This window comes from Ptychodera flava, chromosome 4, assembly GCF_041260155.1.
Source record: "Ptychodera flava strain L36383 chromosome 4, AS_Pfla_20210202, whole genome shotgun sequence".
NCBI lineage: Eukaryota > Metazoa > Hemichordata > Enteropneusta > Ptychoderidae > Ptychodera > Ptychodera flava.
In genome coordinates, this window is record NC_091931.1 from 47,419,893 (window position 1) to 47,708,250 (window position 288,358).

The following is a 288,358-nucleotide window of genomic DNA, read 5'->3' on the forward strand; positions in this document are numbered from 1 at the left end:
GGCGAGAGTGTCCGGCTTTGGCTACGCCGCCTCCCAACTACACAGAGCTCCAAGAAATATTAGGGACAGGTCAGTTTCTTCAGCCGGGGGGCGGTGGATTTTTTTTTTCGACGTCAAAAAGTGGCTACCCCCCCCACCTATTCCAACTTTAGAAAACAGGGTGACTAACTGCGCGACAAAGGTCAAACAAAAGATGGGGTATATTTAAATATTCAGTCATTCTGTGTTTCAATGAAATTGTTGTCATGTCGATTGTAAGATAGAAACTTAAAAGTGTCAATTCTGAACTTTGAATACAGTATTTTGAATGTTCCACACTTTTTATGCATAACCAGATGTCCAGAATTGTTCTAGGAAAAATGTGATCGTGAAATATTAGTGCATGTTGCTTTCTAATACTGAATTGTTACGGAGAAAACAGAAAAGTATCAGGAACTTGTCATGCTTTTCATATGAACTGCAGATTTCATAATGATTAGTACACTTTGCAAAACAGACTTTCAATTTACAGACATCAAGATATTTCTGACATATAGCTCTGATATATTAAAGTACTGCGCCTGAAGGGCGCGCCGAAAAATATTAAACATCCAGATATCTCTGTTATATATATCTGATATATGAAAGTCATGCAGTCGAAGGGCATGCTGAAAAATATGTTTGATATTTAAGTAATTACATGTAATTCATTGAATTCGAAGCAACACCTTTTAAAGGGATCACTGCTGTTATCATCATACAAACTTGTATGTTCCATGCAGGCATTGTGTTTTGTTTTTGGGAATTGAAATCAGCTGCGCTGGTTTTCAAAAACCTAAGGAGCCACAAGAATATTCATTTTTTGCCTACAGACGATAATCAGTAAGTTACAATGGCACCAGTGTTTTCCTTTGCTTATTGCGTAGATTGGACAATTAAGTTGTATAAGGACCAGTGTTATGCGTGGTAACGTTATCTCATTTACAACCCTTGGTAGAGCTGGTTTTGCCTTTGTACAAACATTCTTTCTGATTCCATCAATTGGTCTTAATCAACATGCAGTGGCCACGTACCAGCTCTTCAACCAAGCCATAAATCGCCGAGTTGCCAGCCAAAATTGATGAATAAACAATATCACCGAACAGTAAAGATCAAACCACTTGAAAATACTGACCAATTTACATATTAACTAATTTATTAGAAGCCACTCACATCCACCAATGGCGTAGATCTGGAAGCTGGAAGCGCATACATGAGTGGTGGAGGGAACTTTGTTCTTATCACAGGGGCTTTGATCGTCTCTTCGCCAAGCTCCTATGATACGACAAGTAATGAGAAGGTGAGCAAGTGCTGCAGCCATGAACTCTCACCAACAAATTTCAACAGACAGTTTTGCGCGAAAAAAAATCCACACTAAAGCCAAATAAACAGGGTAGATTTACGGTCAAATAAACATGCTTCATCAATAATCACACTAAATGCACTAATGCCCCAAATTTCACCGTTAAGACTACGAAAAAACGAACTTTTCGAAGGGTTTCCAGTCTCCTCACCGCACTCACTAGACAATGACCTGTTTCAAAGGGTCATGACCCCTCAAACCCAAGTTTCTGACCGGACGGCAACTCAAGGTAACGTAAATTCAAAGAGTCGGATTAGGCGAGCGGCACGCTCACCTATTTTTCACACTTAATGTACCTACCTTACATACAGCACACCATACATCATTTGAAAGCTTATTATCTCTACTTCAAGAAAATTGACGATGTGGAGCTGCCAAGTAGGGCCATAACCCCCTAATTTGCATAATTCACATGGGTACACAATTTGCATAAATGTGATATAAAATTAGGAAATTCATTGTTAACTACTCCAAACATACTTTTAAACTATCGAGTGATATATCAAATGAAAGGTATTGGCATGTAAAATACAAAATTGATATCCAAAAAGATATTTAAAATGGTTTTACTGAAATATTTTCATATTTATATTGAAAAAAATATTTTCCCTTTTTCAATAACAATATTTTAAAATTTTGAACACATACAGCCACATCATACAGCCACATTATACATCATTTGAAAGCTTACTGTCTCTACTTGAAGAAAACAGACAACATTTAGCAGTCAAGTACGGCCGTAGCCCCTAATTTGCATAAATCCAACGGGTACCCAATTTGCATAAATGCGACATAATATTAGATAGTTATCATTCACTACTCGAAACATACTTTTAAACTATCGAGTGATATATCAAATGAAAGGTATTTGCATGTAGAATACTAAACAGACATCCAAAAAGATATTTAAATTCATTTCACTGAAATATTGTCATAATTATATTGAAAAAATATTTTTCCCTTTTCAATAACAATATATAAAAAAATTAATACAAAAAGCCAAATCGTACAGCATCATCATACGTCATTTGAAAGCTTACTATCTCTACTTCAAGAAAATTGACAATGTGGAGCTGTCAAGTACGGACGTGGCCCTTAATTTGCATAATTTACATGGGTACCCAATTTGCATAAATGCGATATAAAATTAGAAATTTACTAACTACTATAAACATACTTTAAACTATCGAGTGATATATCAAATGAAAGGTATTTGCATGGAGAATACAAAATGGATATCCAAAAAAGATATTAAAATTATTTTACCAAAATGTTTTCGTACTAATGTAGAACAATATACTTTCCCCTTTTGAATAACGATATTTTAATAATTTTAACACATAGAACCGCATCACACAACCACATCAAACGTTATTTGAAAGCCTATTATCTCTTCCTCATGTAAAATGACGATATGCAGCTGACAAATAGGGCTGTAATTATTTAATTTGCATAATGCACACGGGTACCTAATTTGCATGAATACGATATAAAATTACAAAAATCCATTGTTAAGTACTCTAAACTTACTTTTCAACTATCAAGTGATATATCAAATGATAGGTATTTGCATGTAGAATAGAATCATGAACTCCAAACGTGTATTCAAAATATTCTTATTGAATATTTTCAATTAAATCGTAAACATCTTGACTCGTTTTTAATATTCAAAATATTGTGTAGTAAATACGAATAATGCTCACGTTATGGGGATAAATATCTGAATTTGTGTTGCAATTGATTTTTTCTTTATTAAGGATACGCAGACTGGAACCTTTTCCTGTCTAATTCCCATATAGCTGAACAACAATTATACATAAAACCAATTTGAACTAATTCGGGATAATTGTGTCTTCATATTTTGCAAATTTTCTAAAACGTGTTTTGCGCTCTATAGTTGAGTGTTGAAATATTACAAGTTACTCTTAAAAACAAGTAAATAGAAAAGCAGATGAGCTTAAATTTGCAAATTAAACCGACATTACTTCACCATCCAATTATCTCAAATTCGTTCCAATCTTGTTATAAATAGCTGTGTGTTGAATGGCCCTTTTGTTTTATTGATGTCATTTTGTTTCAATTTCTCTAGAAATCTTGTTTTGATGGAGACATCATTGGTTACTACATCTGTGTTACATCTGTATTTTCATTTCAGTTATGTGGAATATGTAGACGCAAGGCACCATATTTCATTTACCGTATTTATTGTTATACTCAACACACCGTTCATATCTTCGTTGTTTGCATTTTGTGTATGATATTGTGTATATTGTCAGTGTATTTATGTTTGGCTGTTTTATATAAAGTGTTAATTAGCAATGGAGATAACAGTAAAATACTAGCACCACTTACAAGTTGGTACCTTATGCTAAAAATACAAATGAACAAAATGACGCCCACCAGGAAAGTTCGTTGGCCGCCCAATTATGAGTGGATGATGCAGTCCAACCTTTCACAGATCAGAATTCATTGACTATTTTCTCAAACAAATCGTGAAGAAATGAACAACATGCATCAAAGATACGACAGATTTTACACGGAAAATTGAGACAATAAAAGTTCCGGCCAATGCGACATTGGGAACAGTAGTACAGTGTGTCAATGTAGACTAATACACCGCAAAATGAAGCAATTGAATCAGTCGGTAGAGCATTTAATCAGGAATTTAAGCTCATTAAACGATTACAAATCAAACAACCATTAACAAAATACATGATAGCTATGCTGGAAATGATCTTGAAAAACAACGCTTTCAAGTCAACAGTGAATTTTAACGTCAGGTATTTGGGTGTGGTACGGGATCTCCAGTTTTACCAGAAATTCCCGACATTACATTTCACAAGACAAAATGAGAATAATTCAGCAACACACTGAACAAATATCGCTCTGACTGAGATTCAGAGACGATGTATGATTCTTATTGGAACTCAACACGAGCTTAATTAATTCATATCAAACATAAACAAATGCATCATACTTTCAAATTTTCGAAAGCTCTTCTCAAGAAATCATATCGTTAGATCTCATTTTCTATAAAGTCAGTGGTGCAACAAAGAGAACTTTCTCGGCTGCAAAACACACAAAACAAACAGATATATTGCGGTTCATGAAGCCAAATGGTAACATTCAAACGCCTTGTTAAACGCGAAACATCACGATACATTAGAATAATCGTGCAACAACAAGACAATACAAAATACAAGATAATTTCGAGATAACAGTAATGAAATGCGACAAAATGATTCTAAATCTTGTTTAATTATTACTAACTTTGGACGATCGGATGACATTTAAATGTTATTAAATTTTCATTAAATTACTTTCAAAACCTCGGAATCGTAAAAAGTAAAAGGGAACCAAAACATTTTCAGGTCCCCTATATGCAGATCAAAAACTCGAAGTACCCAATACTACAATCTACAAGTACTACAATCTCCCAAAATTTTCAAATCCAACCCGAATTCCTCCGCCCCAACCAAAATTCCTCCGCCCCCACCGTCATTTGTGGCGTAGCCTAATCACATACATAAGAAACGGAAATATAAACGTTACGATGATGCCAAACTTCACAAGACCTACAACAGTCCGATCTCCGATTCAAATGAGCACACACAAATACAGCCTGAACGAACAGTAGACATTCTAGCTTCCATACTTGAACAAACTGAATTTCAGTGGAACAACTCGATCATTCAATCAGTGCACATGTTTCACCAAAAGAAAATGAAGGACTGATGAAGACAACTCTATTCTCGAAAGGTAGCATCAAAGGATCGCAGTGTCACATTAGTCTTGCTACCCCATAGGGCAGGACACGTAGATTAGGGCTACGTCTCGCCATGGCAAATCAACACTATACATAAAACGGCCAAACATAACATAATATACACTTACAATATACACAATATCATACACAAAATTCAAACAACTAAGATATGAACGATGTGTGGAGCTGCTTTCTTTCATTACATGTCACCAATTGTGTCTGCTGTCAAATTAATCTTCCCCGCACAGACCTCTGTTCCTGCAAGGCAGCGATAACTGCGGCAACCGTTTTACTCATGACAATGCTGGTGAAGAAGAGGATGATGAATTCCTACAATTACTAGATTTACTGGAAATTACATGAATGATTTGGATCATGAATCATGCCATTACTTTGACTGCACATCTGACATTGTTTCAGCTACAGAGCTACTTTTCAACAACTACAATAGTGTCGTTCATGTGGATCTTTTTATGTTTGCACTTAATAGTGTTTGGTGATATTTTCCCAGCACATCTTTACGAAATAATGTTGGCGTTCAAATCATTTACAATATATGTTAAAATTAAAATGTTATATATATCCTGTTTTCATGGTTACAACATTACAAGAAAATGTTGGTATTCTTGAGTAACATTAAAAAGTTTCCTTATGCTATGAATGGCTATATTTTACTCCAAACAAAAGGCATATTAGAAGAATCAGCCTCTGACCTATAAAAGCTAGACATCGGTATTGGATAATATTGTAAACAAGAAGAGGTGTTCATATGTTTTAAAACAAACATTCAACAAAAAAGTAATAATTTTCAGAACTAATTTCAGCTGTTTGTTCTCCATGTTCTACGCACTTTTTTCACAATTTAATACTTGTGGTTGCATTGATACTTTAGTTATTTTTTTTAATACCATTATTCAAAAGAGGAAATATTTATTTCAACAGAAATATGAAAATATTTCAGTAAAATCACTTTAAATATCACTTTTGATATCAATTTTGTGTTTACATGCAAATACCATAATACCATATACCACTCGATAGTGTAAAAGTATGTTTAGAATAGTTAACAATGAATTTTCTAATTTTATATCTCATTTCTGCAAAGTGCTTACCAGTGTAAATTATGCACATAAAAGGGGTACGGCCTTCCTTGATAGCTCAACATTGTCAATTTTATTCAAAGAGATATAATAAGCTTTCAAATGACGTATGATGTGGCTGTATGATAGGGCTGTATGTGTTAAAACTTTTAAAATATTGTTATTCTAAAGGGAAAAATATTGTTTCCATATAAATATGAAAATATTTCAGTGAAATCAATTTCAATATCTCTTTGAATATCCATTTTGTATTCTACAGGGAAAGACCTTTCATTTGATATATCACTCGATAGTTTAAACGTATGTTTAGGGAAGTTAACTATAAATTTGTAATACTATATCGCATTTATGCAAATTGGGTATGCGTGTTGATTATGCAAATTAGGGGGTTATTTCCCGCTTTGGTAGCTCCAAATTTTCAATTTTCTTTAAGTTAAGATAATAAGCTTTCAAATGATGTATGATGTGGCTGTGTGTTGTAGCTGTATGTGTTAAAATTTTTAAAATATAGTTATTCAAAAGGGGAAAATATTGTTTTCCATATAAACATGAAAATATTTCAGTGAAATCAATTTCAATATATCTTTGAATATCCATTTTGTATTCTACATGGAAAGACCTTTCATTTGATATATCACTTGATAGTTTAAACGTATCGTTAGAGAAGTTAACAATAAATTTCAAATATTATATCGCATTTATGCAAATTGGGTACCCTTGTTAATTATGCAAATTAGGAGATTATGGCCTACTTGGCAGCTCCACATCGTCAATTTTCTTAAAGTAGAGATAATAAGCTTTCAAATGACGTATGATGTGGCCGTATGTAAGGTGGGTACATTAAACTCCTAAAATAAGGCCCTTTTTGTGGATTCGCCGCTCGCCTAGATAGCCATCTTCATATCCCCACACTGCGCCAGGGCAGGGTATACGTACCAGTAAGTACAGTTTGGGCGTTCATCACGAGGTTTTTTAATTCTCTTCATTTTTTAATGATATCTATATCTTTGTTCAAATGCCGGACTTGTCAATGTGCTTAGCCTAGGGGGTTTCTACCTGTAGAATGCATAGGCCTTCACAATAGAGGGAGTATCAGCAATATATCTACTGTTATTTTGTGGTATAAAGTGTGCAAGCTCTCATGCGCTATCAATGAGTTACTTGACTGACTGTATGATATTCTTTAGTAAGTTTGCAAGATTGACAGGAACAGTAATCGTTTATACCGGTAATTTAAAAGAAGCAGTCAAACCATATACCCTCGAGAAGATGGCTGCCCACCTTAATTATTTAATGAAAAGTTAATTTCGAGCCCCGGAATACAAAACGATTTCTTCGACAACTTTTTATTTATTTTTCACTTATTGCAATGGTTTCTTGCTATGTATACATACTAGTATTCATGGTAGTTTTATCGTGTAAAAAGAGCGAATGAATGTAATACAGTTGATTGAACAACAAATACTACTACGTCGACGACAACATTATACTCACAAAATGCTGTTTCTGAAACATACAAGAATTATAGTTAAGAAACGAAAACGTGTATCATGATATTATCTTGCAGTTGAACTATATCTTGTGACAGAATCTGCAAAAGCGTGATGGTTTACAGTTCAGTTATTCTCCGTCTTAATTGGCTGCACGGAAAAGTTAAGCTAGAGGCTAAACATATGTAATCAGAGGGACTGTGATCTAATCCATAGCAAGCGTGAATGAACACCCTATTAGCTGTCTCGGATTCCTTTTTTCGAATTTTTTTGTTAGGATTGATTGAAATCAAATGTAAATTATGTACACATGCTGGCCGAAGTGTTACCGTCGAAAGTTTTTCAACCAATGTCAACGAACGCACAACGGTTTTTAATATCTAAATCTTCATATTGCAACCCAAATATGGCCGCCACAAACATGAGCGTAAGCGCCTGAATTTTATCAACCAACTCCATCACCAAGGATTGAAATAGTGACACTTTCAAATATAATATTATATACGGAAATCCTAAACAGCTCTCTTAATTTGTGATGCTATTTATTGGCAATCCAAACCATAGAAAAAAAGTCAATATAGGGCTGCATGTAGTAAAGTCAAATTTTAAATCTCTATGAAGCCCGAGTGAAACCACTTTACTTCATTTCAGTTTGCACCAATGTTTGTTGTCGCAAATGCGTACGTTATAATTCAACAGTCATTGAAAAAATAAAAATTTGCAAATATATGTCTATTGTGTTCTTGGTCTACGTGGCTTGAATGTAAATATAAAATGCATGAAGTTCCATAAAATTTGTGTAAATAGACATGTTGGTCAGGGTACGCTTACAGGCAATGAAAAGTAGCTGCAATTCGATCCGAACTGGTGGAGACAGGTCAAAAATGTAACTGTACTACATCGTACTACAATGTGCCACTCTGACCAGACGAAAGCTCATTCCATCGATATTTAAAATACTGTTTTAGCAGTGCTAAAACGGGCCCCTAAACCAGCATAGATGCGGGTACCAATAAAGGGAAGGGGCACTTGCCTTGCAGGAAAATTTTGGGGTAATAAATTAATAATTATTATTTTGCAACCACAGGTGTAGAATTAGCACTTTTTGCTATACTTGCACTGTCTTTGTCGTCTGCTTTTATGAGGAACAATGGAAATCCAGTGTCCGAGATCGAGAATTTTTGTAATTTGAGATGACATCGCAAATTACAAAACTTCTCGATCTCGGACACTGGATTTCCCTTGTTCGGTCTCTCAGACGTCCTTTTTCTACATTTTGGGCTTAAAGTGACGAGTATGCCCTAGTAAGACGACAGATACACACTTGTTGATTTAATATAATGGCAATAACCCCGCCGCAGTCGAGATTACACTCGAATTTGGTACTATTCCGTATTATTCACCTCTATAGTATATGTCGTGAATTGTACCAAAATCTCGTGTATACCGCCTTGGGTGGCAATTATTGCTAAATATCATCTTTGACGCACATTTCATTTAGTCTTTTTTGTATAAGGCCGAACAAAAAAAAATGTGCTGTTCCGATAACCCGACCTACCCTATTTTTTACCTACCGACCCAAAACTTTTTAGAGCTACGTAAACACGGAAGTAAAAAAAAAAATAAATAAAGAAAGGAAAGCCCGTAAAATATCGCGTTCGTTACTGGGCATTTGATTTTTGCTTGAACGAGGATGTCTTTTATGTTTTTACCTTTATATGTATAATACATTTTTCTGGAAATGTTGTGGCCAGTGTTTGACCGCTCTGAACCCCTGCCGACCTACATACCCTATTTTTGAAAACCATGTTATCGGAACAGCACAATTTATTGTTTTTGGCCTAAAATGCCATAACAATTAATTCTTCCAGTCGGAAAAACTACCTCGCCTCATCACTTGATCACCCGCAATAGACGTTAATATCAAGCAGTAGTGAAAATAAGCCTAAACACCCGGAGATAATTAACATGATTAGGGTAAACAACACTATCGTATGTTCAAAATGGGCGGCAAGGTAAATTACATGGAATTGTCGCCATTATAATTCATTATAGCCAGCTGCAACTGTTGAGACCGTGATCCGACAATGAAGACACCACAGCCCATGCCTAAATACTATCTCCTAGCACATATTTAAAAGTAATACATTTCCATTATCCACCGATGTTAATGATAAAATTGTCAAAAGTGTTCATAAACTCGGAAAAAAATCACAGCATTCTCGATTTCTGTCAGTTACTGGGATTGTTTCAGACCTTACCCGATTGAAGTTTTTGAAAGGCATAAGGCTTACAGTGGGACACCCCCTGAAATACATGACGTATGCTTTACAAGTGGCGACCAATCAGAAGTATTTCCTGCCATTTCACGACAGGTCGCTATCGGGTGAGCTGTGAGCAGTCCGAGACCGAGATATCTAGGAAAACTTCGTTGTTCGTATAACGGTGAGATTAGGGGCATCTATGTGATTAATGATGAAGTATGCTTATTTGGCCGTTGATTGACCCAGTTTATTTGACTGTAGCGTGGCTTTTTGAGCGCGAAACTGTCTGTTGAATTTGTTGGCGAGCCTTCGGCTTCCTCACTTGTTCACCATTCATTCATTATTTCAAGTTCGCGAAGCGCCCTTGGTTCTTATATCTGTACGGTCACGCTGCAATAATACACTCGATCCGACTACGTACACAGGGAGATTTTACGCACAGAATCCACGTACGGCCTAGAGTTTTTCGCTCGAAAATTTTGTTTGTGAAATTTTGGTCACGCACGTATATGATGTTATACATATTCATATTTAGGGACGCTGTTGTGTTAATATCAGCTGACTGTACAAATATGCGAATTCTCGAGTAGTATTTTTATGATGTACAGTTTAAACTGGTCACAACCTTTGGCAGATCACCTTTAGTCTGGTTCCTTTGGGTCGGCCTACCCCGGCTCTTTCTTGCACTCGCTAACGAAAAGGGTCAGGTAGGTACGCGCTATTCTATCCACGACTGTCATTGGACGACACAGTGGAACATGTTGATTGGCTGAGAAAGTTTACAGGAAGCAATCTGCTCCATATTCAGTGTCTGCTGGGTTGCAGCAGTGTTTCTTTATCGTTCGGGACAAAAACGTTGATTTGGTCATTCCGACCACAGAGGACCAAGTAATCTGATTGTTGTTGTTTGTGTTGTTGTTTATGTTTATCTAGTTTCGTTGTTGTTGATCAATGAAATTTAATGAACATAGTAACAGTGTTGCTATTGTTTCTCTCTTCCTACAATGTAATTTATTGGGAGAGAGTTGCAATGGGTGAAAATAATGATTGTGTCCTTGTAGTGTTTCTTATGACATTTACATTACGTGTGAAACAACAACAACGCTATGGTCATGTCCATTGAATTTGATTGGTCAACAACAACAACAACACAATCAATATAAATATAAACAACAATACAAACAACAACCATATTACAAGATCCCCTGTGATTCTGACAAAGTACAAACTTTTATGAGTCAATCGCTGGTGCATTTCACCTCATACTTTTTACAATCAAAACAGATTGATTGTTTGAAGGCTTGTTTTGATGGTGACTGCCCCTGACTTGTCGCCGAGTTACTGTGAAGGGTACAGTCATTTCAAATTTTCCAGCCTGACACACACTAGCCGTTATGCCTATAATCTGGGCTAAATGGTTGCTGCATACCTACTACCTGACCCTTTTCATTAGCACAGCACAACCATCATTGGGAACGAGGGGTTTGGGGGACAGGGAACCAAGCTACCTTAAGCCCTGTTTTGTGAATAATTATATAGGATCAAATATGTATTTTGTGAATGATGTTTTAAATAGGTCTGCATAGAAAAGTCACTGAAAGATGGTCTGGGCAGAAAAGTCACCTAAAGTTAAATATCTGTTCTATAGGTAGTGACACTTAGACAGTACTACTAGTACTTAATTACGACTACAAGCAGAAACGATGTCAAAAAGAGCAGTAAAGGCAGTACTTTTTGATGTGGGTGGAGTCATTAGAAGTCCACCGCCGTCAGGGGTTGCAGGATATGCTGAATCCATAGGTCTACCGAGGTAAGTGAACTTGAAGTTCATAGGCGAAGATGGTGCTATTCGCCCAGGGGCAAAATGGACGTGTTTTAATGACATCCTGTTGTCTCAGAAACAGGCGATGTCGTTGTCAATATCACTATTCCAGATTTCAGCTATGTTTTACTGTTTGTCTTAATTCATGTAATTGTACAAAGAAAATACTGGATTGTTAAAGAGGCACTCCCACTTGGTAACATTTTTAAAACACATTTTTTTAATGCCAACTGTCGATATTTGACGTGGCGACTGCGCGCGGATCGCGAGATATCGATAAAAGGTTTACGATCGTTTCTGATTTTGACCCGAAATCCCCCGACGGTTTGTTGTTGTGCTGATTGATGATATTCCAGGGAGTCTAAAATAAGTTCGAACGACGCGATTAATTTATTTCCCACTGCAAAGACTTTGTATACAGCATTATGCCTTTACCTCAGGTAAGTTTTTAAAACTTCTCCTTAGTTTTTGTCGTCTTCATTATTCTAAATCAGTTGTATTATATTTTTAACAAATACTACATAAACATCAGTTTTTACATGTCAAATATTAACCGCCTCCAATGACTACATTTTGTCGTCTGCCACACACGCGCGTGGTATGCGTCTATGCATACCACGCGGCAGCCGCTATGTATCAACCACACATAACTGTGCTAGTCACCTATGCGAATTCCGGTGGAATCAGCAAAAATTGTTTTTCGTTTATACGCCAAGTCAGAAAGACTCAGCTTTCTCCCACGGGACATGACCGATCACCGACACATACTGTTGCGTACAGCAGCGTCAGCATAGACTCATACTCCATAGCTTAGTTGACAATGGCCCCAGTGCCGAACGTTCGATGTTCGGAAGCTGAATTTAGGTGGGCCACCGGAATTCAAACTTTTACTTTTTAGCTCATATTTGGTTTTATATATAAATACCAAAAAGAGCTTATATGATGAGTCTGAGTGGCGTCTGTATGTCTGTATATTTGTGGGTATGTGCGGATGTATGTCCGTCACACGCAAAGGCTCCCATACCGCCAAAGCTACCGTCTCAGTATTTGGTGTACAGGTAGATGTAGGGGTTTAGATGTGAATTTGTTCAAATGAACACATCAGTGTCAAAAATGTGCAAATGAGGTAAGAAAAAGGGAAATACTGCAAGTGTGCAGGAGTGGTGGCAGTGAGCTGAATCAGCCCACACATCTGAATAAGGGGATTTTGACCTTTAACCTATTTGTATTCAGGGTACCTATTATGTTTGGGAGTGGTAGCAGTAACTGAAACAGCTAATTGTTCATTTCCTGTCATTGTTTAAGAACTGTGACATATTAACAGATCTGCTTAAACCATATGGATGTCTATTTTGGTACATCCATGGTAGAAAGATTCTCTGCTATGCATGTTGCTAAAGTTGACCTTCAGTACCTAAAGTTTCAGACCTTATTTACTTTTGTCATTCGTAATTTTCTGGTTTAAATATTTCTTGTTGTTTTTCTGGTTGTACTGTGCAGAAATTGTCATAACATCAATGTATAATTTTCCTGCACTAAACAGATAGAAATAACACTTATTGTTGATCTTTGGTATGTACCAATTCTGATCAAATTTGAGCGACACTGTATAATTGCGGTATTTTTAGAAGACATGTTTTTATCGATATCTCGCGATCTGCGCACAGTTGCCATGTCAAATATCGACCGTTGGCATTAAAAAAATGTGCTTTGAAAATGTTAGCAAGTGGGAGTGTCACTTTAAGTACTTGGTGAACTACAGAGTCCACAGGCTGATAAAAAAAATAAAATAAAAAATAAGGAAAAAATAAAGCAGGTCATGTGAATTTAAATGACAAAGCAAGTGATCTCTCAATAATGTGCCTATTTAGTAGGTGTGGTTTGCATAAGTAAGCATATATTTGCATACTGTCGTGGTCTGAACCAATCGTATTTGAGTTATATACAGTGCTAATTATTTCCTTTTTTTCCAATCACAATGTTCCACTCTCACCAGCCAGCATTGTGTATATTTCTCAGTTCATTTGCCAGTGACATTACAAGAGTATTATAGGGCACAGATATCCTAACAAAGATATGTTCTTATTTATTGGCAGCATATGTGTATATTTGCCAACCATATTAACATTGCACCCCTGGACTTCAGTTCATGTCAGTATTGGAAGGAGAGGGTATGTGATCCTCTATACAGGGAAATGAGAGGCAAAGGATTCAATGTTATTCTGTTTCTGTAGAAATTTTCTGACGGATGTAATACAGAGAGGTGCACCGGACAATGCTTTCTTTAAGATGGAAAGAGGAGAACTCACAACTACTGAGGTAAGAAGCAGTGTTTCTGAATGTCTAACTAGCCGTTCATTTTTGGAACTAACAGAAAAGTATTTCAAGAACAAATAAAGAGTGGCTTGACTGTGTCGGTCCATTCTTCCAAACTTCCTTTTTGAAATGGTGTTGACACCAAGGCTATTTAAGAAAGGCCTTTACTCAAGCACCACTGGCTTGATTAACAGTATGTTCGAAACAGTTAAACCATTAACGTTTGTCATTGTTTTGTCAACATGTATTCTATAAAACTACTTTCATTTCAAAAGAGAATGGATCAATTCAATGAAGGGGCACTATGATTTACTGTAACTCACTGATCTTGTCATATGCCTTGTTATGAGAAAAAAACAGAAATAAACTTTGTCACCATGATACCAAGGGATATCACCATAATACAAACCATTATTGGATATCATCATACAAACATTGTAAAGAAACGTGAATTTTGTTGTGCCTGGTTGAACAATAATAAGTCATAGTGACAGGGGTTTCATGAAGTTTTGAAGTAGGGGGCTAGAATGGAAAAGTAGACGGCTTGCAGCTGCCATGACCACAAAGCGGTCGTTGTCGGGGAGGGAAACCCTGAAAAATGAGCTAAAATTTACTTTTTACAGCTTACAATCACTGTGTTCATATCATAAAAGCCATTTTCCTAGGAGATTAGGCCTAAATATGATAATTCATAATTAAAATTGATAAAATGTGGTAATGTTGACGATAATTTGAACAAAGAAAAGTCTTTAGAGCCTCTATGCTTTTAGGAGGTAAACTATAATAATTCACTATTATTAATGATATAAATTTGATATGTAGATGATATTATGCGGTGTTACATCTAGACAGGGGGATAGGGGTTCCCTCTCTGTTGAAATGTTGGCACCCCCAATTAATTTGTCAAGGGGACCACTCCCCCCTTCCATGAAATGGTGCCAGTCACACCTTAGCGGTACAAGTAGAACACATGAACTGATGAAACGCCCCCAAAATTTTCTGGGAATGGGGAAAATCCCCCTTGTTGATGCCATCCTGGATGAAACACTTATAATGTTATGCTTAAAATTAAGAACCCTGATGTTTGGTATGGAAATCTGTAGATGAAGAACTTTGATACCACTGGAGAGGTAAAAAGGATAATTTATATAACGAATAATGATAAAAAATGACAATCATTACCATATTTCGCAATTAGAATCAAAGACCCTCAAGGTTATTTGACTATATGGGTATGCAAAGTAAGAACCTTGATATAGGATATGAAAATTTGTACGTTCAGAAGCGCACATTTGGATTTAACCTGACGATCGCTTTTGAAGTGAATTTAGAAGTCTGATCGTATTGTAACAACTCTGGGCGACGTTCTTATTGGCGTCGATAGACCGAAGAGCAGTACATATCATACGTCCAGCTGGTTAAACTCCTTCACAATTACACCTACCGCAGTGCAACGCACATCGGCTTACTAAAATTCCAACTGTAATCGGAAAGTTTTTGGTGAGAAAAAAATCAGGTCATTGCCTCCGAAAACAGTCCTCTTGTTTCTTGGTCCACTTCAAAACCGAGGATCGTACAGCGAAGCTTGACCTTGCGATCGCTTCCGTCTTCATTTGTTCATCGACCATTTTGAGTTGAGCTAACGACGGCTGACAGGTGTAGTATGCACGTTTTCGTTAGCGTATATAAAGGTCACCAAATAGGAATCAGCAATTCAGGTAGCCAATAGAATCGTCAATTGCAATTCCGATTTTTATTGAGGCAGTATATACGCAAGACCGTGCTGCATTGTAGTACAAGGCGATCGTAGTAGTCGCTCGTCTTCTAAATTTTGTTTCACATAAAAGCCGTTGAAAAGTTTGATTACACAGCTTGTGAAACTTGTCCGTGTCATTTAAGATGGTAAAAAATATTGTAGCTATGAAAGAGTTCAAATTTCCCAAAAAGTAGCCGGCGAAATCGTGAGAGTAACCGGTCAATTTTGCCGGCTGCCGGCTCTTAATGAAACCGCTGAGTGATTCTTTACAGTGATGAAAGATTTATAAATTACACAAATAAATAAATATATAGAGAAAACAAAAAATACTAAAATCCTTGTGCATTGTCTGTTACACTAAAAGAAAAATTTATTCTTGTTTGTTGATTCACTTTTATTTGTATACATGTTCATTTAGCTGTGTAGTAATCACTATACTTCCTTTAATACTGGCTGCAATGATCCTGAATGCAGCTTCTATAATTCTATTATACCTTGACCATTGGCATTCTATGGAAAATCCACAAATCTCAATAAAATAGTGATCTTAGACTTTGAAGCCCAGGATTCCCTCACTCTGCATTTTTCAGTTCGCTGTAGAGTTCCGAAAAGAAGTTGACAAGGCACTGAAAGAAGCAAACTTGACAATGCCTGAGGAATTTGATGCATTTAAGATGGTGATGACAATAACAGACAACAAAGCTGTACCAAGTGTACTTCAGGCAATGACAACTCTCAGAAAAAATGGTAAGAACAATTTATTTAAGGTGGTTGGAAAGGCTAGAGCGTCAGTTATAAATTTCAACAAAACTATTAAAATATAAAAGTAGTCAACATTCTCTGTGGAATAAAAAAAACTAGACATTTGGGCACAAAGGCATTGCAGAGTTATAGCCTGTTAAAAGTTCTGAAAAACTGACCAAATAAGAAGAAGTTGGGGAGTCCTTAGTGTATTAACTATGGTAGAGGTCCCCTAGCTTTTAATAAAATGTTTGAAAAGGGAAAGTCATTATTTGCTGTTTTTCAGGAAAGTTTGACAAGGCGGTGCTGGCATTCAGAGTGAGTGACTGCTATTGTAAATGCATTTTTAGATTCATTGAGTGTCAAAGAGGTGTCAAAAGTGAGATTAACCAAAAAAACCTGCTCTATGACTTCAAAAGAGGGGTGCAAATATGGCTTGTTTTCAACATTTTTGACAGAATAACAGTTTTCCTACATAATTGTACACCAATTTAATCCAACTTTAAAATGAGATATGGACATGGAATTTTTACAGCCTATTAACAAGGTTACAGACAAGATTTGTACGGCAAAATTTTCCTGTATTTGAAGTACTTTTTGAAAAATCACATTTTGAAATTTGAAAGAATTTTTAATAATTTTTTGATATATAAACCCATGTAAAATCATAAAAACAAATTTTATTTACAAATCCTGCCGTCCAAATCTTACAATAAATAGTGTCAACATATTCATAACTAATTTGGTAATATTAATACTATCCAATTATTATTAAATTCAAATATGTAAAAAAAATATGAAAAATTAAATTTTAATATTTACTGGTGTCATATTTCAAAATCATGGCTGCAAATATACAATTTTTATATTCTTTGGAGAAAATATTAACTAAGAGAGTTATCCTGAAAATTTGAACCAAATATCTTGATTCTAACACTTGAAACTTGACATTAACTCTGAGAAAAGAATTGGTGCAAAAATAGCCTTTCCAACCACCTTAAAGTCGTTGACGCACTGATGCTCGTAAAGAAATTAAGAAGCATGAAATTTTAACAGCAATATTTGTGATTCTGTCCATGAAACCAAGGCAAATACATGTATATAGTATGCATGGTTTTTCTTTTACTGTTTCATAGGTTTGAAGGTTGGAGTTTTGACAAACAACTACATCAGTGACATTCCCAACAGGAAGCCAAACTCCAATTTTATTATGGCACTCCGACACTTTGCAGATCACATTGTGGAGTCTTGTAGAGCTGGTGTACGGAAACCAGCTCCTGAAATTTACAAAATGGCTTGTGATGCTCTGGGTGTAGCGCCCTCTGAGGTGAGTTGGGGAGAAGAATCTCACAGATAGTTAAACAATACATTTTTCTAACAATAATATTTGTCTTTCTACTAAAATAATTCAGCCATCAATGAATTTCTTAGATCTGTCTCATTACTTCATCTCCTTTCCAATTTGATATCATTATGCAATGCAAGACTCAATACTATTTTTGAAACAGTGTGATTTTGGCAAAAGCATATATATATATATATATATATATATATATATATATATATATATATATATATATATATATATATATATATATATATATATATATATATATATATATATATATATTTGGCAAAAGCATATATATATATATATATATATATATATATATATATATATATATATATATATATATATATTTATATATGGGTCGCACGCAAGTAGAAATCAGATATAATCGATAACTATTGTTATGCAAATAAACGTGCACGAACAGAGTACGCGCGAAATTAGAATATTTTATCGGTGACTGACCCGAGGACTGCCATTTACGTAGCTCAATAAACAAAGTCATTTCCGCTGAAACAAGTAGAATCATAGAAGAATATTCCAGGTAAGTAACTAAATTTTGACTTCGGCTTTATTTTAATAGTTTTATGATCGAATTTTTAGAAAAATTTCAACGAAAAATCCACATAGTAATTTTGCCTACTGTGCGGTAAAAACAGGCTACGCGCTACGATTTCCCGCCGTATGCATTTTACCGCGGTCATTATGCAGAACTTCAGAAAGACCGCGATTTTTTACTCAAACGTTAATTTAACTTTTAATACATTCTTTAACAAACGAATTGTATCACCTTTGGAAGGTTTTCTGCCGTCTTCCGATTGAAAAGTAAATGGTTTCGTTATTGACATGGTGGATTTACGGCGAGAGGGACCATAATGTTCGGCGGATTGTCAACCCTGACCTTCCAAGAAGATTATGTCAATATAAAACAATTGTCGGGAGCAAAAAAGCAAACCTATCTGATAATTAGGCACTTTACACCGAAATTACCCGAGGTTTTGCCCGGAAGTTTTGACGGCACAGCGATTCCTGAATGATTTGACCTGTTGTTTGTTTACGGGTCAGTACAATGACCTCAACTCATGACCTCAATATGGCGTCGATCACAATGGATCTTGTTCACGTTCGTTGCCTACAGCAATGGAAAATCTGGACCCTTCAACTAGTCTGGCGTCGTCACAGACATCCAGTCAAGATCCAGAGTATGTTCCTGAGGGGTGTGACTCCCCTGATCGCGTTGGTACCTATTTCCAAGGAGTTTCTCGTTCGAGTTACACCCTTCGTCCTGACCTTACCCGTCAGTTGACCCGACGTGACTGCGAGTTCGATGGTGAGTAATGACTTAATTGGTCAAGGTATCACACGGCATGGGCCATTATTTCACCATTGAGTCACATATATTGCGAACAAAATTGCAATTATTTATTATTAGAGTTTTATGCATCATTCAATTTTGCTTAAATTTTACTTTTGGTGGTAGGTTTTGCATGATTGTGTTTATCAAGTGCGGACCAGCATTACTTCCGCGTTACACTGTTTTGAACAATCACCTTTGTATGTGGGTGTTTTACGTTCAATTCTTCCCCCCTCTCCCCTTTCCTCTTTCTCACGTGTAGTACTCTATAAAATATATTAACACTTGTATAATACAAATCATGAATTTCCTGAACCGGTGGCATTGTTCAGTATTAACGTGAAGCCCCCAGTCAATTGTCAGGTTTATCTAACAAAAATATTTATTCGATAAGAATTGCAATGGAAAGCGATAGAATGACAAACTGTTAATGGGCAGTTCACACGTCCATTGATGTAAGCGGACCAGGGATTGAGAAGGGCACTTTTAACTCAATAAATGACCCCACATTGATAACGTTTCTGGTACAGAATAATACCTAATTTTTTCCTTGTGTTCTCTTTTACAGGTAATTGTCAGAGTAAAGCATCAACCTCTGATGTGTGTTCCATATGTGAACCTGTTTTAACACAGGCAGCTGTCAGTTTTTTTACCATCCAACACTGGGGTAATGTGTTAAAGAAACGACAGAGTGCTCATCAGGAACCTGTAAAGGTTTCAAATAGGCAGTGGAGGAACATTGTCGAAGAAAATAGATGGATCCGGGGAAACCTGTTTGATCCTGCGGGTAATTATTTATTTTGCCAGCAGTGTATTATTGCTGTTTTGGATGTGTCTCGTCAGCGGCTAGCCAGTCAGAGAGACATCAAACGACAAGAATTCCTCAATCCTGTTGTACTGTTAACCAAAAGACATGTGACAAACGAGAAACTGGAAAAATATGTCCTCATTCCAGACAATTCCCTGCAGTGGGATGAATGGTGGGCTAGTCTTTCCAGTGATGATGAAGTGGAAGTGAGGCAATTTGCAGCTCGTCATGGTCTGGAAGGAAAAGTCTCCAACAACAGCAAAAACGATGTAAAGGAACAGTTCCTTGAATTTGTTGATGCAAATACCTACCCAACAGGACGTTCAGAATACAGTGCCAGTGGTGGACCGTTATATTATTTTCTTCCTGTTTTTACACGTGTGTCTATCCCCAAAGTGTCAGAAAATAATTACAACACAAAATTGATGCAGTCTGTTGTGAGTGTATTTAACCAAACTCAACAACAGTTAGGAAGAGAGACAGTGAGCAGCAGAGCAGCAGAGGGCTGGTTATCACAACACAGACCACGCCATTCAATTCAACCACATAAGTCTGACTATTGTAACACCTGCAAAGAGGTCAGTAAAGAAATCTTAACAAAATCCACAACAGTTCAAAGAATGAGAGAATCTGGAGATGCGGAAGACAGTGAACTGGAAAGAGTGAAACTAGTTGTGGAAAGTCTAAAGAAACATTTGGCAGAACACAAAAAAGAAGCAGCAGCAGCACAGCACTTCTACAAGAAATCATGTCAGCATGCCTTTGATCACCAAAAGAAAATCGAAGAACGTGAAGAGACAATGGGAACACATGAAGAAGAAATTCAGCTGTTAGAGATGAAGACAGACTATATTGCTTGCTATAGCTTTGATTACAAAATGGTGATCACACTTCCACAGTGGCATTTAACACCCCAACCAGCCATGTCATACTATAAAATGAAATTGTGTGTAGATGAAGCTGCTGTTATCCAACATAACACTGGCAAGGCTTACACATACATCTTTGATGAAAGATTTGGACCAAAGAACAGCAGTCATACTCTGTCAATTTTAAGTCACCACATCAACAACCTAGACACTTCCTGGATTACCAAAGTCATGGTATTCATGGACAATGCTCCAAGTACCAACAAGAACACATGGCTTGTGTGTTGGATTAAAGAAATGATGCTCAAGTAAGTTACATGTACACATATTGAATTCACTCTTGATTGGTAAAACTCATTTTACAGGAGAGATTGACAAAAAAGTTAGATGAGATTTGTGCGAAAACACCCACATTTAATAATCTAGATAATGCAGATGACTTTGATCATACTCACACAGTAAAGGATAATAAAATACAGAATGTTTTGCTGAATGATAAAAAAATACGCCAATATTTTTTTGAAACTTTGAAGTTTTGTTCATTAGACTGAATATGCAAATTGCAATTGCGAAATTGCACCAAACTTTTCTTGTACATGAAATCTACCTTGGATGCAAATTATTAGGAAATGTCTTGCTGGTAAAGTTTACAGTGATGTTAAAGCTTTACTTCAAGATAGTTAAGCTTAATCGTCAGTATAATAAATTAACCCATGGAATTTTTGGTTTCAGACATGAAACACTTGAGTATCTTCGGATTGGTTTCCTGCAAGCCGGACATTCTAAATCAATGCCAGATTGGGTGTTTGCCAGCATATCATCAACAATGAAAAAACAAGACATGTTCACTGTCAGAGATGTGCAAGATATATCTTCACCATATAGTGAAGCTAAGGTAACTTTGTCTGTATTATACTATACATGCATATCTACCATAAGAAGCCTGGTCACTAATGATTTGAATCTTACTTGACAAATATACAAATTACAACTTAATCTTAATTCATGGCAGAGTAACTACATTGACCATTTTGGTCTACTTTTCCCTTCTGTTCACATACCTCCAAGTTAAACAGCATCAAAGTCAAATACTGATTGAATTCCAAAATAATGGTCTTCATAGCTGTTCTAGTGTGCTGTACTATAAATTTGTAAGATGCATCTAAATGAGCTTGCGATAACTAACATATTATGAAGCCATCGTCTGACACACACAACTGATGCATGATGATTTATTGTATGCAGAAAAGATGCGCACTTCCTCAAATCAGTCCCCAGCTGGCAATATTACTTTTAATGTCAATATTTCCACTATATTATTTGGCACAATCTCAGCCAATAACAAGTTCAGAATAATACGCGAGTTGTAATAAAATGATATCACTCACCTTGTATCAGGTCATCAAGTTCTTTCATTTTAATGACAATAGATTGTTTGTTTATTTTATTTCAATAATAGATTCTGTGTGATACTGATTTCAATGATTGGAGAAAGTTCCTGCGTGACAAGTATGGAAATGTGGTTGTACATGGTATTGGTGCATACCATGACATCAGAGGAGAGAGACAGCATGGCCAAGTAGTTGTCATGGCAAAGGAGGAGTTAGACAGTGGCACATGGCAGGATATTACACCAGAGGTATCAAAGTTTGTGCATCTTAATTATCATACAACGTCACAGTAACTCTGCCTTTCATTATACACTGTCTGTAACTTTTGGCAAGTTGAACAAGAAAATTTTATGAATGTGCAGAACAAAACTAGTGAGCAAATAGACAAAAGTTACAGGTAGTGCAGTTTTAAAGGAACAAAGTCACTCACTTATTACAATATTTGAGTCATTTTAGATGTTTTGTAGGTTATGTATGGTGTGCTCATTGAAATACTCTAAATCACTAGTTTTTACTGAACATATATTGCCTGGTCATGAGGGCTATAGCACCCATTGTTGTTAGTTACCAGAATCACATGCTCTTTGCAGAGGCGGTAGGCCAAGGGAAATAGAATGTGATTCTGGTAACTCGAGAGCATGAAGGAGTAATGAATTGGTGCTTTAGCAAAAATATTGGCCAGGTAGTATGTGTATTATGATAAACCTCATGCTTATGCTGTTGCAGTGTTGAAGAAGTTTCATATTCAGTTCGTGCAAAGTTGACATCCATTGCATTGGCGACGGCATCATTGAGGCTAGCAATGACTGTGGCCTGGTATCTGTTCATTTGTTGATGAACTTCCTTTAATAAACTGGAAAGTGTATGGCTTATTTCTCTCGCCTTGTCTAACCAACTCTACTATAACTTCTCTTGAGTTTGAGAAATGACAATGACAGAAGCTGCCATTTTGTCAGACGACACTGAACAACATGACCTGCTGTGAACTCACGTTGGTCACATGACCGGGTAATAGATGATGTGACTATTTCCCTAGGGAAATAGTCATTCTATTTTCCTATCATGTGACTGATTCTAGTAAATTATAACAGAGCATGAGCATGAGGTATATTATAAATTCAACTCTCGCTCTACAAATGGCCATAGCATGTGAACGCTACCATTATATGGTCTTTTGGTACATATCAAAATTTAAATGATTGATGTAAACATGCATGCTTTATAGCTTGTACAGAGATTGATCCCTTTTCAGTGAGTATGAATATTTCATAAGAAACTAAAATAACCAAAATAATATCAAATAATCTAATTTTCCTGGTTTGTTATTGCCTTTGCTGCTTGGGTTAGACAGCAAAACCTCCAACAAAGAGGTGTATGATTCATAAGTTGTACATTGTGTTATGTCGTATCAGTGTTACTGCTCTGTCTTTTAATTATCATGATAGCAGGTCAAAACTTGCTAACATGACAACTACGGTATGACTAGTGTAGGCTGGAAAGTGATCAGAAGTAATAATTGTTCATGTTACAGTGTTCTCCCAGAGCATTAGCATAGTGGCGCCATCGCTCTGTAATTTTTGGTAAACAATAGAAGCAATTATGTCTATTGTTATGCAAATTATCCACTGCTCTGCCAAAAAAAATCCTGGGGAGTACACTGTAATATATTTCAATAGTTTAATACACAAAGTGTCATCAAACCAGTTGCCATTATCTGCTGGACACTGATGCATATAACGTTTTGTCTAAATTTGTATTTTTAAAAGAAATATTGTGTTTTTACCAATGTGTAGGTAGTGTTTGAGCAAGCAGCTATTCAGAACATCACACCAAGACTGATCAGTGCAGATAAGCTGAAGCAACTCACAGAAATGTATGATCGGTTTGTACCAAATGAACACCGCATTGACTTTCTTCCAGCCTTACCAGAGAATACAGAGTGTGACATTTCACCAGCTATTACTGATCAGCATGGATCATCATCTGCTGCCATTGGGAAGCAACACATGAAGTCATTGAAAAAGTCTCGGAGACATTAATCTGGACTCTTGTTTGACAAACAGAAAAATATATGTATATCTGTAAAATATGTACTAGCTTTAAATTTGAAAAATTATACTGTTTTTTTACCAGACAAATATTTTCGCTTTGTATTTTGGCCTTTACAAGTGCGTGTCCAAAAGCAAAAAGTCAAGTTGGTGTTTTCATATTTGAGCTAGTGTAATATGTACCTTCTTTGGTTCATAGTGCTTGTATGGACAAATATCACACGGCAAATAAGATTGCAGATGAATGTTTTGTGGCTTTTCATTTTTCAAAATCTTTAGGAATTGTGCAGGTATTGTTTTCCATCCTGGTGACATTTTCAGCAACTAAACAAATTTCCCTAACTGTTAATTATTATTTATTAGCTAACAAATCCAAATATAGGTAATACTTTCTGTAATGTATCTTTCCACAAATAACCCCAGTGAACCACCAATTTTCATAAGACTTTTAAAGGGCAAAGGTCATTGAAAAAGTGTCAGAATTTGTACAATTTTGTACAGCTAATCAAAATTTACATAATGATATGGAGATGTAATTAGTATGGTGTTTATCTCTCTCATATATTTTACATTCATCTTCATTTGTCCTATTGGTCTTACAAACATTTGAACAATACTTGAATGGTGGTCTTCAAAATGACTCATCATCAGATTTTAAAATTTCAAAAATACTCATTTATGTCATTTGAATAAATAAATACTAATCTCCCTCAATCTTGCATTAGATGGGAGACTGATATGAGATTTTTACTCATTATATGTACTCCAAAGTGATATTTATTAAATGAATACTGACAAAGCGACAAAGCTATAACTCACTTTCTTCTGTGTTTCAAAGTTGTCTTTCAAGACAAATCTCTCGATGTTACAGGAGCAGTTAATTGAATTTGTGCATTTTGATAGTCTTTTTATTTTTAAATATTGTGTCAAGAGTATTTTAAATATATTTGAATAAAATAGAATCAATGTGCATCCAATTTAGTGTTCATTTTGTCAATGCTAAGTGATGGTAATTCTCAATAGAATTGCCTGTATTTTCAGGGCAGCCTGATAGGCAATACATGCGTATGTATGTTTGTAAACACTTTTCTCCAATTTTCAGCTGGAATTCAGTTGTGAAACTTCACAAGGATAAAATTCACATGACCCCCTTCAAAAAAATTCATAAAACTGAAAATGTAATTTTTCAACCTAATATCTGATTTCTACTTGCTGGTGACCCATATATATGTTAAGAGGAGGTGAAATACTTTGCCAGGTTTATTTCTATTATGCATATCTGCTAAGATCATGTATTTTTATCAAGTAGACAGTGTTTCTAGATGACTCTGAGGAGAATTTGAAGCCGGCGCGTGAGATGGGAATACACACTATCAAAGTATCAGACCCAACTACTGCACTCAAAGAACTACAGGAAGTCACACAGGTCAATGTGAGTATCATGAGAAATTTGAATATGAATCTGTAGTTGACTGCATTCTTGAACATTCTTAATTCAAATATCCGTATAATGCACACTTCAGGAAAAGGAGCTGTAACAAGAAATGTTGAAGGTAAATATTGTATCAGTCTGTTTTGCATCAATCTACAGGTGTTTGAAGAGCAAACTCCCCCAGCAGCCAATCCAGACACAGTGTGTCATTCTTACATAACAACAAAGGTGAGTCAAAATAGAATTATTTGATTAACAATGTAACAATTAAGATTTTCTTAATTCAGTGTTTTTATCTTAAAGAAAAAATTCACAATTAATGCATTAGTGCAAATAAAGCAGTTACTGCACCCATATGTCTGTAGTTATGGAAATGCAAGTCAAAGACATGTATATATACTACCAAAGAAATTTCTTTAAATTTATAGTGTTCAGGAATCTTAAAAGTTAAGGAACACTCTGGTAGACAAAGTGACTGTGTTCTTTCTGATTCTTGCCATGTTGAGGTCATTTGAGGTCAAGCTAAATGAGCAGTGCTGATGACATGGTAGATAGAAGGTAATTGACAGGTCTGTCAATATTTTAAATCTTATGATAGCGCATGCATATTCTCTTCTCAGGAAAACCATCGAATTCACTTTGTTGATATGGGTGATGGTCCAGCTGTCATCTGTTGTCATGGTTTCCCAGAGAGTTGGTTTTCTTGGAGATATCAGGTCAGTGAGGAATCACACGTTCAGGTTGCTCAAGGTGTAGCTATTGTTTAGTTCAAAGTACACCTTTATGGAAATGATGTGTATAAGTAGGTTGCAGGCAGTATCTCACTAAATGTGATTCTCACTGGAATTTTGAATATTTTATGATCTGAACTAATAGTTACCTTTTGGTTATTATATGCAGCATTTCATAAATGAACTGAGCAGTACTTCCAACACATGATGGAACAGCAGATGATGATCTTCCAAAACAGCGATAGCAATCAAACTACTTCCATTATCAGTTTGACTCTGAGCAAATTCTTGAATACCAGTGGAACATACATGTATGTCAAAGTGTCTATCCCTCACAATATTGTACTTCTACTATTTGAAAGAGAGTATTGGTAACAGCAAGATAATCACTGTGATGCTTTTAGGATAAAGAATAAAAAGTCAAAGATCAGATTTATTCTGTTTTAATTTGTTTATCTTGTTGATTATGCTTTCTTGTATCTTCAACACTCTTTACGAATATGATTGACTTTTTTCTCTGGTAATTCAGATTCCAGCATTAGCCGTTGCAGGTTACAGAGTGATAGTACCAGATATGAGAGGATATGGAGACTCATCAAGTCCACCAGGTACAAATCAGTCATATAACATTGAACCATAGGTCGTACAGTGATAATATTGTTGACCTTTGACCAGGTGAGCAAGTTACAAATGGAAAAAAATTAATTCCTTATTTGTTTTATAGTTAAAATGAGGACAATGAATATATGTGTTCAGTTTCAATGTCAATGCAATGTTTTGAACTGAGCAACTTAAGATGATTAACTGCCAGCAATAGGCTGCTTCAGTTTTTTTGTCTTCAGTTTCAAATGCTTTTGGTGAAACCTTACAATTTAATTACTGCTTGCCAGACCAGCTCTCATACCAATTTTGATTTCTATTCCCTATCCAGATATTGAAGAATTCACTCTTGAGAAACTTTGCAAGGCAAGTACCACATGCCATGTTCTTTCAAACTTACGATATTTCTGAACTCCTTTAGCCAATTTCAGGATTTCTGGAAATCTCTTTGAGTCAGTACCAGACTTAAAGGGACAAAGTGGGCCATTTTTCATGAATTTTGTTTGATACGAGATACTACTTATTTTGTTTGACATGTTGAAAGATAATGAATGAATGGGTGACCATGCATATACTCCGCCCCAGTTTTAGAGACGATAGACGAAACCATTGCAAAAATGAATTAATGGTCATGACCATAAATCATTTTCACGATGGTTTCGTTTAATTTGTCTAAAACCGGGGTCGAATATATGCATGGTGGCATATTTGAAAAAGTGATAAAACATGGTGTAGGAGACTCTTGCCCAATGGATGAGCTGGACTTGACAGCTGATTACGTGCCTTAGCTTTGTGCACATCATTTCTGCAACCCGCAGGCATCTTGACATGCTGCTGACAAACCTGAGGAGTGTGCATTTTTGTCCACTGTTGTTAAGCACACGCAGTGATCACTTGGCATACAAGTCACTGTCAATGTCACTGTCAGATGTCAATGTCGTAGGGCAACACGATATGTTAATATGAGAGGTTAATATCCTGGCTCAGAGAAATACATCAATATTATACAATATTTGTATTTTTATGGCAATTTTTGTCATTTTTTTGGTCAAAAATCATTAAAAATAATCTTCTTCAAAACCGCTGGTCAGACAGCTTTGATATTTGGCATATAGGTCCCTAGAGATGATCCATTTAAGATTTGTTCAAATTGTGTAGAAATATGGAAATTTGAATTTTTAAGACAATTTTTGTCTTTTTTGGTCAAAGATTTTTTTTCGCAAAAAACACGTCTTACAGCTTTGATATTTGGCAGGTTTACAGGGATGATCAAAATATGATATATAGAAATTAAAATGAAATCTGCAATTTTGTATTTTGGGGCAATTTTTGCCACATTTTGTTAAAAAGTTTGTTTCTCGAAAATAACTTGTCTGATAGCTTTGATATTTGGTATACAGAATCCTACAGATTAACTTAATGTGATGTGTTGAAATTTTGATGAAATCTGCAATTTTTGCCATTTTTGATCAAAAATTTGTTTCTCAAAAATAGCTCTTCTGATAACTTTGATATTTGGTATACAGGTTCCTAGGGTTTATCTTAATGTGGTATATTGAAATAATGATTGAATCTTCAATTTTGTATTTTTGCAGCTATTTTTGCCTTTTTTGGTCAGGCCATCCTGAAATGAATTAGCAAAGATAGCCACCTTCTTCATCAACGTATGTGTCACTAATAGTTGTTATCTACATAACACAGGGGAGCTCTATTGTCTGTTAGGTTGCTTGTTTCTTCAAAACTGCCGGTCAGACTGTGTTGATATTTGGTATACAGATCCTTCACGATGGGAAATACTTATTTGTGTTTGGGGGGGGGGGGGCAATTTTTGCCAGTTTTTATGTGTATATAGGGGTCTGTAAGTATGAACCATACTGAATTCTTCTGCCAAAAGAATTTTGCCAAAGGACCTCTGCACATCCTATATCTGGTATTATGGTATGTACGTCCCCTGTACCATCAACGTCTATAGTAGCTTCAGGGACATTGGCCCTTTGTTTTAGAAATGGGAGGGGTTTTTGAGGTTAAAGTCAAAGACAATGAGTTTCATTAAACCATTTCCATGTATTAATGATCCACTGTCCCTTAATACATGAATGTAATTAAGCAAGTTTTCTTATTTTACAGAACTGTTGATGCATAGTTACGTGTCCCTCTAAAAAGTAATCTGTCATTTAGATTTAATTAACAATCTGCTTTCTTTTATAATTCCTAGGATTTGGTTGACTTGATGGATATTTTGGTAAGTTGACTGAGAATATGTGGTTGAAGTACATGTCTTTAAAAAATAAATGTTTATATTGCACAAATTTGTTTAACATCGAAACATTTATTGCAATTTAAATGTATATTTCTTCACTTACAGTGTATTTCTGACGCAACACTCGTTGGCCATGACTGGGGTGGTGGTGTTGTCTGGCACATGGGACTCTTCTATCCTGACAGGTTAAGGTATATAAATGACCAGATTTTTAGCTACTATAGACTATAGTCTATAGAAGCTATTGGGATGGGTATCCGTCCGGCGTCCGTCATCAGTCTGTATGTATGTATGTATGTATGTATGTATGTATGTATGTATGTATGTATGTCCGTTTGTGAGGCGTCCGTCCACTCAAATATCTTTAGAAGCGCAGTACTTACTGATTTGATATTTGTTGAGTAGATGAAAAATATGATTTTGAGAAACCATTTTTTTTAATTTTTTGATATTGTTGAAAATAGGCAAATTAATGCCAAAAAAGGTGTTTTTGGTAAAAAATCTTCTTCTTCATAACCGCTGGTCAGACAGCTTTGTTATTTGGTATAAAGGTCCCTCGGGATAACCCAACTTAGATTTGTTCAAATTGTGATGAAATATGCAAATGTGTATTTTTAAGGAATTTTTTTGTCATTTTTGGTCAAAGTTTGACTTACATTGTATGTAATTCTTGTACTGTATAAACCCTATCAATTCACCCAGAAAAAAATAATTAATATAATTTTAAATAATGAATTAATTAGGAAATCATCAAAGCCAAAATAATTTTAGTGTGGAATTATCAGAAAGTTCAACTTTTTTTGACAGTTCATCGTGAATTGAGGATTAAAACATGTAAAGGCAACTTTCCTGAATCCCAACTTTGATATATTCTGAACCACCATTTATGTTATCTAAAAGAAATTGCTCATAATGTTAGTTTGTCATGATAGGGTGGTCAAATAAATAGAGATAGAGAAAGTTCTAATTTCCATTTATGGTTGAGTTGGTAAGGATAAGATTACTTTTGGAGAAAAAAATAGAGTGGTCAATTAAAAGAGTGGTCAAAGTGATAGGGTTTTTATGGTAAAGCTTGGCTGTAAGATTCCTCGTGCTATTTATGGCAATTATGCAATCTGTGTAAACAGTGCAATGAAAGTGTAACATGATTCCTTATAATGCTTTTGATGACCTTGAAGTTCTTAAGTTTCAAACATTTGTCTCTTCAGTGTGCTTTCTCTGAGTACGTACAGTCTCAACTTATTCAACAGAACTTACAATGTTAATTTGAAAGTTAAAATGTGCTTGGTTAATAGGATGAAAATACTGATATTAAAAGATAACAAGCTCAAGATTCTTTAAAACCTGACAGATATGCTGTTTTTTTATGACGTAAATCTTGATTTAAGCAAGTCTTGTTTACTTTAATTAGAATGTAATCTCGTTTATTTGCTATTATAGACTAATATAGTCTGATGAAGTATGCAAATCTGTATTTTTACGGAATTTTTTTCCATTTTTGGTCAGGCCATCCTGAAATGAGCTATCAAAGATATCCACCTTCTTCATCAATACATGTGTCACAAAAGGTTATTCTCTACATAACACAGCAGAGCGCTGTCAACTGTTGAGTCGCTTGTTTTTTCAAAACCGCTGGTTAGACAGCTTTAATATTTGGTTTACATGTCCCTAGGATGACCTAAGTGAGATAATTTCATACAGTCAGGAAATACTTAATTTTGTATCCATGTCTATAGTAGCTTCAGGGACTTTGGCCCTATGTTTTCTTTGTACTTGTGTCACTTTTCTGATGCTGACATGGACACTTGTTGTTACTGATAGCTAAATGTGCCAACCATGTAATAACAATGTTTTTAAGAAATACAAGTAAAGACATCACTTCCATGAAAATATAAAAGAAGGGTGGACATGCGCGGCCCTCTCCAGAATACCTGTTTCGTAACCTGTTTCTCTCTTGCATTGTATATATCTGAAATCTGCTTCTCCAGTATCCTTTGAGCAATTGGAGTATTACCCCCCCCCCCACTGACTATATGTATCAATATATGTATAACATGATCAACTTCCAGAAAACTGTATCTTGAAAAATGCTTGTAATATCATTTAACCATTTGAGTGCCAAAGTCAATTTTTGTTGCCTTTATAGAATATAATGCTGAAAATATTTTTATCTTGAAATTTTTTTTCAGATTTTTCCCACAAGTTTGATAAAAAACTGTTTATTTATTTATTTAATTACCTTTGAAACGGTTTAAAAAGCAAAAACTGCAGAAAAAGCAGTGTCATTAAGTACAAAACAAAAAGAAGACGCAAAGGAAAAAGAGTCCATCTTTAAACACAAATCAATGTTGAGTCTTTAAGGGCAGTATTCCTCATATTCCAGAGAGTTTTATGTATGTCTTGGTCAAAAATTTTTTTCGAAAAAACATGTCTTAGGGCTTTTATATTTGGTATACAGGTTCTATAACCAATGCATAATTGGTCTAAAAATATCAAAAAATTACAGAAAAATTCATAAAAATTTGTAAATATTGCATTGAAATTTTGGGGGAAAAATTACAGCCCTGATTGGGTTAACTAAGCAGGATGAATTAGAGTACTAAGGAAAGAACCACCTGCCCAGGGCAGAAGTGGATTTCCAGCTGGACAGATAAAATTTTACAGTCACCTGCCCGATGGGTGATTTTAAATAACTGCCCATTAATTTGCTTAGATCATAGATGACATGTAGAGGCTATAAGGTATGTATGATGGAAGTGTCAGGGTAGGACAATGCTATTTAAACTGGATGTAGTCAAAGTTATCCTTGATGTTGTAACTGGGTTTGTCCTGGCCAAGGCAGTGTTTCCATAAATCTATATGTGGGTTATGTACTTCATAGCAGAGATATTTTATCCAGGTAATATACACAGCTTTTCAAATAATCAATGGCAGAGGTTTTTTTACATGTTAACAATCGTTTTTTGTTTTTTTTTTTACCATAGGGGTATAGCTAGTCTCAACACACCATTTTTCCCCATTGATCCCAATACTGATCAGCTTGCGACTTTATTAGGTGATGACCCAGGAATATTTGACTATCAGCTGTACTTCCAGGATGTTGTAAGTATAAACACAAATTATGATTCAAATTTTTATGTTATTTTACTTAAATTGTTAACAGTAAGTCTTTTGTGGTGTCATGACGGAGTGAAAGTGGAAGATATTTATACTGAACATCTTTAATCATGTGTACATTTTCAGGACAGCTCTGTACTCACATTCACTTAAAAATGTATTGATGACGATTACAGAATTGAAAGTTTGACATATGGCCAAGCTCCGTATGTTCTAGTTTGTGTGAGAGTTCATGTATCACGTGTGTTCTTGTCAAACCAGAGTTACATGATTGGCCATTCATTGAAGAGATGAATATATTTGCATACATCATGTTTCTCTATCGATAGGGTGCAGCTGAAGCGGAGTTTGAAAAGGATCTTGACAGAACACTGAAGGTCATTTTACGTGTTTCAGATCCCACTGAGAGGGTAAGCACTGAAATGGTAGATAAATGTTGTGACATCATCGTTGCTCAGTAGAAGTAGTATATGACATTCAAGACTTTTGATAAAATTATATTTCTGAGAAATACTGAACACAAAGTGTGTCTAAGTGTCTCATATGTAGTACGTTCCAAGAGTTTCTTGTGTATACAATCATTGTCTCATAAATGACTCATCGGATAGACACTGGTCGGACATTTGGTTAAAGATACTGGTATTGATAGAGAACTGATAAATGCACATAGTACGCGATCATTTTCCGTCAGACGTTTGATATAAAACTTTGTTTTCAATTAACAGGATGAAAAATATGCGTCAAAGGATCCCCCATCTACATCTAACGTCAGAGCTAGAGGTAAATGTGATGTCTTTATATTGGGTCATGTTTTACTCTAAAGCTAGTTTTTGCAGTGGAAATTTGAAACTGATCACCCAAACTATTACTGGACCATCTCTTAAAGCCATTGAAATAGATCCACAATTTTGAAATAATTGTATTCATATGTTTGTGATGGAAATATGATAAATTGATTATAAGGCTTTTGCCACATTTAAAGGAATTCAAATATGAGCAAGCATTTTTTTGGATGTACAAAGTTTTGAAAAATAGGCTTTTACAAAGCTACAGATGTATGCAATCAAGCTACGTAAGTTTGGCATATTGATGCAGTGCACTCTGGTAGTAAATCAGATGTGAATTTGACACCAAATACCTGACAGCTGTAAAAGTTTAGTGAGATAGTGAGTTTTTAAGACAACATTAGTCATCAAAATATGAGTGAAAAGGTAACTTAATTGTGGCTGTCTCCTCCGAATGTCCCATCTTTCTATGACAAATATTATTATTTGTGAGAGGCTTTAGCTTATGTTAATGATAAACTTGGAATAATGATTTGACATTGCTAAGTTAGAGAGTGCTAGTGCATAGCTTGATCACTTCATTGATAACTCTTTTCAACTGAATAACAGAAATTTACAAAAGCAGAAATATATTACCCATCATGCTCTTTTCTCACCTACATCTCCAGGTGGTTTGCTGGTAGGTTATCCTGAAAAGCCTCCATGCCCTGTCAACATGACGCAGGCTGACATTGATTACTGTGTACAACAGTTCAAGAAAAATGGATTCAGGTAGGGAGTAAAAATCCTAAAATTTTAATGCAAACCATTATTTTGTAAATAATGAATTCATAATTAGGAGGAGCTAGAAGTAATTGCAGTGACTTATCATGCTGTTTTGAAGAAGACATTTTCACCTGAATTTTTTTGATTATCTAAACTATCGTCTAATATGAATCAAGCTTCATTGAGTATAAAATGTACCGGCAAGCTTTGACCCTGACTTTACCCTTATGAAGCTGAACTAACTTTATCTGAGCATGATGATAATTTTTTAGAGGAACATTTTTGATGAACATTTTATTGTATCTCATGACCCAGTCATCAGTACTTTTTTTGGTCATTTGTAAAATGCAAAAGTTGTAACATGCAGTTGTTAATATTCTACTCCAAAGAACATGTTAGAATGTCTTGTTTTCAACTTGTCAATATGGACTGCATACGTGTACTGTCCAGTGCCTGAAGATGTCCTGAATTCATAGTGTTTTTGTCAGATAATAATTTGTATATCATCATTATTTTAGGGAGAAAAAGTGAGGAAAAGCTTACGTTTAACAAGACCAAAATATTGAAAAATATTACCAAAATTGCAGCTATCATGCCTTTACATGCAAGTTCCAATGATCTGAGGGCTGAACAGAAATTGTGTGCTTTACCCTGATAAACTGTCTGGTGAAAATAAATGCATTACCAATGGAAGCAACTTTTCAACAGCATTAATCTTGCTCATTCCTTCAAAACACTGATCTCAACCTAGACAAAAACTAAAAACAAAGGAAAATAAGTTTGTGACTTTAGCAAAGTTTGGTCATCCATGCAGTTCCCAGTGCATTTCAAACTTACTATTTTGTTCCCATGTTTTGGCTCAGGGGCCCTTTGAATTGGTATCGAAATAATGACGCCAACTGGAAATGGAATCGCAAAGTACATGCAAGGAAGGTAGGCTTACCAGAAACAATTTTGAAATGTATTCTGAGTGAATTTAGGGATACCTACAATAGTGCATTGCATAAGCAGTATGTCATCAGCGTAAGAAAATAAACATGTATAAGTACTTCCATTAATGCCCAGTAGGAATGAAAAAAGTTAAATGGCCAGTCTTCAAGTCACAAATCTGACTGAATCACTGTGTGAATAGTACTTTATTTGTGATCATAATTTGTGGAATCAACAGATTACAGTTCCATCCCTGATGGTGACAGCTACCCATGACCCAGTGTTGACTCCAGAGACCAGCAAACCCATGGATGACTGGGTGAGTAGAGTGTTTTTTCATTGTGTTCGGAATATATTGCAATCTGATTATAATAAATATAAATTACATTTGCCTCCCTGTAGTGAGGTGACCAACAGCTAACCAGAGCAGCAAATAACAAGTGAATGTAGACAGTCTCCATCTGTACATCTGATTTTAATCAGATTTGGAATATTGGTAAGGTTATGAGATTTGGGATATTGGTGAGATTATAAGGGTAATTGCAACAGGTCCCAGGCTAATTGACAGTCAAAAACAGCACCCTCACAAGGACTGATTGTAGCAGTTTTTCTTTTTTTTAACTCACAGATTTTGACACCAGTAAACACAATGAATGATTACAGTGTGATTGAAGGTTTTTTCTCTTACAGGTTCCAAATCTAACAAGAGCGAATTTAGATACCGGACACTGGACACAAAGGGAGAAGTACGTTTATTTGTTTGCTTCAAGTAGTTTTCTGAAAAGCAGCTATCTTTGATACAATGTCTGTGGGTTTTAGCCATGGATTGTTCAATATCTCGTGAACAGGGAAACTCATGAGAGTGTAGTATATACATTTTGTGTACATTATCAATTATTGAGCAAAAATGTTAAAATCAGTTTTTTACAAACTTTTGTCATGCAACCCTAGTTTGAAATAGCAAGGTAAGGTTAGATTTAAACAATTACACTATTTTTTTTTTTTTGTTAGATCTTTGTTAACTGTAATGTTTTCCCATTTATTACAGACCCCGTGAAGTGAATCAAATCTTGATTGACTGGCTGGACAAAGTGCATCACAAATCTGTTGACAGACTAATATCAAACATATAACTGAATACAATGAATGATGCGATATCAGTTCATCTACTTATGAACTAATATGATAAATTCAGACTGTTATATTTTAATAATCTGTCTGGTGATTCTGTAGAAGAAATTGAATATCCTAGTAGTGTGAAAATGCGGTGTTATCAAGTTTTGACACCCAAGAAATTTGTTAAAGCGCTCAGGAAATAGTAATGTGTTGATATATGGTGATGGGCTAAAAAGTGGGCAGTTTAACCCTTTGAATCTGGCTTGGAAAAAAATGTCTGTATAATGTCATAGGTCACCAGGTGTCAGGGTTCAAAAGGTTAATGCACCGTAGATAATATATCAAATAGACTTTGCAGATACGAATTAGGACCAAAGTTACTGACTTAAAATTGTCAAATGTAACAGTTTCTAGTGAAGAAGGGAAGATCTTTTGAATCCTGAGTATAAACTTCATCATCATATGTTCCTCACAGACCAATCTCACCATCACAAATATTCTACAAGAAATTGTAGTCTGAGGAATTTCAAAATTGCACAAAATACACAGAATCCAACCCAGTGGTACATAGTTTAAAGCTTCTCTCAAATGCCTGAGACTTTCTTAGTTGTTCCGTAGACCCTTTCTTGAGGGTCTACGGTTGTTCAGTTCTATTTTGCTGAGTGTTTTTAGTATTTTATGTTGTTTAAACAATGATTTTCAGTTTCATTCATTGTGTTTTACCATACTTTGCTGTCGATTTCCTTTTTGTCCATTACAGTTTTGTGTTGTACCATTATTCTAACATTTTATATTTTTTATTTTTTATGCGCACTGTTTATAGTTCTTTGCTTTATTAGTCCCCACGGACACCGTCCGGGGGGACTTATAGGTTTGGTCATGTCCGTGCGTGTGTGCGTCCGTGCGTGCGTGTGTGCGTGCGTCCGTCCGTTCACGCAGATATCTCAGAGATGCAAGAAGCGATTTCATTCAAACTTGGTACAAGGATTACTTCATATGTCATACAGATGCACGTCGATTTGTTTTGTGATACGATCCAATATGGCCGCCAGGCGGCCATTTTATTACGATTTTTCATGTACAGAGCCATAACTCAGACATGTTTCAACCGATTTTATTCAAAGTTGGTACAATGACATTGACCAATGTCATAGATATGCACGTCATTTTGTTTTGTGATACGATCCAATATGGCCGCCAGGCGGCCATTTTATTACGATTTTTTCATGTACAGAGCCAGATCTCAGACATGTTTCAACCGATTTTATTCAAAGTTGGTACAAGGACATTGACCAATGTCATAGATATGCACGTCATTTTGTTTTGTGATACGATCCAATATGGCCGCCAGGCGGCCATTTTATTACGATTTTTTCATGTACAGAGCCAGATCTCAGACATGTTGCAACCGATTTTATTCAAAGTTGGTACAAGGACATTGACCAATGTCATAGATATGCACGTCATTTTGTTTTGTGATACAATCCAATATGGCCGCCAGGCGGCCATTTTATTACGATTTTTTCATGTACAGAGCCATAACTCAGACATGTTTCAACCGATTTTATTCAAAGTTGGTACAAGGACATTGACCAATGTCATAGATATGCATGTTGATTTGTTTTGTGATACGATCCAATATGGCCGCCAGGCGGCCATTTTATTACAATATTTTCATATACAGTGCCATAACTCAGACATGTTTTAACCGATTTTATTCAAAGTTGGTACAAGGACATTGACCAATGTCATAGATATGCATGTCAATTTGTTTTGTGATACAATCCAATATGGCTGCTGTGTGGCCATTTTATTACGATTTTTTCATATGCAGAGGCATAACTCAGGCAAATCTCAACCGATTTTATTCAAAGTTGGTACAAGGACATTGACCTATGTCTTACATATGTACGTCAATTTGTTATGTGATATGATCCAATATGGCCGCTAGGCAGCCATTTTATTACGATATTTTCATGTACAGAGCAATAACTCAGACATGTTTCAAAGGATTTTATTCAAAGTTGGTACAAGGAGATTGACTAATGTCATACATATGCATGTCAATTTGTTATGTGATACGATCCAATATGGCTGCCTTGCGGCCATTTTATTACGATTTTTTCCTGTCGAGGGCCATAATACTCTAAGGCATATCTTAACCGATTTTATTCAAAGTTGGTACAAGGACATTAACCTATGTCATACATATGTATGTCAATTTGTTTCTGATATGATCCAATATGGCTGCATGGCAGCCATTTTGTTACAATTTTTTCGTGTCCTTAGCCAAAACTTGGGCATGTCTCAATTAATGAAGAGGACTCTATCCTCTTAGGACATGTAATCTAAATACCCATTAACAAGTGGGGACTGTGTCATCAACGATGACTTGTTGTTACTTTTAGCATAGACCCTCAAGTTTTTCTCAAGGGTCTATGCTTTTAGTGAGCACTCTGAATTTTTAAAAATGTAAACATTTTAATTTGACCGTTGGTCAAGATTTTGAATATCAATAAACCAGTATTATATAAGGTTATTCACAAAATACCAGGATTGATGTCCCAATACATCATGCGGCGGAGGTATTGTCCGAGACACGTAGCATCGAGGACACTACCGTAGCGTACGGTGTACGAGGACATAAATCCCAGGTATTTTGTGAATAACCGTATTATTATACACCTATTTAGCCCAATTTTACAAGGAAAAAGTCAACATTAAAGCATTTTTTGGGGATGCCTGTTGCACACTGCACTGAGCAATTGCAAGCAGACTGGGAACACATTCAGTGTGTCAGCTAAGGGCACAGAACGAAATTCAACCCGCGCAGTGCAGTGCACGTCGTAGAAATTGTAGGTCAGCAGCATAATTTCACTCAAATTCACAGATTTTGGATTGACCACTGTTAACTACTGAATGTTTAGAAGTATATTTTTTGTTCAAAATTAAAATCATCCCTCCTTTTTCCCCCACATTGACGTAAAGGTGTTTTGAGGTCAAAGGTCAAATAGCGTCCAATAACACCTAAAGTTATAGTACTCTGTGTCAAAGTTATTGGACTCTGCCTTCTCTGATACCGAAACTTACTGTACGACGAAACTCCGTAGGTTACAGACACAGGTGTATAATAATTATTATTATTAATATGCTTAAAAATTAGGTAATGACTTTGGCATGCACCGCATCAGCGGGGTCTGATTATTGTCATAGATGTTATACAAATACACAAAGTTTTCATGTTGCTCTCTTTAATGTCTTTATTTCAATTATTCATAAATATAGGGGATAAAATACAAATTAATTACATATTGGCAGAGTATGGCGGCTTCAGTGGAATGACAAATCGCCATGACAATTATCTGATTGAAAAGTTGAGTGAAAAGTTGTTATTGGCCAAAAGCTCTATCTTTGACACAGTACAATTCATTTGATTGGTTGGTTTATTCATAGATTGTGACACATCACATAAAATGACCAATGTAAATCTTTTACTGTGAATTTCTTTTAAGTATGACACATTTCTGAGGTGTTTTTAAAAACTACCGTAGTACATAATTGTGAATGCTCCCTGTAAATGTAAATCCTTGTGTGGTGGAGAATGTTGATTGTGACTGTCTCAATATACAGTAAACCATTCAAAAAATGGCCAGACTTGTGACAACAGAGCGATATAGTACTAACATTATGAATAACAGTTATAATAAATTTATGGATATGATTACAGATATGATTTTTGGCATTGTTCATTAATGTGTGTGACAAAGCAAAGATCATGTGATGATAGCATTGTGTACAAGTACCAAAGTTTTGAAGTCAATGACGGCAGTAAAACCAGTGCACATACCGTAGCTCTTGTCATATCTAGGAAAGATCAAGGAAAGATCAACTGGTATTATCCTGTAACAAGTACATTGATCAATTAAAACACGCTGCCTGAAAGAAGGACACCGTAAATAACAATTTGAATAGTTATTAGCATTGTCACCTTGATACACTGAGGTGTGAATACTGTTGTTTTGAGCTTCAAAAGTGCAAAAAATTCTGTACACTGACAATGTAAACAACTGATCAACACCTAGAATGGTACTTAACTGTGCCATATTTTCTTTAAATATTTTTTTTTTATGGGAAAACACTTTCTATTGAATTTGCCACAAATTGAGGTACAATTTTTGTCAAGAAGGAAGTCCATATTCCAAGAAATACAGTTGTGAAATCTTCAGAGCATCTTCTAACATGTTTTTCTTGAGGACAATATCTTTCTGTTACTAGTGGAGATGAGGTAGGACAGTAAAGCAAGTTAGTGAAGTGATTGCAAAATCTTGAGACTACTTCAAATCTCCATGAAAATGTTCACTTTCCTTTGTTGTGTCATGTTGGTTTCAATCCAGTTTGATCAGTTCAATTAGTTAAACATGTAGTCAGAGAAACAGGATTTTTATAGTTATGCAGATCAACATCATGAGACTGACCTAGTTATGATTATACATAAATGAGAAATCATGCAGACAATGATTGAAAAACAATGTTTTTGGACACAACATGGACATTAAACTTGACAAATTCTAAAATTTCAAAATGATGTCATGATTTATGGTATATCATAAACAAATGAATGTCATTGATTTTATGTACAAAGTAAATCTATACTCATTGACGTAATAAAGACTAGCACTCATGGAACAGAGCAAGTATCTGCGAAGGTGATTCCTTGTTTCAATTACAGTTGTGTGCTTTCCCATATCGTAGGTGTTTGGCTGCCTTGACTGAATTGTAATCTGTACAGAAAACATGAACACCATGTTTGATGGCCATGATTTGAATGTCAGTGCAATCATTTTGATGGTCAAACATGGCACTATCATAAAATTGACATGATTTATAAATCTGTGATTTACAAATATCGCTTTGTGATGTTCCGTCTGACAACTGTGCTACTGTGGTTTTACCACAAAGTACAAAGAAAAAATACATTAAACGCTGGCAGTGTAAGGGTCAAAGCGCCCTCTGTAGTCTGCAACCTGATGAATGTGCCATGTGGATTAGGTAGATTCAACTCAACAAATTCAGGAAAAAGATACTATCATTTTCTATTTGGTTGTCATTACACATTAAAACAAATTAAATACTTGTTGATAATTATTATAACATTATGTAATTGTTATAATTTTGTCCAGAATGAACTTGCACACTTGACGGGAGATACAACAACATCTATACAACTGTACAAAATTTTGCAACTCCTGAACAAATTAAATACTGTCAAGCTTGACTTGTATAAGTCTGCTGTCCTAGGTTCACAACAGCTGCTACAAATCCCATTCTCAAACCAGATTACTCCACGGGTGAAAACTGTGAAACTTGCAACAGATATAATATGTATCCTTCACAAATGAATTCTGCTTGGAGAATGTAGGAAAGAGTTCTGGCATATTTGCCGTCCTTTCTTCACATTGTCTTTTACGTCAGAGGCAGCTGTTATGATATTTTTTCTTGATTTTCTTGTTAAAGACGTCCAATTTCAATTAATAACTATGTACATAAATGTCTAGATTGGTTGAATATCAAACACTTGAAAATGTAGGGCACTCAATCAGCAATAGCATTTTACAAGCAAGCAAATTATTTTCACAAGAAAGAAAACAACAGAAGACATACTTTATCAACATGAAGTATTCAACCTTAAACAAAATTGATTGTGGAAATATTTTTTTTATCATTGAAAGTCACTCAAATACTGTTTTTCTACATCTTTTACACGTTCAAGAGTTAATTTCCATTTACTGTATAACACATCCTGCAGCTGCAAGCATTATTGTCAATATAGTCACACTGTTTTCAAGACAGCTGGTTCAGGTGCTTAAGTCTCTTGCAGTGTTCCACTCTTCTGAAATGAGCCACAGGAAAAAATTACCAAAGCTAGGGTAATGTAATACTGACCGACAGTTCCCTGTCCATTATCTGCACTTACAATGTCCAGCCTGAAAAATCCACAAACATGCCAAGCAAGCAACTCTGACATCAAAGTCACATTTGGATTCAGAATCACACCTTCAAGTATTCCTTAGCAACAGCAATGGATCCTTGTAGTCATATACAGTTAAAAAAGTCAAAAGACAGCTGACTGTCTTCTTCTGTTCAGGTATTTCAAATTCTTTATAAATTATTATAAAGATTCATTAAATAATTTCAAACTTGACTGATTAGTACACACACTAGGAAGCGGCATTTCAGACCAGTGTCTCTTGTTCATACATATCTCCACTACTGTTCTCAGATGCTACTTTCTGCCATTGCAGCCACTTCTCCTTTTGGCACTCATTGGACGTGGATTCCTTTGTGGTTTTCTGTGGTGATTTCACAGACCCTGTACCACTGTCAAGTTCAGTCCGAACCTCTTTTGTTGTGCTGTTACTTCCTTTATTGGTGACAGTTCTGTTTACATACAGTGTTTCCCAGGGATCAAGAGTTGGAGACTTTGGGTAGTTTGACACAGATGAGGCTGCAGTGGGACTCATGACTGGTGTGGATGACCGAAGTGGACTTGACAACACACCGGCAGTACTGGCACTGTTCACAGGATTACTGTTACTAGCCGTTCTACCCAATACGGGACTGGCCACTTTTTTTCTGATCATGTGTTCTTGGTAACTAGGCAGTGCAGTCGGACTTACAGGTGGCGTATAAAATACCACTGGTGAGGTGTACGCCGGAGGACTTTTTGGTGTCTGCGATAAGTTCAACCGCGGGGGTGGCTGTTTCTTCTTTTTCATTCCCATTGCTGCAGTTTGCATTGCTGGCTGTGGTTGCTGCGGCTGCAGCTGCGGTTCCTGGGATGAGGGCTGTGCCTCTTCCTCCCCGCTAAAACTCACAGACTTTGCCTGATGGTGTGCCAAACTCACTCCTGTCAGTCCCTTGGGAGGCGAGGCAGGGGACCCGTGCCCACTGTGGTTGGAATTGATGTGGTGCGGGATGCCCTCGCTGGTGACCCTTGGTCTGAAAGGGTCACTATCACCCGTAGGGGTGTGCGGTGCCGAAGACAGATCACTGCCATCAAAAACGCTGGATTCACTAGTACTTGGACGGTACCTGTAAATACAGGAATATTCTAAGGTTACTGAAATTATCACAATTTCAGAAGTCCATATGTATTGACAAATGTACTGTTTTGACTGGTGTGTGAAAGAAAAGAGCAGAACTCACAAGACTAGTGGTAAAGACTAGTGGTATAGTGGAGAGGATTATAGATATGGTAGAAATTGCTGATAATTGGCAACTATCTATTGAACTGTCTGAGTGAACTTTTGTTTGAATGCAATTGTTTCCCAGCTATCCAAAACAATAATTTCCTCAAGGTCCAGAAAAAATGTTTTGCGTCATGATACTCAACTCAAACTATGTCTGATATAATGCGCCAATGACACAGCGATACACTTTTGAACGTTGTTTTTATAAACATACCCCATTTGCACTGCTGATATTCTATTGAGAATATAAACATACCCCATTTGCACTGCTGATATTCTATTGAGAATATAAACATACCCCATTTGCACTGCTGATATTCTATTGAGAATATAAACATACCCCATTTGCACTGCTGATATTCTATTGAGAATATAAACATACCCCATTTGCACTGCTGATATTCTATTGAGAATATAAACATACCCCATTTGCACTGCTGATATTCTATTGAGAATATAAACATACCCCATTTGCACTGCTGATATTCTATTGAGAATATAAACATACCCCATTTGCACTGCTGATATTCTATTGAGAATATAATCCAAAGCCTCAGGATCATTCTCCAAGAGACGTTTCATCAGTTCATTGTGGTCCTCCGCAGAAACCTGTCCAAAGTTGCAAGAGAATTAGCAAAACATAGCGTGATGTCCCTAGAAATGGCAGCATCCCTCATAGTGTCATAGTTCCTTTCATCTTTTATTACTTTCTAATGGTTTTTCATTTAAAATAACTGCAACAAAATTGGTGACTTTGGTCTGTAAATTCAAATGGTGTTTGATCAGTGCTGAAATATATCTCACTAGCTTGAGTACACACCATGCGAAGTAAAATCACTGGCTTGCAATGGCTTCGGTGAACAGAGTTCATGTCTGTTTAAGAATTTGTCTTGGACGTAAAACTTTAGATGTTGGCTTCTACAGCAACATAGCTTTGAAGAATGATTTGCACAATTTCTGTCATTCATTCATTAATAGATACTTCTTGCTTGGACCATGCCTAATGCTAATACTGCCTTCAATGTGAAGGAGTGGCTTGCATACATGTGTTGATAAATGGATCAGCATATGTCAGTGGAAATCTCATAAATTGAAATTAGACCTCAATGCAACAATTTACCTGGAATATTTCCTCATGGTGTTCTATCATACTCTGAACAACTTCAATGACCTCTCTACTTTCTTCAACACTCTCCTGTGAGCCATCACAGTGGAAATCCTTGTCCTTCACAGGCTTCAGCTTGTGTAGGAGATTCGGACCAAACAGCGTTGCTAGGTTATGGGTGTCCATCTTGTTGCCTGGCAACTACAAAGAAACCAACATCAATTTACCTGAGGTGGAGAGGCCCTTGTCACTTTTCTTGACAGGTACCATGCATGTACATTGTACATTTCTACTTCTTTCAGATTCAAATTAAAAACCATCAATATTTTGAAATCTCCTTGTCAAAAAACAGCATTTACCTGTGATTCAGTCACTCTTTCACTTACATATCTCAATTTTCAGTTGCAAACAGTGGTGATTTGAAAATTTTTATTGCTTCTAAGTTTGTGATGACTTATTATGAACATTTGGAATGAGATTTTAAATTTCTTCTTTATGATATTCAAATGGACATGACAATTTTAATTAAGCGTGGTTCTTTCATATTTTTCTGTTGTCCTATTCTCTGAATTCCCCCCCCCAAAGTACCAAACAGCAAAGATCATTGTCCATACCTCCTCCCCGTTCTCATCAATGGAATCCTTGGCATAACATGAAACTTTATGGAGGAATTTCATCAAGGCATAGAGTGTGTCCACATGAACTATGGGTAAGAGACATACAAGATAATGCAACACCTTCACTCTTCTCTCTATGTCCTCTATGTCTGTGAAGAGAGAAAAATTCACGGTAAAAACCCTTACTGGTACATCTTTTGCAAAGATTATAACAGTCCACTGGCAAATCTTTTCAAACATCAACAATTGTTGTTTTGAAGTGCTACTTTGGCCAAGTTCTGTATTTTTCAAAAGGCTGGTCACTTGCTACATCAGCAGAACACTGTAACTACTTAAACATACAATCTACAATGACACAGAAAGTTACTTGCTCTTACTTGTTGTTGCAATGAATGCTGGGTAGAGATCTCGACTCATTAGAGGTTCTGGGAGATCTCGGAAATATTCTTTCAATAATGCTGCGACATCGTGGGCATTGTAAGAATCATGGAACTTAACATCATTGCCACTGTCAAACTCCTCACGCAACTGAAAGAGAAAAATTATATGATAATTAATGATGAGCTTAAAAAAGCTTTTCAACACAAATATTGTTTCAAAGCCTAGGGTTTGTATCTGTGATATGGTACAGTGTTTGTCATTGGGCATTGTGAATTGGAAACATGATGGTTTAATTTTTTAAATACAAACAGCCATTGCAAAGTTCCATGAGATGAAAGCATTTAATTTTAGGATTCAGAGAGAGAGAGAGAGAGAGAGAGAGAGAGAGAGAGAGAAATAACTGAAGAAGTGAGGTCAAAACTGCACAATGTGATCTGCACAGCCTAAACAATAAAAATTGATCCAATGTGATTACTTAAAAGCAATTGAAATCTAATTCCTAATTACTGTGCTTATGACACCATTACCTACCGCATACTGTAGAGATGGAATTGACACAATGAGAAAAGATGTCAACAAGTATCACTAATTCTGGACCCTACTGTTACATTGTCCTCATCAAATATTGATTGTTGTGTACCCTGGAAAGGTTACTCCACTGTACATAGTGTGACATTGTGCATGGAAAAAATCAATGAGAAACAACACATGGTTCTCCTCTAATCCAAAAATCAATCTTGGAAATAACTTTGCTGCCAGCACTCTTTGTAAACACCTATCCCAGCAACAGAGCAATGCTGCTCTTGTTTGGAATATGAAATGGTGAGTTCTGAAGTGTGTTCAAGATTAGACTTCATATTGCAAGAAGGTAACAATATACTCATGTATGTAAGAGTAACTGACTACGGCTTGAAATGTGGAGGTTGAAGGCCTGCTGTAGCATAAAAATGTAAGTATTGTTCTGTCTTCCCTTTGTTTGCTTCCCTGAATTTCTTCTATGAATGGTGCTAGGCATTTGTAACAAGCATGATTGCTGGTATCCAGTTCTCTACAGCAACAATGATCATACAGCAGAGAGGATTTGTCAGTTTTCTGCCTTCTTACAAACAGCAAGTCCTGACACTGAACTGTGCATTCAATAAAATCCCTGATCACTGAATTTAGGGTTGTGTCTATTTCTGCAATGGTTGCATCTGCCATGGTATCTCAGATGATTGAGAAATTCGAATACAAATAATTTAGGGATTCTCTTTAATGTGATGTACAAGACAGTCATTCAGCCGTTGATTTCCATTCTAATCCACAAGGGTGTTTAATGGGTACTAAACAGAATTGCAATATGATGAAATTCCATCATATACTGTGTCTGAATCTTACAGGTTGTAACAATATCAGCAACTCTGAAGGTCATAAGATGCTAAAACACTGAGTTTATAGAGTGAAGAATGGTTGCCATGAAGCTACGTCAGAAATATCTGGTGGCTTTCCTGCTACTCTTGAATGTTGTAGCATTCATCTACTTGGTGATACAGAACACACACTTGCATGAGAACAGAGCTGTCAGGCGGTACACTGAGATGATTTTCAGCCTGGCACAGATACCCAAGGGGGCCAGCAAATACCATGATGCCTCGCAGATTGATCAAACAGGAAAGCATGTACCGTTGACATGGAGACTGGTGGAGGATTCAGATGTAGTTAGCCCACTTTACAGAAAGTTATTTCAGATTCGGGATCATCTGCTAGGCTATATCAAAGACTATCTTGACTATGAAAACCTGGAGTATGGTGTTGATGCCAGCATTCTGAAGTACAAAAGTTTTGCAAATGAAGGGAATATTCAGAAACTAGAAGCCCTGCTCAGAGAAGTTCTGTACACTGGACGGAAGATAAACATAGGTGTTGTTGGATCATCCATGTCCATGGCTAAAAGTTGTTCAACTGAAAACATTTTTGGCAAATGTATGTATGCAGAGACAGTGGCAAGATGGCTACATTTGATGACGGAAGCTCAAGTTGAACTGCACAATGTTGCCTTGGATTCTGCTAACAGTGAATACTATGCATGGTGTCTTCAGCCACACTTAGATGTGTCTAATATGGATATCATCCTTGTTGAATTTGCTGGGGTCGATTATGACATCCAGGATGTCTATGTCCGGAACAGCTACGTTGACACCGGAAGACCCCTGGAAGACCTGACCAGACAGATCCTGTCCTCGGCAAATGCACCTTTCCCTATCTACATAAACTTTCCCTCCATCCGGGAAATCCGCAACAAAAACTGCATCAATTCTGAATATTACTCGCAGAAGTTGTTGGCCAAACATTACTTTGTGACATCAGTGAGTTGGAATGTCCCATTCTGTCCTAAATTGTGGCATCCTAAATTTTTAATGTCGGATGTAGTGGACTACGATGGACAAAATCCAACAGCACATGTACACAAGCAAATAGCACTACTGCTGGTCAATACATTTCGTAAACTTATACTTCAGATGACGGAGAAGGAGATACAAAATGCTCAGTCTAGCACAGCTTATGTCAAACAGATGATTAATGATTACTATAGGTACCATGGTATATCCACAGATGATGAAAATCCAACATCACACGACAAAAGTAATGAATTTTCACATGGTAACGTGAATAAAAGAACTAGTTATGATGCTGCAAATAATGTTGATTTGAGTAAGAAACTGCTGGCGCCAAGATTCAAAGACACTTGGCTGAGTGGAGCTCAGTGCTGGCCAGCATCCCAGCCACAGCAGATCAAAAACCACAGCTTGCAAGTGTACGGTACTACCCCATGGAGATACACGGAATATGATTCAAGAGCATGGTGGGAAAGTGACGGAAAGAATGAACAGATCACCTTCTCATTCACCATTCAAAACAAAGACAACCAAACAGCTGTGGTGGCTATCACCAAGATTTCATGTGTGACATGCGGACAGGCCATTGTGTGGTTGGATAATAATTTCAGCAGCTCCACTCTGATCCAGGCCAAATATCCAAGTGCTATTTTTATGGTGGATGAAGTTGCATGGAAAGTTGCACCAGGAAAGCACACCATCAACATAAAGAATATGGAAGATAAACTTTTCCAAGTGACGGCAATCATGGTGGGTTACAAACGGACACCCTTCACAAAGACTGGTGGAAGATAGTTGTGAAGGAAAGAAAGTACTTACACTTTCATATCACAGCAACAATTCAAATCTGTATAATTATATTACCGTACTCGTCGAGTATAAGCCCCCGGTTCGGCAACACTAAACAGCGGTAAAAACTAGGGGAGGGGCTTATACTCGAGCAACCCCAAGTTATCTGGCATGGACGCTTAATTTATGCTAATTTATGCACGCTTTTTTTCAACACCACTCGATCTTTCTATTGCTTTCAAAATCGACTTACACATCCAAAGAAATTGATTGTACAATCTCTGAATACAGAAGTGACATGAAATTTCAGAGTCGAAAAAAACCCAAAACTTGAAACAAAGACGTCATGTATGCTGCTGATCAACAGTAATGTGAACAGGCATGCATTGCCCACACGGAAAGGCAACTCAATATTCCAATATCAAACTGTCTACATCTTGTGAAAACAACATAGCAGTGAAAATTGTGATAGTCACCAGGAAAAGTCTTCACAAATGAAAGGATAATTGCTTCAAACAAAAGAAACTGCATGTTTCAAGCATGAAAAACATCGTGGCCGTGAATGAAAATAAACAATGGCGGACGTGAGTGAGACTATTCTATTTAGGCGACGGGGGTGAGTAGGGTCAAAGAATCAAGATGGTACTGGAGAAACGTGTCATTTTCCTTACGATATTGTCAAGGGAACTCTGGTTTCCCATTGTTTTAACATCTTTTAATAGTTTCTTCATTATCTAAAATTAATTTTACCAAGTTAAATGACCAAATATACTCTCCTAACCTTTCTCTTTTTGAGTTACACTAGGGTAGGGGCTTATACACGGATGTAATGCATTTTCTAAAATCTCTAAAATCAGTAGGGGGGCTTATACACGAGCAGGGGCTTACACTCGGACGAGTACGGTATTGTTTTAGCTTGAAACTTTATGACTGCAATGTATTAAATCACATGATTTTTGAAATGAAATTTTGATTTTGAAATATTCATACTGTTGTCATCATTGAAATGTGATATGAAAACATGGGGGTAAATTGATCATCTAGTTATCTTCATTTCATATTTCATACATTGTATGTCAATGATACCACTGTGTCATATGAAACCAGCATACCTCAGACCATACTTTGAGATACTTTGACAGTACTATATATCAATACAAGGTCATTACTTCTTGTAAGCATTTTTTGTGTTAAACAACACCTGCAGTTTTAACTGTGCTACCTTGCTGAAGGTATATGCATATATTATTCACAATATTTCAGGTCCCTGATAATGTATTTTACAAAATGCACTGACTGTACATGATTGAAGTCAGCACTTCAATCTCATAAGCACTGTAAAAAGCTTTCAACCTCACTGCTAAATTAATACTGTAACTGTAATTTTACTATTGATACAAATCAATACAAAATGAATAAATGAACTTTGCATCTGCTTTTGTCTGGTCAACATTTGACTCAAAATTTGCCAAGTTGCATAGTTAGTTTATTCTAAACATTGTGTTTCCATACGCCACAGAGAACCACTGGAACTCTCAACATGACTCATTATTTGTAAATGTCAAAACTTTTTGCTGCTGTTTTTATTTTGCTTTCATTTAGGCAGGTGTCCTTAGCCTGGAGTAAGAGTTCGTTAAAAATCATCCAAATTTACAAATTACATGTAAGCTTAGAATTCCAAGCTGCATGTGACCAGAGGCCCACAGTGTTGTATCCAGGTACATCACACAATGCAGATTACTGTAGATAGCCAACAAAGCTTCTCTTCACAGTATCATCAACTCATTATACCCATTAAGGATGTACTGTCTTCATAATAGATGTAGAGGGTAGTTTAAAGGAGACACTGCTTCGAACTTGTCTTTTCTCAAACTTTGTCTTTCCTTGTTTTTTACTACCTAAACCATAAAACTCACGTACAACATTGAACATGTGACTTAAGTTCATTTCCTTGACGATCAAAATGGACAGAATTATCGTTCAGCCATGAAAATTGGTTTGAGCAAAAGTTTTAGTTTTTCACTTTCAAGTCGCATACTAAACTTAATCAAATTATTTTCAAAATTTATGACACAACATATTTAATGGGTGCATGTGTTTTCAAAATGTCAACTTACCTGTTTAATACGTTTCTTTGAGCCACCAACTCTGAAAATTCCTAGTACCCGTAAACCATGATTATCAATATACTTAAAGCAGGCAGTGACAACATGGGGAACCTGTGGTTCCCTTGGGGCAAGGGCTTTCCTCTTTTCTTTCCTGTGGCAATCACTGCTGGATGTGGACAATGACAGGGCTTCTAGCAGGCTAGCATTGGGCCCAGATTTTTCACTCTCTGATTGCGATGATTCTGATGGCAGTGTCTGGAAGGAAATGGAATACACTAGATGTACTTTGTCACATCAAGCACAGTGTAGTGACAGTGCATTAAGCTACACTACCGTGAATATACTTCCTTGGTGCGCTGTGTAATGAAATGGACAAAGATCTGTGGAAAGGTCAAATTTTTATAAGTACACAACAAGTTTTCAAGTCCACTTGACAATTTTTCCTCATTTTGATTAGTTTATTTTCCTGTTTGTTCTTTGTGGGCTCTTGGATCTGCTGATTCAACACCATCACTAAAGACTTATCAAATACAAAACTGTAAATAAGAAAAAGACAGCATAGTCTGTGCTAACACACTTTGCACATGCATTATCATGATTGCATTATGCTGGTTTAATTATCAATCCATACTTTGATTAAACCTTCAACACTGACGTAAGGTTCCTGTACAGCATAAATAAAGTTAGTTTTGTTTTGATAACTTCAAACTGAACATGTTCTTTGTGATCATTCATCAGTGAAGTCCAGAATTTTAAACTTCCTTACATGTGAGGGGAAATCTCTAAACAAAAATTTGACTAGGATATTTTGACTTGTTTGATTGTTCGTTTGTTTGTTTTTGCCTACTCACCTGTCTTTTACTGATATCTTTTCCTGATCCATTCACACTTGAACTGCCTCCAGTCTTTCCATTGGCACCTTTGCCAGGTTGTTTGATTCTGTAAGTGGTATTGGCTAGATCAAGACTTTCCCTCCGTTCTTTCCGCTGGGAGCTTCTCCTCCTCTGCAGTGCTATGTCATTGGCTATACACTTAGAAAGAGGGATCCCAAACACAAATGTGGTATTTCCAGGATCTGAAATCAACACAAAACAGTTTTTTGATAAAGTGTGACAGATATTTTCAAAAATGTGACATGAATGTCACATGCATATTTTTGCCAAGGGTCATGAACAAATATATGTGGTCCCTTATTTACATTTACCACAATCAGGTTTTAGAAGCTACTGTATAGTCTGCTTCACTACTTGGTGAAACCTTCTGAAAAGCTACTGAACAGCAGATACTGGTATGCAATAGCTAACTGGTAAAAACAAAGGCAGTATTGACACTGACTCTAGGGGGGATTGAGCTGCTGTATCACCGTGGTTCTGCACTGGTAGCTAAGGCTGTTGGTATTTAATGGTACCAGTTTTATCTGTATACTCAACAATGTTATAAATATTTCACTCTGTTTGATCAACAGTATGCACATGCCGCTTAAACAATCTGAAATACCAAAAAAGACCATTGTTATGAACTATGTTGCCGTTACAGAATGGTTGCCACATGTAGAATGGTGTTCATATGTCTGATGTTTTTGGTGTTTATATGTGTGTGAGTAGAACATTTAGAACATTCTTAGGCATGAACAGGAAACAAATCTTTCCGTCGTAGTAATTCAGATATGTTTCTATTGATGGTGTTGTCACTTTCTTTTCGCAACTTTGAATTAATTAAAATCTTATGTAAATGTGACACTGGACTGTTATCTTTCAATAAAATGTCGCTTCATGAGAAAGACATGTTAATCTATTTTCTGTAAAGTAGAAAACTGAATGACAAGAAGAATTGAATGCTAGAACTGAACAACCTGAGAAAGTTACACTCCATGGTTTTCACCAAAACTATTCTTTTTGGAGTAGTTGTAATATTCAAAAGTCTAATCCAAATCATTATGAAGGCCCAATGAAAGATATATTTGCATGCCATGCGATATGTGATGCTGTTTGAGGGCAGTGTTCTAGGGTGAAGGGCAGTGCTTATCTTACTCAGTTGTATGAAATAACTTGCATAGTTTTGCAAAGGCATCGCTTGCATTTTTGCCAGGTCATGATCTGGAAAGTATGTACACAGGAAAGAAGCTACAGCTTCAATATGATGCATATATCATGGCTCACATTTAAAAGCCACTTGTCAATATTTAATATGATACATGATCAAACACTGAGATAGAAGCTTGTGTGACCTCTGTATTGGCAATGGTATGAAAAGGTTCATTGTTTCAGCCTTGGGAGACACACACAACAGTTTGATATGCAGTAATGTATCTCGCACAACACCGATAAAATTGTGATGCAAACAAAGTATGTTGAATAACACCTGAATTTAACATCTGTGAGTTAAAATATGCTTTCAGAGAAATGTTTACTCTCAACAAATAGAACATTGTTTCTGTTTGACAATGATAGATTTGATATGATAAGTTTTTCAGAAATGGATTTTTCATTACCTCTCTTGTTCAAACCATCCCAAGCAAATTTCTGACCAGACAAGAAAAATCCTACAATTTAAAAAACATTGCCTGCTACCAGTATACGTAGAGATTACAAACATTCCAAATTTTTTACTGTTTGCTCTATGTCTTTCCCACATAAATCACATTGTTTTTCCCGTCAACTTGAACGGACTAGGGGGTAAAAAAGGCAAAATACTTGACAATATATCATCCATGTTTTTCACTTTGGTTGCTGGTGGTCGAGGGATACTTTCAAATGACAAACAACAGCTGATAATATTGCCACTGGTCTAAATGTCTTGCAGGTAATGTATGTGATGGTATGTAAGTTTCAATGATACTGAGATTGCACACCCTCTGGAAAGTGCACGTACCAAAAACATTTCATGACCAGTCTTACAAACTTTTAGGGGTCAATCACTTTCAGAAATATCCTACAAGAGTTCCTATGAAACTAAAACCTGTCCCATTACGAAGGATAATCATTGGATTTCTACAGAACATATACGGAACTATCATAAAAACATCTGAAAGCTTGAAAACATTCACAAAGCAGCCTATTGGAATCCTATGAGATTTCATCTTACAGGTTTCCTACAGGATGTTTTGGTGATGGTTAAAGTACACTGTCACATGGCGCCTAAGCTTATTAATCTTGTAATATTCAGATTCATAATGTTATTCACTTCTGATACTTTTGATACTTTATATTATTACAGATCTACCATAGAAAAAAATAGGATTTAGCATGCCCTAAAAAGTGATGTGGAATGCCTGTTCCATAACATTTACCATTTCCAGGTGCCCCCACCCCTGCGGCTATATCTGCTTGTTCACTATTGAATGGTTTCAAGAGACCAACTGGACGAGTGCCAGACTTCGTATACAAAAGTGAGTCCACAGCACCAGTGTTATAAATCAGAAGAAAACTTGTTGACATTGCACAAAAACGGTCTATATTTGACCATTTGATGCTCTGGTCATGAATGTAAGATGTATAATAAATAAGGTTATCATGATATCAATACCCCAAAGGATGCACTATGACATTGGTGATGCGCATCACCTGATACAAAGTAGAGGGCGATGTAGTGCCAATGTCCAGGTGCATCCTTTGCAGTATTTTCATAATAACCTGATAATATCTTTGGCAACATTTAGAATGATTGTGTTGTGTGTATCATACTGATGAGGTGCACTGAAAAAAATTGTCTGTCTCCGGATATAGCTACAGTGTTTCACTGTACAATGGTTCAATGCTGCCATTTAAAGATTACTCATAAAAGTGGACTATTAAAGTTATTGTAAGAAAAGTTTCACCACAGGGAACTTAGTAATCTTGTTGTTGTTGTTGTTGTTGTTGTTGTTGTTGTTATTGTTGTTGTTGTTGATGGTGGTGATGATGATGATGATGATGATGATGACGATAATAAAAATATTAAAAAACAATGTGTCATTCCTTGCTGTTGTTTGTCGATGTTGTAGATAATTGTAAAAGAAAACCGTAATCGTGACCAAAAAACGACGTAGGTCGCCCAACGTCACTCCTGTCCTATTATACAATAGGACAGGAGTGACGTTGGGCGACCTACGTCGTTTTTTGGTCACGATTACGGTTTTCTTTTACAATTATCTACAACATCGACAAACAACAGCAAGGAATGACACATTGTTTTTTAATATTTTTATTATCGTCATCATCATCATCATCATCACCACCATCAACAACAACAACAATAACAACAACAACAACAACAACAACAACAACAACAACAACAACAAGATTACTAAGTTCCCTGTGGTTTCACTCCTTTTCACTGACATGTCAGAGTTTTTTTGTTGATGACAGTATGCTGGTAAAGATTACCACAGTTTCCTCAGTCTTTTTCCTGTGGAGATTCCGTTTGGTATCATTAATGTGGTTACAAACTGTTATTGGAGCATTGTAGAAATATTACGGTACCATGTGAAGCTATATTCCCGAACCTTTACGAAACAATGCATGTCTATAGTATGTACAGGGACCAAAACTTAGGCTATTAAACTTCTATGGAGCCTGCACATTAATGTCAGCACAGTTATAGAGGTCAATGCTTTTCTAATGCTGCGGAACATTGGTAAATTCCTGTCAATTTTCAAATGTTGATGAAATCTGATTGACAGGAAGTTGTGGTTGAAATATGAAATACAGGGAAATGATTTCGGAAATGAGGGGTTAATTGGTGTGTGTTCGTCAACTGTGTTTCACAGCTGAAGCCACATCCTGTCCCTAGGAACTGGATAAGTGAATTCCATGGGAGGGGGTCACAGCACTGGAAAAGCAGCTGTTGATGGCTATATAGTTCCCCATCAATCGGTCAATGACCAAACGTTCACAAAATCTCACTTTTTTCTGAGGTAAGAGTTCAGTCTCCATTGAGGATAGAATGATTTTCAGAAGTTATAATCCTGCAAATCACAACACATATTCACTGATAAATCTCAGTGTGTTCCATTATAAATGATAATATACGAGCTGTGGTTACCACTGATGCCGGGAATAACAGTCACCGCTTTTTGGACTGAAGCCAAAACATGAAACGGAGAGAGGGCAACAACCTGCCTTATTTCATTTTATACAGAATTGGGGACTCATGCTGGGTCAGTAAAAAATGATATCTCCAGCCAATATCACTTTCAAAACAAAGAAACCACCAGGGAACACACTATTGGAAAACTACTTACTGTCTTTCCTCATAAATTATGCAATCCTTGAAATTATTGTGTGGCCACTGTACCATTGTTAGTTCATCATTATATGTTTTATTTACATGGAACAAATTCAAATATCTTTTCCAGAGATGCAGTATTGACTATTTGAAATATTGACTGCTTCAGAGTTCTGGATTGGTGGAAAACAAATCACAACACAAATTGGTTTTGCTTTACTTTGCCGAGATAAAACTCTACATTACACAGTTTGTATATGCACAAAGACCATTCCTGCTTGAATTCCTACATACCGGTACACACTTATTTTCCACAAAGTGGGTCACAATTCAACCTTAACACCCCATGACTAATGACATTCCTCTCGGTGACCTCGCAAATGAGGTCAATGCCTTGTGTCCAGGCATGGTAGCATTACTTGCACTACTTTGTCCTGCCTGCATTCAGGGTCAGGGTGTTCCGAGTACCAGGTATGAACACATATACCAGGCAATTGATTTCAATAAATTCAGCAAATTCTACTAGGTATTAAAAATGATTTCAAAAATGTAAGCTTTTCATCATCGGCACCAGTGCTAGAAGTATAACTTAAGTTCATGATAACAACTGTCAGCAAAACTGATGGGGTAGCCTCAGACCTGTGTATAATGTATGCTATATGTATGCTCCCATTGAACCTACACTCTCATTGAGAAGAGGTCCTAGACTAATGATTGGTAGAATACCATGAACTTCACAAATTACAGTATAACCGTTGTTAAACTATGTGTGGTTTGAAAAAATAGGCTCAGTGAAATGACACTCTTTTCATCCTCATTCAATGTCAAAATTGAGTATCATGGATGTGAAATTGTTACTTTTTCAGAAATGGCTGTGACATCACCAGGAGTGGTCTAGAATACCATGAAGTTCACAAATTCAGATCTGAGAGGAGTCACACTTCAGCAGAGTTTGACGCTCTCAATTTTTACACCACATATGCACCACTGTCTTGCACACAACATCACTGACTTGATTTAAGATCTTAGAAGGGAAATGCACCCTCGGTCACAGTCACCTAAAACTATTGATTTCACCCTTCAGTGTGGGCAGTCACCTCTAAAGCATACTGATAGGGTGTGACACCACATGTGCCTTGCACAACGAATACCTGCAGGGACACTGACTTGACTGTATCTGATTTCTCTGAAGAGCTTCACCCTGGTCATCAAAGAGCTTGCCTTTTAATTTATTTGCCACTGCCCTGGCTGACCTTTGACCTTCAGAGCTTTACATGACATATCACTCACTACCAAGGAATTTCAAAAGCTGTTCACTTCCTGGATTGTGAATCTGATACACTGTATACAATCACGTTTCAAATAAACAGACATAACCCAGACTATCACATTATTGGACATTAATTAGGAATTAGAAATATAGCAGTGTTTTGTTCATGGGGCATTGAACTTTGTTGTATATCATTAACACCTACTCTGAAAGTTGTTGGGAAAAAGTTGTTTTCTTTTCAAGTTATTTCAGCTATTTTTATATCATATGAGTTGGTCAGCATTCAGACGTACCCCTACTCACAATGTTTGTACGGACATTGTACTTGTCCTCTTTGATACCCCTTATGGTTCAATGACAGTATCTATATCCAAAGTTTCCGATTCACTTGTTAGAAATTTCATCAATTCTGATTTTCTCAATTTTTTTATCAAAACATATTGATTTATCCTGTACTTAATCAGATGAAGCAGCATCGTTGCGAACAGCAACAAGGGTATCTCACACTCAACAAGTGAAGTGACTCCAAATGAAATACAGATAACAGAAAGGTAAGGACAAAGTGATAAAGTTCTATGAGTATTATCTTTGGCAAAAGCAAACATGCAAATTTCTTTCATTTTTTTGTTAAAAAACTTATATATTACCACTTTTGGTTTGGAAGACAAAACTTGAAAAAATTGACAGGCTCTTTTTTGATTGCATACATAAATTCACTGACATTTAAAATCCCAAATGACCATCCTCTTCTTTGATCCTGTTAGGAATTTTGATAGGATTTTTGCTGGAATACGAGCAAAGCAGCATGCCGTACCAAATTTCTTTGCATGACTCAACAAAGTCAACATACAGAAAAATCTAAGTCGGGTTATCCCTAGGGACCTGTATACCAAATAACAAAGCTGTCTGACCAGAGGTTATGAAGAAGCAGATTTTTTTACCAAAAATGCCTTTTTTTTGTGCTCATTTGCATATTTTCGAAAATATAATAATTTGAAAAAAAAGTAGTTTCTCATAATCATATTTTTCATCTACACAACCAATATCAAGTCAGTGAGTACTGCGGTTCTCAAGATATTTGAGTGGACGGACGCCTCACAAACATACATACATACATACATACAGACAGACAGACAGACAGACAGACATACATACATACATACATACATACAGACTGACGATGGACACCGGACGGATACCCATCCCAATAGCTACTATAGACTATAGTCTATAGTAGCTAAAAATATCTTGAGAATCATCACTTACCTTTATTCTCTTTGCCAATGTCCTTGAAGTTATCTTTAAGATTATCCAAGAAACTGCTGTTTTTACTTTTCCCTTTGAAAGAAAAATTACTCTTCTTTGATCTCTTCATAGATCCATCTGAAAATAATCAAATATAAAAAAATCAGTAACAGACACAGATATGTGGTTCTTTAAGGTAAAATGTGCCTCGGTGACAGATATTCAGCCTCTCAAATTTTTACAATTCTTTTCTGGTCTACCACTTGTGGGGGCTCATTTTAAAGCTCTTGGTGTAAGAATAGTTTGCCCCATCTTAATTTTGAGAATATCAAATTTTATTTTTCCTCATACAGTTAACAAAGGGATGGAAGCCATTTTGAATTTCAAATATCAATAAACATGAAATAAATTGTTTCTCTGGTACCAAAATTTACATGATGACCCCTGATTTTTGTCTTGATTTGTCAAGAGAATGGTTGAAAGTTTTGTTGAGGAAACTTTGAGCAAAAGTTGGTCTTTCAGTACTGTGTCAAAGGATGTAGTATCTTAAGTGACAGATACTGAACTCTCTCTACTCTGTGAAAAAGCAATCACATGTACATAGTTTGTACCATAATAGACAGTTTGTTTTCGCACAACATTTTCAAATGTTTCATCATTCAAAGTAAAACTGACAGACTAAGTTTAATAGTACAAATAAACAGACAGCAATATGTCATCTTTTCCAAAATCACTGCTCATCATTATGTGTACAGAAATCAGCAGAAAAGAAACAATTTTGCCATTTGCCTTGTGTCCTTCCATGTCAACATTTTTCACACTGGAACAACATATTTTGTTCATTTGAAAACAAATCAGTAAACATCTGCAAACCATACAGCATCACAACACTATACAAGGTCTCAAGGCTTTGCAGTGGATAGAATCAAGTAAACAATAATATACAATACATTGCACATGCTTTACTAACTTCTGAAGTACTTATTTATTTACACCCATAGACTCACAAACAACAGCATGGACAAGAATGTTTCAATATTTCCTACTCCTATGTATTGTAAGTGGCATAAATAGGAGATAAAACCACAGCAGTGGCAATACATTTTGTAATCATATGGTCTGAAACCATTAGTACAGTATAGTTGATAAAATTTCTCCTCCTTCATGAATTTTACAAATATAATAAAAAAATCAAGTCCAGAACGAAACGTTCTCTTAACTCCAAGAATCCCATTCAATCCTGTGCAAACTGATTTCAGAAGTAAAACTTACATTAGAAATTCATTTTTGGTTTTAGGTTGTTCTCTGTCTCTGTTAGAAACACACACAGAAAACATGTATCATTGCTGACTCAGCAAATCTATCAATACCAGTACTTTAAACTTGCATTTAGGAAATGATGTACATTGTTTGTAAATCGTAATAAACTTCCACTGATCTGCTGGTTGTGGAATGACATACCACACTGTGTTGTTGTCCTTCAAAAGTAATTTGGTATAATTGTTGAGTGTGTTATTTTGACGCAGAATTGCGACCCACACACCTCTCAAACAGGAACCTATGGTAAGCATACCGTCTACCCATTCTGTGTGAGGTATGCAGTTATTATTCTGTGAATTGCTTGTTGGTTTTATTGAAAGGAATTGAAGTAAGGACTACTGTGTGTAGAAAGGGATTATGCTGTTTTGCTGTTGGTGGACTTGTTTTGTCTACTTGGTTTGTATTCGTAGAACTGTCAAAGCTGATTTGTCAAAGCTAGTTACTGTCCTTTCAGTCATAATCTCTTTACATTTTGTCCTTTGATCCAGTGTCTCTATTGGTCAAAACCAAAGGCTAATGAGCTGTTCATAACAAACATTACGCACACACACATAGGGCACAAATTCATCAAAGCCTCCAAACACGCTGTTTACTGTCAATTTACAGGTATGGAATGGAATGTGAACAAACATAACAAAGTTTTGTCATCCAAGATACCACATTCAGTGATTAGCCCTGAACGGCCGGGAGTCATCGAGTTCAGGCCTTCTGCTAAATGATTTCGGCAAAACTTGTCATCATATTGTACACAGAGATGATGTTGTACATGCCTGCAATCCTATCATCAGAGCATCCGTTATATACTTCTAAACCTTGCTTTACTTTAGAACAGTGAAATCTTATCAAGTAAATAAAGTCTTCACCTAAATGACTGTAACCAGAATGAAGTTGCTGATCAAGTCCTTTGACAATCTGAATTATTTCCAAGATAAAGAATAGGTTGTAACGAAAGGTTGTACTTGCATTGATAATATATTTAAAGTTGGTAGATTTACTCACTACAAAATGAGGAAAGGAAACAAACTTTTTTGTCTCTCTTTTTCCCTGATTTCTTGTACAGACCTACATTACCTTAGAAAACAATGGAGTAACAGGGATTAATGTATTAAAGAAGATATTCACACACTTCAGTGTCAATCTGCCGTGACCTGATTATCAGATGACCTGCAAAATACCTGCATTCACATGGTTTAAAATCAGATGCGAACATAAAAAGTCAACATAAAAAACTTCATAAAAGCGACCTAGCGGCCGATATAGCTCCGCTGTGTTTATGTACAGAATAGCTATTTTTGACACATGTTGATGAAGAAGGTGGAAATCTTTGATAACTCAATGTAGTGGCCAGAAAACAGTGGCTAAAATAAGCTGCAAAAATACAAAATTGAAGATTTCATCATACTTTGAATATATCACATCCGATCATCCCTAAGAACATGTCAACCAAAGCTATCTGATGAGTAGTTTTTGAGAATAAAATTTTCTGACCAAAAATGGCAACAATTGCCCCCAAAAATAAAAAATTGCAGATTTCATCATAATTTCAAAATATCACACTTAGTTCATATATAGAAACCTGTATACCAAATTTCAAAGCTGTTAGACCAGTACTTTTTGAGAAACGCATTTTTTGACCAAAAATGGGAAAAATTGCCCCAAAAATTCAAAATTGCAGATGTCATCATTATTTCTATAAATATCATTTAGTTCATCTATGGAAACCTGTATACCAAATTTCAAAGCTATCAGATAAGTAGTTTTGGAAATACACATTTTTTGACCAAAAATGGCAAAAATTGCCCAAAAAATACAAAATTACAGATCTCATCAGAAATTCAATATAATAATATTATTACTAAGCTTATCTGTAGAAACCTGTATACCAAATTTCAAAGCTATCAGACCAGTACTTTTTGAGAAACACATTTTTTGACCAAAAATGGCAAAAATTGCCCCAAAAATTCAAAATTGCAGATTTCATCATAATTTCAATAAATATCATTTAGTTCATCTGTAGAAACCTGTATACCAAATTTCAAAGCTATCAGATGAGTAGTTTTGGAAATACACATTTTTTGACCAAAAATGGCAAAAATTGCCCCAAAAATACAAAATGACAGATTTCATCAGAAATTCAATATATATTACTTAGTTCATCTATAGAAACCTGTATACCAAATTTCAAAACTATCAGACCAGTACTTTTGAGAAATACATTTTTTGACCAAAAATGGCAAAAATTGCCTTAAATGCAAATTTGCATATTTCTGCACAATTTGAACAAATCTGAAATAGATCATCCCTAGGGACATATGTACCAAATATAAAAGCTATCTGACCAGTAGTTTGAAGAAGAAGATTTTTAAAGATTTTTTACCAAAAATGACAAAAATTGCCTTAAAATACAAATATGCAAATTTCACCACCATTTGAACAAATCTGATTTAAGTCACCCTAAGCAAACTGCATATCAAATTTCAAAGCAATCGGACAAGCGGTTTCAGAGAAGAAGATTTTTTTACCAAAAACACCAAAAAATGCCCCAAAAATACAAATATGCAAATTTCACCATGATTTGAATAAACTGAAGTGAGGTCACCCCAAGTGAACTGCATATAAAATTTCAAAGCAATTGGACTTGTGGTTTCAGAGGAGAAGGCAATTGTTGACGGACGACGACGGACGACGGACGACGACGACGGACGACGGACGACGGACGACGACGGATAATCAACCTATTTGATAAGCTCCGCGTCGCTGACAGCGGAGCTAAAAAGTTCATAAAAGTCACCGGGTCAGAACTCAGGCGTCGTCTAGGATGTTTGGTGCGCATAGTTTCCACGTCATTTGAAATTTGCACTCAACATGACGCAATCTACCGGCTGATGTGCAATTTCCTCTCCACTCCCATTTGAGTATTTTCTCAACCCCATTACGTCTTTCAGTGCCTGACAGAAATAATATTCTGCTGAGGGAAAAGTTGACGTGCATCGGTGACCTATAAGCAGACCTTTTACGATATCACACAAAGCATTTCTGTGAGCATCCGTAAGAACTGAAATATAATGGGTGTAAATTTACATCAAGGGGAAAGTACATCTTTTGAAAGATGATATGCCAGTATAGGTATCATGACATCAAATGCAAATGCTGCTGTAGATTTCTGTTAATATCTCTGAGTTTTATTTCAGGTATATCATCCTTTTAAAGTATAGAAATACAGTTGAAAGTTTTTATAACCTTTTATTCCTGTAAGAATTGAATGAGATCGGTTAAATCTACACAAAAGTTATAATGAGGCCTCACTACAGTTTGAGATTTAGGTAATGGCCGATAGAGGGCGCTGTTCACAACTCCTCTACAATGTTTCTCTGCGGTTGAAGCCATGCCATATAACCTTGGCACTGCTCTTATAAAGGCAGCATAATAAACTGAGATGTCTGAAAGTGACAATTCAAAAATAGTTTTTATAATCATGTTTCATTTTCTATGTGATTTTGCAAGTTTAGCAGATCTTTGTGTCTTATAATTATGATCCAAATGTGAAAATGATTTCACTGAAGGCTTAAAATACATACATTCTACTATTCTTCTTTAATCAAAGTGAAGCCCACAAAAGCAGAAATCTTGTCAATGCCATTGAACTATTAAAATTAAATTGAATGAGTCATTTGTACAAGTTTAATGCTGAGACGAAAGATGGATTTGATTTCTTCTGGATATTAATACTTTGATGTTGTGTTCATTAACTATTTAGCACTGCAACTGAAATAAGATTATTGGAGTGCAGGCAACCATACAATTGATGTGGACAGCAGAAGCGAAACTCAAATCAAACGAAATTTTCAAAAGCAAAGGACGACAAAGGCCTGAAGAGAGCTTAAATTGCTTTTTACGTTATAGAAGACGACGATTTCCAAATATCTTCTCCATAAATATTTACTCTCAGAAGAACTAAGTCCATCTGAAAACAAACTTTGATAGAATTGATAGCATGGAAACTAGAACTGTCATTCAATAAAGCCAAATGAAAGCTCTCTTTGAATTGTTCCAAATGTGTGAAGTAAAACTGAGTGCTATTCACTGTGACAAGACACCTTGAAAGGTCAGATGCATTCTTTTAGATTTCCAGGAAGCATCCTTCAAGTGTACAAAAGGCATCATGAATTGTGGAGTAATTGGAACTGAAAATCATTGCAATTCTGACACTCAATTCACCATACACACTGTGGTGAAAATGTTACTTGATGGCTCCCTGCTGTTTCTCTCAACCACTGATATCATGTAAAGGTCATGTGACAATTACAACTGATTCACAATGGGAAAATCCTCCATCAATGAACAAGTGCTTCCTACAAAAACATCAACACCTTCAAAATGGTTCCCTTTCACATTGGTATTTTGATGTTGTGTTTGCTTTGACATAGATATATTTTTTGAAGGCTGGGAATACAAACACAATTATTGATCCCTTTTTTGGACAGAAGCTACATGTATTGATATAGCTGTCAAGGTCGGTGGTACAAGGACTTTGGGAGTCACGCAGTCTTGCCTGAATAGACTGTGTGTCAAATAGAAATGAAATATACAAAGTGCTTATGCACCTATCAATGTTTATCACCGGGGGGTGGGGGGGGGGGGGGGTGTGAGTGTGGGCCTAGTCTGACAGGGCATTTGACATTTTTTTCCAAAGCCATGTCAAATTCCCCACCCACAGGCTACAAATGTCAAATACCCAAAGGTGGGGGGAAAATAGAGGCTACATGTCAACAATTTAGGAGTTGATATCACTCACAATTCTAGACAGTGCACAAAGCCAGTCTTTATCATTCCTCTATATCGGCATCATCATCACATGTGGCATGATGAAAGTCACGGCAAAACAGAACACGCAACCAATGTTTCAGTTTCCTTGCTCTGATACCATTTACGGCATTTTCAAATTCTCCCCTGCCGGATGTATCGTAGCGATTCAATTCCCCTGTCCCAGCATACAAGTGAGTAAGAATTCAGACTCAAACTTTTAGAAAAACAGTCCCTTTCTTAAATTGCTTAATGTTGCTAAAATTGCTTTTGGGCTAACATACATGAAAGATTACATTTTTATTGTTTGCTGTTCATTTGAGCGTACTCGGTTGTATGAAAGAATGCAATCACTGTTACAGTATTAAATCTATGAATACGTAACGATTGCATGTATGAAGGTTAAAACTTGTCAGTGGACAGACTTATCTTAATAGTCATCAAGTTATGTCACAGTACATCTCACATCATTCAGTGAGGTTTATCGATGTTGTTGTGTAAATAGTTTGAAGAGAAAATAAATATTGTACAAGTATTTTTCTATAACTGAAGGTGGAATGAGTACTTTATTTACAATGTCAGTTTCTTCTGACACCTGGTCAAATTTACGTCATATGAAACGACAGCAAATAAAAGGACAGGGGCATTGCAATCTCAGATCATAGTTCTGTACTCTGCAGAAACAGCTGCTGTGCTCAGCGGTGGACCATTTGATATCCTGGAGGGGGGGGGATTGGAAGATTGATGAGGTAGCATATTTTTTAACGTAATCCATTGTACATTATTTTTTCCCCACTCTCCCACTTTTTTGTCAAGCCTTCTCTGACTGATTTTTTTATTGACATTTGCTGGGAATCTTCCTTTTTTCGAAAATCTTCCAGACCCCCCTCCTCATGACATGAAATGGTCCAACCCTAGATGGATTTCTTCTTCCTAATCTAGCCACCTTCATCAAGTTGAAGATTTTTGTATCATGGAGAGCAAATAAAATTTGTGAGAAATGTTGCAGACCTATGACTACTGAATTTTATGTCAGACACACAGAAAACACTGGTTAGAAACAGCCTGTTGTTGACAAAGTCACATACCCTTCAGTACATTTGTGTTAAAAAGACTGATAGTTTGAAGGCAAACTTGTTCCCTGACAGATGTTATTGATATGACAGCAAATATTGATTTTGATAAAAACTGAACGAAAAACTGCAGTTGGCTGTGTAAAGCGTCATTAGGTAATATTGTACCTTGTACATCATACTTACTTCAAGGCAATCAATTCCATTCTGTTTATATTGAGATGCAAATTGACCTTAAAACACATTAGATTTTTCAGTTGGGTGGTATGTAACCATAGCGATAGACAATCCATCCCCCCCCCCTCTCAAAAAAAAACCCCTAAAACAACACAAAAAGAAGATGTCATGACAGAAGAAGAAGTTGGTCTACATGTATGTATAAAATTTGTCTGAATTTGAAGGCAATTTTGTTGTCAACATGCAGGCCCTTGCACACTTCCTGCTTGTGTCATTGTCTATTGTCTAGCATATAGAAAGTCAAATAAATTTTTAAAATGTACATTTAGTATTTTTACAATAATTCTTAGAACCTTACCAACCTCAGTCTACTAGTCTACTCAGTATATGCAGAGGGACTGTGATATTATGTATAGAACACTTTGTTGTATGTTCTGAGAGGAAAATATCTACATATTACGATGTTACATGTATGATCAAATACACCAAGCGCTGTACACCATCTTGACATTGACACTGAGGAGCGATACTCTTTATGAGATATGAAAGAGTAATAAGGACAGCCAGATGTCTAAAACCAGAACCTTACCTGTAAATGTTTCCAAAATTTTTAGCAAATGTTTTTTTTTTATTGACTGCAAATGTATATAATGCAAGTTTCATGTTTTCATTTTGCTTGCCAATGAAAATTACTAAATTTGCCATTTCCTAATTTCCCAATTTTAAGGTAGCAAATTCTTGTCAAAAATATCAACTCTATATATCAGTGCTTGGTTTTACCAGGGTATGCATTTATTAACAATATGCAGTGAACCGGTCTATCATGTGTGACGATATCATGGTGTTAATTACATTTGTTTTTCCACAAGGTATTATTAGTCAGCAATGATGACATATTCTCATCACACTGCGTTCAAATTTTCATCCTCTCTGATATTGCTTTTCTGTATGCAAATTTCAAAAAGTCATACTAAATCACAGATACCGATGTGGCAATCTTCTGATACAGTCACCTTGCCTAGTGTCCAAGGGGCATTCTTTGGGCAAATTTTACAACTTCTCACATGAAATGTGTCAACCAAGATGATACTGCAGATTTATGGCTTTCTTTTCAAAGCTGGCACAATTTATCTAGCAAAGCTATTCTTTGAACAGATAGACAGTGCTGTCATCAGACAGTTGAGCAGATAGAAAACTACGAAAGATTCCCTACTGCATGTACTGACAGGTTTCTTTGATGTCTTGATCAGAATCCGATATGGAGGGGATGTGCTTTGATGATCAACTGAGATGCAAATGTATCAAACACAGTTATGAATGACCATGATAAAAAACTCGCTCCTTTGTAGTCTAACCCCCAAATGTCCCCATTATTTCTAATAGGTCAGATGGACCAATGCACAGGGACACAGGGCTGAAGGGGTAATATCCCACTACAAATACATGATAAACGCCACAACTACATCAGTATAATGTATATACCTGATAGGAAAAACCAGATGGAAAACGTGCACCTATTTTGAAAAGTACTCGCAGAACGACAGATGAATACTCGACTTGAGTAGATATGGACACTGTAAAGGCAGCCTAATTATACACCACAATGGTTCTCCAGTTCCAACGATTCAAAGGACATTTATCTTGAATCTGAAGAACATCTTATAAGCACACAGCTGGGAGACATGCATGTATGTCTTTTGCACTGCATTTGAAGATTGACAAGGAAGCTGGAAATGACCAACAGATTCAATGAGCTGGGATGTTCTTGAGTAGGCTCATCCAGATCCTCACTTATCGCGATCATTTCTAACACTTTTTGACAACTGATGCTCAATGACATCTTTTCTTAAACAGCACATACAATCAAGATGACAGAATCATTTCTCAGATAGTTGAAGACGAAGTTTTACATCTAATTAATGGTCATGACCATTTATTCATTTTCGCGATAGTTTCATTGATCGTGTCGAAAACTGGGGTGGAATATATGCATGGTCACCCATTCATTCAGTATCTTTTGACATATATGTCAAACAATATTAGTATCTCGCATCAAACATAATTCAAGACAAATGGCTGACTTTGTCCCTTTCAACAGTTGCTACATAGATTGGTACAAACTCTGTTTTTTCTGATTGGTATATTAATGTTATACCACCTTTCAAATTGACTTTTTTATTCAACGTTTTACAACTGGTGTTTTGTTCTCTGTTTTTGTATAAATTTTATTAATAACACCAGTGTGCGTTTCTGGACCAAGCCTTTTGACAGCTATTAATACTTTGATGACGCTTACAAGTGTTGTCTTTGAACTGATTTCAATTGTTGTACAGCAGCATTGGAGGGTATTTTAGAGCCGTGACTTTATTAATACATTGTCTACAACATTATATTCTTCCATACTGCCATTAAAAAAAGTTATTGTGATGGCCGTGATAATGTGATTAAAAGAAACACAATGCAATATCCCTGACTCTGAACAAGGTCAGGTTTTCATCTGTAGTGATGATACCATAACTCTGAAACCAAACCGGTATCCGATATGCTTCTCTCCGGCACAAATATTTAATGAATATCAGGTCTGCATGAATCAGCACGTTTAGATACTGTCACACATATGCATTGCATGTTTGCACCAGCTATTACAGTGGGATGTTAATTTAGTTGAAAGCTTTGAAAAGAAACTCAGTAGCTTTTCATTGCTGCTGTAATTGATACAAAAAACTGTGGTAGAGACTATTTCAGTATAATCTTATCTTCTAACAGGAATTCAATCATTGCTAGAGCAAATAATCTGGTTTATTTTCACATTCCTGTGTTTTCACTCTTTTCACAAAAGATACTATCGTGGACATCATTCAGCACTTTGCCGATGATTGTCAAGTCCATTGATCCACAAATTGTCCAAGTAATGTCTACACAACCTTAACTAACCATGTTACCTTACACAACACGGTTAATCCCAGTGTCACTACCAAAGTTACTTTTAACTGGTGTGCTTTCAAGCTTTGTTCCCAATGCCAAAATTTGCAAATGGGTTCATGACCGCACCCATCACACATACAATGTACAACACAATTTCAAGTTGTGATCAATATTTTCAATGATAAAGTTTGTTGAAGGCAAAGTCTTTGTCACTTTGAAGCAGAAAGGAAAATGCACCGTTACAATAATAGAACACAAACAATTCTGAAGAGTTACCATAAATGCTATTTGACTTTTGATAGACTAAAAATCTCCTGATTAATCTTGTCCTGTTCTTTTTTCCATACATGTATGTTACATTAAGGTGACAGTCCCAATGCATGGTTCTCGCATTAGTTCTTGTAGAAATTGACTACATGCTATGAGTCCTCCATTCTCTGTTGAAAATTGTTTCCATTTATTATTCTGAAATAAAACTGACAACAAACCTGCCCCTTTATATAAGTGTTCAGGCACACACAGATTACTGCCTCTACATTTCCAGTAGCAGTTACAGAATTTGGTTGTTTTGTAGCAGAAGTCAATTTTATCGACAAACAAGTTTTATTTTAATGTTAATCTGCTATACACACAAGTCAACATCTTCTGCTGGAAAAGGAATGCTTTTGTTAGAGTGAGGAGCTAGGGAGTCCACAATGCTAGTTTATTTTCCCTTTTGTTCAGTGAAAAGCTTCTTAGACTAAATATAGACTGCGGTGACAAACTTCCGTTGTTTGTGCTAATCAGAACTCTTACAGTGGTAACCAGACTGAAATTAGAAAATTATTCTAGAAACTTATTCCTGCCTAGACATGCTACAAAGCAATCCTAATATGCTATGCAAGGAATACACACTGTATGGTGATTCAGCATCTTAAATTTCATGATAATTTACACAGGCAACCTATTAAAGCATCCAAGTCAGCTTTTGGTGAGATTTCACCCACAGCAACGTCAAATGTAATTTAAGTAAAATTATACGTCAGATTCCATTCAAATTGTTATATAATATCCGTGCTTCAGTGTATTCTTACTAACCTTAAGAAAAAGTAGCCCTAAAACTGCACAAACTCTTCATGTATATTTCCCATACTTAATAAACAAATCTACAACCCAACAGACAAACAGCAAATTTAGATGAATCACAAAAATCTCATTGGGAAATCAGCCTTTATCAATGACAAAGATTTACAAAAATAGCTCCACAAAGACACAAATCACTTTTTTCAGCATCAAAAAGAAAATAAAGTCTAAAATACTAAATTACTAGTTTCTTGATGATTTGGTATGATCACCTATTATCTTTTCTGATGAACTAAAAATTACACATCAAAGAAATCACACATAATGTTCAAGACAAGATAGACCTGAAATGAGAATAGCCCTGCAAATAAAACATTATATTTCCACCAAATATCACAGTAAGATGGAAGACAGTTTCTAAGTCAGTAGAAGACTTAGTGTAACCACTAATTGTGTGACAAAAACACATTCTGTCCTTCAACTATCCTAAAAGTGTATAACGAGCAAATCGTTATTTCAGCTACTCCACAGGAGCTAGCCAAGCATGAATTCCAAACTTTTATCGATGTCTATTCAGGTGAAACCACTAATTACACACATACAGTAATTGAGGACAATGGATTCCTTTATTGTTGAATTTGCTACTTTTGGAATCAAATCTGACATTTTTATGGCCATGAGAGAAAAACACACAAGTCTATTATTAGATTCTCTGTCCTCCGGGGATAGGTTTCAAAACAGAGAGTGAATGTAAAATATCGAAACAAATGATCAATGTTTACTAGTTCCGGTCTATCGACATTTTCTATACCTTGAAAAGAATGAAATATACATAGCTACAATAGTTGACAGTTATTGATTATGTTGTTTGTGTGACTATGTGCAAATCTTTCACATGAGTTACAGGTAAAATGGAGACAGAGTTTAATTCACCAAATCAGACCAAAAGCACGAACTACAACTTTTTCATCAAATTTGACTTACCATTACTCGTCATATCATCAACTCAATAAATCAACACCATTGACCACCATTGTACCAGAAAATGACTTATATCAGGTTTTCTAAAGTGCCATTCTTGCCGTTAAGAGCAGTCACGAATTTTTACACCATTATAGGACAGCATAAAAATATGAAAAAAGTTACAAGCAAACCTCCTGAGAGCTGAAACTACAGCAAAATTAGTTACAAAGGTGTAATATTTGTCAGCCGGTGAACATCGGAAATGCCACTCTAATGAGACACTTGAAGGGTATTGATTCTTTTTAATGAGCAGATTCACCCATACATACCAAATGTGTCTGTGCTCCATTCAGTTAGTCTGTGCTCTATTCAGTGAGTTTGTGCTCCATTCAATCAAGTGTGAAAGAAAGACAAAGCTGAAGAATCTTCCTTTTGTACCTTGCAACAATACTAATTGATTTAGACAAACAAATAATGCAAAGGTCACCAGTTATTCCAATACTCTAATCCTTTGATCTGTATATTATAATATCAAATTATGGGAATTGAAACTGTAACACATTTATGAAAGAAAAATGCCATTATCATCTTGTACCTTTTGAATTGTAGTGCATATATGCCACAATATAGGAATAAAGAAATGTTTTTTATCTGAAATACAAATTGTTTCATTTTTTACATCTGCAGTATTCATTATTTTACACTGGTAGCTCTGGCAAGTGCTTACACAATCTGTCTTTGAAAGGTTAAAAAGGCTTAAAATGGGATTTTCCACAACAAAACCTGAGAATTACAACTGTATTAAAAACGACCTAGTGGCCGATATAGCTCCGCTGTGTTATGTAGAGAATAACTATTTTTGACACATGTTGATGAAGAAGGTGGAAATCTTTGATAGCTCAATGCAGTGGCCAGAAATAGAAGATTTCATTGTACTTTGAATATATCACATTGGATCATCCCTAAGAACATGTCAACCAAAGCTATCTGATGAGTAGTGTTTTGGAGAATAAAATTTTCTGACCAAAAATGGCAACAATTGCCCTAAAAAATAAAATTTGCAGATTTCATCATCATGTCAAAAGATCAAATTTAGTTCATCTATAGAAACCTGTATACCAAATTTCAAAGCTGTTGAACAGTACTTTTTGAGAAACACATTTTTTAACCAAAAATGGAAAAAATTGACCCAAAAATACAAAATTGCAGATTTCATCATAATTTCAATAAATATTATTTAGTTCATCTATAGAAACCTCTATACCAAATTTCAAAGCTATCAGATGAGTAGTTTTGAAAATACACATTTTTTGACCAAAATTGGCAAACATTGCCCCAAAAATACAAAATTACAGATTTCATCAGAAATTCAATATATATTACTTAGCTCATCTGTAGAAACCTGTATACCAAATTTCAAAGCTATCAGACCAGTACTTTTTGTGAAACACATTTTTTGACCAAAAATGGCAAAAATTGCCCCAAAATTACAAAATTGCAGATTTCATCATAATTTCAATAAATATCATTATGGTGATCTGTAGGAACCAGTATACCAAATTGCAAAGCTATCAGATGAGTAGTTTTGGAAATACACATTTTTTGACCAAAAGTGGCAAAAATTGCCCCAAAAATACAAAATTGCAGATTTCATCATAATTTCAATAAATATCATTTAGTTCATCTGTAGGAACCTGTATACCAAGTTTCAAAGCTATCAGATGAGTACTTTTGGAAATACACATTTTGACCAAAAATTGCAAAAATTGCCCCAAAAATACAAAATTACAGATTTCATCAGAAATTCAATATATATTACTTAGTTGATCTATAGAAACCTGTATGCCAAATTTCAAACCTATCAGACCAGTACTTTTGTGAAATACATTTTTTGACCAAAAATGGCAAAAATTGCCTTAAAAATGCAAATTTGCATATTTCTGCACAATTTGAACAAATCTGAAACAGATCATCCCTAGGGACATATGTACCAAATATCAAAGCTATCTGACTGGTAGTTTTGAAGAAGAAGATTTTTAAAGATTTTTTACCAAAAATGACAAAAATTGCCTTAAAAATACAAATATGCAAATTTCACCACGATTTGAACAAATCTGACTGAAGTCACCCTAAGTAAACTGCATATCAAATTTCAAAGCAATCGGACAAGCGGTTTCAGAGAAGAAGATTTTTTTACCAAAAACACCAAAAAATGCCCCAAAAATACAAATATGCAAATTTCACTACGATTTGAACAAACTTAAGTGAGGTCACCCCAAGTGAGCTGCATATAAAATTTCAAAGCAATTGGACTTGTGGTTTCAGAGGAGAAGGCAATTGTTGACGGACGACGACGGACGACGACGACGACGACGGACAACGACGGACGACGACGGAAAATCAACCTATTTGATAAGCTCCGCGTCGCTGACAGCGGAGCTAAAAAAACGGATACCCTGTGGAGTGCTGAATGGTTCAATCAGGATGTCTCATTTTCAAACAGCTGCTTGGAACTATTGTCATGAGAAATTAACAAGGTCTGATGGATGGTTCACACTCCAATCAATGAACAGCATTTAAACGGGATGTTTTGAATTGTTTTCAGTTGAATGTAACCAATACTTTTGAGAGGAAATTGTCGATCACTTTTTGTTTGTTTGATCTGTTTGCTGGGAATTCTTTTAGAATTGTGCTGTCAACTCATTGATGGGTCTCTTCTCCTAGAGGTGTCAGTGACCTGCTCTGAACCTCAACAGAATAAACTTTTTGCAACATTTATGACAAGATATTTATTTACTCCACATTGGAATTCCAAGATTATATTATTATTCTTGTTTTGTAGATGTGCAGGCAAGCAAAACACATTTCTTTCAGTGCCTTGCAAGGTTCAGTGATTGCAGAGTAGTGCACTATGGCCTTGAAGTAGCACTTCCTTACTAAGTTAGTGCAACCACCCTGTGGAAGAAAAGGTGTGATATAGCCATAAATGACAAAGCAAACTTGGCCATGGTATGACTATGAAGATGATTTGAAAATTTTCAAGCTGACATTGTTTTGTTGAATTTTAATATATTCTCCAAGCTATGTCAAAAGGTGCTTCAAAGATTACGGTGTTAATCAGGTATTGAAGATGTTCAATCAATAAACATTGGTATAAATTAGGAATTACTTTACAACTCTTATGGGCTATGTAAATACACTGGTCCAAAGGAACACTGGATCTTGACTTTTCATTTTACTGTCCAACTGCATTTGTGTAAGTGATGTCTCTAAAAACACGCCATGCATATCTCCCTCTGGTTAAAGTAAACGAACAGAAAAACATCAACAGAAAATAAAAATTGAGGTCATTTGTTCCAAAGCAACCAGCTATAAAATGCCTACAGCTCATGGAAGCTGTTATTGTTACCTGTGTCCAGTCACGCACAGATCATGAAATTTGATAGGACGCTTGTCAGCATTCCCTCCCTCCCTACTCCAATCCTTGTTTGTTTGTTTTTGTTTTCACTTAAAAATGTTGGCTTTGGGAGGAATTTTTGCTATGGTTGATTTGAGCCCTGAAATTTTGCAAGGCTCAGTGGCCTTTTGAAGTGAAAAAATAACCCTTATCAAAATGACCAAAATTCTTGCGGGAGTTGAATAGTGCAACCTATATTGCAAGCGCAAGAAGCTACTTTTGGGAGATTAATTTGACAAATAAAGAAAGAATACCCATTATAATTTCTATTCCTTAATCTGGTACAGCTGTATGAAATAATTTTCAAAAAAATGTTTGTCATCAAATACTATTACGCTATCGGGTGCTCCATCATCCATCAAAGCATATATGTTTGAGGATATTGCGATAAGGCAAAAATATTGACAGTGAGCAATGGAAAGTCATTTTCTATCAAAGACTACAGGTGGGATTATAATATATGTTTGTAAGTGGTAAAAGACAATAGCCAATCACAGCAGTCAGTCTATGTGGTTTTCCCTTCTTTCACACTGGCACAAACCACAAATATTCATCCATTTTTCATGAATCTGACAGCGGACATTCTAGGCTATTGGTGTTTACCAAGTGTTCCACAGGGCTCTCTTTTATAAAACATGTCACAGGGCGCGTACTGCAACATGTAAACTGCTGCCCTTTATTTTCTTTCTGACAGCCCCACTTCAATCTTCATTATGCTCAAGGAAAAAACCTAGCCAAGCTTAATATTTCATCCGCAGAGTTTACATACAGGTGTCACATGTCATGCCATGTTTTCAGGGTGATGACCTGTACAACTAGATCCTCCAGCATTACACACATGATACAACCTCTGGTAAATGAAAACATACTTGAAGACAAACTCCATCTGAAAGAAAACCTCTTGCGTATTTTCTTTTGTGTCTATCGAACAGTAAATGTTTATATCATATGACAGAATAATCCTGGCAATTATCTGATTTCTATTTATTCTGAATACCTGGATTCAAGGATCCTCTGTGTTTTAATAGATAAATAAATAAATACATAAACAGAGAAACAACAAAATAAATTAAAGGGGCTGCTTAACCTTGCATTAAAGTTTTGCACACAGAGTTCCAATGTTACAGAAGGGCACAGCTCTTGACTGGACGGCAGCTGACCAAAACTGTTCTGGATGCTTGTACAGCACTCTCATATGTTTCACCGGTGATATGAAGCATAAATGCAGTGTTTTTTACACCAGCCTGCCAAGTTTGCAAATCCACTAGGGATTCAACGCATGATATATTTCTTCGACATTTGCCTTCAATTTTGCCAACAAACAGATGAGGTGACTGCATCACATCCCTATCTCTCATCAGTACTAAAACTTTCATAAAAATCGTGATTAATCGAAATTGTTCCTGCTAATGTAACACTTTGAGTGTCTCTGCAGGGAATTCAGGTTGTAATGTATTATGGATGATATCGTTCCCTAACCCGACAGACAAGAATTTCCTCAGCCCGGCTTCACTTGTTTTTTTACCTCAATCTAGTCACCAATGTCAATAACCCAGGGCACAAGAAATTCTTTCTAATTATTAACTCTTTTATCCTGGGACAATAGATGAAACTTTTGATGATATTGTCACTATTTTTGTTCTAGAAAACAAGTAAATTACCCTTCTTCTCCTTAACGTTGTATTGTGGACTCAATACAGATGGTTGCCCAAATACAATACTAATGGCATTGGAACTCAAAGTATTAGCTTTGTAAAAACAACACAATATTGTCTTCAATACACAGGCAGTGTTATTGTTAACAAATGAATTTTAGGCTGGAATAAAATTCAATTGTCAACAATAACATGGAACATCACACACATAGGGCTCCATTAACAAGTTGAATAATAAGGCATTTTGACATGAATTTGGGAGGAAAGCGAGAAACTGTGTTTTAAAGATATAACAGAAAATTCCATAAAAAAGTAACAGCTAAAGGAGTATTAAAACTTTCCTTATCATCCATAAAAAGAACTCTTCTAAACATCCCATGACTCTGACAAAATGCCTTTAAAAAACCCTACTGCTTTGGTCTGGATATTTCGTAATATCAATCTTCATTAAGTATGAACAGACGTTTTTACAATTGTGAAAAAACAAAAAAATTGCAAAAAAGTTAACCAAAAAGGAAAATTTTTAGATGAAGTACCGTACAGATGCAGAATGATAGCAGAGAAATTTCCATGAATACTGCTTTGAAGTTCACAAATCCATTCAAATTTGGCACGTATTTGAAATTTGAATTCATCAGTTGGCATAATTTTAATCATTGAGCGTCCACTTGTGCATGTGCCTGATTAACATCATCATTGTGACAGATCGGCAGGAGAGAGCCTTTGAAACCATGGCAACAGCACAGCCACACGTTCTGAATATTACTTACACCAAATCTCAGAAGAAAATTTCCATATATCACATAAGAAGGAACTCATCGATCACAGCTATTGACTTCAAGGTTTTTGAAAAGTTGGAATCTTTTCTCATCAATCCCGCTTTCCATTATCGAACGGTACTCAGTCTTCCTTGTGCAGCAATTTTCAGCAATCCAAATATGTGAGCATTAGAGGTGGTTATTGAAATGTCACGAGAGTTAAATGTGAATACAAATTGTTATTGTTATATCTGCATGCAAGGGAAGCTTGTCGTTACATTTTTCAATTACAGCGCACAATGCACATGTCCCTCCATTTGAGTGGAGAGGAAATAATTACACAAAAAGCCTAATTTGCAGAGTCAGTCTTGTTATTTGAGTCTGCAAGACAAACAATTTAAGAAACAAGGCTCTGCAAATTAGGCTACAAGACAAGACCTAATACCTAACTACATGTATCCTGAAGCCATAAAGTTTCTGACTGACAGGGTTCCTAAAAATTTGTGATAACCTCAACATATAACCAAGTACCACTTTTAGTTGTAAACCTTTAATCTCAGCTATCAGCACACACGGCATGCAGAGAGGGTACTGTATGTAATTGTGGACTTCCTAGAAACAATGACACAAAAAATTGATGATATGATGATACCTAAATTATAGCATGAAACATTGGCAAGACCGATGGTTAATCGTGAGATAGTTAAAATTTAACGTTAGCAAATCTACTATGATATTAAACGTACAGTGAATGATAATTGTTAAATGACTATTCATAAAATTGAGTGTATGGTATGATAATTGTTTCACATAAATCCATTTTACCTCTGCCAAGAATGAGTCAAACAAAGCTGTAGTGTGGCAAGATTACAAGTTTGACAAAAACCTGCAACTGCTAGCAACTGCTTGCAAATGCCAACTGGAAGAAGTTAATGATTTTTTTGCAGCCTATCCATTCAACCCTAAGCAATGGAGCAGTGTGCTGTCTATCCACACTTATATTCTGCTCTTTCCAAAGCTGTATTACGCTGTAGCATTTGAAGCATTTTGCATTATATATATTTTTTTCTGTTTGTAAAATACAGATTTGTGTCCTACTTCCAAATCATAATAAAATGTCTTGTGTGTAATATGTCAGTAAGTATGCATGTGTGTTGTCTCATCTTATTGGTGACAGTGAAATTCTAATAAAGACTAGGATTTATTTGTCAACAATAACACTGCATACTATACTGTACACAACGTGTTGTGTTAGAAATGCTTTTACTATGTAATTTCAACAAACTTTCTGGAGACGGATAGAAATTAACATAAGCTTGTTTTACAAAATAAAAATCAATAAAAGTGAGATATTGTCTCTGCAAGCACTCTAAGGACAAATGGACATCACTTCATAATCCAACTTTGAAAAGAGGTAGTATTTCTGAAATGACAGAGGGCAATATAATAAAACTTTATGGAAAGTTTTACAATAAACTTTCAATTCTCCAATGAGTCATCTCCTGGATTTTGCAAATTGCTTGTTCATTGTCCATTATGAGATAAATTGCTTCATAACGTAAAAAATAAATTCAACAATGATAGTTGCAAATGCTGGTATCCACAGACAGCTGAGTCTGAGAGTGTTCAGAGATGTTACCAAATTGAAAACAGATGCATAAAGATGGATAGCTAGCTTTGAAAACATGCTACAAGTTTGGAACCGCTTGCATTACAGTACCGGTATTTCGATGTTTTATTTCCATCGCTTTCTACATAAATAAAACTAGAATTATATCTGATTAATCTTACAATTATTATTTATTCATTTATTAGATAAAACCAGTTTGTTTTGATGCTTGAAAAGATTGTTATTTCCGGTTATTCTCTTGATTTCAAATTTTCACTTTTAGTCATCCTCTAGCTAATCAATTTATCATAGCTGACATAAATACAATCGGAAGATTTCTCACTTTACCCTCTCAGTCTGGATATTTCCATTTTCTATTTAACATCCCTGAGCACTCCGAGACTCAGCTGTCTGTTGATATTCATCCTAAGATTCTCTTTCCTGGCAGATACCAATCACATCCTGAGCCACACACAAACATTTCATGACACTGACATACTGATTCTGCTTTGGGTATAGAAATGTGCAAGTAAGACTAATTAGAATGTTCTAGAATTTCAGACTGCAAGGTGACGCACACACCCAAAACACACAACTGACATGCAAAGGTACTATCACTAAAGTGATACAAATAACTAAACAATTCAAAGAGGAATTGTGGGTAAACTGAACTAAGCCTAATGCTGATAACCTTGGAGGAGCATTTAAATTTCAAAGGGCATTGACCCCTGGATGGTAATGAAAATATGCAATATCATTTCGGGGCTGGTATATGCTGTATACTTCCACGTACTGAAACAGATTCCCAACAGCACCCTGTGATAGTGGTTGTTGTATTACTTGCGGCTAATTTGTGATGGAATGCACCAAACAACTTGAAGTCAAGAACACATATTTGTCAACTTGAAGTCGTTGACCACTACAACAAAAATGCTTGAAACATGATACACCTGTACCGCACACCTGTACAGCGAAATGTCAAACTGAATGATTTACTGCCTGTAGAGAGGATTTTGACTTTTCGACACACTTTACCACAGATATTAGATAGCTTCCTTTTCCCATTGTTAAACTTATTGTTCAGTAACTGCTGTGAACAATGCAGCTGGAACAATTGTGGCAGTCTGATTTTTTACCGCAATGACGTGATCTCAGTTTTATTACCTTTAAAAACTTTATTGTATATTGTGAGGTGTTCCGGTGGTAAACTTTTAAGTCCCATGAGACTTTGCATGGACGTGCAGAAAACAATGTAGTTTAGGAAGTATCATACACCTGTTTGTGTTCATCCTAGGTTTACCGTGACTACGATATCTACCTCACAGTAAACATAAGCTCATGAAGTTTATAAATTTGGAAGTCTTCTCAAAATCTATCCATTGATGATTTTTTGTTTTGCTTTCTACAAGAGAGATGTCTGTCATTTAAATATTTGTGATTTGAGATCATGTACATTAGATTGTCCATTACTGCTGAACATTCTATTTCATCTTTGCTCTTGAAAATACTTCACCTACAGCTATATTATTGTTTTTCATTGATGAGTTGTGCATGAGAAATAACTTTTTCACGTTCTGACTCAGAATCCTAGAAGAATGAATGAGTGGCTCACAACCAAGTAGCTGAGAAAGTTTGTTTGGACCTGAAAACTGGTAGATTATCACTCAGTTGCAAAACACTGACCAGTAAGTGGTGATGGCAACAACTGTGCTGTACCGGCAGACATGTATACATGTACATGTAATTCGGAATGACAGAACAGTCTATGGTCAAAGATGGCACAACCAATTACATTCCCTTTTGCTGTCATATAACATTGTAAATTTTGTTCAATACTCAAATAAGAACTAGAGTAGTTGTACAATGTAAGTTGGGTGTTTGTACGCTATGTTGTTTGTTTTATTGCCTTTTGAATTAATTTGTACATTTCCCCATTGGTTCCCTCATGATGTGATTTGCCATTTAATCTCCATATGGGATAACTGTGAGTTTCAATAAATTTATTATAAGAAGAAAACACCTTATATTAATTCTAGCACAGGTGAACTGACACAAGATACTGCCGCTATTGTTTTCCTTTTATTCACATTATTGCTTGTTCACTTCTTTGCAGTACTGTACTTCCGTTCCTGTTTGCTTACACATACATCAATCAACAACAACCCTCTTTTCAGTTGACATTTTTATATTCCTGTTGTTGTGGCTATTTCATGCCGCTAAACATCCTCTTCCCCCTCTCCGAAAGCCTCTTTCATCATTACCTAATCAATTTCAAGGTCTCAGACTGTAAAATTCCAAAATGCAGCGTACAACTAACACAGTGAAAGGCACACTTTCTGACAATCTGTGATTAATGGTGTCATGTAGGTCGTTTCCCCACACTCATCATGGCCTGAGTTCAATTAGTCTAGAACATTCTCAAGGTCACTGCCCTTGATGACCTCACAACCTTGAATTCAATTAGTCATGTTTGGAATGTTCTGGAAAGTTGATTAGTTGTGTAAGGGAGATAATTTTAGAACAGTAATTAGCATGTCAATAAAAGTTCTAGATTGTTCTTATATGCCTTTATAAAAGGGACGTGCACAGCTTCCAGTCAGACTTTTGGGATCGTGTCTCTTGTGTGTTACTAAACTCCAGCAGTAGTCATTCTCAAGACTTTTCAAGGCCTTCACTGTCAACGCTGGATTTATACTGTGGACTTTGTGCAGCTTCAAGCCTGCAAGCCAAAGGACTGTTCATTCATCCGACTGACTGTTACAACTCTGAGACTGGAGCTTTGCCGTCCCAGCTGAGATAAGTAGTCTGTACACTTTTAAAGCTTGTACTCTGTCCCTGACTTAGCAATTAGTTTTGTTTTCGTAATAAATTTTGTTTAAACGGAAACTGCTGAGTTCACCCTTTTGTTCGTTTTCTCTGCACGTAACAAATTGGGGGCTCGTCCGGGAGACGAATATTTTGAGCCGTTTGACAACATTTTGACAGCCTTTTCAAAACTACTGTATACTTTGAACTCAGCGAAATTTAATCATGGCGGAATTTAAACCAGAGGAAATGGATGACCTTGATCAGGACACATTTGATTCCCTCAGAAAAGACGACCTCATTGCACTGGCCAATTTCCTTAAAGTAGAAGTCAAAAGATCTATGCGCAAGAGGGAAATACAGTACCGTATTGCCAAACATCTAGTTGATTTAGGCCAATTTGAGGAATCCACCCTGAAAGATTATGAGCCCGAGTCTACCTCTGAACTCAGAAAATTAGAATTAGAAATGCAGACAAATTTGGAGATCAAGAAACTAGAATTACAAATGGAAAAAGAGAGACAGGCATTAGAAAAAGAAAAAATACAAATGCAATTAGAAATGGAAGAAAGACAGAGAGAGAAAGATAGGCAGGAAAAGATTAGAAATGAAACGTTTGGAGCTTGGACAGTCAGGAAAATTCTTCCCTTCAGACAAGTTTGACATCACTAAGCATTTCAGGTTAGTTCCCCTTTCCAAGAAAAGGATGTTGATAAATATTTCCTTCATTTTGAGAAAATTGCTCAGAGTCTGAATTGGCCTAAGGAGTCCTGGTCTATGCTTTTGCAGAGTGCTTTGGTGGGTAAAGCCAGAGAAATTTACATTCAATTGTCAGTAGAGCAGGCTTCAGATTATGATTCTGTGAAGGAATTAATTCTCAAGGGCTATGAATTGGTGCCTGAAGCTTACCGTCAGAAATTTAGGGATTGTGAGAAGGTGAAGGATCAAACTTATGTTGAATTTGCTCGAACAAAAGAACAACTGTTTGATCGTTGGTGTTCTTCGGAAAAGGTCAGTCAGAATTATGACAAATTACGACAACTTGTTTTGATTGAGGAATTTAAAAGGTGCATCCGGAGTGACATCAAGACATTTATCAATGAACAAAAGGCAGATACATTAGAGGTTGCTGCACGTTTGGCGATGATTATTCATTGACCCACAAATCTTCCTTTCTCAGCAAACCATCCCAGTCCTTTTCATACAGAAACAATGCAGGTAAATTTAACTCCTCCTTTTCATCCAAGAATTTTTCAAAGGAGAGTAGGAAATCAAATGAAAACAGTTCACAAAATTCAAGTAACACTCCCACATCATCAGATCCCAAGTCTCAATCTCCTTCTGACAAACAGTTCGGTACACTTTCTTGTAATTATTGTAAGAAAGACGGCCATTTAATGTCAGAGTGTTTCAATTGAAAAGAAAACGTGAAGGTCAAAGTGGTCAAAGTGGATCTAAGCCCACCGGCTTTATTTCTTCATCAACTCAATTAGAGTCTAATAATGTGTGCAACACATTTTCTGAGGTTAAACCCCTCTTATCCCCAATTAATGAGGTCAAGGTCAATTCTTCTCAAGATAGCATTATGGGTATTTTCGAGCCATTTATTCATAATGGTTTTATATCACTTTCTAGTGATTTCTCTTCCGCTACTCCTGTCAAAATTTTAAGAGATACTGGGGCTTCCAGTCTCTTTTGTTGGCAGATACCCTGCCGTTTTCTGAAAAGTCATTTTCAGGTTCTAAAGTTCTTATTAAGGGGGTAGATTGTAATGACTTCATTCCTGTTCCTCTCCATAATGTCTATTTGTCTTCGGACTTTGTTTCTGGACCTGTGACTTTAGGTATTAGGCCTTTTTTGCCTTTTGAAGGGATTCACCTTCTTCTTGGAAACGACCTTGCTGGGGACAAGGTCATTACTAATCCACTTGTGACTGATAATCCTAGTTTAGATCAGGATCCAGAGCCAATTGAACAAGAGATACCCGATTTATTTCCTTCATGTGCTATTACTCGAGCCATGTCAAAGAAAACTTCGAGAATCAAAATACTCTCAAAAATAATGTCACTGATGTTGACTTAAATGACACCTTTCTCAGTCAGGTGTTTGACACGGATCATTCCGTATCCCTCGTGGATTTGAAACTTCCAGTAAAACTTCTGCTGACCAAAGTCAGACATTTTCTAGATCAAATCTCATTGCAGAACAACACAAAGACCTAGATATTTTGTCTTTGTTTGACAGGGTAGATGATGAAGATAAAACTTCAGATAGCTCTGTTTCCTATTATACAAAATCTGGTATTCTCATGCGTAAATGGAGACCTTCAGATGTCTTGGTTGATGACGATTGGGCTATAAAACATCAAATTGTGATTCCAAAGCCCTATCGTGCTGAAATATTGCGCCTGGCCCTGAAACGCCCTGGGCTGGTCATTTGGGAGTAAGGAAAACTTATCATAAAATTCTCAGTCACTTTTATTGGCCTAATCTCAGGCAGGATGTAACACATTTCTGTAAAACTTGTCACACATGTCAAATGGTAGGAAAGCCAAATCAGACCATTCCAAAGGCCCCTTTACAACCAATTCCTGCATTTCAAGAACCATTTAGTAGGATACTAATAGACTGTGTTGGGCCCCTACCAAAAACAAGATCAGGAAATGAGTATATGTTGACAATTATGTGTACATCAACCCGGTTCCCAGAAGCCATACCACTGAGAAACATAAAGACAAAGACTATAGTGAGAGCTTTAGTCAAATTTTTCACTTATTTGGCCTCCCTAAATGTGTCCAGTCCGATCAAGGCTCCAACTTTATGTCTGGAATTTTTCAACAAGTAATGGATCAGCTAGGCATTAAACAGTATAGGTCATCCGCCCTATCATCCAGAAAGTCAGGGTGCTCTTGAGCGATTTCATCAAACTTTGAAAAACATGATTAGGACCTACTGCTTTGACACAGAGAAGCAGTGGGATGAAGGAATTCATTTTCTGCTCTTTGCTGTTAGAGAGTCAATTCAAGAGTCTCTTGGTTTAGCCCTTTTGAGCTTGTATTTGGACATACAGTCCGTGGCCCACTTAAGCTCGTTAAAGAGAAATTCCTGTCTGACGACGATGATTGTCTGAATATTTTGCAATATGTGTCAGATTTTCGTACAAAACTCTCTAAAGCATGTGAATTAGCCAGAGAAAATCTTGAGTCATCTCAGCAGTCAATGAAAACCAGATATGATAAAAGCACCTCAAAACGGAAGTTTGAACCAGGTCAAAAAGTTCTTGTTCTACTTCCAATTCCTGGCAAACCACTCCATGCTCGTTACTTTGGGCCATACCTAATTGATAAAAAATTGAGCGATTTAAATTACATCATAATAACACCTGACAGGCGAAAACAAAAACAGCTATGTCACATAAATATGCTGAAGCCATATTTGGATAGGGATAATCCTACTAAACACAGCTGTCAGTGCAGTCAGTTCAAAACATTATGAAGATAGTGATAATGAAACTGACTTGAGTGAAAATACTCTAAACTCAAAGCTGGGCTCGGTCAAGCTTCAGAACTCAGAAATCCTGGAGAAGCTGGAGTCTACAAAGTTGGCACACCTCCAGCCAGAACAACAACAACAGCTGAAAGAACCAATCCATGAACATTTGTTCCCAGACATTCCAACAAGGACAAACATCATCTATCACAACGAAGATGTCTGCGACAGTAATTCAATGGAACAACATCGAGACAGACTGAATCCTGCGAAAGCGGAATATCTCCAGGAGGAAGCCAAGTATTGCCGAACAATGACTTTATAGAACTCAATAAAAATAACCGGACTTTGCCGTGCATACTTTATGCCAAATTCAGTGCCATTTCAAGTTTTCCAACAACAAATTGCAAGAAGATAGTCATGGGACATCCTGTTTGCTATTTTTCACGCAAATTTAACAAATCCCAGAGAAACTACTCTACAATTGAAAAAGAGTGTTTATCTTTGATATTAGCTTTACAGCATTTTGAAGTTTATGTTACTTCTTCAAATCAGCCAATAGTGGTTTATATTGATCACAACCCTCTTGTTTTTCTGCAGAAATTTAAAGGCAAAAATCAGAGATTGCTAAGATGGAGTTTAATGTTACAGGAGTTTAATCTTGACATTAGACATATCAAAGGCAGAGACAATTTAATTGCAGACTGTCTCTCTCGTATTTAGAGTTTATTGTTGTTCACTTTCAAGAAATTTTACTTTAGAGTAAAACAAATTTGAGTACTTAAATCCTTTTCAAGATTACATTTGTAAAAAGAAAAGATTTTTCTTTGAAAAATTTTCTTTTTTTGAAGAGGGGGTGTGTTATGTAGGTCGTTTCCCCCACACTCATCATGGCCTGAGTTCAATTAGTCTAGAACATTCTCAAGGTCACTGCCCTTGATGACCTCACAACCTTGAATTCAATTAGTCATGTTTGGAATGTTCTGGAAAGTTGATTAGTTGTGTAAGGAGATAATTTTAGAACAGTAATTAGCATGTCAATAAAAGTTCTAGATTGTTCTTATATGCCTTTATAAAAGGGACGTGCACAGCTTCCAGTCAGACTTTTGGGATCGTGTCTCTTGTGTGTTACTAAACTCCAGCAGTAGTCATTCTCAAGACTTTTCAAGGCCTTCACTGTCAACGCTGGATTTATACTGTGGACTTTGTGCAGCTTCAAGCCTGCAAGCCAAAGGACTGTTCATTCATCCGACTGACTGTTACAACTCTGAGACTGGAGCTTTGCCGTCCCAGCTGAGATAAGTAGTCTGTACACTTTTAAAGCTTGTACTCTGTCCCTGACTTAGCAATTAGTTTTGTTTTCGTAATAAATTTTGTTTAAACGGAAACTGCTGAGTTCACCCTTTGTTCGTTTTCTCTGCACGTAACAATGGTGTCATGTTATGTCGCTGAGATAGATTTCATTGAAATAACGCATTTATCAGATACAACATCCATATCGGAATCAGGAGAGACCCTGGATGAAATATGCTCCATCTCAGATAAGATGAAGGACATCATAGATTGCTCCACTCTGGCTTTGACAGGGTATGAAAAGTATTGAATAAATCATGTGATCAAGCAATCAATCAATGAACCAATCAATGAATCAATAAGTCATTGAATTAATGCTTTGTTGTCATATATTAGAAGTGAGGGACAAGTATAACGACAAGTCACATAGCTGAGGCACTGGAGTGATTGATTTAAAACAGAAAACTGACTTTGGCATTATGAATACAAAAACCTTGTGGCGTGCATTGACCTATCTAAAAGTTTGAAATATTGGCCATGTTCAGGGATATTTATGTCATATAGCAGTCAAAATATTGCAAAATGGTCATGTGCAAAACACACTGTGTACTATTGCAGGCTTAAAGTTCTTGGAGACTACGGTACAGCATACATGTAGCTATAGCTTCTGTTTTTTCTGTACAAATAGAACAGATAGATGAGGGACAAGAACATACCGGTAATTATTGGGTAACAAATTAAAAACATTAAATAAAACTCATGAAATGTAAATACATAAACAAATTATAAACTGATATATTACCAGTGCTATCACTATATCTCTCCGAATACTTCCACATGTTACGTGTAAAAGGCAGAAAAGAACTGTCCAGAAACTAGCCTCAGAGTGTCAAAATCCACTGTGGCATAATACCACTATGGTAGACTGACGTTTCCTGCTTCAAGAAATGAACGGTACCCACTGTATTTTAATGATCACGGTAGTAAGTGGGTCATTTATGGTTTTTTCATAAACGATATGCCTTGTCTCATCTACAGACCAAACAATAGTTCAGCTGTCCACCGCGATCATAACAATTTCTCAATTCCATGCAGTCTGTAACTAAACAGTAAATCCATGCCAAAGTAAACCACAGTCCCTGGTGAACATTCTTTCCTGCTACCTAATCCCTCCATGGAAACAATTTTCATTAAGGGGAAATTGCTGATCAGGAAAAATCCGCTTTACTTAATGTGAATGTCATTCTACACCATGGTATCAGAGGATTGGTTCAAAACACTGAGACAAATCGGGGAAATAAGTCTTCCTTCAAATATATCAAGAGAAGTTTAATGGAAAGGTCTGAAATTAAAATGGAAAATTGTATTTTTTGCGCTTGCTCTACAATATTGAGACTTAATTTTATAGAAATTTACAATCAAACTACAGGTATATACCGGTACATGGACTGTGCGTGTCACGGTCGTTACCATGTATTTGTGTATTATTTATAGCACAAATGAAAGATTATTCTGAAGTGACCTCTGTAATAAAATGTCCAAAACCGAAACTCTTATTCAAAATTATTTGACAATCACAATGACATCACTGAAAAATACCGGTATGTGCACCTTTCTCTCTTGACGGCAGTCAAAAAAATATCACTGCACTACAAATTCAACCACGGAAAAATCTGCTTTCCATTTATCAGTTTTAAAAAATCCATCACAACACACAAAGGGTAATACATCTCAGATCTACTTGACTCATTTTGATTAAAACCTGGGAAGGGTTTCTGTGCAATGAAATTCTATGACATAAGGTTTTCTCATAAATGTCTGTGTAGGCGTTACTTTGGGTTTACGGTAACTTTCATATGACATAGTATTACATAGTGCCTACATGAATTTTTACAGGGATGTATCACCATGGTGAAATTCAATAACATAGAATGAAATGTATGATGTTGAATATTGAATAGGCCTGCAATTCATAGCAATTGATATCTTGGATGTTATACAGCAGCCTTCCTAAGCACTGAAAGTTACATGATGTCACTGCCTCCTGGTGAAATGAGATTTACAAAGCCTTTGTATCTTTTGCTGTTACCTTTAAACAATAAAGGATGCATAAAGAAACTTATATTTGGAGTTAAAAAGGCCATGTACAAAAACCTCACTCAGGAGATTGAGGCCTTGATTTGAATATCATTTATTTTTATTTGCTTTTTGAATTTGCGTATGCAATATGCCTTGAATCTAGCTAGGTGATGAAATGGGAATGACTATTAGAACAGAATACATAACTGTACATATACCGGTACCAGTACACACCACTTGGTTTGGACCAGCTCAAATACAGTACATATACCGGTACCAGTAGACACCACTTGGTTTGGACCAGCTCAAATACAGTACCGGTATATGAGCTTCAAATGAGCAAGGTATTACAGTTGTTTGCAAATGACCTCAGTGTTCTCTCATTGATATGCAAAAATAAATATTTGTATGCAAATTTAGACAAGGTTTTTGGAAAGAATACGCAAGAAAAACAAAATTACATCTTTGTTGGTGACTACAAATGTTGCAATGAACACTAGAAAACATATATCAATGGTTCAGACTGCATGCTGCAAAAACAGCCATGCATGCAACGCTGACAAAATTTGCTGCATTTCCAGTAGCATTGTCCGACGTTGCACACATGCCACTATATTTAATGGTTAACAAACTTGTAACCACAAACAGCACAATTAACACAGTATGTACAATCTACGTCTATGGTGTATGCACGCTATCAAAGTTCTCCTATACAATTTGAACCTATTCTGAGTTTTCATATTGAAGAGAGAACTTTATGAAAAGACTTGGAGAAAGGAGAGCAAATCTTTTTGGGTACATGACAAACACATCGATTTTTGAGATTTCCTGAATAAGACAAGTCATGTTGTAAAACTGCAAGTGTTTTGTGGATTTACACTACTATAACATCAATGTGAATTACTTCTGGAATAACATAGCTGTTACCATGGTACGGTTGTCTAACTATACTACGTCTTTCTGTTGTGACAAGCTTTATTTAAAAGACACACTGTTACCTTACCGGTAGTTGACAAATGGTAGCCTGATATACCCATGTAAAGGGGAGATGTAAATTTTACATTCACCAGGAGTTGGAGATAAAAAATTTATGCAAACACACGTTGCTCTTTTTGCTGAAATGATAAATAATTTATTACTAAGAGAAATCTTGCATCATTTCCAGGGTTCTGATATCCAACAAGATTATGACAGGATATTACAGTTTTAATACTCAACCTAAACCACAGTACCACAGGCAAAAAGATACAGAGGCAGCAAAGATATTTTCTGTCAATGGTCCTGGAAATGTTCCATATCATAGAGTATCAAGCTATATGAGTGCCATAATGGTCATGCTTGTTGCGCAGATATTTCTGCACAAAAATGCAACTTTAAAAATTTCAAACATATGTTTACCATGTTTACAAGGATAGGAACATGTTCTAACCTTATAATAAACGACTCAAATTCAACAAGTTTTCACACTGAAGGGCCAGTAGTAAGTTGTAACTTTTATTGTATTTTTTCCAACTTTTTGTTTGCATATCAATTGCAAATTCTTGTTCTACTCCCAGAGCATGTTGCATGTTTAAATGCCGATAATTTGCTTGAACACAATTGAATTCTAGTCAAGACCAAAATTCACTTTTCAAATGCAGTCTACACATGTACAGGCTTGAGTTGACAGGCTGAATACTGTGTGTCAAGATGCTTTGGAGAGTACGTGTAGAACAAGAAACTTTTATTTGCACTATTGTAGACATAAAAACCAAAATTATGAAAAAATCATAAAAAGTTAGTTACAGCTTCTGGCCCTTTAATTTTACATGTAAAATAACTAGTTCTTTTGCGATTCTGGGTATCAATGAGAGATGCACACATATTTCAATCATGGGTTTGTGGACTCTGGCAAGGTGGTTTGTTACTTTCTATTGTACATTCCCAGGTAATGCAAGACAGAAACCACATCAACCTGTGCCACCATTGAGCCTGTTGGTTTCCTCAACAGATCTATAGTGAGATCAACATTGCAAAAAATGGTGATTGAGAGATCAAGGAAAAGAAAGTGTGGACAGGCGCCACCTGGCCTTGTGTAAGAATTTCACTCACAAGGCAAGGCAAACAGGTTGCAGCTACAGTATACCCTATACTGTTTCATCCTTGGCCACAAAGTTTGTTTTGTAAAGGATACAAGCTCGCTAGAATTACTCTCATTCACTTCAGAAGGATTAGAAAGTGTTTTGAGTGCTGAAAAGCTCCTCTACATTGCATCTCACGGGTACATGCATGGCATTTCTGAAAAGATAGAGGATACACTTTAACATGTGTGAACCACTCAACCTCATTGATACGGACCATTGCTGGGTTCATAGAATGCTCTGTATGAAACAACACAAGTAAACCGGGAACTAGACTCTGTGCATCAGAGAACAGAACAGAAATGTGATATACCTTCTTTAAATGAGTACAGCAACACTGAAATAGTGTGAATACAAAACCTACTCTATTTGAAGGATTGTTTTGACCTTGAAAGGAAAATAAGTCTGACATTTACTTCTCTCCAGAGTGTAAAATCTCCACAGGAAATTCTCTTGATGCAAATGGAAAATTCAACAACCTTGGCAAATACATGTTCGATGACACAGCGGTGAGTGAAAGTTGCAGATGGGTATCACTCCCTTTGGCTCTGACATACAATTTTCATCTAGCTGCTTGACATTTGCCTACTCCTGTATCCAAGTAAACCTGTCTACTCCGATGAGGAAAGACAATCAGTTACAGAATGTCAGATGCCCTAGTGACATGCATATTGCCTGATTGTGGGCCAAATAGCACTTCCTGTCTTCGGGGCTTTATCAGAGACCCAGATGGACGTGTCCTCTTGACACACCAGACAGATGATTAGGAACAATTGCAGTGGGACTTGGATGAAGCTTCACATCAGTGTCCTGGGGCTTCTCAGGAGAAGATACCCGTATCAAGAAATTCTCCTGCTGTATCCAGGCAATTTGTGACTGTGCTAGTACGATCACCATGGTGTTATGTAGGTCATTTCCCCCACACTCATCATGACCTGAGTTCAATCAGTCTAGAACATTCCCAAGGTCACTGCCCTTGATGACCTCACAACCTTGAATTCAATTAGTCATGTTTGGAATGTTCTGGAAAGTTGATTAGTTGTGTAAGGGAGATAATTTTAGAACAGTAATAGCATGTCAATAAAAGGTTCTAGATTGTTCTTACATGCCTTTATAAAAGGGACGTGCACAGCTTCCAGTCAGACTTTTGGGATCGTGTCTCTTGTGTGTTACTAAACTCCAGCAGTAGTCATTCTCAAGACTTTTCAAGACCTTCACTGTCAACGCTGGATTTATACTGTGGTCTTTGTGCAGCTTCAAGCCTGCAAGCCAAAGGACTGTTCATTCATCCAACTGACTGTTACAACTCTGAGACTGGAGCTTTGCCGTCCCAGCTGAGATAAGTAGTCTGTACACTTTTAAAGCTTGTACTCTGTCCCTAACTTAGCAATTAGTTTTGTTTTCGTAATAATTTTGTTTAAACGGAAACTGCTGAGTTCACCCTTTGTTCGTTTCTCTGCACGTAACAAATTGGGGGCTCGTCCGGGATACGAATATTTTGAGCCGTTTGACAACATTTTGACAGCCTTTTCAAAACTACTGTATACTGTGAACTCAGCGAAATTAATCATGGCGGAATTTAAACCAGAGGAAATGGATGACCTTGATCAGGACACATTTGATTCCCTCAGAAAAGACGACCTCATTGCACTGGCCAATTTCCTTAAAGTAGAAGTCAAAAGATCTATGCGCAAGAGGGAAATACAGTACGTATTGCCAAACATCTAGTTGATTTAGGCCAATTTGAGGAATCCACCCTGAAAGATTATGAGCCCGAGTCTACCTCTGAACTCAGAAAATTAGAATTAGAAATGCAGACAAATTTGGAGATCAAGAAACTAGAATTACAAATGGAAAAAGAGAGACAGGCATTAGAAAAAGAAAAAATACAAATGCAATTAGAAATGGAAGAAAGACAGAGAGAGAAAGATAGGCAGGAAAGATTAGAAATGAAACGTTTAGAGCTTGGACAGTCAGGAAAATTCTTCCCTTCAGACAAGTTTGACATCACTAAGCATTTCAGGCTAGTTCCCCCTTTCCAAGAAAAGGATGTTGATAATATTCCTTCATTTTGAGAAAATTGCTCAGAGTCTGAATTGGCCTAAGGAGTCCTGGTCTATGCTTTTGCAGAGTGCTTTGGTGGGTAAAGCCAGAGAAATTTACATTCAGTTGTCAGTAGAGCAGGCTTCAAATTATGATTCTGTGAAGGAATTAATTCTCAAGGGTTATGAGTTGGTGCCTGAAGCGTACCGTCAGAAATTTAGGGATTGTGAGAAGGCGAAAGACCAAACTTATGTTGAATCCGCTCGAACAAAAGAACAACTGTTTGATCGCTGGTGTTCTTCTGAAAAGGTCAGTCAGAATTATGACAAATTACGACAACTTGTTTGATTGAGGAATTTAAAAGGTGCATCCGGAGTGACATCAAGACATTTATCAATGAACAAAAGGCAGATACATTAGAGGTTGCTGCACGTTTGGCCGATGATTATTCATTGACCCACAAATCTTCATTTCTCAGCAAACCATCCCAGTCCTTTCATACAGAAACAATGCAGGTAAATTTAACTCCTCCTTTTCATCCAAGAATTTTTCAAAGGACAGTAGAAAATCAAATGACAACAGTTCACAGAGTTCAAGTAACACTCCCACATCATCAGATCCCAAGTCTCAATCTCCTTCTGACAAACAGTTTGGTACACTTCTTGTAATTATTGTAAGAAAGACGGCCATTTAATGTCAGATTGTTTCAAATTGAAAAGAAAACGTGAAGGTCAAAGTGGTCAAAGTGGATCTAAGCCAACCGGCTTTATTTCTTCATCAACTCAATTAGAGTCTAATAATGTGTGTAACACATTGTCTGAGGTTAAACCCCTCTTATCCCCAATTAATGAGGTCAAGGTCAATTCTTCTCAAGATAGCATTATGGGTTTTTCGAACCATTTATTCACGATGGTTTTATATCACTTTCTAGTGATTTTTCTTCCGCTACCCCTGTCAAAATTTTAAGAGATACCGGGGCTTCCCAGTCTCTTTTGTTGGCAGATACCCTGCCGTTTTCTGAAAAGTCATTTTCAGGTTCTAAAGTTCTTATTAAGGGGGTAGATTGTAATGACTACATTCTGTTCCTCTCCATAATGTCTATTTGTCTTCGGACTTTGTTTCTGGACCTGTGCTTTAGGTATTAGGCCTTTTTTGCCTTTTGAAGGGATTCACCTTCTTTCACCTTCTCTGGAAACGACCTTGCTGGGGACAAGGTCATTACTAATCCACTTGTGACTGATAATCCTAGTTTAGATCAGGATCCAGAGCCAATTGAACAAGAGATACCCGATTTATTTCCTTCATGTGCCATTACTCGAGCCATGTCAAAGAAAACTTCTGAGAATCAAAATACTCTCAAAAATAATGTCACAGATGTTGACTTAAATGACACCTTTCTCAGTCAGGTGTTTGACACGGATCATTCCGTTATCCCTCGTGGATTTGAAACTTCCAGTAAAACTTCTGCTGACCAAAGTCAGACATTTTCTAGATCAAATCTCATTGCAGAACAACACAAAGACCCAGATATTTTGTCTTTGTTTGACAGGGTAGATGATGAAGGTAAAACTTCAGATAGCTCTGTTTCCTATTATACAAAATCTGGTATTCTCATGCGTAAATGGAGACCTCCAGATGTTTTGGTTGATGACGATTGGGCTATAAAACATCAAATTGTGGTTCCAAAGCCCTATCGTGCTGAAATATTGCGCCTGGCCCATGAAACCCCTGGGCTGGTCACTTAGGAGTCAGGAAAACTTATCATAAAATTCTCAGTCACTTTTATTGGCCTAATCTCAGGCAGGATGTAGCACATTTCTGTAAAACTTGTCACACATGTCAAATGGTAGGAAAGCCAAATCAGACCATTCCAAAGGCCCCTTTACAACCAATTCCTGCATTTCAAGAACCATTTAGTAGGATACTAATAGACTGTGTTGGGCCCCTACCAAAAACAAGATCAGGAAATGAGTATATGTTGACAATTATGGTACATCAACCCGGTTCCCAGAAGCCATACCACTGCGAAACATAAAGACAAAGACTATAGTGACAGCTTTAGTCAAATTTTTCACTTTATTTGGCCTCCCTAAATGTGTCCAGTCCGATCAAGGCTCCAACTTTATGTCTGGTATTTTTCAACAAGTAATGGATCAGCTAGGCATTAAACAGTATAGGTCCTCCGCCTATCATCCAGAAAGTCAGGGTGCTCTTGAGCGATTTCATCAAACTTTGAAAAACATGATTAGGACCTACTGTTTTGACACTGAGAAGCAGTGGGATGAAGGAATTCATTTTCTGCTCTTTGCTGTTAGAGAGTCAATTCAGGAGTCTCTTGGTTTTAGCCCATTTGAGCTTGTATTTGGACATACAGTCCGTGGCCCACTTAAGCTCGTTAAAGAGAAATTCCTATCAGACGATGATGATTGTCTGAATATTTTGCAATATGTGTCAGATTTTCGTACAAAACTCTCTAAAGCATGTGAATTAGCCAGAGAAAATCTTGAGTCATCTCAGCAGTCAATGAAAACCAAATATGATAAAAGCACCTCAAAACGGAAGTTTGAACCAGGTCAAAAAGTTCTTGTTCTACTTCCAATTCCTGGCAAACCACTCCATGCTCGTTACTTTGGGCCATACCTAATTGATAAGAAATTGAGTGATTTAAATTACATCATAATAACACCTGACAGGCGAAAACAAAAACAGCTATGTCACATAAATATGCTTAAGCCATATTTGGATAGGGATAATCCTACTATAACTCAGCCTGTCAGTGCAGTCAGTTCAAACCATTATGAAGATAGTGATACTGAAACTGACTTGAGTGAAAATACTCTAAACTCAAAGCTGGGCTCGGTCAAGCTTCAGAACTCAGAAATCCTGGAGAAGCTGGAGTCTACAAAGTTGGCACACCTCCAGCCAGAACAACAACAACAGGTGAAAGAACTGCTCCATGAATATAAACACCTGTTTCAAGATGTTCCAACGAGGACAAACGTCATCTATCACGACGTTGATGTTGGGGACAGTAAGCCTGTAAAACAGCATCCATACAGACTGAATCCAACAAAAGCGAAATATCTCCAGGAAGAAGTCAAATACCTGCTGGACAATGACTTTATTGAACCCAGTAAAAGTAACTGGAGTTCGCCGTGCATACTTGTTCCCAAATCAGACCACAGTTATCGTATGTGCACGGACTTTAGGAAGGTCAACACTTTAACAAAGACAGACACTTTCCCAATCCCGAGGATTGATGACTGCATCGACCGAGTGGGAAAAGCCAAGTATGTGACAAAATTGACCTACTGAAGGGATTTTGGCAAGTCCCTCTGACGGATCGTGCTCGTGAAATATCCGCCTTGTTACACCAGACGGATTGTTCCAGTACAAGGTGATGCCATTCGGAATGAAGAACTCTCCGGCAACGTTCCAACGGATGATCAACGACGTCATATCCGGGCTAGATGGGTGTGCAGCCTACGTTGACGACGTCGTCCTGTATAGTGACACCTGGGAGGAACACATCAAGCTCATGCGGAAGTTCTTTGAGAGACTGAGTAAAGCAATGTTGACTGTCAACCTTGCAAAATCTGAGTTTGGTTGGGCGAGGGTGACTTACCTCGGACATACTGTAGGACAGGGTGAGGTAAAACCTGTTGATGCCAAAATCAGTGCCATTTCAAGTTTTCCCATACCAAACTGCAAACGACAACTGATGCGCTTTCTCGGTATGGCTGGTTACTACAGAAAATTCTGTCCAAATTTCTCCACAATACTGAGCCTTTGACTAACTTACTTAAAAAGAAAGTAAAGTTTGTTTGGTCAGAGCAATGCCAACAGGCATTTGATACACTTAAAGCCATACTGCAAAGTGCTCCAGTGTTGTCTGCACCAGATTTCACTTTGCCATTCAAATTAGCTGTGGATGCTAGTGATACGGCTGCTGGTGCTGTTTTATTGCAAGAGGATAGTCATGGGGTAGATCATCCTGTTTGCTATTTTTCACGCAAATTTAACAAATCCCAGAGAAACTACTCTACAATTGAAAAAGAGTGTTTATCTTTGATATTAGCTTTACAGCATTTTGAAGTTTATGTTACTTCTTCAAATCAGCCAATAGTGGTTTATATTGATCACAACCCTCTTGTTTTTCTGCAGAAATTTAAAGGCAAAAATCAGAGATTGCTAAGATGGAGTTTAATGTTACAGGAGTTTAATCTTGATATTAGACATATCAAAGGCAGAGACAACTTAATTGCAGACTGTCTCTCCCGTATTTAGAGTTTATTGTTGTTCACTTTCAAGAAATTTTACTTTAGAGAAAAAAAAAATTTGAGTACTGAAATCTTTTTCAAGATTACATTTGCAAAAGAAAGATTTTTCTTTGAAAAATTTTCTTTTTTTTGAAGAGGGGGTGTGTTATGTAGGTCATTTCCCCCACACTCATCATGACCTGAGTTCAATCAGTCTAGAACATTCCCAAGGTCACTGCCCTTGATGACCTCACAACCTTGAATTCAATTAGTCATGTTTGGAATGTTCTGGAAAGTTGATTAGTTGTGTAAGGGAGATAATTTTAGAACAGTAATTAGCATGTCAATAAAAGGTTCTAGATTGTTCTTACATGCCTTTATAAAAGGGACGTGCACAGCTTCCAGTCAGACTTTTGGGATCGTGTCTCTTGTGTGTTACTAAACTCCAGCAGTAGTCATTCTCAAGACTTTTCAAGACCTTCACTGTCAACGCTGGATTTATACTGTGGTCTTTGTGCAGCTTCAAGCCTGCAAGCCAAAGGACTGTTCATTCATCCAACTGACTGTTACAACTCTGAGACTGGAGCCTTTGCCGTCCCAGCTGAGATAAGTAGTCTGTACACTTTTAAAGCTTGTACTCTGTCCCTAACTTAGCAATTAGTTTTGTTTTCGTAATAAATTTTGTTTAAACGGAAAATGCTGAGTTCACCCTTTTGTTCGTTTTCTCTGCACGTAACCATGGCAACAGGCATACATTGCCACCAAAATAAACGTTTTGTTAGATAACTGATTTGTCTAGGGCCTATAAATCGTTTTGATACCTAAAACTAGTAGTTTTGAGTACTGAAAGATGGGTAGATTCTAGACTAAGTGATACATACATGTACAGATGGGACATGTCATTTCAGGCCAGAGATGCATACGACAGCACACTGAAAGCAACTTTGGACTAAGAAAGTGATGCACAAAATAGTGATACCTACATGAAAGATTACCTACAAAAACTAACAGAGCCAAAATGAAAGCACATGACTACAAAATAAAACCAGAGAGCCCTGGGAAAAATTTGAGTAAAAATCCATTTATCATGATATTAAAAGTACATTCATGATATATTTAAGTATATAAGCCTCTTTAGAAGGAAAATGCACGTACATGACTGCCAAGAATTATTATATACAAAGTTTGAATTATGCAGTGATATTGGTCAAGTGGTAATGTCAGGAACACTGATATTGATTGGTTGACCCAGACCGATAGTAGAGGATTTGTTGGGATTGGGATTCTATCGGTTGTTGGTATTGGGATTCTACAGATAATGCAGAGAAAGGATGAAACAACTTTTTCAACTGATCCGATTACTTGGACATTAAATGATAGCTGACACCTGTGGAAAGGTTGCATTGACCAAAATAATTCTGTGAAATGCAGCAAAAGTAAAATGAAAGACAAGAAATGTTATGGTGCAGGACAGTACAGTCATATTCTAAGATATCTAACTCTTGAGTTGTTCTGAATCCTCATTTCCCTTAAGGCAAAATTCAAAATCAGGTTCAGAGATTCTGCTTCTGTATGGTATGGCAGCATAAGGTGTTACTATTGAACTATGCAGTGTGACATGAAAAATGACTTGTGTACCACAACCTGATTTTTTTTGACAAGGGCGCAATTTTTCTTTGAGGACATGTGAATAAGGGACTCTAGAAAACACTATGAAGTATTATCAACATGTACAACACCCAGGTTATCTCTTTGTAAAATACAGTACTTCAAATTTCTTGATATTTCAATTGATAAACAGGGTGTCTAGCACTTAAATGTGAAGAACAACATCAGACATACTTCACCAAATCAAAGAGACAACTTTTCTCAGCCTCGACAACCTGTGAGTGTCAAAGTGCCTCCTTTCCCATGATGCAACATTCAAGAAGGCTAATTTGTCATGACCGTTCAACAACAGTTCACACATGATATGGAACGGCTGTGTGTGATGCTTGATTGGGATGAAAGCCTTTTTGCAATCAACAACGACACTTCAGAATCCAATTCCGCATATCAAGCCTCTCAACGATTGCATGTACCAACACACACACTAACAGTGACTTCGATCCGACTAGCTTCTGAAAAAACCCAATTCAGTAATTGTGGCTGTAAGGAATGCCTGAGGATCTTGGCATCTTTGATTTCTACAAAGCAAGCAGTCTACAGAAAAAACCTTGTGTTAGATCAGAGGCCAGGGATTATGTATGTACCCCACACATGTCTTGGAAAATGGGACTGCATTTTGCAGTTACTCAACTGAAACCAGAAAATTTAATCGCTTGCCTTGATTTCCCTCTCACTGACTTAGGGCGATGACATTCATTTAGGAAATGAACAGACTCTGACTGTAATCCAGGTTGCCTCATCTCTCACTGACTTAGGGCGATGACATTCATTTAGGAAATGAACAGACTCTGACTGTAATCCAGGGTTGCCTCATCTTTTAACAGCTTCCGTATCTCTGAAGTAGCTTATGGCAGATTTTGTATCTCAAAAGGGTGGTTACTATTGAAAACTTACACACACGACCCAATAAATATACTTGTAGCTGCTTCACTTAATGAGCTACCATAGTAGATGTAGCTGTTGATAATTTTTTCACTAATAATTGTTTTGTATGTCAACTGCAAAGTCTTGTTCTACTTCCAAAAGTGTGTTGCAACATCAACACCTCCTATTCAATGCAGTCTACACATACAGTATAAAGGTTGAGTTGACAAGCTGAATACTGTGTATCTCAATATGCTTTGGGGAGTAAAACAAGAAACTGTTGTTGAAATTTAAAAACAAAAACAGTCAAAAAATCATCAAAAGTTGCAGCTACTATCCCTGTAAGGAAGAGGTAGAATAGAAAGCCACTGTGAATTCTAGCAATGGGATACTGTAACTGACCTGGGGCAATGAATGACTGGTATGTGAACTTGCAGACATAAGCTATCCGTAAACATTGCAAGTAAACAAATTACCTGGCAAAGGCAATTTACAAAAGCTATACATTATGCATTATTTCCACATGGGCAACAAATTTATTATTTTGAATGAAAAATAATTTGTAGCACATGTGCTCATTCAATTTGACACAGATATTTGCAAAGTTTCACAGGGTTATCCTTGTATTACCACTCTAACCATCATTCAATTTGACACAGATATTTGCAAAGTTTCACAGGGTTATCCTTGTATTACCACTCTAACCATCATTCAATTTGACACAGATATTTGCAAAGTTTCACAGGGTTATCCTTGTATTACCACTCTAACCATCATTCAATTTGACACAGATATTTGCAAAGTTTCACAGGGTTATCCTTGTATTACCACTCTAACCATCATTCAATTTGACACAGATATTTGCAAAGTTTCACAGGGTTATCCTTCTATTACCACTCTAACCATCATTCAATTTGACACAGATATTTGCAAAGTTTCACAGGGTTATCCTTCTATTACCACTCTAACCATCATTCAATTTGACACAGATATTTGCAAAGTTTCACAGGGTTATCCTTCTATTACCACTCTAACCATCATTCCTCTGTGTACTCCTCAAACCTTGCCTTTGAAAACAGTTTGGATAGTGCTGAAGATTGTTGCTGAAAAGGTATAGAACTTTCATTTTTAAGGGAAGGGGTTAATAAGTTGGGTTTTTACATAATTACAATGGAGATCAATGCCTGTGTAAGTACATCTGATGCACTGTCATTCAGTCCTACAAGTTCACAGGCTAGCCATAGATGGCTTGGGATATAAAAAATTTTAAACATCATTTCAAAAACCTGATTGGGTCTATTGCACCTATCAGGGTTACTTTTGTGGCGGAATGAATTGTGATGACAAATCACAACGACAATGATGAATCATGATGGTATGAGAAATGCATTATGACATGTAGCTAATAATTTTAACTATGCTTTCAAAGATATTCTTTTAAAATTCGTCTCAGAGACACAAAATTCTAGCAAGCTTTTTAGCTGCTCAGTATTTGGACATGTTGCCACGGAAATATTCTCATTTAGGTACAATTGATCTGACAACCAGGCAGCAGAATGATACAACTGAATGAGGAAGAAATTCCTCATTGAGTAGAATTTGAAAATGCTGAGCAACAATGCAATCACTCCTCATTATCTACAAACAGTTTTGCAAATCTATGCTTTTGTGTATTTGAGTGGTAACTCCAACCAGAGGGGCACCCACTTTGCTACACATAATGAGCACTGAAATTGGCAGAAATTTATGCAGCTCTAATTGGTCTCTTTCTTTTTGAATGGCAACACTGGAGCCTTGGGAAAAGGGATAGAGCAGCACCTGATCCGGGAAAGGAGGTGACTAATTAGTGAAACCAGGTGCCTTGTTGGTGACATCAGTAGCCTGTAGTCTTATCCGATATGCTCATAAATTAGGGTATTGAAAGGTTGGCGGTACAAAATTGGATGAACTCTTACAAATTAGGGTATTGAAAGATCTGTGGCACAAAATTGGATGAACTCTTATCATTGCAGAAACATCATTCTGACTATATAAATTACATGTGAAAAGTCGACTGTTATCTGTTATAATTCTCAGTAAATACAGAGCAAAACACTGGCCCCCAAACATCATGGAACATTTGAGGAGTATTGTATCAAAAAGTCTTGTATAGAGCTGAAACACTGACTTTTAAGCAGTTTTAATGATGCAATCAATAAAGCACTCATCATTACAGTGCAGTGTCCCCTCCCATCTCATCCAGGCTACACAGCAACTGACAGACCCTGCACACCAAAGAGAAATTACCACTTTTCAGCCTTTCAACTCCAGACTTGTCAGCTTCATTTGAATTCTCAAATTGGGGGCAGGGGGTTGAACCATATACATTGGTATGTGGGGATGACAGCTTGGTTAAAGCTCCATTAACTGTGAAATGATGTATTTTCCTGCATTTTTGTTGCCAGTAAAATACATTGCACAGTATTTTGTTCTAACGTACATCCAAAATCATGTTAGAATACTTAACATTCAACATGTCAACATGGCCTGCATATGTGTATAATGTGCAATTTTATTGTTGAACTTACATTATACATGTAGTTTGAAACCTAAATATTTTAGTCTGGACTACTGGTAGAATTCATTTGTCAACAGTAACATTGTATACAGAGAACAATGCATCGTGTTGGCAACATGTGTCTCGAAAGTGAAAGGCTCAAAATTTTTCCTCAAACTTTCCTTATTGAAACTTTTAGCCGTACTCTTACCAAATCACGAATAAAAATCAGGGGTCACTTTGCAAATTTTGGTATTAGAGAGACAAGTTATCTAAAATTCACTGATACCTATTTGAAATTCAAAATGGCCACCATCCCGGTGTTAACTCTATGGGGAAAAATAAAAATTTTTGATATTTGAATTAAACTAAGATTGTGAAACTATTTCTTACTCTAAGAGAGCTTTTAAATGAGGCCCCACAAGTGTTAGATCAGAAAAGAATTCTAACAGTTTGGGATTCCGAATGTCTGACCCCGAGGCGCATTCTACCTTAATATACATAGTACTTCAACACACACCAGGGAAAAGAATAAGACAAATTGAAAGTAAACTGCTTTTACAGTAAGGAAATACATTACCAGAAGTCACACTTTGATACACTGATGACAAATCAGTGGTCGATATTACCCTACCTATAACTGTGTGGCGTGATCAGTGGGGGAATTAGTCTGTCAAATTTCTATTTTTGACAAAGCTCATATAAAATCTTACAAGTCCAGTTGGTTTGAGTGGTCACAGCTTCAAACATCCATGTCTAATAGATACAAATTTTTCAAACATTTTTAAACCTACAATTCTATGAAATTATGCTTCAAAATGGACATTTTATCCCCACACCAGTACATTGTAATTTTGCAGGGATGTACTGTATCTGTAAATTGTTGGTACCTGGTGGAAGCTTTGCAAATATTGAATTTAGGCCTCTGTCACATCAGAGCCTTATATGCAATAGATAATTTGCCCACTGCATAAATTTGGGAGGCAGACATGCATTCACAACAATATTTACAGTTGTCTGACATCCTTGTAAGACAATCACGAAAACAGCTTCGTTGAAACAAGCTACTGATTCAAGCGTACTTTTATCAAATTATCCTTCTTCCCTATGTTGTATTCTGTGCATGCCATTCGATGCTTTCTGAAAATGAAATACTTTTACTGCCTGAAAGGCCAAATGATTAGATGGAAGAAGCTCTTGAAATGCACTCATATAGACATACATCATGCCTGGATTGCAATCAGAGCCATGCCAGTCAATGCTTATACTTGGCTTGTCATTACACGAATCTTTTGCATTTTTTTCAGGTATGGTTCTCGACTTTAGAATGAATTACTGGGTGCATAAATTATTATTTCACAACAACAAAGTGAAATTATTTCACATTTCTCATATTAATATGACTACTTTGATTCAATTGTGTGCTCTCAGTTGCTAATTTCCACAATTTCATAAAAAATATATTCTTCGAAAATGGTAAACAGAAATATGGGCCAGCAGAATTGTCATGGTGGTTGAACACACTGGTATTTATAAGCACATGAACATCAGCAACAGGCGAAGCTTATGAAACTTGTTACAAATCTTACAAGTTGTTCATTTCATATTAACCAAACCCTAACCCTAACCCTAATCATAACATGTAACATGTGGTGAGTGATGACTGAAAGTAATTCAGTCTTTCAAACTGATAAATATACAGTATTGATATTGGGCACAAAGCCAAAGGGAAGGTAGAGGTGTTACTTGAAGATATTATACTGGTGTGACTTTAAATTAATTTAACCCTTACATCGCAATGGTGTGGCCCAATCCCATTGATGTCAATGGTGATTGTGAACCTGCTTGCAGAAAACTAGGGTGAACAGGTTAAAATGAGAGGGGGGAGCATTCAAATGCATGGATGTCTGTACTTTATAGAAGTAATGATGTGAATGAAGGAAAAAGAGTAAAACTGACATACAACAAACAGAGAAAGAGAGAGAGAGAAAGAGAGAGAGAGAGAGAGAGAGAGAGAGAGGAGAGAGAGAGAGAGAGAGAGAGAGAGAGAGATAAAAGACAAAGATTGATCATCAATGAGACTGCATCTTTAATAGCTTCAGCTACTAAATCATTAATATTACAGAACCGTATTTCAGACCTGACGGGCAAAAGTGTTTCATCAATTACTTGAAGGAAGTACAGAAGACTGCGTGTCTGCAAATGCAGCAGGTGTGTAGTTCCAGGCTACAGTGACTATTTGTAGACGAGTCATCCATCATGGCAGGGTGATATTCAGATTATGAAGGTCTTGCAAACAACAATTAGCATCTACCCTCCCTGAATATCTACAACTTTGTCAGTTTTTCAAAGACAAAAATGAAAACATTAGAAGTTTCTTCCTTAAAAACAAAAAAATTAAACGATACATCTATTTATTATCTGTGCTATTGAACATTTCCAAATTACAATTACCAGTAGTTGTATTTTCCACTGAAATGTAAAAAATAAATAAAAATTCTATCACACCATACTTCTGCTTACTTGATATGACTTGTGATACTTTGGCAAACGCTGTCATGTCATCAACGACCGAAGAATGATCTTCAAAACATAATTTTACATGTAAATTTGTGTTCTGCGAGAGTTATTTCCTAGAGGGAGTGGGATGAGGAAAGGCACAGCAGGAAGGGATCAAATCCTGGTAGTTTTCATGAAATACTGAATATTTTACAATTAATATCTTTTCTATCAAAACAGTGCTTCAGGATGTTGTCAAGAAACATGGTAGCTAGTGGGGGGGGGGGCAATAAAGTACACATACATCAATTTATCATTTGACAGGTCAGCTTGACTTTTCTTGAAGCTGAGAAAAAGAAACTCTGCAGTGTCATGACGTTCAGACAGTACATGACCTGACTACAGTGGACGACAAAAAACACCAAAAATTCAAATTTGTAGAGTTGGAGATTTGTTACATCTGAGATAACATACTGTATACTGATAAAATCAAAGTGCCAGTACAAGCAGTTTTTTTTTAAACCTTACAGTATTCATACCAAGTAACATGCAAAATACTAGGATGTTGTTATGTTGTCATTGTGCTGCAGCAGAAGAATTCAAAAAGTTGCAAATATTTGAAGCTGGTGAAGACTAGACTTTGCATCCGCCTAGCAACAATGACACGCCTAATGTCGCATTATCACAATTTTTAATTGCTGTCAAGATTAATATGCATCTGGACTCTGAAAATTAATTTTTGAAAATTAATGATGCTCAAAAACTACTGGGAAGTTGGTATGTTAATTACTGGAAGTAATAGGTGTTTCTGCATGTGTTTGGGCTCAGAGCAGATTGGCACTTATTGTCATGGCACAAACATTGCAATGAAGTAACAGCTACTTTTTCCAAACCTTTCAGGTGCAACATTTTGTTACAACTACAACCACAGTGTTTTCAAAGACATGGTTGAAACATGGCACAAGAGAATGGAGATGAAAGCAACAGAGGTGTCAATCTCACCAAGAAATAGTAAAACCATTCATGATGTGGAAAAATTGGTAGAGCAACTCGCTGCTGAGAAGCTGCAAAATCAGTCCTGTTGTCATGGAAACCATTAGCGGTTGAATGCTCTAACAATTATGAATGACTCCAATCTGGCTGGTAAGCTTTCTGACATTTGTCATACCGTACATTCGCTGCAGACATTAGGGTACCTGCTCTGATAAATTGACAGTAACATAGTCGGTAATACATTCTCATTTGCTACCAATTTGTAGCTCACTAGAGACCCAAACACATCAATGCTACATAACATATTGATTAGCGTATGGACTGCAATCCAGATAATATTCGACACTGATCATAAATTCCTAGCTAATTACGATATTTTGTCCTCATTGCCAGCTGATATTCATCATTGAAGCGCATGGAAGAGGTACTTTCTTCAACTTGTGTCCATCAATATCCCAATTGGCCTCCTTTCAAACTATCCTAAATATGATTTAGGAATGCGTGTAAGAAAAACTGAGGAAATTCAACCAATCAAAGAGCAAGCTGAGTAATATGACAATCTACAAATGAGGTACCCGCACATAGCTGCAAACTGCCTGCAGCAAAACAAAATCGTCTCTCAAAATAATGCTTTGGAAAGACTTTGAGATGGCTACAAAATATTCCGAGTACAATATTGTTCAAGTCTGACCACACATTATAATGTATTTTAAGGTGATCATTTGAGAAGATCAGTGATATCAAAGGGACTTGAAATGATGACAAAATTGTGTTTTTGAAACTCTGAATTTTAATTTTTTTCCAGGTTAGCAAGAGAAGTGGAAAACAGAGACAGAGACAGAGACACACATATGATGATTACAGTTTCTAGGAATACTGCACTGCAATCAATGGGAAACTCACTTTTAAAGGTAGTATGTGCCTCGAAGTGAAAGACTTGAATTTTTGTTCAAACTTTACTGAATGAAACTTTCAACCATTCTTTTACCATAACAACAATAAAAATTGGGGGGTCACCATGGATAGTTTAGAACTAGCGAAACAAATACCCAATATTTTGCGATATTTGAAATTCAAAATGGCTGCCAATCCTGTGTTAACTCTATGGGGAAAATTAAATTTTGGATTTTTGAAAAACTAAGACGGTAAAAGTTTTCTTTCTCAAAGAACTTTAAAAAGAGCCCCACATGTGGTAGATCTGAAAAGAATTGTAGAAATTTGAGAGTCTGACTATCTGTCCCTGAGGCGCATTCTACCTTAAACAACTTTGCAATATGTATCCTATTGTAGATGTACATTTCACTGATGCATTAGGACAGCACTTAGTTCATTGTAACTATTGACACATGTTCATATGATCCCTGTAAATGTTACCTGTGTGAGAAATCAAAATAATTGCATGGTCTAGCAGGATTTCTTAAGATCCCAGCAGCACAGTACTAATAACTTATTAATGGAATTGTCAATGAAGCAGGCATATTCTCTGTTCAGTATCTGATGAGAGATTGAACGCTACAGTATGAAGAAACATGATCATTTGAAGATTAAAGGGATCAAATAGCTGTAATTTTTGATAATATTTGATTTTTTTTTCCTTTGAAACACACAAAGATTTTCCTCCTCCTGAGAGTATTGTACCAGGTATTAGCGTTGTCAACACCACACATTACGTACAGTATGCAATCCTATCATTGACAAATGAATTCCAATATAGGGACAACAGTTTAGTTGGTAATGATTATATTGAACATCCTGAAAAAGTTTATAAACCTAGGCTGTGTTGAATAAGTTGAATACTAGTTATATTGACATGAATTTCTGAGTACAGTAATTATCAGAACACATCAAAAGTTACAGCTAAATGGTGATACAAATTGATGTTCCATATTTTGCCTCACTGATGCGTCTTTGGCATTACAAGGTCGTCCTAGTAATTCACAAGCACAGACCTTTTGTTGATAAGTGAAAGCATAACCATGGTAACACATCTGTATGATTTTGAATATCTATCATTCAAAACAATGTCTTACTTTTAAACTGTGAGTTAAAAATGCTGCTTTAACTTATGGTTTATTGCCCTAAGAGTCAATAGCATTTTTGAGCGTACACTACAACATATAGCAGTGGCAATCCTTATTCGGTATCAGGTGAGCTGAAAAAACAAAATCTCTGTCAACTGTAAGGATTGGCAGAAAGAAGTGTCTGATCTTCATATACTGCTATACATTGTCGTAAAGTCACCTTTGAACTTTGGATATACCCATGAATTTTGAGATTAAACAAAGATATGAATAAAACGTTACGGAAGGGTATTCAGGGAGTGATATGGTTTGTTGTACAAAGAAAACCTTCATGCCCTATTTGGAACCAAGAATTTTTAACAGTGGACAAAGAACTTGTATTAAAATAATTTGTCATCGAATGAATCGAATTATGCCAATTCAGTTTTTGAACTTCAATCCAACAAATATTAGTCTTCTTAATAATTACGCTTGAACCCTGCAAACAATGACATTAACAGTACAATTTTAATGTACGTGAACACTGATAGCAAGAATGTAGACTAGTATTTGAAAATTCAAACTGAGTGGGGCTCCCTTTTTACGCCTTTTCGAACCTGCAATTTTTCAAAGAATTAAGGATTTTGGTTGTACAAAACTAATGCAGATGTCTTGTACTTCTTTATCTACCTCTTAAAAACTTTTTTATGTGAATGAAAGGTTAGCAACAGTAACAAAAAGCCATAACAGTAGATCACATTTAAATTAAATTTCCCTAGAGTTTTTCATTCCAAACTGTACACCTGTATATTCCTTGTCTTGTCCACAGTGTGTTTTTGACTGATGCGCACTTCGTATTTTCCTGACTGTCACATTTGACTGTATGCATATCCCCCCCCTTTGTCATGATACATGGACTTCTTTCTACTCTCCTTGTTTGACTTGTTCTTTAACATCCATATTCCACTGACATTGTTTGGAATATTTCTCATCCCAGGGTGGAGTCATCATAAATCTTTCCCCACAACGGGAGAGCCATGAAAATCCAGGGTGCCTCGTTTCCATAATGTAAAGATAATCATGAATTATCAGGCACACACGCTGCCACTGTGCTCACCTGAAATAATCCAACCCCTAGGGATGATGGGAAGGACAACAAAACAGCCACATCATCATCTCCAAACCCATCAATTGTCTATTTACTTGTAATTTTGTTCCAGAGTACAACATCATAAAAAATCACAAATAAATAATTTCACCGCAGCAAGAAGAAACAATTATGATTGTGGTTACAATGCCACAGGCTATACCATAAAGCTCATCCATTTTCTGAACTCAACTGTAATACAAAGGGAAAATGGACATGCATAACATTTTATGACTTTACACTGATTCAATTATAAAATTTTCATGAAGAGCTGAGGAAGTGATAAAACTGACAGCCTGGACATGTACATCTACGTAGGTGTCATTCTGAACAGGAAATCAGAAAACTATTTTTACAGTTGGATTTACCATAGTATTCTGAACAGTTGAATAATTGAAGGTGAGATTACCATAGTTACCATGAAATACACACTTGATATTCTCTTCCACTTCTAATTTGTCTTACTTTCAATTTTTTGATATAAACCGAAGTATAGAGTGTTCCTGATACACATTTCTTGTTTAAGCTTTGACATCACTTTTAGGCGAAATACTATGCCACAGTTAATCATATCTGAATCTCTGGAAAAAAAAAATTGCAAGTTGACAAGCAAGACTCTGTCACAACCTGCTGACGCCAGTGTGTTTACAGTGAAGCCATTGAGGTAAAATATGAGTCAGAATTATTGGAGGATGGCAATTGAGAGCTATTCCAACAGTGGCTGTCAGTGTAGCTGAAAATACATGTGGCTACATAGGCAGTGAGGAAATATCACAAAGTGAGCACAAAATGAATCAAAATTCTCTGTGCTTACTTTACAACATTTCTTGAGTTGCCATAAGTAAATTCTATAAACTTTGAGGAGCAAAAGTAGGATACAATATCTGCTTTAATTATAAACAGACTAATTCTATAATAATTGAAGTGCAAAATGTATGAGAATGCATTTGTAGGTGTTCTTGTAAACAACGTTTTCCACATAGCAAGGCAAATACTTGCAATGCTGATGAAAAATGTTTTCAAATTTCACAAACTGTAGAAAGATGAGCTGAGACAAGTGCTTATTCAGCAAATTTTCTCAATATAGGTACTGCAGGAATACGAAACACAGAGACACAATAAACAGTTGAGAATACAACACAAATGAAACAATGGTATCAGTAACCATAACATGTACACTGTCAAAACAACTGATAGGTTTACTCGTTACAACAGCCATCAGACTTTCCATTTGTTCGTCTAGCAAACACATGCAGAGGAGAACAGAAGTACATCTGCACAACAAACAAACTGTAAACAGGAATCATGAAGCCAGCAGTGGCATCTTCAGTGGCAGCTTGATTCAACTACCCTGCTGAGTGACCAGAGCTTTCACTGATTCAATAATTGATATGTAAATCAACCCAACAGCCAACTGACTATCAATTTATTTATAGCCTATCAAACACACCAATGATGTTCTAATCCATTTATCTACCTATCAAGGGGCCACTCATAATTTATTCATTTGTTTTTATTCCCCCTGAACTTTATCCAGGTTTCATTTTCTTTATCTTGATATATCTGAATTGTTCATTACATCTTTCAGTTCAGTCTTTCTTCTCTCTGTTACTCTGTGCTAGATTGGTCTTTGATTTATCTCTCTCCCACATCAAATATCTTATCTCTCTTTCATTACGCCAACATTATTAAACAGGGAACTGTCACTGACATAACTCAGTGACTACAACAAATTAAAAACACATAACCCTTCCAGGAGCATTTTATCAGCATCTTACATCGACACACAATCAGTTGATTTTCATTATTAATCCTCTGCGCACATGGACAATAAAAGTTGGCGCCTTGTGTTAGGATTTCTGTAGCCTGCATCAGTCACAGCCAAAGTTTTCTTCACACAACACAAATACAAGAAGGCACAACTTCTCCCTCATTAAACTTTATTGCCTCAAACGATGGCCACTCTCTCAGTGAATTCCTGCTTTCCGATCCAATATGCACGGGTGAGTAAACTTGTAGAACTTTTCAGCCATTCTTTGAGGACAAAGTCTCAAGCTGAGCAGAAGAATAGGGAAGTTACTCGGTAATTACCTGCGAAAACACTGCCTTTCTTCTGATGTGATGTAACATTGGAGGCAAATCGCTCCCCAGGGATGACCAGCCAACCATGACTTAACCTAATTGAATGTGGATTGTCCCATTTCCTCAAAGTTGAACTTGATGAAGAAAACATACGGCTCAACAGGCAATAAATGGCCATTCAGATGGCTGCAAAGCAACATTTCCGGACTTGAAACCAATTTCCCAAGAAAATCAAGAAAGAGTTGATTGAACTTCTTCTTCCAGTAATCTCTGTTGGTGTCTATTATACCACCATATATTGGTATGGCTTGTACTATTTTTTCAGTAGAGTGGAGGGACCTATACATTATGGGGGTGGGGGCGGTTGCGTGATTGGAAGTTCAAAGAAATATCAAAAGCTTTCAGTGAATGGAATTTGATCAGCTGTAAAAATCTTAGTGATGACCTAAATATGCCAAATGCTGTACAAAGAGTAAAATATTCCCCAGGGGAAGGTTTTCTAAATAATGAATGTCCTAGATAAATGTTTTCAAAGATGATCTAGTTTCTAAGAAGTCATTTTGTTAAAACGCAAGAAACTGTGTCTTCACCATCTTGGTTTTTTGCACCGTAAAATTTATTATAAAAGAAGTTTTAATTTCTAATATTTGTCTACAATATATTTCAGAGTTCTAAAATAAAACTGATTTATACACCGCAATCCATTTAGCTCCATAATTGTTTTTTCTAGTAACCCTTCGACCATCAGATTGGTACAGCCTTGTTGTATTTTTAATGGGATGGGTGAAACTAAAAACAAGAAAACGGGGTGAAAGGGTTCACATAAGAAAAGTGCTATCGTTACCCAGGTGATAAAAATGGTTAAAGCATAGACCCTGAAGTTAGGGTGTTTATGGTTAAAGGAAAATAGTCTTCACCTGTTTTATGCACAATACCAGTATGGTAAAAAATTCAAGACTTGGGGTGTTAATTATCCAAGCATGTCCTTGGAGTCAGACTTTTTCTTGGAGTCTTCCGTACCCTTTCTGGGAAGGACAAGGAAAGGCAGCTTACCGGGAATTAAAGCAGCACCACCTGTGACTTTTCATGTGTATAGGATGATGTTCGTTCTTTTAGTAAATTTTGTTTCTTGTGCTACTCTTAAATTTGTTGGAGTTTCCTGTTGGGCCTTGCACCTGATGTAGTCATGGACATACAGGTACATTGAACAATACTAATTGCTTATTGTACATAATGCATACTGTTGGTTAAAGCTGATATTTTGTATTTTAAAATAATTTTGAGAGAAGCGAATAAGAAAATGTATGTTTTCTGGAGCAACAAAATGAAAAAATGAAAAATTGCACAGCTCTTGTCCCTAAGTTCAACTATAAAATGTCCATATATTATGAAGCTAACACTCACAATGGACAATATGAGAGATCCACTCATTGTTAATATTTCCTGATCCTGTACTTAGATGTAAACAGATTACCCTCTTTGAAAATTCTGAATTAAATATTTTTATGTGTGAAATATATTCCCTACAACAAATCATAAGGTAAGATTTCAGTGTCACTTATTATCATGATTATAAATTTTGATTCTCGTAAATAACTACTTGAAGCCTCTCTCTGCAGAAGTTCTCATTTCCTTATGAGATCATACCTCTTTCACTGTTCAACAAAGTGCAACAATTTCACAGAGCTTAAAGTTTTCCAACAACAGTATGTATTATGAAAAATATGCCAGGTAAGTGTAAATTGCAGACACTGTTGTTTTCTTTCAGGCAGTGAGAATTACACAGCCCATAAATATTATCATGGAAAATCATCACTAATTTCATCAGAAATGAAAGGAACCACTGTGTCCACCAGATTTAGCTTCTGCTTTCTAGCAAGTCATGAACAGATGTAATTAGCGCTTGAAGCGATTCCTAATTCCCAGAAAAAAGCCCCACTTTTTTAATCTGATTAAACAAGTTTCTGAGTGAATGATCAAATGAAGTCTGCTGTGCAAACTGAATATTGGCTGAGTGGATGTCCTCATAATCGGCTCTTTCTTTTACAATATACAAAAAAAACTACTGAAACATGATTTCCAACTACAGGTCGATCAACCAACATCTAGAAATTCATAGTGTGCTTATAGAGCTTAGCCTTGAATACCATACCATAGGGAATACAAACAAAACAATGGGCTGCGTATACGCTATATAAAATATGTATGCCTTATAAGCCATAATATTTGAACAGTTTTTGACCAAGTGCTTTTCACATACATGTAAATTGAGTTTGCAAATGTGTTTTCTTTTCTCTTGAGTAAGACGGCAGACAGGCTGGAAACTAAGCTTCCAGAAGCAATAGAACGTTTCAGAAACTGCTAGAGTACTTAAGGAGGGTATTGGGACAGAGGTAAAGATTTTATGAGTCTATTTCATACAAGTATTTTATTTTCCTGAACTGACAAAGCTGAAATTGTGAGTTGCCCATACAAATAGCAGACAGCACTTGCCACATTAGAGATGCATTGAGACTGAAATCCCTGGAAACATAGAAAACATTAACCCCAAGACAAAACACATGCTGGCCATAAAGCAACTCTGGGTAAATTACAGTCTCAGAAAGCTAAAAACTGGTCACAAAGTATCTCAGACAATGAAAAGACAAAAACACATCACAAAAGTCTGAAAAAAAGAATGTTTTAAGTCATACTAGAGAATCCAGTCAACCTTTTCCCATTCCTATATTCATGTCCATCCGTTTCCAGCTCATCCATTTACTCAAGAAGGACAAGTCCACAAACTTTACATGTAAACAAATATTGTCTCATCACCCTCTTCAAAGGCATACTGCTTCATAACCCATTTTATAAACCCACTTTATAAACCCATACTGCTTCACCACCCACTTTTAAATGTAAACCCATACTGCATCATCACCCACTTTAAAGGTATACTGTCACCTGTTCCAATTTTGCCACAGTTACCATGGAAAGAGAAAATCTAACCAATCACTGATTTTAAGCAGGTGGCCGCTTTTAAAAACAGCACCGTCACATGCCATGGGCATTTTGAATACCAAGGAATGCCCCTTTGACCGTATATAGCATATTTAGATTACAGGTGACTGTATATTAATATTAATATTAATATTAATCTTTATTTAAACTCGATAACTCCATAGGTGAAACACCTCTTTTCGTGGAGGTCGAATAGACAAAAGAAAGTCATAAAACACTTTACAGCACAAACATGAAAACACAAAAAACACACAAGAACAAATAGATATAAAAAACTACGAAAAGGCATCAGACAAGTAAGTATTATACAAAAAGTTGTTACAAGATTTCTTAAAACTAGTCAGTGACTCAGAGTCCCTTATGGATTTGGGGAGATTGTTATATTCATCCACACCCGCAACTGACAAGGTGTTCTGATAGAGAAGTGTACGTGCCATGGGAACTTAAGGAGATTCTGATTGGAAGAACGAAGTGATCTAGAAGGGATGTAATTATTGAACAAACTGGTTATGTAGTCGGGGGAAAGATTGTGAGTTGCTCTGTAAATTTGGGCCATACGGTTACAACGGAGTTTCAAGTTAATAGGCAGCCAACGAAGCTGAGTATACATTTGAAAAGTGGAAAGAGGCGGAACAATGTCAAGAATAAGTCTCATTGCACGTCTCTGTAGACGCTCCAATGCATAGATATTGCTACTGGAAGTAAAGCTCCAAACATTAGAACAGTAATTGATGTGTGGTGAGATGAAACAATAATAAAATAGCTTGCGTGAGTGGAGAGGAAGAAATTTTTTGATGCGTGCCAAAAGAAACAAATTGGAATTGATTTTGCTTTCAATGGTTGAAATGTGTTCACACCAGTCCAGATTATTAGAAATAGTGACCCCAGCAACCTCTCTGATGAGACACGGTCAATAGTTTTACCAGACAAAGTGAGGTTGAAGTTTTCATTGTTAATGTGCCGTCTCTTCTGAGAGGATGTGATAATCATTGATTTTGTCTTACTGGGATTGATACAAAGTTTGTTAGTAAGACACCAATTTTCAACTATTTTTAGATCAGCATTCAGGTAAGTAGAAATGGTGTTTAAGGACTTGTGTGAAACATGAAGTGTTGTGTCGTCTGCAAAGGAAGTACAGGATGAATTTTCAAGGTGAAGGGGCAAATCGTTAACATAAATAATAAAGAGTAATGGCCCCAGTATGGAACCTTGCGGCACACCGACCCTGACATCAATAACATCTGAGTTTGTACGATTAAATTGCACAAATTGTTTACGTGTAAATAAGTATGATTTAAAAAAAGACAGGGTATGATCAGAACACCCGTAGGTTTTTAGTTTGGACAACAAGATTGTGTGGTCAACGAGATCAAACGCTTTGCTCAGGTCTAAAAATGCTGAGCCAACGATGTTTCCACAATCGATTTCTTTAGTCCATGAGTTGACCAGACCAACAAGAGTACTTTCACAAGAATGTTTGGCACGAAATCCAGATTGATTAGAAAAGAAGAGATTGTGTGTTTCCATGAAATTTACAAGGTGATTGTGAACATGGCGCTCGAGGAGTTTGGAAAGTACAGGAAGTACACTTATTGGTCTGTAGTTACCAGGTTCGTCTATTGGACCTTTTTTATGATTGGACTAACACGAGCCAATTTCCATAAAGATGGAAACTGACCTTTAACAATGCAGCAGTTAAATGCATACGTGAGAGAAGGTGCTATAGTGTTGGCTGCCAACTTTAAGAATTTGGGTGGTAGTAAGTCTGAACCGGGAGATTTCTTACAATTTAGACAATTGAGATGTGAGAGAATGAAATTAATAGACATGGGAGGAATATCGAAAATTGAAGGAGGAATCTTTTGTTACTGACGAAATCTGACAGTTTGTCAAGGTTGACTGGGCTACTGTTACATTTGGAAGACAGCTTATTGATGATGTTAATAAAGTATTCATTGAATGTATTTGAAATTTGTTTATGATCGATAAAAGTATTTGTACCTGATCTAAGTTTGGTTGGCGTACTTGACAATTTTGGTGGAGCAAGTTCGCGAAATGATTTCCAGTACTTAGATATATTTATGTCACGAGATGAAAGGAGGTTGTTGTAGTACTGTGATTTGGATTTAAAGATGAGGTTTTTGACTCTATTTCTTAAATGTCTATAGTCTGAGAAGCGAGATGTCCTTTTGGCTGTATCACGTTGTTTGATTAATCTTGATATCTCTTCGTTCCACCAATCAGGACGGTGCAGGTAACGTACACGTTTCTGTTTTATAGGAGCATGTATACCTTTAACCTATACTGCTTCACCCACTTTAAACTCATACTCCTTTATCACTCATTTGAAACCCATACTGCTTCATCACCCTCTATAAACACATACTGCTTCATCACCCATTTTAAACCCATACTGCTTCACCACCCACTTTTAAATGTAAACCCATACTGCTTCATCACCCACTTTAAACCCAATCCTGTCATATAATGTTCCTTGTCTGTGTAGGTCAGATTTATCCTAGGCTGTTAGAACTCTGGTAGTCATCTCACAATGAAGTCTGCCCACTACGTTCACACAATGTCCACATTCAGCTTATGCAGTGTTTTGGAAAATATAAAGTACATATATATACACACACATACAGACATACAGGGAAAGATAAGGCATGGTAAAAAGACATGGGAAAGATATGCAACACAGATTGACACACACACATTTATGGATAGGCATTAGTGCTCTCTCCCTCCATGCACACTTTATGCACATACAGACAGAAAGTGCCTCAATCACCTTGAGCACCGGGGAAAGACTTCCTGTGCAAGCAATAAATTCCTGTCTAGAAAATTAACCTGACTCACCTTTTGGCACTGCAAATGGTCCTAAATCAAACTCTTGAAGACACTGTAGAGCTACTTTCTGCAAAGTAGCTCTCTCCATCTCCGATAAGTAGAGTAATAACGTTTTCGTGAGTTGAGCTGTTCGTCCACTCATGCTGGTCCATCTGCAATTACCCTGAAAGACAGAAAATGAACAGATCTGACATAACTATGTGATTTACAGCGAAGTCATCTTGCACGGATAATCCACAAAGAATAATGAAACTTTAGTAGAAATAGCGTAAAAACTTATGAAAAGGCCAGGATGTTATTAGCCCTGTCCATAAAATTTATTTCATCTTATCCTGGGGAGAGAGAGAGAGAATGTGTAAACCTATTGCCCTGTATATCAGCCTTTGCATCATTTCCCCTTCAATGTGATATTTATTAGTGGTATTTTCACTGTGACAGGTAGTTTGCAGGCACATAAACCAAATGGAAACCGTAACTTACTTCCATTCTGGCAGCGCATCTTCAGTACTGATGTACAAGTATTTCCGTTACAAGATAGATACAAGAAGTTGCAACGAAATATTCTACTTTTCCTTTAATTAAGGATGTCATTCAGATTGGAAATTTTGATGTCGTTTGAAGTCAGAGACTTTAAAGTGATACAATGAATATCACAGCCTGGTCGCAGAGGACATCATAGAAAATTTGATTAAAGCTTTTTACTTTACATTACATGTCCAAATTGTACATCCAGAAGATCGCCGCACAAGATAATTACATAATATGTATCTTGTCTCTGTGACCAGACTGAAGATGAGCACATTTTCAGAAGCTTATCAGCATCAATTACACATACCAGATTAAAATATGATACATGTAGAATATTAAAAATATAAAAGTTGAGGTCTTGGCACTCAGCATCACAATTGAAATTGTTCCATGAAGAAGTTTGATGAGATTTTGTCGATGGATTTTTCCTGAGCTGTGATGAAAGTTTACGATTGTAGAATCAGTTTCATTTTAAGAACACAAGTTCTCCACTGATTTCTGGCATTTGACACATCAATTACCATACATCCTAATAGCTGTTTCTGCAGTTATCAAGGTTGAACCACAGGGAATTGGGAGAGGTTAAACAGATCTGCCTGTCTAATAACATGGGTAAATTGGGTGGGGTTACACAGATCTGCCTGTCTAATAACATGGGTAAATTGGGAGGGGTTAAACAGATCTGCCTGTCTAATAAAATGGGTAAATTGGGAGGGGTTAAACAGATCTGCCCGTCTAATAACATGGGTAAATTGGGAGGGGTTAAACAGATCTGCCCATCTAATAAAATGGGTAAATTGGGTGCAATATATCAATAGGTAACCATGATCCGGAGCCAGTTAAAATCTTTCTTGATTTAAAATATATCTGATGTGTGCCTATGTATATATGCCATAGATGTTACTTTCATTCCACGTTTTTACCCACTGAAACTACCATGTGTAAAGTAAAGTAAAGTAAGCCTTTATTGAAATCGTATCCCTGTTGGGATCTTGATCATAAAGTACAATATTTTACAAAATCAACAGCGAAAGAGTGCGAAAGAGTACACATATATATATATATATATATATATATATATATATATATATATATATATATATATATATATATATATATATATATATATATATATATATATATAAAATATAGTGGTGAATGAAAAGTGACCCATGCGGGACTCGAACCCACACCCCCGTAGACATTACGGATGCTCTACCAACTGAGCTAATGGATCAGTCGGTCCAATGTGGGCGGTCCTGACTCTTAGATGGGGCTTTTCATTCGTTGTGCGTTGATGGTGAGTAAGGCGGCTAAACTCATCACCTAACCTTTCAACCTAAGGATCCCGCGGGATTCTACAGGGCCTCGCACACAAGTCACCAACTTAGGAATCAGTTATTGGTAATGAGGATCACTCTTATGAATGATGCAAAGCCAGAGAAGGGTAAATTTGAAATGACTCACCATACGATTTTTTTATATGAAATATAGTGGTGAATGAAAAGTGACCCATGCGGGACTCGAACCCACACCCCCGTAGACATTACGGATGCTCTACCAACTGAGCTAATGGATCAGTCGGTCCAATGTGGGCGGTCCTGACTCTTAGATGGGGCTTTTCATTCGTTGTGCGTTGATGGTGAGTAAGGCGGCTAAACTCATCACCTAACCTTTCAACCTAAGGATCCCGCGGGATTCTACAGGGCCTCGCACACAAGTCATCAACTTAGGAATCAGTTATTGGTAATGAGGATCACTCTTATGAATGATGCAAAGCCAGAGAAGGGTAAATTTGAAATGACTCACCATACGATTTTTTTATATGAAATATAGTGGTGAATGAAAAGTGACCCATGCGGGACTCGAACCCACACCCCCCGTAGACATTACGGATGCTCTACCAACTGAGCTAATGGATCAGTCGGTCCAATGTGGGCGGTCCTGACTCTTAGATGGGGCTTTTCATTCGTTGTGCGTTGATGGTGAGTAAGGCGGCTAAACTCATCACCTAACCTTTCAACCTAAGGATCCCGCGGGATTCTACAGGGCCTCGCACACAAGTCACCAACTTAGGAATCAGTTATTGGTAATGAGGATCACTCTTATATATAATATAAATACCTATATATGAGGTCAATATATTACAGCTTCATAAATATTTTACTTTCATTTGCTTGCAATGGTGCTTTGGTAGAGAATATACACCTGCCATATACAGTTGATACTTTTATTTAGATTGATAACATTCAGTAGAGAAAATCTTCCTCAAAGCAAACTTTAGCAGTAATGGTCAAAATATACCATTAATGTTCTATTAAAATGATACTGCACCTTCATGCTACACACTAAATCTTTTTTTACTGATATATATCAATTTATTTTGTCAAAAATTTGTTGTGAACTTAAATAAAAAAGGTTGGGATACATAAAATTTGCAAATGTGAACAAAAACATGTAATGCAGTGCCTGGATAGTCATGAGCATTAAAGAATGATTTGTCAGAATTCTACAACTGAAAGTAACTATCTGGCTATACAACCGTCCTGCAGAGGAGAAATACCCGGAATGCTGCTGAATTCAAATACCTGCGTTTGAAGCAGGGAAGCAGAAGTTCAACTGTTGCTGGTTGACATGGGGCAGGCTGGAAGTTTCCTACCGGTATGTATTAGTGTAGTAGCTTCTGTACACAGACCTGTCAGCTACATATAGCTATATTTTGGAATTATCTAAAGTGCAGTCTACGCTGACAGCCATATTGCCGAGACAAGATTAGCTAAGGGGTACTCAATGTCAAGGTTTCAGAGATATGCATCTTTCCATTCCTTAGATATGTTCCTCGTAATACTAGATGCAATTCTGCCCTGCACTATGGCTGGAATTTCACAGCTATTTAGGTCAGGGTTCTGTGCCGTCGTGAAACTTTGTGGCATATCACCATTAGGACAAATGTAATTAATAAAATCCATAGGGCCAGAACTAAAGAGTGAAATAAGTGCATTTATCTGTGGGACATGCTGATAAGGCTCAGTAGCTGACGTTATTTGATTGTTGAACCAACATGAAGAGGATATATAGATGACCATCTTATGACGCTGAACTGCACACTAACTGATGAATATGCAAATAATATTTTAATGATAACAGATGTCAATCAGAAAATAATTATCTTTGAAAATTAGAAAGCGCTTTGACATGAATAAAAGCAAAGAGTATTTGGTGTCTGTGGAAATATCACTATTCAAAGGACTGTCTGAGTTGAAGATGTGTTGCAAAGAAACGGTTCAGAATTATTTTGACATTGGCAGTAATGAGTTCAAAATGTAGCAACTTATTTATGATTTGTCATATTCAGAAGCAACTCTCTTTTTTTAAAAACGTGATGTCGAAATATCAAAATACCACGACCACTTTTAACGATGATGAAAGCCCCAAGGGAAATATCGTACTTATTATTAAAACAATATAGTTACGCTCTGATAGGCATCTGCAGAGAGTCACGCTGTAAGATTCTCTTGGCTCTATGGATGATCACCTATCCCTGAAAGATCACTGCTACCAATACCTCACAGATGTTAATGACTTGAGACCCTTTAAGAATCCTCCAAGAATGTCCTGTGAGCACTAAATTAAGGATTCCCGCACTGGTCCAACAAAGAACATGCATACTGCTTTGAGATATGACCACACCGGTGCACCAGTCTGGACAGAAACATTCCCCCTTTGCCAATGAACAGGAAAACAAGAATTTTTTTTATCACCATGAGCAATAACATTTCCTAACTTCCATTATCAAATCAAGTTTGTAGAACCCTTTAATACAGCCCGTCATATCATCAAATCTACAAATGTACATGTACATGTACCTGCGGCGACCTCACAGTGTTTTCATTATCACCCAGACACCGTAAAGTTTCCATTAACGCCTGGCAGTAAAATTGTGTATTAAAAAATGTGCCGATGCTGTAGGGAGATCTTCTCACATAATCATTTTTCAGACTCTCAGATTCAGCAATGTTCCTGTTTCATGGACAAGTATCACAGACTCTCGACATTACCCTGGCAAACTCGTAAAATGATACACTGCAGTCTGGGACCAGAAAGCCAGGGGATTTACTCGATGGGAATGCACATAAAACCCTGAGAATTCCCACAAATTTTGTGATTGTAAAATCCATTACAAAGCCTTGTTTTTTCTCTCATTAGCAACAGTAATGTGGACACATACATGCATCAGGTGAGTGACGTTGTCAAGGTGTTCTGTGATAAAACTGAACTGATCAGACCAAATATGGTATTTCTACACCACTTCAGCTATACAGCTTCTACACTCATCTAATAGGATATGGTACTGAAGCACATTAGGGTATACTTTTCAATTAAACTCGGCTTGAAATTTTCTGAATAATTTAAATAACATGTTTAGAATTTAGATAGGAAATATTTATCATCTAACAGCAAATTGAGAGTTTGTTTACCATATGAATCTACCTAACTATATTACAAGTATTAAATATACTCCCATCAGTGTTCTCCCCAGGATTTTTTTACAAGAGGGCGAAGACGTGGTGCAAAGCACCACAAGTACCGCGTAAGCGGTCGCGGGGGGAGGTCAGGAGGGCGCTATTTTGCTTGTAAATCACTGTCAACTTTTTTCCCCGTACATTTTATAGTTTTATTTTTCAAAAAAATAAATCTTTTCATTTCTGGCAAGGGGGCGCTCGGAATTTACAAGAGGGCGCCACGCCCCTGTTACCTTATTCAGGGAGAACACTGTCCTATTATGGTACTTCATTCAAAACATAATATAAGTGTCACAAAACTTTCACCTGCAACACGTCTTTTACAATCACTATGTGGAGGTCAGCCATGTCATTAGATTCATGGTAAAAATAATTGCCAATGAGGACTTTGAGTGTAAATGTGAACTTAAAATACAGAATTTCTGGAAAAAAAAACGAATTCGATCTTTACAATGATTTAAGAGTCACAGGATCAATTTTATCAAAACACACCTCTGACATCCTAATATTGATCAGAGCAAAATGATGTAAGATAGTGCAAAATAACAGGATGAGAATATTGATAGGGTAGGTGAATATTGATCAAAACTGAGTTGTTAAAACTGTCTTCAAATTGTAAATTTAACAAATAGATCAAATATACCAAACAGGTTGAAGTAAACTGTTCTTGCATGACAGCCATCACTAGTTGAGTATTTCTGGTTGAGTATGGAAATTTTCACAGAAATGTAAAACTTCATGGGAACATTACTTTGGGTGTTCTTTCTTGCTTTATGTCACAGACTTGTGAGGTTCATACAGGAATGAAATATGTGCAATACTGTCTCACATTTACATTTTGAAATATCTGTTTTCAAAATGAAACCGCAGCCTGAGGACTGATACAATTAATTTCATCATATAGCTGCTACCTGCAGAGATCTTTTTTTCTCGTTTCAGAATGAAAATTCTTTTCCACAGAGCTCCAAACTGAACATGAAAGGAAGCAGCCCCTGGTGGTTTGTTGAACCCTATTCTTTTTCTCAAGAACATAAAAAGTTTTTGGAATGTCAATCGAAGGTATTACCATCTGTCGTAATCACATTCAATGGACTGCCGAGCAGTTGGTGGGTTTTCGACTCCATGGTAAATTTTCTCAGTCATTAGACCTGCAGATATTTGAAGGATTTCAGGAGCAATGTGCCAGTTTTCTCTCTTTCGGGTTTTTGAATGACATGAGGCATAAGAAAGAAGTTCAGAGGAAAGACGAGACAGATTAAGTTCATGAAAGAGAGGGTGTGTCCTGCCTATATTCTATTACGTTAAAATGTTACTGTACAATGCTTTAAATTCAAACTGTGGAAGTTATTTTCAGTTGCAATGAAAATTAAGTCATAAAAGATATTACCCATATTACATATTGGAGACTGAACATGGGAATTTGTTTGCCAAGGGCCTGTGACCGCTTGCTGTCTTGCTGTCTGGCGAGTGGTCTCCTGCCAGGAGGCAAATAAATTTCCATGTTTGGTCTATAATATTTTTACTACATACCTCTAAACTTACAAAATACGTTGTTATATCTTTTATTATGATTTAAAAAAAATATCTTTTTAAGAAGAATGCAGATATCGACGAAAACTGATGAATTATATTATAGACCCTTTATTGCGAGCTCTATGTGTCAATATGGTTACACGTAGTGAATTGTGCACGCAAAGACAGTCACCCTGCTCTTGAATGTACACATCGTATACTTGTTCAGGATCAGGATCACAATCTAAGCAGGTAGAAAGCTAAAAATTTTGCAAGTGAACCAGTCTTAAGACAGATATTTTTTAAATAATAATTTTGATGAAGTGGATATGAATCGAGGTGCTAGATGCACAAGTGTAGTGAGATTGTACGGTATTTGGAATTCAATTTTTTGCATGTTTTACTTTTTTGCTCAATGCTTTAGGAAAAACAATCATGTACATAATATAATAATTGAGCAAGCAGATTGACATATTCTAGTCTCAATTTTTTAATTTAAATGTGCTGAGAATATGAAAAAGTACATAATATACACTAGTTTGGGTCAAGTTACATGCATGTGATGGTTGTTAGGACAGCTACGTCATCTGCAGCTGTGGATAGGAAATGTTGCATTGAGAACGTTTTGATATATGAGGCATGAAATAAAGTCAATTTCCTTCTTTGTTTTGAGAACCTAGTAGATGAAATATCACAAAGTCAGCTAAATTTTACAACTTCTGAAAATTAAGCGGTCGGCAGCTATTCCTCATTTCACACTGAAAACCTCTTCTTGTTCTCTGTCTACATACAGCAAAATATTACACGTTACTTCCTTTCAGTTCCAGAGATTCCAATATCAAGACATGATCATCATACTGTGTCCATCTCACTCTCACAACTCATACCTGTGTCTATCTCACTCTCCCAGTAATTCTCTACTTCACTGACTTTGATATATTACTTCTATTAAACTTCATTTCAATAGTCTTGGCAGCAATAATTCTGCAGTAAAACACACCTGTACTTTCAAGAAGGACAGTGTTACACCCTTGATATAAAAATTAATGACTGTTATACACTACTGGTTATAATCTGCAGCTTTGTCTTTTATGGTCAAACCATTTCCACATTATGTCACATGTATGCACACACCTTCAATAAACCTTACATCACAAGTTTCACTTTTATTAATGAAGGATACGTTTTCGACTTGCATTCAAGTTGTTTGAATTTTCTGTTTTGTTTTTTCTGCATACCTTGAGCAGCATTTATTGATGCAAAGATACCTGAAGTCTATGTGAACTCATCCCTTAATGAACATTATCTTCTCTTCTTATGGATAATTTTTCCAAACTTTTGTACATAAAATTTCTCTGCAAATATTTTTTAGGTTTTAATTAATGTCCATGGGAATACTGATACAATAAGCAAAATTGTCTGATTCTCAAAAATATAACAATTCTTTTCTGGTTTTGTACTTGTGTAGTCTCACTTTGATACTTACAGAAAATTATTTTTGGACCAATTTTGTTTTCATAAAACTCGAAAAAATGTTCTCCTATAGATCGACAATGTTCACAGTTTTTTAATTTAAAACATTGGTAGATTTGAGATTATATGTGTTTCAAAACAACAAATTTGCATGATGATCCCTCATTTTGTGTGATTATAAAGGACATAGTTTCTGGTGCAAAGTACTGATATGAATTGGTAATTGTGAAAACTTTGATTGTCAGGATGTGTGGCACCTTTACAATTGGAATTATACGAAGGTTCCACTTTTAGGTTATTTCTGAACACATCACTTTTAAGTATTCATAATTTCCTGTCTACAATATGATATCTGTTAAGGAACTTGGGCAAAATTATTTGCACAATTGAAAATCTCTAAATTAATACAACGCTTTGCCGGTTATTGCAAACACTGACATAATGTAAGGTTATAGAAGTGTATGGATGGACAGGACATCACTTTAACAGATACATTAATGTTTAAAGTGTTCAATTGTACGCGGGTCCCCACAGGCACTAATTGTCATTAGCCTCCAGTGCAAGGATGTGGAAAGCTGGTGTTCGACAGACTTATTGTTGAAAAAGTTGATTACTTCTAGGTTTGGCAAAATCTTGACAATGGAAAACAGAACGATGCAAATTTTGTCTAATTGATGGTGCAGTGAAGCATATTGTTCAGTGACTGCAAAGTTAAATTGGCTGGACAGCCATGCTGTATTTGAAATACACAGTGTGTTCATATTAGAGAAACCTGTTAAGTTGGAATTGAAAGATCTGCCTTCCTCAGCTACATAAGAACTGATTAAAAAAATGCTTGAATGTAAGAAGTCTGATCATAATATGGTAATACAATATTCTTTTTATGACACACAAAGTATCACCATGACAAATCCATCTATTGATTCTAGTTACAATATACATATTGTCTTCACAGAGGACATATTGCCTATTGCGCAATTATGTAAGCTTTTTGCAGAATAAAATGAATGATTTAAAGCATGAAAGTAGGCCACATATACAATCAAGCTACTGTACTATGATGGTTAAACTGCCAGCTTGTACAATATTGAGTATTAATGAGACTTGACTATTGATGTTCTCCCCATGGCTAGGAACTAGACAACTTTTATATTCCTGTAAAAGACATATTTTTCACAAACTCTTTCAATTTGTTTCTGTAAAGTCAGTTTATTCTGACAAAAGAGAAATGAAAACAATAATGCATAAAGAGTATTCTCAGTTGCTAAGATTTCAGTAAAGCACAATGTGCATGTATATGTTCATAGTACATCATACAGTTGAGTCAGTGCCCCACTATTGCATGATTATAGAAATAATGGGCGACGCGCTGACCATTTAAGTTTATTTTTGGGCAAGGGTGAGAGGAAAGCCAAAAATTAACGGGCGAGGCTTGCCGAGCCCGTTAATTTGGCTTTCCTTGAGCCCGCGCCCATAAACAAATGTTAATGGTCAGGGCGGAGTCTGTTATTTCCATTATATCATCAGCGAACCCAAGAAAACCGTCAAAATTTCCGAAAATTTCAGGAGCGAATGACAACTGGGCTCCAGAAACTGAGCAATACGCGACGAACTGTCACGCGCACCGCAAAATATTGGCAAATCCGGAGATGTTTTCAGAGAAAAGTATCTCAACTTGACCCACGAGTGCTCCATTTTATTTTGTGATTGATTATGATTTACGTTTAAACTGTAAAGTTACGATACTTTGAGTTGTTAATCTTATTATTCATATTCGAGGGCATGTAAACAAACCATTACTGTGTACTTGTGTTCAGTCACATGCTTCAGCTCGACCAATCAAAATGCCAAGGGCAGGACATGGTAATATAATGTTGAATATACCTGAATAGCAGCAGATATCCTTGGTAACAGACAAACTCATTGCTGGAGGTTTACAAGTTGAAAAGTACAATGGCTTAGGAAGCTGTTTTTATTATTCAAGAATCTGTCAGAAACATGAATAAACACAAATACTGTACATGACTACATATAGAGAACCATTAACACACACAAGGAACAAACTCTACAATTAGGCAATTTACAGAAAATTCTTTGTTTGCCATCCGTGGATTTTTGAAAAACCTACCTGCCAGCCAGGGAAAAAACAAACACAGACAAAAAATACAAGTGTATTCACATAAGCTTAATTTATAGTTGGTTTCTTTTGGAAAAATTATATTTTTATTGGTAATAATGTTAACATTGTGTTTGTTTTCTTAATTTTCTATGAAAACCTATCAGCACGTGGACAGCAAACAAAGAATTTTATTTCAAGCGCCTTAGCCCTTTTCTGCTTTTCTTTCAGCCTTCACTGTTCAAGTAGGTAGTCAATGGCCACTGTTAATGACCACTAAATCCATCTTATGAGATAAGGACACAAATCACATCGCTGAGCTTAGCATTGGCTTTCATTAAATTAACTTATGCCAGTGTAATTGACAGCAAAATATCCCTCTGACATCAGTCAGGTTTCTCATTCCACACAATTACCGGTACCTCCAATGCTGAAAGGTTTTGTGAGGACTTTGGAGTACCGGCACCAATTCCATTAGCTTATGATTCCACAAGCATCAGGAAATGATCAGATGAATCCAGGAATTATGGTTGCCATGGTATTCAGATCAAGCAAGCATTGGAACTGCTTGAATTTTCCCTGAACACTCCAGAACACTTCTCATTCTATGCATCAAGCCTTCCTGGCTTTACAAAAAATTCTTTGCTTGCTGCTCTTACTTTAGTCAAGTTCAAAGTCATTTTCTTAAAGTTTTCCCAACTTGTACCAAAGCCAGCTCCTTCTAGACCTACGGTAGGTCTTTGTTCCTCTGTAACTGTTCTCCTCCATCAGGTCTAGTATGAAGTCAACTCCAGGAGCAAACATCTGACAGTGTTTCATGCTCATTCAGCTCGGAAAATACTACTCAAACTTTTGACAATAATTCTGCCAGCTATGAATAATACCCATCACTAGAAAGGTACCTGTATAGATGCAATCTTCCTGACTAAATTTGACAAAATTAATCATTTCCTCTGAAAGCATGATGAGACCTGCTGCATAATTTATGCAATATGTCCTCTTTTTTCTCAACCTTATATTCTCAAGTCACACATAATTAAACTCACCACTCTCCCCATTTCATCCACAGTTTTATCCTCCACTGCATCCGCCACATCAGATTCTCTTAAAACTTAACACAGCATCAGATAGATTGCATTAGAGGTTGTGTGACCCAGTCTGCATATATTACAACCCATTAAATGCTATGCACAGAATTGATACTTATCAACCTGTTCCTTTGTGAACCGAGTAAATCTTGTTTGTCAGTTGGAATTATTATTCACTTTGACAGCAGACAGGCAGCTATGGACACTCAGCTCCAACGTCTGCCAGTGTTCAGATCAAACAAAGGAGCTCTGGTTCTTTCATTGGCGCAGTGTGGTTCAATACTCCACATGCAGTTAACAATGTTTGGATCACTGCTTTTGCAAACACATCGTTGCAGGGTTGTTGCAATGATTTAATATAAATGAATACATAAATTCACTTACTTATTTATCTATTATATATTTATTGTATGTATGTATGTATGTATGTATCTATCTATCTATCTACATGTATGTGTGTATGTGTGTATGTATGTGTGTATGTGTGTATGTATTATTTATTTATTTATTTATTTTTCAAATTTGAATTTACAACCTGCGAAAAAGAATTTCATGCTATTTTGACATATTTTGTGTATATTCAACAAAGATGATGGTTTTCAATGCATTACAAAATCTGTGAGTACGAGGTATGGACTAAACTTTTCATTAAATGAAATGCACATATAGGATATGATGCTAATTTGATGACAAACCGAGCAGATAATTATGATTTGAAATTAAACAAGTCATATGATCATGAGCTGTACTGGATGTTAACTAAGATGATTAATGGTAAACTTTATCTTTTACGAATGGAGTAAAATGAATAAGGTTTTATGACTAATAAAATTGAAAATTTTCTATTGTACACAAAGCTGATGAGACTATCTTTTATGAGATGGGATGTCATGTATACAACAGGTACATGCGCTGTGAATACATGTATTAGTCTGGCCAGTTTGAATTCAATTTGTCCATTGCAATCAGATTTGTTAATATACAAAGACCGGATGTACCCTGAGGGAATACCTGCATATGCTGCTGGCAAACTTATTCAGCTTTTAAAAAACCTGCGATGCCAGACAAGGAAGTGAAAGTAAAACAAAGTCTCATAAAATATTACATCAAAATAATTGCCAAACTCACTCCTCCTTTTTATTAGCTTTTTCTAAAATTTAATAAATCCATCTTTAATTTTCAACCTCTTTTTTTGATGTAAGAAAGAAGAACAAGTTTGATGAGAATATAATCCGATTACAGATAACATGCACTGAGCTTCTCAAGGTAACATTTCATACCAAGTAGTAATTTTCTTTCGGGATTTTCTCTTTGTTTCTGTTTGTTCATTAATAAATATTGTCAATAAATACTCTATGTATCACATAAGCCTGGCAATATGCAATAAACAGAAGCATTATAGATGATCACATACATAATAAAGTGAAGCTTTAGGGTATGACCACGGAACATATATCCCACTGGTTGCTGATTATTTTTACACTTGAAAAAGTACACAACATGATTAATGATTGCCATATCCCACTCTTATATAATATCGGACAGTTGTCTTTGAAATCTTACGGTAAACCAGGCATTACTAGACATTACCAGGCATTACCAAGCTTAACCAAGCAAACAGATCATCAATAGGGTGAGTTCTAGCTGGATTATCATCAATTTTCCCCAGACATACTTCATGACATTCTGTAGTCAGTAATTCTTGAAATAACGATTCTTTGAAAGGATCCATAAAGGTGGGTATATTGATTTTACAACTGAACACCCTGACATTGCCTTGTCATCAATTCTGCAATTTCAACAAATACATGAGAAGCAATTCTCAGAATACAAGTAATCCAAAATAAATGTATAAAGGTATAAAACATTGATGGATCCACGCACTGAGTAAATGACATAAACAGTGCGTATGCTAATTAAAGCTGAATATTCTTGCTATTATTTCTCTTCATGTTTTTTTCTCCATGAAATTACTCGAAAGATTATAAAATATTCTTCAAAGGAAAAATGAAACAGCTTTGATTAATTTGAACAAGAAAACAGATCATACAGATATTTCGACTGGAAAAAGGCAGCCCTTGAAAAAATGGGGCCATTCAAAAGTTATGACGATTGCATTTACCGATACAGAACCAGGCCTTGAACACGTACCTGGGTGCACAGTGCATTATCCATATTATGGCTACCTTTATGCAGGTAGATTGTAAGGGTAACCTGATACAAAACCAGTGAGTATGTCTGCAAAACAAATCTTTTTAACTCTTGATAACCTGCACGATAAATTTATTGCCAAGAAAAAAAGAACCAGATTGTAGAAAAGTAAAAAATCTCTCTATTCACCATTAGTCACCTCTCTACAAGGTTGTTTCCACATGAAATAGATAGGTTTAGGTTTTGTATTTATGACATTTATCTTTTTTAAGGCATGTGCAGGCAAAGCAAGCAGATATTGATAATTCATTGGCCAAGCAAGGCTCCTCTCCATCTGGGTATCCTCTTATTACTGATAACATTCACTTCACAGCTTCACCTCGCAGAGAACACAACTCTATAATGCATCATGATGTGACTACATTTCATCAAAAGCTTCAGACATTCATGATACACACTAATAAATTTTTTTTTTAAAATTGTACAAATTAAACGATATCAAAGAACTGAAAAACTACACTGCTGAAGAAATTCCTGTGACATGGCTGAGTCTGCCAGGAGAATGACAAACGAACCACTCATGACACTTCCTCATGAAAACCTTGACAATCGAGTTTTCCATCAATCACCTGCCCTATCTCACCTTGTCACTTGCTTCCATAAAAGTATCCCTGGGATAAATCCAATCCTAAATCCCCAGTGGAAATCTCTCAGGGAGATGGATGGCATGCCCTGAGGTACATTTATTGGTTTTATATGTAGGTTTTGCATATTTTCTCACATGCTCCATGACATTTAATCATTGTTTATTTAGTGTAGTATAAGCAGGATTTACACAGGAACTCTATTTGCACATGTACACGTTATATGTGCACATCAACGCTCTCCTTCTTATATTGGCACTTTTGCCTGAGGTGTATTCAAATTATTCCCACGTCTCAAGAGCCATAAACCGTAGGCATCCCTGCTAAAACTTGACTTTTGCCACAGATCTAACACTGTACAGTAAAATCAGCAAAAGTGAAATCTCATTTTCTTCTTTCCAGATGTTTTCCTTGTTCTTCCTTTACTGACTTTCTCAATCTATCATTTTGACACTCTTTCACAAGGCGCATCCTTACAAGGAGCACATAGCTACAAGCAAGTTTATAACTAGATAAGCTGTTACTTTGAATTTAAGAAAATGTAACGACAGCATTGAACTAACTCATTTACGGTGGGAAATAGCATTTCACAGGTTGACATCTTTCATTCCATAACCCTTTACAATTGCACCTTAGGAAACACGATGTTTAATCTAAACCAGTGGAAAGCTTGCTTTTCATAACCTGTTTCTGAAGGTGAGGCATTTCTCTCTGAAAGCAACATAATCCTTGTGTTTGGTTATGTTTGATTTGGTGCAGAATATTTCATATGAAATATCTTCTAAAAACTGACTATGAACTCAAATAATGTTGCAATATTATACACCTGAGTCTGCATGTAACCAACTGAGTTCAACTGTACAGTAAGTTTTTTGAGAATCAGTGGATACGTAATTCAACAACAGTTACCTGAAGCCCAATAATGTCTGGGTACACTATTTGACCAATGACATCATATGAAAATCCAACACGACCTTACCATATTTTTCAAGGAAATGTAGATCTCATGATCACGAAGTTACCAAGTGTCTAAAGACAAATTAACAACATATGAATGTCTATGAAATAATTTCTTTTGAACTACATGTACAATTTCTTCACTGTGGCAGTTGAATTTTCATTCTATACACTTTAGTTGAAGTCCTTGGTGCATACATGTTCCTAGTCTGACAGTGTACCATCATGTGATGAACTGTATGTAAAAAAAAGGCATACTGAGAACACCAGTTTTTCAACTTCATTTGAACAAAAGGTGTACAATAATAAGGTTATTTAATGGGTACTGGGATTTATCTCTGTGTAATTCAGGCGTTCACAACTGAGGTATTGCCTGAGATATATATCGTCCATGACAATACTATTTGGAATGACGTCCGATGATATAAATCCCAGTATTTTTGTGAATCACTTAATATCATTCTTTAACAAACTGGCAAATATGTACAAATGTGACCTCACAGCATGCCAAGGTTTCCAATTTGCTGGAGCAGTCAATCATTAGCACCAAGGTCTGATACTGGTAGATCCCAAATGTGTATCATTCTGCATACTGGTTGTGTCTGTACGCTGGACTGACCATATGTTTTAATGACTGTTTTCTTTCAGCAATTGTTATGATATGTCAAACAATAATTTAGTAACCTCTAGAACAATGCAAAATGACACATCTAAAGACAGTTGCTAGGATACACAAAAGGTAAAAACATCAAGAGCAGTGTTTTGTCATAGTGTGAATCCCTTAGCATTTATTCAAAATCCCCCTTTTTTAACAAACACAAATGCGTACCATGTCCTCCTCTGCAAATGAGATCTTGAGATGTTGATACACAGAGTATTGATAGCAGCATTGCACCATGATTGCTGTATATGATGTAACATAGTTGATTAAACCAACTACCGGTATATACCTTGCCACAGTGATACATATGCAAAAAGATGTGCAAACCTAGAGTTTGCCTCCAGATCACAAAACTGTTTGTGGACTTACAATGAGGTACAAATGATCTGTGTATCTAATTTATCGAATAATTACAACATAGATAGGAGCAAGAATTGGGAGATTTTGATATTTGATCCACAAGACCAATGTATCATTAATTTGCTGATAAATTAACTTGAAAAACCTAATTTGCATAATCTAATATGGACTTAATCCCAAGTTTTCAATCAGCGGAAGGCATTCCCCACTTGTGTAAGAAACAAGGAGAAAACTTTACAAGAGCTGCATATTTACTTAAATATTTATTTTCTGATCTTCATCCTCAAAAGCTGTTTAGCTGGATGGACTTACACAAACTATAATACATGTATGCAGGAAGCCCCTGAGATCATATTTTCATTTCATTATTTATTTTCTACTGGTGTTAGATCATGTTGCCCAGTGTTGGATCTCACTGATCTTATCATCTTGCATGCCAATTTGAATTCTATACCCTGCTCAGATTTACTGAGAAAAGGCCCAATAATATGAGGTTAATATGAAATTACCCCTAACGATGTATGAGGACATTGGCGCAGCGTATCGCTGACACGAAGTGTTGGGCGATGCGCAGCGCCAATGTCCTTGTGCATCCTTTGCGATATTTTCGTGATAACCTTATTATTATACATCTTACATTCGTGACTGGCACATCAAATTGTCAGAGTATAAATGACCGTTTTCGTGCAATGTTAACAATTTTCTTCCGAATTACAGTGCAAGTGTAGAACACTATCTCGGACGCACTTCTGCAAGTTCTGGATAGTGTGTGTGCACTACACACGTACATATAGACCTTGTGCAAGACATGTTCTGGCACTCATCCAATGAGTCAGTTGAAACCGTTCAACAGTGAACGCGCAAGATACAGCTGCAGGGGATGGGGCGCCTTGAAACCACACGTGTTACAGAACAGGCATTCCGTACAGCACTTTTAGCGCATGCAAAATTCTTTTGTTCTCAATGGTACTGTAGATGTATAACAATACTGCATATGAAGAATTTCATAAAAATTCAATAAAAGATGAAAGTTTGACCCAATCAAAGATACCATATTACATACAACAGTCACAGCATTGACATTCATTGTAAAATTGGTGTTAATTATGACCTGTCAGTATTATACTCTTTAAATATAAAAAACAAAAATATCAACACATTCAAAGTAATTTTAAACTTTGTTATTTGCATATGATAAACTCTAAGTACAAATTGTCAGAGGTATATCATCTGTGACTACTGCAACTGACATTACTGCAATCATGCCCTTGCATGCATTATAGGTACACTGAGGTAAGTGGAATGGAAATCTCCATAGAAACAGAACGAGTGACTTGTCATCTATTGATTCAGAACTTGCAATTTTATTAGTCTTAAATCTTCATGGATCTCTACTCACTGCAGAGGAACCTGTGGGTAATCCTGCATTGAGAATCACCGATGCTTTCATTGTCTCTTGTCAACATGCCCTTCAAAGTGCCCATCTTTTGGTTCAAGTGTGGTATATTTGTAGATGAAACATTTAGAGAGAGTGTTTTATCCCAAAACTAAAGAAATCAGACAGTGGCTTGCCTTCATGTGCACTGCCTACTGATCAGGTGTGAAATTGGATACCAGTAAGTAGCCGTCTGACTCTGAGATATGAACATTTATACATGACTGAACAGCAACCACCTGAACATCTAATTCTATCAAATTAAGTATCTATTACCAAATTAGATGTCCTGCTGGTGGGCTTTGTTATCATAGACAATGACCTCCAAGCAGATACAATTCAACAGCCAACAGAGGCAACCAGAGTGAGAATATCCTAATTTCTATAGTTTTTTGCATAACAGTATAGTAGTCTAATCTTTTGCCAATTCAAAGACTTTTTCAAAGTTGCACATCTATAAACTCAGTGTGATTTCTGAATTAGAAGGACAATTTTTTTTTCATTCTGTGCATTATGTTGTATTTTTTAACCTAGGTGTCAAAAATTTTTCAAATATTTTTGATTAGTTAGTACAGAGTAGCCTGGTCATTGAATGTCATAACCCTGGTTTAGTAAGTCAAAATCTTCAGCATTTCTTACTCACAGTGTACCTGCCCTATCTATTTACTCAGAGTGTTCAAACTACTTCTTTTCTTCTACTGAATAATCTCTACTTTATAAGCTACCAGCACACTTAATCATTCATTCCATATTTTTATATCAAATGCTATCATTCACTTTTTTGCCCTGTCCTGGTTTTTAAATTCACGTCAATGTTTCAAGTTTCCCCTGAGGATCAATGTTGGGACATGCAATCTAAAAAAAGCTTGCATCAATTTGTGTTAGATAGGCCTGACACAGAAATCAGCATTCATGAATTCAAGATAAAAATCATCTGTCTGTCTTTATTCTTGTTTCCCTTCTGACTACAGGCAGAGACAACATTGTAGGGTACAGTCACATTCCTATACGCACATCAGCATCACCACATCTGTGCAAAGTTTTATACGTTACTGTTAGAATCTCCAGGTATCTACATTCCCTACAGCATTTATACAGCCTTCTATATGCTACCAGAAACATAAACACCTTTATGGAGACCTTTATGGAGACAGCTACTGAGCTTACAAGAGGTTTTCAATGGCAATAAAACCTGTATAGAGATAACATTTACAAGACATTGAAAGTACAATTTTGCCACAGTGTTGACTTCTGCTGACAGGAGGCCAAATAAAGCAGGTTTACATGACTTGCTACTGTTGACAAAAAACTCAGGCTGTTTAAACAGCAAATGGATCAGAGAAACTGAGATAGATGGCAGCCTATGAAATCTTCGCACCTGAAAGACGTGACTCATGGTGAATGATTGTGTACTTTTCAACAGGAAGGGAAAATGCCACTTCTGGCACATTGATTTTCTACCTTTTCACACATACTACTTTGAAATAGCTAATACAACCTGTCTGAGTACACATGCACATGTCAAGGATAATAGGAAAAGAGGAAATTGCACAGTTAATTAATTAATCAATCAGTCAATTAATTATTTGAACACGTCAATGATATGCCAGACATCCCAATACACAAATGCTAAAAGGTATATTTGCAGGAGAACAGTCACTTTGCTACTCCCTGTTTCTGAGTGAAGGTGTGTGGTGGAGACAGTCAACGGGAAACACCAATAAACGATGTATGCGCACTGCAAGGAAAGCTTGTCCTGTACTTAAACTCACAAACCAGGATGAAACATTTCAAGGTTATCAATATATGCACATTTTGAGGACAGGCACTGATAAAGACGGAGCAATCAGATTAATCACATACAGTGAATTGCCTAAATGCACCTCTATCCTGCAGCAGGGATTACATATACTGTAGTAGTGCACACACATTAACCAATGTTAGTGCTGATCAAAGTAATGAAATAGCCCTATGCAGATAGTGTAACCATAACAACTGATAAACAGTTGGGTTTATCCTTAGAAAGCGTGCAATGCCTGACATACTATTGTTTAATTAGTTGGCACAAATCACAGGTGTAATAATATCACAGTCTAAAAACTCACAGCTTTAACTTTGTACTGTAATACATATAATAATCTGCATAGATACTTTGACATAGCGGCATGTCAACATACGTTGTTAAGATATCAATATCAATTGTGGGACATGATGAGTATAGTACACTGAACAGGTACACTCATCATCTCCAGCAAAATCAACAGAATTACATAAATATAGTCATTGTGAAACAACCCATAGCATTGTCCATCAGAACTTGAAGGTTTCAACATATCGCACACGTTGAAGGTTGTTTTCGGAATTGAATAGTTTATTATATCACAAGGTAAAAAAAACCCAATGAATTTGACATTTTACAAAATGTAGCATTGAAGCTTTTTTCAAAACTGAGTTGACTTAGAATAATAGATGGTATCTTTCACATCAGACTTCCACAGATACAAGTCAAGTACAGTCATAACCTTAGTCTGTACAATCATACTGTGCTTCCCTCTATAAAATATTATGAATTTCTTGCTGTCTGTGTTCTCTGCTGTTTTTACTACAAAATAAATTGAGCTACCAAACATATAAAATTTTATTCGATCTGATGAATAAAACGTAGCATCATATACACATTTTATTATGGCTCAACAATTTATACAGTGAGTGTGAGTGGGGTGTATTCGGTGAGATATGTGAACGCATTGTGCTTCCCAAAATTATACTAAAAAATGATTAAAGTGAACAGGAATGTTTTGAAATGAAATTTTAGAAAGATATGGACCATCTGAGCTCCAAACTATTATACCTACAAATACACTGCTAGAAAGCTTTGGTTGTTGAGCAAACTAAAATTCATTGTTCGTTTTGTACAATATTGTGACTTTACGTATACAAAAGAATAACTTTGGAGGACACTAAATTTGCTAAACTGCTTGTACAACAGATTGTAAATTCAAAATTGTTAACTCATGCTTATCAAAAATAAACGTTTTACTTCCACATTTTCAAAGCTGAGATATAATGATTAGTTCTTGTAGAAATTTGGGAAGAAATGTTTTGAATATTACGATTTACAATGAAAAAAGTCTCTGTTTAGTGAACTACTGATGTGACAATTTTTATCAAGGGTGTTTGTTTGATTGCAGTGTTTTTTGTGTTATTTGTAGTATGTATGTGAAGTTGCAAATTTGTGTTCAGTAAAAAGACAGATCTTGCAGGAACCTGAGATAGGTACAGCATATACTTTCTGAATCAATGTGTCATTGAGTATACTTGGTGTGATGGAAGCATAATGTTGACACCATGTGCAGTCATTTATAAAGAAACACTTTGTGGCTGGGTTGGTTGATAGCGAGATTTGATAACTGGGAGCAAAATCCATCCATTTTACCAATTGCTGTAAGACAACCAATTTCATCGCAATAGTGGAATTACACTGAATTGAGAGGGGCTAAGTGCAGATTAGTAAAATGCCAAGTCTTGCTCTCTATACAATAATTGAATCCTCACAAATAATACCTTCTACTCTATGGTACTTTTCATTAAACCAATAGCGTACTTGCTTTGTATAGCACTATCAGGATACACAGAATTATGCAAATTTTTCAATTTGCCTCCTCTATACAATCGTAGGAGGGTTTCTGATCTTAGCTTCCTGTACAGATGTGTTCATTCTGAGGTAAATTGTTCTCATTTAACTCAAATCCCACTGAACGTTCAACGTAGTCTACGGGTAAACCTACCATTTCGGGTACCTTTTCCAGAATCAATGTTCGTAAACACTCCTTTTTGCCACGTGCTTTTAGCACTTATAACGATATTGCAAAATCGCGCTCGAGTATTGACATTTTTATCAGATTTAGTCTTTTTAAAACAAGTGCAAGGAATTATTTTTATTCATGATTTGTATGTTCTTTGTTATTGTCCTCTGCGTTAATTTTGTGTTTGTCTGTATTTTTATGTATTTTTGTTATTTTGAAATGACATTTTATGTTACATGTATTGTGTAAACTTCTGCTTTTGCATCAAAGCACAGGGTGAACTGAAGAATTTGGGGCCTGATCTTTGCCATGAAAACAATCCCTTTTTCTATGGTTTCTACAATAGCCTTGTGCAACAACTGGACAATTAGGATTACGTTGACTTTTTTAAATTGCTGAGTATGGATCTGGTGTTATTTTGTCTTTGAAACATTAGAGGCATCTTATCTGCAGTACTCATCTGAGGTTCATGTATATTTTTATGTACCCCTGCCCTACAGTTCACACTAAAACCAACTCAACTGTGTACACCATGTAGGTGAGTTAAGGCAATATACACCAAAACTATCATACTTGTACTTCTGTATCAACTACAATGTATTATTTGTGAGGATTCAATTATTGTATAGAGAGCAAGACTTGGCATTTTACTAATCTACACTTAGCCCCACTCAATTCAGTGTAATTCCACTATTGCAATGAAATTGGTTGTCTTACAGCAATGCCTGTCTGAAGCATTCATGAAAGTCCACCTCTGTGCACTGCGTTGGTGGATGATTAATAAAGGGCTCACATTTCATGCTTGACAGAAAACTGTAGCATCACTAAATCACAAAATTTAAAAATACCCATTAAAGCTACAACTCCATTCATTTTTAGGTGAAAGAGGAGTAACATTTAGTCATTTGTTGTCACAGTTTACAGTCTGGTCATCTAAAATTGCTCTTTATCATCTACTTTGATTTTCTTTACAATGTCTTCAAAACAATAACATGAACCACATGGATGATAACCCTTGCTTGTTAATTACAGGGGTTGACTGCCTACAATTGTCACAACGGTGAATAGACTTAAAGCAGGGTTTTCTAAGGAGGTCAAAAGCAAGCAATTATTTTTGTTCAGAGTGGTATTTCAAAAGAGTTTGATTTACAGTTACTGTCCTCTATACTGAGCACCATTTTAATAGTCAACGCTGCACACTTTTTCCATGACAAGGCTTTCCTGTATTAATTAGCAACAGTACGCAAGCACTGACACCACAATCATTATCCATCAACAAAACAAACACATTCTGACTGAAATGAATGTCATGAAACTCTACAAAGTGTACAACCATGATTATATGTAAACAAAATGTCACATGGTTTTTCTAATCTTAATTGAAGTTTTCACATGAAAAAGCCATGCCTGTTATATCTAATTACAGTTCATTAAAGTCATATTAGTCTACATATTCTTTTTTCTTACAATTGAATGTAGATTCTGATCTGTCTAAAGCTGGAAACTGCAGGCAATGTTAATAGCAGGTCTCAATTACTCACTTAGTTACTTCTGATATCACATTAGTTCATATTTTACCAGCAAGAAGTAATTTATGAAGTGTGACACTCTGATAAATGGAAGTACCAATTCTCATTTCAGTCTGTCATTTTTCTGTTCAGGATAAAGAAAACTATACAAACATCCTATGTGTCTACCTGTGTGAATGATAGGATACACAGTGTTACTACTAGTACTAACTAAAATACCGGTACATAGCAATGGAATTTTATGAAAAAGACCATTTGCCATAACTTACTTAATGGAACTTAGAAATATAAAATATAAAATGAGAGGTGAACAACTTTGGCATTGTCAGTGACAAGGCTATCAAATTATCTGTATGAGCTCAACGAGAGTTCCATGTATAGAAGCTTGCAAACTTACAAACTGGCACAATAGAAACAATTGATACAAAGTGGCACAATAGAAACACTTGACATTAACTGGCACCAATAGAAACTTTGATACATACTGGCACCAATAGAAACATCCTGCCCCACATGGCGGGTGCCACATGTGGGGCAGGATGCGCTTACTATTTTCGAATAACCTGACATCACTTCTTGGTCTTTTGGCCAGAGGTCCATATATCTTTCTTTCATGAATTTGACTTTGTTTGTGTACCGTCTATTTACTGTCTGTTCTGTGCTGTTTTGTGGCTATGTTTACAACTATTGTCTAACAAATTCTGACCTTGTGTTATTGGATTATTGATTGGTATGATAGCGATTATTTGACACAAACTGGCACCAATGGAAACATTTGATACAAACTGGCACAAATAGAAACATTTGACACAAACTGGCACCTATAGAAACATTTGATACAAACTGGCACAAATAGAAACATTTGACACAAACTGGCACCTATAGAAATATTTGATACAAACTGGCACCAATAGAAACATTTGACACAAACTGGTACCAACAGAAACATTGATACAAACTGGGACCAATAGAAACATTTGACACAACTAATAAAGTAAACTGTTCGATGATGATGTGTTTCATATATCAAATCCAAAGACTTCTTCTGGCAAGGACTTCATGAGGAAACTAGGAACATGTTATTTGTGGTTTTCCAGCTGCAAGTGAATGAACCACTCACGTTATTTCTCCCCTCACAATTTTTATTTCACTCTTTTCCCTAAGGGACTATCCTTGTTTTTCTGTGAAAACTTCACAAACAAGTATAGCTTAAAGGTGGACTCGTGTTTATAATCAATATAAATGGCATTTCAACCAAAGGATGTTCACCTCGGAGGGAGGAGTATATGATGGTGATGGTACAGCAAAGTAAAAACCTAGAAATCCACAAAGCCTTGCCTATTCTAGGTACACATGAATTTGACACGTGCAGCAAATTTACAACAAAGCATAACATCTGTCTTCCTTTTGATAAACCAAAGTTGTACTGATGTTTATAAAGAGAAGGAAGGAAGTTTGAGGCCATGTTTCTTATTTTTTCCTCTGTACATATGCATTTATCAGTATTTGAAACGGGTATAGGCACAAGATTCACTTTTGTATTTCAATTACAGGACACAGAACCTGACACACAGTATTTGGGTGCCAGTCATTATTTCTGGTACATTGGAATTTGAAACAATTGAAAGAAACTGTAAATTGCTCTCTCTTTTTCTAAAATATTATATAATAAATATATGAATTCTGAATCTTTATGATGAGAACCAATCTCACAAAGTTGTATTGAAAGAATGAGGAATTCATTAAGTGGTAACACGACAGCTGACTTTTGGATTTGGCTCTTGCGCAAATGTAGCAGTGAGATTTTTTCATATAAGAGTTGAATAAATGTAGGATATAAAAAATAGATCTTGCATGTTTCTATGAAAAATTACACATATTTTGAAACTCTCTACATATTTGAGAAAAACTTTCCTGGATGGATGATAAACATTAACTTAAGCATTTGGTGTTTACAGTGTTTTCCCTCCATTCTACAAAGAATAGTGACAACTGTCACCACCTACATTTTATGTCCTACATGAACAAATGCATAAAGGCCACAGCTTTTGAATATACTTTGTATTCACACTACCTGCCAAGCATAGCAATACGTCCCAACCCTTTCACCATCACATTGTGGGTTGATCCTATTGTTATCAATGGTGAAGATGGACCTCTAGACTGCAAAAGAGGAGAGAAAGGGCTTGTACACCTAGCATGCGTTGTCCATAATGTGCTGAGTGAAAGAAAGTGTCATAAGGTAACAGGGCAGATCTATTTGTAAAGTACTTGCTGCAATGAAGCAAAAATGTGGGAGAAAGAAAAGATTTTGACAAAAATTTTTTGAACATCTTTCACTGTCAATTGTTCATTTTACTTCCCTTTATGTTACTGTATTCACGTGGTAACAGGTGAAAAGATATCAATTTCAAAAAAAAAAACGTAGTACCTAAAGGGCTCCAATAATATCAAAAACATTTTTATGAAGCTATGTACATCATAACATATAAAAAGCTCAAACTTTCTGTATAGTTGAATGTTTTGCTTATAAATTAATGAGAACTGTCAGATCATTTCGTTGAAGATGGAGGTTTTCAAGTTATGATAATGACATGAGAAAACAACAGGGATGTTGTAATTTAGTTGTATTATCCTGACGCAGTCATCAATCCTCCCTAATAACTCTAGTTTAATCCTCCTAATCTCTTAATCCCTATCTTCTCTGAGGGATTTCTCGTCCAATGTTCATAACAATCATGTTATGTCATCCTATGGTGAAAGATTTTAAGTCTTTAAGATTTGGCAACAATTCCTGATGTCGGACTGATAATGCCTTTCTGAATGCCCTAAACTCTACCTTTAGTCTATACTTTGTGTTTCAATAAAGGAATGCGCATAATAAATGACTAAACTGCAACATGAAATGAATATTAGCTCATAAAGAATTGATAAAAATGGCTTAAAGTGAAGTTTATTCATCAGAAGACTGTATCATTTGAGTTTTTCCATTTTGTAAAATGGCTCATAATTACATCTGAATAGCATGTGGAATACATCACACAAATATCGACTCGTAAAAAAAATACGGATGGAACCTGGAAACCCAGGGAACCATTTCAAGTCATCCATGAAAAAACATAGCAACACTGATGTATGTGCTGTATGAATTTTCAGGTAAGCAATAACTTTCTGCAGTTTCTCTACTCAGAACTGCTGCAGGAAATATTAAAATTCCCTCATAACATTTCACAATGGGGTTTTCAGATAGGGTCATAATTGGTTAAAGAAAATTTCAATCTGGAGGGATATTAAACTATTTGGAATAATAACAGTGCCAGGATAAATATAAATCCTCTTATTATGGCTTTTTCTCAGTTTTCCCGTTATTGATTAGTAGGATACATGTGGCTGCTTTCTCACTGCCGTTTGATCAAGACTTTACATCAATGTCCATTTTGCATTCAAAAAGTTAATAGAGAGCTTGGTAAATACATGACTATGCTGTGGCTGTCTGGAAACTGCAAAAGGGCAGTATGATGTATAGTGTGTTAATTACTCATTTCACTCCAAAACTGTATTTCAACTCCCAATGAATAATACCTGTTAATCTTCTATCAATGTGAAAATGAAGAGAAAACACGACACCATAAATCCTATGATACACTGGTGTCTTTTTTTTTTACAAGGAAGTATGCAGAAAAAGGAAATATTTTTTCTTCTTTCTTCTTTAAACTGCTGTTAATCAAACTATTATGGTCTCTCAAGGATGACCTTGGGATTGAGCTTACAAGTTACCATCATTCTTGTGCATTTCATACACCATGGCTTCACAAAGTATGATCAAATCTTGCCATTGGTATTTTTTTCACTACAGTCACATCAACTCATCCACTGTGTATGTACCGTAGATGGTAGCTTGACATTTGAACAAACTGGAACAATATGAAATGAAAGATACATAGCAGAGGGAATGCAGCGACGGAGGAAGCCAATTCAATATTGCAACTCCTGCCCCACTCACTCACACAGGAATCCAGACACCCAACCTGCAACAGCTCCCTGGGAATGTGGAAACTCTCACAACTGCTAGAGAACCCAATTGAATTCATTTGTGCAACACCGATGGTTGTCATGGTGACAATGCAATTTAATGTCTGAACGATGTTATCTTCTTTTTGAGAGCGTTAACATCGAAACACTTGCCTAAGCTCTGCAGCTGTTACCCAGACATGTTTTAAGATAATTAAAAATTGACTAAATAATGGCAAAAGGTATCGTTTCTCGGTGTCTAATCTTCCAATTAATTGAAAACGAATGAAGGAGAAATAATTGGAAGAATGGAGAGTGGTGTAATACTTGTAGAAAGGTAGACAATGCACATTGAAAAGTCTCAAGGACTCCAGCATGCAAAGTGCAGAAAATTCCACCTGCCTATTAGGACAGGCAATGAATTTGGCTAAGGGATGCACCATTACATCTTGACAGGGGAGGTGGAGTAGGGATTGGTGATCGAGTTAGGAAGCAAGATTTTTCCCCCTTGCCAGATTACATATATTTGCACTCATACATGTATTGCTGCCAAGAGTTAGGAAGCAAGATTTTTCCCCCTTGCAAGATTACATATATTTGCACTCATACATGTATTGCTGCCAAGAGTTCACTACCTCTCAGTCACTGTCAAGTTGTGTGAATATTTATTATTGCTGAAAAAAACAAAATTTCAATTTAATCTTTAACTTTGCGTATCTTTGTCAGTTTTGACCATCCCCTTAAAAGATCTAATGGTCAATCCAACGTTCTGATTATTCATCTTGATATGAATCTGCTAGTGACTGATATAGGGAATTTTGAAGTCACAGAATATCTGGGCCATCTGTCCAGGGTAACAGTCCCTGTTAAAACTTTTCTAATTCCTTGGAGACATATAAATTATCTACAGTGACACAGAGTGTAGGCCTGTCACTTTTAAAAGTAAAAATAGCCATCAGCAATAGCAGAAATGCTCCACAGAGAAATGAGCATTTTAAGTACTAGCCAGAATCCCTAAAATGCCCTGGAAAAAAGGGTGTATTCCTAATATGAAGATAATGCAAATAGGAAGCGATGAAATGATCTCATCAACTGAGACATTATCCGTATTGATGTCCTAGCTTTCTAGGGAGAGACCATTAGATTGTAGGGAAAGGATGCATAGAATGAGGGACATACAAATTTTTTGCCACAATCTCTAGCAACTAATAATGTACTTATTTTAGAAGTTGGCATAGTATGTTACATTTTATACTGTTCTGGCCTCACATCATCTGTGTATGTGTTTCATTCTAAAATGCAATGAAATTATCATATTTTAAACAATATTTGTTCGTTTTGAAATCACCCTGTCTACTGGTCTGTCCCTTATGAATCATTAATTCTGCTTCCTTGCAACGACTGCTTTTTGTGACAGCTGTACCGGTATTCATGAAAACAATTAAACTTCATCTTTGTTTCCATGAGACTGCCTCTCAGCCGCTATGTTTTTGTGACTCTTAATGTGATTAACTGCATTACCGACAAGTGAGAACTTTTTCCTGCAAAAAACTGCTCCTATAAATCACTGTTATTTCAATAATGAGAGTGTTTCACTTCAGCAGAGGCTCAACTTCCTTGCAATGAGAGACGGAAATCTGATGATAAAGTATCTTGCTCCGCTGCTGACTACAGTTTTCCATAAAACCTTGCCATGCAATTGTTGCCCTTTTGTTAGAAATCACAAGGTCTTGTTGATAATTACAGTTCACTTCTGAATGAGAAAATTAAATGCAGTTTGAATCTACAACATCTGCTCCGGATGACTTGGTTCAAATGTACATGCTACCAATGAAATATTGAAACGATTAACAATATTGGAAATTTTATTCCACATGGTCCACACACTCATTGTCATCAGAAATTCCTAGGAGTAGGACTTTTTCAGCAATTTTCAAGGACATTTTAAGGTCAAAAATACATTTCAAAGATGTAATTTTTTTCGATATATCAATTTCATATACCATTTTATATATCATTAATTATGATATTGCAACAGATCATTTTCCAATTGTTGAAAATTGTGGGTGAATTATCAATATTCCATGACTTTCCAGAACTCAATTTCATTTTCAAGAACTTTTTAGGACTGTACCAGAGGATTTAAAATTCAAGGATTTTCAAGGACCTTCCAGAAGTGTAAGGATCCTGATTCAAGTACCTTTCAAATTTTGCATTTTACAATATTTCACACATTAAGTTTCACACAATTCCCTTTTACACATTCAGTTTCAAACATTAAGTTTTATACAATTCAGTTTTACACATTAAGTTTCACAAAATTCTGTTTTACACAATTCAGTTTCAAACATTAAGTTTTATACAAATCAGTTTTACACATTAAGTTTAACACAATTCCGTTTTACACAATTAGTTTCACACATTCAGTTTTACACAATTCAGTTTCACACATTCAGTTTTACACAATTCAGTTTCACACATTCAGTTTTACACAATTCAGTTTTACACAATTCAGTTTTACACATTCAGTTTTACACAATTCAGTTTCACACATTCAGTTTTACACAATTCAGTTTTACACAATTCAGTTTCACACATTCAGTTTACACAATTCAGTTTCACACATTCAGTTTTACACAATTCAGTTTCACACATTCAGTTTTACACAATTCAGTTTCACACATTCAGTTTACACAATTCAGTTTCACACATTCAGTTTCACACAATCAGTTTCACACATTCAGTTTTACACAATTCAGTTTCACACATTCAGTTTTACACAATTCAGTTTCACACATTCAGTTTCACACATTCAGTTTCACACAATTCAGTTTCACACAATCAGTTTTACACAATTCAGTTTCACATAAATTATTCAGTTTTACATCACCTACACACCTGTTCAGCACAGAGTACATATACCAGTATATATCCTTGTCTGTTACTTCACATCTCCACCAGTACACTCAGACTGGTTAACATTCTCACTGCTACATGTACATTCTGTCTTTACAAGATCTATGCATAGATCTTATGGGGAGGAACACATTAAATCATACAACTCGTGGAAAATTGGATAGTGCGATGTTAATTCTAGGTTCATGAACCAATCAGTGACAACTGTGTAGAATTACTTTTCCTAGGGCTTGAAAGTAAATGAGGCAAAACCATCACAGAACATACCGTATACCTTTATGCTAAGGGGCAAATATGCAAAACTCTCTTCAAATTTTTATGGAGGGTAATCAGTAAACTATATATCTACCAGTCTCAAATCATCAATTTTGCTTTCTCTCATAAAGGACTACAAAGTCTTCAATACCTTGAAAAATTTGCAACTACCTGAGCATATAGAAATGTATTTGTGATTTATTCAAAAAATGTACATAGAACAACATCTGAGAAGGGGTTTAGAAACAATTACACCATTATGTCACATTAAGGACAGTAGCTCTAACTTTTGATGATTATTTTTTCACTTTTTTGTTTTTGTATGACCACTGCAATTCAGTTCTTTTCTACTTCCAAATAAATGGGTGTAAAATGCACTGTGAGTGTTTGTATTTGAATTCTGGCCCAGATGAGAATTCACTTGTCAACGATAACAATACAGTCTGCGTATGTACAGGCTGCGTTAACAAGCTGAACACTATGTGTATCTCAACATGCTTCAGGAAGTAGAACAAAAAACTTGAGTTGGCATTTAGAAAGAAAACAGTAAAAAAATTATCAAAAGTGACAGCTACTGGCCGTTTTAAATCTACTTTATGTTATTTATAGAAATCCTACTAGCCGTAGTTGCTGGTCTGTCTCTACAGTCCCAATTCTCGATTGCATACAAAATTGAAATGTACATTGCTCATAAGAGTTCACAGGAATACAATCTTTGGCCAAAATAAATCTAATAAATTGGATATATAAGAATTGATCCCTGTGGAACGCTAGTCTGACAGTTTTAATATAAATCACTCAAACTTAAATTGTACTTTGATATTCTGACTGGCACAATAAATTAGATCCTTCAGTTTATTCACTGTATACACATTCAAGCATGCTTACTGTTATAAAATTTGTAAAATTTATACGGATAAATTTATACGGATAAATTCCCAGGATTATATGGTTTGGTTTTTTCTTAAGTATATGGCACTGGATAATGTATGTTCTTTGCTGAAGAGATTATTTCCACAGTAATATTAGAATTACATCACAAAAAATATTGACACATGTAGCATTGAGCAGATGAAAGGGTTAAGTGGGAGAATTGCCATACCAAATATGTTCTGTCAAATCTTGTATTATTGTACACAGGTTTAGTTAGCAGAGACAGGCAAATTCTCCCTTGAGTTTTGGGCTATGTCTTTAATCTGCACAATCTAAAATGTTAGGATCACCTTGTCTCTTGTTAGCTGTGGAGACAAATGTTGCTGGCATCCACGAGAAATCGGTGGAAATCAGTCACAGATGTTACTCCCTATTAATTGGCTGTTCTTTGTCAACTTGTCATTATCCAATCAGCAGAGTCAGAGTGAGGGCAGAGCAAGAAGTACCCAGCCAATCAGCAGAGTCAGAGTGAGGGCAGAGCAAAAAGTACCCAGCCAATCAGCAGAGTCAGAGTGAGGGCAGAGCAAAAAGTACCCAGCCAATCAGCAGAGTCAGAGTGAGGGCAGAGCAAGAAGTACCCAGCCAATCAGCAGAGTCAGAGTGAGGGCAGAGCAAAAAGTACCCAGCCAATCAGCAGAGTCAGAGTGAGGGCAGAGCAAAAAGCACCCAGCCAATCAGAAGAGTCAGAGTGAGGGCAGAGCAAAAAGTACCTAGCCAATCAGCAGAGTCAATGATTCATGATCTGTATAGGGTTACCCTATAATGTTGATGTAATATGGAAAAATATCTTTTTATGCTTGATATAAAGATATCTACCATGTTTGGCAATTTTCAAGGGTGTCATTAAAAAATTTACTGGACAAATTTTCTAGAAATATAGTTTCATTTTTCTCAAATTTTAGGCTGTTAATGTATTGGTGGGATGTGCTATTTCTACCACATCGCCCTGTGACACACAATAATGTCAAACATCGGGAAGACTGAAGGTTAGTGGACACAGACAGGATTTTGCATTAATCAATTGTAACCTAGGGAGTCATTTGGATAAGAGTTAAGGATAGAGTACAAAGCTAGAGGCCCCTAGGAAAACCTTGTTAGATTGAACACAAAGGTTTACGTCTGCTATTAAATCTTCACTCATGCCCAACCATCCTATTGAACAGCCTATTAGGCACAAGTTAATCCTGTCTGAGTTCTCACCCGTTATACTGTTGCTTAGAACAATTTTATCCACCAATAGTCATTATTTGCAATTACTCACTTTCACACTAACCCCCTGGGACGACAGATTTGCCAACTTAATTTCCATTTCGTACATGGTACTGTTATCAATGTCTACATTGCACTGGGATGAAAATTTTACGTACAGAAACGTTACCAGGGGTTTCCATAGTGAACAGTCATGTTTCCTACATTAAGGTAGATCGAGCCTCGGGGACAGATATTTGGACTCTCAAATTTCTACAATTCTCTTCTGATCTACCACTTGTGGGGACTCATTTTAAAGCTCTTGGAGAAAGAAAAATTTTCATCGTCTAAGTTTTTCAAAAATCTTACATTTTATTTTTCCCTATAGAGTTAACAGAGGGATGGCAGGCATTTTGAATTTCACATACGGTATTGCAAAATGTTCATTAATTTGTTTCACTACTTCAAAACTTTTGACCCCTGATTTTTATTGTTGATTTGGTAAGAAGAGAATGGTTGAAACTTTCATTTGGGAATTTTTGAGCAAAATTTAAGTCTTCCACTTTCGAGGCGCATACTACCTTAAGGCTACTTTTAATCCTTTATTGTTGTGAACTGATTTCTTGCAGAAACCCTACTGTCATCACAGAGAAAGTGCATCGGTAAGTCTTTGTAACATTTTCAGTGCTTTAGTGATGTCTGACTTTTGTTTTTACCAGATATAATATACCTGTAAGACAAGCAATTAAACCATGATCTGACGTCATATAAAGTATACCAAGGTTTTCATCTGATATGGGTTGAATTTAATACAGCTATATCTCCATGTAACATTCACTCAAGGACAAAAATCCAGGTGCTGATTATTGTAATGAGAACCCCAATACAAGCTGTCATCCGTCTTCCTTGGGATTCAACTGATGAAGGTTTTCTGCTCAAGCTTTGCCAAACATAGCCTAGAATTCTATTCGTCCGCTAGCCTCCGTACCTCCGGCCCATGTCATCTGCCCTACAATTCTCTCCTGATCTGCGAAAAACCACCACAATTTCTACCCTCCCTTGAACTGAGAAAAAAACATCACAACATTTGATTTCATGTAGTGATGCATATCTCAAAAGAGATCTGTTCCTAAATTTCAACTTGAAACTGTTGACAGCTCCTTGAACTTCCTTGTTACTGTAGTTTGGACAACATAATATCATTATCTGGTATCACTTTAACTGCTCCATGCTTTAGCAAGTAACATGCATAAATTGTGTGAGTGTCATTGGCATGATGAAGTATGTGGTGGACTTTTTCAAAATGCCAAAGCAACTGTACATATCATACAGAAGGAATTACCTCAATCTGGTGTTTCACTAAATACAAGTCATCGTTGATGACACAGTCCCCGCTTGTCTGCTTGGTTATAATCTTTGGTGTCTTGGTTGCTGTGGAATGACCTTGATGCAAATTGCATGGGGCCTATGATTTGCAAACTAATGTTATTTGTGGAATGTTCAATGAATGACCCATTTCTGTGGGTATTGACTGCTGATGTCAGTTTAATAAGTTGATTATTTTTACACTGCCTTGAAATCACACAAACATGCAGTTTTAATGATTCAAACAAATGTCTCAACAAATGTGACTGTGGTCGCCCCTACGGTCTTTCATATCAAATGTGAAAGCAATGGGATCAGCAGTTTCAGAGAAGAAAGTGGCAATTGTTGACGGACGACGTATAGACGGACGGTGACGGACAATCAGCTATCCGTAAAGCTCTGTGTCGATGTCAGCGGAGCTAAAAATTGCAAAGGATGGCTGCCTCTCAGCTTAGCTATTTTGGATCGTATTGTAAAATATATTGATGTGGATATGTTGGTCATAGTGCTATGCATTTGTGCCAAGTTGCAACAAAATCAGTTCATGGATGTTTGAGGTCTGGTTCAAAGACATGAATAATTGCAAACAGTGTGTGTAGTAGTGTCATGATGGTGCATACACACATGGACTGGTGAAATTTGCAGAATGGTTATTATTTCAGCCAACACAGTTGTTCAATGTAAGTGAATCCGGCGGTACAATAATTAAGCTAAAACAATAACAAAGTGGTGGCGCTATCACGCGACAAAAATCAACAATGTCCATTGACATTAAAAATTCGCGACAGAAAATCTGTGTGAGCACGAACTGAATTCATTCTTATTCTGTTTTTGCTCTCTATGTATAAAAATGGTATTTTCTGTTCTGGTCTGTCTCTGTGACAAGTTTTTTTCCTGGTCTGTCTCTGTGACAAGTTATTTCCAAATTTGAACAAAATCAGTTCACAGATGTTTGATTTGTGGTTCAAAGACATAAAAAAATTGCAAAAAAATGACCGCCTTGCGGCCATATTCAAACTTTTCACAAAATATGTAAATCATAGTGCTTTGCCTTTGTGCCAAGTTTGAACATAATCAGTTCATGGATGTTTGAGTTATGGTTCAATGACATGAAAAAATCGCCAAAAATGTGGCTGCCTCGCGGCCATATTCGTTTTGCGAAATAACTTGACGTGCATATCACGGTCATAGTGCTTTGCCTTTGTGCCAAGTTTGAACAAAATCAGTACATGGATGTTTGAGTTATGGTTCAAAGACATGAAAAATCGCAAAAAAAATGGCCGCCTTGCGGCCATATTCGATTGTATCACTAAATAAAATTACATGCACATGTAGATCATAGTGCTTTCCTTTTGTCTCAAGTTTGAACAAAATCAATTCACAGATGTTTGAGTTAATATTCAAAGACATGAAAAATCGCAAAAATATGGCCACCTTGCGGCCATATTGAATCGTATTGCAAAATAAATCAATGTGCATCTGGCGGTCATAGTGCTATGCCTTTGTGCCAAGTTTGAACAAAATTGGTTCAGCAGTGTCTGAGAAGCTGTTGATGACGGACGGACGGACGGACAGGACCCAATCTATAAGTCCCGACTAATGAGCAAACTGGCCTTTTCAATCCCTCTAAACAGGGCAACCAAAAATAATTTCTGTACTGTACTATGATCCCCTAGATCCAGGCAAAAGATACAAGTTTCCTGCCCTGAGAAAAGAATCAGTAGTTCAAATTACATTAATCTTTTGCGTCTCTTGGTTCCTGCCCGACAAAAACTGATCTTTTCCATCATCTCAGGAAATTACGCTTGAAAGATGATACATATTTATCTGAGAGCAACTTGGTAATGGGGCCAATTTCACTCAATACTGTACAGCACTGTAATACCTGATACCTTGCTCACTCTTCACCCTGTGAATGCTGTATCCACCTTATCCTGTGGGCAGCGATTTCTAATTGCCTCCGATGTTACTTCTTTGGAAATGCAAAGCTTATCTTGTCTGATCCATTTTTCATCAATCAAACATCCATTACAGGAACGTAATGACATGCTATACTGCCACTTCATTAATATTACACAGGATTACAGTGACTCACTGAATGCAAAAAAGTTAGCAAACTAACAGAATTGTACTCAGTGTTTTTGGGCTGAATATACATAAAGGATATATCACCATTATCAAGGTTGCTACATGTAGGTGTCATCAACGCCCTTTCATATGAGATATACCTGTACATAAATACACCAGTCTATCACTTCCATTTGAATGCCTTGATATTAATCCAAGTGCATCATGGGTACCAATTTGGGAAGTTTGAGTGTGTCGGCCACATGGATGCAAATCGAGATGTCCAAGTTGATCATAAGAGACTGATGTTGAAAAGGTTGCTACAAAATGACTGGGACACTTTGTATTGCAAAATGTATTGTGCCGTCTCTATACTCCATCAAGCAGGGTACTTCACGATGTGAATCTCTCATATTGCCACAAGTACAGCATACTGTCATACATTATAATGTACGATGTTGCAGTGAATACAAAATATCCAAAGGTTGATACTAAATAAGATAAATAAGTTTTGATCCGTTGACATATCTGACTTTCACTCTTTGCACTTCAATAAAAAGAAAAAAGCCAATACATCAACTATGGTGTTTGCATAATTCTTGGCAAATTTATTCCTGGCAACTGTATCAATCACCTCAGCTGGCTGGCACATATGTCAACACATCACACTGTGTAATTGTTTTTGTAAGTGAATCACCTAAGAGCTTGAGCTGTCCTTGTTTGATGAGAAAATTTTTGACAACTTTAACGATCTTGCACCTGGACTCGGTATGAAGAAAGGATTAGAAATTGCAAAGGGCATGAAACCAGGTGAATGGGTCAATCAACTTTAAAGGGAGACCTGACTTCTTTGATCAATAATGGAATTACTGTCGTCGCCATTTCAACTTGAGTATATGCAGTGCGGTAATTCTCTGGTTCATTGCAGCTGCAGGGCAAAGAGCACCAATGACATGGTTCCACATGGAATACAAGTGTCAGAAGAACTGGGTGAACTAGAATGCTTGTAACGAGTTAACAACAAATCAGCCAACCATTACCCTGGAAGAAATCACGGCCTTTTTTATAAGTTATCATGGAATGAAAATGCCAAACTGCAAATTCTTATATCAACACACAAAGAGTGATTTGTTGCTTATGTCACTGTTGGTATATTTCTTCACTTCACTCTTGTAAAGAGGAAACCTATATGTACATGCATATCTTTACACGAACAATCACTCAATAGTAACCTCCTGCATGCTATTGGCTGTCACCATGGTGACTGGTATATTGTTAAAAACTAAACACATACACCCTGTTTCTGTGTACCAGGTATATGCACATTAAAGATAGAAATATTTCTCTTTTAATGAAGATATAAAGTAATTTTTGGTTAGATTGTGGATGCTGTGGTTAGATACTAAACAAAGTACATTTCTGCATATCATGAAGGAAAATGATAAAACATAATAAAATAATAAAAAAATAAAAAAATAAAAAATACTAAAACATCCAAACTTCAAGTTAATCAGTACAGAGGCACGATAATAAAAGAACATCATAGAATAGACCTTTTCCTGGTTATCCCACAATGCAATGCTGTGGCTGAATCAAACTCAGAAAAACCAAAACATATGCTGATTTTGTGTTGTACATCAGATTATTACACAAAAATGGCACAAATTTGCCATACCAAACAACGTCTTACGTATGATTTAGTTGTATCCATCAGTTAGTTCAGGTTGTTACCTACCATATTGTTCTATGAGTAACATACCCATAGTATACCCTGCGGTTAAAAAGTTTTATGCGTAATGTATGCTCTGTATACCCTAGCACGCACTGCATCATGGAACTGGTAAAAGAAATATTCTACTGCGGCTTCATTACATTTCTATCAAGATATTTCACCATTGTGTAGGAATTTTTGCAAACATGATTTAAAGGCATCTCTGTATATTTTTTCACAAAACTGGATCATCCCTAATTATTTCCACTGGCACATCGAAGGATAATGGGGAGGGGGAGGGGTTGAGGAAAGCTGGAGGTGGAGGATATTATTTGGAAGGAGATTTTTAGGTACCTGGAAATTGGCCTCCATCAAGTTCTGTTGAGTAGAAAATATTATCTGGATATCACAGTATTCTGCTTAGTTTCTCACTTTTCTTGAACAGACTGCGACACCCTCTAATCACAAATCAAATTAAATTCAAGTAAATGTACATGGCACATTTCAACACAAGGGACAGCACTTCCAAACAGACATTCTATTTGCCATCTGATCTCTCCAAAACCTCCGGCTATGAGACTTAAAGGCCCCCATTTGGCCATTGGAGCAATGAGATCACACCTACCCATAAAGGTGCATGCATGAGTGCATCCATGAATTACAAACGCCACGTAACAATTCCAGCCTCCCGTTAGTTACAGGCCATCGATAAGCTAAATGCTGCAGATCAACCACAGTTCAGAGAAATAGTAGTGACAAGTAGCAATTCAATTCATACTTAAAGACAATTCTTTCCAAAAAAAACAAGTTGAAAGAAGTGAATATTCATCTTTGGCCAACATAACTTTGATGCGAATAATATCAATCATTTTGAGATAAAGCCATTCTTGTTTCTCAGCTGACTGGGTGAGTTGAGATGAATGAACATGCTTAAAAGACACCTCACCTCCTGGATGGTGGTACAAAATCCATGATGTGGGAGGAGGGGTTGCCGCATATGCTTTGAAGATTTTTTTATTGCATTAGTTTTGTGAAGGCACGGCAAACATCTAAGAAGCCAGTCATTTTGATTCCACAATAACAGGATTCATGCACCATTAGACTGTTGTGGAAACAGATTTGCACATTTATGTGTGGTTACTTTCGGAGATCTGGTGCCCACAACGATGCATGCATGTGTCTATCTGTCCCATCCGTATACAACACATGCACACTGGCTTATTCACAGAATGAGTGCAACTGGAAAAGCAGTTTTAACAACCATGTTAAAATTTATCCATATTGTTTAATCGCCTTGACGTCATGGTTACTTCTGTGATCAAAGAGAGGAAAGACGACATCTTTGTGTTCTTGCATCACTATCATGAAGCCCTTGCATCTTGACTGAAGCAGATTAAGCAATGAATAAAAGTGTAAAACAGAGCCTGTGATTCTAAACACAATCAAATGTGGATGCACCACTATATTGTAGGTACATGTATCTGACAGTCTGATGCACCTTTGTCTTGTAGATATCTTACAGTCTGATGCGCTCATTGGTAAATTACTTTAAAGTTTAAATACGCATTGTAGCAGCCTGTTTAATCTAATAATAAATTGAAACTGTCATTGTCATGGGAAAAAACAGCATTGACACTGCTCTTATAGTCACTGACAACAACGCAAGAACGGGATTGAGGAGTGCCACTTTAAGCCTTCAATCCTCTCATTTTTGGATCTAGCTATACCGCAGACAGCTTTATTGACACACAGGATGTCTGCCATATACACTGTACCTGACCCCAAGTAACTTTGCTGAGATCCCTGTATCTGATACCTGAATATGCCCCTAAGTCCAACCACCCTATTAAGAATGACAAGGATTACTTACTGGTCGGAAGGTAAGGGTGTTATAGATCCTACATTCTCAATGTTTTTTCCAGGTTTTACTAGGTGTGCTAGAAATTCTGTAATTGTATACATTTGCATAATGCAACCACTAAGCCATACCTCTTGGGCGTCATTGAAGTTCTAATCTGCCTGATCAATTTGTTTCCAAGTAAACAGAAAGATGAACTTCCATTGGTTGAAATGCATAAACAGCAAAACATTCTTTCCAATGACAGACATCAACATTTATGAACTAGATCACACTTTATTGAAGAAAACAACTAACTTTTCCAAAAAAAATATTCTGAAGTTCAACGAACTTGCTAGAAAGAGGAATTTTGAACCTGACAAAAGTTCATATTAGACTTTACTCAGTGATTAAGTAAAAGGCACTACACTCAAGCCTTGCTTTGAATTATTTACTAATGATTTACTCCATTGAAAAGGTGGGTGATTGAACCTTTGAGTGCTGCAACTTCAACTGCATAATGCTGATTACCTTGGGAGGGCCTTATCACTTATCAACAGTGAAGCTCAGAATGGCCGTGATGAAATCTTTGGTCTTCTGACTTTGATTCTAGTGATGGTCATTCCTTAATGTTACATGTGGAGTACCACAAGGATCTGTCCTTGGACCTACCCTATTCTTACTATTTATCAATGACATTGCCCGTTCCTCCACATACTTCAATTTTAGATTGTTTGTTGACGATACCAATCTATTTCATACTTTCCCTGCTAACCAAGTAATATAAATTAAATACTGTCGACATTCACCTCAATACTGTAGTGGACTGGTGCAGGGCTAACAAACTTACTGTAAACTACCTCAAAACAAATTACATTGTCTTCAGAAATCATAACAAACATATTTTCTTGAATGGTACTCTACACATCAATTATACAGTTATCAATGAGGTTGAAGTGACATCATTTGTAGGTATTCACATGGACAGACATCTTAAATGGTCAAAGCACATTAAAATGATTAATTCTACTATCAGAAAAAAGGTTGGCATCCTTTTCAAATTGAGACAGTTTTTACCACGCAATATCCTTATTCTTCTATACAAAACTTTCATCCTACCACACATCACTTATGGTCTTGAAGTTTGGGGTTCAACATATTCCTCACATCTCAATAGTATCTTTCTTTCGCAAAAATGGCAGTCAGAGCTATAACTTTCAGTGACTTCACAGCAAACTCAGCTACTCTTTTCAAACAACTTAATATTCTCGATATATACAAATTACATAAATTACATATCAGTACATTCATGTATGATCTTATAAATAATAACTTGCCACACAGTCTTACAACATACTGTCAGTTGCCTTCTCATTGCTACAGTACTCGTCATAAAATTAATGGTAACCTTTATGTCCCAAGTGTCAACACTTCCTTGGGTAAATTCTCGATATCATATACAGGCTGCATCTATTGGAATACATTACCTAAACAAATTAAAACAAAAACCACTAGAAGTTCGTTCAGACACTCCCTTTCAAGTCTCCTCATACACGGTTAGTGTTTTACATGACGAAGAGTTATATTCAACTTTACAAATATGTATATCATAGATATATAAATATATATATTTCACTATACATTTTGTTTTTTGTTTTTTTTGTTTTTGTTTGTTTTTGTTTGTTTTTTTTTATTTTATTTACATATTTTCTACTTATTCGTAATGTATTTTTTGTAGTTGTTCTATTTACTTAGTTAGTTACTTAGGCACTTTCAAGTCTACTTTTACACGATTGTTTTTTGGGTTTTTTTTTAAGTGACGAAGAGTTATATTCAACTTTACATATATGTATATCATATTTAAATATATATATTTTTATATACGTTTTTTTTTTTCTCTCATCGTTTTCTTTTTATTTCTACTTACTCGTAATGTACCTATTTAGTTATATATTTATTTATGTAGTTGTTCTTTTATTCACTTAGTTACTTTGTTACAATTAGGTTACTTTGCAATCCCACTACTTTCATGTACACTACCCTCGATATACTTCAGTTTTCTTTTTTCTTCTTCGTTTTCTTGCTTTAACATCAAATGGCTTTGGGAACGGACTAGACTAGCATTTGCTATTTTCCGTTTCTATTTACCCTTTATCACAGCACAACTCAGATGTACATTCATTATTGAATTGTAATATTATTATGATTAAGGGTAATAAAGATTATTATTGTACTTGGGCCTCAGCCCAAGTACATTTGTTTTCATTCCGTGGGAAAAAACTCTGTAAGGTATAACCATTTCTGGCTGAGACCAGGGAGGGCAAAATGTCTTGGCTTCATCTTTCTTGGCATAATAAATGGCGTAATGATGCTAACTTAAAAAAGTGCTGCTCTCAGCCAGTCATGAATAAGTGAGATGTGAATATAAATGCTTCTCTATCTGAGTTTTTGCCACAAAATCTTCTGAATATAATCAAAATGTGCATCGAAATGCAACAATTAATGCACCCTCCGTTTCCTAAGCGATGGCACGACCCTTGCTACACCCACTGGACGAGCCAAAGTGGGAGGGGTAATTTCAGTTTGGTCGAACAGAGGGCTCGAGACCAGAATTTAACATTTAAACTTGAAACATGTTTAATCACTGACAAGATGTGGACTAGTGTTAATCACAGTGAAAGTTTGAAAAGGAAAGGTTTTATATCCCGGACACAATGAAAAACATTACGACTGGAAACTGTACCCCCAGTTGAGAATAGTTATGCCCACAGCGATGGAGAACACTTATCCTTGAGCTGAGAAAACCAGACCATCATTTCGAAATAGACCTGCAGATTCGAGAAGCTCGTTCAAAATAGCTAGGTACACCCCATAAAGGGGTGGTTTCGAGTTTTGAGGGCAAATTTCGCCTCCTTCATATAGAAATCGTACGTTTGTTTTTCCAGGAGAACACACCATTTGACACAAAATTTGCATGTAAAGGGGTCGCCAGTAAGCACGTGGTCAAATCTGGCATAAGAAACAATATGAAATGTTGGGTAAAGCCAGTCCAAAATAAACTGATTTGAACTTTTGTGTTTTGTAATTTATACCACTGCAGTAACATTACCTTTTTTGACAACATCACACAATGTAATACGCTTTGAAACTGAATACTCCGACGTATTCTGTGTCTCCTTTGCTAAAAAATACGGTATGCCGATTACCATGTAAGGAGATGATGACGTCAAGACAGATTTGTAGTGCGTTTGGTCCTGGATGGTGCACGAAGTTTTGTCGAGGTAGCTTGCGTATTTATTTCCTAAATGGGAGAGATTAGGGTCGATCTAAACGAAGGCCGAAGAATGTTATGATACTCTAAGCGAGCTGAACTCTAACGCGAATGGTTGGATAATTTGGAGGATGTCTAGAACCGGGGTCTAGAATGATCTCGTCTCAGTAAGATTATTTGACGGTCAGTATTGAATTTCAACTGCGTCACAAGTTTGCAAAATGAGTATTCCGTCGAACGGTCAACGAACGATGTTTTAGAAATCTGGAGACATGGCACATCGCATTTTTATTTTAGTATTTTATATTTTACAAAAGATTTAAGAAGCAATGATTTTGTCGAAAATTCTGAAAAAAATATAGGAAGATTTGATCGCGAACACATTTTCACTTGGGGTCACTAGCCCTGCGTACGATGCTGTGTGTTCCGCTACAGCTAATCGCCCCGCTCACCACAGCCCTGCAAAGACCCGTACGTAGGGTCGGTGACTTCAAATCCATTTTGGGACTTCACGTAAAAAGCCAAATTACTGCCGAAATTCAGCGTTCTTGGGCCCAAGTCGTATCCCAGCCTACCTCAGCTACGCGATCGCTTCCAAAAATGACAGTCTTTTATTCACTTCTCGTAAATAACCGTCGATGTCGGCAACTCTCTCGCTAGCCCTGCGTACGATGCTGTGTGTTAGCTGTAGCACATAGCATCGTACGCAGGGCTAGGGGTCAACCGGATGCGCTATTTGCGGGTTGCGGGCTGCGGTTGCGGGCATGAAAAAATGTGTGTTTTTTGATATCATTTTCGCCCTTCTCACACTTCAGATTAGTTCAACCGCCGATAAAAGCACAATTTTCAAAATCGTTTTCAACGCCGTTTCAAATAATTTTATTGTGGTGAACACGATTATAGTCCTAGGAAACTTTTCAAAGTCACGCTGGATCAAATGCTTGAAGGGGGCATACCGGCATGGAGCGACTATCACACTGCAGGTGCAAGTCATACGTTCATGATATTAGGAGATAAATTATTGAGAGCTGCAGAACACAAACTCATCCAAAATATTCCTATTAGATCGATTCCTGAAAATAAGGCAACGCACCGGCGTGTTTTTCCCACTGAAATTCTCGCGTAAAATGTTAGCAGAATGTCGTTCTCTGAGGTCGCGACCTCGCTTGAACCGAAACGGCAAAGTAAACTAAGTCCTTTGTTGTACGTCTTTTTCTTTTAAAGATTTCATGAAAAATACACGGCATTTACAATACACATCACTTCTACGCTTTTTTAAGTCAAATCTTTCCTTATGCATTGCATTTAACTAGGCATTGTTTAATTTTCTGTATGAGTTGCCCTGGAACCGAATTGTGAATGGATGTATTACAAAGAATTTACTTCCTATGGCCTGATACTAGAAATGTAACATTTTCATTCCGCGATAAGTGGCGACATTTCCGAGGCGCGATTTTTTTTTGTCAGTCTGGTATTACGTATATTTCTCACTCACATCCATGGCAAGAAAGAAAAGTGATTCAGATCCCTAATTATTTGTAATGGCCAGGCTGCTCGGAATAAATAAATTGGTCCTCGGAATCGCCGCTTTTAGTTTAGCAGATTTTGATTTTTATCAGAAACATGACGTATTTTCACCCATTTGGTTTGGTCTGTTATAGCATCTTTAGTCCAAAAAATCAAGTTTACAGCATTGATGTTTTCAACAGCCTTCAAATATACAGTATTACGTTAAATACACCATATAGTAGTGTTTCATTAATTTTAACCATCTTGACCTGATGGTGAAATATGGACTTCGCAGGAAAAGGGATACTGTACGATAGACCTGATCATCATTATTGATAATAGACACATTCTAAAGGTTTTATTTCTTATATACTATATGCCATATTACATATATTAGAAATCTAGCCATAATTCTAAAAACCCGCAGCCCGCAACCCGCACTTTAGCAGATACCGGGGTCAACATGGGGTCGCAGCCATGTTGCCTCAAAGCTTATTTCTGTCTGCACTCAAAAATGTCGGATATGAACCTGAAAAATCGATGCAATTTCGTCAAAATTCGGCGAAATTTCAGCCTATAGACAAAATTTCATCTAGGTAGGTAAATTTACTGAAATTTGATCGACAAATAATCCTGAGCTTGAACGTGACAGCTCGCCTTCTCCGGGAAGTCAAGTATCCAGCTGCCCATACACAGTTGCCCATATGGCCAGGTTTATGAGATTGTTTTCAAGCGAGCGAGCCAATAGAGCTAGAGGTCTGATTTTTGGTATATAGGAATAACTTAGCAATACATTATTTTGACAAAATGTCACGTGACCTCAATGACCTTTGACCTCAATAGATATATTTGTCCACAACTCAGTAACCACAAGTGCTACACCCTTCATATCTGGTATGATGGGACACCTTATGACACCACATATTGTACCTCATTAATTATGCGCATATCTAATTCTGAGCAAGCCAAAGAGCTGGATGTCCGATTTTTGGTATATAGGGATAACTATAGGGTAGAAATCTAAATATGCCCATCTAAATATTAGACATCTACCATCGAGAACAAAAGAAATTTGCTGTAATTTGAATATTTAAGGAGTTTAAGCAATTTTCACTATAAATAAAGAACCCCTGCCTCAAACTCCACAAAAGTTGCTAGACATATTTTGCCGTTGTCATGCCATTGCTTCGTTTAATTACCAGTTAATCAAATGCCTAATTGACAGGAGGAAATTCAAGACCATATTTGAATAGTAGTATATATTGTCCTCAAAATTACTCTATCACGGCCCAAGTACTCATTGCTTCAGCAATACTGCCTTGTTATTATTATTATTATTATTATTAGACTGAAAGTTTGAGATCACTGAAAATCTTGCCAATCCATGAACCACCATAATTAAAGTTAATTTTATTTGTCTTCTTTCAATGAGAATCAATATGCTAACTTTTTCCTTGATATGAAGAGAGATTCAGACACCACTTCTGGTTTCATATATTTGCATATATTTGATCATTTGGTGCATTAAAAAAAATTTCATCATGTTGTACTGTAACGTTATGTATAAATGTAAGTTACTGGTACCATGTGCACTTAGAACATCCTTGTTGGTAGAATTTCAACCCAACTTTCTGGCAGCATCCCTCCCTTTACAACAAAATCCATTAAGTTCAAGAGCGCCATAAAAGTTACAACCTAGGAACACAATCACCATACCTACCTGACTTTTGTCACCACATCGAGGTGTTAAGCTTTGCTTTCAAACCCATCAAAAATCAAATCAGGCTTCTCACACTTGTGCTTTCAAAACATCACTATTAATAGACCTCTAAAACTCCTTTGATGCCAACAAGTACGTGTGCAAATAGCCATTACCAAGTGAAGAGCACAGCTAGCCATTACCAAGTGAAGAGCACAGTGCAATTACTGCCTTTTTTAACAGGTTCATAAAATGCCATTTTATCCTAAGGTCAATGGAGTGACTCTGCAAAATTAATTAACTTGTAAATGGATCATCGTTTGGCTTTATTACATTAATCTACTCGTTATCTGCACTACTTGAACCATGGCTGTACAGTGATCTCAACACAGAGAGGTGTCTCTTCTGGCAGCACCTGTATAACGAAAGTCCTGTTCTTTCAAAGTTTAGGCATTTTTTTCAAAGTAATGGAGACTTTGCACGCACAAAATTGCAAATATCAAAGTACCACATACACTTTATATGAGGTACTATTATTGTGAATTTAATATTTTTGTTTTTGACTTACAAATATCGCCCCTACCACAGATTATAATACCTGTCTGTATTATTGTAATTGTTGTTGTTTCCCTTTATGTTAATGCTTACTTCTTTAAAACTATTAAATTCATAGAAAATAAGTATGATAAGTAAATAAATACATATTTTTGTTCTGGTATCTGTGTGAGAGTAAACTATGTTGTTACGCCATTAGGTTGTATCAAATTTTGGTATGATGCTATGTTTTAATCACACAGCTGGAAATTTAAGAAGAAACAAGGGAGTTGGGGTAAAATCTATAAAATACCGTATGTGAAAACTGTCGTACAATTTCATGACAGACCTTTTCTTATCAATATGACTAAGACATACTTTGTGCAATCACCATTGCACTTTCTATTATCTGTTTTCAAATTTGCATACTGTAATTCGTGTGGTAACTTAACTCACCATGATACTCTACCTACCATTGAAATGTTACTATGGTAATGATCTAAAAGTTATAGTCATGCTAAAATTCATCATGAATGAGCAAATAATTTTTAGGTCCACACTTCATGGGCTAGTATATGGACCCAATACTAAATGTTGCAAATTCACCCTTTTTTAGGATAAAGTTAAAATACTATTTTTAGGAAATAAACCTTGATACAAGTGTGTTTGACCAATAGGAAGACAGCGCCAATGGGTCTTAAGGTACAATGTGCCTAAGCGACAGACACTCAGACTCTCCAATTTGTCCAATACAGATCTGGGCTACTCGGTTCTGGGGGTTCATTTTAAGGCATTTTTGGAGTTAGAAAACTTTCAAATGTCTTAGATTTTTGAAAATCAAAATATTTTTATTTTCCGAAAAAAGTTAACACACGGATGGAGGCCAATTTGAATTTCAAATTTTGGTAAATGTTTGGTAATTTGTTACCCTGAATTTTATTCTTGATTTGGTAACAGGATGGTTGAAGGTTTAATTGAAGGAAGTTTGAGCAAAAGTTTAAGTCTTTCACTATCAAGGCACATATATACTAAACGTCCCTTACGGTACGAGTACACCCTCAAAGAGCTTTTTGTCCAATGGTGAAATTCATTCCTCCATGTATAGTGTTACCTCCAACTAATATCACATACTGATGGCTTTTTGTGAAGGTGACCCAAAATGCTGGACATGGATTGCAGCTGAGGAGCTGACGGATACCAGATACCATATTTCAAAAGTCAGCTTTGAATAAGATATGTGAAACAGCATATTTCTTTTGAAATTCAAGCATTCTACTTTTGAGCACATATTTGAGAATTCTATTATCAACGAAATCATATTCCTCTGGGACATTTTGTTTTCAAGTTGCAGAAGATGCCTTTATAAAGACATGTGCACATTTCAACATAAATAAGAAAACAAACCCATCTTCGTCACCTAAGAAACCATAAAATTCTGATTCAATTCACAGATAGCACCAAAGATATCCTGTATCTCCTTGAACTTTGATGGAATTTATCTCTTCCCAGGATCCATTTTTCATAAAAACTATGTGGGAGACTGTTATTTTTCTCAGTCTCATGTCAATACCATTGAAAACCACTTCAATTTGCTTTATAACTGTTGTTTTTTCACCCTGGTTCAACTTTCAATGACCTACTTGTGTGATTGTTAACAGCCTTCCAATTGGAAGTGTGCATGAATGATGAACATACAAAGAACATGTCTTGACCTAGAGTGGCATCATTTGAACAGCATGCTACATGCATACTTATTTTTCTGTTTGCCCTTGACTTTGTGAGTTCTTGACCTAATTTCTACATTGAAATCAAATTTAACAGATTCAAATGTATTAGGTGTCTTTTGAGAGACTCCACAGCAAGGACCCACCACTAAGGGTCAGACATGTAGCGTCAGGAGTGTGTCAGCGATAACAAAATTCACCAACTTATCATTCATTGTCAGAGACACTTAAGAGTTGTTTTCATCTGAATTTGAAATGATTCATCGTATTTCTAAATCTGTAAATGATTTATTAGTATGCCTAATTTGAAATTCTTATGAATGAACAGATTAAAAGAATTAATTACGTACAAACACTGTGTTTACAGTATTTGCAGGATGAGTACATGATGTCATATTTCCCAATAAGAGTCTCATTATAATTATTACAATAATAAGTAGAGTGTAACTCACTTTGACCACCAATTGTACTGCATAATTCATACGTTGAACCCTGTTGGTATACAGTGACAACACCACCATCATAGTTCTGTGAAAGTTTGTTACATGACAGTGGTATATTTTGGTTTGTCACTTTTAAGTTTTCTTAATAGTGTAAGATTAATATTTAAGTACATTCCCTTAAAATGAAAAATCTGAAAACACAATTCATTAAGTATTCCACACACCCATCACTGGCAATGAGATTCAACACTAGATACAGCTCTGTCCGTATACATATATGTACAGTACTAGTGTATTCGTACTTTAAAGCCTTTCTTGTTGTTAATTTTCAAAAATGTTGACCCAGGAAAATGTGAGCACATTAATTCAATTCCAAGACTTTCGGGCAGATTTCATTCTACTATCTGTAGTTTAGACTTTGAGGACATGCCACTCCTAACCTTTACTTACTTAGCAATTATCCATTGAGTATATGTGTCAAAAAATCAAAATATCTCTTCAATATGCCATGATGAGAGTGATTTATAACATTTTGCAATAAGGGCTTTGCATTTGGCACTTCAATGAGATTAATAAACACATGTACAGTGTTTGTCATTGATGTATACATAAATCCAAGGATTGTAAAATGGCCTTTAACAATTGGTTGACAGGATTCCTATTGTACCATTGTGAAACCATAACATCATAGACAATATACTGTGACATATGGCAGGCTATATTTATAGGACACAATACTGCACAATACCAATCAGTCCTTGCACAAAGGTGTTTTATTTTCCTCTTAGCAAAATGCTGCTCTGATCTGAAAGTATTTGGTTAACACTGTAAACAGATAGTTACCTTGAAAGATAAAAAACAGATTTATCAATGACATTTTCTTATCTAGTGTATACACACTTCTTTGCTCACCATATTGTTTCTCTGGTCACCAGTACTATACCACCTCTGACTTGTACACTTCATATTGATCAGCTATGAACTCTACCAAGATTTCTTTCAACATCATTTTCAAAGAAATTCAAGGTATGACCTATTTGGGTCTTTGTTGATACACTGTGCATTTCATTTCCAGACATGCAAATCAGATGGACAGAGACTCTCACCTCAAAACACTACCTCCAGGGAAACCACACCCACCCCTAACAGGATAAACAAAGTTTCAACAACAAGGCCACTTTCATGTCTTTCTCAGTTTCATTTCACACTCTCCTATCACACCTTTTTCATTCAACATCAAGGCATGCTTTCATAATTGGCAGAAAAGCAAAGCGTTTTCCTTTGACATAAACCGGCAAAACTTTTTATTGAGTTTCTATAGAGATAAACATGCATTGCACATGTCCTGTCTCCTTCACACCTCTTTGTTATGATACCGGTGATGTTACATAACACCTGAAGAGGAAGGTGTTACCCACTATCCATCATTTTCAGCTCAATTACTGATCACTCAACCAAGAGTCAATTTTTCCAATCACTCTCCCCTTGGTGAGTACATTTCCTCAAAAGTACCTTGAAATTCTTGTCAGACTGTGAAGCATCTGGTGAAATAAAGCATTCATTCATTCATTCATTCATTCATTCATTCTCTCTTTGGGGTTGCATTCAACCACCGTGGAATCACCTACATCAAATGGTTTTATTTTGTTCATAAATGAACTACTATACTTCTGTCTACTTGATATCTTACTTGATATTCCATATCTTGTCATGGAATCTTGCAAGTATCTAGTATTTCCTTCACTTTTCAAACAGTAACTAACTCACTGACTGACTTTCACTCACTCACTCACTCACACTCACTCACTCTCTCTCTCTCTCTCTCTCTCTCTCTCTCTCTCTCTCTCTCTCTCTCTCTCTCTCTCCCCCCCCCCCCCCATTCGACCTTGCCATGGCAATTTCACAATTTTGTTACAATCCATGTCCAGAGGTATAAATTGATCTGCAAGTCGTCCAATGATACAAACTGGCACGCTGGTAAACAGTGTAGTAGACAGTGAAGGTCAATCCAATTTACACAAACAATATTTTCAATGACCGACTACATGTACATGTTCTTATCATGTTGACTAAACCGGCAAAACATAATTGCTACTTTTCTGATTTACCCATCTTTCTTGGTAAACAATCTGAAGGAATTTGCACCAGAACATCAAGGATATCTGACACTCTTGTCACTGGTAGCAGATCATTCTTTCATGCAAGCAACCAACCTTTGATTTCTTTGTGTTGGCAAACAAGGCTTCTCAGAACGGAAACACAAAGCGACAGGCTCCAGGAAATCTGTTATGTAAAATTCTAAAAAATTTTGGATGTTTGCTTGTAAAATTTGAATTTATTTCTCCATGCTCATCATTGACATTATGCTTAGATATTTGTCGAACAATTAATTTCAGTAACGTAACGTTCAAACATGCACACTTATTTTGTTTTGAATCAAGCTGTGAAAAAAAGATAATACAGAGGAGCTAGGGGATAACATTACCAGTTTGTTGTCCATCAGTCATGTGTGATCATTGCTTCTAAGAATGATGTAGGGTGGGGGTAGACTCTCCATACCTTGGCTGGCTACATGTACATGTATGCACTCCTACAGCCTGGCTAAGCACAAAGGTTCGGCAAGCTGGAGAGCCCCGCTTGCAGCATCAGTTCAATGAGCTAGAGGTTACACCAGCCACAGAGTGTAGCAAGCCAGTGGCTGCAGGAGACTTGGCGGCAGTCGGGGAGGGGAGGGGTGTTTGAGATGATAAAAGGAATATTTTGTTGGCCTATGTGGGTAGTAACTGATGGGTTTAGGTGTAAATGTAAAAGTGGGCCGGACTTTGTTGTTCAGGCACTGTTTTTTAGAAGTGCCTTGAAAATATACAAAACTCTTATTAGAGGACAAGAAGAAAGTATTATTTCTGCAGGAGGAGCAGGAAATCATTCAAAAAAATCCATCAGTCCCTCCACCTCCCCACCCCCCTCCCACATATACCTTGTGTAGTATTTCTGAACTAAATAGCCTTGTCAAACACATACATGTACTCCTCAGTACTAGTCTATCAAAGGACAGTTTACACCAAATTTATTATCTTGCATTTTCTTGGCACCATCAAAATATTTTGTGTATGTTTTTAGAACCAGTCTTGGTTGAATGATTATAGGCTGTGAAATTTATGTTAGTGACATCCTTATCAAGATTTCAAAGTTGTTTAAAACAAAGTAGATTTTGTTATTCACAAGTTTGTAAGACCTGCATATACTCAAACATCCAACGCATCAACTTATCAAATTTATACAGATATGTAAGTCAAAAAACATCTTTTAACAGAAATGTAAACAGTCAAAAACTAAATTATTTTTATGGACTGATTTCATAAATAAATTACATTTTCTGATTAATAGGCATTGTGTTTTTCCTAAAAAAAAATTAATCAATTGAGTAATGTGTAATAAAGCTCACGGAAATGTGAACTTTAATAAGGATACCTGACAAGTTATTTACTGGCCAAACAAAAAAAATGTTACAATGTCAGAATGTTTCCTGTACATAATATGCAGACCTGCTAACCACATTTTTTTGCATTTTCTAGACATTTCAGATGTGCAAACTTACAAACTCTTGCCAAATTTCCTTCAGTTCAAAAGAGTGATACATCTTAAATGTTTCTGCTTGAACTGACATTAATGTAGTTTCTCATGTTACAAGAAGCATATATTTCTTCTATTTTGGCCCTGCCATTTGATAGATTTCAGAGTATAAGAAGTGGAGAGGTGGACTTAATGGAATGTCAGAGACACAAGTACCTGATAACTTGTTATGTAACTGAATGAAGTTACTCAAAGTTGGAAGTGTTGCAGAAAATTGGACAGATAAGAACACGCATCAATTTCAGTACATGAAAAACAGTGATCAACTAAGTAACTTGCACACTGCAATGTCTGTAATTTTTGTTTATGACCTTTCACCTTGTTGGGAATTTCAGGCGACATCTCATGAAAAGGGGAATAAGTCTTTGGGATATCATACCCTGTAATTTTTGTCTTATCTTTCTCCTTGAAACACATTATGTAAGGCAAGAAATGCGCAAACAATTCCTTGGCCTCTATCTTTCCTTGCGTAACATCTTGCCCACGCATTGGTGACAGCATTCTGTAAATGTTTTAGGGTTGGAGTAGGAAAACCAATGAAATATCTATGTGCTGGTACCTGATTAAATATATCAAATTAATCAAAAAAAGACAATGTACTTTTAGGACACCAAAATCAAATGGAGGCATCAATTTTTTGGACAATTTAGCTGATTTACTTTGCTACTATCAATTAAATTTGCCATACATAACTTTTTTTCATGGATGAGGAAACACAAGTTTTAATTCAATTTTACAGAATAACCATACAACATTTACCAATTTTGATCAGTGCACCATCCCAGGCCTGCGTAACCAAGGCATATTTGATAAAGGACAACTTTGTAAGTGTTTGAGCAAATAACGGCTTTCCACCTACATGTTAGTTTTGCTAGTTTTCAATGGAGAAGGCCATGTTTAGATCTGTAGTGAGTCAGAAAGAATGACACAAGGCTAAATATATTGGAACAATCATAATATGATTAAGATCAACAACTTAAGCTCATCAATCAATACAAGGACAACTCATCTTAACATTGAAATGTAATATTTGCAATTTGTGGTTACATATGTAAATTAACAGTAACAATTGACCTACATATATGTTAATTGCTTGATGTAGCGCCACATTCATTCAAACTTTATGAGGAAATCAGATCGTTTTTTGTGATCATGCTTGTTTCCAATGTATTTGAAATGTATTTCATCTCCTTTTCATTGGCATTGACATTTCATTCTATAACTTCATTTCTTTAGCAAATAGCTGTTCAGATATTGGAGTAAAGCAACTATCAACATGCAAGCAAACATACAGGTAGCTACAAGGCTCATATGTATTGCCCATGTCTTCAGGTAAAGCAAATTCCTGGTGTAAAACAAAGAGCTTTAAAAAATCAAACAATATCCTCATTGTCCTATGGCCAATGGAAATAGCAAATATTGGATACAGTGGTTGTTTTATATAATTTCTTGCGTGAAGAAAGGCCTTCTTGAATTAAAATGGAAACAATCTTGATAATTCATATCAGAGTGTACAGTGGGCTGTACGTACGGCTATGCAGTGAGCTTTACAGGTTTTGAGAACAGCTTTCATAAAGTTCTAGTAATTTCTTTCATTAGTTATGTTTGGAGATGGGCTGAAAATACTTCTCAACTTCTCTTCCAACAAGATTAGTAACATCACTAACTTCAAAAATATGAAAAAATTGGCAGAAAGTAAATGTACATCTAAACATTGTTACAGCCCCCTTTCATTACAGTTACATCTATGGTCAGAAAAACTTTCTATCATAAGTCAAAAAGCAAGAGGAACTCCAAAGAGTTGAGTTTGCAGGCTACAATGTACACTGCTTAGCACATCTTTGCTTAGTGTGGTAGGTATTTTATGAGTCAATACACCCGACTGATATTGCAAGAATCGACTTTTGTTGAGCACACTATCTTTTGAAGGCAATACCAAAGGATCAAATGCCTTGTATTTGCAGTCAATGAATGATCACAAAGACACTAAAATGTCACAGCGGGTTCCTAAGTGAAGCATTGTTGACCTTTGTAAACCTCTAATATTGATTTTGTGTGGAAAAATGCAAACAGGTACAAATGTGGGTCTACAGCTTGTATACATAATGGTAACTTGTTACAAACAGCTTTGGTGAATCACCACTGTCCAAATATTTATTTTGTTGTTCTTTTCTTCTTTGTTTTCTCAAAATAAGAGTGATACTTCTTCGTCAGTCCCATCTCTGTCAATATTCTGAAATGTCTTTATTTACCTAGATGTACTTCATCCAAAGAGATGAATTTACTCAGTAAGGTACCAAGTATCTGACAAAATATCACATTGTGGAATGCTTTTACTTCCTGAATACCTAGATTTCATCGCTGCTTTGTCTTAAAGGAGGGAAATGGATTCCTGACCACATCTACCACACAACAAAACCATTTTCTTGGCAGAGACCTGTGTTTATCCCTGAGGGTGTACTTTCAAAGCAAATATCACCCTGTCGTCTTCACAACAAAGCAAATCTACTTCTTTTTTCTTCATTGCTTTTATCACACCAGTATTTCAGAACACCTTGGCTGTCCGTTTGTGTTTCACAGGTGCACTGCCTGCAGCTAACTTGCTACAAGAGCCAGGCTGTGACGTACTTTCAACATGATAGTGCATCACGCAAAGACCAAACAGACCACAACTATCTTATACAGGAAAATAAGTGTTGATTAAAACTCATTTGCTTGAGTAAACACTTCAAGCTATGCTTGTTACTACAACGGAAATCTCCAACAAGGAGAGTATTAGACCCTCATGGGCGAGCACCAAAGACTCAAAAGAGGAGATCTCTTCAAACAAATGCCTTCCAGTGAATGTTAGATTTCAGTTGGAATCGTTCAAAATACAGGTATTTCCAATCCTTTCCAAAGATACTTAACTCTCCATCTTAGTAGTAATGTACAGCATGTCAACATTTTAAATGCATACCACAAATTAACTGCTTTGTCCTTATCCTAACTTAAATAAATGGAAGCTACAATAACAGTCTGCACTTCTTGGTTAGAGAAAATCAATTCTGGGTGGTTTGTCTGTTTATTTTGAACTGCAGCATACCAAAGATTCATCAGAATTTAAGTAACTGAAGTGATAAAGCAGAATATGTACTTCACCACAAAATTCCCTTGTATTTTCCCGTCTGAATGAGAACTGAGAGACTTCAGGTACACCTTTGCAAAATTCACCACTGATACTTTCTGTACAAGCATTTCACACAGGGGAAAATGAATAAATAAATGAATAAATTAATATATAAATAAATAAATAAATAACTACTTCAAAATAACAAACAAGTTATGGGCTTATAATGACGCAAGTGTTCAAATGAAACTAATCATTAATCAATCAATCAATCAATCAATTGGCTGAAAAAAAAATGCTGCATGAAACAACTTATTGAAAGCTGTCCCCACTCCAAGGCACCAGTGGTTAAATTCAGTTGACCTGTGACCCCTATCCGTCATTGATACATGTACACTTCATTTGACAAAAAGGAACAGTAGTGTTGCAATATGTATAAACACTGAGGTTGGTATGGTTAACTGGAACTCCTTAGGTAATACCAGGAATTCATTGATTGAATAAAGTAATCTACAAATAAACAGGAATATATCCATTATTTATCATTTGCATTTCAGCAAGACTCTATCTTGGTTTAAAATATGTTCTCTTCACTTACAAAAATCACCACATTATAAAACTTACTAATAAAACTAAATTTACATTATTGTAGTCTAAACCATGGTCTGTTCCGCTCATAAACATCAATGCATTGTGAAACTTACTGATAAAATTACAATGTACAAATAATACACAACAATAGCGATGTGTCATTATTTTCTGCAGTCTGTATACATTAACAACTTTCAATGTACTACAATCTACCCATATCTTCAAATGAAACAGTCAAACTTGCCAAAATTCATATATGGGCCGGTTGACCAACTTACAATGTAGATCCTTAAAGTTAGTGAATCTGCCTTTTCAGCTTTGCAATTCCCATTCTACAATATTGGAAATATGAACTGTAAAACATTGATGATCAATTTATGTGAAATTTCAGTCTGCAAAATAAATCAATGATGTTTGTGGGCTTTTGCAAGGAACAAAATATAGAAATCAATTGGATTCAATCAATAGCTCCAAGCTCCCCTACACTACATTTACTTCTCAAAGCATTGCCATCATTTTTCCATATTGCTATATTGCCAAGCCTGCATGAAAGATCTTGGTTGCCAAGCAACTCTCACTCCTCAATTTGTCAATCTGTCGATTAAAATTTGTATGTTATTCCATGGTTTAAAGAACTTCAAGGCCATGTCAGAAAGACTTTGAAATGAGACACCTCATTAATGGCTATGATTTCATGGCCATTTGATACTTTAACATCTGCACTCCTAACAAAGAATCAGTCGAAAGAAGTATCAAATTTATATGGCATTCAAGATTCTGATTCTCAAGTCAAAATTGAAATCCTACAAACACACTGCTTTTCAAAAGAAACCATTTCTCCTTTCCTAACTGGGGTTATCTCTATGTTAACAATGGCAAGTCAACTTTTGAAACATGTTTTTCAAAAAACAAGTTGGGATGCAACTCATCATCATTATTGCTTAAGTTTCTCATCAGTTGTTGTGATTCATCATTTTAGAAAATTTTTTTGTCTATTTAGCATTTTAAAATATAACTTTTAGTAGCATCAGAAGCAAAGTCCAAATTTTCACGAAATCACACATTCACAATAAATCAGTAAAATATACTGACACAAAATATAAAAGTTTCACCTTGGATTTGACAAGGAATCTGTTATGGCTATTTCAAAAGTGAAACTTTGGCAGTGTACTGTATCTGAAATATGTCTTACATGTAAACAGATGCTGTGTAGTCTATTTGAAATCCAGCCAGCACCAACAAGCTGGATTTCACAAGCTCAGAGTTTACCAATAAGTATCCAGCTCGTCAATACCTCATTAAAAGGCCAGTAGCTGTACTTGGGATAACTTTTTCCCTATTTTTGTTTTGAACTATAGTTTCTTGTTCTACCAAACAAAACATGTTGAAATGGGCAGTATTCAGCTTGTCAACTCAGCCTGTACATGTGTAGACTGCATTGTTGTTGTTGACAAGTGAATTCTGGTCAGGACTATCATTCAAAAGTAAACAATAACAGTGCATTTTACAGTATAGATGCTATATGTTTCAACATACTTTGGGGAGTAGAACGAGAACTTGCAATTGACATATAAAACAAAATAGACAAAAAATCATCAAAAAGTTACGGTTACCGGCGTTTAATGGGTTATTGATGAGTTTGATACTTTTTATACAATTTATACACAACTTCTAAAATCCAGAAGCCGTCTAGAATACAGACACAGGGTGCACAATAGTTACCACTTCCCTGTCTATGCATGCACATCACACGTGGTGAAAATTCTGCTTCATTGCTTGCACAGCTCGATGGGAGGGGTGTTTCCATGTACAATACATCCCGGATTCTGTCTATATATTCAATGACCCTTTGACACCAGTGACATTGGTAGCCTACTTGTACCCAATGAACGCTTGATGTGATTATTTGAAAACATTACACTGGCACATATAAAACACTTAACCCCAAAGTGACATTAAAGCCTTGGTAACTGTTTGGCTGACACCATCTCAATACCAGATCACAATAAATCTGCCTGAAACAAGTTTTACCACAATACTTGGACTATCTGTGGGGTTAAGCTAGGTATTAGCTGACTAGGGAAGCCATTCACATCATAAGCGGGGTCAAATTGACGATGGCCACAGTATGTATCCCCTGCTTGTTAACACAAGAGGTTCTTGCTCTTGTTACATTTTACAAATCGGTTGAACGACTACACTATATTAATAGGTGTCAAGGCACCATGTAACAAACGAGTCGATTAATTTCAACTCACTATTCCCACTTAAATTAAGACGGGGGCAAAGCATTTATCTGTCTTTGGTAAAATGAGATAAAATAGACTTAACGCGTTGAACTGCTGTTCGGGACTGTTACGAGCGTTTGCAGTCTGAAATGTGTCAGAGAGCATTACTATAGATTACCTTGACGATCACCAAACATCTAGTAAGGTTTGAGATCAAGTTTTACACAACACAGGCACACAAAACAATCACGATGATGACGACAACAACAAAAACAACAACAACAATATTAATAATGATTATCATAATAATAATAATAAAAGTAAAAGACCTATGGCATTATTACAATTATTTATATTATTATTATTATTATTATTATTATTATTATTATTATTATTATGCTAATTTTTCCAAGTCGGAGCGTTACCGTAACCGTGCTGGGAAAACACGATACAACATCGATTGAAAAAGTAGAGCGAGTTGACCCGTACGGGCCGTAGTTTAGTGGTAGTTTTTCATACATACACTACAGCCTGCGATCGATGACCCTGGTTTAAACATAAACATAACATTTTAGTGCGTTCTCATGAAACATAAATAAACTTACCTCATGGCTCCAGAGGGTACTTGCGGCCGAAGGCGACAGTTTTGGGCTAGAAGATTTGAATCTCCACTTCTTGGGTAGAAGCCTACTGCTTGGGGATGACGGCGACTTTCCCTTGTGCATAACTGTGGGAGAGGCAAGAGGGGAACTGTCAAAACCGAATTCTGACTCGCTATGACTCTCGTCTTCGCTATGAAAGGGGCTGGATGAGGTTGACGGAGATTTCGGCCCATGATGGAAAAATACGGCCATTTTGTGAAAGTAGTTTTGTTTTTTCCGAAGTCGAGGTGAAGAGACATCGGGCGATTCTGGTCCGTGGGCATCCTCGAACGATTTTACCGTCCTAAGTTTACTGGTACTGCTGTGGGCGTCTCTTTCTTTCAAGGTATCTTTCACTACTGAGTGACCGTCCGCTGAAGTTCGGTCTTCGGTCAGCCTGTGGCGAGTCAGATTAGGGTCGTAGCTTCTGGTTAGTCGCAGCTTCGCGTGACGATTCTGCGAGCAAATTGGTGGCGACAGCGGCGAACTAGGTTCCTGATAATCGTCGGATGTTGACGAGGTCCTAGAATGATTGTTGTTTTCGTAAAGACGCATCGCACTTTTGGGTGACTTCGGAGAGCCCGGTCCGAAATTGAGCGGAGAAACTACTGAATCTTGAGGAGAGTTAGTTGTTTCGAAAGTTTCAAGCGATGTCATTCTGATCTGCGACACACTACTGAAGGTTATGCAATGCGCACACTATTGGTTACATTAAATATTACCAAAAATGTACCCTATCACGCTGGAATAAATCTTGTTGTGGTTTTGGACAAATGCTGAGTGATTTTGTCAAACGAACCGCCGGGCAAAAAGTTCACTCAGCATATGGAGCACTTCGTGCTAGATGTTACCTCTGTGACGATCCTCATCTACACCGTATCTGCTTCGCATTGACACAGTCTGCCTCTGTTCAAAATCACATTCGTTAAAATTTGACACATACTATGAGTTGAACACGCTAAGATCTGTCACGTTTGTGTAAATTGGCGTTCAGGCACGAGTGATAACAATAGATTGTCTGTCGCCTTTTGACAGTCAAAACATTTCGTCCGACACGCACGCATTCACTAGTGTGCGGCGGGTCGTACACAAACTCTAACTGTGAACAACAACCGCAAAGTCAGTCGCTCGGATTAACTTCAGCCAGTCTTCTGGGATTTCTCGTACACAAAACTCTATCAAAGTGAGGTGTTTACTCCCGGTATGTAGTACTATGCAATTTTCGGCAACCTGTTGTACTTTGCTCGATTGGTTACTTGAACTTCGAAGTTCTCAGTACCACTGCCAGAATCCGTGAAGTCTTCGCTCATATACCCCGCTATAAAGCGACAGTTTACATCGTAAGTTCAACCGGAATCCCTTGGTTGAATCAACACGGTAGAATGCACAGTCTGTATGTATTATTATAGTACCAGATCGATACACCAAGACGATGATTTGTATGTTGCCTCGTAGTCCACTTAAAAATACCGCTATATCACAGAGTCACATTCCAGCACACATTGACAGTGAACCGCGAACACGCGATGTAGTGTGTACAACTTCAATTCTGAAATTGTGTAGTTTGATAATTGATTGGGCACAACTACATTGCACTCGGGGGTACGAAGACCTTAACTTACTCTTGGTGCTGAAGACACGGAATACAAGTTGGATTTGAACATTTTCCCTCGTTTGTTTTAATTTTGTTCCAAATTTCTTATTCTTATGTATATTTTGTGTTACATTGTCATTAGAAATTAATGAGAGGGATTAAAATAAGGTCTGTCGATAAAATTTTCCTGCTCATCCCCATGAAAATGTAGATTGTTCCATTCAAGCGATTGAACAATAGAGGGCGTTTCGAGAAATTCGCTCTTTCAACTTACACAGTCGGCAAAGTTGGTTTCTCACATATGTGATGCGCGGGGATCGCGGAGTGCTGTTTGTTATTGTTAGCTGTTTATTTGGTACGTGCTTTCGCGTTTCTAAAGGAAATATGACGTCCAACGCGCAAGGAATGACTTTAAAGAATGGAAGTCTGCGCTCATCCTCTTTTTACGGCCGCTATATCAACACACATCTTTGACGCCGATGGAATACTTTTCCAAACAAGCTGTTCAACACCACGAAGTTTCACTAATTCCTTGCTAAATTGTAGTTCGATGTATATTCACAATTATCACGTCATCGTCTTGATGATAGTTGACGAATGAAAATTTACGGTTTTTTTCTATAGTGAATGCCGTTCGTTTCATTGAAAACAATGCACACAATGTCTCATATGGGAATTAGTTATTCCATCCTGTTTTCACTTTGCAGGTTACTTCCCATGCAACTGTGGAATTTATCTTGTTATTCTGAAATCAAAACATTTCTAAACCATTTTATTACTCCTTTGCTAAGTAGTGACACAATGACGTATCGAGCAGATTTCTAACGTAAACTCTATTGAAATTATAAAAGGATTTGTTCATGTTACAATGTATAGTAAGTATTTCCTGTGCAACGCTTGCATTTTCCCTCCGATTGGATGTAACCAATCTTGCCTGCAGTAAACGGAGGTTAACAACACAAAAAATTAAAGCGTTTAATAAGCTTATGGTATAAAGACGACCTGGTAATGAACATCGGTCCAACAGGCACAAATCTAACTGTTGTGGTTGCTAGTGCCGTCATTGGCAAATAAACTAGAAAAACACCAAGTTGTTGTAGCTGTTGTTTCAATCATATTGGTGTCGTTACTCAAACGTTTAGGAAAAAGGGTTTCCATAGCTACAATTTTGAAGTTGCAGGACCTATCTCACACTCCCTCCTGTATGACTATGAGTGTAGGAAGAAGTGTAGTGACCACGGTCAGCCCTGTTCACGTTTCTTCCCCTCTACTTCAAAATTACAACTCTGGAATACTTTTGATTATTCCGTTTTTAATGTTTTTGTTTCTTTTTTGTTTGTTTGTTTGTTTGTTTGTTTGTTTGTTTGCTAGTGTGTCTTTGTTGTTGTTTTTTGCAACGACTTTTTAAGTGCTCTTCAATTTTATCAGCAATCAACAACAGCCAGATTACTAAGTTCCTTGTGCGACAAGCCCTATATTTATTTACCCAGCTTACAATAAGTACTGAAGTTCACATGTCAAGAGGCATGTGCAGATTACATGTTAAATTTTTTGCTCATTGATGACGAACGTCATACATTCAAGTACAATATTCATGGACAGACGTCAGAGATAACCTTGCCGAAGGGGATATGATCCAATATTTTTATCCAAATCGGTGAAAATTGAGAAGATGAAGGAAAAAATATATTAACAGCATCAACAGCCACCTGAGTCAATCGGTACAAAGCATTAGCGACAACAGCTGAGTACAAGTAGAAAAACAGGCGCTCTGAACACACCACGGCAGAAGAAGCGAAGTCATGTAAAAACGAAAGTTCACAATTAATGAAGTTGAGGGGAGTAGTATTGGCTGCCGAGTCAATTTTCAAGTTCAACTTTTGCTGTTCCTGATTCTTCTACATGTAACGCCAGCGCAAGAGGATTGTCTAGGAAAATTGACATCCCGCAAAAAATATTTCTTAAGGACGAAAATAGTTTTGCACACAATTACAAATGGATAAAAATAATATCAACATTTCATCAATAAAGCTATAAACTCTGCCACTTATCAAGGTATTTACCAGATTGAATTTACTCTCCCTTCAACTTTCACAAAGAAAATGATGCAACATTACGGAGGTAGTTTTTGTGCGTCAATGTTACTTCAAAGTATAGGATAATTATTTTCAGGCTGATCCAATCCTATAATTATCCCGTGGGTAAACGGCGTGATATAAATCTTTACATCAGACATAATTTCATTCTCCATGAAGCGGAATATCACTTGCACAATTCTGAAACAATGCAGTCACAGAAGTACACAACCCGAAAGATCCGAATGTTTTCCTCATAAATGTCATTAAACTTTTCACATCATATCAGCCAGGTGGCAAAAATTGACATGTGTCGATTGGTTTCGTTGAGTCGTATATAGAGTACTGACCACTTCTTATTCCAGCAATATACATAACGTTCTTAGCAATTTATTGAAATTCAGTACTTTTTAAAGTACTTCGTTAAACGGTATTGGCCCGTTCAGAAATATTTGCTTACCAAAATCGGGCAAATTAATAAGAATCATGAGAATGTCGGTTTTCCTCTTCACAACAGGGGCTTGATTCACAAAAGCTCTATCTACTCTATATGTTAACTATCCACTTGATTTCTGGCATCAAATTTTGCATTTTGTGCCATTAACATGAGTGTTCGAATTTCGACGTTTTCTCGACTTTGCTAATAAATGAATATTTACGTACTGTAGAGCCATCGGATGGTAAGGCTGGGTCCACGCTAAACTACAGCACAAATCAGCATCGTTTAAGGGGTATGCAGATATATTTGTTCACCATTAAGGCAGAACATACCTCGGACTATTTGAATAAGTTTTTACAATTCTTTACTAATCTACCATTGGTGGGGTTCATTTTAAGCTCTTGGAGTAAGGAAAATTGTCAACGTCTTTAAAATAGTTGTTCGAAAATCGACAACTTTATTTCTCCCCATAGAGTTAACACAAGGATGGCGGCCATCTTGAATTTACATACCGGAAATGTTAGGTAATTTTTTTTTCTGAATCACCAAAATGTGCATCGTGACCCCCGATTATTATTCTTGATTTGATAAGAGCATGGTTGAAAGTGTCATTGAGGAAAGTTTTACCAAAAGTTGAAGTCTTTTAATTTCAAGGCGCGTTCTGCCTTAGTGTCACTGTAGGTCAAGCACTGATTTCTATCGTTTGGAAGATGTGGGTGGGCAAGTATTTCCAGGTACCCATCCTATTGTAGATTTTCCAACTTGTTCAAAGTGTCTGACTACGATATCAGCCTCGCCAAGAGCTTCTTTTTATGTCATACATGAGCAATCTATATGTTGTTTTACTTGTATAAATGTATTCTTCATTTGAACTGCCAATAAATAACGAATAACCGTTCTATATATGATCGGTCCCGTTGTTTAAAGCCGGATACTATCCATGTCACTGTCACGCATTTGGACAAGATTTCTGTAAACCGTTAGTGTTGACAGGTCGACATTGCGACAAGACTTTAGCGATCATCATCAACAAAACGTTCTTCCAACCCCGATTAAATACACAAGAGATGACAATGACATAATTTCTGGTACAAACAAGAAACATAATTGTGTTCATTACAGGTGATAAGGCAAGGGCTGCTCTTGTACGGCAATCTTGGCACACGGCGCAGCAAGGTTTCATGGTCAACATAACTTCCAACATGGTTGTTTTGAGGAGGGTGTTTCACAACTGACGCAAACTGTATGTGTAATGAAGAACTGATGGAAACTGAATTTTAGTCCGGACAAGTACGATTCGTTTGTCAACGATAACATTGCATGTTGTAGACAACGTGTTATATTGTCAAGGGTTAATACTTTATTTCATAACGCACTTTAGGTTGCAGAAAAAAGAAAATGCTGTTGTTTTAAACAACGAAAATAATTACTGGGGTGGAGATCTACAAGTCATTGGTTGGAAATTGCCTTCTACTCGTTTCATTCAACAACTGCTATAACGATAATTTATGGGTATTTAAGAATTTCAGACGTGTTCGACAGTGCCCCAGCATGCCACCACATTTACTATGGCAACTACATCAGTTGAAATATTGCAAACTACGATACTTAAATATTTAAGCTACTCATATAACGCGATCTCAGTGTGGCTGAGGAAAGAGAAAGTTAAACGAACTTTTTCGAGGTAAACCTTAACATACAAGGACTTTTTCCCGACCGTACATGTCGGTGCACTTTGTATCATGCCTTTCAACGTATACCACATTACAGTTAAGAGCGCGTGCGACAGCGTTACATGTTGAACAAAGATGAACCAAGGATATGAGAGAGAGAGAGAGAGAGAGAGAGAGAGAGAGAGAGAGAGAGAGAGAGAGAGAGAGGAGAGAGAGAGAGAGAGAGAGAGAGAGAGAGAGAGAGAGAGAAGACCGGAAGAGAGAAGACCGGAAGAGAGTATAAAGGAAAGATAGACTAGACAGGTAGGAAGTATTATTTAACGCAGAAAGAGAAAATTATGAAAGAGACGGGGTGATAGAAGGGAGAGACACAATTCAACATATTATATTGACATTAACCGTTAAGGGACAACAGGTGACGTATTTTCTTGGCGGTAACCTCCCAAAAATTGATTTTTTGTCAGCTTAAATATGTTCTAAGAACTACATATAGATACTAAAGTAGCTTATTATGCAATCTATTATCGTGCATATATATATATATATATATATATATATATATATATATATATATATATATATATTCATTATGAGAGTATCTTCCACGTATTTGTGTGTAAACAATGTGAGGGACATTGTTGTCAGGTTATTGACTCATGATATTTCTATATTTATTGTTATTGTCACGGTCATACCAATTTGCGCAGTGACCGTGTTAGTGTTCTACCATTTCTTCCATGAGGGTTATGTTCAATATCAGATCGATATATCTTCACAAATGACAACTCAAGTAAACAATGTGAAATGCATTTGTATTATTTTAATGCGGTCCTTTCTTTTCATGAGAAGAGAAATCACAGAACAGCCTCGTGACGTCATTCTTGACCGTGAACTAGTTCCAAGTGTCATTGTCAATTTTGCATCATTATGATCAGAGTGTCTGTCTGTCTGTCTCTGTCTCTGTCTGTCTGTCTGTCTGTCTCTCTGTCTCTCTCTCTCTCTCTCTCGTCCCTGTTACACAGCTAGAAAGAATGGAATGTTACACCAGTTTACCATACTTACAATGCATCAGTAACATGTGGCGTTCAGACACAATTGGTAGAGGGATAATTATCGATGATACTGCATGTGACAAGACCATGTTCGAGTCAAAGGTACATTGTGGAACATTTAGACATTTTCATCTTGGCCTACCTTATTTCGGAGGAAAATGGAGGAAGATGGAATAAAAAGCCTCTTACTACAACATGACAGGCATGCTCCATGGACATTCTTTTGATCAGTTTATTTTAAACAGAATCCAAACAACTGTCGCCAGAGAGCCAGTTTGTTTTGCCCACCGTGGTTTAAAGCAGTTAGTGAACGTAGTGTGCCGTCTGTGAAACTCTAAACAGCGGCTTTTGAGTTTAATCTGTGTCACTGTGAGCCCACTGCCGAGTGGCAAACATAGATACTTGTGATGAGCTTATCAGCAGCAGGCGCGCTAGTACACATAGTGTACATACTTTGATGGAGATGATTTAACGGACAAGCTTGGGTTCAAAAAACTTCTAACTTAGAGACAAGCCGCTTCACCATATGCAAAAATTAAAAATAGGTATTTGCATAATCTATCATTCCAAAAACCCCTTTAACAATCAATTATGAGACACCCTTGCGCACCCTATACTCAACACGTTGTATGTTAGTTGTTTATGTGGTGATGTCATATGCTTCCGTTCACGGGTCGAGTGATTAATGATTGAAAATCCGCCCAGTGGAAACCAGTGCAGGTTCTGTAACTGAAGCTTTGACCCGATAAATGCAATATTTATCGTTTCGGTGCTAGGTATATGACGACGGGACAAAATCGATTAAGAAAACGTATTGTACATGCGTTGTCAATGACCTGGAACGCGGACAATGACCTAGTGACGAGATTTAACGGCGAGGAAAATGACATAGATCCATTTTTGTGGAGAGGAGAACGCAGCGTCTGTTCCTCTTCCTCAATATACAGCACTGTTCCAAGAAAAGAGCTCCCAAGAGCCAGACTTCACACATACGCGCACACTCTACATTAAAAAATATCCAGACACGTCCTATGTCTACTTCTAGAGTTGCGTCCATCGGAATTCAAAATCAGCAATCGGGTAGGCTACAATCGCTGAGGTGGCTATACCGCGATCTGGAACGATGGGTAGATAGAAAGCATGCCATGTGCCGTGCGTACGGAGCTGCAATAAAGTAACACTCCGTGGAGTCACTCCACTTTTCAACGAACCCAGTGACATAGATTACAAATTAGTGCTTCAGGGATGTACTTAATTGGAAAGTTCTGCTGGATCTATAGTATGCGAAGGAACTACTGGGGCTGTCACACGTACGCAGATGCAAGGTCATTAACTTCTGTGACAGAAACAATCTGTGGCGGAATATTTTGATATCCGTGTGACATAAATAAATGGGTTAATATAGATTATTAGACATCGAAAATTATTTTAATTTGACGCGCGGAAGGAAAGTCGATAATATTGTCCTTGAACTCGACTCAGTGTTGACTGCACCCAGGACAGTGAGGGACAGTCGATTGAAAGTCATGGCAAGTCTCGATCAATAATTAATTTGTCACCTTGAGACCAGTTGCTGATATATCTCATTGGTGTCATGGGCCCTGCTTTGGATTCGAAAGACAGTGATGTCATGTCAAAAGCTTAAAGAAGGGGAAATTCTGTTATAATCTTATAACTATATTGTAGAATCGTTTCAGACCCTACAAGCCAATAACTGTGAAACCCACACATTGACTTAACAAATCAATACTTCAAACACTATTCTTTCTCATAAACAGAATAAGAATACTTGGTGACTATTACCCAAGCCACTGTATAATCGCATTTATACGGATACGAAGCTAGCCATTCACACAAACCTATGATGGCAGTGACAGATAAATTTTGCACTGCAAAATTTTAAATGATTTCTCAATCATTCTTCAAACAGTCAACAACGTTTCTGGGAAACTGATGAATATTGTAATGCAGTACGTTGTTTTCCTTCGCCTATAATATATTTCACAAGATGCTCTAGACGATTTCACATGATTTTGTGTGAATGTTTATCATTGAAACCGGATCAGCGTCATCAAAAACAGATTTTGACTTTTTTCTGTAATCTAGGATTTCCGTTACAAATAAATTGTTTTTCACAACACTTCCTTGATCAGCCAAATTAAAACTTTAAATTTGTAGGACTAAGATATATGCATAAATCAAAATTTACTCGAAAAACTGAAACTTTTATGAGGCAAACCTGTGATTTTAGTTTAATGGTCATATTGAAAAGTTCAAACACGTGCTCGCACTACTCTTGTAAAACATGATCTTCCATTTTGACTGTTATCAATTTACGCATGCGTATATATTTTGTGTCTTCTGTAACTCGTAATAAAAATCAAGTTGACCGAAATCTCTCGCAGGTTCAACGGAAGACGGCGGGATCAGGGCAAATGATAAGCTGTACAATGTATATATTTAGGTTATTTACATGTGCAATACACTTATGCTGATTAGCTTACTATACAGAGCGATATGCAGTTGCCTAAGTTTGAACGCAGTGGTAAGTAAGTTGGCAGTATTGTAAAATGTTCGCATCGTCAAATTGGTTTATTAAGATAGGTGTCTTTTCGCCTTACTAAATTTAATCACATACTGCGATTTGGCGAGCGGAAAGTGGAAAAACTATGTTACTCTATTGGTATGTGTCTGACAGGTGAATCTCTGTATGTGCCTCTACGCCTGTCTATCCGTCTGTATGTATGTATGTATGTATGTATGTATGTATGTATGTATGTATGTATGTATGTATGTATGTATGTATGTATGTATGTATGTATGTATGTATGAAAAGTAAGCTCATGAATGTATGTATGCATGTTTGTTATAATATATATATGTGTGTACATATGCATTTATTTTATCAAGTTTTTTTTATTATATATTATATATGAGCTTATATATGTGTAATATAATATACATATTTGGATAAATAATATATGCATACATGTATGTATATTCCTGTGTGTTTATGTTTACTATCAAAATACGAATTATTCCAGTTTCAAAGTTCTTGTATACGGAAAATTATATCCCGTGCTTTGACAACCGTGACATTACTCTTCCGTCGATAAAAATCGTCGACCTGATAAAGAAATGAAGATCCCGAGTTCCTCGATCTTGACATTCCGGAACCCCGAATTTGATGACAGTGAAATACCATGGATGATGGGACATGTACACACTCGCCTGAAAGATTTATCGTCTAGTGACCGTGTCAGCTGTTACTACCAGAGTCACGAACTTCGAAACGACTTGAAAGACGATCATCAGAGAGGCGACGGCAATGTCACAAATGGTATGATCGTAACATAACACCGAAGAGAGAGTCAGATCGGTCTATTTTCGAAATTCCGTAAAGCTTGTGGGCCGCCTTTCACGCAATCGCCGAGACGAAATGTCTCGCATTCTACGGAATGATAAGTGCAAATACGTCACCGTGGACACATTTCGGAAAGTTCGATGCAGCCTGTCCTCATGAGATAATAGTTTGATGGAATAACTCAAAGAACAGTTCGAAAGGGAAGTGAATTTACTGCATTAATGATAAATTTATTTATCTATTCATTTAACTGAAGATGACACACTTAAATATAGGTCACACCAATAGGTCAGTATTGTGATTCAGCTTTGGCATTTTGATGCACTTTCTGTCTGTGTGAGCATCTGCATCATTTTACCGCTGTGTGTATCCGCCTCGATGATAAGTTTACATTGTAAAAAATGTAAACCCCAGCATCAGAGTGCGCGGTTCTGAGAAATCAAAATTCACAAAACTACAGGAAAATTTGGGGGCGTAGCATAAATTTAACTTCTCGTGAGTCGATTTGAAAGTTGCTTCTTCCTGACTTTGCATGTGGACTTCAAATATGTGAATCATCACGGTCGCAAACTTGAAGAGTTCATCGCCTTGCCTGCCAAATGTCTGATAAAGAACCTTGTCGCATGCATAGTAATTAATCAAGACACTGTATTCCTTAACATTGTATAGAGGGCGTTCTGGTTTCTACTTTACGTAAAAGTAGACGTCACGGTGTATTATCTTTGTTATTAACCAATACCCAAGCTGTCCCTCGGGTTTATTTCAATTTGAGTTCTCCCCTGGCCATGATTTGAAGTTAATAGGCCGTGAGCACCTATGCTGCGGTCGCTGATCTGAAAATTCAGCTTGTTTCGACCATGTGATTGCTCATTTTGCGATTCTTGTAGCATGTCATTGGCACATGAGAGACCACGCTTAAGGCCCCATTAGCTGTACCTTCTGATTTATTTTCCAGTGAATGTGGTCTGTAAAACAGTATTTTCTTTTACTCGCAGAGTGACGTCGATATTTCTTGTGTTCAACCTGTTGAAAAAACCAGGTGTTTATTTGCAATATATGTTGTCATTGTTGAAATCTTTAATTTAGTCCGGTCAAAAATTCATTTGACAAAACAACGTTGTACATTTTCCCTGACGCATTGCGTTGGTGGCGCTGATGATATTTCAGTATAGCATACGGAAAAGAATAAAAAACATTTATTTACAGAACAGAAATGGCGAAAACATTGTCTTCATCATAGCTACTGTCCTCAAACGTTCGTATACCATTCTTTAACCTTTCGTTGAGTATATGTCGGAGGGAGAGAAATGAGTACCCTGTTACAGGTCAGGGCAACCTATATACTCAATAAAAATTACACGGCCAGTTCAATTTTACAAAACCGATAACATTGAAAGTGGCAATACTCTGAATACTACAGTATCTCTTGTTTAGACGAGCGTGTATGTATGTGATTTACCTGCACTGGACACTGTCTGTCCGTCCGTCCGTCCGTTCGCCCGCCCGTCCGTCCGTCTGTCTGTCTGTCTGTCTGTCTGTCTGTCTGTCTGTCTGTCTGTCTGTCTGTATGTATGTATGTATGTGCCTATGGATGGATGGATGAATACATATGATGTATAAGTATATACATAACACAGTGACGTGTTTACAGCTCTCGTAGATGTGTGTTACAAAAACAGACAGTCTATTTGCATGCTTTCGAAGTTCGGGCGTAAAATATTTTTTATCCGTCGGACCTTAACCTTAATTGTTGCCTTGCAAGAATTGGCAGCTCCTTGAGTGTTTCATAAGAAGGCACAGAAAATCCGCGTGAGTAAATTCCCGCCCACAACACGGTACGCCGTCTGCCCGGTACAATGAGAATTCCATGACTTTCTACGTTCACATTCCGTGGGGCTCTCTGCATGTATGTCGGTGGAAACATTGGAGCGGAGTATACAGCACTTTCTGTACAGTTGTTCCACTGATCTTGCAGTGGAAGTTCTTACATTTGGTGAAACAGATCCACCAGATAACGGTATCACCACGACATTCACTGTGCGGAAGACAGATAAATCACCTTCGACTGCCGGAGGCAAAATATTTCTTGTCGTCTGGCTGGTCTTCGGCACTCTAGCCCTCACAGTGTGGGACACATGTAGTAGATTTTCGGAACGAATGAGCTGATGGAATATCTGACATAATTGAAATGAGAGGGGTTTCACTAATTGACGCACCGACAGTCTGGGAAGCGCCAGAAACATGGGATCTTCTGAGTCACGTAACCCTCGAGACGTCTGCTGCTTCCGCGCGCTCAAACATCACGAATGCTATGAACATTCAAAATATTTACAGTTTATTTTGAAAGTATTCATATCAATAAATATCTCTCATATGACCGATCTTTAATTTTTCTTTTCACCCGTTCAAATTGTTCGAATTCTTTCCATCTCATCGAAACAGCTTCAAGTTGCTTTCAAGCTTGAAACTTGCTAAGATTTGGACCGTGGTTTCGACCTTGAAAGGCACTAAATTTAAATCTTAGGAAAAGGAAAATTTCATAACGTGTAGGATGTGCTGGTATCAGTAGTTGAAAACAAAGTCTTGCGCTGAAGTCCAGACATTTCATCTAGGCCGCACATATTTATATTTCGAATCGCTCTCTAATCTTAGCATACTATTCGATCAACGCCACAGCCGTTAATTGGACTGATGACGTAGAATAATACTAGACTAAAGATAGCCCATGCGTTGCTCAGGGAGCCGTGGCAGAGACGAGGCGATATGAGATGACATACACTGACAGGATACTACTCAAGTGCTGTGTGATGTGGACGGCAATGGCCGGATGACAAAGTTGGCCTCCATATTATTACAGAAATACAATCCGCTGGTCGGTTTCGGAGTGACTCTAATGCACTTCGCAGACAGTCGGACAGACAGTATTAGGGAAGATCTCGGCTTGGATTTCTTCCCGCTCCCTGACACTTGCAATAAAACACTGCAACTATGCCAAGGCTCAAGCAACGAAAAAGTTTACAATAAACTGAAAATGACTTACTTTCCTCCCAGCCGTTGTCCAAAAAGCCCATTTACAATCCTAGTATGGGGGAATATAGGATCCAGAGAAGCAGTAGCAGGCCAGAGAAAAGAAAGGCGCGCGTATTACAGGCAAAACCAGGCTGCATAAACTCTGAGTTCAACATAACCCAAGATGCTGAAACTCCAATCCGTGCCGCAACGCCAAAATAATTTCACGGCCTCCCCATCGTCGGACGGCGGTTAGGATTTCCCTGAAATATGGTTGATGGGGCAAGACGGCGGTAATAAATTCCCGATGGACTTCTGAGGCGTTCTGGTGCAGACAGTTGCTGAACTTGAAGTCAATCGTGTGTGAAACAACGTCACTGTTCCGCCATGTTTGTCGGTGGAATTAAGTAAAGGCCTAGGGACGACTTGTTCAGGGTACGTCACGCGTTCGAGACATATATGGCACTTAACTACGTAGATGCTGGGTATCTGGTGGCAAGGCCGACGTTTGGTTTTCAGTTGCGCGCGCAATGTGGTCCAAGTGAGAGGAAATTATGCATAAGTTACAAGTTTGAGTTGATACTCATGGAGGGAAGAAATCGCTGTCTTTCGGCTTCATTTTTCTGTCAGAAATTTGAGAATACTATGACGCAATATAAAAAGGTAGAGATTAATTATTTGTTCCCTTAATATTCATACCACGCCTGCATTAATCGAACGCGCGGGTGCCGGGTTCGTTTCTGATGCGAATGACTCTATTAGTTTATCGCAACTTCATAAAGCAAATCCAGTTTGGGCCACAAAAGCGGATCAATTAATATATGGAAATATGAAAACACACCTGAGTGTATCATTATGCAGAAATAGTGATGTCAGAACTATTTTTCACTAAAATGAAAGGAGTTAACTCCCTTCATACCTACGAAGTCATCTTGCACGAGACAAGCCTTCAGTTCCACTCACAGAATGGATACCAAAAACCTGAAAAAGCAAAAAGAACACCCGAACTAATGAACAGTTTTCATGAAAACAAGAACCTACGTTTACGCCTACTTTAATGACACATTGTTCATCTGCATTACTAAATAAAAGATTTTGAAATGGTTGTTAATTTTTTGACACAGGAAATGCGAAGAATCAAGGTTTCATCATAGCATCTACGCCACCAGTTCTACTTATGACATCTCACAAGTCTCAACTATGTCTGAGAATGGTTTAGCGAAAATAATAAGTTTGCTCAATTTGAACAGCCATACAGACTCCAAAGAAGACAACTGGTTCACATGAAGAACACACAGCCACAAATGTGTACTTTGGACGGGTCGTCTTTTAAAAATTTGACTCATTATTTCAATATTTATCACAACAAACATTTTTACAGAGCTTCCAGCATACATCATTAGTGTTGCATCAGATGCCTATAACTATTTGTTAGCAGAGTAAGTTACGCTTTATGAAAAAACTGTTCAATAGCAAACGATATCTTGTGGCGTAAGACCCGGCAGGTGACCTTTTACCCTGCAAACAAGTACTAGTAATCAGAAGTTTTCCTCAGTACATAAAACATTTCCTAGCAATAACTTTGCTAAATGATGTCAGGAAATTGCTACCGATGCAGACACCCAGTAATTTCGATCCAGAGTGTAAGGCAGGATTATTCAGGTTAAGTATTTTGATATATCACAACAGTATACGTATCTGCTATCTCTATTTATTGGAGGAAACAAATCACGCTCACGATGGTATCAACTTAGGTACCATACATACTCTTTCACTTTACACTGAGGCTGTCAGTAAGCAATCATGTCTGTATAACATGTCAGACTTACATTTCGTCAAAAAATGGATGCACATAGAGAGAAATATTATGTTTCAGGTTATAATTTCCTTTCATAAATTTGAAGATTGATATAGGTAATTCATCGTATAACCTCAGTACCTTTCGCTGAGTTCCGCACTTTCTTATGCGCGAAGTTGTATCAGCTACAGAGCGTGCTGTACTGGTTTAAACTAAGATATCTCTCAGCCAATTGGCATCCGAGATTTGAGATGCGGATCTGTTACTTGACACTAGCACCTTGTTTATACTGAAGGTCACGGCCAGCGAGAGTGCATCCCGAGCTAGAGTCGGCAAAGGAGGTCAGACAGCTGTTACTGTCTGTTTCCAAAGGGTGTTGAGCGCAAGAAACCATGCGTTGTTTTAGATAGGAAATCGGGGATTGGGAAATAACCAACAAAACACTTTACGAAACGGGAAGTTCAGCATCGACGCGCTGAAAGATGGATTGCGGCTGCGCGATACTATCTGCACGCGAGGATGCCGCGTCGATATGACCGCGTTGGTCCTCAGTGTTCCCATGGGAACTAGCTTCTTGACTTTATGTTGTCTCTAACTTCGTCTTTTCCCAGATTCATGAATTTTAAAACGACGCAAAGGAAACTGGGTTATCGATTTGTGCAAAACAACCTTGGTTCACTCGTAAGTCAGAGCTGCGACGGGAAACAAACGCAGTTAGGCCGTGGGCTAGAGGGGGTCTACGTGCACCCCCCCCCCCAGGATAACAAACCTGTATTTTTCAGAAGCCTTGGGATCCCTAGAATACGAAATGGAATTTTAACAGAAAAAATATAGGGATGGAATAGCTGTTATGGTCATGTTTTGAAGGGTACCGCAAAATCACCATTTTGCAACCAAATTGCATTTTCGTCAAATCTGTCTTCTTGTAAGTCATCTGCTGAGCTTATTTTTTAACATAACCTCACTTGTTTGGTATCATTAGAAAGGCAATTTATTCTTCTTTAAGATGACATATTGCAACATGCAATATATTTTACAGTTTTTGTGAAATGTGACCAAAACTTACCCCATACCCCAAAGTTTAACATTGCAAATTACAGTAAATCTCAAATTCTACCAATTTTTTAGCTAGGCAGAATAAAAAATGCAATTCTTTGTATGAAATTGGTTTTATTTGGTACAGGGACATGTCAGAAATATGAAAAAGACTTTTAACAGGAAAAATATTGGGTCTCTACAGCTGTAACAGTCATATTTTGAAGGGTACCGCAATATTACAGTGTTGCAGATTTGCATGTATTTTTGTTAAAGCTGTCTTCATATCAGTCACCTGCTGAGCTTGTTTTTGAATATATCTAACGTGTTAGGTATCATTAGAAAGATAATTTACTAGTCTTTAAAATGAAATATTGTAACATGCAATATCTTGTATAGTATTCATGAAATATGACCAAAACTTACCCCATACCCCAAAGTTTACATTGACAATTGCAGTCATAGCTAAAATCAAATTCTACCAATTTTTTAGCTAGACACAAAAAATCTGGCCATTTTTGCTATTAAATCTGTTTTATTTGGTACAGGGACATGTCAGAAATATGAAATAGACTTTTAACAGAAAAAATATTGGGTCTCTACAGCTGTAACAGTCATATTTTGAAGGGTACTGCAATATCACAGTGTTGCAGATTTGCATACATTTTTGTTAAACCTGTCTTCTTATAAGTCATCTGCTGAGCTTGTTTTTGAACATAACCACACTTGTTAGGTATCATTAGAAAGATAATTTACTAGTCTTTAAAATGACATATTGTAACATGCACTATCTTGTACAGTATTCATGAAATATGACCAAAACTTACCCCATACCCCAAAGTTTACATTGAAAATTGCAGTCATAGCTAAAATCAAATTCTACCAATTTTTTAGCTAGACACAAAAAATCTGCCCATTTTTGCTATTAAATCTGTTTTATTTGGAACAGGAATATGTCAAAAATATGAAATAGACTTTTAACAGAAAAAATATTGGAATTCTGTAGTTGTAACAGTCAGATTTTGAAAGCTACGGCAAAATCTCCGTATTCCTGACTTGCATGCATTTTTGTTGAAACTCTCTTCTTATAAGTCATCTGCTGAGGTTTTTATTGAATATAATGTAAGTTGTTAGGTATTATCGAAAAGATAATTTACTAGTCTTTAAAATGACATATTGTAACATGCAATATCTTGTATAGTTTGTATGAAATATGACCGAAACTTACCCCATACCCCAAAGTTTACATCTAAAATTGCAGTCATAGCTAAAATCAAATTCTACCAATTTTTTTACGCAGACATAAAAAATTGGGCAATGTTTTGTATTAAATCTGTTTTATTTGGTATGGGGACATGTTAAGAATATGAAATAGACTTTTAACAGAAAAAATATTGGGATTCTATAGCTGTAACAGTCATATTTTTAAGGTTACAGCAAAATCTCAGTATTACTGACCCGCATGCGTTTTTGTTAAATCTGTCTTCTTATAAGTCGTCTGCTGAGCTTGTTATTGATTATAACCTGGCTTGATTGGTATCATTAGAAAGGTTTTAATAAATATTGTAATATGCAATATCTTGTATAGTTTTTATGAAATATGACAAAAACTTTCCCCATACCCCAAAGTGTATATCCAAAGATACTGTCATAGCTAACGTCAAATTCTACTGAGTTTTTACCTACACACAATAAAAACAGCAATGTTTTGTATTAAATCTGTTTTACTTGGTACTGAAACATGTTAGAAATATAAAATAATATTTTAACAGAAAAAATATTGGGATGTTATGGCTGTAACGGTCATTTTTTGAAGTATACTACAAAATCACAATATAGTTGACTCGCATGAGTTTTTGTTCAACCTGTCTTCTTGTAAGTTGTCTGCTGAGCTTGTTTTTGAATACAACATGGTATGTTAGGTATAATTAAAAGGTAATTTACTCGCCTTTAATATGAATATAGTAACATGCAATATCCTGTATAATTTTCATGACATATGACCAAAACTTACCCCATACCCCATGGTTTATATAGAAAGTACTGTCATAGCTAACGTGATCAAATTCCGCAAATTTTTAGCTAGACATGATAAAAAGGGCACTGCTTTAGTATTAAATCTGTTGTATTTGGTACTTGGTTATGTCAAAAATGTGAAATAGACTTTTAACAAAAAAATATTTGGATTGTATAGTTGTAACAGCCATATTTTGAAGGGTAACGCAAATTGCAGTACCGCAGACTGGCACCTTTTTTGTTAAATTATTCTTCTTGTAAGTCATCTGCCGAGCTTATTTTGTAACATAACCTGGCTTGTGGGGTATCATTATTAGGGCAATTTATTCGTCTTCAAGATGACATATTGTAATATGCAATGGCCTTCACAGTTTTCCTGAAATATGGTCAAACTTTACCCCATACCCCAAAAGTTCAAATCGCAAATTATCTTAAATTCTACCATTTTTTGCTACACATAATACAAAAGGCAATTCTTGTATGAAATCTGATTTGTTTGTTACAAAAGTATGTCACAAGTATGAAATAAACTTTTAACGGGAAGAGGATACTATTTAGTAGCCATTTGGATCATTTTTGGAGGGGGAAAACCATATATAGGAAATGTATGTGTTTCGGCAAATTTGCCATGATACCTGGGTACCCTTCCAAATATGATCCAAAAGGCTGCAAAATCATATTATATTCCTGTTTAAAGGTTAATTTCATATTTGTGACATACTTTTACATACTTTTTAACAAAATCACAGATTTCATAGGTTGCATACAGGCATTGCCCTTTGTATACAAAGTTCATAAATTGTAAACAAATGGTAGAGTTTCAGATTCGCTGTAATTTGCTTTGTAATTTTCAACGTAAACTTTGGGGTATGGGGTAAGTTTTGGTCACATTTCATGAATACTGTACAAGATATTGCATGTTGCAATATGTTATCGTAAAGAAGAATAAATTACCTTTTCAATGGTACCTAACAAGTTAGATTATATTCAAAAACAAGCTCAGCAGATGTCTTAAAAGAAGAAAGGTTTAACAAAAATGCATGCAAATCTGCAACACTGTGATATTGCGGTACCCTTCAAAATATGACTGTTACAGTTGTAGAGACCCAATATTTTTTCTGTTAAAAGTCTATTTCATATTTCTGACATGTCCCTGTACCAAATAAAACAGATTTAATGGCAAAAATGGGCAGATTTTTTGTGTCTAGGTAAAAAATTGGTAGAATTTGATTTTAGCTATGACTGCAATTGTCAATGTAAACTTTGGGGTATGGGGTAAGTTTTGGTCATATTTCATGAATACTGTACAAGATATTGCATGTTGCAATATGTTATCGTAAAGAAGAATAAATTACCTTTTCAATGGTACCTAACAAGTTAGATTATATTCAAAAACAAGCTCAGCAGATGTCTTAAAAGAAGACAGGTTTAACAAAAATGCATGCAAATCTGCAACACTGTGATATTGCGGTACCCTTCAAAATATGACTGTTACAGCTGTAGAGTCAAACTATTTTTTTCTGATTAAAGTTTATTTCATATTTCTGACATGTCGTTGTACTAAATAAAACACAATTAATAGCAAAAATGGGCAGATTTTTGTGTCTAGGTAAAAAATTGGTAGAATTTGATTTTAGCTATGACTGCAATTGTCAATGTAAACTTTGGGGTATGGGGTAAGTTTTGGTCATATTTCATGAATACTATACAAGATAGTGCATGTTACAATATGTCATTTTAAAGACTAGTAAATTATCTTTCTAATGATACCTAACAAGTTAGATTATATTCAAAAACAAGCTCAGCAGGTGACTGATATGAAGACAGCTTTAACAAAAATACATGCAAATCTGCAACACTGTAATATTGCGGTACCCTTCAAAATATGACTGTTACAGCTGTAGAGACCCAATATTTTTCCTGTTAAAAGTCTTTTTCATATTTCTGACATGTCCCTGTACCAAATAAAACCAATTTCATACAAAGAATTGCATTTTTTATTCTGCCTAGCTAAAAAATTGGTAGAATTTGAGATTTACTGTAATTTGCAATGTTAAACTTAGGGTATGGGGTAAGTTTGGTCACATTTCACAAAAACTGTAAAATATATTGCATGTTGCAATATGTCATCTTAAAGAGGAATAAATTGCCTTTCTAATGATACCAAACAAGTGAGGTTATGTTTAAAAAATAAGCTCAGCAGATGACTTACAAGAAGACAGATTTGACGAAAATGCAATTTGGTAGCAAAATGGTGATTTTGCGGTACCCTTCAAAACATGACCATAACAGCTATTGCATCCCTATATTTTTTCTGTTAAAATTCCATTTCGTATTCTAGGGATCCAAAGGCTTCTGAAAAATACAGGTTTGTTATCCTGGGGGGGGGGTGCACGTAGACCCCCTCTAGCCCACGACTAACGCGGTGTTTTTGTCTCATTCCTCGTGATGGTAGCTAACCGTTTATGAAAAATAAACAAAAAAAAAGCCAAAATAACAACAATAACAACGACAAAAACAACAACAATGATAATGAATCCCGGTTCGTATGTGTGTATTTGCTTGACGGACAATAAAGTGAATGCCAGTGTCCCACGTTGTCCTGTCATGTCACATGAACAATGTCACTTCAACTCAGGATTCACCTTTTCTTTCGCGTAAACGTGGCAATATGCTCAGTCACAAAAGTACACACTAGCACTCAAGCCTTGAAATGAGGGGTTGAAAAAATAACACTGTCTTAATGACATAATATTTGCATAAAAGTGACGTAGTTAAGAAAAAAGGCAAATTCTGATAGGGGCAACAGTTATAACTTTTGAAACATTTTTATACAGAAAACATGTATCTTATCTTCTTTTTTGCCTTAAGTGTAATGAAATACGTGGTATAAACCTCGCAAATTCAATGCATCATGTACAATATTACTATACTATATACTATGTCATTGTTGACCAATGAATTCTTGCCAGGACTAAAATTTAGTTGTCAATAGTAACACTAGACATCACTCAACTATAGACGGTGTGTGTTTAAGTCATACACATTGCGTCACGATTTTCGAAGTAGAACAAGAAAATTGTATTTTATGCATAGAAGATCAAAAGTTACATCAATTTAATTTTAAAAACAAATCACGATTTAACATCTTACATGGTCAATGAAGACACAAATTAAACTGGTTCTTTTTCTAGAAATAATCGTCATCGTAAACATGTTATATAATCCCCAATGATACAGGCTACTCGACAGCTGGCTTCAGGATAAGGAAGGCAAGAAATTTTATTTTACAGGACAATAAGTTTATTTTGATGCGTAGATAAAATGGACAGTGTCACTGTAAGCGTTGGTATAGTCTGAGCAACAATATTGCAGCATGCCTTTACCCTCTACCGTTTATGGAGCAAAGCTGGTGCCAAACCTTCAGACCGAGACAGAGTACATCGTTCCATGGAGACCACTTTACTGCATAAGTGGCAATTAAAGTTTTACTTTGCATAAACGGATATTGATCAACATGAAGTGGTATTTTGAGAAACACTTCATCTAAACTTTATATTCCAGCTTACTCAGTATTTCTCAGCGTCTCTATAAACACGACTACGCATACCAAATGTAAAATCTACCGATACAACATTCTTCAATATACACACATTGCAAATGAGATAGAATGCCGTAGACAGAGAACATCTTGCTGCAGTACTATCGAAGTTTGGTAAAAGTTACAGTGGCAATCCAGTTCAGTGTAGTACACTTACTCGTACTGCCACCGAGAGACAAGCTGACCATTGCAGACTATTGTGTAATACGTCAGTGTGGCAAAGAACAGCTCGGCGTGCTTTTACAGACATGGACATACAACAGGAACTCGGCTTTAGTTACGGCTCTCATGCTCCCCAGTTGGATGTATACCCTGGTCTGTTCGTGAGTTTGTTCCTCGTAGCTGTCTCTGTATCTCTCTGTACATTTGTTGATAAGTAAGTATGTACGCGTGCACATCCGTAGGCAAGCAGATAAGTGGAAAAAATATTATATATAATATATATATATATATATATATATATATATATATATATATATATATATATATATATATATATATATATATATATATATAACACAAATTACTTCAACTACAAAGTAATACTATCTGTTAAGTTTCACGCATACTCCAATCTTCAGACACTTAGACAGGTTCTTCTTCTGTCTGAAGATTGCAGGATGCATTGTACTTGAAGTAATTTGTGTTATTATTTATAACGTTCTGCTTTCCGCATCGAGCACTGTAATTTCCCACGAGGACATCTGTATACTAGCACTTCGATACATATATATATATATATATATATATATATATATATATATATATATATATATATATATATATATATATATATCACAAACACACACATACACGTACAGACACACACACACAGGACGTACCTATTCACCTACGCATGTAAAGAGAGAGATATAGACAGAGACAGCTTTCAGCTCCGATGAACATAATCACGAAAAGACCAGGGTACACCCCAAAGTTTATAGGAATAGAGAACTAAGTATAGTACACACTGAAAGCAAATCGTTATACAGTTTCTAGTTTGAAGTGTAAAACATCTCTTAGTAAATTGGAGTTCCAGTCTCACTAAAGTGGAATTCCAAGTTCAATTACCAAATGCCGATACCTTTGATGTTGACTTTCGCATGAATTTTGTCTATCTTCTATCTATCCAGCTGTCTTTTTGTGTTCACGTGTTCGTCCCTCATCATCCTGCTCCTTCAACTGTTAGATGTCTCTCATCTCTATCTCTGCATCATTTTTTGTCAGATATTGCACCTCGTGTCGGGTTTCATCCAGGAAGACGACTTGAACTCTTCTATTTCTCTCTCACACAAACATTCCATATACTGCCACGAAACGGAAATGCTGATATCTAGGCCATGCTGACATATATACCAACTCAGCGTCTCTCTTGAGAATAAACAAAACCAGATATCGGAAGCGTCGGAGTCATGGGCATCCCCATAGCAACGCCACGACGGCCATTTTACCGTTATCATGGTTAAAGTGTAAATGGAAGCCGAGATCAAAGAGTGACTACTAGGATACTTGTGATCACATGTAAACAAGATAGGAGTGGCTTTGTACAAGCAGTTTAACAAATATTCGATCAGTAGCTGTGGACTGGAGGATGCATCAAAAATATGCTGCAATGTTATCGCAGCCGACGTGGGTGGGCAGACACATTACCATGTAATCCCTGTCATCTTCACACGGGCTTCATTTACACGGTTAATATTCACCGTCAGTCTCCCCGCAAGATAATTTAACTTTTTGGGGATTGGGACAAAAGGACTGTCATAAGGCTACAGACTGTGTTCACTCAGTGGCAGACTAAAATTCTCCACGTTTCTAATCACAGAGAATGATGATTTTTGAGCGCCATGCCAACCAGTCGACATAATCTGTTTGACCCGCATACATAACATGAGATCACTGTTTCGAATAAAGTTACATATATTGAAAACAAAAGCACAAAAATTTCACATATCTACGTTATTCGATCATAGGATTACTTGAAATATGTAATGAAAATCTAATATCCCGCCACGTGTGATATTTTAGCCATCAAAATAAAATGAGCGCTGAAAACAAATGTCTAATTATAGAAAAACTTGTGAGAAAGTGCTTAATGAAATTCATTTTATCTCATATGTCACAGCCTTACAACTTTTATCTGCGACTCTCCTGCACAAACATACAACATGTATAAATATATGCATAGAAAGAAAGATAGATAGATAGATAGATACATACATACGTACATACATACATACATACATACATACATACATACATACATACATACATACATACATACATACATAAATTTACGTGCAGACGGGAGAGACTAATTATGGAACTATCAACGAGGCTGCATTGCATGTAAGATAACATTTAGCGTATTCCGTCGAATCGAAGGTCATTCCAGCAATACTTTTCTCTTATTGTAAGTATTGTTTTCTCTATTGACTTGATGTAATGTCAATTTTATCGTGACACAGTTGCTTTTATACTGCATCGCTTGTTTGACAGTCATATTCGAAGTAAAACGTTTAATTATTAATGTGGTCAGACATATCCTCATAGTGGTGCAGCTTTAGAGTGGCGGCGCTGTTGTTGGTACACATAGATAGTTTTATATTGGAAAAAATGTTCATAGTTTTCTCATAGACTAGCATGTATAGTTAATCAACATTTTCAATGAATTCCAAAAATCAAATTTCTTGTACACACATGCACGTTTTACCTCTCACTTCAAGCAAAGTAGAACTATCAAAAATGCATAAATATACAGATATAGCTTGTTTGTAGGTGTAAATTGTTAAGTTTTCCTAATAGACTCACATATATTATGATTTGACATTTTTGGACAAAGCACTATTTTGGCCACATCTTGGCTTCTTATAGTCACGCAAAATTGGTGACTCTCCCTCAAAGGCATAAAAAAACGTTTGCACGGAAAATTGCGACCCAACCCCCCAAAACACCGGCCTTGCCCTTAATGTCTGTCCAGTCCCTAAAAATCATGATATATGTGACAGCAGTCTTTTAAGGCATTCATCTTGCAGTTCATTTCACCCGAAATTGACCCTGTTTGGCTTACCGGATTGGGTGATCATTGCTTGTAATATTTCGATTCTAGAGTTATATATTCACGTGTATTAGGAAAATTTGTACTCACTAATTATGGCAGTCCAGAAGTGTTTGCAGCTGCTTCATGTAATTTCGGGGAAAAATTCAAAATTGGCAAAACGACTGGAGAAGGGATGGCCACTCACGGGAATAATCTATAGTTTTTGCTATTCTAAACCAACAATAAATACGCAGCAAAATTGAAAATTGTAAAGGTAGTGACGTCGATATGACATTCTATATTACATAAGCTGTAAATATAACAGGAGACCAATAAGTCTAAATTGTCCTTTAATGAAAGCACGGGGAAACTATCGACGAGTTGTGGGGTAATTATCTATGAAATCATTGTTTTACCATTTTGAAATATTACACATTACTAACACCCTTGATCTTGACACTTTATGTGAAAAACAAACCTCAGAAGTAACTTGTTCCGAATTTTCCAGCAAGTATATATCTTATTCTGAGAAGACTTACTACTCTAAACAATGGTCCCTTCAGGACTGTATTTAAAATTTACCGTTATTAATTACGTAGGCTAATCGTCACTGGAACACCAAAACTTTTGAAGGATGTAACAATGCATACTTGCCGATGTAAAATCAATTCAAGACGAAACGAATATTTCCATATCAGCTAAAATATGGGATGCCGAAATTCTGGAACAAGCTTGTATCAATGTAGGACATACATTGACTGACATTGTTCACGAGAAATGAAGGAAAAGCCCAAGGAAAATTCCGACTAATTCTTCTGTTGCTGTCACCTTCTCCGCCGCTGTTTTGACTTTCGAACACTTTGATAATTTTTGTAATAATGACAATGAATATCGTGGTGTTTGTCTGCAAAGAACCCTGATTGTACATAGAAATATTTTAGACGGCAGCCAATTCCAAGTTGATCAGTAATCCATATATAATTATACATCCTCGCTGTTTTGTAAACCATTCAAGTTCTTGATTGCTGAACTTAGGGTCAATTGGCATCTTCGCGCCAACGGTCTGCGGTCCTACCCGGTAACTGTTTGGATTAATAAACACTTGGAACACCGCCCTTGCCCAATACGTCTGTTTAGTTACATTATCCACATATCTGAAGTAAAACGAAAAATTATTCACAACTTACACAGGTCATGCAACGATATGGACAGGCAGAATTCCAGTTACAGATAGCCTGTAAAAGCATTTTTTGCATCTTATAGCTATATAAGATAGTGTTTTTTTACCAAAACCAAGTGAATTTTATTCTCGGGATTTACATCATCAGCTATTGGACAATATTCGATTTGATTATTGAATGACTGCCTATAGGCGCATGTGCTGCGAGGGAAGTTAGGTTTGGATTCACGTTTAAGCGGTGTACCAGAAACTAATGTAACACAACTTCGTTCATAGATGTTTGTTTCGTCACGAATTTTTCTACCCTCCCATACGATCACCCTTATGTTCTTGCATATTTAGTTTTGTTACAACTGGCTAGCAATTACAGGCAGCAATCAAGAAGAAAATCGACGCGTACAAGAACCGATAAAATATATTTGTGTGTCGGAGCGACTTACCTTGTCGGTAACGCATACACGTTGAGTCCAGAGTATCTGATGCTGGGAGATAAGAACACTTGTTTTGTATCAAATCCATCGGGTTTGTTATCATCCGAGAAATGTCCCGATCGTTCCCCAAGTCTCTTTCCTCCCATTGCGGTATCTCCTGCACGGTAAGTAAAACATTGATTCTTAGAGGATCTTTTTTATTTAAAGCGTTTACACCCATGCCCATAATGTCATTGGTAATTTTTCTGCCATCCTAATAAGTATTCATAGTAGAATAAGATGAAGATTATATCAAACAGTTTTTAATAATTGGTTAAGTACATATGAATATATCTGCTCATTTCAATTTCAAATATTAATATATTTTACCTGTACAGTAATACTGATATACATCAAAACTTTGTCCTTTTAAGCGCATCATGGTATGAAAAGCGGATGGTTTGAAATATCGTCTCTTGCCCGTCAGTGTTACAGTAACGATACACACCTGGCATAAGAAGACTACCGCAGTCCAAGATAGGTCTTACGGAGTTCAAAACAGTCCCATGGTAGCCAACGTGCCAGTTCTTAAACACATTCAACGCGTTTGCCCTCGCCTCAACCCTGCGTGGAAGAGTAATCTTAAAAGGTCAATGCATAATTAAAAGCCTAGGGAAAAATAACTGAAGGAATATGTATTAACAAATTAGTAATGAGGAAATCCGACCGTGTAAGCTTCCAAATGTTTAAAACTTTGCAGAGTCCTATGCGTGATACTGTCTGGATGTACCTGTGTTCAAGAAAATGAGCTATCACCATTAGTTACCATTCAAAAGTGCATAATGTGACTTGAACTCTGCGTGTTATCTTCTCAAATGGCTAAACAATAGGAAGGCTACAGGTAAGGTCGACCTTTTCATCTACTCGTCAACCTTTCCTTTACATGACACTCCTTAGGTGTACATCACATTCATCAACGTACAGTACGAAATTTCGTATATATACTGTACTGTACAAATAATTGCGCACCTTACAGTCTATGAGTGCACAAACAAATTGTCTCTTTGAAAAATTGGCAGGCAACTCTTGAATAGAATTAATTGATTGTCGGCTGTACTGTAAATGAGGTTCTGTATGAGGAATGTAAGGTGTTAAATGTTTAAATGTTATGGCCTGAATCAAAAGGTATGGACATTAAGATGTGCGTATTTGGAAACAGTAACAATTTTGCAAAGGTTAGAATGGATTAAACTGTGAGAGTCTTTTGAATATCATCTGAATAACCAATCCATTACCTTAAAGCAAATCTGCACCAGCCGATAGGTACACCATACAGCTTCGGTGGTTTCCCTCGGCGGTAGTATGGGTCATCCCCTCTGGCGATCAGACAGGAGTTGCAATAACATCTGTCATGTCTTGGGTCGAAACATTCGTCTATTTCAGGAAACAAAACGGAATTCGAAGAAAGTGTGTTTCTTGAATGTTTGCTGTACAGGACTGATCTACCCGGTCCACTTTCCCATGGTAAATTGTGTTTGCAAATATCAAACCTCGTGTCCTTATGAAGAAAGCCGTTCCAAAAATTCTGAAACGCTCAGTGAATTTTAAAAATCGGAACTGTGGCCAAATTATATTGTGAAGTGTCCTCGTATGATGGCGCTCTTCTCTGCTCTCAGTCAGAAACCAGCGTCAAAAGCGCAACGCCTTTAAAAGCAATGGACAACGCCAAGTGTAAAGTATAGGCGCTAAAGTGCCTGTCTAAGGAAAGATATTCATGTTATTTCGCTTATAATTATTTGGCTACAGTACATTAATCCCTGCCATATCAGTCGAGGAAAACATACTTCTCATGGAAATTGTGCGAAAACGATTCATCAGTAGAAAAAAACATCCAGTCGTGTTACAAGTAATTTCAAATTGGTTAACCATTGAACTGAAATGGGAAAATGGAATAGAGATTTTCAGTGTTTGATGATGAATAAAACTGACTGTTATTTCAGCTCCAGATTTCAGGAAGTATTTGTTTTTTGGCCACAAAACGTCACACCTTATCACATCATTAGAAAGTGGCTTTTCGTGCAGCAACGAGCTGACTGACTTACCGGGTAGTTCCATAAGTTTCTTAAGTCTTGCGCACAGTTCCTGGTACTTGCAACTCTCTTGTTCTTTGATTGGATAATTGGAAGCATCCTCTGACCCTGAGAAAGTCCATATAAGCAATGTAAAACCTGCAACTAATAGCTGAAAATCTAATTCGTCATCGTCAATGTCATACTTTGAGACTGTTGCTTTAGTTCATCGAAACTTTTATCAATTTGTTATTTTTAAGACTGCGCCTGTGTGACTTTCTTGTTTTAAAAACCATGTATTTCATGCACAGTATCTAGATGCATCGCGTCAAAATAACTGCAACATTTAAATCGTGACAAACATTATAACATCAATCGCCAACGTACCTCGGATACAGTATTTGCATTGGTCGTATGTGTCCCATACGAACTGTGGGTGCAGGTCTGATGACCTCCTCCCATTGAATAGAAAGATCGAGTACTTACTGATTGTCTTAGTAATTTGTCCACTTTGTTTCTGAGACAAAATGACAGCCAGAGCTCGCTCTGCTGCCCCCTTTACGTTCTTGTCTTGTCCCCGTGCCAAATTTTGCAACACTTCTAGGGCATCCGAGGTCTCGATTATTTTCTTCGAATTCACGTCCAGTTTCGCAATCACTGACAATGCTTTTATTGCACACTCTTGCTCTATTGGCTGTTCTGACGACATAAGCTTGAAAATTTCGGAAGGAGAAAGTATGGTAAAGAAAAACTTACAAAAAAATAATAAGGCATTACTTGTCATAAGGTATAAGGCATTTCTGATAAATTACAGTGAGTCCCTTCCATTACATTTAACTTCGAAGTGCAATGAAGGAAATATGTTTGCAAATATTGTATATATTTTTTAATACTTACATAGAAGACAATGAGACACAATGAGACTATTGAGAATATCGTGTCACTACATTTGCTTCAACAATTCTCTTTCAAAAGCAAAAATAAAAACCAGAGGTCACCGCGTACAAATTCTGGTACAAGAGAGACAAAATTACCCAAGATTACCGATATTTGGAATTCAAAATGACCGCCATCCCTGTGTTAACTCTACGGAAACAATAAAATCTTTTGATTTTCGAAAAACTAAGACGGTAAAAAATTTTCTTACGTCAGGATCTTTAAAATAGGCCCCACAAGTGGTAGATCAAAAAAGAAATGTAAGGGTTTGAGAGTCAGAATATCTGTCTCCGAGGCGCATTGTACGTTAAAGGCTGACTGCTTCTGTAAAAACCCGGAAGGAAAATTCCTGACCAGTATGCGGTCCAGTTTAGGGGGGGGGGGGGGGGGGGGCTAATTTAAGGTGTGAAGTCTTGATACATGCACAGGCTATGCACGATTATGAAGTATTCTGGAAGTTACAGAATGTTACTGAATACATTATTTAAAGCCCATCAGTGGTTGAGAATGTAAAGATAGCCTTGTCCTTTGCACCGGCTAAACATCGCTCTGATGTCTGAGTGAACTGGGATTAATTTCACGACGCAGGCGATTGAGAAACTTAATTTTTTGGAAGGTTCAGCAAAACGCTTGTCACGTGACTCTTATGCAAATAATGACCGTGTACTGAGCTTGGTCAGATAGCTCTATATCAGGGCTTTCAGAAAATGTATACTTTATTGGGGTTTGGGACGTGTTCAATCGAGAAAAAAATAAAAATCTGAAAGTGTCTAAAAGGTATGTAGCTACCTTAATGCGAATTGAAGTTGGTTTTACCTTAACGAGTAACGGCGTTGCACCTTTATCAACGATACGGATTTTGTTGATAGTATTAACGGCAATGTTTCCGAGACCATCAACCAGCTCCAGAACAGTAAAATTTTTATATCGTCTTGAAGGCTGATCCATGGCTCCCTGCAATAATTCTACGAGAAAAGCAATCACACTAATGTCCGCTTCGACCTGATCTTCCTCGTCCTCTTCAATGATATTTGACAAGGTCAGTAACGCCAGCATCGCAATCTGGGTGTCAGAAACCTTAAGATAGGGGGCTATCCTCTCTATAGCCTTGAGGTCTTGGTAAAAGTGAAGGTTGTCCGTGGCTTTTGAACAGTTATGCAAAACTGACACCGCTGAATGCACTAGTCTGTACTGGTTCTGAAATTAAGAAAACATTTGGAATAGTATGTTTACGAGACAACGAAATGATTAAGACTGCTAAAATCTGTGCGACAACTTTCTAGTTGAATTTACACGAAAAAAGACCAAAGAGGACAAAAAGATCAGAAAAAATCATGATAAAGAAGAAAGGTTTGTTTCTCATATCAGATCTCTTACAAAAGTTATGCGATGACGCGTTTTTTTTCATTTTCGTTACTGTTCAGAAGTGTACAGTTTGTACTTTGAGTCAACAAACATTGGCATGTTCTGCTCTCGTAACTTTTATTTATAACTTGCAAAAAGTTAATGTATCTAGTCTAGATTGACAAGCACGAGGAAAACACTTGCCTTCTCAAAGGGAACTTCATCAAGTTATTGTTATTTATTATTTATATTTTAACGAAATTAAAGAACATTGTTGTTGTTGTTTTTTGTGAAATTGTTTCAATCATATTGATGTCATCGCAATTGGGCTTTCATGGCTGGAAGTACAGAGCAGCTATTGAGTAAAGGGCCGAACGTTACACTTCCAGCTAAACTTAGAAAAGAATGAGATTTTCATCCCTGTACTCACAACTGCCTGATACCTACCTCAATGGAAGCAAAATTATTGGGTTCTTCATTTATATGTATTTACAAGAACACAAATCAGGCATATGTTAAGATCAGAGGCCAAAAACCTTTAGATACGAAACGATAAGGATTGTCCGAGTCCCGCAGGGCGCCTCATGCTGCATACAGTATCCCTCGACCTGAAGATTCTTTAAGTTACAAAATCAATACAAAGGGTTTCTTCGTATATTAATCTTTAACCTTACCTAAAATCAAGTCAAACAACGCTACAATGTAATACCGGTACATTAATTATTACCTGAGCCTGAAAGTGTTTACCGACTGGAACGACGATCATCGTAGTTAGTTGAAACCTCACCTTCAGCAGAAACTTAAACGGCTAACCCAAAGAAAAAACTACTCCTGTCATATAATAATCACATACCTTATCATCTGTGAATGTTGACTGGTATCGACCCAGATCAGACAGCATATCGCACAAAAAGCCACACTGAGCAAGTGCTCTGCACATCTTTAAACTGTAATCGGAATAGTTCCAACAAGCAGAGCGAACAACGTCCCTGGCAACCCAGTCGTCCTGGTCCGGATCCTTCACGCGCATGAGCAGATCCAAAAGACGCTTCAGTTGAGAAGCTGCGCCTAAATTGGCAAGGTGGTTTCCGTATTTCTGCCGACTTTGCTCGTCGCGGCATATTTTTGCTGGTTTTAAGAGATATAAACGCACGAGCTCGGCCGCCTGGTACATGTCATAATTCGCGACAGTTTTCATTGACCTCATTAGACATCTCATCTGTTCCATTACAGCGCGGGAATCTTTATACTCTTCGTCAGTCAGCTTTCTGCGACTTACGTCATCCAGCGATAAATTCTCCGTGACATAACCAATGGCTGTAACAAGAGAGAGACTGATGCACTATAACATTGATTTTTTTTGAAAAAAAAATGTCCCGTAGCTTATTTACTGTATAATTGAGTTTTGACTTGAACCTGAATATAAATTACACAGTGATCGCATTAACAAATGCAAGAAATTTAGACAAACTACAATTAAACACAAAGTTACTTTACAGTGATCTGTACGCTTATACCCGTCACGGTAAATAACTAAACGAACTAACCGGAAACATTAATTCTCCAACACCCGTTCAAAAGATATTCGATTTAAAAAGAGCTTTACATTCTCTTGTATATTGATTACAGTATTACCTCTCACCACGTTCTGGTGACTTAGTTTATCCAGATAATTTTAAGGGTCATCACAAAGCGAGAAGTCATCAAAGCCAATCGTTTCTTACCACAAACAGAAACTTGTCTGGCTTCGCCGAAAATGTCAACAACGGCGTAAACCTTGCTACTGTCTTGCAAACCATGACTTTTTAGGTCTAATGTCTCCTCCATCTTGTTTCCATTTGTGTAGAAGTGCAACATGCCTTGATCAGTTACCATGATTCCCAGTGTGTCTCCCTCCTAGAAATTTGAAAGTACGCGATGGTTACGTGGAATATAAAATGACAATTATCGTAGAAAAAGTTTCTTTCAAAATCATATTTACTAGATCAAAGGTCGTCACTTTAAAAATCGGTTTTACCGTTCTCTGTACAATTTTTAGTATGTTTCTGGTTGATATTGCCACAGACCATTGGCAACATAATGAACTCGAGAAGTGTGTCTGCGAGTTCGTTTATCTGTACCGGTTTATTTCGCTATACAGACTATTAAAGGTGTAAGACTAGGGATCAGTCACCACATGACAAGATTGCGTGTCATAGGAAATGATATACAACCTCAAACAAAAATCGCAGAATACTTTTCAATAATTATTTAGGAGCTTTTGATCCCCTAATGTTCGACTGGAAACACTGTGGCATTCGTTATACAAATTTACTATCATATGATTATTATGAAAATAATGATTACAAAATACAAATTAAAGTGTTCATCAATACCTAGGCTTTTAAAACTAATACTTCATTGGAGTTTTTTCAGTTTATTTGCAGACTGAAAGGCAGAATACTTGAATATCATATTGAGCCGGTAATGTTCAATATATGTAAAACAGCATCTCGCAGTGCCCAGGGTAAGGCCAATTTTTGGTCGGAACCCCGGGACCCTTTAAAAAGTTTTCGGGGGTTTTGTACGCTAACGTTTTCGTGAGCTTCATAAATATATGTTTTGCTTACTGTGCAATGGAATTCTTCTTTGAACTCTAGAACCGATTCACCATTTTTAAGCACGTGATTTTCGGTCCACATGAACGTCAACTCGTCCTCGTAATCTGTCATACTGGCGGGAAACTTGAAATCATCCGAAGGATTGCATGTTATCCCCAGTTCAAGTCCTCTGGACCACGTGTTGACGATGGCGTCAAGGCGAATTTCAAAGCGTTCGTTCACTCTTAAAGGTTGTTCTGTAATCACAACGCCGTGCTTCTCTATTTTACAGGCACTGGAAGCAAAACGACAAACAACTATAAGGCACTGTAAGTGTTAAATATAATCTTTCCGTTATTAATAAAAGTATCAAATAATGCGACATCGCAGACGATAAATATCACCAACGTGTCTATCATCTATCTATCTATCTATCTATCTATCTAATCTAACCATTATCCATCCATCATCTATCTATCTATCTGTCTGTCTATCTGTCTGTCTGTCTGTCTATCTATCTATCTATCTATCTATCTATCTATCTATCTATCTATCTATCTATCTATCTCTCCGTCTATGTTTATATGCATTTATATTTATGCAAAATGTAGATAATCATACATCAATTATTTTAAACTTACTGTTTCCTTCTTGCGACAGTTCCTCCACTTTTAATGATTACGTTTTCCCCACATTTTGAACTGAAAGTGTGATACCGCTCTCCCTCTGGTGTCAAAAGAGTGTCATTGTCTTCACAATCTCTACAGTGACAATCTTGCACGTCGACTACTTGCTCATTCACTGCATTGATATGGATAGGGGATGCAAACAGGGGACCACTTTCGTTGGGTGAGGGCGTTGTTGATGAGCAGTCTTGCACCGGGGGTTCATCTGAAGCTAAAAGGTATAGTATAAGAACCTTACAAGACACGCTTAAAGAAAGTTTTTCTTTACGTAAGAATAAATGTACTTCGACAAACGGAAAAAAGACTAGATTGCATTGTCCGAGCCTTACGGCTTGGCCGATATTGAACTGTTTCCTGGATATTTCGAGGGATAGTCCATCCTCGAAGAAAAAAAAAACTTTGGTAGCAATATGACATTTTAGTTATCGCTATACTGATTAGAAAGAGAAAAAAGTCTTTATGGATATTTGAACTAGTGAAATTTTGGTACTGGAGCGACAAATAACCTAAGTTTACGGTTAGGTGAAATTGAAAAAACCGTCTATGGAGGAAATTATCTTAATTTCAATTTTTACGACGATAAGATGATGAAAAGTTCATTTATTCCTCGAGCTTAAGTGATCACTCACACGTAGCATACACGCAAAGATTTGTACAAAACCGGGAGTCAGAATTTCTATCGTCGAGGCGCATTCTACCTGGAGGATCTTGTTTAATATCAGCAGTGCCTCAATCATAATCCAATTTGTAACTCAACCTATCGAACTGGGATGTTAATCGTAGTTAATATTGTCAACACTTTAAAAAGTATCTAATATGAGACTGTATCGTACCACTTACCCGTTCGAGTAGGTTTTGCCCGAGTTTTCTCGTATTTATTTCGTCGTGATTTTGTATTTCCCATGTTAAATGGACACTTACATGAATCTGTAGCTGTAGAAACACCTCTGCGAATGATTTGTCAGTGAATAACTTGTAAATCACAAGCTCGTTTGATGCACTAGGTGTACGATTTAATTTATCGTAAACGTTTGATAACTTTTCTAACGTTTGTATATTTTAAGTGATCATCGATGCCAGTAGAGGAGTGGAATATGAAGCGAATTCGTAATGCAATGAAAACATTTTGATAGCTCACTACAGAAAAATGTTAATAAAAAGAAACTTAATTGCATGATGACGATAGCTATAAAGTTGTATCTCCAGAGACTGACATTGATGGCTGTGAATATGTCACGTGATTCCATATTTACAACAACTATTCAAAGCATGCCACTGTATCTGTTTGATTTTTGACGGCTATAATGTCAAGGGGTCAAAGTACTCACATTTGACGTTAGAGACGGAAACAAAGTATGTCTTCTCGTCACGACGTGGGATCAAACTTCAGTATCTGTACTTATATTAAATCAATAGTATTGCATTTGTGCAAATATACGTGTTGAGTTTATGAAGTAGCCATCAGTTTGTATCATGCAAACAGAGTGGTAGGCACATCTGCCAGCGAAAGAGCGTCACCCCTACTTGCCTATGGTATGATCCAATCCAACTGTAAGTCTTAAACTCTGCATCGGTCCTTGTTTTTGCTAACGCAGATACTATTATCGTGACAGATTTGAAGCAATGTCGATAACAATCGAAGAGTTTGCATACCTCTGACGTATGAATTTCAACCTTTTCTACGGAAATTGACGAAACCAGAATTCTGCCTCGTGTGTTGTGAATATATGGCTATAAAATGTGGCCCATTATAGTTACTAGCGTAATCACTGTGATCGAGACCGTTGTTTGCAAAAAGCAAATAAACGTGTTTGGTTAATACCTCTAGCCTACGCTGACCCGGAAATGTTGATTTTGAGACTGTACATTTTCTCGATTAACAAAGCTAGTTCTCAAAGTAAAGTTTACGGTACATAAGTACTGCCAAAGGTTTTAATTTCATTCTTAACAATAAAACAATTGTTTACGATATCCTGCGAAATAACCTACTATTCTTCAGACAGTATTCGAAATGGCTACAGCTGAGTAGCAAGCTGATTTGGCAAATTCCCAATCCTCCGGATACATATCGCTGTTGTTACTTGATCAATTCCACATTTACATTTATTTGAGGATGACTACACATTTCCGCTTAGAATTGTCGATTAGATAGTCACTTGCTTGTTTGCAACGAATCAACTTGCACTACAATGTCACTATTCAAGTCTAACAAGCGATGATTGAAGTCCTACAAATAGAAATCACCTTGACGTGGCCGTTTGTTATCTGTTGCCGAGTATCGAATAAGAATACATAGACCTACTTACCTGCAGCGCGACACAGAGTGCACCGATCGCGAGGGGGGCCCTCAATGCACACATGAGGACTTTGACTTAATAAGTAACCGAGTACATACCTGGACACACTGCCTTGGAAACATAGCCTTGCGGAGAGATAGGCAAAACGCACACTGGGCATGCGCTGACATAGACATTCCTACATAGCGCTATTGGCTTGTTTCTATGAACACCTTCACAAGGTGAAATTTACTTTTAGTTATCATAGGCGACTCGAATAAAACACTTAGTCTATTAAAATCTATGTATTGGACGCATTTACCAACGTTAACTCTCAGCAGTGTCATGCTTTCAAAGTCACGTCCACTTCCTAAATCGATAAATATACCCGTGATTTATCATGAACTCAAGTTAAAATGTCGTGTACGCTTACGAGGCGCCAAATGTAAAAAAATAGTTTACATAGATAGATACATACATACATACATACATACATACATACATACATACATACATACATAGATTATAGAGCCTGGACAAGGGTCGAAATTTACATCGAGCCTCGCCGCGAAAAAAAATTATATACATAGGACCTCGTTCTGACTTACTGATACAGCTGCAAAATTATATATATAGAACCTCGTTCTGACTTACTGATACAGCTGCAAAATTATATATATAGAACCTCGTTCTGACTTACTGATAGAGCTGCAAAATTGTATATACATAGAACCTCGTTCTGACTTACTGATAGAGCTGCAAAATTTTATATACATAGAACCTCGTCCTGACTTACTGATAGAGCTGCAAAATTTTATATATATAGAACCTCGTCCTGACTTACTGATAGAGCTGCAAAATTTTATATACATAGAACCTCGTCCTGACTTACTGATAGAGCTGCAAAATTTTATATACATAGGACTGCGTTCTGACTTACTGATAGAGCTGCAAATTTTGTATACATAGGACCACGCTCTAACTTACTGATACAGCCGCAAAATTATATATATATATAGGAACTTGTTCTGGCTGTCAATAAGTCTTTCACTTTCGAGGCGCCTACTACCTTAAGGTCGAGCTTATTACTCGAAAGTTCGATACGCGTAATGCCCATAACTTCCGATTTTAGAATAATCTCAGCGACAAGGATGGGTATTACATATGGTGAGAAAATGAGAAAGATATTGAAAACGCCTCAAGTTGTCAAAATCTACGTGACTTTATGATTGCAGGTTAATTTTGGAAAGCCCTAGCCTGCTATCTATTTCGGGGATCGATGTGGTCGCTCTTCTATAGGATTGAAGGATACCGTGATTTTCCAACTTGTGTATCTTTGACATTTGACCTCAAACACAGACAGCAGAGGAAAGAGATACCTCAAATAAGCAAGTGAGGTGGTTGTTGGTCTCAAAACTCCAGTATCAGTCCGAACAACTGTTCACAGGAGCTATCTTCATTGATTTTATGTGATTTTAGCGCAAAAAAAATACTGTTTGATTTGATTTGATTTGATTTTATTAGGCAAATATTCAGGAAAACGATAAAATACAAAATGTTAAATACACAAAAATACAAAATGAAATAACACCAAGCACAATAAAATGTTACAATAAAAGAAACGCCACTGAATATTACTTGCCGAGGATTGCACAAAAAGTTAAAAACTTATTTTCATTGTGGTCCTCAAAAGAAAACACAAAAATCACATGAAAACAGTGTCACTCCGAATATCAAATAAACAACAAAATGGAACAACAAGACAAACAAACTGTACACGACAGATGGAGCAGGGCGCAGGTACCCTAGCCATCCAATTTTGTGTACAGATAGTATTTGACCTTCTTTTTAAAAATTTGAGAACAATGACTAGAGTTGTGAATACTCAAAGGAATGTTATTCCATAACTTAGCTCCTGTAATCTGAAACGAATGTTGACCATGAGAACCAAAGGCTGGTGAATGAACAGAATATGAGCTTGATCTGGTATTATACATATGGCAGTTCGCTGTCAAATTGAAATGTTCAGAGAGATAACGGGGTGCAGTATTATTGATCGCTTTAAAAACGTGATTCAGTTTTAGCAGCTGTACTCTTTGTTCAACGGGCAGCCAGCCAATCATTGTAAAATGCTGGATCGAAACATGTGTTCGTGGAGGTAAATCTAGAACGAATCTGACCAATTTGTTTGTGAATATTGTAAACTCGATTTCGTACGCTTAGTTAAACTGGCAAACCAAAATGAACGTGCATAGTCGGTAATGGCATTGAATAAGAGAGGATACTAATAATTTTCTGATGTCTGAGTCTAAATATTGAGATTTCTGATAGAAGAATTTAAGTCTGGTGTTTACCTTGCTCAAAACAACGCTTGCCATAGACTCGCCATCAAGCGATTGATCAATGTCCGCTCCAAGGTATTTCACTGATGTTTTCTGTGAAATTTCTGTACCATTACACACAACTGACAATTTTGAGTTAATTTTCAGTTTGCGTTTAGAAGCAAATAAGATTGACTCTGACTTTCCAAGGTGCAGAGACAATTTGTTGTCGATAAGCCATTCGTTAATACTCAAGAGTTCATGACTCAACTGCTGCTCTACCTCTGTAGTATTCTTACCCGAAACTAACAAAGCTGAACCATCTGCATATAAAAACAATTTACACGTCACAGCGCATTCCATGTCATTTACATGAATCAAGAATAGCAAGGGCCCTAAAATGGATCCTTGGGGAACACCGCTATATAGTTATAATTTGAACATCAGAAAAAAACACCAGATACATCGACAAGTTGCTTTCTGTTTGAGAGATACGACGAAAACCAGTTAATGGCAGAATCTGACAAACCGATGGCTTTTAGTTTACCAAGTAAGATCGTATGGTAGACTGTATCGAACGCTTTCTGTAAATCTAACATGACCATCCCAACATAATTACCCTTATCCATTTCCATGCGAATGTAATCTGTTAAGACCAGAAGACATGTGTATGTTGAATAAGATGTTCGGAAACAGGATTGAAACTTATACAAGAGATTTGAATCTTCAATGTACTTAGACAGTTGATCATGAACTACTTTTTCAATATCCTTTGAAATTACACTTAATGATATTGACACTGGTCGATAATTGCTGACATCTGTTTTACAATTCTTCTTGTGTAATGGGACTACTCTTGCTTTCTTCCAATCGTTGGGAAATTTCCCAAATTTGAGTGACAGATTAATAATATGTGAGAGTGGACAAGCAATTACATCAGCTGCATCTTTCACAAACTTGGCTGGAATACCATCCAAACCAGTAGCCTTTGATGAATTGATGTTTTGAAGAACTTTGCAAAGATAGTCCTCACCAACAACAGAGAACTGAAAAGAATCAGTCAGAACACCCTTGTTGGAATAAAATAAGTTAATGCTAGCTATGTTGAAACGACCCATGCCAATAGGGAGTTTCTCAACAAGACTTGAAGCAATTGTCGTGAAAAAATTGTTGAATTTACTAGCTACTCTTGATTTATCGAAAATGATGGAAATGCCACCACGAAGTCCAATGGGATTGGTAGCCGCTTTTGACTTAGTTGATGAGCCAAAGTCTTTCAGTGTTTTACAAAGTTTTCTAGGACAATTTTTTCATCGAGAAGCTTCGAGCTAAAATACGAATTTTTTGCCTTTTATATCATTGACGAGTTGAATTTTATAGCTTTTCTGAAATTGATGACGCTCAAATCGTTGGACTTTTAAAACTTGGCAAACAATTTATCTCTTTTCCTGATACTATTTAAAATATCAGCATTCATCCATGGCTGAGAATTTTGCTTCAGACGAAGTTCTTTCAAAGGAGCTACTAAGTCCAATACCCCAATAAAAAGATTTCTAAAATTATTCCAGGCAGAATCAACACTGTCACAGTCGACAACTTTAGACCAATCAACGCCACGCAATTTAGTTTGAAAATCATGCTTTGTATAACTCTTTGTGGATCGTAATTTGACTGTATTGTGACAAAATGAGTTAAAGTGTGTTATTTTTCTCGTACAATAGATAAGGCAATGATCACTGATACCAATATTGATCACCCCAGACTGGCTGATTTTGTCGGGGTCTGATGATAAAATAAGATCAATTATTGATTTACTATTCACAGTAACCCTTGTATAGTCCTTAATTAACTGTAGAACGTTTAACATACCACAAAAATCTTTGAAAGCTCTGAGTAGACCTGTTGAGTTATCAGCATTAGCAACATTGGTGTTGAAATCCCCTATAATGATTAATTCTGGATTCACACTGACATTATGACAACATTGCTGTAGGAAATCATAAAAATTCAATTGCTTAGGTGGACGATAACAAGTTCCGACAATGATTGGCTTTGTTTTTGGCAAAAGAATGTTAGGGAACGCTTTGAAGAACACAAGAAAAAAGATCAATCAGCTATCCGACAGCATATATCAGAAAGTAAACACAAACCTCCAGAATTGTCTTCTTTGTCAGTCAAAGTCATTGATAAAGAACAACACGTGGACAAAAGAAGATTATTAGAGGCCATGTACATTAATGTAAACAATCCACCACTCAACCCCAATGTTGGAAAATATGAGATCCCACCCATCTATGGTGACATCCTGAGAGTCAGTGGACAGTTCAATGTCCACACTTAACACATTTTCTGTGACAATGAAACGTTTTCACACCTCAAGTTTGTTCACACCTCCAGCTGTTTAAATGCCTGCATTTGGATCTTTCTTTCAGATCAAGTGTGGACACCGATGAAGGACAAGAGATTTGTTCGAAACATGTCTGTTTTGCAATTAGTCCCCACGGACACCGTCCGGGGGGACTTATAGGTTTGGTCATGTCCGTGCGTGCGTGCGTGCGTGCGTGCGTGCGTGCGTCCGTCCGTTCACGCAGATATCTCAGAGATGCCTGGAGCGATTTCATTCAAACTTGGTACAAGGATTACTTCATATGTCATACAGATGCACGTCGATTTGTTTCGTGATACGATCCAATATGGCTGCCAGGCGGCCATTTTATTACGATTTTTTCATGTACAGAGCAACAACTCAGGCATGTTTCAACTGATTTTATTCAAAGTTGATACAAGGATATTGACCAATGTCATAGATATGCACTTCAATTTTTTTGGTGATACGATCCAATATGGCTGCCGTGCGGCCATTTTGTTACGATTTTTTCATGTACAGAGCCATAACTCAGGCGTATATCAATCAATTTTATCAAAGTTGGTACAAGGACATTGACCTATGTCATACATATGCACGTCAATTTGTTTTGCGATACAATCCAATATGGCCGCCAGGCGGCCATTTTATTATGATTTTTTCATATACAGAGCCATTACTCAGGTATGTTTCAACAGATTTTATTCAAAGTTGGTACAAGGACATTGACCAATGTCATAGCTATCAATGCTCATAGCTATGCACATCAATTTGTTTTGTGATACGATCCAATATGGCCGCTGTGCGGCCATTTTGTTACGATTTTTTCATGTACAGAGCCATAACTCAGGCATATCTCAACCGATTTTATTCAAACTTGGTACAAGGACATTGACCTATGTCATACACATGCACATTGATTTGTTTTGTAATACGATCCAATATGGCCGCCGTGTGGCCATTTTATTGCGTTTTTTCATGTCCAGAACCATAACTCAGACATGTATCAAGCGATTTTATTCAAAGTTGGTAAAAGGAGATTGACCAATGTCATACATATGCATGTTAATTTTGTAATACGATTGGTCATACATACGCACGTTAATTTGTTTTGTGATACGATTCAATATAGCTGCTGTGCGGCCATTTTGTTATGATTTTTTCATGTCCTGAACTCAGACATGTATCAAGCGAATTTATTCAAAAGTATTTTTATCACAGTATTTTTATCACAGACCTAATGAAGAGGACTCTATCCTCTCTGAGGACCTATAAACAAAGTACCCATTAACAAGTGGGGACTGTGTCATCAACGATGACTTGTTCACAGTGGAAGAAGAGAACTTTTCTGTACGTCAATGTTAATGCTTCCATGATGAACATACACAGTATCAAAAGAATGTCAACCCAGATTGTCTCTAGATCATTGTTGTTTAAATCTGATCTCTCATTGAATGCTAAATTAGTCACTCCTAATGTCAAATGTAATTGGTTTTGGAAAATAAATTAGTCAAACAAAACATAAGGAAACATATTTAGTCTGAATGGGTCTGCTCAATTAAGGCAAATTTATCTATAGCTCCAATGTTGAATTATATTCATAAAATTTGGTTTATTACTCAGGATGCTTGATATGGCATAATTGTCAATGTCGGAACTGTATTTTTTTTTTCTCTCTCTCTCTCTCTCTCTCTCTCTCTCTCTCTCTCTCTCTCTCTCTCACACACACACACCACACACACCACACACACACACACACACACACACACAGAGGCGTGTCTCTGCAGTTGTAGAACAAACTGAACAAACCATGGCAGCCAGCACTGAATATAATAATAATAATAATAATAATAATAATAATAATAATAATAATAATAATTTATTGTCATATATATACGCTATTGCCCATACAATGAAATACATCCTGCACAGATCTCTGTACAACAAAAAAGCGTATTGCAACACTCATTTTGATGATTGTAGAAATGATATTTTACTCTGTGCATGACATAACCTTTTGAATAAGTTTTCATTTTTTGGTTCAAAATATCTCATAGAATAGTCTCAGACTAAGATTAATGAGATCTAAATTTCTTTTAACATATTTATTAAAACTAGTATACACAGAAATCATGTTCAATTAACAGTCTGATTGATATATCACAGATTTTTAATTCATATTACTTACAATTAAATACATGTTCCAGTATCCTGCCAACCTTTGTAAGAACTATATTTTACAACAATAGAGTAAAGCTGCAGTACATATGGCATCACTCACATTGAATTAATATACATGTACTCATTATCAACTGCACAGTAAATTCCACATCAGGCGCTACTATACTGTGTAACTGCAATATGGTTTGCAAAAGTTAAAATGATTATTTGATAGTATTGTGCACATGTATTATATGCATATAACGGCTTCCATTTTGAAATGAGCTTTCCAAAAGCTCAATTTGAAAACGTACATCTCTAACATTAAAATCAACATTCAAGGCCGCACACACACCGAGCCGGTGACTTGAACACTCAAGCCTATATCCGTACATCACAATTGGTGACTGATTCAAGGCAACTCTCATAGATCTAAATATTGAACGATCTAAAACTTTGAATAAATTAATACGCTTTTTTGTTGTACAGAGATCTGTGCAGATTAAAACACTTTCTATATGGTGGTGCTCCATCACATATGTTATGAATAGCATCTTAAGTAAAAGACTCAACTAGGTAATTTCAACAGTTCTCCAAAGTATTTAGTATAAAATATCACATGTGATGTCATCAGTGGCAAATCCTGCATGTGGATATTTCAAATAAGTACCCACCCCATAAACCATGATCAGAAATACAAATTTTGTTAAACGCTAAATTAATTGATTTACACCTCTCTCTTCTCTAAATACCTGCTGTAGATTTACTAACTCATTTCCAGTTTTGTACTTGTAAATCTATGAAATCTATCTGTTAACAATTATGATGATCCCATACAATATCTTCCTTTACCTTCACCTCATCCTGTAGTAAATCAACATAATTATTTCAAAATTTCATCATAATATTTGTGAGTCTCATCAACTAGAAATTTAATTGTGTCAACTTGCTTTTTCATAAAGCAGGAAGAGTTGTAGAGGGTAATTTATGTTTTTACTGACTTAGACGGAATTGGATTGGATGTGACTAAACAGATAAAAAGTGATCATCAAATCTGGCACCTATAAAAGAGGATACACCATAATTTCTGAGTTCTGTGACTGTAATAAATTGTCATCTACAACACTGCTGCACTGGTCATCACAGATGTACATGTCTTCTTATGAATGCAGTAATATTTTCTGTAGGCTTCTATGTTCTTGCATGTTCTCCTCCTGCATAACAGACAAGATGAAAATGAACATATTTTTGGGTGTGCATATATATGCTGAATAAATATATATATATTATATATATATATATATATATATATATATATATATATATATATATATATATATATATATATATATATATATATATATAATAATCATAGAAAGAAGCGCCACTCTCAATTAAAGGGACATAAGCTGTAACTTGTGGCAAGTTTTTCAGTATTCTGCTTCTGTATAATACCGTGTCTGACCCTAATTGGTTTGTCATGCTGAAATTTCAAGTATTCTTTTTGTCAAACACAGCTTGTATGTGGTTAGTGGTTATTGTTTATTGCTTACAAAAATGAATTCTAGTCCAGATTTGATGGAGATTATACTCATATAGATTGTGTTGATATGCTAAATACTTGGCATTAAATTACAGTTTCGGGATTCAATGCAGAAAGTACAGGGATTCAACACAAAACAAAAGTTCTGAACAAATAGCCAAAAGATATGTAGCTTTACAGATTTTGTATTATCTTGTGCTTAACTACAAAAACTCTACTGCTTATCTGGTTTTCTGCCTACTAAATTGTACTGAATCACAATAGTGAAATCTGGTCTTTGGCGTTGTAATACATTGGTGGGCAAATTCTTTTCATATCAACAAAGCCCCTGATCTGGAAACAAAAAGGATCACAAACTCAGTCTTAGTTTCAACATACTAACCTACCACTTCAAAGTATGTGTTCAAGCCAAATTAAAAAATCTGAAAAGCTAAAATAAATACCTAGTTTGTGCACTTGGATTGGCCACTCATGGGTCAGCCTTACACAGGTCCCCTGATCCTAAATTAATTGTTGGCAGGAGCATGTCAACAACCCTGTAAAATACATATATTAACAGTTGTTAATAATATTCATACACAAAACTGCCACAATCTGATCAAAATTAGCTGTAGAGAATGTGTCGTAAACTTCATCAGGGGACACTAGGTATCTGCTGGCCCTGTCCTCATAATACTGCTGTGGAAAGGGTTATCATCAGCAGAATTAGAAAAGAAAACACCACATGGAGGTAAAGACACTGCCATTTTTACGTTAATCATTGCAATGGCTATTGTCACGGTTGAAATGGATCATTTACATTAAAAAAATTAATTTATATTGCAGTGTTGTGATGATGGACTGCCCTGTGTAATGTAGCAAAGTCAGTGCTTGTACTCTTCATTAGGTGGAACATCTTGGAATTTTACAACTTCTACAATTGTAAAATTGAATTCACTTCTAGAAAATTGATTTTGCTCTTTCTATTGCTGAAAAATAATGAGACTCTGACACTGCTTAATGGTTTTAGCTCACATGTTCACACGTGGGCTAATGTCATAGCTATGTGTGCCTGTCTGTCCGTGTGTGTGTGTGTGTGTGTGTGTGTGTGTGTGTGTGTGTGTGTTGTGTGTGTCTGTATGTCTGGCTGTCTGTCTGTTTACATGATAACTCCTGAACAGATTTCAAGTCAGATTTGGTACAAAGGTACCATATGCTACTTGCAAGAACTGACAAATTGATACCAAATATGACAAAATTATGTTCACAGCCTTCAACATTGTCTCAGAAGATATCCTAGGTTGGAATAGGTCAATTGAGGTCACAGACATAGAAAATTGCCTAAAATATATAAATTTGGGGGTTTCCCGACACTTTTGAGTTGAGCACTAGATGTATCTAAGAACATCACTCCAGACTTTTACATCAAATTACAAAGCTACCAGACAAGTAGTTTTTGAGAACAAGTTTTCTTTCTTTTCAAATGACAAATTGTCTAAAAAATACATATTTGCATATTTCAGGACATTTTCCACATATCCAATTTTGTCATCCCGGACATCTGTATACTGTATATAAAAGCTGTCTGTACAGCAGTTTTAAAGAAAAAAGAATTGTTTAAGATTTCTTGACCAAAAATGACAAAAATTGCCCAAAACGGTAATTTTGCTAATTTTGCATAATTTCAACAAATAAGATAATTTCAACAAATAAGAAGGTTAACACCCTTGCAAACATCCAACCTAAACTTGAGAACAATTGGGCTAGCGGTTTCAGAGAAGAAGAATTTTTACTTAAAATGAGGAAAATAACCAAAAAATTTAGGAAAAATACAAAACTCAAGATATCTTCATGATATACATAAAATTGAATAATGTCCACCTAAGGTACATGGACATTACTTTTCAAAGCAATCAAAAGAGCGGTTCTTGAGTCAGTAATTTTTGACCATTTTCACAGTTTTTAAGTTCATTTGCATAATTTTGGCAATGCAGACTTTATTGAACAAAATCCATCTATAGCCTAAGATGCATCCACACACCAAATACAAAGCTAAAAAAGGTGCAGTGGTTCATGATTTTTGATGTTGGCTGACATACTATACATCCACAATATATACATACATACATACATACATTACATACACACATACATACAGACGCCACCAACTTCAGCTTATACGATAACCTCACATTGGTATACCAAATGTGAGCTAATTAAAACATTTGAAAGTGTATCTGTAGGCGTAACATCAAAGTATACTTCATAGCTGATGAACATACTACTTCATATGATAACAATGTGAGAGAAAGCTTGCAATATACACACCTAAACAATCCCAACAGTCTGGCTAAAAATAGACTATTGTCAGAGGTGTCAACTCGAATTGCTAATTGGCCCTGTATTTGCATAGAGCTTCTGTCATGAAAAAGAGCTCTAATCTTGTTTTTGGTATAGCTATGGTGCTCTGAAACACTGCTCACACACATCAACATCACAGTTAATGACCCCTTGAACCTGACCCCCAGTGATGACTTCCCGTACAAAGATCAAACTTGCTACACTAGTACATATATGACCCTGACCCTCAGTAAGTGACCAGTGCCTTGAGGACTTCATCAGAGCTGGATGAAGAGGACTACATAAGATGTGATTTTTAAATTTTTTGATCAAAAATCAGCAAAAATTGCCTGTAAAAACGTTACAGTTTTTTTCACAGTTTTCAAAAGTGGTATTTTCTCAGTAGATATGCATATCTAACTTTTCAGCACTCTGATGGGTAGCTTCAGTAGAGATATTTTCTACACAAAATATTACCCCAAAATACAAATATGCAATTTGCAGCATGATTTGAAACTATGTAACCTTCATGAAATCAATCCTAGCTCTAAGTTTCAAAGCAATTACATTAGAATTTTTACCAAAAATGGCATAATTGCCTCCAATACAAACACGTAATTCTTGCATGATTTGAAGAAACCTTACTGAGGTTAATCAAAGGAAACGTCTATATAAAATTTAAAAATTAGACAAACTGTTTCAGCAACGAAGATATTTGCAAAAAATTAAAATTTCATAACTCTTTGAACAAAACTGACTAAACTTAACCATAACAATCTGCATACAAAATTTAAAACCTATGGGACTAGCTGTTTTAAAGGTGAAGCCTTCAATGCCAAAAGTTGATGGATGCCGCCATCACTGTTGCACATAATGATATCAACAACATGAGACAAATGACAATTGACGGCAGACAATTATTCATTCTGTAAATGTTACAGTTTTCTCATTGTTTGATACAAATTAAATGGATTACAAGTGATAGGATATGTAATTTTGTAACTAAACACCACCTTTACAGAACATTTCTAATTGTATCATACATTAGGTAAGATCATCACAGTTTCTTTCAAACATAGCGTCAACAACACTTGGCTCACATTTTGTTTGGCAGGCCAGAGTGAGTATGGAACATGCATACAAAGTATCAAAGCAATTGGATGAGCAATTTCAGAGACAATGATTTTTTGACCAAATATGGGAAAATTGCCCATACAAACATGAAAATTTCACCACAATTTTGACAAGTCCAACAGAAGTAAAACCTAGGATCGAGAACATCAACTTTCAAAGCAATCCAACAAGAATTTGGGAGAAGATGATTTTTTGACCAAGAATGGGAAATATGCCCAAAAATACAACTATAAGTATTTCACCACAATTTGAACGGCATCATTTTACAAGTGGTATAGCCATAAACTGATGACGTCAAATCGCCGTACACAAAACAAAGATGCCTTGTAATTACAGCACTTTGTATTGTGGCGTAAGTCCATTGGTCAATTCGTCAATATCAAATTTGTAAATGACACAAGGCTCTTAGGCGCTGAGATATTAACTTCCTCAGGGAAACTTTTTGTCTTATGTACTTATCTTCCCACTTGTTCGAATGACAATTTTGACAGTTATATGCATTATCTGGCGAAAATCAATGACATTGTCAGTGAGATTGATACTGCAAATGTGATTATTTTAGGCGATTTTAATGCAAACCCAGGCACTTTATTTGCAAATGAGCTTTTTGACTTCTGTATTGATAATAATTTGCATGTTTCTGATGTCGAAAAGCTGGGTAGAAGCAGTGATAATTTTACTTTCATTAGTGAAGCTCATGGTAGCACTTGTTGGTTAGACCATATCTTGAGTACCATGCAGTGCACAAGGCTATTTCTAGTATTCGCATTCTGTACGACTATGTTTCCTCGGATCATTTTCCGCTTTCCGTTAATATTGACATTGTAGATCTTGTTCATACTGATCCTCTTGGTCTTGATAACAACAATGTTAAGAAGAATTTTAATTGGAGCAAAGTGACTGCACAGAATTTGTCCACTTACAAGCACATTTCAGATCGGTTACTTGTGTTATAGATATGCCAGTAGATGCTTTAAAGTGTCGTGACTGTAATTGTAAGAATATCGACCATATTGACGGTTTGCACTCTCTGTACTCAAATATTGTTACTAGTCTCACTACAGCAGCTCACAATAGTATTCCTACTACGTCTGCTGGAACGGGTTTCAACATAGTTCCAGGGTGGAATGAGCATGTGCGTAACTTTCATAATGCCGCTCGCGATGCGTTTAAATTATGGACCGCTAATGGTAGGCCAAGAACTGGTCCGCTGTTTGATCTCATGCGTAAAACTCGTGCTAAGTTTAAGTCTGTACTCAGGGCATGTAAAAGGGATGAAGGTCAAGCTAAGGCGGATGCATTAGCTAACAATTTGACGCAGGGAGGTTCGCGCAAATTTTGGAAATCTGTTACCGCCACTCGGAGCTGTCCCCTTCCAACTAACGTAGGTGGTTGCTGTGGGCACGACAACATTGCTGACATGTGGAAAAATCACTATGAGAAGCTGCTTAACTCAGTTTCAAACTGCAATGACAAGCATTTTGTGTTGTCGTCATTGAAAGAAATTGATTTTCACAAAGATATGGTGGTTACTGTAGACGAAATTACTCGTTGTGTTAAAATGCTTGAAAAGGGAAAAGCAAGTGGTAAAGACGGCATTGCCGCAGAGCATTTGATTTATGCTAGCTCAATTTTATACATTCTATTGAGTTTGTGTTTTACCAGTTTCTTTATACATGGTTATTTACCCGACACATTTATGTATGCTACGATATGCCCTATTGTGAAAGATAAGTCAAAAGATCTTACATCCGTTGACAACTATAGGCCCATTGCAATTGTAACAGCTATTTCGAAGACTTTGGAATTATGTATCTTACACAGGATTGATTCATTTATAGAAACTAGTGCTCTTCAATTCGGCTTTAAAAGCAAACATTCTACTGACATGTGTATCTTTGTGCTTAAGGAAATTGTTGATTTTTATAAAAGGCAAAATTCGCCAGTTTTTCTGTGTTTCATGGATGCCACGAAAGCATTTGACAGGGTCAACCACTGGACTTTGTTTAGAAAATTGATCAGTCGCAACATTCCATTGTTTATTATTCGTATTTTGCAGTACTGGTATAGTAATCAGCTGGTTTTCGTCCACTTGGCATCAGCTGATTCCAATCCTTTTCAGATTTCTAATGGCGTACGTCAAGGGAGTATTCTCTCACCAAAACTTTTTGCTATTTATGTAGACGAGTTAAGTAGTAAGCTTCAGTCTGCAGGCGTAGGATGTTACTTAGCGAATTGTATTATGAATCACTTATTTATGCTGACGATCTGGCCTTGATTTGTCCATCTGTGAAAGCTTTACGAAAATTGATCAACATTTGTGAACACTATGGTAACGAGCATGATATTCTCTTTCATACTGAGAAAACTGAGTGTATGGCTATTTTTCCGAAATCTTGGAAGTAGGATAGGATTCCTCATGTTTATTTGTATTGTAAATCTCTTAAATTTGTAATTTCAAAGAAATATCTTGGCTACATTATGTCGTCCACTGGGATGGACGACGCAGATATGCAAAGACAGCTTCGTAGTTTTTATGCGAGAGCCAATTTTATTGTTCGTAACTTTGGCCAGTGCTCTCAGAAAGTAAAATGTGTCCTTTTTAAAAGTTTTTTGTATAGTGTTTATTGTTTGAACGTGTGGTGTAATTTTAGTGCTAAACTAATGTCAAAACTGAGGATAGCTTATAATAATGCCTTGAGGTTGATTTTTGATCTGAAGCGTGACGTCAGTATTAGTCACAATTTTGTGACCAAGAACATCTTTAATTTTGCTTCCCTTCACCGAAGACTGCTGTTCGCATTTTGCAAGCGTCTGTCCGTGAGTGAAAACCCAGTTATCCGTACCTGTGTAGAGTCTGATTCGTATTTTCATTCAGCTTTTTGGAAACATTGTAAAAAGGTTCTTTATTAATTTTTTTCTCTCTTTTTTAACTTCTGTATATTTTTTGCATCTATTAATTTTATATTATGGGCATTCATGGCCTGAAATAAAGATTAATTAATTAATTAAATTAATTTGTGTTATGGCGACTTGACGTCATCATTTTGTGGCTTCACCACTTGTAAAATGATGCTATTTGAACAAATCTAACTAAAGTCACCTGATGATAAAGAACCTGCATACCAAGTTTCAACCAAATCTGGCTGAGGGTCAATTTGCAGGAAATTGACTTTTTTACCTCACTTGTATATTTTTGACACTGACATGTTCATTTGAACAGATTTACATCTCCAACCCTGGTGCACTTGTACACCAAATAAAAAGATGTTAGGTGCTGCAGTTTTGAGTTTTATAATGTGGATGGACATACATACATATGTCACTGATTTACTATATAAGCTCTCTTTGGTATATATATGCATACGAATGTGAGCTAAAAATATGAACATATACTACTTCACAAGATCACTATTTTTGTGAGAGAATCTTGCAAAACACGAAAGCTGCCAATCCTAACAGTTCAGCCAAAAATAGACCATTGTCAGAGGTGTCAACTCGAATTGCTAATTAGCCTATATTGCATAGAGCCTCTGCCTTTGAAAAAGGTTCCAATCAATTTTTTGGTTTCACTATGAACCTTTGAAACAGTTCGGCTGACTCGCAGCGTGTTTGCAAGGTTATATCTGATTGGTCGATTGTCACTATTCACAGCCACTTAGGGAGTCTATTGTATTGTTTTCATTATATTGGTAAGATTAGCCACCCGATTGGATAACAGCTTCGAAATCGCTGCGAGTCGGCCCAAACAGTTTGCAGATATACTTCTACATACCTAGGTTTAACCTTTTAACTCTGACCCAGTGGTGACCTGTGATAAGCAGAGACTCATCTGAGCTTGGTGAGAGGGGCCTGAGATGTAACGTGCACTTTACTTTTCAATATTCTCTAATATTCATTAACACACAATGGTGGCAAATTGTTTGACGTTTACAACATTCATTTCTGGGCAACATTGATAACACAAGATTTGTACTTGTATTTCCTCAACTTATGCAAATCATATTTGTCTCAATAAAATTGGCTATGATTATGGGTATGATTTCCCCCTATGTGAGACCCTACATAATTAAACAAGAAATATTTTTTTGTTACCCTCACAGAAAATACTATATAAGTTTAACTATTTATGTGAATCTGATGAATTAATTTTCATCACTGCCACTTCAACAATCATGCATATTCCATAGGATTCCTATAATTATTATCATTTTTGACATGTTTTTGAAACTAACAATTTCTTGGCTATGAATTATTTGCAATTTTAGAAATTCTGTATTATTAAAATTATGAAAACTTTGAATCCTGGAGACAAACCACAAGCTGTGATATTAAAGATAATTAAGATAATGGGAGTGGCTAGTTTGTCAATTTAATAAGGGAAATGATGAACATGGAAAATGTGGACAAGAGTTCCTTTTAGGCCCCCAATGCCAAGAAATCACTTTAGTCGTGGACTTTCTCTGGAAGAAGCCATGAAATACAATTTTGGAAGGGTTTAGAATTAGGGTTAGTTTAGGGTTAGCATTCTTTAGAGTGTTGTATATCCTAGCCAAGAAAAACGTTGGGGGATGCTTCAACTCTTTCCCATATTTGAGTATATTTTCAAGCAAATTTCTGAAAGTGACGTAGATTATTAGTATTTCGGGATGGAACAGTCCAATCTGTGGTCATTAGCTGTGACTGCTGTCATACTGTGCCAGAGTACTAAAATTTATTTATTATTTTTATTTATTTATTCAGCTTTGACATAAAGTCAGGATGAGTCGCACAGGTGACTAACACCTATACAAAAGCAACCCTCCACAAAAGCACACATTTAACAAGTTACACATACAAAATTGAAACAGAAAAGACAAACGCAGAATATAACAATAATAAAAATACACAAAAATTTCAAAACAGAACAAAACAAAACAGAGAAATTAACAGAGATGGCAATTTTTACAGTGGCACTTCCCACCAAAGTACAAGTGTTATCAGGATAAAATTTATTGTTTAACAGGCCCATGTAATGTTTTAATTAAAATAGACTTGTATGGCCTAACACTTGTTGAAAAATTGCCATGAAAGGTCATATGACACTACGCGAGTAAAAAGCTCTGTTAAAAACGAGTGACGAAAACATTCAGTTTCAAAAAGTGGCATCTTCATGGAAGTGTCATCAGGAGATTTAAATGTGACAAACTGGCTTAAATTTAAATCATACATACCGATAAAACATTTAGCTAAAAAAGACCAGTCATTTAATTCCTCTCCTGTAGCTCAACGGAGCAAATTCATTTATCATACGCTCTTTGTAATTCATCTCCTGGGGATATAGTCTAGTCGGAAGGTAGGGTTCCCATGCACCCCATGGATGTATTTTTTTAACATACATTTTTGTAATCCTTAGGGTCTATATTTAATGAATTTTGATGTTCCCAAAATCAAATCGTGTCCCATGGGGTTCATTTGGTGCCATCTTTGCCGCCATCTTGGCCGCCATCTTGGATTTCAACAATGGGGTAGGGGTCACGTATCTACCGCTCGACGGAAACAGAAACAATAAAATACTATAAACGTTACATTTTTTGAAAGCCAAGATCATGGCCTTTTCATTGATATATAACTTAATAGGGATTAATTAATATTCGAACGTCGATTAGACTTTATATCGGCCATTGGCCGTAAATCGTAAAATTTGCTAAATTTCACACCCAATAATTAAGTTCCCGTTCCTCAAAACAATTTTTCATAAGGTATTTACATATTTTTTGGAAGAACTCAGTGCAATAAACAAGAAAAACAACATTAAAAGTATGTGTCTTGAGATTTAGTGGGTGCATGAGCTTGTTTTCTAATTACGCGGTATGCCACATATCCGTGTGTAACATAAGGGGTAGGGGTAATGTTTCCCTTTCTGTTTCGAATCATGAATGATGAAACCATAAAAATGTTACATTTTTTGAAAGTGCTGCATCAGACCTTTCTAAAAATATATAGATTTATGGGGAAAAATTGCATATTCGAAAGTTACAAAGCTTAAACCTTTCGGTTTGTGTCGATTTTAAGTGATTTTTTAAGAACGAAATTACAACATATGGGGTAGGGGTAATGTTTCCCTTTCTTCCTCGAACCATGAATTACGAAACCATATAAATGTTATACTGTTTAAAAGCTCTGAAATGGGCCTTTCCAAACATGTATAGTTTTATTGGGAAAAGTCCATATTTTAAACTTACAAAGCTTATGCCTTTCAGTTTGTGTAAATTTTAAGTGATTTTTTTAAGGACGAAATTACAACATATGGGGTAGGGGTAATGTTTCCCTTCTGCCTCGAACCATGAATTACGAAACCATATAAATGTTATACGTTTGAAAGCTCTGAAATGGGCCTTTCCAAACATGTATAGTTTTATTGGGAAAAATCCATATTTGAAAGTTACAAAGCTTAAACCTTTCAGTTTGTGTCAATTTTAAGTGATTTTTTTCAACAAAATTTTAATATAAGGGGTAGGGGTAATGTTTCCCGTTCTGCCTTGAACCATGAATTATGAAACCATATAAATGTTATACCGTTTGAAAGCTCTGAAATGGGCCTTCCCAAACATGTATAGTTTTATTGGGAAAAGTCCATATTTGAAAGTTACAAAGCTTAAGCTTTTCAGTTTGTGTCAATTTTAAGTGATTTTTTAAACAAAATTATAATATAAGGGGTACGGGTAATGTTTCCCGTTCTGCCTCGAACCATAAATTACGAAACCATATAAATGTTATACTGTTTGAAAGCTCTGAAATGGGCCTTTCCAAACATGTATAGTTTTATTGGCGAAAGTTGCATATTTGAAAGTTACAAAGCTTAAGCCTTTCAGTTTGTGTCAATTTTAAGTGATTTTTTTAAGGACGAAATTACAACATATGGGGTAGGGGTAATGTTTCCCTTTCTGCCTCAAACCATGAATTATGAAACCATATAAATGTTATACTGTTTGAAAGCTCTGAAATGGGCCTTTCCAAACATGTATAGTTTTATTGGAAAAAGTCCATATTTGAAAGTTACAAAGCTTTAACCTTTCAGTTTGTGTCAATTTTAAGTCATTTTTAAGAACGAAATTACAACATATGGGGTAGGGGTACTGTTTTTCTTTCTGCCTCGAATTATGAATTATGAAACCATATAAATGTTATACTGTTTGAAAGCTCTGAAATGGGCATTCCCAAACATGTATAGTCTTATTGGGAAAAGTCCATATTTTAAAGTTACAAAGCTTATGCCTTTCAGTTTGTGTCAATTTTAAGTGATTTTTTAAACAAAATTATAATATAAGGGGTAGGGGTAATGTTTCCCGTTCTGCCTTGTACCACGAATTATGAAACCATATAAATGTTATACCGTTTGAAAGCTCTGAAATGGGCCTTTCCAAACATGTATAGTTTCATTTGGGAAATTTGCATATTTGAAAGTTACAAAGCTTAAGCCTTTCAGTTTGTGTCAATTTTAAGTGATTTTTTGAACAAAATTATAATATAAGGGGTAGGGGTAATGTTTCCCGTTCTGCCTTGTACCATGAATTATGAAACCATATAAATGTTATACTGTTTGAAAGCTCTGAAATGGGCCTTTCCAAACATGTATAGTTTCATTTGGGATAGTTGCATATTTGAAAGTTACAAAGCTTAAGCTTTTCAGTTTGTGTCAATTTTAAGTGATTTTTTGAACAATATGCACAAAACAGTTAGTCCGTTGGCCAGGTATCGAAATCATCCCCTCTAAGGCATTTTACCCACTATGATTTTCTGTTAGCTAGTATTCTCAGCTGTCATAATCTGCTTATTTTCCATTTAACTGATGGTGTGTGAGAGTGTAACGACTTGTTTGTGAAGGGCTGTCACGCCCTCAGTAGTAAAATAGGAATGGGTTAGGGGTAACATATTTACCGCTAGTCGGAAACAAAAACAAAAAAACCCATAAACAATACATTCTTAGAAAGCCCAGATAATCCCCTTACCATTGGTATACAACTAAATGGGGATAAATCGATATTCAAACATCGATTAGATTTTATATCGGACATGAAATGTAAATTGTAAAATTTGCTTAATTTCAAACCCAATAATTAAGTTCATGTTCCTCCAAACAATTTTTACAAGGTATTTATATATCAGTTGAAAGAACTTAATGCAATAGAGAAGTAAAAAACATTAAAGGAGTGTATCTTCTTGAGACTTATGGGATGCGTCGATTGTTTACCTAATATATGGTATGCCGTACATCCCTCTATAATATACATTTAAGGGATAGGGGTATGGATAATGTTTCCTCTCTTACAAAACGCAGCGAATAAGGAAGCCACATAAATATCATATCTCTGAAACACTAACGCAGCTGTTTTTCCAACAAGATATGGCTTGATGGGGTAAACTCAAAAATGATGCAGTGACAATGCCTAAACTCAAAAGTTTGTGTTACTTTACTGACATTTACTTGTTAAAAGGAACATAGAAAAATACTCTATAGGCATTAAATAGCAATAAAAAGCTAAAATGGTGGTTAATAAAAGACGTTTTACTCATTTCAATAACTCAAATTAGGGAAAGAAAGTTAACAGCTATAATATGTCAAAAATTATATATATTCCAAACCCACAAACACTAAATTGGATGTCATAGTCGTCACGCAAAGTTGATATGACAGCAGCAACAATCAATCCCTTTTCTTTAATTGTATCGCAAGAGATATATATTAAGCAATAAAGCACCACTTTGAAAGGATAGCACACGGTTTCGACCGGTAAACAACATATACGCACGAACTTCACTCGTGTGTATAAGGAGTGAAATGGTCAAAACCGAGCTCGAGTGGTGTACCCAACTTATAGCGGTTGTTTATCGCTATATTATATCAGTATATTGAAACTTGTGATGAAAATACAAACAATGTGAAAGAAACCCACTTTGGAGATAGGAATGGCAAACTTTACTGTATATCGTAAATACATGCACAGTCACGTGACCGTCTGGGCAAATCAGAGCTCACTATTAATAGTGTTACTTTTAATACCACACGGGAACACGAGAGAATCTTTTATCGCTGAAAACCAATCACCATTAATCCACAATATAGCTTCTCCATAATAAGATAATATGGATCGACAACACTTTACCTTCCTTACCAGAAAACAAGAGATCATAACCAATTTGTCGAAATTATTTTACAACGCAGAACACTATATACTCCCAATGAGGATTACATTTTCGACTGGGTACTAAAATTCAATAGCAAAATAATTCTGGAACTAAAACCCGAAAAGCCAAATGTCACAGAACGCATTCAAATTACGCAACTAAATAGTAAACAGAAGGCGAACAAACACTCTCTACACCAAGCAATAAGAAGGCGAGACAAACCTCAGAAAATGACTAAAAAGGCTTATATTCCCATTGACACCTCAATGTTTAAAATGCCTTGTGAGTGAATCTATCATTAGTTTCTTATCATGGATGACATTTACCCAATGTTAGACCCTGACGTCTTTGAAGCAAAGACCCTACAAACGGACGTTTTAGGGTCAATGCTTGAAGATACCACTCCCACCAGCATGATCGAATCAGAGAAGCTAGATTGATCTAACTTTCGAGCTAGATCAGCCACCAGCAGCTGAGAAAAAATAAGTCAACATAATCATCAGAGTCAAGCGAGCTAGACAACGGCTTCACACATTATACACCACAAAGAGGACATTCTTACACAATTCACAAAAAGCGTTCAAAAGCTTCGTTAAAGGCATTGTTCGCGATCCCAGGGACGGGCATGGCTGGTTGCGTGGCAAATGCAAAATGTTAGTCACGCTGAATCAAGGTGTAATCAAGTAATAGCTTATTTATAGATTGGGAAAATCCTAATCCTGATAGTAATGATGTAATATAAACTTTGCCACTTCTTTGATTTGTATGTTTTACATTCCATGTTGTACTAGCCTGTACTGTACATGAACAGTCAATACATCCGGCAAGTATTCCGTGCTGTTCTTTTATAGTTAGGTCCCCGCAATCCGAGATAAGTCTTTCTATAGTGTGAACCATTCTCTTCGATTACTGTAATCTACTCCAATAAATTCCCATTTAACTCATTTGTATGATTACAGGGAAGCCTAAGCCTATCTCTTACAATCTAAGATTTGAGATATTTGACAACAATATGTATGCAATTTTCATATTTTTCATAGGCCTAAATAACACACAGAGAAAGTCATACTCAATGTTTTGTCCAATTGAAAGTCAAATTTTCACCGAAACAAGTAGAGGTGGCAATCTGTAAGCCAAACGAGAATTAATATTAGCAAAGATGGATATTAACTAAGCCTTTCCCATTTCCGATCCCAGTTACTCATACAACGGGGTATAAGCGAAAGCCAAGAGTATCGAATTTGTTGAAACCTAAGTGGCCCCTATTCAGTACCACGTAGCCTACAGGTACACCTTAAAGAATACTTACCAGGCCATAATACCGAGTGTTGAATTCCTTTAAAAGTGGCAACACCTGGAAAGACACTGCGGCAACCAATATATCACCCTGATCTCTAAATATTTACCTCTACACCCAATAAAGCACCGGGACTCAAGACAGTTGTACATCACAAACTTAAGAGAGCGATCGAAGACACTCGCTACACAGAACGCAGGATGGAAGGCTGCAAAGACGATTCTTCAAATAGGCAAAAAAGAGGCTAAAAACAACACAAACATTCACAGCAACGACGACAGGTCGGGTTTTCTTCCTATACTACGGTACAAAACCAAACCAAAGGGTCTTTCAAAGGCCACCGCACTTCCCTTAAAGCCCGGCTCGAAATGGACTGGGATCATGATTAGTGCCAAGTTTGGTTGGGCGTTTTGGGGCATGGCTCTGCATAATGAGTCTGTTGGTAACGGTTGCGATCGTTCGCATTATCTGCGGATCTGTTTGCTCTCAGATCACGCTCAGGCTCGGACTAATATAGATACGTACAGCCTTCGTTTCAAGGTTCGTTTCAGTCATGCCATGGTAAATACTCGAAATAAAAAAGAAAGGAAAACTATCAACTTAATCAAACAAGAGTTTGCTTGAATGAATTTACCGAAGTTTCAGGCCATATCAACGTTCGTTATGTGAATGATTCAGCTGCTGACCGCCACGTACGTACGGAATATTGGCGCCATCTAAAGTCGAATAATTATCAAAAAAGTAAAAAGCTTATATCTGGGCTTTCTAAGAATGTATTGTTTATGGTACTTTTTTGTTTTTGTTTCCGACTAGCGGTAAATATGTTACCCCTAGCCCATTCCTATTTTACTACCGAGGGCGTGACAGCCCTTCACAAACAAGTCGTTACACTCTCACACACCATCATGACAGCTGAGAATACTAGCTAACAGAAAATCATAGTGGGTAAAATGCCTTAGAGGGGATGATTTCGATACCTGGTCAACGGACTAACTGTTTTGTGCATATTGTTCAAAAAATCACTTAAAATTGACACAAACTGAAAGGCTTAAGCTTTGTAACTTTCAAATATGCAACTTTCGCCAATAAAACTATACATGTTTGGAAAGGCCCATTTCAGAGCTTTCAAACAGTATAACATTTATATGGTTTCATAATTCATGGTTCAAGGCAGAACGGGAAACATTACCCGTACCCCTTATATTATAATTTTGTTTAAAAAATCACTTAAAATTGACACAAACTGAAAGGCATAAGCTTTGTAACTTTCAAATATGGACTTTTCCCAATAAAACTATACATGTTTGGAAAGGCCCATTTCAGAGCTTTCAAACGGTATAACATTTATATGGTTTCATAATTCATGGTTCAAGGCAGAACGGGAAACATTACCCCTACCCCTTATATTAAAATTTTGTTGAAAAAAATCACTTAAAATTGACACAAACTGAAAGGTTTAAGCTTTGTAACTTTTAAATATGGACTTTTTCCAATAAAACTATACATGTTTGGAAAGGCCCATTTCAGAGCTTTCAAACAGTATAACATTTATATGGTTTCGTAATTCATGGTTCGAGGCAGAAAGGGAAACATTACCCCTACCTCATATGTTGTAATTTCGTCCTTAAAAAAATCACTTAAAATTTGACACAAACTGAAAGGCATAAGCTTTGTAAGTTTAAAATATGGACTTTTCCCAATAAAACTATACATGTTTGGTAAGGCCTATTTCAGAGCTTTTATACAGTATAACATTTATATGGTTTCGTAATTTATGGTTCGAGGAAGAAAGGGAAACATTACCCCTACCCCATATGTTGTAATTTCGTTCTTAAAAAATCACTTAAAATCGACACAAACCGAAAGGTTTAAGCTTTGTAACTTTTGAATATGCAATTTTTCCCCATAAATCTATATATTTTTAGAAAGGTCTGATGCAGCACTTTCAAAAAATGTAACATTTTTATGGTTTCATCATTCATGATTCGAAACAGAAAGGGAAACATTACCCTACCCCTTATGTTACACACGGATATGTGGCATACCGCGTAATAAGAAAACAAGCTCATGCACCCACTAAATCTCAAGACACATACTTTTAATCTTGTTTTTCTTGTTTATTGCACTGAGTTCTTCCAAAAAATATGTAAATACCTTATGAAAAATTGTTTTGAGGAACGGGAACTTAATTATTGGGTGTGAAATTTAGCAAATTTTACGATTTACGGCCAATGGCCGATATAAAGTCTAATCGACGTTCGAATATTAATTAATCCCTATTAAGTTATATATCAATGAAAAGGCCATGATCTTGGCTTTCTAAAAATGTAACGTTTATAGTATTTTATTGTTTCTGTTTCCGTCGAGCGGTAGATACGTGACCCCTACCCCATCGTTGAAATCCAAGATGGCGGCCAAGATGGCGGCAAAGATGGCGCCAAATGAACCCCATGGGACACGATTTGATTTTGGGAACATCAAAATTCATTAAATATAGACCCTAAGGATTACAAAAATGTATGTTAAAAAAATACATCCATGGGGTGCATGGGAACCCTACCTTCCGACCCGCTAATATCGAAGAAAATATTTTGTGGCTCTCCTTTGACGCCTCAAGTGAAGCAATGATTGCTTAGTCGTGACAGCCCAGGACTGGGATGAATAATCGAGAATACAAAACAAATCTACTTTAAAAATAAACAGAAAATAAATAATATTTTGCGTGCGACTCACAATATTGCTGTGTTTTCCATATTGCGATTACTTTCAATATGGAAAATCAGAGAATTTAAAAATCTTGAGACCTGGGAATACAGATATTTGTTTTGCGGACAGGTATCCAATATTTACGTTTTGGCTGATGGAATGCATGTCCTTTCAGTCTTCTGTTACGCTGGATCTAGTCAGGATAAGTCATATGTTGAGTTTGAATGTGAAATTTATTTGCTCCAAAATGAAGACGACAAAATATATGATAGTGCTCCTGAAAAATGTGGTTGCTAGGAATTGTAAATCGCGTCCGATTTATTTAGTAATTACGTTTATAATTTTCACTTTATAAAATGCAGACATACAAGTTGTCATGTAAATATGAAACAAAACTCTGAATGTGCAAGTATCCTCTATTTGGGAGATAATATAAATAAGTCCTATATCTAACAGTAGAACAAAAGGATATTAAACACAGATACTCCCCCATAGCACGGAATTGATAGCAATATGTGAAGGAGTGCTAATATCTCTTAAGTCACGTGCACTTTATTTAAGCAATAAAACACACGCAGCGACGGTATACCACGAGATTTTGACCAATTCACGACATGTATGCACGAGCGATAGCGAGAGCATATATGAAGAGAAATGGTCAAAATCGAGTGAGATACCGTCGCTGGGTGTGATTTATTGCTATTATATCATAACAGTATGTTGAAATTCTAGCCTGGAACGTCAAAAACGGATTTTTCCTCAAGCTGAGAGCAACCGCGTATGCCAGCCGTGGTATATCGCCAATATACCACGGTTCTTTTCGCGCCTCGACCAATCAGATCACTGTATTTGCACCATCAATATACTGGTATAATATAATTTCGGTTATCGCCCAGTCTTTCACAATCAATGTACGAAAGCTAGAGTCCATCACCCGGTCTTTTACATTGTGAGAAAACCGGGTCTTTCAGAGTGTGTGGAAGCTATATTTCAACACCCGGTCTTTCACAGGATGTGGAAGCTAGGTCTATCACAGTGTGTAGAGACTAAGCTTAGATTTTAATTTTCTTGCATATCGTTGGAAAGTGGTTAATCACTTCTACAACATGATATCGATATATAATTTGAGTAATGGAGTACACTCTATAATATTATATCAATACGGTATAATAGATTTTAAAAGAAAATGGTCTTGGTTCAAAATGAATTCGTGCCTCGTTGCAAGAAGTAACAGAGTCTATAAAATTATTCTCTCGCTTATTATTTCTAGTTGTGCTAATATACTGAAAGTGTAAACGTCGCCCCGCGCTCCGGGTTTGCCTACTTTCCGAGCTTTCAGTTTGACAGTGTGTCAGGCCGTTGCATGTTTATGTCATCAAGTATACGTCTTTGCAACGGATAAAACTGCCATTTCTATGTTTTCCATGACGACTTTTCATCCCCGAATCATAACCGTCAGCTCGTTTTGTCCTAAACACGATCAAACACAATCTTGATTTGAGATAGTGGCACTGTTTCTCACATGTTAGTAAGTTTCTTGCAAGTTCACAAGAAGTCCCGACACAACAATACAACCTCTCCGCTTTGTGAACCACTCCAGCTCCTGGTTGTTGAACCTTGGATCGATTTCATATTTGGCTCCTATTGTCTGTGGACCAATGTTATAGCTCTCAGGTTTAATCCATACTTGGAAAGCTACCTTTGACCAATATACTTTCTTTGCAATGTCATCTTTGAATCTGAAATTTGCGAAGGTGATCATAACAATGGTTAGTTTTAGCATGCCAGACAGTTTATCTTTACACATACGTCTCCCTGACATGTGATTGGTTGGACTACTGTCTACTGTTGGACAGTCGTGTTAATATCCGGTGGAAAGGTTTACAAACAAACAAACATGACTACGAAAGGTATTAAAGTTCAACTTTGCTGCCATGTGCATAGTCCAAATTTTAGGAATCCAGTATGCCGATTTTGAATGTGTTGATTCAGAAATTAGTTTGGATGTGTGCATCAGTAAAATGCAAAACTGAAAATCAGCAATGTTTAGGAACACATTGAAGCAGACTCAGAGCTTTAATTTCAAACTGTGACAGTAATTATCATTGCAAACACAAGCAGAACTACCTTCTTTATTTCAGGGTAGAATTTTTAAAGGAACGTTTTCTTACTTGCTCGGATATGCATAAGCGTTGCTTCCGGAATATCTGATGCTTGGAGACAGAAATATCTGTTTTGTGTCGAAACCAACAGGTTTGGACTTTTCATTGAAATGTCCGTCTCGCTCTGCAAGTTTCCTTCCTTCCATTTCAAGATCGCCTAGAAACCAAAATGCACAACAAAAGAACCTAGATATAGTCGTCACGTGACACCCGTTGATAGTATTGGGGTTCAAAATATTCATTTGATTCTCTGACAATTTACATAGTATCATAGTTGCCATTATCATCATCTCACAATGACGATGATGATGATGATGATGATGATGATGATGATGCTAATTGTCTTCTCATCATCATCATCATCATCATCATCATCATCATCATCATCATCATCATCATCATCATCGTGAGATGATGATAATTGCCTTTATCAGAATCATATCTGCAATCATTACAACCACCACTACCGCCATCATAGTTGACATTACTGTAGACGTATACAAATCGGCCAAAGATACGAACTGCCACGTGAAACAGTTATTACACAACATCAGGAAACAATGATCAAAAGGGGTATACATGTTTCTATAGTGGTACGCAAAACCTGGTTCCATCACAATTAATGAGGTAGATCGGTAAGAAGAGTTGAATAGTGATTCGTTTGGATCTCACCTGGCATGAGAAGATCACCACACTCAAGAATTGGTCTAACTGCATCAGGACGAGTACCATGGAATGCTACGTGCCATTTATGGAATACGTTGAGAGGAGCAACTCTAGCCGGAACTCTGCCACAGTATACAAAGTAAAAAGGTATTAATTTGATATTTTCCTACGATAATCGATGGATCACAAAACAGAATCTGTCATTTCCTGGTATCTTAGCTATGTAAACCAAGTAGGCTATACCAACTCTAACGAGTACAGAGTTATGCAGAGTTACCATTGACACATCTACATGTACCTGATCACGTCCAATGATATAAAATCATCAAGAATAAGACAGCTCTACCACTACCCAAAAATACACAGGGAGCAAAAAATAAATGGATATGCCCGTTATCAAAGCATAATATTTATTTGTGCCCTTTATTTGTATTGAGCCCTTTATTTGTATTGATTTGATCGGGGAAATTATTTAATATCTTATTTTGTAAAGATTACTATTAAAATGGCGACGTCTCCAATTTTGGTAATACAATGCATACTTCTAGTCGACTTTCAATTATCAGTTACCGCTTTATAGGACACTGTTGACGTTTTGTTGTTGACGATTGTAAGTGTGGGCAGGTCGTCAAGCAGTGAGAAACCCGAGAAAGAAGAAATATTTCAACCTACTGTATCGCGAATCGACACCATCCGATCGGTAATCCATAGTCTTTTGGCGGAAGACCACGCGAATAGTAAAGTTCGTCTCCTCTTTCGATGTGACAAGAATTACAGTAACACATGTCGTATTCCGCAGCGAAATAGGCATCTGGAAATGCATAGGATTTGTAATATATTTCTTCATTGCTGTATTATTATCGCACTTGAAAATAAACTGACTTAACGGCCTGTGGTAGCACCAGATTGTCTCATCAGAAAATTTACCCAGCAGATTGCAATTTCAATGGAAAACAAAAGGTTATCACACCTCCATAATCCTCTTACAGAATAGAGCAAAGGCCATCCCAGGGATCGCAAACAGTACCTTTAAAGAACGCCTTCAAAAAATGAAAGACATTTTACAGGTAAACTCAGTAACATTTTGATGTATGTGTACCATTTGTTTCGTGATGTTGTTCGATCGTTGACTTTCCTGTGTTAATCCTTTCAGGCCTGACTTTCTACCAGAGTACCAGAGCTACACCTACATGCAGGGGTTTAGACATGGAAGGGTTAATACTCACCACTCAAATCAAGAGACTTCTTAAACCGCAAACACAGCTGTCTGTAGTTGCAGTTCAGAGACGCAGACGAAACACTAGTTGACGTCGAGACTTTTCTCTGAGCTATATAAAGTAAATGAGCGCAAAATAAATAAATTGTTGTTGTTCTTGTTGTCGAGAGCGAAGCTGGTGATAAATATAGATAATAGAAAGATTCAACTCCAATTGAAGTTCTACACCTGTTGATTAAATTATCCTTTTCATCGTCTTATTAAGTTCATCCGTAGGTTTATTGTTATGTACCGGTAACGTACTATAATTTTTGTACATTTTGACTTCATTCAGGAATAATGATTCACACGACAAGGACGACAATTTTGAAAACTTTACTAAGTGGCTCGAGATTACTAATATTAATTTGTGTGTGGATATATCTATGGATTCGTATGTCTGTGTATTTGAGATAAGACACTGACAAATATGAGTAATACTGTAACTTCATCTGAAAAACTAGTGGCAAAATGTATCCTCTGACCTGCTGAACGTGGTGGAGTGTTTTTGATGGGCGCCATTGCCCTCTCAGCGGCATGTCTGACAGCTTCGACATCGCTGTCAGTGTGCTTCGATAAGATTTGGACGGCATCGTATTTGTCTACAATTAGATTCCTAGTGGATTTCAGTTTGGTTAGTGTGGTGAAAGTATTGATGGCACACTCCTGTTCGACTGGGGAATCTCTCTTCATCATTCTGAGCAGGCGTGGAACTAGCCCGTTGTTCACAAGGCTCAATTTATTTTCGTCGTTTATGGCAATGTTGCCAAGACCAACAACAATTTCACTGGTGCTGAAACCTTTACGTTCCTGAGAGTAATCGTCCAGACATGCGTCGAATATTCCTAGAATATATATTAAGACCCTGTTTTCTGCTTTCAACAGATGTTGTTTGCTTCGTTCGATTATGTACGAAAGCGTAAAGAGAGATGTTGCGGCCATATCGTCATTTTTCGATTTCAAGAATGGAGCGATCTTCTCCGATGCGCCAAGTTGTCGGTAAACCTGTTTGTTTTCGGCAGCTTTTGAACAGTTGTGCAGTATAATCAGTGACTTCGCTGTCAAAGTGCTCAGGCTCTGTTGAGAGGATTACAATGTTTAATCTATCTGTATTTTAGTATTGCAGTGCAGTTTATGTTTCACATATTTGTAATATTTTCGTTGCGTACCAAATTTATGAAAAAATGGCGGCTGTTAAAACTTTTTTTTCTATTTTTTATTCAGCTATTGGCAGAGTTGTTTCGTTGATAACCACTGTTTACGCATTGAATGCTATCGTTGTAATCAACGCTGTGCGGAAATGCTTACAATATTAAAGAACAACAATAACAACAACACTCACACACATACACACACACACACACCACTCTCACACACATTTGGGAGTAAACATGGATCAACCTCTGGGTAGACAATTACGGTATAGCCGTGAAAAGGAAATATTGACTAAACGGAGGTTACTGCCACTGTCAATAAATCGCTCAGTTGAAATACCCTGCAAACCACAAGTATTGTACAATGACTGTTACCTTATCTTTATGATAATCCTTTTGGTATTTGACGACGTACTCCAATAAATCAGAGACGAGGTTACAATGGCAGCACTGTCGACATATTTTCAGACTCAATTCTGAACAAGCGATAAATGTCACCAGAATTGTTGTTATGGCATTCCAGTGACGTTTCTTATCACTCTCACTCATTAGATCTTTGATGAGTGATGCGAGGACTTCTACTATGCCCACGTTAGCGAGATGGTCAGTGAATTTCTGTTTTGTGTGGTAGTTCTTGAAGTGTATCTGAGGCTGATTAATGAAGCAATCGATCAAGTTCACTGTCTGATCGAGGTCTTGTCTTGCAAAGTTCTCCAGGTTCAAGATTAGCACTCTTGCTTCCTTCTGCACGGTATCTGGTTTCTCTCATACTCGCTCTCTGTAATCTTGGACTGCGGGTCGAAGTCTGTGATGGCGCGTTTCTCTTCCTCATAGTCCTTACCTAAGCGAGAAAGAAACAGATTAAGAGCATAGAAATAGAATATATAAGAAAGCCAGGAATTAAGTAATAAACAGTTCACAAAATCTGTTAATATTAAGGAATGCTTCTTACAGATAAATAATGTGTATCAGAGAATTTTCATATGGCCACAATAAAGGGTAATGCGATTACGTATTTTTTATTATTTCAAGAATGAAAAAACAAGCTAATTACGTCAGATTTTTCAAGTCATAATCGTTTTTAGAAAGAGAAACAAGAACATTGTCAAGAAGAACAAGAAGGAAGCAGTAATGTACTATCACATAACCTTTACCACCAAACAGCGTTGCAGTTTATCTCTGGTGTCTACCTGGGTGCCTAGGTGAACGATAACGTGTAAGCTTAGAATTTTGGTATTCAGCAGACATTTGTGTTACACGCTGCTGCTGATTCTGCGCACCATCGAACTCTGCTCAGGGACAACTGAATGAATCCGTAACAATTGGAGGAGAATCTATTTAACAGTTGCCTAGAAACTGTTCGTTGCTTTATCATTTTAGAGGACTAATTAATGGTAAGTACTGGCTAAACCATTTAACATGATTCCCTGCCGTAGCAAAATTCCAAAAAGGTAAAGTATCCTATATAGATGATTTACTTATTAAAGATGCTGAACAACCAAAAAACCATAATGATCCGTACTAAAGTGTTCATTCCAATATTTTACTGCACAATGGATTTTAATGGTATCTTTCCAAAAACTTCAGTATTGCTATGATTGCCGTTTCAAGTTTGACAACTTACCACAAATAGCAACCTCATATGTACTTCCGTACAAATCGACAACACAGTGGAAGTCCTTTCCGTCGGCATCTTCAATGTCTTTCAAGTCAAAGGTTGACACTTCGTCTCCATTGAGATACAAATGTAGGGTAGCATTTTCTGATGTTACCATACCAACTGTGTCTCCAATCTGAAGGGATAAAGTATTTATCTTATCGAAATTTATTTAAGGAGGAGACTGATTAATACATTAAGGTGTAGCACTTAGGTAAACAATATGAGGGGTAGTAAATTTTGTTTTGAATCCCTTTTTTCTAGATAGACATGTCTTCCTGCTTCTTTATTACGAAGTTTAACCCAATTGTTCCGATTCTCTTGATTAAAATGTTTCCATAGCTTCAGGTCACACATCGATCAAATTAAACTAATCTCTGAAGGAGTACTTTAATCGCCGTAGCTGTTGACGGTTTTACCACATTTCGGCAGTAAAAGAGAAACATCGATCATTGAGAGAATTCCCTTGTCATTTGTACAAAAATGACCATGATTACTCACTGTGCAATCATCCAAATTCTTTTTCAGATACTGAACAACTTCTCCATTGTGTTGTAAAGTGTTGCCAGACCACATGATGGTCACACCAGTATCGCAGTCTGTCATGGCAGGCGGGAAGTCAAGTGTGTCAGGTGACAATGATGTTAAACCAACTTCGAGATTTCCGCTCCATTTCTCCACGGCGGAGACAACTTGGACTTGAAAGTTTTCATTGGGGATCAAAATTTGCTCCGTTATCGCCACTCCATTGTTGAAGTACTCTTCTGGGCTTTATATAGGCAAAAGGAAACATTCTGTGACAAAGTCTGTAACAAACCTGCTCTGTCGTGTAGCAGTTACACCATCATGACCTCACAAATCGTCAAATCGTTAGTTTACTTACAAAGGATACTAAATTTCTTTCAATCGAAATCTTTTCCATTATATCTGCGGCTGATCACTTTTGTTGTCTCACTTACAACAAATGTTACAACATTGAGCAAGATTCACATTTGAGAACACACCTTTTTCTGAAAGCTGTTCTTCCTTGATTAGTGATTTCTACGTTGTTACCACACTTCTTATGGAAAGAAAAGTATGACTGCTGCAGCTTTCGGTGAATAGTGTCACAAGTGTTACTTCTACTACGCCCGTCATTATCGGCTTTGTCAATGTACTGGCTGCTAGCTGCCATTCTCTGTTCAACACATTGGTCCAGGATAACGCTACCTGCATGCCAAGAGAGTGTTCAAGAAGCATTGATCAACATATTTTCACTTCGAAACTTCAACAACACTGAGACATGTCTTTCGAGTCATTTACTTAGCTTGCCAGATGGTTTTTGAAGCTGGGTTCTTTGCGAGTTGAGTAAATGTCGCAAGTTTTGAGCTCAAAGCCGATACCTCGTGTATTTTCAGCAACCACTCGTGGTTTCTTCGATACTGACGTACCCATGGTTCATTGAACGAGATAACGTTTTTTTATAGTCTATCCAAGCCTTTTCAGGTAGTAATTGTTTGCAGACTGTCATATCAAGATCCGCAAATCTGGTATCTATGTAGGCCTATTTCGATTTGCTCTGAAATAGAAAGATGACAAAAACTACGTTTAGTGATGTCAATGTTGGTACGTTACAGGAATGGATGTCCTGTGTAACAAATCCTAACAAAACCAATCTCCCTCCTTTAAAACACGAATAGATTCCTGTATTCCATATTCAAAGTTTCCTCGACAGAAATGCCTTTTATAACTGTCATAAATTCAACACACATATTGGTTTGATGCAATTCAGCTATCATTAAAGTAATAATCTCCAAAATTGGACATTATACAGTAATCGTCGTTAAGTCGTCCAGGTAAAAGGACAGAGTCAGTGACAACAATAACACTATGTTCATTAAATTGGACAAATAATACCCTAGATTTTATACCGTTGATGAGGTTAAGCATTCGTATTTGCTAGAATAAAATGCCACATTAGAAGAAGTCACACTTTATACCTCCTGACGTTGCTCAGAATGCCAAACAGAATCAATGTACAGAAAGGGCATTGAGATATCACTCTCATCCCTTTCCCGAAGTTCTACCTTTCTTGCCTACTCAAAGCGTTCCATGAAAGCCCCTTTCCTGCTTTGTTGTCCCACACTTTTGGATATTTGAATTTTGGAATACAAGCGATTTAACTTATTTGGACAGAGACTTTAACAATTCAATGACATTGATTCAGAGGGTCAAATAATTTCCCACACCAAATTATCTGTTCCTAGTCACGACGTGCTCTGTTTTCAGGTTATAAATAAGTCGGCATGTTTAATTTTTATGTACTCATTATACATTTGTTAGGCTTAGTGCATGGCTGTACCAGCAGAGCAACTGATCATTGTACTAGGGAGAAAAGCATAGCACCAGATATGTTGAACGACGATTCCATATATATCGTTTATCCGAATCTTTTTACTTACTGATTACCAAAAAATGTTTAAAACACAGGTGTGTTATTCTGTAAACATTAATACCACAATATCTTGTCTTGGTTGACTAAGGTATGCGTATCCGCTCAACGCATGTTGACCTGTTAGGTGACATTGCAAACTCACGGAACTAATGTACGCTGTAAGGCACGTTATCAGAAGCGTCTACCTACTGCCATGGAAACGTGATAAGCGCGGCCACTATATATCAGCTTACACGGTTATTATATCAATACAACTTAGGTGTTAAATGGTTGTTCAGAAAATTGCGATGGCGCAGAAAATATACAACTCTCCATTGTTTACTATTGTCAATGATAAAGAAGAGTAAAAGGGACACTTTTAGCTGCAAACATTATCATCATGTTTATTAAACTCGTGACAAATGTTCGAAATACTTTGATTGTATTGTATCGTTTACGTTTATTCTGATAAAATAGATTGTTGATTCGAACATAGTACCTGTAATATCCGTACACGTTGAGAACCACGTAGCATTACACTACAGATACCTATGGCCGGTGTAAAGAAAATGTCAAACGAACAGTCGAGCATTCAGCACATACCAGCGTTTACTGATCGTATTCTCTGAATCTTAAAGAAGAGACAATGAGCTCCGTTGCAGTCAATTACCGAACATGCCTTCTCCGAAGTTTAATTATATTTGAAAGCGGGGGACGTTATATGGATAAGTTAAGCCGATACCATTCAAAAGACTACTACTACACATCGTCTGTTTGTGGCTTTACCATTATTATCCTGATCACTCGATTTCCTTGTGTTAAACAGTCCCCCACGTGTACCCGCATGACCAACAGTTATTCACGTAAGAAACCGGTTTAGGTGAGTTGTGTCAGCACTACCGGTCGGATCAGACATTCACAATGTTAATGTCTTAGCTCGTACGTGAACCTTGTTCCAGTTGTTCATCACCAGATTTGAGTTGTCTGCGTCAAAACGCTATCCCGAATATGGCCGCTAAAGTTTTTTAGTCAAGTCACACGCCATTCACAGTCTGCTGACATCTCTATCTTCCACCATAACGTTTCCTTAAAGAGCCCAGTTATTAAAAATATCAAGTATTATTTCAGATATTTTATACCTGCATCTTACCTTACCGGGCAATTCTCTGCGATGAGACCATTGATAAATCAGTACACCCTGTTGTGAAGCAATCACTTGGTTCATTTGCTCACATCTGGTACTGCCTATATGTGCTGCTGTGGGTTACCCAAGTATTTGTTTCTGTCGGTCAAAAGTCAGATATGTGTGCTTCCCACAGGTGTAAATGTTAATTTTTAACATTGATTTCGTGACGAATGGGCCTACCTGTAGTCTGAGAGAAATTACAATATCTCAGTAATATATGGACTGATTGTCGTTTGGGCATTCAAATGGTTTAGCTTTTGCGGTGGCGGTGCTGTAGTAATGTTCCCTGTTTTCGTATGTGTGAGGGCGAGCCCGAGGTATTTGTTTACCCTAAAACCAAATTGTACATGAACAGCAGCGTGCGCGTACCATCGGTATTTGCACTGCAGTGCAATACGAAAAACATTATGCAATAAACTTTGTTAATGAGCACTCATAACCCGGCCAACTTTTGTTTGCAAACAAATAGCACCTCATGAGCAAACCGAAAATGGTCGTCTGTAAGCTCTACTACTACGCAAGAGAAACACTACGATCTATCGACACAAAAATTTCACAGACGAAAGCAATGATAAATCGTACTTTACATATCTATTAAAGATTGAAAATGAAAAATTTTTACTGTATTTTCTCTGTGGCGGTAACACGTGGTTTGTAGCCATTTTGAATTTCAAATATTTGTAAATGTCAGGAAATTTTCACTCTACTGGTCCAGTGCTGTGCCGTACACAGGCGTGTTGTTTTCTGGGTAGTTTCTATAAGTGTAGTTCTACGTTTCGACGTTCTCTTCCGTAGGTCCTAATTAGGCTACGGAAGAGAACGTCGAAACGTAGAACTACACTTATAGAAACTACCCAGAAAACAACACGCCTGTGGTGCCGTACGACCTTTGAGTGCAGCTCAGACAACCCCCTTCACTCAGTTATTGTACAAATTATTATCGCCGGCGTTCAAATGGACATGCATTTGAAGCAAAATGGGATGCTAGTCTCTCTTACTGAGAATTTTACACGAGTACAAATTTAGCAACTCCACGTTCTGCATGCCATCAACGGTAGACCTTGCGATTGTCTTGTTCTTGTGCGATTTTGTTCTGTTTATGCGATAGCCGATATGTCCGTGTTCTGACGAGATAAAAACTCCCACACATATGCATATAGCAAGTAAAATGGCAACAATGCTGCTTTCAATAACGTTTTCTTTATCATTTAATTAAATACACAACAGTATCTTTAGCACTACGATATTTTCTCATCGTAGTCATTGTTACGGGTTACTCTCGGCGCACTCCTATCTACATTATTCGAGTTTTATTGGCTTTAAAGTGACATACAACCCGGCAGTGAAATGACACATTACAACTTGTTTACGTTCGAACTAAGTAAGTCATAAATGACCCTTAATAGATCGATAGTTCGCCTTGTCACCATTGCTTGCGTGACATTTCTGGTGCACAACATTCCGGCGACTCAAAAGAGGTAAGTCAAAATCTGCAGCTTGCTATTTTTATGCCTTATGAATAGGGCAGTTTCTGTTAGAAAGTTAGAAAGGCAGATGAATTTGCAGAGTTTGGACAGTTTGCATGGACAAGCCGTATTTCCATTGTTGAAAGTCATTTATATCGAGCTACTTGCAATAAGAAACAGTGACTGTAGAATTTTACTGGTCTATGGCTGACGGTAACAGACATTTACATTAAAATGCCTGGTATTCGTTGTGTAGGGATTTTCTGAGGATCGAGGCAATGCAGATGGTTGGAAAACACATAGCGCATAATGACACAATATTGATCTATACTACAAAAATGTTTTGAATTTGAAGCAGTTCAGAACCTACCGCCCACGCTTTGTAAGGCAGTACACTTAGCCATAATACGCCCCTTTTGCGTAAACGGATAAAAACCTCTCCTCGCATCTGAAGCACCGTACGATGCCACGGTTCCTCCATAGAGGGACCGTGATGAAACAAATAAAAGACATGGAAATCCTACAAATCAAAAAGTCGATATTTCATTATTTTTCGTACAAACGTTAGGTTTCTTTCTCAAAAGATTTCAAGTCAAGATCCGCCACCGTCCAGACTAAGACTTTGAATCAAACACAACCCAATGGCTCAAGCTATTTTTGAAGTTATAAGCCCCACTCCCTTCTGCGAACTAATTGTAAAGCACTATGGAAGGAAGCTGTTCTATGTCTCGATGAGAAAAGTAACACATTTTCAGGACTTGTCAAAACTCTGCGCATAATTTATAATCATATGGCACATTGAAGAAAGACTTAAAGATGCTCCTTGTGCCAGAAGCTGCTGCCACAACATTAGCTCCATACATGGCCGGATCATGACGAAATTGACAGAAAAAGGTATTTCGCTAATTTTAAAACTTGACCGAAAAGAGACTTGCAAGTATATTTATGTAAGTACTGACGAAGAATGTATCTCAGCAAATAAGTAAATTTTATTGGAGTCATTACAGCTCCTTGAAAGGGGAGAGTCAATATTGCATCTCGAAGGATTAAGTATTTGAATAGAAACTCACATTTTTACATCAAAACCCGTTGTTTAGTAACTTAAAGAATGCGACAGATGTCAGACGTGCAGACTTGGCCACCCGAATACCTTTTTGAACACCTTTTTGATAAGACGCATGACAGTTTGCTACTGTTTATGGTTATCTGAAGTAATTCATAATGTTGAGTCATTAACATTTATCACCACTTGTGCTATTTATATGTATATCATATGATAAGCAAACAACTTTTATTTTGTATACAACGCCTTCCAGAGGAGAGTGTCTACATACCATAATCTAGAGGGAATGTATATTTCAGGGGGGATCTTAAGACCTACAACAAAACGCATTGTTACTTTGACCATTAGGTGAACTCACTATGAATATAGCAAATACTTGTCATCACCATGAGCGACGCCCTCTACTTCTAGTTAGACGTAAAGCTGTTGCTAGAAACTCATGGCACTCAGTGTCGAAGAGAAGGCCACTGAAAACAATTTCTATTGATTATATATTAGGAAATTACATTTAATGGCCAGCAGCTGTAATTTTAATGTTTTTTTTCACTTTTGTTTATTTTGTGTATCAATTGGAGTTCTTGCTCTACTCAAGAACGCTTGTTTTTTGACAACACTTCGTTTTACGTGTAAAATGCAATACTTACAGTTGAATTTCTAGTACTGGACAGAATTCACACGTCAGCAATAAAACTGCGTTGCACATGCTGAGTTCGCAATCTATTTACGATGTGTATCAGCATACTTTGGAGAGTTTAGAGAGTTGACAGTAGCTGACATTCAAAACAGAAATAGTAAAAACATCATCAAAAATTACAGCTACTTGCACTTTAACTCAACCATTTCTTTATAACTAAAATTCGGAATATTTGTACTTTTAATTTCACAGAAGTTGTTTTTACACATATCTCAATGCATTTTATAGTCACCTTTGATGTCAGAGTTCAGCTTACGATGTTCAGTCCTGTTTTGGAAAAAATGTCATATGCGATATATATTTGGGCGCGAACATATTAGCCACATTAGCCGTTAGAAGGAATTCTTAGCTGTATTACAATTCAAGGTTGAATTACAATACAGCTAAGCATGTCCCGGGACGACTGATGTACAAGTGCTTCAAATTTGACATGTGTTAGGGTTATCTAGGTCTCAGCACAGGTTTTTTTACTTTTGTTTATTTTATTTTAATACGTTGGACTATGATATTACCAATATTATATTGCCAATGAAGATTAATACAACCAACCTGGGAGTCTTCGTCTTGCTGGCGAGTTCGTTGTCGACTTTTATCGAAGTTAATCCGGTGATATTCTTGTGACAGCGTTCACAGCTTAGTAATCTACAAATAGGCGATTGACAAACTGACTAGCAAATAAACAAAACAAAACAAACCAGCAATAAACAAAGGGATAAATAAACACAATAATTAAATAAATTGATAAGTTATAAATAAATAAATAAAAAATAGTGACAATGTCACTGTCGCTCCCATATAGTTATCAAAACAAGCTAACAAATGTACGAAACGTAGTGTCAATGACACTTTGCCCATATTTGATTACATTTGGCAAGCCAGACTCGAATGTGAGTGTACGTACGATATTTGATAGCTTCTATGGACATGATATTCATAGTTAGATGCATTTGAACAAAATTTTGATACACCTTTCATCGAAGTAATAGGTGGACCCACCCCGTCCCTTTCAGTGCTCACGGATAATGCAATACTGCGCAAAGCACGAGCAATCACTGCTGACGTAAAGCATCCTTTGTATTCCTCTTTTGAATTATTGCCTTCAGGAAGGAGATTTCGCTGCTTGAAGTGTTACAAATTAAGGTACAGCAAGAGCTTTATTCCAACAGCTATCAAGAGACTCAATCTCTGAAGTGTATTTTTCGTGTGTTTGCTGACATAGTCTGTGTTTTTATGTCTGTCTGTTTGTTATTTCTATCCTCTGAGCTGTAAGGTGATTATCCTTTTTAGGACAATAAAGTATAATAATACTAATAAATAGGAAATGGTTTGCAACTGTTGCAACAAAAACACACACATATAGAACAGCATGCAGCCTAGTACATAATATCTAGTGGATACATTCTATCATACCAAAGTAAAGGTGTCCTCTTGTAATATTGTTTGGTCTCTCTCCGGTCTACGGTTACACAATCGAAGACTAAGGCAACATGTAATAATGGGCATTCTTTATAGCTTCCAGTGCTAATGATGCTGCCACACCTTCATGATAATGGTATGTCCCAAACCGCCACCAAGTTGCAGTACCATAGACAAATTGGGAACCTTCCAAACACAAACCAAGGAGCCTGTGACATCAGATTTGTACATCTGCTTTAAAGCCTTTTTGACCAATCTTAAAAGCATCAAACCAGGGATTTGTATACAAGCCATTACTTGACTTCCACAGACAAACAATTCCATAAAATATACAATATGACAATGGAAAGAAACAAAAAACTTTCAAACCAAATTTCAAAGCATTTTTTTCATACAAAATTGTCATATTACATCTACAGATGTAAGACTAGGTGATAGTAAAGAAAAGGTGGTCAACTGTGATGAAGTAAGAATTTTTACACCACATTTTATTCATTTATCTACATGAAGCGAAGGAAAAATTAACCATCCATGTAACTAAAGTGTGACCCTGACCTATATACGAACTCACGCACGCGCAGCAGGGGTTGACGCAGCCTGAACTAAGCGGGAAATTCCCTGCTGAGCATGTTTATACACGTTCCGAAGGTGGAAGGTGGAAATTCCGTGTGAGTCATCACCATCAAACTAGCCTATATAAAGGAGCCCCGTTGTCAGTCCGGCCGGTCGCGGAGTCTAGCTGATGTTGAACACGAAGTTCCTATCGGTACGAACTAAATTTCATATCCATTCAATCCATAATGTCTTAAGTATCTTTCCAGAGGTGGACTAAATCCTTCTTGTTTTTGAATTTCTAGCGCCTGATGAAATATGTCCTGAATAAGTTCTGACCCCGGAGCCTCCTCGTTCCGAAGGGTTGCACCTTTTTCTTGTATTTGTGTAAGCAGCTGTTTATATTGAACATAATAATGTTTATATTTCTCTCGTCTCTTTGCTACACCAGTTTTCCCTTGTATCACATCAATAACAACACCTGGTATAGGAGTTAAGGCTAACAGTACCGGAACTGTCGGAATTGCCGCTATTACAGCAGAGCTTACAAGAATTCCTTTAGTAATATTAAGAGCCATATCAATTCGACCCATTAATTTGTAACTTCGTCGATATGCAGCGCTAGTTCTTTCTATGTAATCAGCCAATTGTTCAACGCTTTCAACAACTGAGATGTGCATTTTTTTTTACTGTATATGTAAGGGATGATAAAAAATAATTGTAGTAATATAGAAAGACAATATGGCAGAAGGAGGAGAAGATATACCAATCCAGGATTTCGTTGATGCAAATTGAATGACGATGACGCACTGCTGAAACATCCTTTATAGGCGATGATAATACCCTTGCAGAAGCCAGCCTTTCCCAGGCCATCTCAAGCGACAGACCCGCAGGTGAGTCGTTGATTAGACAGAGAGGAGAAATTACAGATATAACGGCTAACAATACTTAGATAGTAATAGGATTACTGATATGGATAAACGAAGATTAATGCGTACGAATGCTAGTATTAGGGATGGAGAGCTGTATTATCGAGACGCTAGGCTGACATCAAATAAAAGCACGAAGTCTTTAATGCCCTCCTCAATAAAAGGTAAGGGAGCTGCAGAATTTAAAAAAGATATATTAGGAATAGATCCAGATTTTGTATCAGAATTGACTGATAATGAAGCAAAAATGTTATTGAAAAGGCCGGCCGATAAACTCAAACCCTACGACATTGGACGACTCAGAGATAGAATAACAGATTTACGAGAAAATTTTAGCGATAATGCCGATGAAATACGTACTATCGAAAAAAAATCGAAAAATGGAATAATGAAAACCCTGAGTATAGAGCTATTAATGATGAATTAAGGATTGCGAATATGCGTCTTGGTGAGCTTAACAATGAAAAAAAAAAATAAGGCTAGAGAAAAAAGAAGTTGAAAAACAGTTAAAGGATCCTGAAACGAGCACCCAAGGAAAAGAAAAAAGCCGAGAAACTACTAGCTGAACTAATAACAAGCGAAGCTAAAATTGTTGATCGAATTGAATACGAAAATGGACAAGATCAGTGGGGCACGTGAAAGTCTGGCTACGACTAGGTCTCTTCGTGATGTAATTTCCGATCCAGAATTGTCACTCAGGCTGAAGCTGACAGAGTTATTTAAACGAAATGGTATAACAATCGCTGCAATACTGACTGCCCTTGGAATGACAATATCAACAATTGCCCTGGCTGTGACTAGAGGAGGAGGAGGAGGAGGGGGAGCGGGGAGCAGGGGAGGAGGAGCAAACACAGGAGGTTCAGGTCCGCCCAAAGTATATACAAAAGCGAAAGAAATTGTAAAGCAATTTGGCGAATGGTTAAAAACATTGGCCGCAAAAAGTGCTGCTGCAATACCAGGTTTAATCGGTCCCTCGTCAGTTTTCTATTAAAAACAGCGGAGTCGGTTGTCGGATTTGTCGGAGAACAGCTATGGATATTTTTAACTGGATTAACATTAGTCATTATAAATAAAATTATGTATTAATATGGCATCAACATGTTTGGTGAAAAGAATATTGCAAAGTTTCTTTCTAAAAATAAAGACCTGTTTGGTTTCTCCGTCGAATTGGAATGGTGCAAACTCCGACGAGTAAATCGACATATACTTCGAGCAAATCCAGGTGTCCGACTCAAAGATGATAATCTATATCATAACATATTAGCTTTCGTGAAGGAATGTCAAAAGACTAACTTCTTTAAGCGACTAGAATTCATAGCTGTATTCCAGGATACTGAGGATGACCAAGAGGCTCATCATCTCCAAGAATATTGGGTCTTCGATTGATTCGCGACACAGGCAATCGATTTATCTTTCAGTCAGACGGAAATATTTACGTAAAGATGTGATTTTTTGAATTTTTCTTCTAAGTTATTATATACACGAAGTGAAACTTAAGATGTGATTAATTTTCTTAACATGTATTTCTTTTTTTCTTCTACTATATACATTACACGAAAATGGGGTACGATAGAACATTATCACCGACTTTCACCAACCGAATACCGAATGGAACAAAGTCAGAAAGAACTCATCACGTGATTGCTCATAATCCAAGTGAGGCAATCCAGGCCAGACACTTATCATACGATGTCCGAAGTTAGAAAGCGGAGTACTCTTAGTTCCAGATACTTTCAACCTGGTTTTTGATCTCGAAGTAATGGGAGATGAAAATAACCGAGTAGTACAAAATGTTGCAAAAAATTTGGTGGAGCGTATGAAACTCACATTTGAGGGTCAGACACTTTTCGATTTGAATAAATATAACCTTATTGAATGTTATCGCGATCTCTTCAAACATAAAAAGGAGAGAACGAACATGACACTGTACGGAATTCAGAACGAAAATCTAAGAAAATTGAGAAGCGGTTCGACCGATGCAGATGCCACCGTCGTGGGCGATAAGTTACTTTTCGACACATATAAAACAAAATATGCTATTCGTCTCACTCACCCCCTCATAACAGGCCATGGAGTTGCATATCCATCAGCGTTAGGGAGTCATATTGAATGGGAAATTACGTTGCACCCATCTTACAATTACTTATCGCTTATAATAATATTTTTACAGCCAATTATAAATTAAAAAACATTCAAATGGAATACGAGACAATTTCTGACCTCGATCTCGCGAGGTCAACTGCTGGTTATTACAACGGTGGAAAAAGTTACCTTTACGAGCATATACATTATTTTAGAACAATCCCATTCAAAGAATCGGACACGGTTATCAATGAAAATATAAATGTACCACGACGTAGCATTAGAGGTATCGCAATACTCTTCACTAAAAATCAGTATCATGCAGAACTGAACAGTGAATTTTTCTTTAACCCCTCATTGAATCTGTGTCTGTATCAATCGAAGGCATTGCAAACAAAGTGTACGCTCAGAAGATGATACCAAGACAATTTTGGCGAGAGGTGCGACGGTATTTTGCTGAAGATAAAGATTGGTGTGAAATTGATATAGATGAGGTCGATTATTTGAAGAATAAATTCTGTCTGTTTATCGATCTGCGTAGCTTTAAAGATATTGAGTTTCATGGAAATGGTTTAAAAGTAATGAACACAAAGGACGGAATTCAACTTGAAATTCTGAAGAAAGACACCTCAATTAAGGTTGGCGATGACGCTCACAATGATAATATATTTGCCCACATTTATGTTATCAGTGATGCCCTGGTCTCTATTGAAAATAGTAGATTAAAGTCTTTACAATTTTAACCATGACCATGACCCGTCGTCCGTCCTATCGGCCATGTTTCTGCCAGCCATTCGCCCGTGTCTGGATTGTATAGCTGCACACGTTTGATATCATTTGGCGCCATCATGATTTTACTACGCTTTCACTACGGATTTCTCCAGCCTTTTCCGTACAAACTGTACAAACTGTGCCGGCTCCGGCTTCTTCCCAGTTTCAAACAGATCCTTATAGTCTTCAAAGTTCAAATGTTTTCTAACACAAACATCTTTTATCCCTTTATTTTTTTTCGTCTCGGAAACGGGAGTTCGAAAAGCATACACTTTCGAGCGTATGCCGACAAAATCAAGAATAGGTTCACCATTCAACTCATCTTTAAATTTACCTATCACTTTTTTATTAATCTTCGGAAAGTTGGGGGCCACCATGGGTCCACTCATCCCACTAGTATCATATATAGACTTCTCACCATTCTTTTCAACATCTTCTCGGACTATATCATTGAAAGTTACGTCCGGGTCCGGGAGGGGCACACTGTAAACAAAACTGTCAGTATCCATGTAGGCTAATCGTATTCCAGGGAACTGCTTTCGAAAGTAATTGTAATGCGTCTCATACATAAGCAGCTTAGAAAGTTCCAGTACTGCGGCGCCGATGAAAACTGGTTTACATATCTATGCTCATCCGTTTTCAGTTCCAGTAGGGCACTGTCGCAGGAATCACCATCCTCTTCGGAAGTTATGAAAGTTATATGTTTCATCTTGGATTATACTTCTGAATCTTTTTACGTCCACTATCCGTGCCGTTCCAGTCCGAAACAAATTTAAAGTCTCTGTACTTTCGAACATCTTCTATTGTCTTACCGAACATTGCATTATTCATCAGCTTATAGAAATTCTTTTCGAAATCTGTCCTCCCCTTTGTCCTCATTTTAGTGTTAAAGTCATATATTTCGCGAGACATGGAGCTTCATCGAAAGCAAGCACCGATAAATCTTTTTCAATCTCATTCCCATCCGAAGATAGAATTCCAGCAACTTGTAGTGTAAGACATAGGACTCTCTATCCATCACACTTGTAATCAGTCGACCGCCCTGCCTCGGAAATTCATAGTGATGCGGTGCTAATGGCAAATCGCTGTGTTCTTCATGTAATTCGGCTGGGTATTCTAAGTCTACTTCTAGAAAACTTGGTGGAAAGGTGGAACCAGGTCCCCACGCTCCGCCCCCCGGTCCGCCCCCCGCTCCGCCGTCTCGGCCCCCTTCTTCCCATTCCTCCCACTCTTCCATCGTCATCCAATGAAGTCCGCCCGTAGGCATTGTCTGACTCATTGCCCAGCCGTAGAGATTGTTTGCATCGAGATATTTTATTTCGGTCACCGGCTTCTCTGGATCGTAACTAACGTAAGTATTCCCGCCGGCGGGGCCAGCGTAAGCAGGATGATTTGTCTGTAAATAATGAATATTACACTGGCTGATGCCGCCTCGAATTCCCCGTTGTACGAAAGTCATCTGCTCAGCATCTTGAATGAGTTTAAACTTATTACCCGTGTAAAGTAACATAGCATCCCATGTCAAGCCAGGCGCTGACATGTAATGGGCCGGATCTAACTTATATGCTTCTAAACATGTGTCACGAAAATTTTCAAATATATTTGCAAGAAGTAGAACGTCAGTCTCACAATAGAATTCCATATAATCACGAATCGTCTTACATCCAACTTCGTCCCATACTCGCAAAGCATGTTCGTAATCGGACTCTGAAATCCCCTCTTCCGTCAATTCGCTATAAAATTCCTCCCTCTCCGGGAGCTGGTTCTCTCCCAGTCTGTCAACCGAGTCTAAATATTCGTAGGGGAAGAAACCTTTCGCCCTTTGAATGTCCGGGTACGAAAGTGGTGCCGCCGTCCATCCGTGGTCCGGCACAGTTTTTGCCAACTTCGCCAATGACCCCATCATCAGCTGAGCACTGTCCATAAACTTTATAGAAAAGAAACGTTTCTTTATCTCCCTCTTCACCTCCGGCAACAACAATTGAGGCGTGAAAAATAAATGTTTTCGAGAGACCCATAATTCCTCCATTGCTCGTCTTAGCTATAATTTTAGGCTCTGGTCCCCCTCCGGCGTCGATTTCATGTAATTCTTTCAAAATAAAAGAACCATCGTATCCCTTGAGGTTGTGAAAGTAGATAGGAATGGTTCTCGACGGCCGGCATCCTTCGCAATAGAAGGTCGCCTCCTCCTTCACTACTCGGTATCCTGCCGGCTCTCCACATGCAATACAGACTGGATCACATCCGTCGCGCCGGTAATTAGAAGGATCCCTCATCGGTATTATTTTCCAATAATACGATTTAGAATAATACTCGGCCCGTTCTTTCATATCCTTTAGAAAGTCTGTAACACAGGAGAGACCTGTGAATGTTCTTTTACCATAAACAGTGGGTCGGCCCGGGCCTCGTTCCGAAGGCCCACCCCCGTTCCACCATAACATACGAAAGACAAATTGGAATGTGCCGGCCGGTCCCCTTCTCAATAATTGCCTCAGTATCTGCATAGACGACGTAGGGAGAAGGAACCTTCTTCCGATGTCCTTCAAATTGACACACTTCCTTAGGAAAATCTGGCTGGGCAGTGTCTGTTCCACAGTACACCTGATGTATTTCTAATTCTTCTGTTGACTTAAAACCTCTTTTACAAACCAGGCAAATACACTTCCTTCTGCGCTCATTCTTTCGATTAGTACGAGAATTACGAAGGCGATTTCCGCAGTAATTGGTACGAAGTGAGAACGGCCGCCGTCTTCGCCAACTATCAGTAAGATATTTGCTATTTGATTCCTATCACCTTCGGAACGGGCTTCACCTTCCCCTATCGGAACGGTTCCGTCAGGGGCTCCGCCAGGGGCACTATATAACACAGTTATGTCGGACGGGGGGAGCGGGATCATTTTCGTAGATCTGAAATACTTGAAGTTTGATCCCTGGATTTTGCTGCTCGAAGCGCCTGAATACAGTCAGATCGGCGGGCGTGGGCGTGGGAATACCTTCCCAACAGTAGTCAGCCATAAATGGAGCGTACGTATTCCATTTTCTCCTTACCTGACCACATTTCTTTTCACGAAACTCGGGGTCGGTCAACTTTAAACTTGCTACGATGGCGTATTGAAAACAGTTCTCGCTGCCCGAAGGTAGCACCAGATCGCTAACACAATGCTTATTTTTTAACCATCTGGGAAGTTGGACTCGTTCCGTTCCCGTAGGAGCCCCAGCCCCGAGTAAAACTTCTACTAGAATTACTTCAAAATTAAGTATCTCCTCGAGAACGAGACCAGAACCTCAACATTTTCAATTGTATCAAGCATACGATCGTAGCGATCTATTAATTGTTGCCCCACATCCGATCCCGATCCTCTTACATCTTTTGTGTATGTATCTTTAATTTAACATACAATGTACGCGGTTGTGTATTACCAGTTTTCGGATCCGATAATTTGACTTCCATTTCAGTATAAACAGAGTACATCTTTCGTTCCGAATGGACCATACCTTCAATATCCACCAGCTCCCGATATCCTTGACTCGCTTGACTTCAGGAAATTCTTTTCGTAAAACTGCTCCCTTGAATGCTGTATGTAATCGACGGCCATAATAATCTTTATGATATATACTATCCTAAAATTTTTAAAATGAAAAATAATTATTCTATGATAGGTCATCAAAATCCACTATAATATTTTTGTCAGCATTTATTTGTTTATATATCTCACCTAATCTTTCTAAGTCGACTAGTTCTTCCGCATCTTGAATTTCTGGTTTATTAGGCGCAGCACAAAATATTAATCTCTCAACAGTGAAAGAAAGAGCACGCTTACTTAAGCGCGGTTTAAATGCTAAGAATTCTATCTTACTACCTTTTCGGATATTACGAGGTACAATAGCAGGATTTTCTCGGACTGGTAGTAACGGACTCACTGTTTTAAAACCGCAATCAATTTCTTGTACCATATCAATACATGTAGCGCTTTAAACTGAAATTTAAAATACGCAACTGGCTGCGCCCCGCTCCCTCGCTTCTGATACACTTTAGATGGATTGTAAAATCCAGTAGTATTCTTGGAGTGAGCGGCCAGGCTTGCAGCATAACTTTTAGCAGTGCTTGCATCGAAACTTTCACCTAGGGTACGGATATTATTAAATCAGTAAACTTTTGAAGACTCGGTTGCCAACGGACACACACCCCATCGCATGTAGCAGGATCTCCTCCCGAACCGTACTTAGGTCCGATGGGGAAAACTACTTCTAGCTCACTGTCTACGTATATGAAAGGATCTACCAAAGATTCACCAAATATAGTTTCCTTCGTCACTGATTTGAATATTCTCTTCTCCGGTTTCAAGTATTTTTATTGCAGTTGAAATAGAAAGGATTGTCATTGTCTTATCGTATATATCTTAATAAAAAAATAATTTAAAAAATTTTTCTATGATATAGTATCCTAAAATGTCATACATATTCATAAATGGACCAACTGGAAGTGGTAAGAGTTACGATGCAGTAAATTTGCGGAGGGACCGGAGGTGTATCACGTACCAGAATTTGACACTAGTTTTTCCAGCAACATTGCCGACTTTTATAATGGGCCGTGTCACCCACGTTTCGATTGCCGATTTTCAGAACCAGTTTATAGAACATACGCTTAGTTTACAATGTCAGGCTGGGAGGAGGAAGGAGGGTTCCCCTTCAGAACACTACATTATTTGTGACTCTTCCATAATTCAACATCTGACTTTTTCTCGAATCCGGGGCGTTTCCACGGAGTGGGAAGAAAAAAAGATTGTTTCTAGAGCATTTGACCATTTACCCAGTTTCATTATCATATTCAAAGATATGCCTTGGGATTATTGCAGGCGGAATGTGTTGACTCGAGCCAGGTCGTACGAAATCACCGGTACCGCCTTAGAAGAACTAGAAGAGATTCACAACAAGTTCAAACAGACTTTCTTAGAAATTTGCCACGACTACAGACTTCCATGTTTGGTAATTCGGAACGCTCTTACCCCCTCGTTCTCAAGAATATACTTAATCCAACAATTGATACCGAGACAGTCGGGCCAGTAGAATATCCACGAGCTTTTGACTTTGGAATTGCATGGAGCGGCGGAAGCCAGGGATTTTTTAATAGACGGTTTCAAGGAGGAGGAACTTGAAAAAGCGTACTTCCCACCTAGTCAAGAACAACTAGAACAACCTCGAGTCTCACTAAAGAACCTACACAAACTTCTTAACGCTTGTGAATCTGTGTGTGCTTATAATGCTTCGTTTGACCTACGAGCACTTGACATTATGAAACCCTACGGTTCTGTAACACCGGACTTTGAAGTTACTTGTCTATGGCTCATGTCAGTTGTGTACATTATACTTCAACCAGAACTTATAGATAAAGCTGAAAAAGGGGGACTCGAAAGAACGGACTATGGCAACATGAGAAGTCGCTTTGAAGATCTTGCAAACTTAATATGTGCCTCCGGAGGAACTGAGGGGGTACACCTCATCCACATACGGCCGAAAAAGATGCAGTAAGTGAACATTACTTACGACAGTACATGATAAATACTTGGCCAGGTGGGGGGTGGAAGTGGGGTGGTAAACTGACACTTTCGGCTTTCAAGAAATTAAGACTTTTTCCATGGTACTTATTGAATAACTTTCGTAAATACTTACGTTAGTACTTACGTAGTACTTGACAAGTACCATGGACAGGAACTTACGTAGTACTTGACAAGTACCATGGACAGGAACTTACGAAGTTCTAATAACATTTTCCTCTGGCTCCCAACTATTGAAACTTTCTGGATAACCTTTCCATTTTATCAGATAATATTTCTTTCCTCTAATTTTTTTCGTCTTCAAAATTCGTTCTACTCTGTACAGCTCGTCGCGTTCTGAAGGTGCGCTCTGAAGTTCATCGGAGTAGAAAGTGCCAAGTATTTCCTCTCCATTCAGATCTTTTATTTTGTAAACTGGTGGCGTTACCAAGCCAGCTGCGTACACAACTTTTGAAACCACGAAAATCTCCTCTGTCCAATTTGGTAAATATCCTTTCTTGAAAGTGGTCTTGTATTTTGTAATTCGGACACGTTCTCCCGGCTTGAATTCAGGGTTGGCTCCCCCGGCTGCCAACTCAGGACTGAATAGTGTATAAAATGCCTGCCAATCGTTGTCCTCTGTTACGTCGCTGGTTTCATTTTGATACTTCCGTGAACGGTGTTATTGTAATTCTCGAGAAGTTCTGGTAAAATAGAAAGCCATTCACGTGTCTGTCTGTATGTAAAGTATTTCCACATCATCGTCTTGAGGGTCCGATTAAAACGTTCAACGACGCTAGCTTTTTTGTCACTGTAGGTGTGAAACCAGTGAATTCCCGCCTCCTGGAGCCACCCCTGCATTTTTCGGTTCGTAAATTCCCGCCCTCATCTGTCTGAAGTTTGTCGGGCCTTCTCCGGATTTCTTAATCACGTCTTGTAGCGCCTCTAACGTATCATCAGCCGTTTTTGACTGTATCGGCCTGGCCCATGCGTATTTACTGAGCACATCGATTACTGTTAGCATGTATCGAATGTTTTATTCTCTTTTGCGAATGGGGGAGGGAATTCCACGAGATCCGCTTGCCATTGAGAGTCTATCGATGTTACAAAAACGCGCCGGCCGCCCGAACCCCCACGAGTACGAGGGACCGGTTTATGAAGATTATAAGTTAGCTGAGTTTTTAACCAGTCCTGTACCTCTTTCTTAGTAACGTGGAGTCCACTGGCGCGTGCTGCGTCATACAATTTTTGTACACCTCCAAAACCAGTTTTCGGGTTGTAATATAATTCTCTAAGAGTTCCTTCGGTGTTGTCACCTTCGGCTTCAGCTTCCATAATTGCTATATTATACGAAAAATTTTATGTCGTACGGATTCCGTAAACGAAATACTAGTTTACTGAATGGTCTACTTTTCAATTGCTTGATTAGGCCCACGGCTTCCCGTTCTGACACCTCCATTCCATATTCTTTATAATAGTTTTGTTGTCTATCTTGTTCGGTGTGTAAAATAGTACTAACATCTGTATGTTTTCCCTAAATGGTTTACTAATACTAGTATATTGTTGAGTCAGAACCCAGACAGATAATCCGTCATGTCTTGCGCTGAAACCAAGTTGGACTAAAACGTTACTGCGCTTCTTCATATCTTTGGACGAGGCGCAGTCGTCGAGGATTATTAAAGTGTTCGTTCCAGCCCATTCTTTATGCACGTAGGTTAATGTATCATCCACTGCATCGAGTCCGACTGGAAATATAAACACATTATCATCGGTGAAAATGAATCTTCTATTATACGCTTTATTATTCATGAATGTTGGGCAAATGAATATCACATATTCGAATTTCCTTAAGTACGGACCGGTGAGGAGGTCCAACATAAATTCTGTTTTGCCAGAATATGTTGGTCCAGTTATAATCATGTTGAATGGTGGGGTTACGTATATTGACATTTCCTCTGGATCTATATAGTTAGTGACTTTATTCCAGTACCTACAATAGTAATGAATATTGCTAAAGATAACAAACCAATTTTACCATATTCGTGAATAGGGTCTACGCTGGTCGTAGATGCTGCCCGTTCCGGGGAGGGGAGGGGAGGGGACCGAATCCGAGTCGTGTCATTGTGAGGTGACTCTCCGGGCTCGTCCTGCCACTTCACAGGATCCCTCCCCTCCATCTCGTGTACAGCACTTTCTCGAACTTCCGTGTTTATATCACCGTTCACCCCGAAGGACATAGATTCTGTTGCGTATTGCAATTCATTATTATAACCTGAGATTGCCGGGCCCGAAAGGATGACCATCTCAGACGGTAAGAGAAGTAAATTGGGCGAGACTGCCATATCAAGTTTGACACCAGTATTCATTATTGTGTCTTGATATCGCCTATAACTGATTACTTTGTCGGTATTACGAATTTCATCTTCGAGGAGAACACCGAATTCTTTTCGGACTTGCTCTGCACTGCCAGTATCACCTACTATGGTACTGCGAATATTTGCTTGTGCACCGAGTATGCAATATACGTAGGCTTCAAGGCTTTCATTGAGGCGGGCGAGACCGGCCTTTGTTAGTCCCGAGTCTCCCTTCAGAGGAATGAAACTATTGTATTGTCCCTCCGATCCATCATTTCGGAAGAAATAATAGTGCGGTCTGTCTTTGTCGGGCAGTACATGTTTTTTCTTTCCAAAAATTGTATGTGTATAGAAAACGCCTCCGTCGGCGGAGAGGAAAAAGTCATGACCATTGTATATTGCTTTTGGCTGTCGAACGGGCCCACGATTAGTGTAATATTCATAACCATAGCCAAGACCTGAGTTTTGACCTTTTCGATAACGAAAGTCGGACTTCGTTGGGCTTATATTTCCAAATTCTGTACATAGAAGTTCATATTGGACGAGATTGTATGGATTGTCGCCCGCTTTGAAGGTGGGGTATCGTCTGGAAGTGCAACTCCCATTTCGTGAAGGATACGACGTATTGTAAAATATACATGGAAACGGCAGAATGATCGTATTGCGGAGGAAATTTCTTATCAAAGAGATGGGCGAATGATATACCACAACCAGTAGTGCTACACCATACAGCGAAATTCAGTTGCTGGTCCCAGTATTTCATCTTTGGGCTGCCCAGCCAGACATTACTTTCTTTAGCTGATCGATGAGTGATTACGTTATCTTTGAACACATCCCGAGGATGAAAAGTAAATTTATCTGTCGGCGTTACATATATTTCTAAGTCCATGAGAATAGGTTTTATTCCCCCGTCCGGTTTGGAAGGGGGGGTATCAGCATGCTGTACTGTCGGTACGCTCGTCTTATTCAATTGAAAAGCAACTGGGAATAGGTCTGTACTCATTATTCGTGTTTCTATATACAGATAGATTTAAATGGAGGAGAATTTTCTCGGAATCCCTGTCGGAATCCCTGTCGGTATGTTAGGGGTACTAACATTCCAGACTATGTTAATACTTTATTTCGGATTCAGGTTTAAACGAATTTTTTATTTTTTACTAAGAATAGATAACATACTGCAAACAATGGAGAATTTAATAAAGTCATCGGCAGCGGCAAATATGGCAGCGCCCTACCGGAACGGTTCCGAAGGGGCTTCGGCACCTTCAGCGCCTTCGGACAATAATCAATCCATAATAGAGACAAAACGTGAAAAAATACTCTGTGTCATCGCAAGTGGTCAAAGCAAGTTATTTTTTGGTAAGGAGATTACAGTTGCTGACGTAGAAAAATGGAAAGATGAAACGGTGGTTAAAGCCTTCAAAATGTACGAAGCGAAATACAGTTCTCTTATAAGTGATACCATCACTCAAAGTTTCATAGATCTAGGAGCCCGTGCAATCAGTCAGGTAGTTCCAATCGATGATCGAGATAACTATGCCACTGATCTTAAAAAGGATTTTATTCTAAACAGTGAAATAAAACGATTATCAGGACGGATAGCCTACACATGTGGACCCCTGATTGCTCTAATTTCCACCGGTTTAATTACGGGTAAACATTTAAATTTTAAAAAAATCGGGTTTAATATAGTACCTGAAATAAATGGATTCAACTTCGCCGACTCAGCAAACGGCTCCGGCCCCGCCGACGACCCCCACACCGCAAACGACGACCTTCCCGACTCCGACACAGCGCAACATAGAGAAAGTGACGTTACCGCCGAAGCATCCAGGGAGAGTTGCTGCGGGCAAGAAATTAGCGGAATGGAACAGGAAAAACAAGGAGAAGAAACGCCAAGCAATGGAGGGGGAGGGAGGGGATAGCGATGCGGTAGCGACTGAAGCAGACCTACCGCCTACAATGAAAGAACAGTGTGATAATAATTCACGCTGGTATAATAAATGTTATCTTGTTTTAGGAATTGTGGGAGTTTCATTGACTGCATTAGGGCTATATTGGGGGCGTGCTCGACATACCCCCTGTCCCGTCCGGAAAGATCCTCCACAGAAAGCGAAAAAAACAGAGCACGTAGCAGCTCCATCCGGAACAGTTCCGACAGGGGAGGGGGAGGGGGAGGGGGAGGGGGAGGGAGAGGGGGGTGTTCCCAGCTCCTCTACATTGTATGAGATGGATTAACTCCCCATATTTTTTATTTTTATTTTTTATTTTATATACTAGTCAGCAATCATGGATATTAAAACAGTTGTAAACACAATGTACGATGGTATTGTAATCGCAGGACTTGCGATGGGATATCTTATGATCTCCAGCAAATTTCTGAAAATTGATATGGGCGATCCAAGTCGACCAAATTTAACTCGCTTGGCAAAATTAGGCGGTGCGACTGCTGCCGCGGTTGCGACCAAAGATCTCCTTGAACAGAAAAATATTATTCCTGCAGAACCTTATACTTTGTAATGGGCACCTTCGGAATAATAATAATATTCATCGAACACTTATACTTAGTAATATATACAACGTACAACAATGATCATTTGGATTGAAAGCCAAACAGGTGAACCTGTTACTGTTAATTTTTACCCTTGTATTGACACGACACAGTTTACGAAGATAAGACTGCTAGAGTGCGGACTATATAATTCATGGCATAACATAACATCGACGAATAATGTAATAAAATATCAAGAAGGTGACCAACCGAAGAAGACTAAATCAATACGTCCAGGTAACTACAATATCGATACGTTAAACAAAGCAATCGGGTTGAAGCAAAAAATTAATTTTGAAAAACATCTGCCGACAAACCACGTTCTTCTAACTTTGGCTAAAGATGTTAAAGTTTATTCAATGCTACAGGTAGCTTGCCAACGTAGTTGGTTTTTCAGATAAACTGAGGACAACCCAGTTATAAAAAGTACTATTAGTCCGAAGAAAGTGGATTTCTTAACAGTCACTAAATATATAGTTCATTCAGATGTAGTCGATGTTACTGGAAATTATGTTTCATTTGGTTCGGGTGCCTCCGGAGGATACATACAGGGGAAAGTATCGAACTGTTTACAAATACTTCCCATCCGGGATACGAGAGAAATAAGTGAAAAGGTTACTTACGATTTTAAAAACGGAGCAATTTCTATGCCATTGAGAAAAGGGGGAGATTACATGAATTCAATGCGTATCTGGATAACAGATCAGGATGGGAACATGATCGATTTCAATAACTGGCCAATTAGCTTTTGTATTGAATTGCTGTAGTCCCGAAGCGGGGCCGGTGCGTTCCGAAGGAACCCTATCGGAAGATAAACCATCCCACGACCAATCCTCCAGCAATATAGATCATCTCATATTTCTTTTGCTCAGGACTGGGTTGATAATAATCTGAGAATTGAACTGCCCTTCGGAACCGTTCCGAAAGGGGCTTGACGTAGAGTTGCTTTGCACCGCTTCTGCTTCTTCCAGGATTTCTGCATCTGTATCTCTTAATTCTGCCGCAGCATGCGCGTCCTTTGCTTGATTTTCTCTTTCCCAGTCAGCCTGTAGTAATCTTTTTCTGACCAGACGTTGCGATCATGTTCAAATTTTTCTAATGCTTTATCATGTCGAACTTTCTCTTCAATAAGAGCCTCACCATTCCCAGAAAGCTTTTGTCCGATAATATTTCCTCCTGTGAATGCCGTTGCATTTAATACAGCACCGAGAACTGTCATTCCTATTGCTGAAGCCATGACTGTGTATTGTATATTACAAGGTATTATTTTAATTTTCACTGTATATAGGTCCCTACGGAGTATGTCTGATCCAAGTGGCTTCGGTCTAGGTACAATTCGTATGCAAAATCTTGAGCTTGAAGATCTGAGTGATGTTAAAGTTAACAATAATACTAAGATGGCTGCTAATCATAATAAGGATTACGTCCTTCGTTACAAGGACCGCGAAAAATATTTCGTTTTAGCCAATGCCGCGGCGCCACCCCACGAACATGCTGTAGAATTTTCCGAACTTAAAGACATTGATGAAACTGTAATTGACGCCACAAAGGCTTCGAATGATCCTACTCCTTTTGCTCTGACATGGGATGGGGATAGTCAGAAATTCATGCCTTATAATGTGCCGCGTAACATCTTAGATATATTGGATAGTGAAATTGCAGGAGGTGTTGCTGAACCACCAGGAACTCCGAATGTGATTTATTTTGATAGCAATGTAAACAAATATAAATTGTTAGATTTTCGTAGTTGGCTTACTCCTACAAATCCATACATTGCACTTCTTGGTATACCGATTCATCTTAAAATTAGTCCTCTTAATACAATAATGAAGGCAGATAATACACTAAGAAGGTGGATAAACGAGGGGGAGAATTATTGCTCGTATACAGCTAGCGGAGTTCCAGTTAGATTATTTTGGGACACAACTTTAAAGAAACTGGGTCTTAAAGTGTTGGTGATGAGGCAGCTGAATTAACTTTACAGACTGTAAATCAACAGATGACTGATAATATGAAAATACTTCAACATGGTACAGTTCTCATTAGATGTGTAAAGTTAGCTACTGGAGATGAATTTGACGATTTGGTTGGATATTATGCTATGAAAACAGATAACAGAACAACTTGTGATATTATCATAAGTATTGATAAAGATCGGGGAGGGAAATGAGTATTGAATGTTTTGTTGGTGGGAATAGAATAGAGAACGACTTAGGAACTACATTTTTGTACGTAGAGATAAAAGAGTGAACACTTTAGATATCAGTACCATTCATATGAAACGACTCATTTTGTTTGAAGTAATGGTCTTCCGACATATTTTAAGTTCAGAGGAAATTACTAAAATTTTATCTATCGGGTGAACAAGTTCGTACCGATAGGAACTTCGTGTTCAACATCAGCTAGACTCCGCGACCGGCCGGCCGGACTGACAACACAGGTAAAAAAAAGCTCCTTTATATAGGCTAGTTTGATGGTGATGACTCACACGGAATTTCCCGTACATGTATAAACATGCTCAGCAGGGAATTTCCCGCTTAGTTCAGGCTGCGTCAAACCCTGCTGCGCGTGCGTGAGTTCGTATATAGGTCAGGGTCACACTTTAGTTACATGGATGGTTAATTTTTCCTTCGCTTCATGTAGATAAATGAATAAAATGTGGTGTAAAATTCTTACTTAATCACAGTTGACCACCTTTTCTTTACTACTTAGGTGATTAATAATCTGACCTTGCTAGATTTAGCAGCAAAGTTAACTGTCTATACAGATGACACTTTTTGTGAATATATCTATGTTATCCTGCATCTTGTGAATGTAACGCTGATGTTTAAAGATCTGTATACTACAATTTCTTTGAGATTCGCTCATGGTTACTTCAGTGCAAAAACTTTTTGTACAATATGGTGTATGTTGCCTGATTAGCAAAGACAATCTGACCAATGTTCATTGAGATTTTCACCAAGTTTACAACACTTTTGTTGCTTATTAGTTTGTTATAGCGCTGACTTCGATCGTCTTACGAGTAGGATACCAGAGATCGACCAGAGTAGTGGCTTGTGGATGACAAATGGCAATCTTTATTTCTTCGATAAAGATGCTTACAGAAGAGCCACTGATGTTAAAAGGCTACTCTATCAACTTAACACCTAACTATATAACTCCTTAACTTAATTATACATGGAAATGCGATTCAACCCATTACAATAATTCAAGGTAAAACTTAATTTGAACAAACAACTATAAAAACAATGAGCGGGTAATGAATTACAAATCTTAATCAGTGGAACTGTTTCATAAGTCACTCTTCCGGAGAACTCTCGTAAATTAATTAGACACTGGCGAAAACAACATATTATTATTAGAAACGTCTACCCTTAAACTTTCAACTTGTTTATTCAAACATCCGTTTATGCTGACATCATCCTATACGAACATCTGCTCAACTAACTTTTGTCGTTTCAACAATTAAGAGTATGCGTGAATTAGATGACACTTATATGCAAAATTACCATCAACTTGTGTTGTTTGTCACAGTACCCAATTAACACATAACTGTTAGATTTCATGAAGTCTAGTTACGTAAAATTCACAGAGTAGGTTCACGTAAACGGTTACACACTGAACTCTGTACTATACTGAAAGTTTTAACTTCGTACCACACTGAAAGTTTTCTAAGAAACAAATTTCCTTCGTAACACTCCCTTCCTCTAAGACAATTCGTCCTCGTATTGCAAAAAGAATTATCCACTAAAATTTTAATAACTCTACCAAGATTTAACAATAACAACAACAACTAAATAATAATAATAATAATAATAATAATAATAATAATAATAATAATATTTCTATATCTTCTTCTATCCCATCACAATAAAACTTACATATCAATAAGGGACTGGACATAAATTACAGGGGGGGTGGGCCGGTGTTTTTTGGGGTGGGTTGCCATTTTTCGCGCAAGCATTTTTGAAGGGTCATAAAATTTTGTGCAAGCCTATGGGGGAGGGTCACCTTTTTTCATGCATCAAAGCTGAAATTGCATGTGCACGTTATGGAATACTGAAAAAAGAAAAAATACCTCCTGGCACTTTCATTTTCTGCCATTACCATTTTCGGCGCGCCCTTTGGGCGCAAATTTCAGGTATAATAAACAATGTATTGATGATCCAAGCAGCCACATTGATTTAAGTTGTCATGATTTCTACTTATTCAACACTATTGTGCATAACTGTCCCCTATAATGACTCTTTCAATAACAATGTGGGAGATTACTTATTTGACATCATTCTCCCATTGACAATACATTGGGTATAGGTCGGTGTCAAACGTTCATGTCGCTGTATGTACATTTTTTAATTATTGAGGACATTGACAGAATACAAACTGTTCAGAATAGTGCATAGTGTCATCAATAACAACTGGAAGCTTCAGGTCGAACAACGTTTTAATAACAATTTAGGATCAGATAACCTATGAGCTATTTGTGGTTTCCTCATAGCCTACAATGTATAGTGAATCACATTTTGGTGAAATTCCAAAATCAAATTTCTTGCACAACCATTGACTTGAAACTACTCTAGTCTAATCATGAATATTAATACTAATAATTAGGTGTACATAAATGCACAGGTTTACCAAGTTTTGTATTGGAAAAAAATTATTCATAGTTTCATCATAGACTGCCATGTATAGTGAATGGACATTTCAGTGAAATTCCAAAATCAAATTTCTTGCACACCCATTGACTTGAAACTACTCTAGTCTAATCATGAACATTAATACCAATAATCAAGTGTACATAAATGCACAGATTTTCCTATTTTTGTATTGGAAAAAAATTATTCATAGTTTCATCATAGACTGCCATGTATAGTAAATTGACATTTAAGTGATATGCCAAAATCAAATTTCTTGCACAACCATTGACTTGAAACCACTCTAGTCTAATCATGAATATTAATACTAATAATTAGGTGTACATAAATGCACAGGTTTACCAAGTTTTGTATTGGAAAAAAATTATTCATAGTTTCATCATAGACTGCCATGTATAGTGAATGGACATTTCAGTGAAATTCCAAAATCAAATTTCTTGCACACCCATTGTCTTGAAACTACTCTAGTCTAATCATGAACATTAATACCAATAATCAAGTGTACATAAATGCACAGATTTTCCTATTTTTGTATTGGAAAAAAATTATTCATAGTTTCATCATAGACTGCCATATATAGTAAGTCGACATTTAAGTGATGTGCCAAATCAAATTTCTTGCACAACCATTGACTTGAAACCACTCTAGTCTAATCATGAACATTAGTACCAATAATTGAGTGTACATAGATGCACAGATTTACCTATTTTGTATTGGAAAAAAATTTATTCATAGGGTTTCACCATAGACTGCCATGTATAGTGAATCAACATTTCGGTGAAATTCCAAAATCAAATTTCTTGCACACACATGGACTTGTAACCACTCTAGTCTAATCAAGAACATAAATATCAATAATCAAGCATACATAAATACACAGATTTGCCAAGTTTTGTATTTAAAAAAAATTATTCATAGTTTCTTCATAGACTACAATGTATAATGGATCCACATTTCACTGAGCGAAATTCCAAAAACAAAGTTATTGTACACAGATGCATGTGTTACCACCCTCTTCTAATCAAGCAAATTATGTCAATTATTCAGGGTCATATATACACAAATAGTGCATATTTTTAATTCTGAAAATTTTTTTTTACAGTTTTGTCATAGACTCCCATGTAAAGTGGATCAACATTTTATGCGAAATTCCAAAAACAAAGTTATTGTACACAGATGCACATTTTACCACCCTCTTCTAATCAAGCACAATTATGTCAATTATTCAGGGTCCATATATGCACAAATAGTGCAAATTTTTAATTCTGAAAATCTTTCGACAGTTTTGTCATAGACTCCCATGTATAGTTTTGTCATACTGACTCCCATGTATAGTGAATCAACATTTTGACAGAAATTCCAAATCAAATATCTTGTTCACATGTGCACTTGTAAACAACCCATGCTAATCAAGTATATCTATATCAGTATTAAACATCTGTATATGAACAGATATAGCTAGTTTTATACTGGAAAATACACGTTCATAGTTTTCTTATAGTCGACTACATGTATAGTGAATCAACATTATCGATAAAATCTAAAAAATTACATTTTTTGTACAGGCATGCACTTTTACCTGCCACTTCAAGCAAAGTACATTTACATGAATAACACACATATGATTTGATATTTTTTGACAACGCGTTATATTGGCCACATTTTGCATTCCTTTCGGGGGGGGGGGGGCGACTTAAAAAGTATTGCAAGTAAGAAGGGGTCTTTAACACATTGCAGGTTTTTTTGGGGGGTATTGAGTAACAGGGGAGGGTCACTTATTTTCATGCACGGATAAGGGGGAGGGTCACTAATTTTTGTGCATGAACTTTTGAAGGGTCACTATTTTTTACGCAGCGGTTTTTCGAAAAACACCGGCCCACCCCCCCCTGTAATTTATGTCCAGTCCCTAATAACAATAAATCTTGTTAAACTCTATAAATCTCACTTACATATAACTAAAAATAATTGCACTTACATTATTCCATCACCGACAATCTTGTCAAGAATAACACAAAAAAATCTGTATACTAAATAAAACAATCAAATTACTTATAGGGCGCCTAAATAAACTAATACTTATCAATGTTACTTCGCAATTCTTCTAACACTTTTTATTGACTCCAAACTTTCCAAGAAAACTGGAATTTTAAGGAGGGGTACCGAATTGATCGACGGCCTCCTCTACAAATTCTGGATTTGGAGATTCTTTCGACTCCTCAATTTCAGTGAGAGGAATCTCTTCACCGACAAAGTGAACACGTTTCCTTTTATGTCGCCTGAGCATGCATATCTTGCGATAAAAGTACATTATCGTTGGGCATGCCTTCGAGTACCAAAACAGATGTCAATTCTTTCGATTCTGAGATTTCCTTAATATCAGGACTTAGAGAATCTTTCCTATATTGTAATTGCATCTTTTGATACTGTTTTGGAATATTACGATATTCGTGTTCCTCTTCAATCATTTTGCTTTCCTTTTGTTGCAGGCACAGCAGCACACAAAAAGGGAAATTCAAAGCGCTTACATAATTTCAATAATTCGTACAAAAGAAATAAAAGTAGAACAACAACTACCATAGTGAGAAAAGAGTCTGTACTGAAACTTGGAGAAATACTTTGACTAAAAACTTCAGTAGAATTCTGAGGCGTGTCTGTTGTGGTGAGCTGCCAAAATAGCTTGATTTGGACTCAATTGACCCTGAACAGCATTTACAGCCTTAGAAACTACAATTGTGCATCGCAGATTTTTCATCTTAAGAATTATATAAATTTGAATTAATAAAGATAATATGGTGATTATGCCTATGGGTATGATTAGTTGAGTAGAAAAGGAAATAGAAAAAATATCGTCCCAATCAACCTTCTCAGACGGGGTTGCATCCGATAAGGGATCAACACGAGTGCCCGACCCTAATAACTTCGATACGGCGTGAAACAGACGTCTCGAATCAGAGGTACTGTCCTCAATCATGCCCGTGTAGAAGTTCGTTTTTGCATCATCAATCATAGAATTCACATTATCACGCTGATTCACAAACATCTGACGGGTACCATAAGTCCAGAATCTCTCCACAATTTTTCATATCGTCTCCGTACTTGCTTCGCAGCCCTGATGTCATCATTATACCATGAAGCCTCAATTGTATGATTGATAACACGGGTCTTCACTGGCGCATGTTTGTCAACAATGCTCTTCATGGACGTTGTGCATTCAGACACAAGGTGATTAAGGTCATCAATTGATGCTGTATCCGAGACAAATCGATCGATGTCGGCTGTCAGGTTATCAAGTTTTATTTTCCGAATGTGACGATACAATATGTCTTTGCCACTTACTCTGGTTGGTCTTGATAAATTGATGACGAAGAATACTGGATAGTGATCGGGAAAACACATGTCTATAGTACATTTGTCAACAGGTCAGCATCGATAGAGCGAGCAATGATCACGTCCAGTGTATGGCCTTTGCGATGTGTTGTGCCATTGACCAGCTGGACGAGGTCGAATGAATTAAGTAGATCAAGGAAACGCTTACCCTCTGAGGACGATGGGTCATCCAGGTGCATATTCAAATCACCACACAGAATGAATCGGTTGAACTGGATTTCATGAAGGAAGGATTCAAATTCCTCCATAAACATCGCAAAAGAGCAAACCATTCTTTTTGGATGGAGGTGGACGATAGATTATATGCACCATAACACAATCCGATATGATACGTAACTCAACAGACAAAGCTTCAAAGGATTTAGCAAGTGTAGCTGTTTGGTTTCTCATTGAAACACCAATACCATCCTTGTAGATAATGGCTGTACCTCCGCCACGACCTTGCCTCGACTTCTCCTGTATTTTATAAGCGGGAGGCAAGATCTCGGCTATGACCGGAGCATCACGGCAATCTCCACTAGCCAGGTCTCAGTTAGCATCAAAATGTCAAGATTGTGAGAGATAATAAAATCATGAACTAGGGTAGTTTTTTGTTGATGGAACACGGATTTAATAAGCAGGCTGTAATGTTAACGTTCTTGTGGCTTTGAGAAGGAAATTTGTTGCACAACTGAACGTTAATCAAGTTCTGATAACATACAGTTCTCTGCGGATATCGACTGATAGATGATCTCGATGTCAAATGAACAGGAATGTAACGATTTGTACCAGCAGTTGTACCACGTCTTGTTGACCGTGATTTACATATGTTAGAGAGATTTTACTTTGTGCCATACGCTAGAGTCAAGTCTTCTTGATGGTAATCAGCATTCCCAGCTTTTCTTATATATGCTAAAGAGTGAAAGTCTTGTGTAAAGTAGGGGACGCATTCTTGCCTTGTAAACAATCCAAAAAAGTCGACCAGCTGTATACCCAAACCCGAGTCTTCAATAGAAGCTTGCTTGGTGTGATGGTTCGTAGAACGTAAAAAAGCACGGAAAATGGATCCAAATTACGACGAAAACACAACAAAACAGAGCGGAGGACAGTCCTGTACTTTAAAAATCCACCAGAGGAAACTGGAGCGATACAACGTTAAAATAGACATAAAAATGCAATGAAGAGCCGTTTTTTTGGGCGATTCACAGTCCCTCGGGGTACAGACGTATGCTGTTGCCCTTATTGCCAGTCACTATGTGTATACTGTCTCATGGCAATGTCAAATACGTGACACAGCGAAGGAGAAAAAGACATTGTTACCAAACCAGTACTACCGTAAAACCAAGACACCAAAGGTTGGCAATATTCTTCTTAGGCATATATATATTTGTCAAACGTCTTAAAATAAAATAAACCACAGCAAGGAGAAACCTTTGCTTAGACCAAGACACCCCTACCCCTGTCCCTACCCATGGGGACGGACATTTCTGCAAACACCTATGATAAAATTGACGATTATAAATAATTGAATGCCAGAAGCACAGCATGTGGGTATATATTTCACAGCAATTTTAAATGTTTTCCACAATAAAACGTGACAAATCAAGCTTGCTAACCCTAGTTCACTGTATCTCTGATAAATTTTGAAATTACTCAGATGCTGTATGCATTAAGGAACTCACCCATACGAACTCGCGTTGTATGTTTCAGATTGACGCTATAAAGTTTCTTTTATACGTGTCTCCAATTCTTAAATATACGAAAGGCAACGTCCATGGAATATTTAAAGGATAGCAGCAGTCTCAGTAGTCCGGTAGTCTTTCAACATGTCTCATGTTCTCCTGAAATTTTCAAAACAAACTAATAACATCTTATTCAACACTTCCGTAGGTTCCTTCGTAGTCCATATGGCTACAGAATGTCCCAAATGATTTTTCCATTATTATTTGACTGTACGATAAAGATATAGATTATCCCAATGACTCAAGGTCGATAATTTTTTTATCATTTCTGTTAAGAGATGTCATTTTCGCTGTCGGTAGCTATTGACTGACATGGCACATACAAATATCAGAGAAACGAAAACAATCTCGATAATTTTGTACTTTTTATGATCCCCAGTAAGTTTACTCTCTTGGGCCAATTGAAGTCTAGTATAATGCCATCGTAACACTATTGTGATATCAATGTAAATAGAACGAACTGTATATTGTCCTTTCTGACATTCATATTATGCGCTATTTCTCATCACAGCTGTCATCAAACAGCTGTAATATTTGACACTGTTTTCATCAGTTTTGTTTTAGAGAATATAACATTCCTTATTCTTGTCCTTAAATCTCGTTTAATTCTGTAATCATGCCAATACATGCTATATGGAATGTTACCGATAACATAATTAATTCTAGCCTGGACTAAAGTTCAGTTTGTAACAATTAAGATTGGCTATTGCACATATACACTCAGTGTTCACAAGATGAATAGATGAAATGTCAACATAATTTTGTGAATAGAACAACAAAACGTATATCACAAACAGAATAGAAATAGTCCCATGAATTCAAAATTTATAGCTAATGGGGCTTGAACAGATCTGCAAAATTTAACAACTCAAAACGCTTCTTTACTAGATTGATTGTTCTGATTTACTCGGAATTTGCGACGTGATCTCCACATTCGCCGTATCAACAACATTTTCGAACGAAGGACAGAATTATGCTAAATGTTCTTGTATATATTTTGATAGGGGCATCAAGATCCAGAGTGTTACGGGTAAATTTTTGGATATTTTCCTTTCTTCTTGCCATTGTTTTTTTACCTATGTTTGACATGGATACAAAATAGTGATCATGATATAATCACTTGAGATTCTGAAAAAGTGTGGTACAATCTTACTAACTAGTGATGTGTTTGTCCAATTCGTAGCTTTATCATGTTGCTTCTCGCTGTCAATATCGACGAAAATGTGTAGGGTTCAATTTTATGAAAATTGGAATGGCCTTGCCTACATTTTCGAATACAATGCACAACAACCAAGATGTTGTCACCTGTAGTTGTAGATCGGTAAATACAAAGTACCCTAGGTACGATTTTACGTAAGTTGTTGGTCTAGTGATGCCACCAGAATAAATGAGACAACCGTTGAGACGAAAGAATAGACAGACAGGAATTATTTTATTAATAATTCAAAACATTTCCGAATAGAATTTTACACTCGTGCAAAAGATTACATATGTTCTTCGATTACATGTAGGCCTCGGTGGACAGGAGAATAATGTGATACCTTGCAGCGATCAACAGAGATTGTAAGAAGTAAGCATGCGCATGTCGTAATTGTAAAAAATCTGGCAGAAACACCAATCGCCGTTCGTCTGCCCTTAAGGTTATAAGCTTTCAGACGTGTTAGAAACATTCCTTATAGGAATATAGGATAAATTGCAATGTATCGTTTGCAATTTCTCTACCCTTTAAAGGAAAAAAAATCTACTTAATTTTTCTCGGCACTTATTTATTTTGCAAGAACAGAAACAAAAAAACTGGGGCACATTATATTTCTTAGGAATCGCAAAATATTCCTGAAAGGCGTATTGATTAAATTCCCACGCAAATTTTAAAGGAAGTGAATACAAAAACAGAACTATTTTAATACACTCCATATCCTTACTCTATGCATATTTGTTTGACTGAAGGTTGTTCATGAATACATTTTGAGTAGGTTATGACAGAGTATATCAAACCATCATAAGCTACATTGTTCAGCTATTTCAATTGATGTGAATTCTCGCTCATTTATCTGGTCTAAAGTAACGTTTCCATGTATATGTACTTTAGTGAAACGCAGATCCAAGCGCAATATTTCTCCCCTTTCTTTCTTCAAATGTTGATCGCCCGACTCGCAGCAGCACATCCAAATAAGAAAAAATCCAAATTGATAATCAGGTGTTTGCGGTGTTTTTGGAAGACAAAGTTTAGCAAGTGAAAGTATTGCATGATTCATCTAGGTAATATAAATTTCACATAAAATTGTTCCGAAACGCCTACTTTTTGTTGTAGTATTTGGAACAGATAAATGTCACACTTACACACATGACCGACTAAATCTAAGACATCAGGTTCACCTAATCTCATTACTTTGTCGATGTTAAAACGACTGATTACATAAAGCTACACATAATAGTGTAATAAAAAGAAAAACAACAAACTCCATAGAATAAAAAATGGAAGAAAAGGAGCAGCAAAAAGGTGCAAAAAATGACGTGAATCCTCAATTTAAATGTGTGTATATATATATATATATATATATATATATATATATATATATATATATATATATATATATATATATATATATTACGAAAATGGTCTGCTTGTCAATGCAGGCAAAGAATAGTGCTCAAAGCAATCCTGCAGAGCGGTAATGCTGAGAATCTAGGAACTTGTAGTTGTCGCTCTACAGGCTGTTTCATGCGCTAAGAAATCATCAGGAGTGAGGATTGGCGGGAATGGGACGATTTTATATATATATATATATATATATATATATATATATATATATATATATATATATATATATATATATATATATATATATATATACATATATATACACCACCACCACCAATTACAATGCAAGCTTTCAAAATTACTCTTACGCATAAAAGCAAGATTGGAGACTTCAAACCCTTTAAAGACTCCAACACCCTTTTGAGTCTTAAATCTTGCTTTTACGGTTGTAAACGCATCGAAATTAAAAACACTGAAGCCTAATTATTCGCTCAAATTATCATGAGGGGATTTTAAAACTTTTGCTTTTAAAATCAAGAATAAAAACAGGGATTACCGTGCAAAATCTGGTGATAAAGAAAAAAATACCCAATATTCCCGACATTTAAAATACAAAGTACCCGCCATCCCTATGTAAAATCTATGGGTGAAAATAATAACAGTCCGTTTTCATTCATTTACAAATTTCATACTTCATCTTCTCGAATATTTGTCTACTCCAATTTGATTAACAGTCCAGAAACCATTACACAACCTCTACGTTTAGTGAACCACTCAAGTTCCTGGTTGCTGAATTTTGGATCAATTTCTGATTTGGCACCGATGGTTTCAGGACCAACTGAGTAGCTGTTCGGTTTAATCCACACCTGAAAAGCCACTCTTGCCGAATATGTTTTCTTTGTAACATCATCTTCAAACCTGGAAGAAAAATGTACAAATACATGAAAGAAAAAAGGAAAAGTATGATTGCCTTTAAATAATAACACATGATATCAAGGCATGATCACGATTTGTTACCTGTCCAAGGAACGGTGTTCATAAATATAACATTGATAATTCCTAGTTATAGGTGAGAGTTGTTTTCCGTTTTTTCCCCACCAAAACCGAACTATTGCGTATAATTTAATCACAGCAATTGAGAGCCCTTGCAATGAACCGCCATTTCTATTGACCGCTGCTCCTAAAAATACAACTTCATTGTATGTAGAGCTGGAGGTGTACATTATATCTGTTAGGGTTCTATTCTGAAATCATAACTCATATCTATTTCCCATAGTTATGATAGTTTGTGTCATAATCGTTATCCCCATTCATTCATTCATTCATTCATCCATTCATCCATTCATTCATTCATTCATTCATTCATTCATGCATCGCTGCTTTCTTTTTCAACTTTATCATGGCCATGCAATCTATCGTCATCATTGCATCACCATGTGCATTATGATATTATCTGCATTCATCGCAAAATTACGTGTATTTATGATTGTGTGCGCCGTCGCATTACTGTGTGCGCAAAGTATGTCCGGAGGAAAATACATAACTCCACACAATTTGATTGATTACATCGAATATGAAGGCAGTCGTTTTAGCATTAGTCTAGATGTACAAATGATGTCATAAATGGTCATGATAGTATTTGAAGTAATTGTCAAGGCAGTAATGGCCATCTTGATTTGAAATTCAACAATAATGTTAGGCCAAAAAAAGAAAAAGAAATGTTTCTGGTCAGCGCGCGCGTCACTTGAACAACAGCGCGTCACCCTTTTTTCTGTCTTGGGCGGCGGACGCGGCTGACACCAACCAAAATGGCTGAAGAGAAAATGAAAATTCTTTGGGGGGCATGATCAGTGAATGCATGAACAGTATATATGTGACTATATGATAAAACTATAAAACTGACCTCCTCCCTCCCTTGAGGGGGAAAAAATAAAATAAAATGAGACCTGACCAGAAACATTTCTTTTTTTTTGGCCTTACAGAGAGACGGCACATATGAGAGATATTGCGTACTTAGCAATATTTCCTGACACCGAACTCTATTCAACAACTATACAATAATGCGACTGCTACGATTATAGACCTATAAAGAACTGACAGACACAGGCCTACTTATTGAGCTTTGTCGATGCTCTCCAGTCATTGTCATTTCTTAACCCTGGTAATTCATATAGGTATGGATATATTGTGAGTTTATGGCTACTTACTTGCTCGGAAAAGCATAAACATCGCAGCCCGAGTATCTGATGCTAGGAGAGAGAAAAATCTGCTTTGTGTCGAAGCCATCTGGCTTGTTTTCTTCTGTGTAATGTCCCGGACGCTCTCCAAGTTTTCTCCCTTCCATTTCGATATCTCCTGAAATCATTTTGAAAATGCAATAATTAAATTATACGAAATTAATAACATTGTGAAATTTAACAGGTATGAAGATATTACACAGCTTCAAAACTACGGTGAAGGAAATATACCTGAACCAAACGAAACGGTAAAAGAGGGTGCAAAAGACTGAAAAGTATGCTTCGTCGAAAAGAAAATATTGTAAAGCGACAGGTGTATTATCCAGGGAAATTGAAGTTTTATTGATGGTCGACGTTGCCATTAAATAGCCGAGCTTAAAATTATATTAATCGAGGAAGACTAAATTACCTGTACAGCAAATACATCCGATGAATCGAATTTTAGTGTTTCATCTTCTTTTTAGCAATATTGGTAGTCCCTTTTGACCTCTCCTTCACACATATATGTTCTCATTTGATAATTTAACCGTCAAATAACGAACATGAGTCAATATCAAGCTAAATCAAATGATGTTCCCATTAAAGATATTTACTTATATACTTGATATATACTTGGTGACACTTCAAGCTGAGGGGATTCTCCGACCACTGTGAATATTTTGGACTATAGCAGCACGCTTTTTTATCTTTGTGTTTTGTTTTGTGTTTTTTCTGTGTCCATGTTACATGTGCTGTCTATTTTCTTTTAGCTGGTCATTTTTGAATTGAATTTTTATCTGCTCATACTCGTTTAGAGGTGCCTCTTACTGAAGGTTAAAACATTGATATAGAAGACAAGACAAGATGACTAAAGTAATAATAATTTTGGTGTTTGTCTTTCTTGCATAACTGTATGCCTCATAGGTGAAACGCATTGGATATATGTAACAATTATATTTTTCATTTGTAAACACAAAGCGTTCAATAATTCATAATGATTCTCAGCATTTCTCACCCGGCATCAATAGATCTCCACACTCCAGGATCGGTTTTACAGTACAAAGATGAGTACCGTGGAATGCTGTGTGCCACTTGTTGAACACATCCAATGCAGCAGCTCTTCCTGAAAGTCTAAATGTTTGGATGTTGGTGAAAGTTAATGTAGTAAATATAAAAAACTCTCCATACTATTGTAGAAAAGACAATTTTATTGTGCACGTGTTTTCAGATGATGTCAAAATTTTAACATTTTCTATCATATTAGATGATAGTTACAGAGATTAATGTTTACGTGTTTACAGTAATGTAGAGAGATAAGCAGAGCAGTAAAGGGTTCCTTATGCCCATTTTGAGTATTCAGAATAGCTGCAGCGCAAAGTCGGTCATTATTTTAAGTTTAAAAAGTCACCGTTGTCCATTACTTTTGTGGATTTTTGTAAAAATGACCTGCTTTGTCCTTCGTATTCAATATAGTTATGATGATTCCTCATAAAGTTTAATGAAGCTGATATGCAAAATTTAGGGACTGTCACTAATTGGCGGAGGAGGGAAGAGTTGACTGATATGTAGATAACAATAAAAGGTTAAAATTGCATTCGACATATGAAAACTACGATTGAACACAATGAATGGCTATTTAAGTATGTCTTACCGAATTGCAAATCGGCACCAACCAATTGGCAAACCATAGTCTTTCGGTGGTTGACCACGTGAGTAATAAAGCTCATCTCCTCTTCCGATGTGACAAGAGTTACAATAACACATGTCGAACCTTGGTGCAAAAAAGGCATCTGAAAGTCGACAATAATAATTAATGAAGGTAAAAGGAATATTAATGTAATTAATATAATTGACTAATGATCACCAATATAGGACCGGTCATATTTATCGTCTTGCTTCTTGACATTACCTGTCACACAGAACTACAATGACAAAGTGCTCTTCGCTGTTTAAAACGTCTGGAATTTGAAACAGGCTAAATTGTATATTGGTATGGTTGTTAGTTGGTGACAATGCGACAGTGTAATTGATCATCCAATGACCGTACTCCATGAAAAAAAATTAAAATCGCGGGCGAACTGAATATTCTCTCCTAACATGAACATAGTTATTGATTTCCTTTATTGTCAGATGACACACAGTATGCAGTCGTTCTCATTAATTTATATTGAGATCAAAGTAATATTTTAGAAAACAGTTTAGCAGGGTGCACCTGGCATACATTAGAAGTGAGAAACAAGGAATAATTTAAAAGCCAGAACCAGTTGTTAAAATGTTAGGGCTCTAATTCGACGCAAAAATTAAATCGTAAACTTACCAGTGGAATTTAGACAAATGCAAGAGAACAAGAATACTTCGGATGAAGCGGGTTAATGCTTCCATTGCCCCTTTCTGAACACACCTATATATATATATATATATATATATATATATATATATATATATATATATATATATATATATATATATATATATATATATATATATATATATTTATTATATACATAAAATACTTCTGATAAAAATATAAATATATTATATATATATATATATATTCTATACATAAAATACTTCTGATAAAATATAAACGATTCAAGAAGACAATAACAAACGAACAGTCTAAATAAAATATCCATCAAACCATAGACAAAATTTAGAATTCGAAAGGAGGATTGCAATTGGTTAAATGACACCTTTTGTCACTTTATGTTCGTTCTTGTTGGTCTAAGGCGTCTTCCCTTGTCAATTCGATTACCTATTTCTTATTTCCAATGCACACAACGACATGGATTGATCCAGAGCTCCCATGGAGAACCGTCGCCGTGTTGGTTTATTGCTATTATCTTATAACAGTATATTGAAGTGCTGTTGTCAAACGTCAAAAAAGATCGCGCGTGCTCTAACCGTGGTATATCGCGAATATAGTATGGCTAGTTTCACATTTCAACCAATCAGATCGCTGTATTTGCGCCACCAATGTACTGCTATGATATAGTATATGGTATAACACTGTCTTGTCATTGTTATTTGCTAGTAAAGTACTATCTTGGATCGATCAAATATTATGATAGCTAACAATGGGAAGAACATTTCGACATGTCATTTCTGTCTAATACACCGATGAAACCACTTTTCACTTTTCAGTGAAGTTATATGTTATACATTTGAGATTTCATACGGATGAGTACGGGAATTCCTCAATAAATATTATTAATATTAAGCTTCCGATCGACAGTCCGTGGACAATACAGGGATTTAAATATAGCGATCCAAGACTGCTAAAATAGTTTGTATACGCAATGCAGCGACATAACAATATTTGAGTATTAATAAATTGAGCTGCAAAATAACAAGCAACTTATATTTTTATGAAAGTGCGCTAGTACTTCAACGTCAGCGGATGCTAACACAGCTTCGTTCCAAATAAGCACTTAATGACCACAAGATTAAATTAGACGCGGATGGGATGTTACAAAATGAGCTAAGAAACCAAATATTTGGGCTCGCAACAGTAAAACTGTACTCTAAACGTATTTCAAATTCATGTAAATTGACCGGAACGTTACAGCCGTTTTTTCTACCATCAGCTAGAATCACAGACATTAGAAAAACGGAGATCAAACTAAACCATAAACCTTTAACACGGCACTAAACTTGTTTACAACTGATACAATCAGCTGCTTATCACAATCCTGCAATCCTGCAGTTTATCGAATTAGGCAAGAGTACTTTTGAGTTTAAATGGATGGGCCCCTACTTTCAGAGAAATTAATGTATGGCATCTTAAGCCGCCGTTGAAGTAGTCAAATTCTGGGACGTACTGACAGTCAGACAAACTGACAAACAGACATACAGTCAAGAACAGATTAATTACTTTATGTGTGTAAACAGAGAAAGAAGTCTAAAACATCTTACCGATCAAATCCATGGTCGCCTTAAATCGCTGGCACAACTCTCTGTACTTGCACGGGGCTGAAGATGCAGATGTATCACTTTTCGAAACTAAATAAATTAAAAACGAAACTGACTTAAAAGAGTGTGGTTATACAGTTGTAGCACAGTAATGGGCTCCTTTCATAAAGAATTTTAGACGTCTCTTAGCAGCGAAAATCTACATTGACCCGTCCGTAAGTTAGCGCTGGAGTCTCTCATGCCGTGTATATCACAAATGTATATAATTCTTGTTCAGATAATAACTGCCTCTCTGCTCCCTCTAACTAATTTACATTATTTAAAAACACATTTTGTACAATTGCTGATACAATACCGCCACCGGATGTTTACGACCATAACGAACGATTTCGGCATGACTAAGCTTACAGCTTTAAATAAAAAGCATGATTCGAAACACCGATTAAATAAATCTGATGCACTTGTTACTATAAACTCTTCCCTAAAACACCGTACTGCAACACTAAGTTTATTTGATTAAATTATTAATGTTTAGGTCTTCCATGCCGTATTAGTTTTTGTAGCATATCATGGTAGAAGAACTTCACTAGAAATAGCAAAATATGTGAAGATATCAGCAGCTGAAGACAAAAATAAAGAGACACTTGGTATACGGGTTTTATCTTTCGCATTCTAAAGTTCATCGGGTAACATGTCTTACCCCATCGAGGACGTGGAGGTAAAGGCGGCTTGAGTAGTATTATCGCCCTCTCTGCTGCCTGTTTCACAGCAGAAGGATCACCCTTGGCGAGCACGATCAACGTTTTCATGGCATCTGTCTCCTCTGCTATTTGTTTTCGAATGGACTCAAGTTTACACAGAGTACATAATGCATTGATGGCACACTCCTGTTCGACTGGGAGATCCTTGTGCGCTAACTTTAGCAGCAAAGGAACGATGCCGTTATTAACCAAACTTATCTTATTTTTGTCGTAGATGCTGATGTTGCCGATACCAACCACAAGTTCAAGTACTCCGAAACCCTTACATCGATGCGACTGAGTATCTATAGCCACATCAAGGGTACGAACAATAGATTCTATGATTTATCTTCCGCTTCGAGAAGATGTTTCTTGCTGTTTTCCATGATGTGTGACAAGGTAAGGAGAGCAGTTGCAGCCATATCAGTATCATCTGACCGGACGTAGGGAGCTATTTTGTCAATGGCTCCACATTCACGGTAGATTTGTCTGTTGTCTGCAGCGATGGAACAATTGTGCAGAACATTAATCGACATGGCGACGAAAGAATGCAATTTCTGAAAACAAATCAATGAAAACAACACTTACTGATTTGCGAAAGCCATATAAGTGTAACGTGTAAGTGAATGTAGGTGCAAGAATACTCTTTGATGCAAATATTGGAAACATTATGCCATAAGCTCATGTTAATGAGTACCTTGTGATAGTTATGACAGGGACTTCTTTTGTTGTAAACAATGGTACTTTATAGACAAACCAAATATGTTCATCTGCAGGCAATACTCCTTCAAACGAGAAACACTGCTTTGATACTGAGTATTTCACAGGTAATACGAAATTGAATAAGACAAAAATGAACGCTTCCCGTTGTGGAACTTCCTTTCGAAATAGGTATTTGAGATATTCGGTGACAACTCAAGAAAAACCTACGTGATGGTTTAACTGCAACACGAATAGTCGTCTGCTATTAAGTATTTCCATAATGGTCAAAGCAAAGTAGCGCCTTGATTAAGTTAGTGTACGCCTCGAAACTAATAAATTTTATATTTTTGTAAAAGTAAGGCGACAATTTCTTAATTCAGAGATCTTCAAAAGAGAATTCGAATGCTTTTTCCCGGGGCGCATTAGTAAGATGCTGTTATATTTGACTTTGTTGTATGTACCAGTGAATTGCTGTATGTTCTGTGCTGTTTTTCTGTCTGTGGTTGTAACACTTGACCATGTATTCACGGATTGTAACTTATTATCATTTGATTCTGGATAGGTATGATTGTGATTATTTTAAGTCGTTGAGACTTAAACCTACCCCATCGTTATTATAGCTGTCGCTATATTTATGAATACTATCAAGTAAATCACTCAAAAGGCCACATTGCCCACACTGTCTGCACAGTTTCAAGCTGATATCAGTGCAATTCATTAACGTCATCAGGACAACATCTATGGAATCCCACTTGCTGTCCATCAGATCTGCTTCACTCATCAGCTTGTCCAGGAGGAATTTAAGTTCATCTGCCACTCCAAGATTTGCCAGGTGATCGCCGAATTTCTGTTTAAACTCATTACTGCAGATCATCATAGTTGGTTGTAATATATACAGATACACCAACTTTATTGTGAGGTCCATATCACGCTCAGCAAAGTCTCTCAACCCCAAGATAAGCATTCTCATTTGCTTGATTACAGAATCAGGATCTGCTTTGTAATCTTCAACAGTTGGCGCAGTCTGTACATCAAAAGATGTTATCTCAGATGCCTCTTCCACATATCTGCTCTCTGTAAAATAACATTTGGTGAGTCAGTGTAAACATCCTTCTAAATGTTATCTCAAGTTCACGGAAAAAATCGATACGTCAAAAACATTGTAAATTGTAGCCGCTTTCTCTGATACAAAGCACTCAATAATAGAATCAAAATTGCTGGGAGGATCCAAGAAAACAAACTTTGTACATTCTGTCTTTGTGTAAATTTAACCTTTAAAACTCCCAGTCTCACACTGTTTACTAAGATAATCGATGCACTCTGATTTATCCCTACATAAACGATTACAGTCACACACGAATAGAAAAATGACATAACAAATTACATAGCAGAGAGAAAGAGGAAATTTTGAATATCAAGACCAGAAAATACCGTTCTTAATAAAAAATCATTTTCTCGCTAATAGTATAAAAAATGCACCGCAAATTCAGGTAACCTATTGCAAAATCACATTTTACTATGTATATATTTATTTATTGAACTAAATTCTTGACTTTTCTTTTTCTAATTTACAGCACACTGTGCCATTTACACATTGTTCTATTACTAGCGGCCATTTTATGCGGCGTACAGCTCATTGCATATAATTTTGAAACTTTACAAACTCATATCATGTATCTCTCACGTTTTATGAAACTGATATGAACTTTCCATTTTTACAAAAATCACAGTACTCTTTTCAAAGACCTACCGCAAATCATGGCAGAGTTTGTTCTACCATATAAGTCAACCACACAATAAAGCTTATTAACATCTGGGAAATGATGCAAATGCAAGTCAAGCGTTGTTACTTCCTCTCCGTTCAGACCGAAATGAAGAATGCCCTCTTCTGATAGTGTCACACTAATTGTATCGCCAACCTGAAATATTGATAGTTTAATTTTCTTGCAGTGGATAAATGCTAATACTACTTAATAAAGAGTGAAAATGCTTTACCATGTCTAACCACTTACTAAGTAAGATAAACTAGTTGCTGTACCTTAAAACAATTGGTTCATTAGAGCAGACAGTGCATTGCAGTGTGTTTCCAAGGCAAAACCAAAGTTGCTTGCAATCGATAGTCAATTGGAGGGCCAGGATCGAAGTGTGAGGCCAAAGGCCGAACCTCGCTAGTAGTGTAAAGAATAGAAGGTTTGATACAACAAAGTGGCGAGAAATCTCGGACCCTCGATCGACAATCCAGGCAAAGTGTGAAATGTAAAAGTATGCGCTACGATTTTTACACGAGGAGATCAGATTGCGCATTATCGCCATTACACGTATGTACCCTATGTGAACTCATAGCAACGCAATCGGTTGAGTGCAAATGCGATGGAGTCTGTCACCGCGATTGCGATCGCATCGAAAGTATTTACATTGCAAGTGGTAAGTTTGCCTTGTAGGCCTACATGCCTGAATTTATTTACCACTGCCCGGGGACATTTACGACATGGTTTCTGTCACAAACGCGCGATTTACTGATACACGGTCACAACTGCAGGCCCTTTCAAATCCAGCATAGCTGTTGCCGTTAGCTGTGAAAGTATAACTGACCATAATTTTCAATAAGAGATCGCGACGCGACTTACCGTGCAATTTTCTAAATCTTCTTCCAGTGTCATAATCACTTCACCCTTGCGTTGTAAACTGTTTCCTGACCATATGATATTGGAACGTGAAGTACTTTCTGTAATAGTCAATGGAAAATCAAGCGATTGTGGTGATAGAGATGTCACTCCAATCTCAATGTTTTCCGACCACTTGTCAACCATAGACGTCATCTCTACTTTGAAAGATTCGTTTGCCAGCAAATGTTGTTCTGTTATTGCCACACCGTCGT

The 288,358-nt window shown here is 36.7% G+C and overlaps 7 protein-coding genes and 1 long non-coding RNA gene across 13 annotated transcripts in view; 4 read left to right on the forward strand and 4 right to left on the reverse strand.

Moving 5' to 3' along the window:
• Nucleotides 1–10,083: 10,083 nt before the first annotated feature.
• LOC139132013 (bifunctional epoxide hydrolase 2-like) lies at nucleotides 10,084–40,775 on the forward strand. The gene is made up of 20 exons (XM_070698368.1): nucleotides 10,084–10,182; nucleotides 11,650–11,811; nucleotides 14,058–14,142; nucleotides 16,486–16,642; nucleotides 17,773–17,963; nucleotides 25,767–25,889; nucleotides 26,049–26,117; nucleotides 26,510–26,605; nucleotides 27,150–27,228; nucleotides 27,552–27,586; nucleotides 29,436–29,462; nucleotides 29,586–29,671; nucleotides 32,465–32,582; nucleotides 32,927–33,007; nucleotides 33,323–33,377; nucleotides 34,051–34,153; nucleotides 35,011–35,080; nucleotides 35,316–35,396; nucleotides 35,768–35,823; nucleotides 36,126–40,775. The coding sequence occupies exons 2-20, from the start codon at nucleotides 11,705–11,707 to the stop codon at nucleotides 36,208–36,210; spliced, it is 1,704 nt and encodes a 567-aa protein (XP_070554469.1). The 5' UTR covers nucleotides 10,084–10,182; nucleotides 11,650–11,704; the 3' UTR covers nucleotides 36,211–40,775.
• LOC139132011 (uncharacterized) lies at nucleotides 18,999–25,434 on the forward strand. Of its 2 annotated transcripts, none has more exons than XM_070698366.1 (5): nucleotides 18,999–19,317; nucleotides 19,910–21,326; nucleotides 21,751–21,913; nucleotides 22,478–22,665; nucleotides 24,203–24,278. In XM_070698366.1, exons 1-5 carry the CDS (start codon nucleotides 19,128–19,130, stop codon nucleotides 24,204–24,206), a joined length of 1,962 nt encoding a protein of 653 aa, XP_070554467.1. In that variant the 5' UTR covers nucleotides 18,999–19,127; the 3' UTR covers nucleotides 24,207–24,278. The 2 variants fall into 2 exon arrangements, with proteins under 2 accessions (XP_070554467.1, XP_070554466.1); XM_070698365.1 differs by having other exon boundaries at nucleotides 19,000–19,317; nucleotides 22,478–22,657; nucleotides 24,203–25,434.
• On the reverse strand, nucleotides 39,428–188,129 carry LOC139132010 (rho GTPase-activating protein 6-like). 2 transcript variants are annotated; one of them, XM_070698364.1, is made up of 11 exons: nucleotides 187,752–188,129; nucleotides 174,479–174,600; nucleotides 116,076–116,229; nucleotides 58,560–58,676; nucleotides 51,670–51,893; nucleotides 50,828–51,073; nucleotides 45,543–45,693; nucleotides 45,163–45,314; nucleotides 44,564–44,749; nucleotides 43,952–44,052; nucleotides 39,428–43,285 (listed from the first exon to the last, which is right to left on the reverse strand). In XM_070698364.1, the coding sequence occupies exons 1-11, from the start codon at nucleotides 187,780–187,782 to the stop codon at nucleotides 42,427–42,429; spliced, it is 2,343 nt and encodes a 780-aa protein (XP_070554465.1). In that variant the 5' UTR covers nucleotides 187,783–188,129; the 3' UTR covers nucleotides 39,428–42,426. The 2 variants fall into 2 exon arrangements, with proteins under 2 accessions (XP_070554465.1, XP_070554464.1); XM_070698363.1 differs by lacking the exon at nucleotides 187,752–188,129 and having other exon boundaries at nucleotides 174,479–176,071.
• Nucleotides 46,356–48,827, forward strand: LOC139132012 (uncharacterized). Its single transcript, XM_070698367.1, has 2 exons — nucleotides 46,356–46,495; nucleotides 46,926–48,827. Exon 2 carries the CDS (start codon nucleotides 46,992–46,994, stop codon nucleotides 48,714–48,716), a length of 1,725 nt encoding a protein of 574 aa, XP_070554468.1. The 5' UTR covers nucleotides 46,356–46,495; nucleotides 46,926–46,991; the 3' UTR covers nucleotides 48,717–48,827.
• On the forward strand, nucleotides 101,872–105,985 carry LOC139132009 (uncharacterized). The gene is made up of 3 exons (XR_011552229.1): nucleotides 101,872–103,706; nucleotides 104,895–105,137; nucleotides 105,793–105,985. It is a non-coding gene; the product is annotated as an uncharacterized lncRNA (long non-coding RNA).
• Nucleotides 188,130–199,473: 11,344 nt separating the features above from the next.
• LOC139132014 (neuralized-like protein 4) lies at nucleotides 199,474–210,792 on the reverse strand. Of its 3 annotated transcripts, XM_070698371.1 has the most exons (14): nucleotides 210,718–210,792; nucleotides 209,740–209,804; nucleotides 209,252–209,358; nucleotides 208,367–208,622; nucleotides 207,756–208,020; nucleotides 206,871–207,042; nucleotides 206,000–206,463; nucleotides 204,619–204,999; nucleotides 203,353–203,578; nucleotides 202,900–202,995; nucleotides 202,093–202,231; nucleotides 201,306–201,421; nucleotides 200,828–200,975; nucleotides 199,474–200,361 (listed from the first exon to the last, which is right to left on the reverse strand). In XM_070698371.1, exons 3-14 carry the CDS (start codon nucleotides 209,313–209,315, stop codon nucleotides 200,145–200,147), a joined length of 2,544 nt encoding a protein of 847 aa, XP_070554472.1. In that variant the 5' UTR covers nucleotides 209,316–209,358; nucleotides 209,740–209,804; nucleotides 210,718–210,792; the 3' UTR covers nucleotides 199,474–200,144. The 3 variants fall into 3 exon arrangements, with proteins under 3 accessions (XP_070554472.1, XP_070554473.1, XP_070554471.1); XM_070698372.1 differs by lacking the exon at nucleotides 209,740–209,804 and having other exon boundaries at nucleotides 210,718–210,768; XM_070698370.1 differs by lacking the exon at nucleotides 210,718–210,792 and having other exon boundaries at nucleotides 209,740–209,881.
• Nucleotides 210,793–235,917: 25,125 nt separating this feature from the next.
• LOC139130542 (uncharacterized) lies at nucleotides 235,918–243,363 on the reverse strand. The gene is made up of 9 exons (XM_070696297.1): nucleotides 243,096–243,363; nucleotides 242,562–242,730; nucleotides 241,313–241,778; nucleotides 240,269–240,860; nucleotides 239,755–239,856; nucleotides 239,201–239,339; nucleotides 238,535–238,650; nucleotides 237,872–238,019; nucleotides 235,918–237,439 (listed from the first exon to the last, which is right to left on the reverse strand). The coding sequence occupies exons 3-9, from the start codon at nucleotides 241,484–241,486 to the stop codon at nucleotides 237,226–237,228; spliced, it is 1,485 nt and encodes a 494-aa protein (XP_070552398.1). The 5' UTR covers nucleotides 241,487–241,778; nucleotides 242,562–242,730; nucleotides 243,096–243,363; the 3' UTR covers nucleotides 235,918–237,225.
• Nucleotides 243,364–276,827: 33,464 nt separating this feature from the next.
• LOC139132018 (neuralized-like protein 4) overlaps nucleotides 276,828–288,358 on the reverse strand; it is an 11,545-nt gene continuing 14 nt past the window's right edge. Inside the window, exons 1-9 of one of the 2 annotated variants that reach the window (XM_070698375.1) lie at nucleotides 288,108–288,358; nucleotides 287,231–287,399; nucleotides 286,085–286,554; nucleotides 284,739–285,335; nucleotides 284,042–284,128; nucleotides 281,778–281,916; nucleotides 281,142–281,257; nucleotides 280,118–280,265; nucleotides 276,828–278,828 (exon numbers count right to left, since the gene is read on the reverse strand). The exon at nucleotides 288,108–288,358 is cut by the window's right edge and continues 14 nt beyond it. In XM_070698375.1, the coding sequence (XP_070554476.1) occupies nucleotides 278,624–278,828; nucleotides 280,118–280,265; nucleotides 281,142–281,257; nucleotides 281,778–281,916; nucleotides 284,042–284,128; nucleotides 284,739–284,847 (804 nt within the window). In that variant the 5' untranslated portion in view covers nucleotides 284,848–285,335; nucleotides 286,085–286,554; nucleotides 287,231–287,399; nucleotides 288,108–288,358 and the 3' untranslated portion in view covers nucleotides 276,828–278,623. Of the gene's footprint in view, nucleotides 278,829–280,117; nucleotides 280,266–281,141; nucleotides 281,258–281,777; nucleotides 281,917–284,041; nucleotides 284,129–284,738; nucleotides 285,336–286,084; nucleotides 286,555–287,230; nucleotides 287,400–288,107 lie in introns of those variants that run through there. The other variant, XM_070698374.1, reaches the window with a different exon arrangement.

What these genes read in the sequence shown, in the direction of transcription:
- LOC139132010 (XM_070698363.1), bottom strand. Translation starts at nt 175,171, where the DNA reads ATGACATCGCTTGAAACTTTCGAAACAACTAACTCTCCTCAAGATTCA. An exon ending in AAGATATCAGTAAAAGACAG is followed by an intron (nt 51,074 to 51,669) that starts GTGAGTAGGCAA and finishes ATTTCCTTCCAG; the next exon opens with ACACTGCCATCAGAATCATC. An exon ending in CAAAGAAACGTATTAAACAG is followed by an intron (nt 45,694 to 50,827) that starts GTAAGTTGACAT and finishes TTTCTCTTTCAG; the next exon opens with TTGCGTGAGGAGTTTGACAG.
- LOC139132013 (XM_070698368.1), top strand. Translation starts at nt 11,705, where the DNA reads ATGTCAAAAAGAGCAGTAAAGGCAGTACTTTTTGATGTGGGTGGAGTC. An exon ending in GAATCCATAGGTCTACCGAG is followed by an intron (nt 11,812 to 14,057) that starts GTAAGTGAACTT and finishes CTGTTTCTGTAG; the next exon opens with AAATTTTCTGACGGATGTAA. An exon ending in ATTCTTACATAACAACAAAG is followed by an intron (nt 26,118 to 26,509) that starts GTGAGTCAAAAT and finishes TTCTCTTCTCAG; the next exon opens with GAAAACCATCGAATTCACTT.
- LOC139130542 (XM_070696297.1), bottom strand. Translation starts at nt 241,486, where the DNA reads ATGAGTGAGAGTGATAAGAAACGTCACTGGAATGCCATAACAACAATT. An exon ending in TGGTGTCGATTCGCGATACA is followed by an intron (nt 238,651 to 239,200) that starts GTAGGTTGAAAT and finishes ATACTGTGGCAG; the next exon opens with AGTTCCGGCTAGAGTTGCTC. An exon ending in TGGTGATCTTCTCATGCCAG is followed by an intron (nt 238,020 to 238,534) that starts GTGAGATCCAAA and finishes TTTGGTTTCTAG; the next exon opens with GCGATCTTGAAATGGAAGGA.
- LOC139132014 (XM_070698371.1), bottom strand. Translation starts at nt 209,315, where the DNA reads ATGGGAAATACAAAATCACGACGAAATAAATACGAGAAAACTCGGGCA. An exon ending in CAGACAAGTTTCTGTTTGTG is followed by an intron (nt 206,464 to 206,870) that starts GTAAGAAACGAT and finishes CTCTTGTTACAG; the next exon opens with CCATTGGTTATGTCACGGAG. An exon ending in CGGTAGTCTTCTTATGCCAG is followed by an intron (nt 200,976 to 201,305) that starts GTGTGTATCGTT and finishes CTTACCGTGCAG; the next exon opens with GAGATACCGCAATGGGAGGA.
- LOC139132011 (XM_070698365.1), top strand. Translation starts at nt 19,128, where the DNA reads ATGGAAAATCTGGACCCTTCAACTAGTCTGGCGTCGTCACAGACATCC. An exon ending in CACCATATAGTGAAGCTAAG is followed by an intron (nt 21,914 to 22,477) that starts GTAACTTTGTCT and finishes TTTCAATAATAG; the next exon opens with ATTCTGTGTGATACTGATTT. An exon ending in GGCAGGATATTACACCAGAG is followed by an intron (nt 22,658 to 24,202) that starts GTATCAAAGTTT and finishes ACCAATGTGTAG; the next exon opens with GTAGTGTTTGAGCAAGCAGC.
- LOC139132012 (XM_070698367.1), top strand. Translation starts at nt 46,992, where the DNA reads ATGGTTGCCATGAAGCTACGTCAGAAATATCTGGTGGCTTTCCTGCTA.